At 36.4% G+C, this 287,125-nt stretch overlaps 18 protein-coding genes and 2 long non-coding RNA genes across 39 annotated transcripts in view; 9 read left to right on the top strand and 11 right to left on the bottom strand.

Annotated features, from left to right (window-relative positions):
• LOC135681212 (uncharacterized) overlaps positions 1–3,725 on the bottom strand; it is a 5,723-nt gene extending 1,998 nt beyond the window's left edge. The window contains exons 1-3 of the mRNA XM_065195546.2: positions 3,546–3,725; positions 1,492–2,459; positions 1–508 (exon numbers count right to left, since the gene is read on the bottom strand). The exon at positions 1–508 is cut by the window's left edge and continues 1,998 nt beyond it. Coding sequence (XP_065051618.2) covers positions 167–508; positions 1,492–2,459; positions 3,546–3,645 — 1,410 coding nt within the window. The 5' untranslated portion in view covers positions 3,646–3,725 and the 3' untranslated portion in view covers positions 1–166. The remainder of the gene's footprint in view (positions 509–1,491; positions 2,460–3,545) is intronic.
• Positions 3,726–4,372: 647 nt separating this feature from the next.
• Positions 4,373–13,932, top strand: LOC135681213 (uncharacterized). Its single transcript, XM_065195547.2, has 11 exons — positions 4,373–6,507; positions 6,923–6,997; positions 7,354–7,401; positions 7,959–8,013; positions 8,786–8,875; positions 9,103–9,166; positions 9,361–9,427; positions 9,759–9,821; positions 10,304–10,361; positions 11,370–11,450; positions 12,520–13,932. Exons 1-11 carry the CDS (start codon positions 6,372–6,374, stop codon positions 12,584–12,586), a joined length of 804 nt encoding a protein of 267 aa, XP_065051619.2. The 5' UTR covers positions 4,373–6,371; the 3' UTR covers positions 12,587–13,932.
• On the bottom strand, positions 13,702–24,865 carry LOC135681211 (protein farnesyltransferase subunit beta). 2 transcript variants are annotated; one of them, XM_065195544.2, is made up of 16 exons: positions 24,731–24,865; positions 22,895–22,962; positions 22,312–22,384; positions 21,860–21,951; positions 21,216–21,265; positions 20,652–20,754; positions 20,244–20,327; positions 19,670–19,753; positions 18,963–19,000; positions 18,666–18,757; positions 18,370–18,414; positions 17,730–17,859; positions 16,976–17,045; positions 16,691–16,805; positions 14,903–15,011; positions 13,702–14,071 (listed from the first exon to the last, which is right to left on the bottom strand). In XM_065195544.2, the coding sequence occupies exons 1-16, from the start codon at positions 24,818–24,820 to the stop codon at positions 14,067–14,069; spliced, it is 1,248 nt and encodes a 415-aa protein (XP_065051616.2). In that variant the 5' UTR covers positions 24,821–24,865; the 3' UTR covers positions 13,702–14,066. The 2 variants fall into 2 exon arrangements, with proteins under 2 accessions (XP_065051616.2, XP_065051615.2); XM_065195543.2 differs by lacking the exon at positions 13,702–14,071 and having other exon boundaries at positions 14,115–15,011.
• Positions 24,866–25,006: 141 nt separating this feature from the next.
• Positions 25,007–40,856, bottom strand: LOC135681209 (uncharacterized). The gene is made up of 18 exons (XM_065195541.2): positions 40,350–40,856; positions 39,037–39,128; positions 37,871–38,055; positions 37,678–37,751; positions 36,780–36,898; positions 36,022–36,086; positions 34,998–35,089; positions 34,429–34,522; positions 33,294–33,395; positions 32,925–32,961; positions 30,823–30,945; positions 29,696–29,825; positions 29,376–29,550; positions 28,605–28,832; positions 27,721–27,832; positions 27,255–27,350; positions 26,206–26,367; positions 25,007–25,869 (listed from the first exon to the last, which is right to left on the bottom strand). Exons 1-18 carry the CDS (start codon positions 40,370–40,372, stop codon positions 25,769–25,771), a joined length of 2,010 nt encoding a protein of 669 aa, XP_065051613.2. The 5' UTR covers positions 40,373–40,856; the 3' UTR covers positions 25,007–25,768.
• Positions 40,857–47,727: 6,871 nt separating this feature from the next.
• On the top strand, positions 47,728–48,804 carry LOC135681434 (uncharacterized). Its single transcript, XM_089111779.1, has one exon. The coding sequence runs from the start codon at positions 47,728–47,730 to the stop codon at positions 48,802–48,804; it is 1,077 nt and encodes a 358-aa protein (XP_088967905.1).
• Positions 48,574–57,780, bottom strand: LOC135681433 (E3 ubiquitin-protein ligase HERC2). Of its 7 annotated transcripts, XR_010515607.2 has the most exons (4): positions 57,116–57,779; positions 55,478–55,743; positions 53,946–55,116; positions 48,574–50,888 (listed from the first exon to the last, which is right to left on the bottom strand). XR_010515607.2 is itself a non-coding variant. In XM_089111775.1 (3 exons), the coding sequence occupies exons 1-3, from the start codon at positions 57,646–57,648 to the stop codon at positions 50,792–50,794; spliced, it is 906 nt and encodes a 301-aa protein (XP_088967901.1). In that variant the 5' UTR covers positions 57,649–57,780; the 3' UTR covers positions 48,574–50,791. The 7 variants fall into 7 exon arrangements, 6 of the variants coding, with proteins under 6 accessions (XP_088967901.1, XP_088967904.1, XP_065051986.2 ...); XM_089111775.1 differs by lacking the exon at positions 53,946–55,116 and having other exon boundaries at positions 55,468–55,743; positions 57,116–57,780; XM_089111778.1 differs by lacking the exon at positions 53,946–55,116 and having other exon boundaries at positions 57,116–57,780.
• A 3,969-nt stretch (positions 57,781–61,749) lies between these two features.
• On the top strand, positions 61,750–110,155 carry LOC135681648 (spectrin beta chain, non-erythrocytic 1-like). Its single transcript, XM_089111936.1, has 57 exons — positions 61,750–61,912; positions 62,594–62,736; positions 70,870–71,021; positions 73,262–73,342; positions 73,705–73,797; positions 74,352–74,521; positions 74,873–74,988; positions 75,548–75,660; positions 76,337–76,524; positions 76,652–76,769; positions 77,251–77,315; positions 77,679–77,721; positions 78,099–78,452; positions 78,944–79,106; positions 79,507–79,748; positions 80,072–80,272; positions 80,563–80,679; positions 80,972–81,052; positions 81,577–81,614; positions 82,064–82,190; positions 82,790–82,882; positions 83,399–83,517; positions 90,429–90,525; positions 91,156–91,284; positions 91,454–91,504; positions 91,765–91,830; positions 92,162–92,241; positions 92,761–92,854; positions 93,426–93,617; positions 94,109–94,186; positions 94,626–94,798; positions 95,124–95,214; positions 95,713–95,859; positions 96,347–96,442; positions 96,763–96,930; positions 97,327–97,442; positions 97,777–97,873; positions 97,996–98,085; positions 98,547–98,747; positions 99,350–99,558; positions 99,950–100,070; positions 100,454–100,537; positions 101,010–101,204; positions 101,696–101,764; positions 101,883–101,993; positions 102,296–102,540; positions 102,894–103,032; positions 103,559–103,643; positions 104,379–104,470; positions 105,439–105,543; positions 105,824–106,093; positions 106,416–106,485; positions 106,797–106,875; positions 107,173–107,248; positions 107,633–107,724; positions 108,179–108,221; positions 108,438–110,155. Exons 2-57 carry the CDS (start codon positions 62,613–62,615, stop codon positions 108,561–108,563), a joined length of 6,975 nt encoding a protein of 2,324 aa, XP_088968062.1. The 5' UTR covers positions 61,750–61,912; positions 62,594–62,612; the 3' UTR covers positions 108,564–110,155.
• Positions 84,560–88,295, bottom strand: LOC135681799 (prolyl hydroxylase EGLN3). The gene is made up of 2 exons (XM_065196421.2): positions 87,559–88,295; positions 84,560–86,954 (listed from the first exon to the last, which is right to left on the bottom strand). Exons 1-2 carry the CDS (start codon positions 87,708–87,710, stop codon positions 86,075–86,077), a joined length of 1,032 nt encoding a protein of 343 aa, XP_065052493.2. The 5' UTR covers positions 87,711–88,295; the 3' UTR covers positions 84,560–86,074.
• Positions 110,156–111,798: 1,643 nt separating the features above from the next.
• LOC135681798 (glutathione gamma-glutamylcysteinyltransferase) lies at positions 111,799–138,449 on the top strand. 3 transcript variants are annotated; one of them, XM_065196420.2, is made up of 6 exons: positions 111,799–112,024; positions 133,248–133,340; positions 134,267–134,604; positions 135,337–135,744; positions 136,534–136,779; positions 137,500–138,449. In XM_065196420.2, the coding sequence occupies exons 2-6, from the start codon at positions 133,327–133,329 to the stop codon at positions 137,934–137,936; spliced, it is 1,443 nt and encodes a 480-aa protein (XP_065052492.2). In that variant the 5' UTR covers positions 111,799–112,024; positions 133,248–133,326; the 3' UTR covers positions 137,937–138,449. The 3 variants fall into 3 exon arrangements, with proteins under 3 accessions (XP_065052492.2, XP_065052490.2, XP_088968064.1); XM_065196418.2 differs by lacking the exon at positions 111,799–112,024 and having other exon boundaries at positions 132,414–133,340; XM_089111938.1 differs by lacking the exons at positions 111,799–112,024; positions 133,248–133,340 and adding an exon at positions 133,417–133,606.
• On the bottom strand, positions 114,069–118,797 carry LOC135694138 (zinc finger MYM-type protein 1-like). Its single transcript, XM_089111937.1, has 3 exons — positions 118,090–118,797; positions 117,255–117,455; positions 114,069–116,920 (listed from the first exon to the last, which is right to left on the bottom strand). Exons 1-3 carry the CDS (start codon positions 118,400–118,402, stop codon positions 114,675–114,677), a joined length of 2,760 nt encoding a protein of 919 aa, XP_088968063.1. The 5' UTR covers positions 118,403–118,797; the 3' UTR covers positions 114,069–114,674.
• LOC135692977 (uncharacterized) lies at positions 121,496–124,381 on the bottom strand. The gene has a single exon (XM_065211334.2). The coding sequence runs from the start codon at positions 124,379–124,381 to the stop codon at positions 121,496–121,498; it is 2,886 nt and encodes a 961-aa protein (XP_065067406.2).
• Positions 138,450–139,786: 1,337 nt separating the features above from the next.
• Positions 139,787–141,611, top strand: LOC135681800 (DNA damage-regulated autophagy modulator protein 1). The gene has a single exon (XM_065196422.2). It carries the CDS (start codon positions 140,429–140,431, stop codon positions 141,419–141,421), a length of 993 nt encoding a protein of 330 aa, XP_065052494.1. The 5' UTR covers positions 139,787–140,428; the 3' UTR covers positions 141,422–141,611.
• A 7,652-nt stretch (positions 141,612–149,263) lies between these two features.
• Positions 149,264–159,129, top strand: LOC135681322 (mucosa-associated lymphoid tissue lymphoma translocation protein 1). The gene is made up of 2 exons (XM_065195729.2): positions 149,264–149,417; positions 152,124–159,129. The coding sequence occupies exon 2, from the start codon at positions 152,152–152,154 to the stop codon at positions 154,285–154,287; it is 2,136 nt and encodes a 711-aa protein (XP_065051801.2). The 5' UTR covers positions 149,264–149,417; positions 152,124–152,151; the 3' UTR covers positions 154,288–159,129.
• A 296-nt stretch (positions 159,130–159,425) lies between these two features.
• On the bottom strand, positions 159,426–170,762 carry LOC135681323 (WD repeat-containing protein 86). Of its 4 annotated transcripts, none has more exons than XM_065195733.2 (5): positions 170,582–170,762; positions 163,987–164,846; positions 162,576–162,711; positions 160,914–161,017; positions 159,426–160,099 (listed from the first exon to the last, which is right to left on the bottom strand). In XM_065195733.2, the coding sequence occupies exons 2-5, from the start codon at positions 164,752–164,754 to the stop codon at positions 159,974–159,976; spliced, it is 1,134 nt and encodes a 377-aa protein (XP_065051805.2). In that variant the 5' UTR covers positions 164,755–164,846; positions 170,582–170,762; the 3' UTR covers positions 159,426–159,973. The 4 variants fall into 4 exon arrangements, with proteins under 4 accessions (XP_065051805.2, XP_065051803.2, XP_065051804.2 ...); XM_065195731.2 differs by lacking the exon at positions 170,582–170,762 and adding an exon at positions 169,102–169,603; XM_065195732.2 differs by lacking the exon at positions 170,582–170,762 and adding an exon at positions 169,235–169,603.
• A 5,745-nt stretch (positions 170,763–176,507) lies between these two features.
• On the top strand, positions 176,508–193,940 carry LOC135681726 (WD repeat-containing protein 43). Of its 3 annotated transcripts, none has more exons than XM_065196322.2 (18): positions 176,508–176,778; positions 177,484–177,600; positions 177,946–178,067; positions 179,166–179,286; positions 179,778–179,902; positions 180,789–180,885; positions 181,384–181,445; positions 181,885–181,945; positions 182,315–182,419; positions 183,007–183,228; positions 184,487–184,560; positions 185,135–185,309; positions 186,160–186,191; positions 186,825–186,888; positions 187,541–187,654; positions 189,952–190,024; positions 191,623–191,720; positions 193,137–193,940. In XM_065196322.2, the coding sequence occupies exons 1-18, from the start codon at positions 176,575–176,577 to the stop codon at positions 193,218–193,220; spliced, it is 1,950 nt and encodes a 649-aa protein (XP_065052394.2). In that variant the 5' UTR covers positions 176,508–176,574; the 3' UTR covers positions 193,221–193,940. The 3 variants fall into 3 exon arrangements, with proteins under 3 accessions (XP_065052394.2, XP_065052393.2, XP_065052392.2); XM_065196321.2 differs by having other exon boundaries at positions 181,381–181,445; positions 185,138–185,309; XM_065196320.2 differs by having other exon boundaries at positions 181,381–181,445.
• Positions 193,744–197,046, bottom strand: LOC135681730 (uncharacterized). The gene is made up of 2 exons (XR_016144477.1): positions 196,303–197,046; positions 193,744–195,502 (listed from the first exon to the last, which is right to left on the bottom strand). It is a non-coding gene; the product is annotated as an uncharacterized LOC135681730 (long non-coding RNA).
• Positions 197,047–197,197: 151 nt separating this feature from the next.
• On the top strand, positions 197,198–201,902 carry LOC135681728 (myosin regulatory light polypeptide 9). Of its 2 annotated transcripts, none has more exons than XM_065196324.2 (2): positions 197,198–197,703; positions 201,635–201,902. In XM_065196324.2, exons 1-2 carry the CDS (start codon positions 197,306–197,308, stop codon positions 201,747–201,749), a joined length of 513 nt encoding a protein of 170 aa, XP_065052396.1. In that variant the 5' UTR covers positions 197,198–197,305; the 3' UTR covers positions 201,750–201,902. The 2 variants fall into 2 exon arrangements, with proteins under 2 accessions (XP_065052396.1, XP_065052397.1); XM_065196325.2 differs by lacking the exon at positions 197,198–197,703 and adding an exon at positions 199,841–200,326.
• Positions 201,903–202,249: 347 nt separating this feature from the next.
• LOC135681729 (uncharacterized) lies at positions 202,250–273,878 on the top strand. Of its 2 annotated transcripts, XR_016144475.1 has the most exons (5): positions 202,250–203,727; positions 207,612–207,705; positions 236,454–236,540; positions 261,589–261,631; positions 266,608–273,878. It is a non-coding gene; the product is annotated as an uncharacterized LOC135681729 (long non-coding RNA). The 2 variants fall into 2 exon arrangements; XR_016144476.1 differs by lacking the exons at positions 202,250–203,727; positions 207,612–207,705 and having other exon boundaries at positions 236,019–236,540.
• LOC135681724 (ubiquitin conjugation factor E4 A) lies at positions 207,701–226,860 on the bottom strand. Of its 2 annotated transcripts, none has more exons than XM_089111856.1 (28): positions 226,738–226,860; positions 225,607–225,924; positions 224,395–224,693; positions 223,971–224,041; positions 223,379–223,458; positions 222,658–222,722; positions 221,003–221,131; positions 220,297–220,437; positions 219,762–219,863; positions 219,354–219,446; positions 218,657–218,909; positions 218,277–218,357; positions 217,679–217,731; positions 217,172–217,279; positions 216,631–216,777; positions 215,657–215,727; positions 215,354–215,431; positions 214,637–214,742; positions 214,120–214,243; positions 213,120–213,205; positions 212,877–212,978; positions 211,429–211,509; positions 211,104–211,207; positions 210,594–210,687; positions 209,976–210,139; positions 209,506–209,611; positions 209,004–209,116; positions 207,701–208,403 (listed from the first exon to the last, which is right to left on the bottom strand). In XM_089111856.1, the coding sequence occupies exons 2-28, from the start codon at positions 225,893–225,895 to the stop codon at positions 208,256–208,258; spliced, it is 3,288 nt and encodes a 1,095-aa protein (XP_088967982.1). In that variant the 5' UTR covers positions 225,896–225,924; positions 226,738–226,860; the 3' UTR covers positions 207,701–208,255. The 2 variants fall into 2 exon arrangements, with proteins under 2 accessions (XP_088967982.1, XP_088967983.1); XM_089111857.1 differs by having other exon boundaries at positions 225,607–225,901; positions 226,738–226,839.
• LOC135681725 (follicle-stimulating hormone receptor) lies at positions 229,200–262,459 on the bottom strand. 3 transcript variants are annotated; one of them, XM_065196317.2, is made up of 11 exons: positions 262,129–262,459; positions 243,963–244,269; positions 240,582–240,653; positions 239,442–239,516; positions 236,382–236,465; positions 235,589–235,657; positions 235,162–235,233; positions 234,604–234,675; positions 234,402–234,476; positions 233,644–234,078; positions 229,200–233,306 (listed from the first exon to the last, which is right to left on the bottom strand). In XM_065196317.2, the coding sequence occupies exons 2-11, from the start codon at positions 244,211–244,213 to the stop codon at positions 231,785–231,787; spliced, it is 2,727 nt and encodes a 908-aa protein (XP_065052389.2). In that variant the 5' UTR covers positions 244,214–244,269; positions 262,129–262,459; the 3' UTR covers positions 229,200–231,784. The 3 variants fall into 3 exon arrangements, with proteins under 3 accessions (XP_065052389.2, XP_065052388.2, XP_065052391.2); XM_065196316.2 differs by lacking the exon at positions 262,129–262,459 and adding an exon at positions 250,850–257,896; XM_065196319.2 differs by lacking the exon at positions 262,129–262,459 and adding an exon at positions 250,444–250,829.
• Positions 273,879–287,125: the final 13,247 nt, after the last annotated feature.

The raw sequence follows: 287,125 nt of genomic DNA, 5'->3' as shown, positions 1-287,125 counted from the left end.
CTGTCAGTATTAGGCAAAGTATACGTAAATATGTTACTTCCATAATATAACTGTTTATGTTCTACACGATATCTATTTAATGGGTCAAAATATTCAGGACATGGCTTGGTTCCCCCTTGATTTCTGATTAACAAGCTATGCGACATCATCTGCAAAAAACCTTCTGTCAAATTTCTAAAATTCTAGGGACCTTTTTGCTAGATTCAAAAATCGTTGAAGAGCACTTCAGAAGTGTTTCGATATCCCTTTTTAAAACGACATGTTCCTTCTCAGCTATATCAAAAATTGACCTCCTCTCCTGTAGTACAGTGATTAAACTCCTGCATACGTTATCTATATGCCACTTTGGTGATCTTCGATCAATTGGTAAGTACAATACGTGCTTACAGACAAATTGGGATGACCTTAGATCCTCTGATGGCTTGTGGTTAAATTCCAAGGAGCTTGCTCTTGAAAATGCTGACACACCTAGCTTCTCTAGTTCCATCTCCACTTCAAGAGGTTCATCCTAAAATCAAAATATTACTACATAATTATCAAATAAAGCAATGAGAATAAAAAAGGTTTTTTACAACATATTGCAGCACAATGTTCTAGTTTCAGGCATCGACAGTAAATATAACATATGAAACTGAGAAAAAAGTAAGGGAACGGTCATTAAGTATTTGCTATATGGAGGTGGACGATCTTTTGGGTGGGCCAAATTCTGCCAAACATGTCTGCGGAAATTTTTTTACAGATGCAGATAGGTTCAGACTTTAAACTTTCTCATTGGTGGCTCAAACGGTGAAATAAAAATACTGTTATAAAAAGGGTTTTTATCCTTCACAAAGTATTCACGACCTTTCAATCCCGCGACCAATCTCACAGAGTTTTTAAGTGAGCCCCATGGTTTTCCTTTCAGTTATCTAGTCAAAATTTTAAAAAGTTCAAAAGTTTATGTTCATGACGTCACACTTAAGACCTCTCCTAGTAGCTGGTGGTGGCAAAGATGCCCTCTGAAATTTCCTCAAAAATCAGTCTATGATACTCACAGCTAATGGGTTCTGATTTCTAATGGGGTCATGAAAAAGATCCTGATTTCGCTATTGGGCCACAAAGATTAAAAAGGAACCTAGGACAGGCTATTAATTATCTTGCTAAATTTTTAGATAATTGTCCACCCCAATAAAGTAGATACTTTATGACTGATCCCTAATAAGATAATTTTTTACACTTACTTTCACAGCCAAAACATACATATTGTTTTGCAGGCAAATGGCAAAAGCTATGTAGAGAGGAGCAACACGGAGGTATATTGTTCCTCTAGAAAAAAGATTTTTGGCATGCTAGCAACAAAGTGGAAGAACATTTTCATTGAAAGTGTAGCTCTTGTGTAGTATCATGGTATATAAAAAGGGTCCTAACAGACCAAAGCGCTTTAAAAGATATTAAATTTTGATCAAATCAGGTAGAGATTGGAGGAGTCTTGTAAGCACCAAAAATCCTTACCACAAGAACAGGAAACAGCCAAAAATCTCTGACTTCAGAAAGACAACCCAACACATAGACTGGTTTCTCAATCAAACTACAAATGGCATATTCTGCACGCAGTCTTCCATCTTGGTAATTGTCATCAAACTGAAGGAGGTGTTGCATTCTTCTTTTGATAAGAATCAGAAGTGGGAGTGATGGCTGGAATCTTATCAGTTCTATTAAAGAGTTATGAGAAGCCTTGAAGGACCTTAGTGAACTTTTGAAAAAAACTTTATAGTCTATGCCAATCATAGAAAGTAAAGACGACAAAATCCAGGAAAAGGAGGGATTGTTCATGGCAATCATTATAACTAAATACTTCAGGAGCTTGAAGAAATATACCCATCTTCCCTGAAGAGTATACCTGCTCTGAATAGTTCTCATCTTGTGCAATATAACAGAATTATTTGAAACTATGCAAGCTCCCCCAAGGCAAGTTGATCTTTTAATTGAACCAAAACTAAAAAATGCAAGATCAGATTCAATGCTGTCAATGGCATCTAGACCAAAAAATGCTTGAGCACAGTCTTCTATTAACACTATTCTATGCTTTTTCGCAATTTTCTTCAGTTCTGTTGTTTTGAATTTCATACCAAATAGTTGAACAACAAAGATTCCAACAGTTTTTTCACATATGTTGGATTCAATTTGGGAAATATCAGGCTGCATATTAGATAAGTCCAAATCAACTCCTTTCATGTGTATCCCATGGTATTCAGCTATTTCAGACATCTGCTTAATGTTAATGCAAGTGGCTATAATCTCAGAGTCCTGTGGATACTTCATTGCTTGTAGAAAAAGATCAAATGATGATCTAACAGAAAGAGATATAAGGATTCTCTCTGGTCCTCCAAGTAAACATTCAATTTCTTTCTGAACATTTCTATGATCTAAGAATCTGGCAGTGTTGCAAATGGTATACAGCAGATCCAGCCAAGAAATGTCTACAATGGAAAGATAATCCATAAGCAGAATTCCAAATAGAAGTTTTTCATTCAGCATATTTAATTATACAGAAGCCCACTGAGTCTAAGTTCTTAGAATAGACAGACACTGATAAAGAAGATTTGATTAAGCTGACAAGGTCATAGCCCGGGTAACATTGAGAAATGAATTGTTGTGTGACAAACCTAACAAATGCTACCTTGGCTGTATATTTACTTAAGGTAATTAATTCTGTATGTGGCAGGGTGACTATTATCCCAGACTGGAAACTTTGTCGCATGCCCACAATGTATTGCCAGCGCACTCAAATTTTTCAATGCCCACTTTTGCATATTGGCTGCGCAAAGTTCCTATTTGTTTACATTTTACATTATCAACAATACAAATCTCTTAGACGTGCATGATTTCAGGCATACAGTCGAAAATTTTCAAAATGAACTTGTCCATGCAAGAAGCAAAGTTTCCAGTCTGCCTATCACCTGGGCTAGAATGTGGGGCAAATTTTTTATTCACCAGAAGTTTATTAAAGAAAGTGTGGTCTGAAAAATTGATTAGAGTTTCTCCAGGTGCAGGCAGGCTACACAGTTCACCTAAATGTATTTTAAAATGGAATAAGTATCAAGTAGCTCGGCTGCATGTCTATTGTCTTCTGTCTATTTTGCAAGAAAATGAACTAAGCAGACATGGCGGTTGCAGTTCAGGACCAGTTTTCAGACTTGAATTAGCCATAAAAAAGTGCGATCTTCAAAAAGGGTGACCAACCGACGTACTTGTCAGTCTGAACTATCGCAAAAGGAAACAAATGAATGTACACACAAGGATAAGGAGCTGAAGCCTACAATAAGCCAATAGCACAACCAACTCACCTAACATATTCGAACAGCTCTACTGGTACAAGTAGATTCATGCAAGTATTCATCCATTTCCCGATAAGATATTATATTTAATATATACATTATATTTATATTATACCTATTATAAAAAATTAGCGGTTAGAATTCCTGCCATTAAATCGACAAACAATTAGGGCCTAAAAAGTTTTATGATGAGAACTGAAGAAAAAGGGCGATTTTTGAAAACCATACCTATGTAAAGACATCCATAAAGTTCTGGGATAAACTTCCACGAGCTGCTCTGTTTGATTTTCAAGGAAAGTTCTTCGATCTTCAGCTTAGAAGATGCCATCTTCTCACCTTCGGTGTGAATCCATAACAAATGACCCTGTAAACAAGCCTTGCAACAACAACAACAACATAATATTTCGGCAAGTGAGAAAAGACGCCCTCGCAGCTGTGCAGCGGGGAGACCTCTTGAGATCAGTGGGACAGCCCCATGCCTTCAGCCAGCGGGGGCAAAATGTGCTTTTAAGAAAGCAAAAAAAACAGGAAACATTTAAAAATGTTCATGCCATGTTCCTAAGTATGTCCCTTGCTCCTTTTTGGCATGCGTCCAGTAGCGTAGTGAGGGGAGCAAGGGGCGCCCCCTCCCCCCAATACCCAGAAAGTTCGTGTCTGAGAAAAGTGCAAATCTGCAATAAGTTAATACCTCAAGGGGGGGTTGAAATTTAAACAAAATTAAAACCTTTTGAAAGACTTCAAACAAATGACTGTAAGAAATATTCTGAGATGTGTTTTAAGCTAATCTAAAGGGCATGGTTGCAAAAATTTTCTGGAGGTCTCTCGTCTGTATCCCCACAGGATGTTTTACAATTTCCCCTCGTTTTAGGGTTTATATAGAAAGGTCCTTCGCGCTCTTAAGACATTTCCGATAAAAAAGAAGTTAAGATGCTAAAGCTCTTCAATCCTTGAAAGACTGGATTCTGAAATGCTTGTCAGGGATTTTGCAGATTTTGCTCCAAGGAAAACGGACTTAGATTGAATCTTTTAATCATTTTTAGATATTTCCTTACAACCTTATAAATTGCAATTATAATATGTATATAAGGAAGGGGAAAATAATAGAATAACGGAGTAGGTAACAACAATGAAACTATCTGGATCGTGAAAGGATGCAAGGACACTCAGTTGTGGCGCAATGGAGATGTTATTGTGCGTGGCAGTCTAATGTACCTCCACCTTTTCCTTTATTTGTTTACCTAATTCGTCTTAAAATATAACCTATAATCTAGACGATCATACCCCTCTCTGACTCAATTTATAAGGATTTAATTGATGACTACACGTAGAAAGTTACAGCTCGCGAAATTCTTGCTAGACATGGCATATTGCGTGGTTTAGTTAACATATGTCCATACCCTAAAATATGGTGCTCAACACGGTGACATCTATCTCATTCCGTAAATATGGACTCATTTGCTAAAGTATCATCATAGTATGCTTTGCTTTGCTTAACATTTGTGTTTATTATTGATACCTATTTGAGAATTCATTTCTCACGTCGAAAAATTGTTTTTATGAAATTGCTTGAATAGAGTGTAATAGAATTAATTTGCTGATTACATGTAGGTAATTATTATTACCCACGCATGTTTAGTGTATTTAAAAAAGCTTAATCATTATGATCATGGAGGGGTTGCGAGGTGTAAAGGTCAAATGTAAACGAAGCTGATAAATGATAGAAAGTTAAGTTTAAAAGACCGAGTTTCTCTTAGTGTGAAACTGCTGATTCAGTTTGCTTCGCGCACCCCCTTAGTTTCCTGGCTTTACACCTGGGATGACTATAGTTTTACAAGTAAAAATGAAATTATTGCTAAAAATTTACTTGTCTCAATTTCCAATCAGAGCTATAACTGAAATAACTCAGTGTTTCTTTTTACTGAAGAATGCAATTCATTGCCAGCAAGGATCACTCCCAGAGTTATATCAGACCCACTCGCATCCACAAGATAACATATTAGAGAAAAATGTATTAAAAGGCTACAATCATACGAGTACAAGGTGTCTTATGATCGCATTACGCGTGAATCACAGAGTCGCAACTTAAAACTTTTTTGTCCTATGTACCAAACATTGATGAATCTACCTATACGGCATCAAGCACAATATGACAGAACGGTAAAACAGTAATGTTCATGTATCCAAGTGATATATTGACACCTCAAGGAAGCTGCAGTCTCTGCGGAAATGTTGCAAACTCTTTCTGTTTAAATTGAAAAATTTCCTTCTACTGCTACCTGTTGTGAAGTCAATATATATTTCGCAGCCCAAGCCATCATGGGGGATTCCTACTCGTCCCAGTCTTCTTTCGTTATATATTCACGCCCTTTATTGTAAGGTCAAGTTTTTCGAAGTAGTGAAGTTACGATAAAGTCACGCTACAAGTTTATGATGGGCTAACAAGTTACGTTTACGTTATAGTTGTTTAAAGTCACGTTTTGTATATATTTAAAGATAAAATCAACGATATGGAGTTTCATTCACGTCTACGCTCTACCGAAGCTATGTTCAAAATACTACCAAACTCAGATATCATTAGATCTGATTATGCTAATTCTAACTGCACCCAATACTTATTTGAATTTCCTTCTTTGAAATGACTCTCCCGGCACGTAAATGTTAAAGGCTTACAATTTTAATGTTAAATGTCTACAATTTTAATACACAATTAATAGCAGTTGTCATCGTCATTCGGAAATTTTGTACCCTGGGTACCAGAGCAGCATAAATTCGAGAGCGGAAATAGAAGATAGAAGTGGAGCAGCGGAGGAGCGTCTATCTTTCTTCTCCGCTTCTCCACTTTTATCATCTATTTTCGCGCTCGAAATTTTGTGGCTCTGGACCCCAAGGTAGAAATTTTGTACCCTTCACCCTCCCAAAAATATCCGTCAATTCGCGTGCCTGCCTGATACTGTTGGTCGCACTAATTCATTGAAAACATTTATACCGAAAATATTTGCAAGGAAAGTTGAACTGAAGGACAGAACATTTATTGCTTTTCAAAACGAGGTTCATATGGCGGGAAAACTAAATTCGGCGTTAGTCGTCAGCAAGAAGTCAAAGGGTTATGAGCAAATCATGGATAAAACCAAGAAAAACACAAATTTTCAACTAGAAATTATTTCTGAAAGCCTGAGAGAGCTTCAGCAAGGTAATTTACAATAAATTTTGATAAATTTTGAAGATAGGCTCAAGTACTAAAAGTTGTCTGAGATAGGGTCCTGGAAAAAAGGGGTAAAATAAAAAAGGACATAATTTTTGTCTGCAATGGTCTATCATCAATTGTTACTAGCCATGGGAAAACATATTGAGAAGAAAACATTTTAAATAAATTACATTTTATTAGTAGAATATCTTCTCAGATGAGCACCGCCAACACAAAGGGAAAATAGATAACAAAGACAAATGCAGAAACGTATTATTAAACTTCCATGCATTTTCTGAAATCTTAATTGCAGATAGCAAAATGACAATATTTGTTCAAAAATATATCTTTCCATCTGTCTGCCAACAGTTTGTTTATTCATATTAGTCGATTTACCTCTCATATTGGTTGTACTTTTTAGAAAAACGAAAACTTGAAAACTTTCTCGACAATGAGCAGGCAAGGAGAAAAGACACAGAAACAAAGCTCAACCTCGGTAAGAACGCTGAAATCATTGATTGTTTTGCTATGATAATCTATTGAAGAGAATTTGGCTATTGAAAGCCTTATCTCTGTTTGATTGAATAATTTGGTCTGTTGCTTGGAGGTGCCATTGTTGTTTAGTGTTGTTTAGTTTTACAGAAACGAAAATTTTCATGCCTTAGTTCTTCACAGTCGTGAAGACCTAGATACAGTGATATGTCATGGCTACAACGAAACATTGACTCTACCAATTATGGCTTTTCAAGGCCTTATTTGAGACTTTTCAATAGGTAAAATTTCCGCTAAACTCGCAGCCACTTTAAAAAACCCCTCTAGTTATTTACTTTCATAAATTTCTTCGTCTTCTAGTAAATGCACGTTACAGCAATGTCCAAGAAAGGTATTCAAGATTATCAGGTATGAGTGAAGAAGTATAGACATAAAAACATGGTCCCTATAATCTATTTTACTATATATATATAAGTGTGTGTGTCTCAGACAAGCTTTCTTTCTTGCACAATGTTCTTCAAAGAAAAACAATTATATATCGATGAGAAACACAAAAAACATTAAAACACAAAAACAAGAAGTGCAAAAACATAAAAACGAGACTATAAGCTGTATTACTAATTACCATAATCTAATATTCGTGCCCATACACATGGCTTCCTAAAAACTTCTAAACCAGATGCACGTTTCTCTACAATGTCATAAAAAAATCTTAGGAACCACTTTTGGGGTACAAAACCAAAATCTTTGAATGGCATTTGACGGTTTTGACTTTAAATGTCATGGTTTTCTCTAAATTTGAATAATCATTTTACAGTGTAATCAAAATCAATAGGTAATTCAACTCTTTATATAATCGTTTGATTGAGAATTAATTATGGGAGACAAGAAATTATCTAATAATTTAGTAACTATTCCAAACAAGAAATCGCCATTTAAACAAATCTTACGTCAAACGTGTTCAGCCACAAGAGACATTGCAAGGCAGAAGATGTATGAAAGTAAAGAATTGATAAACAGGTCAGTAACAAAATGTTATTTAATTGAATTTGATTAAGATTAGATTTGTGATAGATTTTTCCAAGCTGCCATTACCAATGAACCAAAGTTTACGCTTCAAAGCATACGCCTTCAAAGATTGCTCTCTCGTCTAAATTAAAACGAACCAAAAACTCTAGGCCTACACGGAGAGGGTGTATTCAAATCTTTGCGTACTTCGGATGAAGCTTTCAAATTTTTGCATCTTTGGTAACATATTCCAGTGTTTTCAGTTATGGTTGTTACCAATACGTGAAGTAAAAACGTAAAGCAATTGTTTTCTTTTAAAATTGCCAGCCTAACAATCGCTTTTTTGTGTTGAAGGGTACTGTATAACCTGTCAACCACACCCGATTTTGAAGAAAATAGAAATAATTAGAACAGGCTAGATACTGCAGCGAAAATTGTTTCAGTGATTTTGTTACCAGAAGTTTGCATTATCTGGAGTGACCAACCTCTAAGAATCGGTTGTACATTTGATATAACATTTTGTGTGACATTTCAGAAGATTTGCTGCACTTGCACGGGCCTTACAGGAACTTGTTTTTAAGAAGCAATTATTATGATCCAGAAATATCCATGAAGTATCACTAGGGGGCACTTTTCACTCCCTGGACCGAAGCACCAATGGAGGGAGAGACGAAGAAATACAAATCGAATATGCCCATGATTTTGTTAGTAACCATTTTTATTAAACAAACTTGAAATACCTCTTTAGTTCAATATTCTAGCGTATTTTTTATAATATTGCCAGATTGCAGAGACTTCATGTTGAAAAGCAAAACCTTATTAATGATACGAGAGAAAAGATAAATTTGGGAAAGAGGCGAAGGGAGGAAATGAGGTAAGCATGGCTATGAAACCAGAGTCCAATTAAATTCTATACTTAGAAATATAATAAATAAAATTTTAATTGGTCAATGATAAAAGAGAATTAAAGAAAATATCTGGCTAATAACTCCAAAGAAGTAGGTGAAATTACATTGCCAATTTCTTATAAATTGCTTGTTCTTTCTTTCGAAATCGTATTTAGTTGGGATTAATCTAACAAAATTAAATTAAATTCTGCAGCACCGAATTTGCACAGCAACTTCAGAACCTGGCAAAGACTTTCTTTAGTGCACGCGAAGAATATGTAAGTGAAATTTATAAGACTAAATATGTCTTTTGATTTTAGTCCTCTTTACGACATTCTCCTTATTATTTACGCAGTGTTAGAGCAATTAAAAATCATAGATTGTATTTAAAACATGTGCCTTGTACCTTTTAATCGCCTCGACATGCTTTTCATTATAAACCAATTTATCAATTTTATCATTGAAATCAAAGAATGAAGCAAAACTGCATGGTGAGCAAAAAGATTTGGAGAAAAAGATACAAGAAACAAAGAATGCAGGTTTGTTCTGTGTAAAAATAGCATCACATTTCAAAATGAGGAGAATTCAGGTCACTCGTTACACAACACAAACTGATCAACATTTCAAAGGAAGAAGAATGTTTCTGTCTATTACAGACACGAGATAATCATCAACCCGATACAGATGTGCGTTAAAATGGAATAGGATTAGAATGCTTTTTCATACTGCCTTTCAGTTAGATCACTTGCATTAATCCGGTATTTTTGCTACTTAAAAGAAATTGAAAATAGTTAGGTAAGGTTGCTATGCGAAATTTTTTCTATTTGATATACACCTTCACTCGTCCTTCATTTTTAACATTGTTTACAGTTCAAGAGAGCAAACAAACAATTGATGAACTGACTGAAGAGTTTTCAAAGATCAAAGTAGAAGGTAAATTTTGTCAATATTGTCAAAGCAATTTGAAAATAAATGGGTAAGAAAACTAATGATATCAAGGAAAGTAAAAAATAGCTCGTCAAAACTTCATTTTGAAATGGTCAGCAACTAGACGAGTTGAAATGGTCAGAATAAAGAAAAAAACGGTGATAGAGATTGGCCAAGAATAAACGGAAAGAAAAGGCATCATTTTCAGCAAGGATCTGCTAACATTTGTAAAATCACTCCGTAAAATTATTTCAACGATTTTCGTATGCAGATATTTAAAATGAGAAACATAAACTAAGTACAATGTTAATAAATTTCAAAACAGCACAATTTAATGCCCAATATTACAGAACAGTTCCATGGTGAATGCACCGTCCTGTTCTGCATGCCAATGGGTGAACAGCTTCATCACGAACACTATCTAACAAACTGGTAAACAGCAATTGTCACTTAAGTATAACATGTACAATTTTTCTTACTTGTTGCAGAAGAAAAACAGGAATCAAGAGATGACTGGCCCACTGTTGATGAGGTTCAAATGGCTTTGTAAGTATAGCAGTGTTTAAATTCTGACATAAGATTAAACTTAGATCAAAATTAAATTGAGATTAAATGGATCAAAATTAAATCTTAGTTTAACGGGCATATAAATGATACAGAAATTCAAATCTAGAAGATACATGGCAAAGTGTTTCATTTGTAGTCTGGTGTGTATAATTATAAGTACAACAGCTTGAAACTAACGAAGATTAACACTAAGCAACACCAGGTATGGCACAAGAATGTCAATTGCTGTAGAATAAGCAGACAAGTTTATCTGCAAGGAACAGAGGCTGATTTTATCAGTCCACAAAGGTGATCTTGAAAGATCCATCAATTTTGGTGACTGACATTAGAGAGTTTAAGCAAACGCGACGATAACGATACTGATAACGATAGAACCTACTATCATCGTTTCCGTTATCGTTGTGGTAAAACTAAATTAAGGAAATCTATTCCTTACGAGATGGAAATCCATCCCTCACGAAAATCGAGCAGAAAGATCTCTAACAATAACCATAAAGACTGTGATTGATTAAATTTTCATTAGCGGAAAAAATATCGGATTCGCGGGTACCAAAATGTTATTTTAAAATTTGATGACGTCATAGGACAATTGTGGCGATGAGTATACTTTGATACTATTACGATTAATGCTTCCTGAGAAAAACGTTTTCACGAGGTAGCATCAGAACCTAAAGCTCTCTTATAGTTATAACTAGCATCAAATTTGATGAAACAATGACACTGTAAAATCAGTGTCATTGATCCAGTATCATTTTCAGTTAGAAGCAACATGACTTGAAGAAAACCTATAAACTTTAACTAAAAGCAGTTAAGAAAAGAAACTCCATATTCATTGACCTTCAAGACCATATTGACATTCGTATTGCATCTAAGTGTGACATTATCATTGAAAGTGACAATTAACAAAGTTTATGATTCATTCAAAGTTGGGTTATAGATTTCTACAATGGATTGTACTTCTCACACTAACAACGTACGCTTTCATAGAGAGATGTTTGAAGAAGAGGCTAATCTCGGAAAGGAAACACTTGATAAAAGTGAGGTTGATCTCAAGTTTGCAAGAGAAAAGTGAGTAACGGTCATTAATATGAGCTGCTACTTTCCGGTTGATAAAACAAGACATATGGAATGAGACACGAGGCTAGCAAAACAGTTTATGATATTACCAGCCCCGTTTTACCAAAGTTTGACTTGCCCATAAGCACTTTCCCAAGTATGGAATTCACATGAAGACACAAAAGCATGGAAATTCTAATTGATACAACGGCAAACAGCTTAATTGATGCAAGGACTTATGCTTAAATTGATGCTTAAATTCAAAAAGCGGTTGCCATAAGCACACTTCAACATAAAAGCAAACCAGTAGATTGATTTTATGAAGAATATAGTAGATTATGATTTGCAATAGAAATAAACTGATTTTCAGAGACAAAAAATGCTCAGGGATTACCTGAATATTATGAAAAACACACATTTTTTGTAAAAAAACTAAGCTAGGGATTAGTAATCAGTTTCTTAATTTTGTTGTTGATTTTAGTACCTGAAGTTTCTTAAAGGTTTCTTGACTACCAAAGTGCTAAATAAATACTTTTTAGAGTAAAAAAGAAAGACAAAAGCACAGAAAACTAAAGCTATGGCAATATATATTGACGCGAAACAAAATTTTCCAATGATATCTATTGAGCCAGAAACAGGCAAATCATTTCCAGCATCTTCAAAGACTCAGAATGATGTAAACTATTGTCTCTTAATTCTTTTGCCACCCTCGGGCTCGGTTTTTTACAAGGACTGCAGAGCATATTACAAGTTGAGGGGATTAAAAAGTTTTATTTGGGGGGGGGGGGGATGTTGAACATGCGAAAGAACAAAATAAGACGATTTTTTGTATGGTTTAACTACCTTTTATAAATTATTGAAAGGGGCTGGGCCTCCTCAGCCCCCTTGCTTCTACGGTCCCTGCGGTTTTTTAGACAATTTTCTATACAAAATGCGTGTACCATGGAAAATATTAGGGTAGGAAAATGGCAGCAGAAGTTTAATGTGTTAATGGAAAAGAAAACTGGCTAAAAAATTAACTATTAAAGCGATTGGGCTATATTTGCATTGAAACCAATAATTATACATAATCAATTTGTAGGCTGGAACTTTTGAAAGAAAGATCAAAAGAGCTTGGAATATCTAGCGAACAAGCAGAAGAGTGCTAGGTGACAAGATGATTTACATAGATCTGTTAAAACCACAAAGCTTCACAGCTGAGCTTTAAAATCATTTGCCATGCATCTAATTTGGTTTCTTCTTACAGTTAACTTATACCGTTGGACATCGTTGCATATAAAGAAATACATATACATTTATTCACTTTTTCACATCTTTTTGAATGTTCCTTTTAAATGTTCCTTTTAATTCTAAACTGCAGAGGGGCAGCAGTGTAAATAAATCGTCCTCTTACCCCTTACCCCTGTTGGGACAAAGTTTTTGCTGACGCTATTTTTACTTGTTGATTTTGGTTGAGTGTATTTCTTGCAATCTACAGGTCTATCTATATCAACGTTTGGGCTAATTTCAATGAAAACCCTGCTAATTTCAATATCCTATTTACCAATAACGCGGGGGCATGTTCCCCTGGCCCCCCTGTTGTAAAGGCCCCGTATAAGCATGCTTTAGAAGGTGGTCAAAAATTATACACTTTATAAACAACCAGGGGTGTATATGCTATTGAGACCGGTTGCTGTTACCTCGTGCGCTTCTGGCTGAGGAAGCTGTTGGCCTAAAGCTGGCGAAACCATCTCTATCTGCGTCCAAAATTTATGACTGTGTATATCATTATTTCACAGAAATTTGTTAAAACTGAAAACTTTATATCAAAATGATGAAATATAATCATGCTTTCCTAAAACAATGAATTAATTCTTTAAGAATGTACAGACAAAAATTTGAAACAAAGAACTGAAGTAAAGTGTGTGATGCTATGAAGGTTTAATGATATCGAAAAAGACAAAAAATTGTCAAAAAATATACATAATGCATGGGATGAGTAATATGAAAAATTGGAAAATTGGAATGTTATTAGTATGAATACATTGCGAAAGCTTTATTGCAACCTATCGATAAAAAAATCAGTTATTGGTAAAAATGAATTGTCCCTTGACAAGATAATCTGATAATCTGAATGGGATGTACTCTCTTCTTTATAAATTAGGGTTACCATGGAGAAACAGTCGAAATATTAGGGAAAATTAAAACAAAGTCGAAATCCTTTAGGAGAAAAGCTAGATATCGGGAGATTTCGGGAAAAGCTCTCTGAATAAATACACAATAGTCACACGAAAGCAAAGGTTGTTGTCTGATGCATACATGATCTATTTGAAAACGTCTTAGCTATGTATAAAAACCGAGTTGAGGAAGAAAATATGGTTTAAAATTCAAGTGGATTGAGGTTAGATAATGCAAAAGCTTGGATGACACACCATTGCTTCAAACTATTTAAGCATATAAAAAAAATCAATATATCTTCTAATTTGTTAACATTGCATATTACCTATTCAAGCGTCTCTCTTTTGATGTCTGTTGTTTGGTCTGTCTTGCTGATACTGTAAGGTTTTATGGCTGTTATCTTCTCTAGAATTTGCCGTGCTAGGGTGGTTAAGCGATGTTAAAATCCCGGCTTGATATCTTTAGCGAGCATTACCCTGTCCAGGAATAGGAAGAACACTGACAGAACCAACAGAAAAATCTTTACTAATCAAGATATGTTTCAAAAAAGACAAAGATACCAATTTGCCATTATTAACATTGCTATAAAAGCTAAATAAACCCCAATCGTTTAAATGAACAATTATAAATAACTATCCCCATCAGTTTGTTAAATAACCGAACTGTCAAAATCGATTAAAAACTCGACAATAATTAATTCAAAAATTTATAACAAGAAGTACTTCAAACCTTCGGATAAAATACGAAATCCAGGAGTCAAATATTTGATGCCTAGTATTGACGGAATTTACAAACAGATCAAAATCTTGAAAAGCTTACGTTTATCATTTCCAGAAATAGCGCGTTTTTCTAGTATAAATGCGAGGCCTTATGTCCAAATAATGTGACTGACGCTTTACGATGAAAGATTTTACCATCAAAATTGTAAAAGTAGTGCACGAAAAATGGCAATATTTTAAAAATGCTTGACTCTTTTTAAGATTGTATTTTCATGGATCTTTTACGGCCTCTTCTGTACACAAACCAGAAATCAACGCTGTTATTGGGCAGGGTAACCAAATTTTGGCGATTTTTAGTGCTACATTAAAAAACCAGTAGATGCAATTCGCGAGTCAAGAACCCCAAAAAAATAATGTTCTACATTGGGATCTGCAGTTATTTCATAGATTTTCTAGACCAGTTATTCTTTCTGGCAAACCAAAACATATAAGATACTGAAAATATTTGCTAATAAAAAACCGAATATTAACTGCTGAATTAGGACTAGGAGCAAGAGCATTGTCCTTGTGGCTGCACTTTTTCCTCACCTTTTGTCTTTTCTTCGTTAACGATAGTTACCAGAGGTCGCTGCCTGAAATATTCCAAAGCTTCATATGCACTTTCTACACAGATGTTGTAGGCAGGGTGTGTCGGTTTCTAAGGCCATAAAATAATGAATAAGTGAGAAAATTCATATAAAAACAGTTAAAGTTACTAAGACAGCTTCAACAGAACGCAGTTAAAGTTCATGTGTCATATATCATAGGTCAGAAGTCGAAGGTTACGACGACATAGAAGTAAGAAATAAGTACGAACGTTAGTCACGGAATAAGTACGAATTTGTAAGGGATACTTATGGGCTGAAAAAGCGGGTAAAATCATTTGAGAATTTGAAGTGTCTATGCAACGAAATTCTATATCCTGTTTTCCTTAAGAGTTACATTTCCCCATCTTTCCCGATACGTTTGACACCAAAATTGTCATAACTTGACCAGCGAAAGTGGGTTTAATCAGAGTTTGAAATTAGGTAGTGCTTGCGAAAAACAAGGTTTTTGTGACGTCACAGTGATGAGTCGGCTCGACAGCAACCAGGAAACTGCGGTTGTACAGAATCGGTAGTCGTTTAGTGCGCTCATATAAAAGTTGGTTTTGTCTGTTAATTTCATAGTTCTAGTGTACATCGGAACAACGATCGAGGATCTAAATAAACTATCTATCTACAGTGAATCGGAGGCGGACTACAGAGTCGTGAATATTGACCTGATGACAAATAGTTTAGAATGCATTTAAAAATAAGTTGCATGCATATGCCTGTGTGTTTAAAACCTAGGCATGTCCCTAGTTACCTATCATTTTAGCATGACGAACAAGCAGTTTCTTTTAATAACCATTGGCATACATTTTCCGATGAGAAGGCCAGAGCCCCCTCCCACGCCCCCCCCCCCTGAATTCCGCCACTGTAAACAATTTTAACTCTACCTATTTGACTCCCAATTTACCTATTCTGCCCTCTTTGCTTTTTGTTCCTAAAGCCTAAATTTTCCCATCCTCTTTCAATTCAAAGCCTATCGTTTAATTTACGAGTTTTACGATGATAGCCCATTACCCGTAGAAAGGCTAACAACCCTAACTCGATGTAAAATCAGGGAAATTGTCAACCTACTTGCTTTCGTTCTCGAGATATTAGACCTGTATCTTTTTATTTCGCAATATCGATGGTTGAAACAGCGTCATCTAGCTGTCTACTTCTGACACAGAGCTCTTCTGGCTAGATCTCTTCACAGAATAATTCTGTGATCTTTTCTTCTTGAAAACCAGCTCTCCTCAAAGTGTATTGAGCACAAGGAAGAGTAATTTGAAGGGGGTAAAGTCAGGTCAGTGCCCCCTAACAAAACGCACCCATAGATGGTGCCTCCTTTTTCTTCCGGCAAATAGTAAAACGGTACACCTTCTGTGAACTGGGTGTTTGTGCAGCTGGTCCCAACGTATTATTTAGTAACGCGAGAACTACCGCTTTTTGAAGCACGCTTCGAAGTTGCCATGCTTGCAATGCCTGAAAACCCAAATGGTTTCACATCGACTCATCACTGTGACGTCACAGCGGGAAATAAAATTTCACAATACAACTGCAAAATGTGCATACCTTGAGACTCATTAAAAAAGAACCATTCAACTTACCGGAACTCTATTTTTGTATAAGCACAAGGGTGAAGGATTCTATATATTTCCTTTAAAATATTAAAATGGTAAATTTCGCTGCATAGGCACTTTAAAGAACACATTAAAGGTAATTTTTGTTAATGTTAGTATCCTGCAAAGCTTGATAGGTTTCTTACCAGCAAATTTTTATTTGAACCGACAACTTTCGTATTTTGGACTTCGTCTCCTATGAAATTCTGGGCGATCGAAAGGCCACTCAAACAGTAACATGTATGATAAAAATCACGTGACCTAAAAGGACAAGATGTTAAGTAGGATTTACCTTCTCGGAGAAATCTTAAAAAATTGAATAAGTTGGTATCACACCATTTTGGGATTTACCCAAATACATTATATAAGAACAAAAGTTATAAAAATTAAACGAAATTAGTAGAAATAAAACACGCAAGTTGATAACTCACTTTCCTGGTTTGTCTAGGAGCCCGCCATTAAAATTTTGGCACCCAAGAAGAACATACTGTTGAAGTGCATCTGAAAAGTTTGTGAAATGATTAAGCAAATAAATTATTTTAGCAAATAGTAATTTATCTGCACGATTGTCTTGACAAAAGATGAGTTGAAGGACTGAGTTTATAAAGTAGCAAAGACCAAGCTGCACGAGCTTAAAATTTTACTTAGGTATCGAAATACAAACTGGTAGGATAAAAGACCCTGTCTTACAGGTTTCGATCAAAATACTTGATTTTGAAACAAAATTAATTAAAAATTAGGCCTGCTCAATCTGACTTTCAAATCGCAAGGAAATGTTATCCTGGTAGCCTTAGACAAACTAGCCAAATTGTGCGAAAAACTCAATGGCGATGTGTTTCGGATAATAGGAAGAGCCTGGTCGTCGTTTTAGAATTAATTTACATAAAAATAAAAAAACCGGCATATTTTCAATAGGTTATTGGCACTGATTGGACAATCTTCACAGTCAAGTGCTTGCGTTTCTGATTGGCCTACTTCGATCCACAAATCGGTATATATATTTCTTACCTTAGAGTTTTTAACCTGAGAAAGACGTGTCAGACAAAAAGCTTAAGTATGTTTCGAAATGTTTGCTTTTTTAAAAGTCTTTGTCTAATTCTGTACTGCCTAAAAATTGATTGCGAATTTTTACTCTTTGTATAGATCCTCATGAATAGGGCGTTGCTTTTGGTCGCAATGACTCACCCTGATTAAAAAGCCATTCCTCTTGACTAAGTTCTTCATCATCATACATTTGCAGCACATTGTGCAGAATAGGAAATAGGCCACCTTGCCAAAACGAGTAGCACCCATCAACAAGCTTGTTCGTCCTTCCCTGAAAAACATGGCAAGGAAATTTGAATCTAACATGTCATATTTTCTTAAGCTGATCTTTGGTACACTAAAATTCGCACATGTATTCCTTCCCCTATTCATTAATTCACTGAATCTTCACAAAAAAGAGACAGCCTTGCTAGACAATTTCTGGAAAGGTGAAAGGTAAAGTCAAAATTAATATAGTTTTATTAACCGACTTATTGGAAAACGAAACAAGAATTTAAAATTTCTTTAAGAAACATTATCGCATTCGTTGTTGAATTTAAACATTTATCTTGCAAATTTTTCAATAGACAATAACAAATTTCTCTAGAGTAAGAGCGACTTGTTTGATTGAATCTAAAAAGTCTGCAAAAATGTCTGCAAGAAAAATGAATGTACATAGAAAATAGTGAAACCATTCTCAGTAAGTACAATAGACATTTTAAACAGGCATCAGTAGGCCCTTGGTGATGACCTTGAAAGCTCTCTAAATATTTCTCACTTAAAAAAGTTTCGTTATGCCTACCTGAAATCCACCTTCAAGTCGCATTTGTCTGTTTGCTACCCAGCGCTGACAACATAAAATTTGCAGATCATGATTCTCATCATCAAATTGTTATAAAAGAATCATATATTGCCTGATTAAGAGAACCTACCATATAAAAATTGGCGTTAGGTATGGATAACAGAAGAGGAGCAGGGACTGCACGCCCACCCTTAAACTGGACAAATATTCAAATTGTGCTCGCCGTTTTGAGGACACTTTTACAAAAATTGATAGATACAAGCTACTGCTAGTCAGACGATTAATGGATGACTTACCAGCAAACTCTTGATGTTAGCTTTGTTTTCGCTTCCTAGCAAGGCAAGGGCGGCAAAACCACAGAATGCATATCCACCGTGGGCTTCAAGCCCTGAAAGATGACAAAATATGGAACTCAAATCGGCGTAAATAAATCATACTGAAGACCAAAAAAAGCTAATAAAACAAACAGTCAAAATTAAGGCTTAAACTAGCATTTCAGCATTTTGTATCGATCACTGCTTCCAAAAGTGAATATTAAAAACAGACATGAAGAACTCCAAAAAATTTGCTAAAATGACTAAAATGAGGTCTACCTGGCAGGCCTGAAAATCCGCCCTCATACGTCTGACAACTGCAATCGAAAGAATGCGAGTCATAGTATTGCTATAATGTGAATATGGAAAGTACAGTACTTGCTTTGAAATACATCTGCCTAACCAATGTAGAGCAGATAGTTCGGAAACATTGGAAACCTTTATTTGATGAAAATTTATTCAAAACAGAATCGAGTTGGAAGATTTCTACACAATATGTGCAAATTTAGACACCAGAAAAAACAATAATTATAAAAAGTGAAAATATTTAGCTTGATTAAAGTCCCATGTATAATGAATTATTATATTTAGGACTTACTGTAGAACGATTATAATAAAACACATGAAAACGAAGTTAAAAGTCAGATTTACATTAGAAACTGCAGCAAAATTTTAACACATTAAACTCTGAAACGCAACCATGAGCTTTCTGACTCTACACACAAAAACGAGTACAGCTTTGCTTATATGGCATTGAATACTACATATCAGTTAACGGTAATTCAGATGAAAACAAAATTGTAAAAATACAAATATCATCAAAACACTCGTAAATAATAACATCAAATAACTGCTTCCTCGCAGAATCCAACAATTACAAACTGGCCATTTTCATCGGTTTTTTACCCCAGGCATGTGAATTGTCGACAGTTTGGGACGATAGTCCTTCCCCTTTTGCAACACAACCTTTGCGCAGCAATGCTTACCTTGCTAGCCAATCAGCAGTCCCTTCAAACAGGCCTTCAACAATATTTGTTAGCCTTGCAACAACAACAGCACAGTATGCGCCTCTGTGATAAAGAAATAACATGGAACTTTAAACTTCTGCCGATGTGATATGAAGGTGAAGCAAAACATGGTTACCACTGAACTAAGAAGGTGAAAGCCAAATGGGGGGTCATGACACTTAAAAGCCATTACAATCGTGCTTTGGTATAATTCAGAAAGACGTTAACGTGCATAGCTCTGTCAAAACGATTATTTTTAAAAATCAATGTTCATATTATTTTTATATACTTTTACCGAACAAATCGTTTTGAAAGACAGACTGCCCTGTTACTATGAAAGTATACTGTGAGGTTCAAGAAGCAAAATGAAATCTCAAATCATTAGCCAAGAAAATGCTTTTAATGATTTGAACACGTAAATAGGAAATAAAAGGTCTACAGCCTAAGTAAATTAAATTCAACTACAAAGCTAACCAAATAGTCGATATGGAAAACAGAGGTATTTAATCTACAGTTAGAAGAACTTGAAATATGCATTGAAAGCACTCAGCACCTGATATCGACTTCTCCATCTCTATGCATTGTGAATGATCCTTCAGGAGTTCTTCTGTACATTAAAAACTGCTTTAGTGCCGGTCTAAAAAAACAAAATTTTCAGTAAGACATGGACTTGCTATAAGTCTCTCTCTAGTTCTTTATTTATTTAGTAATCTGAAAAATAAAGAAAGAAATAAAAAGAAAATGGAGAGGGAAGGATATTTTTTCAATACTCCTTTCCTCTCCTTTTTTCTTTCTTTATTTTTCAGATTACTAATAAGAGAGAGAGAGAGAGAGAGAGAGAGAGAGAGAGAGAGAGAGAGAGAGAGAGAGAGAGAGAGAGAGAGAGAGAGAGACTAGTAACAAGAAAGCCTTGACAATCATGTAAAATTTACGAATTTCGTATCAAAGATATTTTTCATACCTATCAATTATATCATAAGCTCCTTCCCAGAACCTGGCGAGTATGCAAAGAGAACAAACTGCTGCATATGTTGGTGCTAAATGAGGCATTTGCCCAGGTCCACCTGTCAAGAAGATGCTCGTTATAGTATATGACTTGAATAAGAGAACCCACACACACTGTCTACGCTCAATAGTTGTTTCAAAATGACAGGAGAAACAAAGTTTTTTACTTTAGACCAGGAGCACCTAGAGGGGGGAGCGGGGGGTAAATCGCCCCAGGGCCTTGGGGTTCAGGGGCTTTATAAAGTAATGAATTAATCAAGTGTAGCAAAAGTATGCTTGAAAATTGTAAAAAATCATAAAAAATTGGAGGAATGACTGCAAGAAATATTCTGAAATGCATTTTCCAGCTAACATGATGGGCGTGGTTACAAAAATGGTTTGCTTTTTCCGCTAGCAAGGGTCTCATTTTCAGATTTTGCCCAAAGGCTGAAATATCTACTGAAAGCCAAGAAAAGACTAATGGTTTAAATCTAAAGATGTTGATATCGAAAAACGTTTCTAATAAATATCTCCTACTTACCACCAAATCCTCCATTTTTGTCTTGACATTTATCCAAGAACCGTGCCACTCTAAAGAAACAAAGTCACCATCATCATTCACAAAGATCCTAAACCATTAAAGACCAAAGAGATGAACAATATTTTTGTAGTTGTATTTGTTTTTACCCAGCATCTGAAAGTACTTTTTAGGACACTGAGAAGCTTATGCTTAGCAAGCAGTGCCCTGGTCCTTCCTATTGATGTGACCACACCTCGTAATTCCTATGCCTGGAATTAGCGAAAGCTGGTGACTCTCCTCACACTGGGTGAAAGTTTGGTCATGCCAGGGACTTGAACCACGGGCCCTAAGGTCTGTAGTCTGTGCCTCTAATAACTGAGCAATCGCGCACATGATTGATAAGTGCAAATAATAATGGCAACTAGACAAAACATTTTGAAGTTGGTCAAGTTAACTATCAATTATTTCAATGAACCTTGATTGAAATGTAAATATAAATCTGGCATATTATAAGTCATTTTTTGCAAAGACTTCTGCAAAAACAGTGTGCCATATAACCAAAATAGCAGTATTTTGCAGAAGAGCTTTGACTCTTGGGCACACTGAAGCTTGTCAGCAAAAACAGTTCCAGACAATTATGCAGTGAATAGTGGTTTTTAACTTGCCTTTCTGCATCTTCACATGGAATCGGGACATCTAACAATTCAAGAGAATGTAAAATCCAAAAGCAAAGCCATGCACGACTTGCATCCAGACACTGCAAATGTACATAAAAATATCAGCAAAATATCAGAATATATTCTATTAAATATTTCAAAACTCAAAAAACTTGTGTTTATGAATCCAATCTTAGATGAAATCGAGCCTGAATCAAGATCTTCAAAAGGTTGACAACATATAGGAGACTGTTACTTGAAGTAATTTTTTCTCTCTTAACCCTAAAGTTTTTTACTGTTCTTTAACTGCTTGAACATAAAAAATATGCTAGACTTTATTGAACCAAATTAAGTAGCTAATGCCAGTTGTTATGATTAAAAATAGCTTACGTTTAAAATATTGTATCTATATAAAGAAGTATCATTATAAAACAGCTGATAAAAGAAAATGTATATATTACCTGATAAGAACTAGAGAGGTGATGTAATCCTTTTCTCAGATACTCAACATGTCTTTCTCTGAACAACAACAGGCTAAAACAGAAATGTATCAAAATTTATCAAGTGAATATTAACTGAATGATGCAATATCATTTTTTAATAGCAACATCAGCCATGTTTTACATATAAATTCATTGCACGACATTTATATATTGATTTATGCAGACAATTGTCATAGCCATTGCCCAGTACAGAGTTATTTGTGTGATAAAATGCTACCCTTGAAAAAATCTGTCTTTTGCACATGACAAAAGTACTTTCCACCAAATCATTGCAAGGCAAGGAAAAATAATTCCTATCTAATCAAAACCTTATAGATTTCCTAACAAAAAACTTGGTTCATTTTCACTATCAAAAGAGAAGATTTTACAGAAGACCATCTCATTAAAATCATGAATGCCAGAATATTTGTGGCAAAAAACTGTCAAATTGTCAAAGGATTCAAGATAAAACAATATTTGAATATCTTAATACAGTAAATTAATTTACCTAAATTAGATAAACAATCATTAGGATTTCAAAAAATAATTCCTATTATCCTACTTTGGCTGTAAATCTTGGACCTCCGCATATGCATTGTAGCACTTGAGCAATGACTCTTCAACATCTTCCTAAAACAAAAATAACAAGTAAAAGTTACCAAGACTAAAATCCATTCAAAAACATAATACTGAAATGGTGATAAAAAGATAAAAAGAGTATTTGGCCCAAAAGCAGCAGTGGATAAGCAATATTTCACATGTAAAAGTTACAAGCAATGGGCAGTGGTGGTGCCAGAGGAGGAAGGGGGACTATAGCCCCCATTAGCCCCCCACTGGGAATTGACACAGGGTACATCTTTCATTAAAATTTATGCACAAGATGCTCACTGACAAAGTTGCTTTAGAAACTGAAATAATTTTTCAGACTATATAGTGTGTCAGTATAAGTCGGATACCATTTTCAACTTATGTTCAATCAATCTCAGCAAATATTAATGTTGTAGTGATGAAATGCACATTTTTTTGTATTGACCCCTTAGGTTGTAAAAAGTAAAGAAGATTAAGGTAATGGTGATTATGGCCAGGGACCAGAGAAGTGGGGGGCTACAGGGGCTTTAGTTCCACCAAAAATTCCCAAATTATATTTGAAAGCATATTGAAAAATCGTCCTGCTCTTGGTTTTAGCATGTTTAGCCTCCCCCAAACGTTTTAGTCCTCTCAATCTGTAATATGCTCCACCATCCTTTATGATGGCATGGCCCAGACTGAAAAGTTTGGTCTGGAATAAGTTTTTTCCTTCATTCCACCAGCGCATTATTAAGAATCTGCAGAAAATTCTGGCACAAGATTTGTTTATTTGGTCATGTTCCCCATGAATATTCCACTATTTAAACTTCTGACTTCTGATAACAAGAAAAAACAAAGAATACAAGGTCTCCTTGAAAGCCTTAGCTTCAAATTCCATACATGATTTTGCGGGAAGTGTTCGTTATCCATAAATTTCAAAATTATTGTTCTGGCGTTTCCTGCACAGAAAAATACTTTACAGTCTGTGGCATGCCCAAAAATAAAATTCTGGTATACTTGTCACTCTTAAAATTGTAACAGAACAAATATGAAAAAACTGGAAACAATATAGCAGGGTCTCCAAGAGGGGTACTTGTCCCTGTGTTCCCTTTGAAATCAACAACGAATGTTCCAGTGTTCCCATTGAAAAATTAAAAAAAACGTTCCCTTGTTCCCTTAAACTAGTAACAACGTTTCCATGTTTCCAGTGGAGAATTTAAGTTGTTCCAATTTCCTGTACCATTTGTTGCCATGTCCCCTTATTCCCCAAAACCCTTGAGAGACCCTCATGGTAATATCAATTAATATCGAAACACACATTCACAGAGCACAATGAAAGTTCCCATTTAATGGCCTTAAACTGTAGGAGTTTAGGGCTGCAATATCTGAGTTGCTTCTCTGAGCATTATACTGATGCTCGGTCCTGCTCATTATCGATGTAGAAGTAGAAGTAGAAGGGGTTAGCCTGAGCTTTTATTGAAGCCAGAAACCCAAAACATTTATATTTGCTTTGCATACATCGCTTAAAACAAAGTTGTCCTTTGACCTGTAATTGTTGTTAGAAAACAAATAATTTTCCTGTTGTTCACAAATAAAATCATTCGAAAGACAGGAGAAACAATGAAATGAAAGAAACAAGTTTAAATCTACTAAAATTCAAATGTCTTCGGGACAGATGTTCGAATCAGATTGATTGGAAAGTCCAAAGTTAGGTCGTTTGGGTGGACGGCCTAGAAATAAAGATAAGCCCAAACTGCTATGGATGCCAATCCCTGGAGTATTCTTCAATGGTAAAGTGTTAAGGAAAAGCTACACAAATATCATACGCAACCTGGCTAACTGAAGTTTCCGTTTGAACACCGTTGTCTTTAAATTTAAGTTTGTCCGCAAGCCCAGCGAGCACGCCTGAGAATGCCGCCATCTTTGATGCATGAAAACGAATGAGAGGCCAACAACATTCAAAGGATAAAACGAGTAACCTGCGTGCAAAAAGTAGTCCACTTTTTCTCCCTTTTTCAATTTTCCGAGTCTGTAGGGTAAAAACGAGTAGCTCAAGGACATAGAAGCGCTCTAATATCGTCGGAGTAGCTTTTTTCATGGCAGATCAAACTGAAGTAAGAAAAACATATTATCCATTCAAAAAGATTCTATTAAAATCATCATGTTATTAATAAAGCCCAGCATCTACAAACCGCTAGAAATGAGACATTGGAGTTTAAACTCGATTGTCATGTTGTCAACTTAAAACTACTATGATATCATACTCCAAAAATTAATCTTGATTGACAATGTTGAGAAATTCAGTTTATACTTCCAGAAAATTAAAGGAAAAAATCCTAAGCTCTCGGGGGGGGGGGGTAACTTAATAGGTTTGACGTACAGGGACGTGCCATTATTTAGGAGTACCTTTTTTCCAAAAATTCGGAATTAGGGGGATTCAGTTTTTCAATTATGTGCGGAATTATGGGTACCATTTGAAGAAATATACAGAGTTATCGGTACCATTTTGGAAAACCAGTTAGCTAGGAACTTAGCAACATCATTAGGCATGCAAAAATCATATTTTGACAACCATGGCTATAATGGAATTGAAGCTCTTAAAGAGACAGTTTCCGGAAATGCAAATAAAAATGGTGTGCAAACAACCTGGATTACACAACCTAAAAGGGCTAAAAGTGCCAATAACTATTTTAATGGAACATTTCTTGAAATTGTAGAGCCAAGCACCAATCTTTACAATATCTATGCACATTAAATCATATTTTATGGTGGAGCAATAAAGAATACAGCTTTTCAGTACAAAAAGTGATATACATTTCAAATCCGCAAAAGATTTCATAATTCATAAAATTACCTCTTTAGTAAAATTCTATTTTAATTGTCCTAAAATTAGCAACGGTTTTTCTATATCTTGGGTTCCAATGAGAGTGGTTGCAGGTTCCTCATTTTGGTGAGCTTTTTTCAATAATCCTGTGCAAAAAGAAGAGAAATATTGCAAGTGGCGGCATTAAACGAGAGAAAGGTAGTCTTCAGTTCTCTGAATCACATATCATTTGAACATCAGCTACGAACGGAAAACTGTCACTTTTTTAAAAGGATTAACCTTAAAATGGCTAGCCTATCGATCTCCTCATTATCTACGTTTAATTGACGAAACACATCATCCGAGACATCCATTCATTGTTTAAAAGCATTTACTAGCAAGCAAAGGTTTCAAATGGATTAGAATTCCAAATACTATAAGTTACAATTCTGATCGGATATAAGAGATCGGACTAGCTTAGTTACAAATACTGAAAAACAAACCTAAAAAGTATTCTAGATTTTCTGACAGTTGGACATTGTAGAAAATCTGATACGTTATCAGATCATCTTTGGATCCGCTTTGCAAGGTGATTCTTCTCAGCACATCAATCGTTTGAGAAACAGCCTCCTGCCAATCAAGGCTTTCAAGGGGATGTTCACATGCTGGAATCAAATTCAGATTCAATGAAAAGAATTTCAAGCAACTGCACTAGAAGCTCGTAAGGAACAACATCTTACATCTTTCAAGCAACAAGCAAAGAAAACTTAACTTACCAGATACTTCAACTAAACTAAGCAATGGGGGAAGATCTTAAGTCTTAAAATGTTCTTGATTTTGAATAACGAAACAAATTAAACACCAACAAATTTGCCTGTGTAATTTTTCAAATAATTCAGTTCACAAAGACGAAACCCCAAAAAATGTTATTTTAATTCAGGAGTGACAAATCAAATGAATATGGTAGGTTAATTACCTAATTTCTAACAAGGCTTGTCCTATGAATGCATGGGAACAATGAGAAAGATAGTATTGATAGCTTTTGTAAATGTATGATCCAAATCTTCTTCTCTTTGCTACAATCATTGCCAAAATTACTTTGAACACCCAACATTTTGTGCTGTGCTTTTCTATTTTTCATTTGTTTTCCCGCATACTCGTACTACTTCCGTCCCCCTTTCCCCCAAAACAATGTCGAAAGTATAAAAAAACATCAAACAAGCCACAAGAAAAAACATACTCCATAACCCCTTTCTTTTTTATTGCAAATCAACATTGTTCCTAGGGGGAGAGAGGGGTGGCTGAATTTGCCTTTGAAAACCTACGTTAGTGTCCCAAGACTTTTGGCAGTGATTGTACTACAAAACCAGCCAAATTGACATAAATTAAGATGGTAAAATCTAATGTACCTTTAACTACCTGATGGCCTCGGACAAATTTTCTCGTTTGTAACTTGAACGAAACCTTTCATTTTTCAAAACAAAAATAAACAAACGGGCATCAAATCTATTTCTACGTCACTATAAAAACAGATTGAAATAAATTGACGTACTGACTGCAGCTGACAGAAACCCAGCATTGCCACAAGTACAATAGCACGCCTTTGACGTAATTTTTGCATTTCCAATTGCTTTTTCGATCTGTTGAACTGTCAAAAAAAACAAAATAGAAAATGTTGTGGAAAAAAGGCAATCGTCAAAATTAGCATAAATCAAGCTAACATGTCTGATAGTCTAATGTGATAATACCACAAACATTGGAAAATCGACAGCAAGTCAAAATCAACAAATATGATACAACTGAAACTTATGATAGATAATCAAATAAATAGTTTCATGCAAAGATAAAAGGAAAACTGAGTTTCCAACATTTGCAAAAGCAGGAGACCTTTGTTTCATTCCCATAAATATCAATTAGAAAATAACTTCTATTTTCATTACGGCAGTGTTTGTGAACGATTTTGACAACAGGATTATTGTTCAATGTATCATACGAACCGATACATATTATATACAAACCAGTGATGTTTCTTTCTGGGCACCTATGTGCTACAACACTCCATTCCACAAGTGCGTCACGTGGTAGTCCAGCAATTTCCACCGTTTCAAAGATCATCGACGATGTGTCGATCTGGAAACAGAATAGAGTTTGAACTATGAAGACCAGAGCACATATCTTACGTAAGAAGCTAAGCTAGGATGTGGAGTACTGCAATGTACATACCCCATACCTCAAAAAAGGAAAGAGTTATTCAAATGATTCAAACATTTGCAATACAGGAATTATAGGATAAAATATTAAAGAAACTTTGTTTAATAACGATTGTCTGAGAAAAGATCTTCTGTCGATGAAGTTAGAGCTTGCTACTTGTCATCTCAGAATGATCGCGAAGACAGTGAGGCTTCCATCAAAAGACATCTCCCAACAGTCGACAATCCAAATAACGGACACATAACATTGTCCCACCCACAACACGAGTCTACTTATTACAGCCAGTCTTTCATTACCTTCAACTTTTTACGTCCTATTCTTTATGCACACTTGTTGCTCAGAGAATTATGAGATAGCTCCTCGTAGATGCTTTTTGAAAAACCGTTTTTCACAAAAACCTTCCTGTGGTTTGGGATCTTGGATAATGAGTTCTGAATTGATCTTTTAAAAGCATCCTCCTTTCTAGGGAGGGTAACAAGAGGTTTTCTCCTTTTCTGCAACCCCCCTTTTGGTCTCCAAGAGTACGCACGTTGAACTTAGTCATTATTACGCATGCTCTTCGATTCCGAAACGGGGATCAGGATGCCCCAAGACAGGGATTCAAGTCCTGGGGTCGACTGACTTATTATAAGACTTGAACTGGTCCGTTTCCACAACAAATACTTGACAGAACTTTTTAATAAAAACTCACAGGATACTCGCAAAATGCTTGCCTCACGGCAGGTTTATCGGAGGATGAAACGACGAAGCACGTGACAATAATGGCGTCTGGCAATGATGTGGATGTGTGTATTGCTGCGAGGATTCTGTCAATGTGTCGCAGCGCAAGTGGTGCTTGTGCTTCTACGCCTCCACAGGCCATCTTCATTGAGCCGGGATCGAGGCCAATTGAGCCAGAGACAAATATTGATGACCAAATCTTCAAAGAATTTTTTTAACACAATTAAAACACTCTAGAAAAGGAACTCGTCAAGGCCAAAAAGTATTTTGCTAGAATTGCGAGGAAAGCAACTAATTCTAGGTATTAAAAAGTTATTTCAACCTTGGTTTCACCAGATAAGTAATGTACATGGTATTCCCCCAGTACAAGATACTCATTTAGGAAGCAAAGTCGCAAAGTTATCGACCATAAAAGCCCCGGAGTTTGAAATATGATAATCATCAAGTAAGTACGATATCCGCTTTTGGTTTTGCGTCCCCATTAAGAGACGATCGATAACAGAATCATTTGATAAAAAACAGGGGTCATTCGAAAACGATGTTAAAAATCGAGGCACTCATCCACAGATAAATCAAAACGAATTAAAAACAAAAGGCAAGAACACGGAACGAAATGAAATAATGAAAACACCTTCATTTTCGAAACAGACAAAACAGGTGTAGGTCGGTGTAATGGAAACGGTTCAAGAGAAAACGGAAATAGAACAGAGACATGGAAAAACGGATTAATAGTCCCAGGTACCTTAACAGCTTGACTGTATGGGCCAATATTTGCTGGTGCCCAGTGTGAGATACTCTGCACATGAAGGGTTTTCCTCTCAGCTCCTTCACAGTCCTCGTCACCACCACCACTGGTCAATGCGTAGCAGTCTAAACAAAACAGGCAATTTGGTTGCATCAGAGTCTCCACACATACCCTGGAAAGTGACGAAAAACCAAGGAAATTGAATTTTGTTGGCTAGTTTCCGAAACAGACAAACGAGAAAAGATAAGATATTTGATAGGTATTTGATATTTGTAAGATATTTGATAGATTGGTACAATATAGAATTATAACACTACCTCGCAGGCGGATTGACAAAGAAGAATTCTTTGTAGACCTCGTTGATACTGGCAAAGAGCTTCATATCACGCAGAAATAGGTGAACACGTACACAATCTGCCATTTTGCAGCCATTTTCGCTGAGCAGCGCTATAAACAATAAGAAATACTATGCATTCTAACGGTATAAACACGTGTTTAGAACAGGATGGTTCTAAGTTGCTAACCCCCGTTTTTTACGCGTATTTTGATGTTATTTCTTACTCTGTCGGGTCTTAGGTACAACATTGCATGCTTGTTAGTCAGTTAGTTATGTTATATAAAGCATCGTGAGGTTTTCTTTCTGCATTGGGCAACATGATCGCACTGAGCGGGAAACTCGGTGTAGCATCTTATAATGGTTAAATACTATACACCAGAGGACGTACAAATCTGTCTTTACGGTTCTGAGCGAAACATGAAAGCGGGGCTACTTTGTTAATAGCTCTGTCAAATCCGAACTTATTATCTAGACTCTAGAGAAATTCATATTCTGAAAATTCTTGCGAAACGTCGTACATTCTTACGAAGACTAACTCCTATTCGAATGATTCTTTATCGAGCATTGTTAAACACAACGGTTGATCGTAGTTTTCATTTACAAATAGCATAGCATTACGAATACAAGTATTGATCGCAGTGAGCGTGAACCCTGGAGTAGCAGCTTAGAATTTTATTGTTTCATACACAGAAAAGTGTATAGTGCTATTTGTGAGGATTGTGCACTGTACAACGATCAGTTCGCAATAAGCTTCATTGATAACACAAAGGAGTAAAAATATAAATTTAGTTAGTGATAAGAACAAAATATTTATATGATTGAGGGAACGTCGAGGATTAGTCTTACGTGGGTAATTGGATACATAACAATAGGTCTTTTGTATAGTCCAACCAATGGGAATATAAATGGTCATCGAAATGCATCGGGACATAATGTCTTGAGGGCCTAGTCAAAGTAGACAATTGCATTCTACAAAAGTAACTACAGAACTTATGATTTCTACTTTGATTGCTACTGAAACACAGGTGATATGAGATGTTTCTTTAACAAATGTAATCCTGTCATTAGGCCAATTGAAAATAAATAAACAAAATTGAATTAAATTACCTTTTAGATTTTGAAGGGCCTTTCGAGTTGCCACCTGTACACTTTCACTTTCCCCGCATTCCGCAAACAAATTTTGAACATGAATCCGCCTCCCACACTTTTTAACGGTTGGATTTCCAAGCTCTGTGTATAAGAACAACGTCTGCTAGAGCTTATAACATCCATAAAATTTAATTTGGTATTAATGGAAGAATTCTTACGTTTTACTCAGTATCCTTACATTGGCTGAGCAAAATTGTGCAAAAACAATGCTGTATGAAAATAATCACTAAACACTAAAAGCGCTAGATCCTGTCAGTCAGACGATCAAAGTTAAAAATAAGCTCTGCATCACAAATACGCTTAATAAAAAGTTGAGACCTATTCTTACATTGACAATACCTAACAATAGGTCTATTGTATAGTCCAACCGATGGGAATTTAAATGGCCATAGAGATGCGCCAGAAAATAGTGCCTGTAAGCATTAGACAACAGATCAGTCAACACTGACTTCATAAATTCATTGTCATCATTCATTATAAACATTACAAATTTATTTCTAAAACTTTTATTTCTTTAGGCTTTTGTTTCGGGCTGTAGATTATATTGCTTAAAACTTTACATAAGAAATAAAATGAGGAAAAACAGGCTTAAAGCTATCTTTATGCTTAAAGCAGACTAATCTAACACGCATAAAGTGTGCAGATAGGTGCAGATGGTAAATATATTAAGGGAGGATTAACACTGCATTTGATTGGCTCCGAGCTTCAACCAACCAGCAACCAATAAGTATCTTATAGTTAAAGAGTCTAGTTAGAAAAAAAATTCCTTTTGCCAACAAAAATCTTAGTTTTCCTTTGATATAGGCGGGTTCTGATGATCTCAAAGGTGTCGTCAAAGGTCGCACTTTGGAAAAGGAAAAAAAATGAAAATAGATCTTAAATTGTGGAAAGTTTGAAAATTATTTCGTCAGTCGTTCAGTTTCGAAGTGCTCTGAGGATAATCAAAAGAAATGTATTGCTTACGGGCAAGAAAAGAACTGTTATCATACAATTTTCATGAATTATTCATGATCTTTTATTATCTTTTCGTTTCTTCCTAGTAACAAGATTTTATCGTATTTACAGTGGTAATCAAGAACATGATAAAAGAAAAATTGACTTTTTCTGATGAGATGCTTCACGATTTGCTAAAAAAGCTTGTTATCTCTCTGCTTGATGAGACAAAAACCTATCTAAACACCCAAAGCAATTCGAAAAAGCATATGGGCTTAAACAGATTTCGTTATCAAGACAAAAACTTGTCACGCTCAAAGATGAAAAACAAGTTGACAGGTTCACGATGTTGTAAAATTAAACAGAAGAAAATTGCGAACAGTTGGCATCATTTTCGAGTTAGTTTGTAACAAACTCTCTATAAACATAATCCTCGTGCAAAAAGGAAGACATAACAAAAATATATAATGAGAGGAAAACTTCAAGCAGTCAATAATTGATTTAATGTTAGATTTCTGTCGTTTTGCAAAAGTAAGGCTAAAGAAAGATTAATCCCATGCGTTGATTGTGAAAATACCTTCTTTACGAATAAATACTTTACGAAAGTTCCAAGTAAAATAACGATTCTCGTAAAAATATTCACATTAGGGAAGCAACTTGACACTCTGCAACTGAAAACTATTAACGCTATGGGTTTAATTCGAGACTGTAGGAAAATTGTCTGATTCCAACTGCTTGCACTTTCACTTTTACAAAGCATTTAGAAGTCATAAAACAGCATTAAATTCGACATTTTGCAGTACATCGAACATTGGATAGAGATCTAGCTAATTTGCAGCAAAAGTTTTAAAAAATAACTTCAACAAAATAAGACAGAATAAGCAAACTCAAAATTCTTAGAGATTTTCTAGAACATTCAATCAACTTTCAAGGAGCGTATTTATTGCTTTCTATGTCGTCTCTTTTAGGCCTTACGGCAGGGAAGTCACATTTTTTCTTTAATTTTAGCAGTAGGGCGTAGACATACTATGTCATTCGCTGTGATATTGCATTCACATAACAAAAGAATCAAATAACAATCTTGTATTCAAAGAAAAAGGGACCATTGTTATTGTAACATAATTTACCTTTAATATTGAGTTTCATTTCTGCTTTTCTTCTAATCTGAAAAGGAAATAAAAAAGTGATACTTGAGTTGGAATTTCTGAAAATATGAATCAAATCCAAGGCCTCAAGATCTAATATAAAAAAACATCACCCTATATTTATACTCAACCTATGAAGTTTGGAAATTTATAGAAAAATATGAAATGATAGGCTTAACATTAAGTTGAGTGGAAATGACTATAACTAAATGTAGCAAAAATTGTTCAAATAGAATTGAAGATTAATTTTTATATGATGATGATGTAAGCCATAAGAAAGTATAAATAGGTGTTTCTTTTAAATCAAGGTGTTAGCACATTGTGAATTGGTATATTTTTCAGTTCACTCACGTTGTTAGTGCTTGCTAGATTCACCTCGCTCTCCTGTTTCTTAAATATCCCGTCTTCGTGGATTCCTTTAATCAGCCGCTGCTTCAGTGATAAATTTGGGTCCTAAAATAAAAAACATAGGCCTAGTTTCAAGCATAAATGGAATCCTATAACAGGGCCGTCGGAAGCGGGGGGGGGGTGGTTTGCCGAAGCCCCCTAATAATTGTCAAACTGAAGTAAATTTCCTTTGGAGTACTGCTGTAAATTCAAACTGCAGTAAATTCAAAGTATAGTTATATTCTTTAAATTGGAAGATAGTAATGACTAGAATAGGATCGTGGGGAGCGGATGGGGTTTTGGGGCTGCAGTCACCCCAATAATTGACCAACTATACTCGATTACTTTCATAACAGAGTATTATATGAGAAGCAACATATGTCACGATTTCTTAATAAGCAATTGCTTGGAAGATCATACAGCAAAACCCAGGAACTCAATTTTGCGGATGCGACCGCAAAGTTTTTTAAAAAAGGAACAAATTTTGAAGTAAAGGTAGAAGAGTTTTATAATAAGATGAAGATAATAGAAGAAACATCTGGAAAAGAAATGAAAATTATACATTCTGACCTGCTTCTTACATTTATTTTAATTTAGAAGCTTTTATTCAAATTGAGCAGTTTCAACAAACCGCACAACAGTTTCTAATATTTTGGCAAATATCCTTGAAAAAGCAGCCTGCATTTTCTTGAAAGTTAGTTTTTTATCTGCAGATTTTTACAGTATCAGATGAAACAAATAGAACAATGGAAACTTACTTTCGGTTGGTTCCGAGACTTAAAAATGACAGTACACGAACAGGGACAATTTTGCATGGATTTACAATGCATGAGTGAGATCAAAATGATTACTGGTTCGCGTTTTAGATACTAAACATAAAATTTAGCCGAAAAAATTTGCAAAATTCTTAGAAAGGTGAAGAAGAGGTGTGACAAAGTTCCATTATACCTTTGACCCAACTAGAGAGTTTTCCGTCTTTTGATTCCAGTAATGAGGTTCAAAGATTAATTTAAATATGCGAACTCTGAAGCCCATGCAAATCTCTCTGTGCGTACTCAAAGAGTCTCACCACTCTCTGTGCGTACTCTTTAAAACTCACCATGCCTTTGTCTTCTAAATGGACAGCTTTGAATTTCACATAACCAACAGGGGCAAAAGCGTCATCTGAGTGAATAACAATTTCTGATTTGTCTCTAAAATGGTAGGAAAATTAAATATTAGTATCTAGTATGCTATCATCTACAAAACCAATGCGTCAATATCGAAAACTGGCACAGTAGATTTTCAGGTTGATGATTGTGAGCAGTTGGTTTTTTCCCAGGTCCATGTACGCTTCAACCATTATTTAATTTCCAAGGAAAAATGCCTCTTAATCGAAGACCTCATCTACACGAGCATTTTTCCTATAAAATATTTTCTTTTATAAGTGTTATTTGCTCGTGTAATGTGGATCAAATTGGTTGATTTTTTACGTGACAAATGCACTTGTTCGAAACCTGACATGCGAATTGGGCAAGATGTTTTCAACATCAATATGGAGATAAAAAATGAAACAAAGACTTCAGTTGATTGTAGTGTGTTTTCTTGAATTCAAAAGACTTCTCATCTTCACAAATTTTGACCTTGATGTTTGACTCAAGAAGAAATTGTTTCAATGTTTCAACTCACACTATAATTCTCTTCAAAAATATTGGACAGTCAAGAGTCATTGTCTCATATTCTCCTCCCTCTCCACATATGTTCAGTCCATACTTGGCATTCTGCAGAAGAAACACTACATGAAACGCAATGCGATCTCCGATCAAAGTATCACTTGCAGTGAACACAGTTGCGCCGCTAAAGGGGTTTGGGGGGATAATTAACCTCCTACCACTTTTGGCAAAACATGGTCCACATATTTCTTCTAGAAATGGATTAAAAAGCGCTAGATAGGGTTAGATCTGCAGTAGCTGGCGCCGCCACTGAGTGTATATGAAATCTTAAAGTAAGCCGCCACTTTTGCGACTTTGGAACTTGCAATATAGAAATATCAAAATATATTTTGGCAGCATAAAATATAAAAATGGATGGTTTTGAAAAAGCAAAATTTCAAAACATGGTTAAGTTTTTCGTCTGACTGTAAGAATAATAATTTTTTAATATCCAGATAAAAAATTACAATACAAACTAAAAACTACAATAAAAAAAGAATAATGATCAAAAATTCTGAACTAGGAACTATACATACGCATTTGTGGAGCAAAAACAAAACTTTCCCCCTGGGAGAACTGCTTCACAGAAATGAAGAACCGCTATTGTCTAGAGACAGAGGGAGCTTCTTTCCACCCTTGAACTCGATTGGTAATATTTTCAATAGGCAAGCGGCACTGATTTGGCAACTGTAACAGTCATGTGCTCGCGTTTCTGATTGGCCTATTTCAATACACAACTGGGTCAATATGTATTTCCAAGCTTTGAATATTCGATCAATATTCTGACATCAATATTTTGTCAATCGATAAAAGCTTAAGCATGTTTGGAAATGTTTGCATTTTCAAAGCCATTTTACAGATATCATATATAACTCAGTTTTCAAGCAACTCTTATCTGACTTAAGTAACTTGTCCGTTTAGGGAAGCTTTGTAAATTTACAAAACTTCGATCACCAGCTTTATATTAATGACAGTAAGATATTGTTTGAAAAACTTCATACCATCTGCCGTAAGGAAATTTGCATATCTTCGATAGTCTGCATCAAATGCTTCTGTGGATACAAACCTGAAGAAGAAAAAGGAAATCAACTTTTTTGCTAGAGTCGATTTAACAAAATTTCGGCAAAAATGCTTTTTCTTTGGCTTGTGGTCTCATAAATGTTGAAAAAAATAACAAATTTTCTGATAACCTATGACCTAAAAGATTCCGAAAAGTTATTTTTCTAGCTTAGCTTCCAAGTGTCCAAAATATCAGTCCAAAGCGATGATCATTTTTGTGAAAGTGGGTAGCAAGAACACATCAAACTCAAAAATATAATGAAAATTACTTTCACCGGACTGTCATAAAGTACTCGATACCGTATAGGCAGGGCTGTACGCGCTATTTGGTGTCTACATCAGGACGGTTCTAAGTTGCTACTCCGAGATACACGCTTAATGCGATCATCAAGTATTGGACCTGTGTCATGCTCAACAACATAGGCATTAAATCGATAAAGGCAATGTAAACAACAAAAGCCAATAGCTCGTATCAATCTCATTAAAACAAAGGAAACATTTTGTTGAAGCGGCTACCTCTGTCGAGGTTCACCTTGAAAGTTTTGTCATACCACTTACTCTAAACACAGACGCTTGGGTCAACCTTAAGTTGCGTCATCCTCACACCTAACAATAACAGCGAGTACATCTTAGCGTGAATGAAAACTTTTGCCCATCTTAAAGGTGAAATTTACCAGAAAGCAATTGAAACCATAAATACCTAAAGCTGCAACTTTGATTAGAACTGCATTGACTTTTGCATCGATCATATTCTGCAATAGCTCATCTTGATCTCTTCGCCATAGGTAAGCAAGGCATTTGATACCCAAACGTAAACATCTATAAAAATTTTACGGGCAGCAAGTTGAAAGGTTATAACTGATTGTTATCTGATATACAATTAATGTTATCTATCTCAATGAAGCTAATAATGCCTAAAATCTGGTTTTATAAATTTATTTCTGTCTTTCCTGTAATGTGCTTTCATAATCAACATGCGATTTTGTCGCAAAGTGACAACAAATACTCATATACAAATGAGTCTTCAATAATTAAAAGGAGCAAGCTTCCAGCTCTACAAAACAGAAATGAAGAATATTTTAGTACCAAAGTCACCTATTCAATTAGCACCTTCTTAGGAGTCTTTGAAAATTTAGCAAAGTACTTGAATAAGACACTTCTATATAGGTTCAATGTACCTTCATTTTTCATAAGAACCCGTCTACAAGAATTAAGAAACCTTAGCCCTTATCACCCTTCAACATTAAAAAATGTTAAAGAATCTATCTTTTAAATATGGTGAAGAAATGATTCTTTTCAACAATAAGTCACCCATTAACTATTTTAATAAAAGGAAAGAAGAGACCTTTGTGACTTATTAGTTTTTCCATTTCATGTTATCTTGTGTTTTGTTTTGTGATTCTAAAATAAGCTCTTTAGCATTTCGTATCTAAGAAACCTTCAAAGAAATTTTGTACTGAGATCAACAAAAAATCAAGAAAATCATTTGTAATCTGGAGCTTAGTTTCAGATAAAAAAATAAATGTAGTACCATGATGCTTTCAAGAAACATTATACATTACATGATATATTATAAATGGTATGAAACAAATACTCACACATTCTCAACCCTGATCCTTTGATAATCAGATAGAATCGCACCAACAGCAACTGCATCAAAGTCAATATTTTGCTAAAGAATACAAAATAATCAAACATAAAAATAGCCTGCTGACAGTAAGTCTATCTTGTTGACACATTAATACTTGAATCAAGTCATAACTTAGCATATATTAAATATATTATAAAGACCTGGATTTCTTTCAACAGCAAAAGAAGATCCTCAACTTCATCGCCTTTATTATAATCATAGTCAAGTTCTTGACAAATTGATGATCCAGCTATTGTTCTTCTGAATAATGGCAATCTGATGGCATCAGCATACAAGTCAATGACATCATGCCCAACTGTTTGGAACATGAAGCTATCAAGTTCATCTGAAAAGACAGAAGGCACAACTCATACTGATTTGCCATACTGCTTTGAACAAATTTGCCCAAACTTTCTCAAACAAAGGCTGCAGTTTGTCGTTTTGCAATTGCCATGTTGAAATTAGTTTAAACTGAAAACTTCATCTTGTTTGGAATGCTCAGTTTTGATTTACTTTGTTTTGAAAAATGTTTATATTTCTGCCTCAGTTGTAGCAGCAAATCTCAGTGAAATGTATAGGAAAAGCTAAAATCTAATACCAGGGTAATTCCCAGCCTGACAGTCCAAACAGCATGAAACTTTCAACACAGACTAATTTCAAATTGAAAATTATACAAACCACTTTTAGCTTAAATAAAGGAAAAAACTAACAATGCTGCCTCAAAACTAATAATAAAGTAATAATTTTTCTCAGTGTTCTGATTGTCTATACACTGTTTTTTGCTTCTGTTGCTGAGAGGATAAAAAGAAAAATTGCAATTGCAAGGTCAACTTTTTCCAATCTAGATCACATAAATGTCTTTCCTTTCTTGCTAAGTAAGAAAGTAGGTTTACAATGTCTTTAATGGTGTGTAGTCATACCCCCTAAACTCATATATACTTGAATTTACAAAAAGCATAAAATTTTCTTGACTTTTTCATGCTAATAATGGACTACAGAAGTGGACAATTTAACTGATGCTTCTGGTCACATAGAGGTTTTGTCTTGATCAGAACCAAACAGTCAGCTCAATCATTTTTTCACTTGTACTATTTATATTCCTTCTGACTCCTCAATCTTCTTTAGCATCAATCAAAAAAATTATTCTGAACAATTGGTTGTATAGATCAGGTCAAAATCATTTCATGGCAATTCATCCCTTCCTGCAAAACTGGCCCTACACTTTCACATTATAATCAATAATAGATAGAATTTACATACTGAGTAGTCATATACAAGAAATAAAGAATAACACTTTATGGAATAAATCAGTTATGAAAAATACTACCTTTCTCAGCTGGCTTCAAGTTCCCTAGTGCAACAATGTCATGGCCTTCTTTCAGACATTCAATCAAATTGTAACAACTGTCCTTGCCACCACTGAAAGAGTATGTATAAGAATTGACTCTCATCTTATCAGTAGCTCATATTTCTTAATCTAACTATTTCTCAAAGTATCAGTGACACTGATCAAATACAAAACAGCTCTTGATATCAGAAGTTCTCATTAGGCAACATACCTTTGTATATAATTCACATTAGACTTTGCGTGCATTCCTGAAATACTTTCTAGCCTAGTAAGGTTAATAGTCCCGTTGCTGTTTAAATAGGTGTAAGCATTTGTGATTCATTATTCAAACTTTTAGCCTTGAAAGCATTGTTTATTCCATATCATTATTGAAATATATTCGCAAATATACAAAGGCTGATTTATTTGATAAGTTATTAACTATTAAGAGGGTTTTCTCCTTCAAGCAAATCCATGTATACAATTCCATCAAACCAGACTGGAAAACCTGTATATACTCCTTCTATGCTGGATTTCTTGTGCTCACACCTGGCCCACAATATCAATCTAGCATTGCTACGTGCAGCTCAAATGCTTTTGCTTAGAAGATCACAGCTGATAGTGTGCTGTTGCTTGCAGCTTCACAAAGCCAAAATCATACACAATTTCCAACCTGGCATTCAGATGTCCTGATTCTTGATTATGTGTTTGTCTTTTGCATTGAATTATTGTTATTAGTTCAGTAAAACCTTTTTTGCTTTGTCTTTTCTAATATTTTATAGTTTATATGAAACTCTATTGAAGAGCTGTATGTAGGTATATTGTGGAAACTGAAATCTAAAAACTCAACTGAACAGTCCTATATGTGACCTCCTGAACTTGTTAAACTCAAACCTATTTGATTCAACAACATGTCTTGCAGCATTAAGGTATATGACAAACTCTAAGAATATCAAGGTGCTTTTTTAGCACAGTGCTCTATTTTTAGCACTATGGTCTTTAAGCGTACTCTTTAATATAAAGCTATTTGTAAAAATATAATGAAATATTAACAATATGAAATTTTTGAAATTCAAATATTTTCAAAGTGGCCATTCAGTCTTCTGCTCTAGATCCAACACATTAGTAAATCAATAGAAATAATTATCGATAGTACAAAAATAAATTGAACAAATAACTGCTAGGACTAAAATCAACATATATTTGATAAGTGATCGGGATTTTCAAATCAACCAATTGCATTGCAAAAAAAGTTTGTTGAAGAGCTCCCCGTTATCAAGTTCACCATTAAACGAATGAAAAGACTTCCAAACCTTATTAGGCCAACAACTCTCATAGCGACTTTGTCTTCACTACATCAATTGCTTATATCATTGTCTGATTAACAACGTCCTAGTGGAAAAGGTAATCTTCTCCTTCAAAAAAGAAAATTGTCATCCATGCGGCCGTGAATTAGGCCGTTTCCCTCCTCTTCGAATTCGCGCTGCATGAACACGAGGTTTTCAAATTTGACAAACATCAGGAAATTTTTTTCAAAAAACACAGTGCTTGGACCATTAAAATTTGCTAATGTATCGTTTTTAGGCCGTTTACTTTTGCTCTGACGAAGCCCCGTATGCCGGGGCGAAATATTAGCCTTCACTAATTTAATGGGAATTTATTGTTGTGCATTCTCGTCGCATTGCGGTGTTCGGTGTTTCTTATTGGCTACATTTTCATCGATTTTTCGCCGCAAGAAATCCTTGGAGTCCGTCGCGCAGACTGCAATCGTGACCTTTTCTTTATTCGCACTTTTTAAGTATTCTCAATTTCCTACCACTCATGTGCATAGATTCTAGAGGGTTGTATGCTGTTATTCAAGCCAAGTTTTAACGCTTTTTGAGTGTTTGCTCTCTTATTGGGTAAAAATACACCATCCTCCATATCCCAAACATTTACGATCTAAAATGCCGACACTGAAACTTATTTTTGAGGTCAGTGGCTTTAATCCTACCGTTGTTTTGGCTTTTCTCAACAATAAAGTTAAAAAGTTTAACAAAAGAATTACCAGTGATTGAATTTGTGGTATTGTAAATTTTTCTTAGAATAACCCCTGCATTTTTTAAACCAAGTCCAAAAATATCTAATTTGTAAACAACTGAGGTGTATCACTCCATGAAAATTTCGTACACATTTGTTAAAGATCCTTTTGATTTCGAGAAAAACCTCCGAAAATCCTTAAAAATCTTATTGTTCTACAAAATCTTGTATGCTGTTTGGAAAGAATGATACACCCTTCGCAAAAAACTGTTATGAGCAAAACCTTTGCGTCTGCTAAAAACCAGAAATGGATAATTTCACTAAATCGACATAATTTCCTTCTTAAGAAATTCTTTTCAGCAAAAAAGAAAGCAGACGTCAATGAAAAATAGTTAATTAGCCACGTGACGTAAACAAAGTCCTGAAAACATCTGTTTTACAAAAATTTTCTGCAATTTAGCACGGGGTACGTCATATGCTACCCTGGGTACCAGACTCACTATATAAAATAATAGAGATAAAATAATATAATATATAATATATAAAATAATATCTTTATTTTATTTTATATAAAGTGAGTCTGGTACCCAGGGTCGTCATATGCCTACTCAAGTATATGTTCATTCATGAAGTTAGTTGGAAAGACAGATAGTTTTAAAGAAAATTCAATGTCTACAATACTGTTTTGATGCATGAAGACAAACAGCAAGTTTCGAATGTGTTTTATATGGCATACAAATTTGTACATTATTAAATGAAAAACATATGATTATGACGTATCGATACCAACTAAACAAGCTCTAGTGGCAGATGGACACTTTTGCTATATTCGAAAGTAATGAACCTACTTGATGCGCTCAGGTACTAGACTAGTTAGAATAACAAGAGTTTTTTCCTATTATGTTAAAATAATAATTTCTTTACCGGTTTATTTATGTAAGGTAGTTCGTGTGCTTCAGAATTTTTCATATTTACGTTCATGAAAGAAAGCCACACCTTTCACTTGAAGAAAATTTGCTTTGCTAGAGACAAGCATACTTTGATAAGAATCCAGAATTTAAGAACATCAGAACAATTGGACACCAGGTTTACGTCCCCCTTACTTTTTGAAAAGTTCCAATTTCTTCAAAGTGTCGTCTTTAACAGATTTGGACAAGTGCCCCTTTTCTGATACCTAATACCCCTTTAGTGCTTCTCCCTGGGAGCCTCGTCCGTCGATTTTGCCCCAGGGCCTCCGAAACCTCTGATGTCAGCTTTTTTCTTGAAATGGCGGGAATGTAGTTGTAGTAGCTTATTTTTAAAATTAAACACAAACTGAACTGAACAAAATTGTTGTGTTCTTGTCATAGCTAAAAATTATAATGATTCTGTTGTAAAGAAAAACTTTATACTTATCTAGCACTAGAAACACAACATTTCACAGTGGTTCTGTTATTACATGTTCCCTTTTTGATAGTATCATAGAGTTGAAAATTTTCATTGTAAGTGATAAATCCTTAAAATATCGAGTATATTTTGAACATGGATGAATCTTACATCTATTAATTAATATCCTTCCTCCATGCTTCAGACTGCACGCGGGATATTTCTTTTTGTACAACCCCTTTAATTTAAAGATCAACAAGGTTTTTGGCCTGTTTCAAGTTCAGCATGACACTGAACAAAACAAATCATTTCAACGTTTTCTGGGACAAGCATGCAAATTGATAATTTGGTTTGATTGAATGCAGTTAACAAATATAGGATAAAAAGGACATTGGCTTATTTCACTACAATGTAAACATACAAATTTAATGGCAATAACAGACAGGCAAATTCACCTTTATGAATGTGAATGACAGAGCTAGGACGATACGATAAGTTTTAGCAATTCAAAGCATGGATAAAACTGTGAGTAAACAATTACATAATAACTTGAAAAACTAAAACATTGTTGATTTTTCAAAGATGTTTGCCAAGATTACTGGCAGAAGATTATGGAGATGAATAGCTTCATTATGGAACAAGCCACATTACAAAGAATCAAATGTAAAGTGATCACCCTTTTCCAACAAGAGATTGTGAAATTGTTTGATGGGTTGCTAAAGGCTGTAAGATAAATACAGCCGTAACTGCAGGATGACTATGCAAACCTCGCTTTCATTATAAAACAATTTCGTCTGTTTTTGGTAACGCATAATCCCTTTCTCTATTAATTATTCAGTCATTTGTTTTCATAACCACAATACGACGTAAATATCAATACTTTTTCCTATATCGCCATTAAAAAAATCTAATGCACAATAACTTATATTATACGGTACTGTTCAACGCAGAAAAATATACAATATCATCTTGTTTTTGACATGATAATACACTATTTATTATTAGTACACTCTGCGTTCTTTCACCGTTTACAGACATTTCTATAATCGCTATTGATATTCTGCTTACTTTTATAAGAAAACTAATTTGTAGATTTTTTCCACACTGTACGGAGGAACTGGGCTGCCAACACTCCCCTTAAACGCCCTTTGGATGATGAATAAACAATATCAAATAATTTCTAACATGAATAAGAGCAAAATGAGCATTTGCAGGTCAAATCTGAACTTGTTTGGACATTATTTCACCGACTTGAGCGCGCTTTTGTTGTCAGTCAATTCAATTGTTAATTTAGTTTCGTGCTAATTATATAAAGGCTGATGAATTGCGTTTGCTGGTGGCAAAAATGGCTACGTAACTGACTCCTTCATAAGCTCTCCACGTTAAAAACGGCAGACAACTCCAACGGCCCTTTCAACAACTACAGACAGTATATGATTACTGCAGTTGAACAAGGCTGATGCACTTTGCGCTATTTACGTTTCCATAATTTCATATGCCTGGGTAGGTTTTAAAAGGCTTAGTGTCCACGTGATCTACAAGTATTCTTGTGAATTCAATGATTCCATTCTTGTCCACATCTTTTGAGAGGCCGCTATTGACGATGAAGAAAAGGTTGGTTTTTGTTGATATGCTGAAAATTTGAAAATAAATACCAACAGACGGGCAAAGGACGTAGAATTTCACCGTCTACTAAAACCAGCACTCGACAGACTTTCGGAGCAGATGTTACCACTTTTTGAGAAATTCATAATGGCATTTTTCCCTACAAAAGTTGGCTGCTAGTATTCGGAGGGAATTTGTGGTGTCTTTCACAAAGCAGGAATACCTGCGCTAAAACGTCCAAGGTGAGTCTATTTATCACTCTCTTTAAAATCAAATTTGAATATTCAGATGATTAAGCAAGTGTTTTCCTACTTTATTAGCAAAACATCTAATGTGGTTCGCTTCATATCAGCATAAAAACTCAAATCATACAGCGCAATAATATTCGAAAGCAATTTTTGTTTGTTTTTCGCTTTGAAAATTGCATAAAACTTCATAAGCTCTCTGTTCATGTATTTCCATAAAATACGTATCTTAGTAGCAATCTGTTAAGTCCCCACTTAAGTTCATTACCAAATTCACTTGGATATGATAAGAGTATGGTAAATCCTGATCGAGGATAGGATAAAATTTCGCAAATGTGAATAATGAATAAACGTTGCTAAGAACAAGAGCCTCGAAATTGATCAAAAGTTAAAAACAATTTAAGAACAAGCTGAAGCTGAGCTACTATAAAATGTAATTGTTAGCAAGGCTTCATCTCAAAAACGAGGATTTTTGGCCATGTGTGGGTGCTTTATCGGTGAATTTTCAAGCTTGTAGGCAAATGAGGTCGTGTTACACCCTATTAATTTAAGAACAGTAAGCCTGAACCTAAATTGACTGGTTCTTATAAAAAGAGGGAGTGTAATGCATAATTAGGTAACATTCCGTTCAAAAGAGAGGGGGGGGGAGGTTGGGGCAACTTGGCTCAATAAGCCTTTTAGGTACCGTACATTATAAATAGAAAATAATTCGCAGTATTGATAAATTCATAACGAATAAGACCAAACTTTACTCATGGGCTTCAAAACTAGACTGCTTCGAAGGTCACTACCACGATTCCCACTACGACTCAAATCCTTGGTTATATTTTCAAGGGGTGTATGCAGCATATTGCGAAGTTCACAAAGTAAGACATTCAGACTAAAAGGCGTTTCAAGTACTCTACTTATTCTCACCATACTAAATCCACCTCTGGGTCAGGTTGTACACATTGTAGGAAATTCGTGAGGACCCCGTGTTTAAATATTTCTAATAACATTCTTATTGGACATTCTGATAAACATTTCGGTAGCTGCTAGAAGCGAGGTGTATTTTTATGAGTATATAAATAATCATAGATGTTTACCGAGTGTAATCTATGTTTGGGCTTAGCAAATACATTTGTCAAACAAAGTTTCTTAACGGTTACTAAAGGGCTCCTCAAGCCTTCAATTTTACTGAGAATTTTACCGGTCATGAGTTTGAAGCTATGGTAATATAGTTACTTTTGTAAACACTAGAAGCATCAGTACATCACAGCAGACTGACAGCGTGAACCCCGGGGCGTGACCTCACTCTGAAAATTATAAACAAGACTTACAGTGTGTTTTTGGTCCTTTAATCAACTACTTCAATTGATAAAATTAACTTGGAAAAGATTAGTGAAAATTCTTTATCTTGCTTTATAATGGTGTAACTTGTTCAAAAACAGCTGAATTCTTCTAGCCTGCGTCCAGACTCCGAAATTGAAAAGGGTAGAAAAAGTAGAGCCTGCGCAACCGAGCCGCTGGCTGACATCAACATTTTATATTCTAAGCACAAGAACAATAACTCCATTAGTGTGCAATGTTTTTCTTTAATGGCGAAATTTGAGCGTGGCTCTGAAATTCAATTTAGACAATTTTAGTCGTTTTAAAGAACAAACAGGCCTATTATATTGTCCTGATACCATTTATTCATACCTCTGCTCGATGGCGCCACTTTGAAAACTGAAAAAATAATTGAAATTCCCCCAACCAATAAATTATGGTTCCTTAACTTTGAGACCCGTTTAAAACTGTGCCGGATAAGATTTATCCGCATAAAACTTGTTCGGATTGATTTGCGTTTACACTGTGCCGCACAAATTTTGTCCTCTTTGCCCTCCCGTTACACTGTGCCGGATAACTGCAGTCACATGACCTAAATCATGCACAGAACGCCCAAAATGAAGTCTCCTCTGGGCAACAAAATAATAACAAAATTCCCGCCAACGTAAACAGATTTCATTCTCTCTTCAGAATCATCTGCTTCTCTTTTAGACCAAATCCAAAGATATTGTCAATACAAATTAGGCCTAGTTTGTTTTAATAGTTTGTTCATGAAACAAAATGTTACTGAACTAGCAACGAAAGTAGGGAAAGCTGACAAGGATACCAAGTTTACTTGGACTGCACTTTTAACACGAGTATTTATCGACAACAAGACAGCCAAGATGGCAAAAGGTCTTGATTGGGAGACAGTGAAAACTAAATTGGATGAAATAGCCAATCGCTTTCGAGCAAGATACGATGTGGATAAAATTAATCCAGATAAAAGCTTTTACACTGTACCACATAGCTATCCGCAGTAATTTAACCCACTTTCCTAGGTGAACTAATTTTGTTCGGATAGCCGCTCTCAAATTCGTGCGGATAGCGTGGGTCTAGTGTAAACGCGACGCCTATCTGAACTAATTTTGATGCGGATAAAATTTATCCGGCACAGTGTAAGCGGAGTCTGAGGAACCTGTGAACAAGAGAAGCGGCTCAGTTGCGCAGCCTCTACTTTTTCTCCTCTTTTCAATTTCCGCGTCTGCACGCAGGCTAAATTCTTCTCGACAAACTTCTTTCGGGTTTTTTAATTTTATATTGATTCAATATTTAATTTGTTTAATTAAATTTAACCGAACTCGCTTAGAGCTTAGTAGTGTGTTACAAGGGTGACAAGCAGCGCAATGAGTGATGGGTAAGTCTGTCCCCCCTTCAAATATTCCAAAAATCCACATAAAAATGTACAATGGAACATCCGGCACTGGGATTTTGGCATTTTGAGCCCCAAAATCTTGTATCCCCACTCAATCCGTAATGTGCTCCGCTGTCCCTGCCAAAATCATCTTCTCTAGCAAGGATTTTTCTTTTCGTATGTAAGCTAGCATTGCGCTGTTTTCTATTCGCCCCTCTGTAGTCACCTTCCCAAGGTAGCATCAGTTTAGAAAATATTAGTCTACGCCACAGACCATACGATTCCTGTTTTCTTATGGTTTCGTATGGTCTTTGACGCAGTGGATTCTTCGTTAATTTCGTTCTTCAACCCACTGCTAATTTCGTTTCACCAGCTTATGTCTACAACAGTCAGTTTCAACTGTTCAGAATGAATTTCATAGTTGAAGGTCTTTCATGGTGTCAGAATTCTTCAATTCTAAACAAAATTTGATGACGTCACACTTCGTCACTCTATTGGAGTTCTAAGGGCGATGTTAGATGTCCACATGATTCTGTTGTTTCATATGTGATAAGTTGTTTTTTTATTGTCTTTTTTATTTCATTTTGTCTTTTTGTTTATTTATTTTAAGCCCTGGTCAAACGATCCAACATTTCACACAACATTTCGCCCAACATTTTTTTTATGTTGGAAAGTGATCTAACGTTGGTGGTCAAACGAGTCAACATTTCACAAAACATTTTCTCGTCTTCCTTTTAGTGATCACCCGGTGCAGTAATGTCTTTATCAGACGTAAACCTGAATATAGGAAGCCCAAAGGGTAATCCAGCTGAAGCACCACTACCAAAACCTGGCACACCAGCAAATGGAACACGGAATAACGACAGTATGGCACAGGTTACTCCCAGATTCAAGACAAACAACCGAAGATGTGGGAACAAGCTCCTAGTATCTCTTCCTGTATTGAACGTGGCTCTATCATTAATATTCGTTGTCGCCTCCTACTCTTACGCTTATAGTAAAAAAGGACTTAGTTTTTTAGACTCAAATCATGACGTTGCGTTTATCAGTGACCTAGGCAATAAAACACCCGAGAGTAGTTTGTTTACATTTGGGATGATTCTATCGTCATGCTGTTCTTTTGGTGTAGTTCTGGTACGGTACTTTCAGGTGAAGCACTCTTACGTGAGGTTAGACAACAGGTTCAACAAAGCAACTTTGGCTGCCGGTTCATTGTTCGTATTTGGCAAAGTGATGGTGAGTTCTTTTCAGAATTCAAGTGTAAAGGCTGTGCACTTTGCAGGTGCTGGTATCTATATCATATTTGCCTGCATTTATGCAGCTATGCAAACGCTGATAACATTGAAGAATAAAGTGATGTACGGTAAGGTAAAGCATCTGCTCTGCCTATCCAGGCCTTTTCTGACAGCTGGGATGATCGTTGGTACACTGATTCTCCTGATATTTTTGCATCCAGATCTACTAAAATATAACGAGAAGGGCAAATCAGTTGGTCAGGGAGGAGAATGGTTCTTCGCATGCTGCAAAATGCTATTCATGCTGACATTTGTTGCTGATTTCTGGTACTTGCACCCAAGGCTTTTGCTTAACAAACCAAACGAGCAGATAATCAATGACCTCGTTCTGTCAAATATCGGCAGTCAAAGAGAGGCAAACGAATCGTCTAAAACATCAAATCATAAAGATATAGAAAGGTCCCAGAATGGAATCGCATCCTTTGTTGTTGGTGACGAGGGTCTTGTGGTTGAAAATAATGCCGCACTAGCAACAGGAGATCAGAAAAATTCTAAAAATGGACAGAACGTTGTTCACTTTTCAATTGAGGAAGAATAACCAAGCCAATTTCAAGTAGTGTTCACCGTTCTTCCAGAATGTAGTGTAGCATTTGTGTTCTTTTTAATAGACTTGTGAAGGACTTTTAGGGTAGTAACCTTTGGGGTATCAGTTCCATCGGCTTCACAGGCCGTACAAATCGATAACGATCCACACAATTGACGGATCTGAGTGAGTAGGAGTGGCCTAGTTCGCCATACGTCGTTGATTAGCACTTATGTATTGATCAATCAGACCAATGGAAGTAGACCCGTTTCTTGACGTTAATTCCTTCAAGTGCCAAAATATGATGAATATCAAATCTTATTCCCTAAAAGCTCTATTAAGCCCCCTCTCTCTATTAAGCCCCCCTCTCTATTAAGTCCCTTTTTTCAAGCAAAAACTTAAAATAAGTTCCCACTCTCTATTAAGCCACCTCCCCCTATCAATTAATCTTGGTGATTCTAATTAAGATGAGGACCTTATAAGTAATTAATTAGACGTTCGAAGCTGCTAGCGAAATTTTCAGAGAACATTTGTATGACATTTTTGCGAAAAAATAGATAACGGCATTTTTAAAGCATTTTTTACTTCAAATTTTTAATAAAGTGATCAAAAGTATCGTGCCCCCCCCCCTCTCTCTAATAAGCCCCTCTCTTTAAAGCCCCCCTCTTAGGACTAAAAACAATAAATAAGCCCCCTTGAGGGCTTAATAGAGCTTTTACGGTATTTTAATTGGTTGCTGGGTCATTGAAAGGAGGGTGGTGGCACGATACCTTTATACTGCTCTATTCGATACCTTCATACTACTGGCTCTATTCGATCTCGCACCAGTCAGATGTAACAATGGAACGATAGTCTAATCGGCTCTTTCTGTACCACTTTTTAATAAGGCATATTTGAAATAATGTTGTAAATCATTGAAAATCGAATCCACAATTGTGTATGTACATCATAACTGTTATGAATTTCATAACAATTTTATACCCAATCATAAAAGGTTGTTTAGCTTGCCGAGTTATTCTGTTTTCGGTAGGTTCCCAAGAGAAGTGCTAAGAAGCCTGTATTAGGCTTAATGATGCTGATTACTGCAGGGCAGGGTCTGTAGGGGGCCACGCCCAATGGTCTAAGTCATTTTTCTATGCCCCCCCTAACAAATATCAAGTTACAGCACTTTGCTTTATCGCTGTACTCCATGTCGAAGTGGAATACGTTTGGTGTAGGGTCTTGAGGGGTCGCATTGAAAATCTAAACCGTTGAGAGTGTTCCTCAAGTTTTTTCGAGTAAATTCTCAGATCTTGCAAAGGTTAATGTGGAAGCATGCTTAAGTTTCTCAAAAGCTGCAAGAATATGTAACTCATTGCTTTCGGGAGAAAATTCATACTGGGAGGTGGGCTGCCAATTGTATTGTCTCTCATTCAGTACACTGTTATAAAGTAAGAATAGCATAATTTGACTATTATTGGGGGACTCCAGCCCCCCATCCCCCCGCTTCCGACGCAGAGGTGGCGCCAGAAATCTTCCGACAGAGGGGTTGGAGCTTCCGACAGGGGGGGGGGGCTAAAATGACTAAAATAAGCAGTTTTCGTGCGTTATTTTGTCAAATTTGCTCCGAGAATAACCTAAAATTTCCTCCGATGGGGGGGCTAGATGCTTCCGACGGAGGGGCTGTCGCCCCCCTAGGCCCCCCTGGCGCCACCACTGTTTCGATGGTCCTGTAAATTTTCAACTTGATTCCAAAATCCACATTTAGGTGTTGTCTTTTCGACACTGACCGAAGCATACAAAGCTTGTTTGCGGGCATCAATAGAATACAAGGTAGCAGATTTCAAGCATTGATACATCCAGAAGAATAAAACTAGAGCTCAGATTATGCCTTAATCTCAAACTTTTCCTTTTATATTTTGAATGCAAGTTTCTTAAAAATGGAATTAAAATAAATCATCTATGGTTTGGTAGTTTTGCATTAGCCTCCACATTACTACTGCATCGTTGGATAACCTCCGACTCACAGCCGCGGAACCGTGATATTCTCTGGATTCTTAACATGGCCTCTTCTTTCTGCAGCTGATCGTTTGTGAGGAAGGCTCAAACAAACAAAACACCTCAAATAGAACCAAAAAAAATGAGAAGGTGACCTTTACCAATGTACAAAAGCAGATGTTGATATCTGATTTTTAAAAGACTTATGCCACCTATTTTGGTGCCAAATTGTTTCCTCTTGATATTTAAAAGCTATCTGAATATGCTTACAAAATATTGCCACGATCTGGGGTTTGTAAGACCCCCAAAACGGCTATTTAAATTTTGGCGGGGAAACGTATCACGTGACGCTGTGACGTAGAAGTTGACAACCTCGACATTGAAAGTTGATGAATGGGGAGCATTGCTCCCGGGAGGACAAATTATTGGATGATGTTTTTCTGGGGTCTTTGCTTTTTCTGGGGTGGATGACCTGGGGTAGTTTTGGGCGTAAATTTTGAATCTGGATGTTGATCAGTCGTGCGTGGAGGTGTTTCCAAGAAATGGGGGGTCGAAGGAGAAATTTCATATCACTGTATAAATCATTTTTGCAAGGAAAATACGAGGTAGCAATGTCTGAAAAGGTGCATTTGCAAGCATATCCAATGTATTTCTATTGAAAGAGAAAAATATGTATTCCCGATTTTTTGGGGGCATGGGGCTATTTCATGGCATCTTACAGTTGACTTATTGGCGAGGGGGCTCTCGGAAATATTTTATTTAGGAATTTTTTTATCAAAACAGGTCGACTGTTTTGTTAATATTTATTTATTAATTCAAAGTAAAGAAATGTTTGTAAGTTAGGGAATCATACCTTGTTGTGCTGCCTACGAATGCACCGCGACAGTACGGGTTTCAACACTGTCGGAGTGGTAAAATTTAACATGCCACAAATTTTCCAAGCAATGCCGTCTGAAATATGTGTAAATAACTTCAAGTGAGTTGAAAAGAATCACTTATGTTACTGGTATAGGGGGCGTTGTGGTAGTCGAATATTTAATCATTTAGCGGGTAGGCAATTCTACTTCTCCTTGGCTGAATTAAAAAAGACTTTGATAAAAAAGATTTCTATTCTCAGGCTTTATTAGCCCATAAGACGATAAAAACAAAGCAAAAAACAAAAAATTGCTCAAGCAACCTTCCAACCCAAGCCAAATTTCAACCGAAAAAGGATGAAGGACAGAGAGTGGAGAGCCGCAAATAACTCATAAATCAAATCTTTTCTCCATTTAACGAGTAAAAAACCTCCCACTCATCATTTTCATTTTCTTTGCTCTAACTTCGTCCCGTTTTCCCAACCACAACATCCATTTCCTTCCTTTGATGAATTTGTTGTTAAATGTTTTTATTGGCTGCGTTTTCCGTTTTTAAACATGGTTCAAAACTGTATTGTACGACATTCCAAAACAACACCCAGTGATAAAATCTATTTCGAAATTACTCATTTTTGCAAAACAAATCAACTTTTTGTGCGCGAGTAGCGACAACCCTATGCATTTCAAGTGCAGGCCTGTCTCCGCTTGTCAACTTCTAAGTCACGCGGACACGTGATACTTTTGTAAATTTGCGTCTACGGCCCCCTCCAAATGAAATTTTTGTCGGAAAACGTTTAAATACTCAATTTTGACCTATTTTCTACCGAATTCGTCAATAAAATGATAGGGTAAAATAGGTGGAATAAATCCTTTAAGATGGAAACTTAAAAGTAATGTTCGTTAAAGAAGCGATAAATACATGCACTGGAAGCCTGAAAAGATTGTGTAAAAAGTAAAAAAAAGTAATAAACCCATTAATACCGAAGCTGTGTACAAAGCCTTGTACTATTCATTCAATCACAGATATTTGACACGACAGGAATATTACTGGGACCGTTTTGGAACTGCACCAGAATCGATATAAATTTGCTTATTTTTTACAACTTTCGCACCTCAAATCCATTCCCATAATCTCGTGTTCCACTATTACTGCAAATTCTTGTCGTTCTAAATTTCCAACAGCATCAAAAAATTAAATAAAATCGCACAAAAAAAGAATATAAGAAAAACAGTAATAAAGAATATAATAAAATCAATAATAAAAGAAGCGATACAAAGAACGATTTGTGCACTTCTCTAAATCAGTTCCGCAATTAGTCTCGTTCTTGGAGACAAATGCATATATTGTTGAAGTGGTGGAGAAATTCAACTCACACTTTGGAAAAAATTCCGATTGAAGATTAACAGCAGTTTATTTTCGGGTTAAATACCATATTAAAATGGAAGTAAGTTCAAATCTGAGCTAGGAGTTGCTCTGAGTAATGGTTAATCTAAAAATAGCATACAATAAATGGGAATTTTCTAACCTGAAAATTCTCAAAAAACAAGCTGAATATCACTTAAAAGTGGTTAGGAAAAAGAAAAATTCTGCCTTGATTTCACAGTACGTTGAGCAAATGCGTGCGAGTCTTCTGCCTGGCTCGTGAAGACAGGAGAAAAGATAAGAACGCGAATACAAGATCAGAATGGAGAAAAGAAGCATGATTGAATTTTCACCTGTGCTTCTTCTGAGTATTTCAGGATAAATATGTGAGAAATTACTAGCTTTTGCAACGCAAAGCATCTTCAGATTGCAACATTTCGTATAATTACCCTTTTATTTACAACAATGTCGGCCAAACTTGCTCTAGCAAACTGCTATATTTGTCTTTTTTCACCTCTGACTACAGTAGGAAGCCTCATCATTTTCTGTGATAATCAAAGGTTGCATATTTGATGTGTCCAGAATAGGACTTTTTTTACAAAAATGGGACTTTTAAAAACACTGAGATTCGATTTGCCTCAAAATCAGAACCACTTTAGACTGTGCCTAGCCTCAGATGGAAAATTCGATGAAAAAAACAAAGGGTTTTAAAAATTTTCTCTAATGTGAAGAAACCAGAGTACATAAATTTTATCAGCTGATCGACCGTTCTACTAAAAATATACGGCAAAAACTGGCGAAACAACCGATGGAAGAAAATCAGTGTAGAAATAAAAAAACAATATTTAAGGACTCCCCAGCCTTAGTTTATCAAAATAAGAACATCAAGCTTCCATGAATGCAAAAATAATCTGGTTCTAATTAAAAAAGAGTTTTAACCTACTTGTACAGTCCTTACTTACTTAAATTTACAGTTTGGAATACTTCTAACTTATTATTGGCTTGTTTACAATTCTACACCAATAGCAGACGTGGGTATTGGATGCGATGGTAGCTATCCTGACCCTTTCAAAAGGCATTCTTGATTTCCTTTAGCAAAAATAAAGCCGTTTTAAAGCGTTTGTATACCTAAAAACGAAAAATACAAGTTTCACACCACAAGGGTTTAACACAATTCAAAATAAGTCAGCCCACTATATAGGACTCTAGGGGGTACGGGTTTTGTTACTTATCTTGGCATGTCATGTGTCCTGATTTCAGCCCAGATCTCATGCAGTGCATTTTGGAATTGAAAACAACTCTGTGTAACAAGCCCAACGTGAATTCCTCAGAGACAGTTTTCACTGGGCTGGGAACACGGGGGTGTTTGTAATATAGCCCCCCATTTTCTATATAGAGACATACATCCGACCTATCCCATGTTTGAAATTCTGGATATCTTTATATATGTATAATTTTTTTATATATATTTTTATATAAATATTTATATATTTTATATAGAGACATTCATCCAAAGTGTATCCAATGTAAACGTTTGAAATTCCGGATATTTACATTAAAACAACACGGTCTAGTGGTACAATCCATTTCAATACACTGATATCTTAAATATTTAAATATTTGGCCAGAAGACTGTTAAGCTGACTATCAACGACTTGGAGTAAAAACGAGTTCATACTTCAAAACTTGAATTTTGTTTGACTGGGATTTGTTTCCCAATGAAACCGTTGTAGGTTCATGTAAAAAAGTTTTAAGCCTGTAAACATATAATAGTATTCCATGCATTGCAAACAACTTTTGCTTCAGAGAATGCTCCAGTGTTGAGTCCTTCTACGCTCTTGGGACAATGCCTGTCCACTTTGTCTCCTTGTCCCAATTGGCCATACCCGTTCCATCCCCACGTCAAAAGACTATTGTCTCTCAAAACAGCTGCTGAATGCCTTGATCCACAGCTCACCGAAACAATGTCTTCAGTGACATCTACAAGATTTGGCAATGTTCCAAACAGTACTCGTTTGCAGTTCTGTACTGTACTACAAGGCCTCTGCTTTCCCCAACTGCTGTCTTCTGGAAAACAGCCTATGCCAAGTTGTCCACTCTGATTCCAACCCCAACTATACAAATCACCAGTGTCTTGTATAAGATAATAATTCTAATATAGTACAATGGCCATTAATCTGTTTATTCAAAAAATATACTGTTGAAATAAAAGAAAACTGAAATGGAAAGATAATAGACAAACATGACATCTGTTGCTAACCACAGTCAAGTAGATATGGAGGCTTACAAATCATTTTGCACCTAGTTTTCTTTCTCAGTAAACTGTTTGCCCCCTAATTTCAGACTAGGAATCTACCTTGTGATAACTTTTTTTCAAAATGAGAGTTGAAATATTCTGTAATGTATGTTATTTTGAAAGTAGTATTCTGGGAAATGAACATTAGTGTTCTTCTCCATAAAGCTAAACATCTTTATAACAAATACCTCTGGATACCTGTCAGTGCTAAAGAATGCCAACCTCCAGCATTGATTGCCCTGATAATGAGTGGTTCCAAAGCATCAACATATACAGGTTCTTTATGGCTCTCCAATGAACCTAAGCCCAACTGGCCTTTGCTGCCTGTTCCAAAACTGTACACTCTACCATTGTCTGTAAGCAACAAAGTGTGTTCTTTCCCACAGCTTACATCTTTTACAGAAAAGTCATCTGATAAATGGAACCTTCTGATTATTCTGTTCTCTATCCAGTTGATCTTTTCTCTAAAGAAGAATGAAAGGGAAACTTAAGCATATTTTGTCAAACATGATGAGCTAATTTCAATTTTCATTCCAGGGTGAAATGCAACTATATAAAACAATATTACAGTAGCTACAGTTCAGAAAAAGGATTAAGGTTACAAGTTTTGCTCTAATGGTAGCAAGAACAGCACTCTAATTAGCAACCTAATCTCTTTCAAAGCCTAAATACCACTAGGATGATAGAGATTAGAATAATGAAAATTTGCAATAAAATATATACATTATTACTTTAACAAAAAACTAAACTAAGTAATGAAATTTTTATAATATCATCTCCTGAATTTGCATAAAATTAAGCTCTATCATAGCATAAAGCAGTTTTTTTGTATGCTTAGAGCAATGTTTCACTCTAAAGCCCAATTAAATCATCAATTGACAGGAAATTACTTGAATGGCACAAAAAGGACAGAGACATAAAATCACAAGCACACATTTTGGTCAGATTACTAATAATAGTATAAAATGTTGCATTATGTTCTAAAGGTGAACTGAAAAATATATTAGTACAGATATAAAGTAATATGAGAAGCAAAGGACTGGTTTGATTAACTACTTGTTTTTACTAGTCAGTGACCACATTTGAGACTCTTCAACTACATACTTTGAAATTTTTGAGTAGTAAAGGCTTATAGAATATAACTAGGTTGTGTAGACTGCTCAGGAGTTAAGGTCATGCAGTGCAGATCCATATATCACAGGGTCTGTGCTATGACCAAACTTTTATTCAGTGTGAGGAGAGTGACCATCTCTCCAAAAATTCAGACATAGAAATCACAAGCTTTGGTCACATCAAGAGGAAGGATCTGGACACTGCTTGTGCTCCTAAACTACCTTTGGATGTGCTGTACAAACAAATATAAATTTGTTAACATTAAGCATTTAATTTACAGATTAATTGGAATTCTCAGTATTTGCCACAAAAATAAAGATTTGCTATTTGCTGATTGAACATGTTGTTTTCCTATGAAATTTCTCAAAAAAACTGCGATGCTATGGATGGAAATCGTATACCTTATACTACACCTTATATAATTATCATTTATAAATAGAGGCAGATATCCAAATGTTTATTAAAAGGACATTCACAATCTCTGACTTGTTAAATAGCTCATACTTACAATGCGGTTTGCAAATTGACATTATAATGAAAATTTTATGTGTGAGCAAGAAAGCCAGATTAATTAATAACATCATAAATGAATTTCGGCTGGATATATCTCTACCCCAAGTTGTTTTCTAGCCTGAGCCTGACTCTAGAGTACTTCCCTACCCATTAGGAAAAATTTTGCAGATACTCAATCTCTTGTTATAATAGAAAGCAGATAATTTTTACCTTTCTTCCTTTCTATTACAGACAAGAACTTCCTCTTTATTGGTAATAATGAAATGCTTAGCAACGTTTCCATTAATTGCTTCTGCTACGGCAGTAAGAGGTACTGTTCCATGACCTCGAGGACTGCCTGCATAGGCAATTTTAACATAACTTGTAGCAGCAAAATCCAAAAGAACTTCTTCCTCAGGAATCACAACGCGTTCTTCATTACAGCTTGTGTCAGTTGAAAAGGGGAAAATGCCCTGCTTCTCTGCATTGGAATGTTCTGACAATTTTTCATAGCCATGAGATACAAGTTTCTCGTCATCAGCTTCACTGAAAAACGTGGTTGACCAAGAAAACAGCAAATATTTCAAATACCTTAGCCTTGTGAAGCTGAGGAAACAAATTCTGGATTCATTTTGCTGCTTTTTAGCTCGTTTTTCTTTAGAAGAGGCAACACCTGTTTCCAAGCTGTTTACTCCTTCAACTAAATCTGTGAATTGCTGGAAACCGTTGAAACCGGTAACATAATAAGCACTTAACTTCGACATTCTCAGATTTAGCTACTACGTTCATCATACTGACGATTAACCAATAAAAGTTTATTAATGAGAGTTGTCATTCTTAATTTCTTATTTCGTCCATGTTTGAACCAGAGCCTTGGCCTCGTTATCATATTTGCGGGAAACTTTTTGTAAAAGAGACTTAGGATCTATTCTGGAACTTTTTAAAAAAAGTTTTTCTGGTAAAATTTATTTATATTGATTACGTTATATTGTACCACATTATAGCATCATATTGTACCACACGCATTTTAGTATATCTATTCTTTATGGCAATTATATACATTATCACTGATTCGTGGCCGTTCAAAAGCTATTTAACAGCATGCCCTCTTGCAAGTTGTTACGGTGACTATTCTTTAAGTGAAAACTACAGAACTAAAATCACTGTAGAATTAATGGAGCTGGCTGTCTTGTAATGTCAGAAAGGATTTTACAATGTGTGATAAAGATAAAGGGGATTAAAATCGGTCGGAATCTGTATTAACGATGCTTTGAAAAACTCCTTCCTTTTGTCACTTAAGACACTTTTTAACTTGCGTGATAATTGCCTAATAAGATCACTCTTGCATGTTAATATTCTTGGTGGTACAGAACTTGAAAATGCTTTTGAAAAATGCAAACATTTCACAAGATACTAACTTTTTAGAGCAGTGTTTTGCACGTTGACAATTTTCGCCGAAGTCAATTCTTCTGAAGCTAAAACTCATATGAGCCACGAAGAAAATAGGAGAGAATTATTAAAGTATTAGTAAGAATGTCCAACCAATTAAAAATGTCTATATAAACTGTTCATTGTAACACAATTTTTCTAAATTGAATTGCTATTGTTTGTGGTCTTCTCTTTTTATAGGACTTCCTAAGTGGTATTCCTTGATGTTCTAGAATAGTGTCAACGAATAGCTTGTAATCATTTTATGCTCTTCAAATCTAGCTCGTTCTAGAGGTCCAACAAATTGTTTCTCATCAAATCTCTGAATTGATTGTACTATGAGCATTTAAAGTTGTAACCAGTACATAGAAATCATTGACGGTTGGGCATTCACCAACTAGCTTGTTATTAAATGGCAATTATTGAGTAATCTAGAGTGGGAGTTCTGTTACATTCTTGGTCTACAGTTTTTTAAAGAAATACATTAAGAATAAAAAAATTCGGTGCCAAAAAGTTTGGTGGATCAGTTTTGTTGGAAAATATTTTGACATATTTATATCTAAATTTCGGTGAGAGCTTGAAAACTTTTGGTGGAAAGAAAAAATCTCTAGGTCAACATAGAACACCAGCACTGCATTTTCTAATTGGGTTCCATCCTTCTTTACAAAATTTAGAATTTGGGCTGAATCCTGACAGATGCTCATCTCCCATATCCAATGACTTGGATAATGGATTATTACCCATATTTGAAAAGAGGGCCATGTGAGTTTTATTATGGTCAACATAACATAGAATTATTTGGGGACAAATCATAAAAGTTACAAAAATCGAATATTTTGATGTCAGCCCAATAAATGGAACTGATAAGTAGGCAAGGATGTCAACTCAAATTTCTTGAATGTAGAGGGAGAAAAAGAAGAAAATGAAAATGAGCTGAATATCTTATTTGTTGATGACGAAGGACAACGAGAAACTGAAAATTGAAATGTATTGGACAATTAGTAATAATCAAACAATCAGGGACGCCAGAACGACCAAGGGGCATGGGAGTAGGCTTGAGTAAAGGGTCAATTGAAGTAAAAGGGGCATTTGCAAAATTTCTTTCGATCTTCTCCAGGTGTCTTGAGGAGTTTTAAGAAATTTCCTCGTGAATTAAGCGCTGCAGCCAATTTGCTTACAAAAGGCCAATTTCAAGAGCATATTCATGAAAAGGGCATTTTTACCCCCTTGCCCCTCCTATCAAAATCAACGGGGGCTGTTGATCCTCTACACCTCCCTCTCTGGGGTTCTGCAAACAATAGCAAAGAATGACCTTTTTTGGAAGACAACAGGTGTTTCCTCCCGAAGAAAAAGTTTCAAACAGGGGAAAAAGGCGTGGTCCAAATGAGCGTGGTCCCTGACACACCTTTTGCCCCCCCCCCACTTATCCCAGGCTGGAGCCGCCACTGAAGGGGTGTGGTCTCCCTGGCTACGCCCATTACCCTCGCCGTCATTGGTTTGGGCTCTATGAAGCATTCTTTTTGTGTGTCATTTTTCAGGGCATTTTTTTTCAAGATGAAAATAAATTTTGGGGTATCGTTTTTTGTAAAATCAAACATTGTCATAAATTTTGGGGTTTGATTTTTTTCATGAGCTTATATTTTGGTGTATCATTTTGATAAGAAAGGTAACATGATTTCATTTACTCGAATGAGTTGTTGGATGTTTGAAAATTTGAATTAAATTTCAGAACATGCATTTCATTTTTTATCTAAATTGTTGGGTAGTGTATTTGGAAAATTGAAAGATTTTTGGGTATGTTTTCATATTTCAAAATGGCACACTTCCGTCCTCTGCCTATTGAAGTTACCCCCGAGATCAGTTATCATATTTACGTGAAAATACCCCCACTTGACCAGGCGAGTCTGCCGATATCGAAGCTTCCTTTCTCATCAGGTGAGATCTTGGCAAATTTAACTGAGACACCGACTATCCGGGCTAGCTCACCTCCGTAACACATCACTGGCCTCCTCGACTGGTTTCACAATACTTAGTGTCTTTAATAGACGCCCCCCGTGTATTAATTTGAAAAGAATTAGTCCTCCTCCCTTCGCTTATTAGCACCTTCCTTTTATTAAATTTTACAAATCTGTCATGACCAGAACACGCAATTTTCACTTGTCAATAATTCCCCTTGTTATGTTATGTAGTTATTTTTCAATTGTCATAATTCCCCTTGTTATGTCTATCTTAATCTCTAACCATCTATCCATTGTCATATAACCAGTGTCACCATCCTACTAATTCCATTGCATTTTAATTAAAAGATTTACCAACATCCACTTCTTCTATTAGCTACCCTTTGTCATTGAAATTTGCTGACATTTTATTGAAAATTGGCCAACCTGAACACCCCCTTCTATTAGCAACCCCTTTCTATTGAAAACTGGCCGACATGAACACCCCCTTTATTAGCACCCCCTTCTATTAAAAATTGCCCGGAATAAACACCCCCTTCCATTAAAGACACTAGAGTACAACCAAGAAAACGCAAGAGATAAAACTTTTCTATACTCATCTTTAGTAAAATGGACTTTTTTGTGAAAATATTGCAGTTAAATAACTGCATGACTTTTGTCTCTTGTGCAAACAGGATCTTTTTTGTAGAAGATTTGCCCTCTCCGTTGCTTGTTGTTTTAAGTCTTAATATCTTATCTTTGTTGTGGAAAAGATTAAGTGAAGAAAAGAGAGCTCGTTTTCATTTACAGAGCATTGAACTCTTTGTCTAGACTATCAGGAAGTTTTGTATGGAAATTATTGCTGGTGATGGGACTTGGGAGAAGTGCTGGCACAAACAAGTTTCTAGAAAGAGCCCCTGTTTGCTTCCAACATCTAAATTCAGGCCTGTCGGAACCTGGGGGGGGGGTTAGGGGGGCTGGAGCCCCCAAATAATTGTCAAACTACAGTATGTTTTCTTTATAACAGTGTAATGAATGAAAAAGAAAACAATGGGCAGCACCCTCCCCCCCCTCCCCAATATGAATTTCGTTCCGACGGTACTGAAATTGAAAACTAGCAAACGTCCTTTCCGATGCATGATTTTTTATAGCAAATTAAAGCAAAATACACCATATAAGAAATATATTTTTTAGCAGCAGTCTTTTCTTATAACACTATCTTTTAAATGAGAATTGACAGGTAAAAAAGGAGTGAAGACTTTGTTTGCTTTCTGGCTGGTTTTCTAAACTATTTGGATTTCTCAATTCAGCAGGTTCTATATAGTGTTTTTCTACTGCGTGCTTGAAATTTAGATATTCTTAGATATCAAGAAGGCGAATTTGCTTTAAAATGTCCATTTCTTTTGACATTTTCTTCATATATTTTCGTGTAATTATCGGTACCAGAAAATCAGTGGGGGCTTGGTCATACAAAGCCTTCCCAAGATGCAATGCTTCACAATGTTTTGAAAATTATACCTGACGGGCGCGTTCTTTCAAGAGGACAGGGCATGTCCATGTTATGACGCAAAGTGACAGGGATTTGTTAATAAAAGTGGAATATAATATGCTATTGGCATAGAAATATTGTTAAAATCAAAGGTTTTTTCTTCGAAGATATTGGGTAAGTTGAGATGTCTGTATTTTGTTATCATCATCACGCAAATTCCTTTTGTGACGATAGCCTTCCATGCTTACACTCTCATTCCGCCTGCCTACTTTTAATATGTCATAGTTCTCACGTACCTCGTGGTTACTATGGTTCTTGACAAGTGATTATTCTGTACGGTAAATTCGTTTTTACATATTTATTTATGCGTGCCATCATATTTGACTGACCAGTTAAGTTTAACGCTATGCGCGCTGAAAGATTTTTATTTTAACAGGTTTAAAGAGAAATGAAACAGACTCTTATTCACATTTAGGGGCATTCATTTAATTGTTTACAAGTACCTAAAGTTTCACCTGCCATAGTTAATGTATGTGACCTTAAGTTTTCGCACATTTTAATTTAAATTCCCTTTAAAATTAACTTAAGAACTATTTCATTATAGTGGTTCCGGTTGTAGTGTCCATTGTAATTTAAGATTGCTGTAGATCTCCTGCAGTTCGATGACTTAATAATCCCCAAAGTAGCTTTGTTCTTAGTTAACAGACCTTTCAGAATATTCTAAATACATCTTTGTCATTAACTCAGTCAACTGTTCGTGCTAAGATTGTGTTCAATTGAAGATCAAGCTACTGTTTTACTCGTATTAACATGTGCACTACCGGTCATTAATTGGGTCCTTCTGCCTCGTCGTAGACCGAAATCCGAAATCACAATGTCAATGGGCGAAGTTCTTCTTGGAAACTCTGGGTTTGACCCCAGAGGAAATGATATGTGGATGGATGCAAATCAGTCTTCGGCAAGATTGTTTGAGAAGTCTAAAATCAAAGTCCTTCAAGGTATGTTATCGTCCTTATGTTGTCATAGAACAACTGATATCATGATTTTCTTAAATGGAAACGCCCAGCGCCTTCGCGGACTTGGAGAAATCGCTTGTAATCAGAAATATGGAATTCTTGAAAGAGCAAGGTTCTTAGTTATCGCTGTGGTCTCTCGGAGACACTGTCTGGCGTGTTTCTCGGCGGAGATTTTTCTCGTTTGATAGTTGATCCTTGAGGTGATCCTGACCCGCCTTTCTGCATTTAACCTACAATGCTCACAATAAATAGGGTTTTCAATGAACTCAACAGTTTATAAGAGAATGTATTCTGATGTTTTTAATTTATTTTGCTTTGGAAAAACATCTAATGTATTCGGTGGTTTTCATTGAACACTTTTTACTGTGTTATCCCCTTCCAAAAAGGGAGAGAAGACTGTCAACTCGCTAACAATAAAACGTTTACTGTATATTGACATTGAGAAATTTGAGGCCATTCCTAAGTTTGCCAACTCAATTGCGTAGAAGGTATAATATCACACCCTAACCACAACATATGCAACAATTAATCGGATGAATTTCTGTGAGTTTTCGCACTTTTAGCAGATAATAGGTCATTATAGAGCTGATTGTAATGGTTAATTGGTCATGCTCAAATATACAAATAGATATTTCTCCAATGCTAATTGTCGTCACGGAAACAAACAGAATGATTGGAATTCGGTAACGAGGACTACAATCGATGGATACAGAAGTAAAACATGACCATATAACTCTTAACTCTGAGCTGTGCATAAATCATGGTTCAGAGCTTTAATCCCTGCTTTGAGATTCTTTGATCACCTCCTGCTGTTTATGGCATGAAGCAGGTGCTGTAAAAGCCCTCAGAAAGCCTAGGAATATTTTATTCTAAACACAAGTATGCTAATCTTTTTATTTAATACCTTGTATATAAAAAATTGAATGATAAATAATAACAGCATCTAAAACTGAAAAGCTTGCTTCCCATACTAATGCATAAAATTTTAAAAACCTAACTAATACAACATTTTCTGTAGGTAGAAATGCCCTTCGATTTCCAAAAGTGTAGTACACTCACTTTTTTATAAGAAACTGGCTATAAGAAACAAGTACTGGACAGTCGGAAAAAGTTAAGAAACTTCAATACTCGAAGCAAAAAGAAACTATTAAATCATGATAAAACTGAGAACAACAAAAATTTATAAAATCAAAGAACATGATTACCCTGTTGGCTTAGAACTTAAGACACAAGCGATAAAATATACTTCCCACATCTAAATACAGCATCAGAACAGATAAACAAATCTCTTGATGTGATAAAAAGGTTACAAACATTTCATAACATACAGTAGAATCCCGTTATAACGTTCTCAGTTATTACATACTTTTGGATATAACATACTGGTGTGCTTGGTCCCAGCAAAAGGTGTGCTTGGTTTTAGTCAACTTTTACTTACCCTCGTTACAACATACTTCGGATATAACATACTTAATACGCTGGTCCCTTAAAGTATGTGATAACCGGATTATACCGTAGCATAATTCATCTTGCAGAACATGACAAAACCAAATAAATCAACTTGCTAGAGTTCATACATTTTCATCTCATCTTCGTTTAAATTTCAAGTCAGTGGCATAAGTATTTTTAAGATCTCCGCGTAGTGGACTGGGATATACCACCAGTCCAGGTCGGATCTATTTCTATATATTTATATAATTTCATAACAGTAGAAACATCTTCTGTAATAGTTCCTTCCATTAACTAAAATTTCTTCCTAGCATGAAAAATCAAATATAAGGAACCCCAAATATAAAATTCATGACATCATAATTAAGAAACTCTTAATAAACAATGAGTATTGAAATTTCCAGAACATTAAGAAACTGGAGTACTGAATATCAACCTTTGTTTTTTATAAACAAATTAGTGTATTCTTGATTAAGATCCAAACATTTGTGCATCTTTTTCCATTTTGTAATTAATCAATTTTATCAAGGATTATTTATCATTATTGAATTTTCTGATTAGTGTTTTTTAGTTATATAATTTGAGTCTCTATTAAACATCTCCTTTTTGAATAAAAATTTTCCTGAAATCTGCAGCCGGTTTCATAAATTTAGCCACTTTTATGTTGATAAGTAATTCTTACAAACAATTCATATCATTTTTTTCTCTGAAGCTTTGAAAAAAATAAAAATAAGAATTTTAAGAGACAAATGTTTTAAATGTATTATACATATACTGTTTTGGGGAGTAGTTGTTTTTACAAAAACCAAGTCTCAATTGATTTACTTTTTACCTCTAGCAGAATTTTGTATCTCAGATAGCTGATATATTCTATGATAAGCAGTTTCCCATCAAAATTAACCCCTTTTTTCATCGGTTATGAAGTGGAAAGTTCCTCTTTTGCTATGGCAAGTTGAATTAATAAAATATACAACATTTTCCGTTTCAGCACTTTTGCTTTTGAAATGATTTATACATTTAACTCAATATTTGACCTTTCTACAGCAGAAAAGCCTGTTTATTGGTATTTAAAAGAATCTTAACTTCCTTTGAAACCTTTACCTATTGTGCTAACTGAGGTCATGGAAACCACTAATGCCTCACTCTTAATTCATGTGGTACCCACTTAAAATCACATGGAGGTTTGGGATTTTCTCCAGAATATACCATATAATTGTGGTGTTTTTGAGGTTGTCTGTACAGATTTTTCTTGGTTAGTCATACATTTGCTTTTCAAAGGTATCTTCCCTTTCTTGATTAGCCAGACTAAAAGCCTCCTGGAACAGTGCTGTGTACTGTATTGGTAGAATGACAGTTGAAAAAATAAGAATTAAAGATGTGTCAGGCTGCTATGTTTCATGCTGCTTATAAGTCTGCAATATTCCTTTATTTGACTACTAGTGACTACAATTCTAAATACAAGTTTAGTGAAATGCTAAATCCTGTTCAAGTTCATTTGTGTTTATCAGATAAAAGCAGACAAAATCATGCAAAAAGTAAAGCAATATCTTATTTTGAAAGTATCAAATGGAAATGTTCTCTTTCCTTAAAAAGCAAAGGCTTGTTTCTTTTACTTTGTAAACATGACTTTTTACTGTAAACATGAATGAGGTATTTACTGTGCAGACATGACAGACTTATCATTCCTCATCCCTTGTTCCTAAAACTTGTTTGTTCATAGATTACTGCTGTTTGCATACTTATTGTGATTTAAAATATTGTATGGCTTTTGGAATGCTTTGCTTAATGTACATTCAGATGGGCTTTTTTATAAACATTGTTTAGCATAGTGTATTTAACAGTGACCCTATTTTTGTTATCAGCATTCAAACGTTCACTGCCCTTTCCCCTCCCTCAACAAAAGTTTTTCTTGTTAATGCCAGATGATTTAAAACGATGGCCATGGGACTAGGTTCTTAAAAGAGTCTATGCTTGTTTGTTCTATGCTTTCCAAAAATAATATCTTGTTAGATTCAGAAACAGTCACTGAAGAATAGAGATAAAGATCAGGGCCTAAATGGTGCATTCAGATAAAAGTATCTAGCCATTCTACAATGCCTTGACCTGAGATTTTATCTGTCCTTACTGCTGGACCCATAGGGCTGAACTGTGGACCAGGTTTCACAAAATTATGTTAGAGATCGAACAGTGACAAAGAGAAGCTCATTAATAAGTCTGTGTAGTTGTAAGATACCTTTAAAGGTCCTGCAGCATTGAACTTTCATTTAGTAAAGTTATTATTCCCTTTGAACAATTAGTCACTTTTGACAAATGCTGTACCCTCTACCATAGCACAATGTCTGATGGAGGCAAACTTGCAATAATTGTGCATTGCAAATAGTGACTAAATTTGTCATAAATGATATTCTCAAAGTCGTATTTTCCGAAGGGAAGACAAGTATTTCATTAAGCAGTTCTGAAAAATCTACTGTGTGTACTAATGCTCCAGAAGGCATTGAAGTTTGACTGTTTAAAGACATTCAATACAGCTTTGTGAAAAATGATGGTTTTAATATAGCAAGGAAAGGGCTGTACCACACCAAAAGTTTCTAGAATGCAAGCAAGTAGATCTTCAAGTGCCTGACTAGAAACATGTTTCTGTTAATTGATTCTTGCTTATTTCTTACTGTGTTACTTGTCTCTTGACTTGGCTGTTGATCGTTGTACCATTAGCATTCTTTGTCCTAACCCGTTAGCATTCCTTGTCGTAACCACATTTTCACCACTATTTTAGCTGATGTTCTGGTATGCAAAGTCCTCGATATTTTTAGTTCAGGGTTTTTATATCCAGAAAATATGCAGAATAAAATCCTCAAATTATATTTCATAGAAGGGATCTTGAAAGTGGGAAATAGGGCTAGGACACTGGGGTAAATTTGAGTGCAACCCACAACAGGCGTCCAAGCAGGCACGTTGTATGCAGTTAATTTTCTCTGGTAGAGGGTCTGCTTCAACCGCCCTTTTGTTTCAACAATTAACAATGCTCTGTCTTAGAAGCAGAGTTACAGAACAGATTACACATAGTTCGAACTTGCCACTGAAAAAAATAAGCGTAGGAGGCAGGGGGCTGAGAGGGCTGCAGGAGGTTGAGAGGGCTGCAGCCCCCCCCCCTCCCAACCAATAATTTTATCGCCTATCATACTGCAGGCAGTCACATCTCAATGAAGCAATAATGTTCGGGAAAGATCCATACTAGGCCCCCATAGTCGTTTTGTATCCCTCACGCCCATTCTGAATGGTAACAGTTGTAGAAAAATGTATAGAGAGCATATTTGCTATGGATTGCTTTGACCGTTATGCTTTGACTAAAACCTTTTTCCAGAAATTAACCAATCTGTCACGTGTTTCCCGGAGGCAGCGGAAGATTTTAACTTCGTTATCAGTGTTTCTGATTTAAACAAAGCCCATTACCATACCACTGGTCGTAGGACTGTTTTCTGTAGGAAACTGGTATGAGCAAAATCATTTCACAGGCGATGATAGCTTGTTTTCTTTGAGCACGGCGCAGATAATTCTTAATTCACAGAGATGCAGGTGGGCATCGACGTTGCTTCAAAACCTGCTGAAAAAAGCTTTAAAAATATTCAAATATTCATGAATTCCTGCACCATCTGCTGCACTTTTGGATGCCTAGCTGGACGAAAGATGGATCTTCTTTGTTTTTGAAAACGCACTTCCTAAACACAATTCTTGTGATAAAATATTTATGAGAATTGTCTAGATTAAATGTTTTTTCCCAATGAATAACGGAGGGGCTTTTATGTAGGCTGAACGCAAATCTATTGTTATTAAGTTCTTAGTAGGTTTTCAGGTGAAATTATAGTTCTTCTGCTGAAAATTTGTTTTACAGCTGGTTTCAGTTCTATCTTCGTGATCTTAATTAGCAAAGCAGTAGCGATCTCGAGAACTCAGTTTATGCCAAACCATTTTGGGCATGCCTCACTCTATGTCTAAGTCTTTCGTTTCAATGTAATACTCATTCATTTAAAGTATTAGTAAATTTTCTTGGGTGCAAGTCAGATGATAGTATAACATCCAGTATTTTGTTTGCCTGGTACTAGATATTGCCATTATCTTTCAATAATTAAGAAGCTACAAATAACTTTGTCAACCTAGCACTCAGACACATTTTTTAGGTTTTGTAAACATGCTCTTTATCATGTTGGAAAACGTCCTCTGTTGACAACTATTTTGAATTATGCTATATTGTTGGATTTTCATTAAATTATTGCACTTTTCTGCTTCTTACAGACATCAGCTTTCTGATATTTTGGGGGCTGCCCTCTCACCCTCCTAGTGTTGATCATCGCTTGTCACAGTCGATATCCATCTTACGTAGGCTGAAAGGCATTTGTAAAACCAATTTTCAAGTCATCTTACGGATGAGCTACCTAAGCCGTTTTCCAGTCTCGTCGGGTCACCTAGACGATCAGAACTTCCAAGCATAACTAAGGCGTAAGGTTTTTTGTTGCAATTATGATTAAGCGATCAGTTGACGATCTCTGAACTAGGTAAAGGGTAAGCCGGTAAGCTAGGACAAGGTAAAGGGGCAAAGAACAGAGAAATTCGGTCTTGGATATAGACGTAGCCGCCAAACTACGAATGGTCCAAGTAACACACGCTGGCTGGTCTCAGCAACGTCGCAATTTATTGTTTGCTCATCGTGTTTAGGACAAAGACACCTTAACGAGGATGATTTTAAGCTAAACCAGTTCTTTCATTGCCAACCCACAAAAATTAGGCCTGAAAGAAAGTTTGTTGTGGACAGACAATCAAGAAATATTTTCATTTTTTTAATCTTCAGTTTGTGTTTTTCGTGCATCAGTTGTGAATACTCATTGACAAGTGGTCAGTTATTTTAATCTCTTTCCACCGTCAAGCCTAATTTGCGGATAAAGTGCTGGCAGAATTTATCGTGTAAACTCTTGGATTCATATCGCTCACCGCATTTCTAGGCCTTAGGCCCAGCCAAACATTTATTGTCCGCTACAAATTTTGTTAATATGAATTGTGCTCAATACCACATTGGTCCCAGTTAGGAATTCTCTTGAAATTTTTGCCGCCTTGTTTATTTTGCTACCTTTAAGGAAATGCCCGCGTATCTTAGGATAAAATGATTGCCAAAATTTACACTAGATACTTGATGTTTGTCTGATTTAAACTATGGCGACTTCTCTTCAAAATTGGTAGAAATATGATCCAAGTCGAGAAATTGTCCTTTCGATTCAAATTCAAACCGTGATATGACTTTGAAGCTTGACATTACCTGGCGTAATATAAAACCACCGCAAAACCTTTAGAGGCAGGACTTTTTGTAGAAGAAGTTATATTTCACAATACATTTAAAGGTCGTGATTTCAAAAGATATATGTGGCTGACCGTTATTGACCAAGAGACGACATTTCAATGATATGGATGGCTTTTTTCCTCATATTTTCAAGAAACTCCCATGTATTTTGCCCCAGGGGCTTTGTTTCAGACGGGCTATGCTCCCACAATGGTCAAAGTTCATAATCTCTCTGGCCTTAGCCTTGACAAACAACACTTTTGCGACAGTGTGGTTTTTTTGTATTTTTACCGTTGCTCTGATTTCAATGTGCGAATTTCACATGTTGTCATTAAGACTTTTCCGAAATTCTTTGACAAAAGGCTTTAAACATGAGAATATTTAACTGTTGGTGGTAGCTGAGATTTACTGTTCCATTCACAAAATTTCTAGGTCACACTTCAAATACGACACCATGACCCAAGTTTCTGTTATACTGTTATAACACGACTTTTGTTTACATGTGCACAGTTCACTTTTTGAGAAAAACATCGGTCCATTTTGGAAAAAACTGAAAACTTATTTTAATCCATATATAGTTGTTAGCTGATGAAGGCGATTCGATAATAGTCATAGATTATATTTTGTGAAATATTTTTGATTTTGTAAGTAATGTTATTGAATTGATCATATACACTCTATTCTGTGAATCATACCTTATTGTCATCATCATCACTTTCAAGTCATCAACATCAATCGTGATCGTGTTCATCTTAATCAACACTGCATCGCTTTCATCATTTAGTCAATAATACTTCACCAGGGAGGGACATTGATCAACATCAGGCTGTGGGCGAACAATGCATCAGCACTTAAACTGCCTGAACAATTATACCTTTTATGGGCGGTGATTGTAACAGGGGAAATATTCCCGGCTAATGCACCTATCCCACGGGGAGAGGACCGCGGGAAAAAGAAAAATTAGGAAAATATGTAAGAAAGAAAGAAATAGGGAAGAGGAGCAGGGTGGGAAATAAAAATCCAAGACCCAACGCTGGAGATTTAATCTTGACTTTCCAGAGGATGGATCACCATGTGACTGGAACGTAATGCAACTTAGGACGACATCTCAAGTGACCCAAAAAGCACATGCTCCTCCTTAGTGGCATTTACTGCTGTTAAAACGTCTAACAGATATTTTCTATAATCAATCACTAATCACTCAAAATCAATCAACCAATCAATCTTTGAAATTTTGTAAGTCTTTTATCTTTTACATTTTCTGTATGATCTATACACAGTTTCTAGATGCTGTCATTGATTTCACATAATTTTTAACGGCATTTACCTTTCTTCGACAGACGAAAGAGAAGCAGTACAGAAAAAGACGTTTACAAAGTGGGTCAATTCACACTTACAGAGACTGAGTACTCACGTCAATGACTTGTATCACGATTTGCAAGATGGTCGAAAACTGATCATGCTGCTGGAGATTCTCTCTGGAGAAAAGCTGGTAAGTAGAGCAGTTAAAATTCTTTTCACGGCTGGTGTAGCCCTTTCCAAAGTTGTGGTTTTGCATTCATATTTCTCAAAGAAACCGTCTATACAGTGACGGACACTTGAGGGGGCAAGGGGGGCGATCGCCCCCCCAATACTTTAGAGAACAATGGTCTTTTGTTCTAAAACAATGGGAAATGTGACGTCATCTTATTAAAACAATAGGCTTGCCCCCCCCCCCCCCAATATTTGACCAAGTGTCCGCCCCTGCGTCTATAACAAGCTAAGCTCTAAGATGGAAATTAATTAAAGATAGATAGCCCTCAACCTTAAGAAACTACTCAAAAATCCAGTAGAAAATACAGATCTTTGCGACTGATTATTTGCTCTATTTTATGCTTTGCTACGTTACGGTGTATTGTATCTCTCTGGTATTTGGCATTTAAAAAACATTTAAGATGCTTTAAGTACTAGAATTGGCAAAATAATTAAGAAACTGAGTATATACTAATCCCAGGCTATGTTTCTTATAAAAATACATTTCATACGTTTTAGAAACAACTGCTCATTATCCTTTTACAGACGATCTATAGGAGCCGTTTATATGTTTCTTTGAATTCTTTAAAAAACTTGTGCTCAGGAATTCGAGATGAGTGATATTTGATTAACCCATATTTGACTTGAAATGGACTTGTTTGTTTTTTGAAAGTGTCAAAAAGCTTTTAGCGTCATAACCAAACACATGTCATATTAATATTGTAGGTTACTATTTTTGTCACATAGTTTTGTACACAACTGTGTCAACTTTGGCCTAACACTTTTTCGTGAATGTTGTAAAAATTCACAGGGTCCTCGTAAGCGTGGGAGAAGGGGGTGCCAATCCTCTAATTGGTTGCCCAATACAAAACCTTTTTCTACTGAAAATCAGTTAAACACCAATGAAAAGAAGAGCTAGTTAATTGTTTATAGTTGTTTTATCTTTAGACTCATCTTTAGAACTGACTCAGTGACTCGGAAAGATAAGGCTTATTTTCAGACAAGAGATGTCGAATAGCAAAGCAGTTATGGCAAAAATGACATCAGAATTTTCAAATATGAATTCAATATTTTGTTAATAAAGGCAGTCACTTAAAGATACGGTATTTACGCTCTTTCTGTGCCAAATGATAAAGGGCGTTGTTATGGCTGGCCGTGGTTAGTTCACAAAAATGTTTTTAAGATCCCACACTATCTTGTATCAAAAATATCTTTGTTTTTGTTCTATTGATTTGAAAGCCTTTTATATTACTCACCGCCCATGCAGAGGTTTAATTGTTACGCGCTCACCACTTATCAACAGAAACAAAAGACGAATGGGTTTGCGCTTTTGAATAACCTGAGAAGCTGATTTTGTATTCTCACGTCCCTGTTTATTACATTATCCCTTTTGAGACCCCTTAACGCCCTCCTGTAGGGAATGCAAATCCTTCTCTGTTAACCTTTACTATAGTTACCCCTGTCTAATAGTTTCCAATTACCCCCTCTCTTTTCTAACTCTTTATGAAAAGCCTGTCCATCAACCAGAAGCCTGAAACATCATTTCTTATTCATCCTCATATTTTAAACACTTCTCGCCCGACCTTTATATATTCAGGATACGGTTGCCCAGGCTGGGATACAAATCATCAACCTAAAAAAATAATTTCTAACATAAAAATGGACCCCAAAAATAAATTTTTCTCGCCCTGCACAAAAGAGTTTGCATTTTTTCTCTATTTTTTAAATTTCTGATTTTCAAGACCTGAAAAAATTATTCAAAATTTGATGGACCCAAGAAAGTAGTTGTACAATTGATAGACTCATTTTTGCGCAAACTCTAGGCCCAAAAATCACTTATGCTTAAATTCTAGGCTCGAAAAAGTAACCTGAGCACCCCTATCCTAAAACTGTATAAGTATCCCCCTCCCTTGGGCTTCCGGCACTTATCGAAGACATGAAAATCCTTTCCAACACTTTTTCTTTAAAATACACTCACTGCTAACGAACAGTAAGTATTGTCACTGCATTCGTTGCCTCTAAACCAAACAATCGCCCCATTTTATTCTGGCAAGCAAGAGCTCGTTATACTTCTGATACCATAACTGTTAAATGAGAACGTTTTTCGCCCCCCCCCTCAAAGTATCCCCAGTGGCTAGTTTTTCATAGAACAACCCTACTGGATTATTATCTCCTTTTTGAGACCCCTTGAGTTATATGTCTTTTTTGTTTGTTTTGTAGCCAAAACCCAGCAGAGGCAGGATGAGGATTCATTTCTTGGAAAACTGCAATCATGCTTTGAAATTTCTTAAAAGTCAGAGAGTAAGCATTATATTTATATAATGAATAATTGTACAATATATGTATCGTATTGTACAAAGTCATATTTCTATCTTTATAATATCGTACTCTGGGAATTATCGAACTAAAAATTAAAGGATAAAGCCCTTCCCACCTTTCTCCAATATCTTCTAAACCCTCCATTGTCATTTCGAAACTCCAAAAATCTTTCCGCTTTTCATTAAGCAATTTTCAGTACTAAGTTCTAAGGTGAGTAGAAATTTCCAAACCATGTTGTCCTAATGCAAGTTATTTATCTACAATCATCTTTGAAGCTTTAGCAAATTGTTGATATCATTCGAAAGTTGCTTTTATTTCGCTGAGTTCTTTTTTTCAAATCATAGGTTCATTTAGAGAACATCGGAACACATGATATTGTTGATGGCAACCCGAAAATCACGCTTGGTCTCATCTGGACCATCATTCTGCGCTTCCAGGTAATTTACTGGGCCAGTTTTGAAGTGCTCAAGAGAAGTTCTTCTTTCAAATGGTTTGCAACTATACTTATAGGCCTACAGTGATTTTAAAGAATATATCCTCATTTTTCGGTTTTGTACCCCCCCCCCTTTCGGTTTTGCACCATTTCTCGAGATTTGTTTCTTTTTCTAATGTATATTGATGCATTGGCAGTATGGATTTTCGGATCTAGGATGTAAGATAATGGCATATAATATTGAAAACAATATAGCGTAGAACATCTTTGTGAAAATATTCAAGTATAGCCATTACCAACATGTAGCTATTACCATCCTAATTCTTAAGTTGGATCTTAAGTTGAAAGTAAACATGATTTGAACGAGTCGCAATTTGTTGTCAATTTATTTTTTATGTACATTTTGTCTTTGAGTTTAAATTTTAATAATTTTCAATTTAATTGGCTCAACACGAAGACATTTGGCTTTTGTATTGTTAACGGACCTTTGTTCTTGAAACTCCTAATCTAACGAAGGATTCCTACGATTCAGTCAAATTTTAATTAATCGTGATTCAGATTCAAGACATCATGATCGAGACTGAGACATCAGAGAAAAAGTCGGCCAAAGAAGCGCTGTTGTTGTGGTGTCAATCCAAAACCGTTGGCTACAAAAATGTTCACATCACTAACTTCTCAAAAAGTTGGAGCGACGGTCTCGCATTCGCAGCTCTCCTTCACAAACACAAGTAAGCGATTGCAACACTAATTATAACAACAGTTTAGATATCAGTTTAAAGACATTCGAATACAAAGGCTCAAAGTATTTTCACCAATGATTTCAAAAAGCGATTTTCTATTAACGGTCAAAGAGAGTAATTCCGTTAAGCATGTAGCATGCAGTTACGATTTGCACACAAACACACAGAATAGCTTTTTTTGAATTAGGAAAAAGGGTAATATGATTTTCATCTATATCCATATTTTTGTTAGTTGAAAGGATTTCCGTATTGTTGAAAGTTTTGTAAAGCTTCTTGTCGCTGAAATAAACTAACCGTTAAAATATCTAATTCCATCATTTCTCTGTTGTTTCTTCACAGGCCAGACAAGATTGACTTCAATAGCCTTAAGAAAGAGGAACCTATAAAGAATCTTAACATCGCCTTCGAATGTGCTGAACAAGAGTTCAACATAGCACCACTTCTTGATGCTCCAGGTACAAATGTTTTCACTATTTTTCATTAGTTTTCGAAAATCGTTTGTTTTGGCTAGTAAACAATCTTCCAGGTTAAGGTTGCTGGCAAAATAAATGCTAAGCGAATTTTCTATCATTTGAGTTATCAGAAATTTTTGAAGATAGAAAAGTGTTTGAAGAATTTTTTTCTAGTTATACGATAGATAATCGAGTGTAAATACTCACGGATATTGATCGTTTGAAATCTGTGAAGGTTATAGAGCCTGCTGTTGTAATGAAGAATTAGGGATATTAAGGATAAAGAAACTTTAGCATATTTCAGAGATTGGGGTGGTTTAAAATGTGACCTTTAGCTAAAAGCTAAAAGGCAGAAATCCGTCAAGACACCTTTGCCATTTTCATGGCATGCACTAAATTCAGGCCTTTCGCAATATTTTTTTCATCTTTTCATAAACCATTTGCAGACATGCTTTATCACCCCTAACTGCATTTTAAATGCCCTTTCAAAAGGTTTTCTGTTCCCTGATTGCACATGTTTTCAATTCCCATTATTATTATGTTGTATTTCCCCTCATTTTAGACGTGAACGTTCAGTATCCTGATGAAAAGTCAATTATGACGTACGTTGCGTCTTTCTACCATTGTTTCGCCAAGCTGAAGAAAGTCGAAGTAAGCGGCACAAGGATCCAAAAGGTATTTAAATGGTTTTGGTTTTATCATAGTGAAAGTATATACGGTAGTCGGACGTGAGGTTGAATATCAATTTGCTGCTATGAGGAAATGTACAAAAAAAATGCCGTATAGGCACAGCTGTACACGCTAATTGGTGTATAGATCAGAAGGGTTCTAAGTTGTTATTTCGAGTTTCACCCTTAATGTGATAATGATCGCATTAAGCGTCCTGTTCTATACACCAAAAGCAAATGTGTATACATTCACTTTGAGCAGTTGCTTGATGATCGCATAAGTGTGAAACACATCGTTGAATCTTAATACAGTTTTGCCCATACAGCATCGCTCACTATGAAAAGAACCAGTAAAGTTTTCATTGTATATATATACGCTCACATAATTTTTAGCATTCGTTTTTCTAAGTAGAATGCTAGAATGCATATACCATATTTCACGTTATGTTTTTCATGAACAATCTTAGTCATATTCTTTTTAAGTACTTTTTTAGTACTTTTTTAATATCTGCAATGTCTACTAATGCTAGGTTTCATAAGATTGTTCATAGAAAGTTTTTTATATTCAAAGTTTTCCTATTACTCGACTCAAATTTGAAAGTTTATGAATGCTTATTCCATATCTTATGATTTTAAAATGCCTTCTTTTTTAAGTCATGGTTATTTACGTTTAATACATACAGGTTATCAAGCAATCAGTTGAGAATGAGAAACTGATTCAAGAATACGAGTTACTGAGCTCCACACTTTTGGTTTGGATCAAAGAAACAATTACATGCCTGTCAAGTAGAGACTTTGGCAACACATTTAGTGCCTTGCAACAACAAATGGCCGATTTTAATGTTTACAGAACCAAGGAGAAGCCTCCAAAGTAAGGAAGGGTTGACTTCCCTCCTGTTTTGTTTGAGTATTTTGTCCATTAGCAGTATTTTTATTTCCGTTTTGCAGAGAGTCGAAGTAGATTATTAAAGAATTGATCACTGTGTTGCATTTCGCAGGTTTATCGAAAAAGGCAACCTAGAAGTGAAGATGTTTGAACTTACAAGTGCACTAAGAACCAATCGCCAGAAGATGTATTCTGCACCAGAGGGCCACTCAGTCAGTGATGTAAATGAAGTGGGTAGCAGTTTACTTGCTAATATAAGTTTTAGGCTTGGGAGAGGCGAAAATCGGGAGGAGAAGACGTAAAAGTCTTCCATCAAATGGGTCCTTGACACCAAAGTACATAGGCGTTGCACTGAATCATTATTACGACTTTCCCTGTGACAATTTAGGATTCTTTCACCCTTTAGAAGGCTTCAGTTTCTTTCCAGTCTTTCTCCGGAATTTAATGTTGAATTTTTGGCTGTGTGTTAATCATTTTAACTCCTGGAATAAACAGAACAATATAAGTAGTTTTCATATTGCACGATATTTTTTCCTGCAGTAGAATCTTAAAAACATATTTTATTCAAAAAATTGCATTTTATCTTTGTTTTACACAAGTGGAGTTTTCCTAACTTAGATACTTGTTAGAGAAAAGAAACCGCCGGCATACAGTCTCGTTCTTGGTTTTTATATATACGATTCAATTGTAATCATATTTTTCTGTCTCTAGGCCTGGGCAGAGCTTGAAAAAGCTGAACATGAGCGAGAGGTTGCTCTTAGAGATGAGTTGATCAGGTAACTTCGGCTGCTTTGGATTTTAAGTTGTTAGGAATGGGTTACAATTTGATCCTTTTTGATGATTTGAACACTTTGTACCAGCAATCAATGTTATACTGTTATTATGTGGTCTTGCAAAGCGTTTCACCATTAAACATTTGCATTAACGGGACACATAAGCCAAGAAGGTTCTCTCGATGAACCTTGAATTTCTTGCTGTAATTAAATTTTAACGGTAGAAGCGTTTTCGGAGTAAAACAGAGTTTGTATACGAAGACGTCTTTTTCAAAGCATTTGTCAAATTTTCAGTTTATATTGAAAAACTTGTTGCTTGATTCTTGAGTACTTTAGGTTTTTATTCGCCTTTCTATCATTTAACAGGCAGGAAAGACTGGAACAAAAAGTAGACAGATTTTACAGAAAGGTTTGTTTATTTTTTGAGCTCTTGTGTAGGCTTCTGCATCTTGCAATGCCAGTTTCAGGTACGTTTAAAGTTTACAGTAATGCCCCAAAGGAAGGAAAACAAAATCTTGATACAAAAACAGAAGTTGGATCCAGTTTGTATATCTTCATGATATATGAAGTATCATCTCATGATTTCAGTCGACAGATAAATACAACTTTATCATTGTCAGCTATTATAAAGATTTCTCTATTGACGAACAGTTTCCCGATTTTGTTTTTCAAAAGACATGTGCCGAGTTTATAGTTTCCAAAGTCTTGAAACTTTATGTTTGCAGCTATAAGAAGTTAAAGCTTGTATTTTTATCACACCACTCTCAACTTGCTACCTCTTTGCAGGCAAGCTTAAGGGAATCATGGCTGAGCGGTTGTATGGAGCTGCTTGAGCAAGCAATGTTTGGCAATGATTTACCAGCCGTCAAGGCATCCGTAAAGAAGCACGAGGCTATCGAGTCAGAGATCAATGCATACAAGGAGAGGGTGTTGGCCGTCTTGGGTCTCGCAGAGGAAATAGAAAGAGAAAAGTTTCACGAATATGAGAAAGTAGAAGAGAAAAAAGTTCTGGTTATGACTTTGTGGGAACGACTTCTTGTATTACTCGGGGCACGTAGCAGTAAATTGCAGAAGCATCAGCAACTGCATAAGATATTCCAAGAGATGAAGAATATTATCGACTGGATGGAAGATGTCAAGGTATGTTAAGTTTTAGGATTCAAGGTATTTTTGCTGTAATCGATGCAGTATTGGGAAGTTGCCATTTTAGCTTGCTTTAGCAAGCAAGTGACCGTCGTAGCTTTAAAAAGAATCGCATGGTCCATATGTGCGAAGTTGTGGTCGTTCTGATGTAAATGCTTATATCTTGTTTATAACATTAAACGCACAACCTCACATGAACGTACGGTATTTCATGGTCATAGCTCATAATATGCAGAAAGTCTTTTGACATGAACTGGGAATATAATTACATTAGAAATTTGATTCTCCCCTGTTCTAAGCCTTTTTTAAAAGAAAGATTTGGAATTTTTTCTCCAACATGCCTGTAAATGTTTTAATTAAATATTGAATGGCAACGTCTTTCTTTAAGTTGCTGTGATAATATAAAATCAAAATAAATTATGTATTTTAGCAAAGCTGGTTGTCAGTGTGACCTATTGAGTGTGCTGAAGAGATATTCTCCTTTTTAGGTTGGCCTATTGTCAGAAGACTACGGAAAGCATTTCACTGGCGTTGAAGACCTCATCCAAAAGCACATGCTCGTAGAAGCAGACATCCAGGCGCAATCTGAGCGTGTGAAACAGGCCATAGCAGCTGGTGACGACTTCCTGAACATGCCTCCTGGAGATGATGGTATATGTTGTTTATCTTATTCTCCTCTTCCTAAGTTTCACTGTTTCTCTTCCCCATCACTTATACCTTTTAAGGCGGAAAAAGGATTTTTGGTTGGAAATCGCCAACAGTATTTTGAGGGGTAATGGGTTGTAGGCTTTATGTGACTGAAAGCAACGGGGGGGGGGAGGGGGAGGATGGTGTTTGTAAAGAAAATTCAAAATAGTAGCAAGATGTAGGAAATTACTTCTATCCGGCATAAACAAGGAAGGTCTAACCTCTTTAGTTTCACTTCCCTAACGTTAAGGTCTAAAAACAAAAAAAATTTAGGCCATCCATCTCTTAACATCGCGTTGATTTACATTTCGTTCTTTCTCTTCCTGGTATTAAGTTGTTTTAAAGCGATATTTTTCTCCAATAGGCTATGAGCCAGATGTCCAAGAAGTGAAGAATCATCAGAACGAACTACAAAGTTCCTATGATAATTTATGCAAGCTAGCAGATGAAAGAAAGCAGCGCCTCGAGGAGTCTTTGCAGCTGCATTCGTTCTACAGAGACACTGAGGAGGAGGATATGTGGCTCAGTGAAAGAGAGTACTTTGTATCGTCCACTGAATATGGAAAAGACGTGCACACGACAATGTTGCTGTTGAAAAAGCACGAGGTACAGTTTATGCCCGTTTGGTTTATTGCTTTATGACCATTTATAGCTTGAAGCTTGAATCTTCTTTTGAATTGCGAGAAAGCCAACAACGTTAAAATGGCTTTTTTGAATTATGAATTTGTCAAGACTCTACATTTGTATTTTGGTATATGTAATGATGTTCTAAAAATTAAATTGTTATTGCAGATGCTCTTATTATATTGAATATAAGATTTTATACATGATTGCTGAATTTTTAAAAACCGTTGTAAATGATGATTTTAATATTTCCTTGGCGTGAATTTTTACTTGCCTTCTCTATGATAGTGTATATATTGTTTCAGGCTTTGGAAGCTGAGTTAGCTGCCCGGAAACCTCGAACTGGTGTCCTTCTGAAACGAGGTGAAGAACTTCAGCAACAAATGCCTTATGCGTCAATGAAGATCGAAGAATGTACTGAAACATTGACATCGCGCTGGGATTCTGTCGAAGAACGGGCTAAGCAAAGGAAAAAGAGGCTGCAAGAACTATTGAATTTACATCAGGTTGGTGTAGTCATATACTCAGTGCCTGAGTTGATTTTTAATTTTCAAGTTTTTGAAGTTTCTTAAATTTTGGTATATCGAAAAGTGTTAAGGGAGGAAAAATATATATGTCTTTCGAAATAAATGACCCAGAATTTGATGACTTGAAATTCATACATTTGTTGGTAGACGTATAATTTTCCAATATTTACCATGCCCTGTGTGTGCTAAAAGTATCTACTTTTGTGTTCTCTAGGCAATTTTTGTATCCCAATGTAGACATTACCTTTAATTTTTGTATGATTTCCCAGTACTTTGCTGATTGCAATGAAGTCTGCGCGACTATGGATGAATTCGATGTGGCTGCATCAAATGATGACTTAGGCCAAGACGAAGACTCTGTCGAGGAGCTTATTAAGAAGCACAAGGCATGTATCTTAGACTTTTTGGTCGTCTGATTGTGAACCCTGATTGATTTCTTGTTCTTCGACTTTTTATTTAGCGTCGGTTATAAGAGGAAATTTTATAAAAGCCCAATTGGAATGAATATCAAGGCGACATTATGAGAGGGAACCTTACCGTTAACCACCTGCTGGTGTGCAAAGAATATTTGACACTTTGACGAAAAGCCATTGCTACTTCCCAGTTTTTCACGTAATCCCGATTTATATATTTTCATCACACCATTATTTCCTAACAGCCTCGACCATTTTTTTGCAGGCTCTTGTAGACGAGGTTGAAAACTTTGAGAAAGTTGTTGATGGCCTTGAAGAACAGAGAATGAACACGCTTGCTGATGAGGTAAGGTATACGGGTTTTTAAGTCTTCACTTCTCTTTATTTCCTCAATTTAGTCTTTTTGAAGGGAGTTATTGTAAATTTAACTAAGGTTATGACAACGCATTACGTCTGTGGAGTTCTCTTCATTACATGATTCAATAAACTCTACCTTTTTAAAGCATTTCTAGTTTAGAAATATCTCGCTTTTCTTCAGTCTTAAATCTACAATCTTTGACTTGCCATGCATCAACAGCTCGCATTTAGTGATTCTCAAGGAACAAATAACCGTTTGACTAAACGGGAGTTGACTTTGCCTGTGTTTTCCTGTCTTTGATTTTAAAAACCTCCAATCTCACATGGGATATATGTTTCTTTGTCACAAGTGGTCTTCCCTTGTAAGTCGTGAAAGGCTTCGAATGGTCCCTGTTAGTTGTATTTATAATATGTTTTTCAAAGTCTCTCCAGTTTTTTGTCTTCCTTCCCTGGCATACGTGAGTTTTATGTCCTAGGTTTTGTTCATTGAGTTTATTTTTATGTGCTTCCTAGGACAAAAACACACCCGAGGCTTTTGCAGAAAAAGAAAAGTATGTATACGCCTTTTTATATTTAAAATTTTGACAATCATGTTTTTTTCTCGTTCTATTTTTGCGAATTTTTCTAGCAGACGCAATACCTATCTTATCTGATACTATGAATTCGGTATTCAAAGACCGTTTGTTATTTGATAAAATAATGAATTTTTGAAAATTCAGAATATGGAGAGAAAGAAAGCCCCGTGGACGTTACCCTTCTCCCCCTTTTCTTTTGACATGAGTGAATACGCTGAGATATAAGCTAATGCTATGAAAAATAGAATTTTTGAAGCATGATATTGTCATGTTTCGGGTTTTTCAAATACTGTGGTCTCAACCTGCTTTGTAGATGGGCGGCATATGAACCAAGTGCAGGTTTTTACCCAGGCTTTTTATAGAGACACTGTAGTGCTGGTCACAATGGAAGTGTACCTACCTATAATCACATTTCCATTTCCTAGGATTGACGACCAGTATGCTGCTTTGAAGCAGAAGGTTCAGGAAAGAAACATCAAGCTGGCTGACACACTCGCTTTATACAATCTACATAACCAGGCCGATATGGTCAGCACTTGGGTGCAACAGCATGTGAGTGAACTGGGATTCTTCCCAATTTCGTCCAGCTATAAACAATGGCAGTCTTTTAACTACAGCCGTGATTTATTGTTAACTACGGAAGATTTCACAACAAGTTTCGAATGAATTGCAGTTCTAGTATTATTAAATACTGTTTGGGTACAAAAAATGCATGAGAATGCTAGGCTGATTTGTAGCCATATTACATTTTAAAGGCTTGCGTTTGATAAATACTACATTTCTACAGGTATTGGCTTACTAGTATGACATTCCATATGCTTTGCAAACCACGAGTCTTATTTCAACTAAAAGTTCCTTCGTATTATTTTGGCTAATAAAGCCCGCACTGGGAGGGGTTAGCAGATGGGCAGTGGCCTCGGTTCTCCTCTCGAAATCTAGAAATTCAACTAATGCCCCCTTGCCTTCCTTGTAGTGCAGGGCTCCCTATTCCAATTTGGCTGAATTTCAATTTTCTTCAACAAGTCAACTCAAGCGCTTTGATATACAGTTCCATTTTTGGCTGTCATAATTAAAATCCAATTAATTGAAACATTGCAGTAATACTCTTATTGTATTGCAAAAGTATAATTTTATTTATTACTTTGTTGTAGCAAGTACAGCTTGAAACATACCTGAAAGTAGAGAAAACATATGATTTGGAACAGTGTCAAACAGTTGAGCAGCGTTTTGAAGGCTTTGAACAGGTAAGCAAATTTCTTTGAGGCTGGTGATATTTCAAAGCTGATTCTAGAGATGAGGTAGGTTTCTGCATCTCCAATCAGGTCTCCGGAGAGCTACGACATCGTTTAGACAGCTCAGGCTCAACTGGCTTGATTAAATGAGTTGTTGTCAAGTATCCAAAGGACCCTCAATTTGGGCTGGTCAATGAGTTGAAAATATTCATTTGTAAGACTGAAAGCCGAGTAAACCCAGACTACTAAATGAACGTTTTAACAATAGGCCCAATCTGTTTCTATACGTAACTTCGAGGTATTTGATTTCTGTGTAAATCAGGTTGAAGACATGCCGGTGCCGACCGATTCGACTTTTGCAATTTTTTATGTCAGCACAAATGTTTTTACTGACTCTGATATGAATTCCAAACCCTTCTTTTAGTCAGTCGAGTTCTATGACATGTTGAAAGGAAAAGTTCTATTGGTATCCTTAACAGAAATTCTGTTTTTTAAAAAACATGTTTTAATTTTTAATCTACTGTTTAGGAACTTCGAGCAAACCAAGAAAGGCTACAAACAGTTAATCGTCTTGCTCTGGAATTGTCAAAAAAGTCGATCGTAAGCTCCGACGATGTTGCAAAAAGAGTGCAGAGTTTGAATGGCAGGTTTGTGTTAATCATTAAAATTTATCTCGCGAAATCTATCTTGGCTCGCGTCCAACCTCTCCTGAATACTCTTTAAAGGGACTGAATGTATAATATCCACAAGCATACTCATCTTTTATACAACGTCCCCTTTTTACATTTGCGAGATTCTGCAGTTCACTTGAAATTTTCGAAGCTGTTATTAAATTTCTGTTGCTGACATTAACATTTTAAAAGAAATACGTTTTGAAATATTAATTGCAATCTTATAAGCAGAATTCTTCAAAAATACACATTTATGACACCATAACTTTAATCATCTGGACTTTTAACGTATATTCCATTCTTTCGGCATTTGAACAACCCACTTCTTTAGCTATCAAAAACCCAAGTCGTTCTTCATAAAAATGGTGTTTTCATAACACCTCCACAATTTCCAGCTGTGTTATTTCAATCCTTTATAACCCCAAGGGTTTATCTTTCTTTTGTTAGAAGCATTTAGACATAATTATTTGCTAATATCACACAAATCCATGATGGGACCCTGTGTTTGTTTGGATCAATATTTATGATCCCGGGTCAGAACAAACTAGGACAAAGGGTTGCTTGAGCGCAAGTCTTATTTGCAGATCGACTCGCTTTGCTCAGACTATGATGATTATATGATCTGTGATATTTAAAGTTCAGAGACATAGAAGATCAGCCTCAGTACTTGTATGTTCGTGATGTTTTCTCGACCATACGAAGCTCATTAAGATTACCGTCAGCACTGCACTGATCGCAATTAACGCGATCTGACGATAACGCCTAGAGAAAACTTAACGACTATCCTATTATTCCTCCATGTAAGGTATTTTGCGTGAGACACGCAAAGTGCTTGTTTTTGTATCCTATTGACTAGCCCACAGCAGAACCGCAGTATGATTTCAAAGCATTGTAAACAAGTTACTTGGATGCTTATTGCAAAGTGTTGTTTTCCTGTTATTGCCGATCACAATCGAAAAATCACTAAGTAAACAGTCTGGTCTGCACGCTTGCACGCAAAAATATTTTGTTCTGGAAAGTTGCCTTTGACAGATTTACTTTCCCAGACTGATTGCACGAAGTCTTTCGAGTTGCGAATTACTGTTTTTTCGAAAGCCTGGTATTGCTTAAACTTAATGCGACTTTTCTTAGCTACTAGCAGTAACTTAGCTTCAAAACCCATTCCAATTTATTCCTATTTTTGTCTGATTTGTGAGATTGAATTTTCGTATCATAGCTGGTTTTCAAAGATCTATCAAGTGAAATATTTAAGGTTAATGGTAGATACTCAATTCTAATTTTGAGGGATATTTACTGTTGGCATCAAGTCATAATGTTTCTTTACTAGCACAATCCTGACTTTTTAAGAGGCAGGCTGCTCTTTATCAGAATAGTTTGTGAGTGGTAAAGTTACCAGATGAATATAAGTCGATTATAGATTTGGCTGACCATTGCCTAAGCCTCCAGTGAATAATGAAATCGTGAATTCTGAGCTAGTAAAGTTGTGGACTTCTTTAAGTCTTAATATTTTTTAAAAATTAAGCTGCTCAGCTGCTGTGGATAATGGGCGTGGTATTATATCCACTGTTTGATCTACCCCCTTCCTAAGTAGTTTTTTGTTTTTGCAATAATGTAATTTCCCCTCCTTTTTAGTAAATTATTAATTCTTCACCTGCTGTAGACGGGTGTTTTGGAAATTAATAACACGGCTTCATTGCAAATGAAAATAACGCAATTTTTCAAAATTTACAAGATTAAGCATCTTAACTCAAATATAGTAGTTGCTTAAACCATGTCTAGTTACACTAGAATTTTTCCTTTATAAACATTTTTTTTAAGTACAAGAAGCGGTATTTTCTCTACAATAAATTATTTCTATTTATATATATCTAAGTTAAGCAAATTTAAGCTTTTCACGACTAAAATAGCTTTTTCGCGCTTTCTGAAAAGGTTGTTGGTTAGGTCTAGTAATGATGAGCTGATTTCTCTTGAATTCAGTTCAAAATAAGCCTTCATTCCTTAGATGAGGTTTAAATGGGATTTGTCGAGCCTAAATGGGGTTGGACAGCAGAAGGCTTATTGACGATGTCTTCTGGTGGCCTAGATAATGCCCAATGAAATTTAGTTTCTCAACATTAGACCCTAGATTCATATGCTGCAGCCTCAGAAAACGGAAAGTATCAACCATAACTCACATTTAGCATAGACGCAGCAGATCCTTAAGTCTTATCCTTACTTCGCGGCCAGGGGTTAGCCTTGCCCCCTCGTGGCCGGCCTATGTTTTGCTAGTTAAGTTGTATCTTCCTGAAACTCTTAAAGACCAACAACCTTCCCAAACTACTAATAGAATAGGTTATATTAAGAAGCGAACCCAAGCTACTTTTTTCGAGGGTGCGAATTCCTCTGCGGTTTCTAGAACAACCCTATTCGAACTTAACTCAGCGTTTCCTTTTCTAATGTCGTTCTGTGCAATCCTTCCAGGGATATTAACAGATTTCGCATAAGAATGCACACCCTTGACTTAAGAAGCAAATACGTAACAACTTGCAAAGTATTATGGTTGTAAGCGGGTTCCCAACAAGTCCTCTTCTGTCAAGGAAGATTCCTTCATTAGAGTCTTTGCTCTCTCTAGTAAATCAAAGTACCATACTGACAGTGCCAAGCGATCTCGGTTTGTGGGTAGAACTTCATGTGGTGTCCGGCTGTCCGACCAGAATATAACTAGTCGGCCATCGATTGGCTCGATATCGAAGAAGAGTCCGCGATCTCGCTTGTGTATACGAAGCTGGCCTCCGTCTTTTTTCTTATCGTACTGTTTGTTCATGTACAGTATGAAAGTCAGCTTGCGGCCATCGTTGGACGGGTTATCTACGTGTTGTTTGTAGCCAGGGCTGTTTTCGGGGTAATAAGCTATCATCACTGGTGACCTGCTTCTTATATCGCATTCGCTTAATTTTTTCCAAGCATTTATTCGTTGAGTTACTCTGTCCATTTTGCGAATGACCGAATGAATTGCCGTATACGGGCAATCGTGCCTCACATCCAGCCACTTCACCATATCACCGCGTACGTCAGTCCCAACGACCCGTGTGGTCTGGCAGAGGCGGCCGGGAAGGAACATGTCTGTCTCTTTCATCACTTGAATCTCCGCGCGGACGTTTTCAATTACTGAAGCGTCCACAAAGTCATCGATTACGGAGAAACCGTTTATTGCCAAGTCTTTGATGATATCGAATGCAAGCGCTTGCAGCGATGGGTACGTTGGTTGGTGTCGCGGTCGAAAAACACCACCTATAAATGCATCTTCATCGACTTCACTGCTTGCTGGCTGTCTTTTGGGACGATTTGAATTCCGCCGCTTCAGAAGCACATCCGCTCTGTGATGCTTGGCTTTCTTGATTTCTTCCAAGGCTTGACGAACCCGACAAACTGACCTGTAAAACATTAGATTGTTGAATTTTTCACAATGCTTGCACTTTTACTAAAAAATCCTTTAAAAAGGAACTCAGATTTTTTGTCATATCTCTGATATTAAATGATTTGTGATTATGATGATGATTATTATTATTATCCCCCTGTCAATGACGTCATTCAAAACAGCACCAGTAAGCCATCAATGGGCTTCGCAGAAATAAATGTGTGAATTGAATGCCGTGAACATTGCTGGTCGTTCATACCTTAAGGCGGGGAGTTACTTATCAAGTTTTTCTGAATGTGGTGTATTTATTAAGCTTTTGAAAAATTTGTAACCTTGCATTTCATGTTTTATTTATTTCTTGATCAGCAAACTGTGTTTAGGAAAATATGTTTACGTGCACCCGTGCATTCTCACTGCAGACAAAAAATGCAAGTTGCGAGACTGCAAGTTACGTTTTTGGCATTTCGACTTTTATAAGCAGAATGCTTTAAATGTCAGCAGAAGTTTCTTTTGGAATAAAAGAACTAGAAAGGATTCTGAAATTTATAAAAGAACTCTTATCTGCATTACATATAAAATAATGTAGGCCTCAGTTAAAATGAAACTGGTTATGTACTAACCTGTGAGTTTTCCAGTCCAACGTCTGGTGCGATCTTCCACAATAATAAACACTTCGACATGATGAACACCTAAATCTAGACTTGGCAGAGCAGACCTGACACGGACTGGCCTCTGCCTTTTTCTCGATATCCTCTGAAACGTTGACCATCATCCAGGATTATGTTCACTAGACTATTGCTTTGCCTCTCATTTAGCTTGCTCGTATTGTTATGAACGTGACTGGTTGCACGTGATCTCAGATGTGACCTTGAACGTGCGTCTTGCCGCGTCTGCCCGGCATCCACGCAACGCAATTGAGACCTGAATCACTTCTTTGTTAACGCCTTTGTTGTTCTCAATTATGTAATGCTCTGTCGATGCATATTCCCGTGGGCTATTTCCACTCCATGACATTTTCTCAATTAAATCTCATAGCTGTGATTTCGAAGTTTCCTAGAAAACATGTTTAGGTTTTTTAGCAATATTTATTTTTTTTGTTTTCGTTTCCAACAACCGAATATTTTGCACTAAACTCGCCATTTTTTCGTTCTCGATCTATGTGTGTACTCGAGGGGCGATTCACTCTTGCAAATAGCGTACGAGATTTCGCCTAAAGCAAAAGGATTTCTGGGGATTTTCAGTTAAAAGAATAGGATATTCACAAAAGGTGTACGAGATTTTCTTAGAGTGATTTGCCCCTTGTGTGTACTGGTTGGGCACACTGGTCGATTCCCGTATGTTTAAAATGGCCATTCTAACTACGTGTTTTGCTTCATCTTCAAATATTTTCCACTAAACTCGCCATTTTTTTTGTTCTCGATCTATGTGTGTACTGGTTGGGCATACTGGTCGATTCCCGTATGTTTAAAATGGCCGTTCTAACTACGTGTTTTGCTTCATCTTCAAATAATTTAGAAATGGAGTTAGTTGCTTGATGACTCAAAGGTGTTAATAGTGATTACGTTTTTCAACGCCTGAAACTTCTATCAATGGCGTTCACTAAAATCATTTATTCTGTTCTCCAAACGCTTCATTTTCGGGCTTTCGTCATTTTAAGTTTTCAAAACCATCATAGATAGCAAGAAGATTCTAGATTACGAAACCTTGCATCAGTAATCCCTTTTGTGCCCACGCACGCGTTTTGATGCGGTTTTTGCGCGTACGTACATTAATTGAGGTATTTCAAGGCAAAACAACTTCATTCCCGGATCGACAGCATTGCGATTCAAAACCCTCTCTCAGGGCCGGCGAAACGTCTTTGAAAGGGGAGGGGCCAAAATATCAAAGTCTTGGTTATTAACTATCAACTAAAAATAAAAAGTTAAGCAAATTTGTACATTTAAGATACAACTTTATTAAATCTGATCTTAACTTTTTCGGAAATTAAGTGTTTTAACAAAAATTTGAAAAACCTTCAAACTGGTCTTGACAAAATGAATTTAAATAGGATTTATAATTGCGTCGATATTTTCTCTTTCTTAGTTGGAATGGATTATCCAAACGATCAAACTCTGAAGTTTCCTTGATTATACTTTTTAAGAACCAATCTGCCCATACATTATTTCTCATATCCCCAGAAAAGTTCTTTCCAGCTGTTTCTTTTCCTTCAACAGCTGATTTCTATCTTTTTGTAATGTTTCTGAGAAAGTTTTCATTAACAAATAGACCTTGTGTGCCAAGTTTAGGCAATGGAAAAAACAAAACTCCGTCAATTTGTGCTGGCACTAGGTTATTCTGAACTAGATTTCTCGATTTATTTGCTAAGCCAAGCTGTTACTCGTTGTAAAACTTAGACAATGACCAATTTCTTCGATCTAATTCCCATCTTCAATTTTACTCATGTCTTCTATGGTAAAGACATAGCAACCAAGGTAAAGCTAAGGACACATTTAAGATAATACTAGGCAAAGTTACTTACAGAATTATATACTACATTTATTTTCACTTTTGCCTAAAATTTTTCTTTAGCTCTGCAGAAACGTGGGGGGGGGGGCATGGCCCCCGGCCCCCCCGGTTTCGCCGGCCCTGCCTCTTCCAACAACTCACCCCAACAACTTCCCCCGACCCATTTAAATGTTGATGTCTCTTCTATTAAAGAACATATGCGCTAACTTGGAATGGGGGAGGGAAAAATCTTGAACTTGGTCTACATGCATGCTCCCCGGCACGTTTTTTAGGTTTTGTCTCGACATCTGTTTCCCAGATTGTAGATAAATTTCGTTATTCACACATAGGTATTTCTTATCAAGTCTTCTCAAAGGATGGATGACTTTTAGGTCACATATAAAAAATATTAAGGCAACAGAAATAAATTTGGTAGAATTCTTTAGTTCTAAACTCTTTTTGTAAGAATATTGTTTATAGTACTTTCAGGCTCAGAATCATCCACTTTTTAAGACAATTGTAAAAGTATTGCTCAGCCTCAACTCGCATATTTCTGTTTCAATTTTCAGCAATTGCCTGTTTTATGAAGTTCTTAACAGATTATTGTGTTACTGACATACTATATCTTTTTTTCGAAAAATCCTGGTTTCTTTCGAGGGGGAGCGATGTTCCCGTAAAACCATTTCAAATTTGAAAAAAGAATTAAGAGTACTTTAAAAAAATTTTCAGGCTCAAAACGATAATTTCTTAAATACCGTAAGCCCTCGAATAAGCCCCCACCCTAGAACTACAAATAGTCAATAAGCCCCTCCCCCCAATTAGTTAAATGTTTATAAAGAAATTCCTACTAAAGTATCCTTGGTCCGTGGTCTTCTTCATTATATACAGCGAGTTCCAAAAGATTTTGTATTTCTAGCAGTTTTGTCACCAATATCTGGGCATGTTTCAAATAAACTCGTGAAAACTGTAAATTCATTCTAACACTGCACCCCTTTGTCTTTCAAAGCTGGGACCAACTTAATGGCCAGGCAGAGTTGAAAAAAGAAGAGCTTCGTACTGCTTTACAGATCCAGACACTCTACAGTGAGATCGTCGAAACACAGGTAAGCTCCATTTATACAGCGGTGAAATTTGGATCTAGAAGAATTGCTACCAGCTCTATTTCTTGGTGACTACACCCAATTCATTTGGTATCTTCTTTCATTAAATGGAAGATGACTTATGACTTAATTTCTTTCTTCCTACTGTCTCCTGTGTTTTCAGTATTCAAAGCTTCTCAAAAAAACCTTTTTCGATGTCCACCTTAGATTTTCAAAACGATGGGTATATTTATTATCTTTTTTATTCGATTTTTAATAGAAGATAATTAAGAATGGGAATGAAAACTGACACTAATAGCCTTTGGTGGCGGCAAAGAGTGCTGGTTTCTAATTGAGATGCTTTGATAAACTGAAACGTTTTCTTGGAAAATGTAGACAAATTCCTTCAGTTGTTGTAACCAAAATATTGTTTTATTCCCTTCTCTAATTTTGTTACAGAATATTGTTACAGATTTAGTACCGCAATGGCTGGCTCGAGTCGTTTGAATGATTATTCGAGGTTGAAATTTAGAGTCCAGAAATTTAGAGTCCGGAGATGCATTTGTTGAAATAATTTCATATATCATGTGCTCTTCAGAATGATCTAAAGTCTGGAAAATTTGTTAGTTATCGCTTATACTTTCTTCGCTGTAGACCCTTATTATAGAGAAGACAGGAATCTTGAAAACAGTAGAGGAGGTTGGTACTGATTTGGCATCCGTCATTTCTCTGCAAAGAAAGCTTAACAGCATTGAACGAGATATCGCTGCTCTGCAAAACAAGGTATGTGCCCTTTTTACTGCATTTCTTTGTATCAGGATTTTTTTTGCCTGTGTTGTTGTTTCCAAGCTTTTCATATGATAACTAGGCCAAATTTTTGTTGTTAGTGTTATAAAATTTCGTAACTGTATTTTAACAATAAAAACTCTACTAGCCATGGCTCTGATTTCAGTTGCAATACCTTCAAGAAAGTGCAGCGAAGATATCTGAAGAAAGGCCTGAGGTTTGTGATGTAAATTTTCTCATCCCACCTGATATGTGCTCATTTATCCTTGCTCAAGCAATCGTTTGTTTTCATCCGATGTTTCATCCATTTTCACCTCAACTCACTCTTTCCATCCCTCTTTTGTGAATTCTATTAACTCAATTTTTATGTATTTTTTCTTTAATATTTAATGAATTTAGCTTCTTTGTGTTTTTGTTTAATAACCCTACGTATTAATGCTAACTAGACCTCGTTTCTTCATCACCAACTTTTTCTAGGATGCCGAAACAATAGATGGAAAGCTGACTGATCTAATGACCTGCTGGGGTGACTTATCTACAATGGTTAGTTGTTTTCTTTGTACTTACTTTGCTTGGTTCATTTCTTTCCCCCTTCACATCCATCGATTTTGCTCTAGGTTTGTATTTTTACGATGAATTCTGCTCAACGATATTAAGATTAAGTGATTTCAAAGTTAAAGTTTTTGACTAATGTTTGTGAAGGTAACGTAAGCCATCCTTATAGAATATAGACCATTTTATCAAAGCTTTTTATGTGACCAGGCTAGAAAATTTGTCTTTGCAAAAGAATGTCCCCAACTGAAAATTCAGAAAGAAGTCAAAATAATAGGTCTATTCCATGTCGAAAAGCAAAGTCATCTTTTCCCTTTTTCAGGTTAAACAGAGAAACGAAACACTTGCCGAGAGTGGTGAACTGAAGAGATTCGTTATGGACCTAGATGAATTTCATAACTGGTAATTTAGATTTCAGAACTGTCTCGATAAATCAATGCTTTTTTGGATTTTCTTATTACAATCAGATTAGAATCTTCCATCGTAGTGAAATAATGTTTCTTGTGTCTTCTAATACCTAGCTATTTCTCAGATACCTGCCAAATTAAAAAAATTCATGAAATCGATCGTGAAAGCTCCTAAATAGTAAACCTTTCTATGTTTTTTAGAGATTTCCGCTTCCTTTCTTACCCAAAATGGTGCTGAAAAGGCTTTTTGCAAAAGCAGATCTAGAGAAATCGAAAGCTGTTAATTTTCAAGACATTAGGTTGTTATTCATTTTAGCTGTACTGGAGAGACCTGATATGAGGTGAACCGGTCGTCAGCCGTTTGTCTGAGGTGATTCAAGAGCCCTCTCCAAACTGTTGTTTTGCCACTAAAGCTTTGCTATGTTTTTTCCGTATCTGGAAGGATTTTTAGACTACAAAGCTCCTGGTAGCATTGTGGTTGATCAGCCACGTTACCTGTTCAATCTTTTTTCAGGTTGCAGAAAACACAAGCTGCTTGTGCCTCTGAAGACATTGCGCAAAGTCTGCAGGAAGCAGAGGCATTACTTGATGCCCATTTCGAAGTAAAGGTGCGTGAATTTCCATGAGATGCTGTATTCTTCTTGTATTTGTGTGCCTTTTCCTTCATTTTTCGTCTCTTTTGTGAAGAAAAAGCTTTTCTCTGTTCAGGTATCCACGTGGAATATTATTAGTCCGATGGGTTGATAAACCTATCAATACTTTTCTGCGAGACGATAATTGAGATCTCATTAGAAGGAATAACACCTATCATAAACTTTTCTTGCTATGTAATTGACTGAATTTAGTAAAAAAAATTTCTTTGACATTAACGATTTTTGCCACGTAAACATCTTACTAACTAATGATTATTGCACTTAAGAAGATCGTCCGCCTGTCCCTAATCGTGACATGTTATATTTGGAAAGCCTGTTTCATTCTAATCCTTACTTAAATTATAATTATTCAAGAGGGGCTTTTGCAAACCTCAGGCACAATAATCAATTATCACCAGCACCTTAGTACAAAATTATTGACATCAATTTAGAAAACCTAGGGTGTAAACAAATTTTTCTCAAAGTTTAGTTCTTACGAAGAAAGAGTTTCAGTTTAAAATAACTTTAACGATCTATATGTTTACAGGGCATTATCGACCAACATCAAGACGATTTCGACCGTCTTTGCGAAGATGGACCAAAGTTCTCGCAAGATGAGTCTGATCTTCAGCAGCAAGCATTAAAACAGCAACTTGATGACATCATAGCTGGATGGAGAGAGCTAGACTTGCTGTGGGTGCGGCGAAAGAACCTTTTGGAGCAAAGCATGAATTACCAGGTAAGTTGTCCATGTGGAATCTAAGAAGGCTTGCAGTGACTAAATGAGCCTTGTTTTCCAACAAGAATTAGTTTACAATTTTGCATAGTTTGTGATGCATAATTAGAAGACCCACTCGATAACTTTCAATTAAGAATGGTATTAGAGGTAATCGAATTCCTGAAAACAAATTAAGTGCTGCTGCGGAATTTGAGTTGCGCAAATTTTTGCTCAAGCTGGTCAGATTTTATTTTGAACTTGTCTTGGTTTGCCATAAACCATGGCAAAGCTATTTGCCATGATTGTTTGCCATAAGTACCATGGAGGATTAAATATCTAGTGCATCCTGAATACCCCAATAGTTAATTGCCTGGCACCCCTTTCTCTTTGGATATATCCATATCCAAGGGACTTTTATAATAGTAAGCAGAATGCTAGCCATGTTTATGATTTTAACTGAGGATGACTTATTTTTAGTTTAGTGAATTAGAAGATGAAACTTTCCTCTTCAGATCTTCCTGCGGGATGCAAAGCAAGCCGAGGCTCTACTCGCTTTCCAAGAACTTTTCATATCCAAACACGAAGTAGCGGTATGTTGCTAGTGTTGTTGTGATATTTAGGCACAATTTTAGATGAAGTAACTTTATTTTGTGGTGGACTCTTTGTTAAATTTTTACAACAAGACCAAAAGCTTCCATACATTTCATTAGCACATGTTTTACTGACTATTTTTAATGTTTAAATAGAAAAATTAGAAAAAATTTTTGCCATCAACTTTGCCCGTGAATAACTGATTTAACTTTTTAATTTCATAACAAAAATTATAATGTCTTTGTATTGATCTTTTTACCATTCCTTTGATTCCCCTTGCTCCAAGTTTCCATCTTCGTCGCTAGAACATTTATTCTGTCTCTTACCTGTAACGTTAAGGAAATGTCAGTGTATACTATTTGCAAATTAAAACAATTTCTAATGACTTCCAAGTGACTCCCAGATCCACTGTTAATTGAATATCTATTTTATCAACAGCCTGTTGTCGATGTTGTGTTAGATCAGATAAAGAAACACGAGGATTTCCTCAGCAAAATGGATCAACATGACGACAAAGTGAACCATGTTGTGAATTTGGCGGAGCAGTTAGTTGAGAAGGATCACTATGCAACAGACAAAATAAAAGACAAAACAGGGAGCATTAAGGAACGGTCAGTATTTTAGTGAAGCAAAAATATGTCACGTGCTTTTTTCCTTGTGACAGCTTTCAGAATTGTTTACTTTCTGTGAACCGAATATCTGTTTTGAATGCCGATATAAGTGAGTTTAGATGTTTTTAGATGACATACACAATTTTTATGTTGATATTGTTAGAATCAATCGTTTTTGTTGCTCAGTTTATCAAGAATGCAAACATTTAGCATCTTCTCTTCGAAGCAATAAAAAAATTTCTTTCTCTATCATATTTAGATCAATTCCGTGTCCAGTATTTCACGCCCTTAGTTTTAAAGAGATATATATTCATTTATTCTCCAGGCGAAGGGTTAATCGTGAAAACATTATGATAAAGCTGGAAAAACTCCGGGCAGACTTGAAACTGAAGCAGTTCTTGCAAGACACCGATGATGTAAGTTTTTCTCTGATCAGTGCTTGTTCTCACAAGTTCTGTCGTTGTATTTCTTAAACCTTATTTTATTTATTCAAACAAAAATTCAGACAAGTCTGTACCCCTTTTTTCGCAAATTTAGATGTTGGGTAACCATGATATCTCCATTCTTGTTTGTTTGATACCAAGTAAATGAAATATTTAATTAAAAGCTTCCCTTGTAATGTCATGATCCATTGTATCTATAAATCAAAATTCTAGTGAAGTGAGTTCATTAATCGATGTGCAGTAAATTCTCGCAAGAAGAACCTTGGAATATACAAAACTACATGCTGTCGCCTGACAATCTATACTGTCTTTTTAATTGAAATTTGCATAGGTGAACCCTTAACGTATTTGCCCTAGATCAAAGTCCTGTAAACAATATTACCATAAAACATAGTTACAAGTAGCTCAATGCTGTTGTCCTTTGAGTTTAAACTATGTGTCTTTTAAGACTCAATTTTTTATCTTATTTAGGTTACGCACTGGCTCAATGATCGCCTGAAAGTTGCCTCAGAAGAGCCGCATCAAGAGTTGACTAACCTTAGAAGCAAACTGACAAAGCACCAAGCATTCGAAATGGAACTTCAAGCAAATAAGCAGAAGATTGAATCTATAAATGAGGTGTTTATTTTACTTATTCGTTTTCAAATAACCTTGTTTTTATTCCAATAAAGCCTAGTGTTAAGCGGTATGATATTTTGGACAGTGTAAAAACTAAACTTGCAAAAAGCAGAAAGCTCAGCGTGTTTATTGCTTAGGTTTATTTAATAGTGCTGCAATTTTTTGTCAGCCTTGCTGACGTTTATCATCTTCGTAAGATTGGGAAATTATTTAAAAAGGCAAACTCTTTGTTGTAGCTGTGAAAAGCATACATCAGATTGAAATTTGATTTTTAAACTCAATCGTTGCTTAGTATTGTTTCTCAAAAAGAATATTTTTTCCACAGCCTAGTAAAATGAAACATTTGGATTTTATGCACTGGCTCCTTTTTGGAATTTATTCATCTATTTTTCCACTGGTTCATTTTATTGTTGATTAACAACAAGGTTGATTTTATTGTGTTTGTTATATAGATCATAATATTAATTCGAAATTTGTTGAATTTTAGGATGGAAAGCAGCTGATAGAAGAAAACACTGAAAATTCCCCTGAAGTTGAATCTAGACTTGAAACCATTGATAATTTGTGGAGCGAACTGAATACGGTAAATTATATTACATTTTTGTTTATCTATACGCCCAAAAATCATTTTGTACTTGTAATTAAAAATTTTCAGATGAATCTTCTTTGCCCATGGAATTATTGCACGTTGCATTTCTAGAATAAAGCTGTAAACAGAGTACCTTTATTTTGAACAGTTATGCTAATTGAATCTTTTGATGGCTTAAACAACAAGTGTTGTATGACGCATAAAAGTATCGAACAATCATAACAATAAAGATTGGAGACTCTTCACATAGTGGTGTTCTGTGATGTTTCTTGGAATAGTTTACATGAAGTAACGGGTGTGATTGTATTTACCAGGCATCAGTGGCTAAATCTGAAGCACTGACAGAAGCTCATCGTAAAGAAGAGTTCAACACTGAGGTTTCCAATGTTGATACTTACATCAAAGAAATCGAGACGACCATTGTAGAGACAGAGAAGGAAACCAACCTGACATCGGTGAAGGCGCAGTTCACTAGACATAAGGTGATTTTTGTAAATCCATGAGTTTATTTGCACTGAAATGAAAACAGTTAAAGTTCTCTGCGTGAAAATAACTTTTGGCTGTATTTAAGTATTCAAAACAATGGTGGGAAACAATGCAATTTTTATTTTTATTGTTTTCTAGCCTGATAACTACTCATTTCAACAGTAAAGAGAAATAAAAAGGCTGATCGAACCTAGCATTGTTGGAATGGTGTTATTTCTGGCTGGGAAAGTTACTTTGCCTATAAAATGTTCATTTTTGGTGGTGCAAAAAGGGCTGTAACACCCCCCCCCCCCTTGGACATGGCTCATAACAGCCAGCTAAGGCTTATTGTGTAGTTTTTATTTGAATATTGCTTCATAGAGTAGTATTTTGATGATGATATTGTTTTTTAGATACTTGAGAAAGAAATTCGAGAGAAAAGACAACGGATGTTGGAGCTTAGCCAGGCACCTGGCGATGAAGTAGACGGCGATAAGCTTGCAGAGGAAAGGCGAATTGTGGAAGAGAGGTAAGACTTTTTTGCTTGTTGCTCAAAATTATTCACAAAACAACCTTTAGAAACCTCTCTAATAAAATTTGATAGATTTACCTTCAAGGTGATTTTAAAATCCTCCTGTCAACGCTGCTTTTTCAATATAATACTTTGGGTGGAAGGAGTTTTGAAATCTGAATCGTTTCGCAGCACTTCCCTATTAGCTTCAAAGTATTATATATATACGTTCTGCAAGTTGAGGGTTCCATTCGAAGTTTACTGGAAACTTGCTGTTACGTCAATGAACGAGCGCAACATCATATGCACTTTTATTTCCCTAAAACTCAAATGAATGCTGCATACTCCACAGGTTCGAAGCACTAGAAGCACCTCTTGCAGAAAGAAGAATTGAATTAGAAGAGGCTTTCAATTTCTATCAGTTCCAGAGAGATATTCAGGATGAACATGTAAGTAGTCAAGAGATTCACCATAATTGTATGTATCTACCTTTTCCACGTTGCCTAGATTGTGCTTGATTTTTGTGGATTTTATTTTGAAACTTTCCTTCAAAAAAATATTATTTTTTTAGCTCTGGATTGACGAAAAGGAGCCAGTTTTGCAAGCACAGAACTTCGGATCCACGCTTCATGAAGTATTAGGCTTGAAGAAACGCCATCAGGTATTTTAGCCTTATGAAATCATTGAAGTTGCGCAGAAACTACATAAAATGTGGCAGACATAAGGGAAATTGTTTCCAAGGAAATCACATTTTTTTCACTGCTCGGAGATTTAGGGACCAGTCAAAAGACACATTCTAGTGAATTTAATACAAGCCAGTGTCCCAGAATCGTCAAAATAGGCCGTTCTATAGACACTAATACGGTAAACAACATTATAGTGCTGTGAGGTAGGATTAGTGTCACAAGTGTTGCAATACAGGAGAAGAGAACCTGAAGTGTAGAATATGTTGAATACTTGATCTGAAAGTTTACTGTGGCTTCTACCGCATGAAAGGGAAACACAAGTCTACTCCTAGGCCATCTTTTTGCAAACTTCATAGTGGTTTTTTAGTCCGCCTATATTTAGCTTGATGACGAAATTTTCTAAAACTATTAATCGTTTCGATGTCCTCTTTTTCAGAATCTTTGTATGGAAATCGAGGGTCATGAGCCAATCATCACAGCACTTTGTGTCAATGGGGAGGAAATGGCTAACGGCGAGCATCCGCGTGGAGAGGAGATCCAAGAGTTGAAGGATGGTCTGGTGGAACATCTGGACAAGCTCAAAGATTTGTCCCAGAACTACCAAACAAAGCTCGATGAATCTCTGCTTGCTAGACAGGTATGCAATCAAGCCTTCATTGAAAAGGTCGTTGTTGTTTGAGGTTTGGTGCAAATCTTAAGCTTTGGTGCACCTTTTGAATAATGTCCTGAGTTTAGAAAAGTATCTGCTTTTTTTGAGGAAAAGAAAAATAGTATGAATTGAGCTATTTTGATGTTACGAGCTATCATTTCAATAAGCTTCAATATTCTGTAGTGGACTAGTTTAATTCCTAAGTCATTGATCAACCAATAGTGTTATGATGTGTGACCGCCTCCTCGAATAGTGTTATGATGTGTGAAAACTGATCACCACTCAAAATGACTATGTAGAAGGCTACCCATACTCATCCTATAGCACTGCATTGATTTTTTCTACTATTGTTAGTGGAAAAATTAGTCCGTTTTTCTATTCGATAAGTCCTTCATTTTCAAGATAAAGAGATTAAGTAAATTGAAACATATATTAAGAAGTGTTTAGAAGTAGGAGGACATTTTCAAATTAGTAAGAGGCAGCAAAGATCAGTTTCAACATATGTTGATGTTTCGCTCTGGTAGACTTTCAGACAAATATTTTATTTATGTTAAGGAAAGCAGGTCGTTGAAAAGATCTTTCCATTGCAGTATTTCCATGACGCAGCCGAGGCGGAGTCATGGATGAGTGAGCAGGAGCTTTACATGATTGGAGATGACCGGGGCAAAGATGAAAATGCAGCGCAGAGTTTGTTAAACAAGCACATCAACCTGGAGAAGGCGGTCGAGGACTTCCAAGAAGATATTGATGATTTGCGGCGAAGATCTGAGGAGCTTGTTGCTGCAGAACACCCTGAGAGGTATGACAAGTTGTCTTTGTTGTTGTCGCTCGTCAAGTTGTCTTTGTTGTTGTTGTTTTACTCCTTGTGTAGCCTTGGTATGTAACCAATGTTTTAAAATGGCTACTTTATTCATCAAATTTTTTTCTGTTGATAAGATTGCTCGAGATGGTTTCAAAATGCAGATGATGCATTTTAAGCGTGACATCCGAAACTTGAAGTCCGTTTAAAAGTATTTGGCTGCAAATCATATGTAGCTTTTATACATTACCTCTAACTGTACTAGAATACTGGTTATTTTGTCAAATACCCAACATTTCCCATTACCTTGTATATTTAAGGGTTTAGCCCATCACATAATAAATGCTTTGCTGCTACTGCCAACCATTATCATCTTCCATTTGATTGGTAGTTCGTTGATAGAGAGCACCCAGAGAGACCTCGAGAAAGAGTATGCAGAGCTGAAGGAACTTGCAGAGGACAGACATTCAAAACTTGACGAAAACTTGAAGTTGTACCAATTCAACCGTGAGGTAAATTTCCTGCTGCCCAGATATGCTAAAGTTTATTTGTAATCGTTATTATTGAAAATACTCAATGTACTATTATTTGTTCACTTAAAACTAAATGTGTATATATTAAAATGTGGTCTGCAAAATCTTTACTTTTAGAAAAAAGTTAAAATCTTAAAAATATTCATGCTTGTACATCGAACTTAAACCTTCAGGGCAATGCGCTGATTTAAAACTGAACATATTTACATTTTATGGAAAAGCCTTTACGTCAAAGTTGTTTATTGATTAGTGTTTCAGTCCTTGGCAGAATATTTTATTTGTAAAGAAATATGATTCTGTTACTTCTAAGTTGCTACTTTGTAAGTAAATCCTGTTACCCTGCGTAAATTATTTTGTACTAGGTGGAAGATCTAGAGACATGGATAAACGAAAAGGAGGTCGTAGCTGGAGTGCAAGATATTGGTCAAGACTTTGATCACGTGCAGGTAAAGAGCCTTATTCGACTCGAGGAGTACTAAATAAAAACTCGTAGCAGCATACGACTTTATGAGCCAATTTCATATGTCTACTTTCGCAAGTGCTTTGTTACTTATTATATAGATTCGATTCTTGCTTCATTATGTGTTTTGGAGCACTCTGACCTTATAATTATTTCTTTAACTTTTGTTCAAGAAACGAAGCTGGCAGCCAATTATAAAAAACAAAATTTTGTGTTTGTTGAGGCTGAGGGAATTACGAGGGAGTACTGATGTGAGTACGAGGGAGTATTGCTTCATTCCTAGAGTCTTGCTTTGGCGTCATAGTTACTGATGTATTGACTACCTACAGTTCTGATTTGATTAGAGTGAGAAATAGTCTTTCCCTTGATGGTCCCCACACTTCCAAAGCAAAACCAACGCGTCTAAAGTTAGTATGTGGTGTGAGGTGAACGTCGACTTTTTTCATGTCTCCTTGTAGATGCTGGAACAAAGATTCGACAGGTTTTCACAAGAGACGCAGAGAATCGGCAGCGAACGAGTTGAAAGTGTCAATGCCATCGCAGACCAGTTGATTGGCAGTGGGCATTCGGATGCTGCAACTATTTCCGAATGGAAGGTCGGTCTTAATGACTCGTGGACAAACCTCCTCGAGTTGATAGAAACAAGGAAGCAGGTTTGTTTTCCGTTTTCCTGGTTGCTCATTCAATAATACACTTATTCAATACACAGGTTAATGACCGCATACTCATAGCCAAAAATAAGGCACCAAAGTAGGCTGAATACATTTCATCAATATTTTAGATGACTGTAAAGACATTAGTCAGTAATGTTGATAAAAGGATTTGATATACACCTAAACGGTACAAGATTCAGTACTAATTTTTACTACCAATTTTTAAATTGGACTCACTATCAAATAGACTGACTCTCTCGCTATGCAGACTATCAAATATTTATTTTGAGCTATTTTGTTCAGCAAAGTGCTTTCCTTCGTTCTTTATTTTTTCTTAATGCATCTTTGTTGTCGAAGAACTCAGCAGTACTCAAGCAATCCTATAGTCACTATTTATTAGCACGCTTTGTAATCTTGTGTGAAAACCAAACTTCCTCTCTAGCTTGTTTGATTTTCTTAACTGTTATGTTAATGTTTTTTTACTCCTTTAGTTGTTAGCTGGTGCGCACGAATACCACAGATTCTTTCAAGAAGCCAGACAGACGCTGTCTATGATCCAGGTAGGCATATTTTCAATGTTTTCTTCATCTTCTACGTCATCGTCATCCATGTCATCACCATTGTCATCATCATGTCAACACACCAGCCTAGTAACAAATTGTGTTTGATTTCTTACAGGAGAAAGAGTCTCAACTTGGAGAAGATCTTGGTCGTGACCAACAAAGTGTTTATGCTTTGCAGCGATATCACCGCGCTTTTGAAGCCGATTTGCAGCCACTAGGAAATCAGGTAGGTAACCATGAAAGTTTCTTGGCCCCTTGTACACACGCATCAAGTGTAATTTTCAATGGGTTGGTCATCTTCGCTTGAACAGACGGGTTTATAAAATTGCATCAGCACATTAAGTACAGTGTCTGCAATTAGGTTTTATCTTCAAAATAGAAAAGGCCTTTCATCAATATGGAACTATTGATTGTTAATTCAAACTCCGATGAGGGTCATTCTGCTTCTGTTATTGTACATTTCTCTGAAAACCTTCACGCATTTTTATTGTTTGCCTATTCCGACACAGTTGCATCTTCTGGTTTCAGGTTGCAGAAATCCAGAACTTTGCTTCTGAACTAAAACCACATTATGCTGGCGATCGAGAACAGGAGATTGAAAACAAAGAAAGCCAGGTTCTAGATGCATGGTCGAATCTACTTGCACGTGTTAGTGAAAGAGGATCAAAGCTGGGAGATTCAGATGAGTTACAGCGATTCCTTTTGCAAATACAAGACTTGCTCATTTGGATCCGTGACATGAGACAGGAGATTGCTTCAGATGAGAGGCCAAAGTGAGTGTTGTCCTTTTGCACAATCCTTTTCTGTCAGTAGGGGTTTTGATTTGAAGAATATGGAATTGCCATTAAGCTCCTCTTCGCACTCTTGAACATCATGACCGAAACTATCATTGATCACAATCATCATCCTAATCGTCATTCTAATCATCCTCCTAACTGTCATCTCACATCATTGATCACCAGTAATCATGCTAATCACCTAATACATTCATAATCATTATCAACCAATCATTTATCATTGCCAGGAAGTTCAGCGATCTCCCTTCTGTTGATCATGACTACAAAATACCCTCCTTTCCCCATTAAATTCATCTACGATATAAGCATATAACTTCTGACTATTCAAGGGTCATTCCGGAGTGCCAGACAATCATGAATGAGCATCAAGGCCGGAAAGCAGAAATTGATGCAAGAGAAGAAAAGATTGCCTCTGTTCTTGCTACCGGTGAAAAGATGATTGAAATGCAACATTTTGCATCAAACGAGGTATGCTCTATATTTCTTTACAGTTACTTTCTCTATAACACTAAAAACAAATACAATACTCAAATTAATGAATTGTTGAGGTTGATAAAAAACATAGCGTTATCGAGCTGCCTCCACACCCAACATTACAAAGATTCCTATACTTAATACACTATAAATATACAATACAGCACAAAACAGTACAATGCAGCACATTACAGTACAATACAGTACAGTACAAAATGCAAACTATGTAACGTCATCATGGAAGTACAGTGACTTTTGATGTTGACTTAGAGCATACGGGTTTTCAAAGCTTTCTAAATCTTCTGCCTGACTTCTAGCAATTTCCTTAGTGGTTTTCCATACCCATGTGGTTTCCTGCTAACAATTAAACCCTTGTTTTTTTCATTAGACGGGTTTTGTATAAAGTGATTCTACAAGTTTTCTTTACTAAACAATAATTGATATATCAAGCGTAATCTTCTTTGTGATCACACTGCCATCATGCACGAACATTTAAAGTAACCTTTGCTTTGTCTTTTAGATCCAAAGTAAGATAAACGAATTGCGCGAAAAGAAAAGCCTTATGGAAAGTGACTGGGCTGAACATTGGGATATACTCAATATAAGTAAGAGCCCAACGTTTTAAATTTCGGATTTTTCTAGCTCATTTGAATTAAACCATTTTTCCCGCTTTCCAGTCCTTTATTTGCCAAGTTAATCCTTTAGGAAGTAGCTGCTGGGATGTTGGGTTTCTTTATCTTGTTGTTGTTTTTTTGTTGTGATTCTCCAGTATCTTTTTTATATCAGAAAACAACAAGGGATACGCACATCCAGTGGCTGTACTGTGTGTTCTGACAAAATTGTAGATTCTAACCTCACCGTTATTCTTAAACTTAAGCTTAATTGGCTTGTATTGTGATCCCGGTTGTTCGAAGGGCTATTATTAAGCACGAACTAAATTTAAAGATTAGCTATTATCGGCGTAGATCAGTTATGGAGAATTTTTCGATATTATTGACACATGATACTGATATGTCGCAACTTTTTTACGTAAAAACACTAAAACAGATTGGCGTGGTGACCTTTAAAAACGAACGACCATCAATCATAACTTTTTTCTTATTCAAAATAATTGCAAGCTGGGACAACCCTGTAGTTGGTCTGAAGTAGAATTTTATGTAATTCTACTGTAGTAGAATTTTGACCCAGAAATTTTTTGCCTAAAACAAACGTCTCTTTCATCTTGGGTGACAAAGTACAAACTTATGCTTGGTGTGTATTAATCTTTATCTACAAATTTCTTGTGCTTTCATCGCCATGTCTTTTTGATCACCTTTCATTAAGTTTGTTTTTTGTTCTAGCTTTGGAAGTCATGCATTTTGTGCGCGATGCTCATTTGGCAGAAGAATGGATATTCAAGGAGGACTTGAACGTAGGTGGAAAAGACCAAGGAGTAAGTTTCATATGTTTGATTACCATTCTTAAAGTAATTTTGAAACGCTGATTGGTCAAAACAGAAATCATACCATAAGATATTTAGCCCTTTGCACGGATTGAACTTCATTATAACACACTTACCGTAAATCCTCAACGGGGCTTATTCATTTTTGAATGGGCCCTTATTCAAGGGGGGCTTATACGAGGGTTTTTTTTAAATTATTGTAGACATTATAGGTAGTCTGTCCCCTCGATGATTGGCTAATATGAACAATAGGTCTTCCCGCCTTAACGGATAACGGATTACCATGCTTGCTTTGGCTGGCCTAGCTGCGGTAGTGGACGACATTTGATACTGCGTGCAAAAAGCTATCAGAAATGGCAAGAAGATTTAGTTACTGGAATTGAATGATGATACTGGAGGCATTTCCTTTTGGTGCTGACATATCTGTCACACAAACCAAACAGGGAACAAAATTTTTCTAACCACATCTTCACTTCAACGGGAACACAGCAATTTGATTCAAAAGCTCTGGAATCAAAGTTGTCTCTGATTGGTTTAAATCGTTTAATTATCGATCAAGCTCAATGGTACGTGAATTTCACTCCCGTGAAAATATAGTTGAGCACAATAGGGGACAGACTGCCTTAATGAAGACATTATTGAAAGACCTTGTTTATTTTAGTAGGAATTTCTTTATGAGCATTTAATTAATTACTACCAAAAGTATGATTTTTTTGTGGTAATTCATGAAAACGCCATAGGCAACCTCAGATGGCAAAAATCATCAAATAGAGGGGTCAAATTCGAGAATTTACGGTAGCAGTTGGGGTTTATTGGAGAGGGGCTTATTGACAATTTGTAGTTCTAGGGTGGGGGCTTATTCGAGGGGGGGGGGGCTTATTCGAGGATTTACGGTATGACTGCATAACTACCAAAGGCTGCCGTCAGTCGATGTGATGTATGTTTTTATCTTTTGCAAGGATTCATTAGAAATTATCGAGAAGCTCTTGGAGAAACAGTCGGCATTTGAGAAGTTACTTGCAACCCAGGAAGAGAGATTCCTTCAGTTGGAGAATCTTACAACAGTAAGTTTGTTGTATGCTTTTTATGTTTGACGTCATCTGTAGCAATTATGTTGTTGATTTGTCTTGCGGGAAACTGCATAATAACATCCACTGCACTGCTTACAGTGTAGCATATGAGTGCTTTTCAGGTTAATTATGACAAGTGCTGTGACGCTTGAGTGCGTGTTAGGCGTATTATGCTTCGTATTTTCTTTAAAAATAATGTTTTCTGGAGCCAAAAGTGTGCTGAATTTACATTCGTTACTCTGTATCCAGACTTATAAATAAATTGCTTCGGTAGTTTGAGCTGCGACAATTGCGTAGACGGCAACTTGAGCAGGCGAAACGCGAAAAGGAGGAGCAGGAAAGACTTGAAAGACAGAGGCAGGAACAGGAGAAAATTGAAGCAGAAAGGGAGCTTCAGAGGATGCTTGAGGAGCAGCAAAGACAGGCAGCCGAGGAAGAGGAAAGGGCAAGGAGCATGGTCAATGGAGAGTTGTCCAATGAGCTTGATGTCAGCGCAGAGGCTGCTAGTGCCGTGGAGGAGCTAATGAAGGAAGCAGACGTGACGGTTCGTTTTCAAATAGTGTTTTCATTAATTTTTCTGATCAGATGTTGTTTTCAGCCCAAAAGTAAAGGCAAAAAAACATTTTCAAATTGAATTCAGCAATTCCATGCACCTTCAATGGTACATTTTACACAAAAGAGCGAAGGTGCAAGAGCAGAATTGTCTCAAAAGTGCGGGAAAATGAGTTAAACCCGTCAGCGAGTAGAACCTCCCCCCTTAATTCAAAGTCGATTTTTTTTAAAGCAGATATATCAATGTTGAAATTGGGGGTTGAAAAATCTGGCATTCGTGGTTTGTGTAAACGCTTGTTGTTGTTTCCTTTTAGTTTAATGAATCTGAGGTGAGTGTAACCGATGGAGAACAATGGCGATCTCCTGTTGAGAAAACAGTCATAGGTAAAACCATTACATTTTTTTCATTATTACTTCCTATTATAATTATTATCATTATTATTACTTTTCATTTTATACTTCCTACTTTGATCAAACTTTATCTTGTCAATCAGATACTGCCCCAGAGAGACAGCTCTTATCAATAAAAGCATTTTACATTGTCTTTCTATGAGGTTTTTCCATTGGTTTCTGGTGTTAGTTTTTGTATTAATTTTGCAGCCATTTATTCATAAAACACCTGAGATTAATCAAGATAAGTTTATTTCACGTCTTGTTTACTATTCTACTTACATTGATTTTCCTCACCGTCGCAGGCACGAGTGATATCAAAATGACTGGCTATCTTGCTCGTAAGCACACCATGGAAGGAAGTCACAAGAAAGCGTCCCAAAGGTGTGTTTTAAATACTTGTATCCTCCCCATTTCTTCTTCATGCATCCACACATCTATAGGAGCCATATTAAGAGAGCTCCTAGTTAATGGTATTAACCTTGAATCTCTCAGTTATCTCTTGTAACCGTTTAGCTTCAACGACCAAATGAAGATATCAAATAGAAAGTAAACAGCAATTTTGCGTATTGAGAAAATAAGCCTGAAAATAAGTTTTGTGTCGTATTTAGTTATTCTGTTATCAAAGCATTTTGTTTAGGAAGAGGATTTAATATTTCTTGTTCTCGATCGTTATCTTAGAACGTGGAAGCAGTATTTCGTATCGCTCCGTGACAACGAGCTGAAATTCCATCGTGAAGAGAATGACTTCAAAAATGTAAGTTCCAAATGGCTTCGTATTAAATTTGTTGCTTATAGTCAGGCAAATTTATATCAGCAAATATCGAAACACCGCTCAAGATGTTCTTTTAACATTATCTCATATTAGTTTCAGAAAGACTCCATTGCAAAGGAACTTTATTTCAAAAATGCCTGTTTGTTATAAGGCTTTTCCAGTGCGTGGAATTACAACAATCAGTGTTTGCCATTTGGCTAGTAATACTTTAGAGCAATGCTAGAATTTGATGCCTTTTTTCCACCCACGTTTCGTTTTCATCAGTGACGATTTCCAATCAAAAAGCTTTTAGAAATTAACTTTCCAGTTCTGATCTTCAGAGAAGTTTTGGTTCCAAGACAAATTTAACAATTTTTCTCATCCAAGGGCATTGAACCGGTACAAGTTTTCGATACAATTGACAGTCGATGTGAAGTTGCATCGGATTACCACAAAAAGAAAAATGTTTTCAGGATTAAGTGAGTATTATTTTGAAACTTGCATTGTGAAATATATTTTATATCATGTGCTCTAATGTTTTTGTCATGTTATCGTTCAAATTATAAACTATACTTTCCTACCCTGCCAGTTTTGTCAAATTTATATCTCGTTATATTTGAAGTTACAGCAACAGAGTCTAGAAAAGAGTGATGATGTGACAGCTGATTACGATGATAGAGGGCATTGAAAACAAAAATTTCAGCAGCTACATAACATTTCTTTTTGTCACCGCTTTTTGAGAAGTGGCTTTCCGTGTTTTCGTTTATTGGTTAGTGATGGTTGAACGCTTTTTTGACTCTGAGTAGAAAAAAGTCACGGAAAGATCATCAGAGAAATCTAGTCCATAAGACCCAATCATGGGACTTTATCTCTGCTCTTTCAAAACGAAACTCTTTGATTACAAGAAAGCTAAAATTTGTCTTTTTTTGCTAGATTTGCCAGTGGACAGGAATACCTCTTGCAAGCCAAAGCTGCAGTAAGTAATAACATTTTGTTGTCTTCTGTCTTTTGTGCCTTAAAGAGTATAACCATCTATTTCGTTACTTACGTCAAAATACTTTCCACTTCCACGCTTCCTCCCTCTGGTCTTCCCAACTGCCTTTTCGAGAATTTCACAAAGGCTGGTGGAAACGAGAACTTTGCAAAGGCAAAATCCTACGCTCTATTGATCAATGTCTCCCGCATCTTTTAGGACGAGCTGTCACTGTGGATACAGCACATCAGAGGAAGTGCCATTAAAAGCGGCCACCTTCCGGAAGATCTGTCTCCCAAGAAGGACAAAAGAGGCAGCAAATTATTTTCGTTAAAGAAAAAGTAAGCTTACCATAAAGGCAAACAGCTTCACACTTACTTTTGGTTTACGTTGAAAAGAACCATAATTGCAACAGCAGTAACTTTGAAGGACCTTTACAGCAAGAAATCTTATATAAAGAGGAACCCGTGCTGGTGCTCCAAACCCCCACCCCCCCTTATAGACAGAAGCCAACGCTGGTTTTTCTTACAATTATTCAAGACTGTAGAATGTCCCTGCAGTCACTTCCGTGCACGATCAATCATTACCATGGATCATCGTGATTTTAGCCAAAAATCATCAGTCATCATCAATCATCGTTTTCTGTCTCGTCAATATACAACGCTGATACTAGAAGATCTCTGCAATTCATGAACCATTCCTTCAGGGCAATAAGAATGCCTACGCTACTGATGCAGTGTCCTATTGACCAAAATGTAGGATGACTTCGTCTTTGCCTCCCACTACCCCTTGGCAGACATTGATACTTAAGATCTAGATCCCCACAATCACTATTTTAGTTCCTTTTACAAGAAGCCCACTATTGCCAGCACAAGCACAAATCATGCAAGTTTTCGTTTACTTATATAAGTTGTGAGGCAACCTGAAATATCGCCAGTTAATTTGGCTCGTACGCTTTTTAATTACCTGGCTGGGATAAACATGCAAGTTGTATATATAATTTTTTATTTAGAAGTGTTTCCGTATTAGGTTTTATTTGTCCCGTCTTTGCATCAGTCATATATCGGATTTCGCACTATATTCTTATCATTTTAGTTATAATATTAAGAACCTCGGTATTCAGCAAAGTAGAGAAGAAGGACTTTCAGAGTTTAGATACGTATCGACTTAGAGTAAAAGATATTTTAAACTAATTGTTTTCTTGAGCTATATATTTTTTGGTTTTGGTAATCGCTGTAAGATTTCATTTCATTTTTAGCTTAGCTACGATAATACTTTGTTTGCAGTTTGATTCGTAACTTTTCCAGAAAATTTCCCAGATTTGTCTGTATATGTGATCAAATGCACGTGGGGCATGCTCTCTTTTAAAATGTTAAGAGATTCTACCAGCGATTTCCCCCGCCCCAAGCTCTTTTTTATTAATCAAATTGTAATCTAAGTTGTTCCCAGCTTGAGAAACAAATTCACTTGCCTTTTATGAGAATTTCACTCTTAGCAACAACACAAACCATTTTGTTAATTTTATATTGTTTTTGCTACAAATTTCACAAGAATTATTTAAGAACTTATCAACCTAAACGCTTTTGACCAGTCATGTTAAGACGATATATCTTATTCCGCTGCTAATTATAGTATCTTTAAGGTAAAATCTACAATTCCACACAGGCGCTTACCCCCTTTGAACATTAGTTCGTTGTGGCCTATTTAAGAAGTAGTTGTGTTAATTGATTCTCGACTTTCTACCCTTTCAATGTTGCGCTTGTAGTCAATCGATGTTAGCTTTGTATGCTTTATGCTGAAAGGCTGAATGATTTCAGCGAACGAACTCAGATGTTAATTCATTAAAGTTACCGTTGTAACATGACATTGTTAGTATATTTTAATAAGTGCTAGTAGGATATGTATTAGAAGTATTCAAAATAGTAATAGTACCGTGACTCCTCGTGTCTTGCAACCTGCTCGACTGCTCTGACTTTTGTTGTTCGTGATAATTGTTGCCCGGGGGGGGGATCATATATTTTTAGAAAGAATAGGGGTGCTAAGGTTAGTTTTTTCGTCTAGAATTTGGACAGAAATTAACCTTTGGGTCAGTCAATTGTACAACAACTTTTTTGGGTTTATCAAATTCTGAATTTTGCTTTGGGCTCGAGTATGAGACAGTTTAATAACAGAGAACAATTGCAAACTTTCTTGTGCAGGGCGGGAGAAATTTTTGGGGTCAATTTTTATGCTAGACTATTTTTTGGGTGATGGCTTGTACCCTAGCCTGAGCACCCCAATCTTAAAGTGATATATTTACGTTCCCCCCTCCCTTTGGGTTGTCAGCTCTATCTAAAAATGCGTGTCAATCCCAATGTGCGGGCAATCCCAATGTACATCGTACTCGAAAGTACAGCTCTTACTGTTACACAATTTAACCTTAGAAATAGGAATGGGCAGCAGTAAAAAGCCTACTCCATGTTGGTGTTGGCAAATTTGTTTCTTGCAAAAAATAACTGAGCGTACACAATTTTTCATATAAAACTGCAAAAAAATAACTTGAAACCCGGATCGCCAAAATATTAAGAAAATGCCATACTTGAAAATACACTTTTATAAAGAAAATTAAGCTGATTATTCCTCAACAACTTCTGGAGGTACCCCTCTTCAGTCTTGTAGCTCTACAAGAATTTATACAAAGAGAAGACCTTTCTCTGCTGCATAAACATTGGAACGAAAAATTCCAACCAAATATGGCTAAATGGTCTTGACATCTTTACTCTTAATTCTGCCGTGGGTGATGCAGAATACTGTATTACGCCAATCAGCGTCGACATGTGCCAAACGTTTTTTTCTCAGCTTCCTGGCCTGTTGCTCATTGCTTACGGTTTTCAAAATTTATGCTCAAAATTGACACGCAAAAATGCGTGTAAAGATGTCAAGACCATTTAACCATATTTGGTTGGAATTTTTCGCTCCAATGTTTATGAAGCGGAAAAAGGTCTTCTCTTTGTATAAATTCTTGTAGAGCTACAAGACTGAAGAGGGGTACCTCCAGAAGTTGTTGAGGAATAATCAGCTTAATTTTCTTTAGAAAAGTGCATTTTCAAGCACGGCATTTTCTTAACATTTTGGCGATCCGGGTTTCGAGTTATTCTTTGCAGTTTTATGTGAAAAATTATGTGTACGCTCAGTTATTTTTTGCAAGAAACAAATTTGCCAACACCAACATGGAGTAGGCTTTGAACTGCTGCCCATTCCTATTTCTAAGGTTAAATTGTGTACCAGTGTAACAGTGTATTGTCGCTTAACTTTTACGATGCTGTATTGGGATTGCCCGCACTTCCTTAGTATTCCCTTTAAGAAAACCCTTTATGGTTTGTACCCTGTCTCTTCTGATTTGTGTACAGAATACTGTGCCTTGCTTACTGTATTCAATCCATACTCTTGCGAATTCACTAGCGATAATGCTTGGTTCATGTTGTGAAACAGCATTTGCTGTTTCTTTGTGTATCTTTTTTCACAAGGGAAGCGCTGCTTACCATTCTCCCATGGGACCTTTGCCCCTTGGTTGGGAGTTGTGGTAAGTCAATGTGATTCCCCAGTGGGCATTTGTTTTTCCATATATGTATACATAACGTACCATTGTCGAACAAAAAGATCATAATGGACCTTTAACTTTGTGAAAGACTTGCAAAAAGCAAATGTTAACCGAGGGAAAGCGGTTAAAAACCGCACCAAAACAAGATAGAAATACAAGCGCCAATCAACAAATGGAAACGAAACACGAGAGAATTATCCACCGAGAAAAGTTCTACAAAAGGGAGGTAAGTCAATAGTTTTAGTTCCACTAGCTGAATCCCTTTGCCAGTACTCAGAGCTTTTCTTAGGCCTAAAGGTTCTTGTAAAAGTTGCAGTAACTCCTTGCCATCGTCTTGCAAAAAGACAGTGCAAAATGTCATTTTTTAATGTTGTTTCACCTGAGCTGTTGAATAATTTCAATTACTCAATGAGTTGGTAATATTTTCTAAAAAAGAGAGCTTCGAAATTACCCTAGATTTGATACTATTCGTATGTATCAGAACTGCATGACAATAACAATGATACTGAGGATTGCTGCATGACAATGATAACGAACTCAAAATGGTAGGAAAAGAGCAGAGATGTAATGTGTATGCATTGTTGCATTCTACACTGAACCATATAGTACTTAACTTTTAGAGTCAGTCCCGAGTCCCTCTGTCGAGTTTAGATATTGCTGGCTCGTTTTTTACTAATCTACTGTCTTTTACTAACAACATCGTTTTCAATTTTTCTTTGTTGTTTTTCTCATCTACATTTGCTGGCGGACTTCCAACGAATTTTTACGGACGCTATATCAGAACGTCAAATGTGGCATACCGTAAAAACCAGACCCTAAGACCCTAAGACCCAGGACCCTTAAGTACTAACATCAAAAAGGACCCTTAACACCAGAAGGGTCCTCACCTCGATAAGACAATAGTTGATCGCAGTTGACTGTCATCATCGCACCAAGAGGACATACCAACTGTCAAATGCGCTTTTGTGCCAACTACGGCGTTCTTCCGCATATTATCTATATCAGCTGCTGCCTTCAAATAAGTCAGAAAGTGACAAGGAATTTGAAGATCTTTCAAAGTCGTTTAACCTCTTGGAGTCAACCATAAAGAAGAGACACAGATCAAGATCAAGGCCTGTGTCAGAGATGAAGATGCAGGCACTTTCTTTGCACTTCCTTTAGTTGCTGCTTGTCGCTTTTGCGTGATTTTTTTGGATTCTGCCCTCCCTATTCTGAAAAAATAGCATTATTGGCAAATCGTGGGGTGTGTAAACATAAGTTTCCTATAAAAACGCTATTGTAAATTTGGTTTGGTGAGAAATTTTAAATTTTGGCATATCTAAGAGCAAACTGTATGTAGCCGCATATAAGAAACTTGAAACTTTTTAATAAGACAATTTGGTTTCTTATACGCAAGAAAATGTTTTTAATCGACAAATGTCTTAAAGCAAATTTTAAAGCTTATTTTTTTGGCTGCACTTTCAGGAAATCAGTAATAAAAAAAACTAGATGCCATTGAAAATAGAGGCGAAATTAGAAAAAATAGACGAAATGATTCTGGAACTGATATCCACTAACAGAGGTCAGCTTCACAAATTCCTGCATAAAAATAAATTTAATCTATTATTTGTTAATTATTTTTCTAAAATCCAATGGCAGAGGTTTTCAGGATACATTTTTTAATATAAAGATTTGTGCAAAGTTTGCAGGAAAATATCGACAGTTCTGTGGCAACCACTCTAAAAGGGAACAAAATAAAAGAAAACTAGAAGAAGCCCAAAAGGCTGCCGTAAACTTCCTTGTCACTGTCTGACTCCATGACAGACTCATTTGGAGACAGCAGCTGATGTGATGTGAATAATGTGCGGAAGAACGCCGTAGTAGGAGCAAAAGCGCATTTGACAGTTTATGTGTCCTCATGGTGCGATGATGACAATCAACCTTGATCAACTATTGTCTTATCGGGGTGAAGACCCTTGTGGTGTTAAGGGTCCTTTTTTATTTTAGTACTTTAGGGTCCTAGGTCTCAGGGTCTTAGGGTCTGGTTTTTACGGTATGCCGTCAAATGTGGCCTTGATAGAATTTTCGCTCTGTTGTGCTCTCATCTTTGCCACATTCGCAACTCTGCATTTCAACAACATGTCACCAATGCTTTCGCATAGTCTACAGAAGCACCTATCTTTGGTTTTTCTTCCTTTTATTTATGTATAAAGCACAATACAAGATTATATATATTGTAGATGGCTTGAAAATAACATGAGTTTCCAACAATTTGGATATATCTTTAACGAAAGATTGCTACACTGTACAGTGGTGGCGCTAGGTTTCCTCCGACAAAGGGGCTAGCACTTCCGACGGAGGGGCTAATTTTTTTAGAGAACGATAGGGCTAGGGGGCGACAAGGAATTGTAAGGGTACTGGAGACCGAAGGCGAGCGTTGCGAGCCGAAAATTCGGGGGGTCCGGGGGTACTCCCCCGGGAAAATTTTGGTGGCTACACCCATTAGATTGGCTAAAAATGCTATCAAAATGGTGTAATCGTGTTTTTTACTACGTTTTTTGACATATTACTAAGGGCACGTTTGCCCCCTCCCTTGCCCCTCCTAGCAAAGGGCAGGAGGGGCGCTTGCCCCCCCGCGCCCCCCTTCTCCGGCGTCCCTGGAAATTTTTTTTGAAAGCTGCCTCTAGATAAGCTTAAAACTACTCTAAATCTTTACAACTCATCAAACGTTGCCAATTCAAGTAGGGCCTATCTTTGGAAAGTATGAATTTAAATAAAAAGCAACCAACTGAACTTAAGGAAAACTGGAACACAACGTAACTTTATAGGAACAGACCTAAGCGGTGGAATACGCACTTCTACATATCGAAAATTCAAGTCCAAGAATCAAAATTGTTTCACAGAGCAATTCTACTCTTCGGGAACTTAGCCTTAAATCTGTCTACTACTGAGTCCAAGTCAAGAGCACTTCCACGGGCACGATGAATACCTAGCATCATCAGACTGTCTAGACGCTCGTCCTTCATAAGTGAGCGCAGATCACTCTTGATGAGGCGCATAGAGCTGAAGCTGCGTTCACATTCGGCTGAAGAGACTGGCAAAGTGCATGCGATGGATACAAGCCGGTGCAGCTCAAAGAAAGCTTCATTTAGCTTTTCCAAGTGTGCCTCTAGTTGCAGAAGTGTGCTTGGGCGGTGTTTTTCTTCTTTTCTTGAGAGCATATATTTAAATGTGGCAATTTCACTGCGTAGTGCACCAATTTCAGACTGAAAAAGCTCAGCAAAATTGACAAGAGTTGTTGGGTCCAAGTAGCTTTTCGACTTGGGGGCCAATGCAGTTATGCCTTTCATGATCTTTATGTTTTTTTCGTCAAACCGCTTGCAAAGTTCTGCAGTTGTTCTGTTTAGTATTTCTTTGACATTTTGTACGTAGCCATCAAACCCGCTTGCTACTTGAGGCTCTGAAGATGCTTCCACAACAAACTCTCGAAGAGAAGCAGGCGTTGCCCTCTTTCTTGGTGGTCTTTTTTCTTCCGGCAATTCCAAGCGATCCGCTGCTTCTTCGGCAGTATCCCAGAACTCTTGAATCTTATCCCTGCTTTGACAGTCATCCAGTTCATCTTTCAATGTTGCAATGAGATCAATGGCTTGACTCAAATCATTGGAGGGTTTCTGCAACATGTCAGACGCAAATTTGGCTTTGTTCAAGACGTGTCGGATGGCAAACAGGTATCTCACAAATTTCCTGTCAATCTGCAGAAGATAACCAGTAGCTTCTGTTCTGCGACCGGGGTTCGTATCTGTGTCAATCACATCCTGCAGGACTTCCACCAAGATATCCAACCGCTCCCAGAAAACATTGAATTGCTTCGCCTGGCAAGACCATCTCGTGTCAGAAACTTTTCCAATTTCCATCACATGAACCTTGTGATCCTCTTGGACCTTTACCCATCGTACATGAACGGTGCTGCTGCTCAGAAAAGAATGCAGGCTTCTGAATAGCGATATCATGTCTGCCACACAACTGATTGATTTCACAACATCGACGATCACAAGGTTCAATCGATGACAAAAGCAATGGACGTAGTAAGCCATTTCAGCACCGGTTTTCAGAGGAAGTTTCCTTTGAACGCCATTCAGGTGACCAGAAACAACAGAAGCTCCATCGTAGCCTTGCCCCACGCATGCTTTCATGTTGGCTTCGATGCGTTGCAATCGTTCAATTATTGTGTCTGAAAGACCATCTGCATCTAAACTTTGCGCCTCAGCAATGCCAATAAATTCCTCATGTATGGCATTCTCGTAGCAGTAACGGACTGCAACAACAAGCTGCTCTTTTTTGCTTCTATCTTTAGACTCATCTGAAAGGACGGTAAAATACTGAGCCTTATTGAGCTCACTTTTTATTTGCTCAAGAACCATGTCTTTCATAATGTCTAAGATGGCATTCTGTACGCTGTGGTGAGTATACTTTGCATTTTTCGGGCCAGTGCGGATTTTGTCAGCAACAACTGGGTCATGCCTTGCAAGAAGACCAAGTATCGCAAGAAAATTACCACAAGAAGGTCCATAGTCTAGAGCTTCTTTATTTATATCGGCAACACGAAATGAACCTCCAGTCTCACGTTGGGCAATCTTCCGCTGAGCAGTGAGAAGCAGGACTTCGCAAATCACTCGCATGTAATGCCTGTTGTCTTTAACCAGTTTCGAATAAGCGGCATCATGAAGTGTGGCAATGGTCTGAAAATTTCCAGACTTAACGTTTTCATAGTGCGCTTTAGCAGCTACACTTTGGGCATGAAGATGGCTGGTTTGATGTTGCAAGAGTTTGTTATCATTCACTTTGGTGCCATAGCATCTTTTCCAATTGCGCAAGCCTTGACTAACAAACGCTGGATCCTTCCGATTCTCTGAAAAATTACGACAGTGGAAACAGAAGATGGCATCCTCCATTTGCGAATACTCAATCCAGGGATACTTTTCATACAGCAAAGGTGTGAATGCGCGATGCTGATTGCCAATCAAATGTGTAGGGAAGGAAATATTACGAGGCTGCACAGGTCCGCCGTCTTTGGTTGAGGATATGTCCTTGGGGCCAGCGACGGATAGTGTAAGTTGCGGTCCTCTCGAATCTCCTTGAAGTGCTAAAACGAAAAAAATTATCCATCACACTTTGCAAACTTTTTTCCTGTTAAGTTCTTGGCAGTGCCCTATTTTATATCTGAGAAGTGCCTCTTTTCATTGTTTTAGACTTTTCTTTGAGCTTTAGTGCGAAAGAGGCTATGGGAGCCAAAGTGGCTGCTTATATGCAAAACTTTTCCGGGCGAGCATGCCCCCGTGCCCTTCTAGCAGGGTTTGCCTTCGTCTTAATTACATACCAAGGTGCCCTTTTTTCACGCGCCCTTCCACTTTTTAGTACCCCCCTACGCCGCTGGTTAATGGAGAGTTACGATTATATCTGATAGCTAGTTAGTATACCTTCGGCTGATAATCCTGCAGGATCAACTTCATCTTCCAACTCGAGTTCCAACTGTTCCAAATTTTCCTCGATATCCTCGTTGCTGTCGCTTTCATTTGCTGCTTCCACAATGTCCGACATCGACTGTTCGGCTTCCGAAATGGTGACGTAGTTGTCAGCATCTACATTCGTGACTTCGGGGTCCAAGCTAGAAGTTGTACCTGGAAGTTTAAACAAATGATTTACTACCCTGTTTTACATGTGTGAAAAAGATTATAATATCTCCTGGGAGATGGACAAAAAGGCATTTTTACTAATCAATCTTTTGTGACTCTTAATATCAAAATCATCCAAAAAATTATTTTTATTTGTAAATAAAACGAAGAAATTTATACGTCTAACAAGGTTTATTCCTCATCCAGTCATAGCCAGGTATATTTGTTTAAATATGTCGCAGTCGCAGTGAAATCCCATATTATATAGGTCCGAAAATAAGAAACTTTTAATTTCTGGAGAGCTAGGTTTCCTATAAAAATACACGTTTTTTTCTTAATAAGGAACTTGTTTATAAAAAAAACTAGAAGGATTTATCGTAAATAGTAATAGATGGTTTCCCTTAAAAATAGTAAAAAATAAGAAATTTGGAAACTATTAGTACTCTGGGCTTGAGTCAAGTTTCTTATAAATAAAAAAACGTGTACGTAGAAGCAAAACACTACAAATATGTATGGTTGGGATGGGGTAAAATGGCTTAGCTACTACGTAAATGAGTTTGATTGTTTTTATGGCTGAAGCCCTTTGCTAAGTGTTTTTCCTCGTATTAAAAGGACTTAAATATTAAAACGTATAACATACCACGTTCGATTTGCTCTTCGTCTTGAATTTTCGAAATTTCAACTTCTTGTTCTTCGGGGTCTTCTGTTGTTCTTTCAGTTTCAAAATCATTAACCTTTCGTTTCTTTGGAAAAGTACCGCCTTTTGATTGAAAAAATGTTTTTATTTTTCTCTGCTGCGAGTCCGTTTCAACTATTGCCGTCGTAGGAGCAGTCCTTCCCATTGCAGCCAAATCTTTGTGCTTGGACTTCGTGTGGCGGGCAGCGTAATCATTGTTAAATACGTCATTACATATACTACATCTAACACTGAAACGGGTAACATTTGTTGCCATATCGCTATCGCACAAAAATATTCCGATGTTGTAGGTTGGTTATAGCAAGCAAGATTTGGACGAACTGCACTATCCATAACATAAGATCAAATTTAACAGCATGCGGAAAACACCTGGTACTGAACATCTAAACAACCAATTCAAACTTCTTATAACAGATTATTATTTACCATGAAATTGATGTGTCGATGAGTTGTTTTGGGATGAGCTTCCTGAATTCTGATAACAGTCCTTTTAGAAATTTCTATTTCCGCCAAAACTTAAAAAATTCGCTCCGACAAAAAAAATTCAAGCATAATTTATCTTCCGACGGAGGGGCTAGCCTCCTCCGACGGGGGGGCTGTAGCCCCCCCTGCCCCCCCTCTGGCGCCACCACTGACACTGTATATTAAAAAATTAATTAAATGATTGTTGTCGGTCATGGGAAAATACAAGGTTTTCTTGTATTTTAATGGGCAGTGGCGTGCTGGCAGGGGGCAAGGGGGCAATTGCCCCCCCCCTCTGCTGATCAAATATCAAGGGTGCCAAAATGAATTTTCAACTTAAAGGGGCGCCCCAGCCAAATAGCTAGCAAACGAGGGCAATATACATAAAAGAACTAGACGGCACTAAAGGCGGACACTGTATAACAATTCACGATAACCTTGTTGTGAAATTTAATCTGGGTTGTTTTTATTATTTAAACATGTGTTTCTTCACCCTGGTTCGTGGAATCCTAGCAGATAACACATAACGAAATACAACCCAATTCCAAACTTGACTCCAATAATTTTCTCAACTCAAAAAGGCTATTTACAAAAGGATAATATATACAACGCAAACTTAACTGTATAATAACTTTCGTATCTTAAACTTAGTTCATATTTTGAAGTCCATAATTCTTCAACGTAACATAACTCTTTTGCAACATAACTCCTCAACTCTGTTCAACAAGTACAAAACAAAACTCCATTCTCAATTCAAAACAAAACAACTACAAACAGAAATTATATAACCTCACGTTGTTCGGGTTTTCACGTAAATTTTCATTGCGTAGTCGATTAAGGTTTTGGTTTAGTGTAATTAAGCCTTAAAATGTATCTTATGACTTGGTGACGCAGCTTTTCTGTTTACCATATTTTCTAATTGCTTCGATTATAATAATTACACTTTCGTTTGAGCCAACTGACGTAAATTGAATAGAGCATCGTCATTGGTAGTTTATTTTGGATTAATTAGTTTACAGTATATATATAGAACGTTGAAGTTTTGTTAGTGCGTGCGTGCAACTGGGGGTGGTTGTGCGAACCCAGCTGTGATTTGCTGAATAATATGAAATGTGAAAAGCTCAAATGACTTTTTCTTCAGTGTTTTCTCTGGAATACAAAGTTTAAAAAGAATCAGTAAGATAGATCCTGAGAGGTCTAAAAACACGTGACGTACGCTAATTACAACAAACCTTGCAACATACCACCTCTTCTTTCTTACGAACTTTAATGCGATCATCAAATAACATCTCAAGATCTCACTCTATATATAAATGATTTTTGTACAATGTAGATACCAGGGGCGTACCAAGGTAGGAATTGCGGGGTGTTTTTGAGGAAACCGCCGATAATTTTGAGCTTGGCCTTAGAAATTTAGATTAGACACCATCACATACAATAATTGGGAGAGTGCAAGGAGTTTTGATTCACTGAAATGGCAAGAAATGATAGGAAGACAACGCAGCGATTATGCCCCAATCTGAAGAAAATCATGTTGCATAAGCTAAAATATTTAAAAATGGCACCAGAAAATCGATTTAAACCATTGAATGGCTTACAGCATGTGGATATTTGTTTCAGAGAAAGCTTGCATTGCTAAAAATTTCTTCAAAAAATGCATTTTCCAGCAAACTAGAAGCATCAAAACTCGAAAGTTTTTTTCCTTCTGCGGCAACCATGGTGCGGCATCGGACAGTACAGTTATATCGTGGGCTTGTTCCGATATATAGATCTAAAGAGTTGGAAGTTCTGATATAATTATGCAGATAGATGTTGTGAATCGACACAATGTATTCCGCGCAGGATGGTGTCAGCAACTAAAGAATATCAGGTAATTCTTTTCAGGAAAATTTTTTGTAAACCGTCCTCTCTGTAAATGATTACCCCTATCCCCCCTCATTTGAAGGTCTTTCAGACCAAAGATACGACGAAAGTACGCTAAGGTATTTTAATTTATTTCTTTAAATAGCTTTTATATCACTGTATAATATTATCATTTTTATTCCTGTAAATAGTAGGCTTTAATTAGCTTATCGTTTAGCTACTACTGTAAAGAACGCCTACTGTAAATAAATGAATTATTATTATTGTCAAAATTGTTTCTGTTGCTTTTTGTTGTGTCCACTATACTGCTGGCTAATGCCTAGGCAGACTATTTTTGTTGTTCTATTTTCTTTCATATTTTCTTTCATTATCATTATTATTATTATTATTATTATTATTATTATTATTATTATTATTATTATTATTATTATGGCTAATTAAGTGATTCACAGACACCTAGGTGTTAATTGGTCCGGATAATATAGGAGGGAGCAGTCAGCAACAAGCTGACAAAGGTCCCATTCTGTCATCTCAAGTTTACATAGACAATGTCTGTCTCAAAATCCTGGCTGTTCCTAGCAGTGCTGTCTTTTGTATCACCTGTAACTTTACATCAATTCCGATCTTTTCCATGTGCTCTTCAAAACAATATGATATGCACCCTAATGCCCCAATCACAACAGGGATGACTGTCACCTTCTTCATATTCCACAGATTTCCGATTTGCTCCTTTATTTAATGGTTGATATTTCTCAATTTTTTCTTGTTCTTTACCTTTTACCCTATTATCACCAGGAATGGCAATATCGATTATCTTCACATCCTTTTTTTCCTTGTCAACGACAACAATGTCTGGCCTTCTAGCTTCAACAACCCTATCACATTGAATCATAAAATCCCACAGTAGCTTAAACTTGTGATTCTCTAAAACTCTTTCAGGTTTCTGTTCATACCATTTTGTGGCTCTTTCAAATCTGCACTTTTCCGCTAACAACCAATGAATATACCTTGCCACATTGTCGTGTCATCTTTTATATTTTGTCTGTGCCAGTTTAGCACATTCGCTCACCAGATGACTAACTGTTTCTCCCTTGTCACCGCACATTCTACATAAAGGCGTATCACTTGTTTTATCAATGTAGTGCTTGGTATAATTAGTGCGCAGCGCCTGCTCCTGTGCACTACACACTAATGCTTCAGTGCACTCTTTCAGATCTCCGTTCCTTAACCATGTCCAGCTTTTTTCCCAATCAATTCCGTCAGTATTCTTAGTAAATTGCCCATACATCGGCTTATCTTTCCATCGTTTCTCCAAGCGCCTTTTTGTCTCATTCTTATGTTCATTCGGTGCTACTGCCTCCTCAGTATTCATTGCCCCAAGGTCTCTCACTTTTGACATAATATTGCCTCTAGCATGCTTCACATACCAAGCTAGGTTGTTTGTCTCATTTTCAATACAATACTCACAACTTATCAGCCCCCTACCACCCTTTTTCCTGCTAACATAAATTCTTGTTACATCGCTTCTAGGATGAAGTTCTTTACTCATTGTCATTAATTTCCTGGTTCTTCTGTCCATACTTTCTAGCTCGTCTTTTCTCCATTTAATTATTCCTGCTCCATAGCGCATCAGGGAGATTGCCCAGGTATTTGTTGCTTTAATCTTATTCCTTCCATTGAGTTTTGACTGCATGACAAGTCTAACCCTTCTGAAATATTCTCTTTGAAATATTTTCTTCATCTCCTCTTCTTTTATTCTATCCAACTCTGTTATTCCCAGATACTTATATCCTTCTTCACCAACCTCCTTGATCTTTTCCCCATTGACAAGTTCAATCCCTGCACTTCCTGTTAATTTTCCCCTTCTTAAGGTCACAACACCACACTTTTTTATCCCAAATTCCATTCCTATATCTTGACTAATAAGGTTGACAGTAGATGTTAGACTGTCAATTTCATTCTCGTTTTTCGCGAACAACTTCAAGTCGTCCATGAACAACAGGTGATTGATCTTAACACCATCCAATGTATATCCCATTTTGACTTTTCTGAGGACTTCGGTAAGGGGTATCATGCAAATGACGAACAAAAGTGGTGATAGGCTGTCTCCTTGGAATATTCCTCTGCGAATATTTACAAGCCCTAGAGTTTCCCCACACGATGTCAGTTGTACTTTCCAGTTGGTCATCGATCTTTCTATAAAGTTAACAACATTGTCTGATACTCTATAGAGCCTTAGACATTCTATTATCCAGCTGTGGGGAACCATGTCGTAGGCTTTCTTATAGTCAACCCACGCCATGGCTAAGTTTTTATGCCTCCTTTTACAATCAGCAAGAATCGTCTTATCCACCAGAAGCTGATCCTTTGTACCCCTGCTATTTCTTTTACAGCCTTTTTGTTCTTCAGGTAACATCTCATTCTCATCCAAGAACGTGTAGACATTTCCAGAGATGATTCCTGTCAACAGCTTCCACATTAATGGCAAGCAGGATATGGGTCTATAGTTATCCACTGCATTGCCATTTTTTGGATCCTTTTGACATAGCACAGTTCTGCCGGTGGTCATCCACGAGAGTATTTCTATTTCATCATTTATCAAATCATTGAGTTGGGCAGCAATTCTTTCGTGTAGAGATGTAAGTTTCTTTATCCAAAACCCCTGGACTCCATCAGGGCCAGGAGCTTTCCAGTTAGGTATCTTCTTGGCTTGCTGATTTACCATTCTAGTTGTTATTTCAATGTCATTTTGTGATAGATTAGGTTTGTTGTTTTCTAACTCCTCTAACCACTTAGCCTTTTTATTGTGCTGTGTTTCGTTGTCCCATATGTTCGACCAAAATTTTCTACTTTCATCTGCATCTGGTGTTGTATTCTTTTTTTTGTCTTTACCCTGTAGTTGTTGATATACCTTCTTTTGGTCATATTGAAACATTCGATTAATTTGGTATTGTCGCGTCCTTTGCTCGTACCTTCTTAGTTTGAAAGCCTTGGCTTGCATTCTCTGTTTCAACTCTTCAATTACAGTAGAGATTCCTTTTCTCGTGATGTTATACTTTTTTGACAGTTCATGGTATTTCCCTTTCTTCGATACTTCACCTCTCTTTTCGCGCTCAAGTATGTTAATGTGCTTTCTAAGTTCATTAATAGATTCGCTTATTCTTCTTTTCCACCATGGTTCTCTTGTTTTATTTTCTATCTTTGGTTTCCCTATGCCTAGTTTCCTCGCAACATACAATGCAACAGCACTGATCAGTTTGTTTGTGTCAGTTATGTTTTCCGTTCTGATGCTTATCAAGGCGTCGTTTACCTCCTTAACAGCCTCATTCACAGATTTTCTGTCTGCCTTTTTCAGACTTCGTGATTGACTTATGTTCCCTTCTTTCATGATTTCGATAATTTCTTCTATCATTTTTGTATTCGCTTCGCTTCTCTCACTTCTCTCCAGGAAAGTTACCACAGGTTCTATTTCAGGCTCAGTCACTGGTATCTCATTAATTACAGTCTCCTCTCCAACGCTACTATCATCTATCACCCCTTCCTCTTCTGTTGTAACTCTTCTTTTTATTTCTTCCAATTCCACATGAGTCAGCCAACCGTTCTTTCTAATCATGCGAGCTTGGTCACATAATCTCTGTTCAGTCAGATTGAAGCTATGTCTCTCTCTCCAAATGTTATGCATTCTGCGTCTATAGCCTCTCACTGGTTTTCCGTCATCGTTTACAGGCTTACTCAAAAAATAGCACTCCATTACTGCTACATTCATACTTTTCGACCATCCAGTTCTGGCAGTAGTAGGATGACGACCGGGCCCACGCTGCTCCTCCATGGGACACCTGCCGAGCGAGAGACCTTCACCATCAGTTCCAGTCTCCTTTACGCTGTTATCTAAATCACTGTTTTGATTCATCTCACTCATAAAAGAGGTCGTTCTTTGTAGCAAGTTCCCAACTGGTATTTTTTTTGTGACACCATCACTAGGGGGGTTGCCGACCAAGGCTAAAGAGTCCCCCCTACCCATGAGACAGACTAGCCCCCGCCGGATGTCAACCCGGCATTTCATGGTCTCGGGGAGAGCTAACAGGTAGTCCACCTTGCCCAAGGGTGACCTGGAGGTAGTTGCGGCAAAGGGGAGCCTCATTCTCCCACGTTGAAACTCCACAACCGGGTGCAGTTTTACGTCATACCCAGGACGATTATTATTATTATTATTATTATTATTATTATTATTATTATTATTATTATTATTATTATTATTATTATTATTATTATTATTATTATTATTATCATCTACAATTACTTTAAAGAAACCTGTGGAACAATGGAATGCTGCAACGGAGATCTCAAAGAAAAATACTCCAATTTCACTGCCAAGAATTTGAAAAAAGAACTCAGAACTTTGAAACATTCTAATGCTCCTTTAATTGAAATTAAGTTTGTCTCTAACCTTCTTCGCAATAAAATCAAAAAACACATCTCACCCTCTAAATCTTCCAGTATAACAAACCACGACCGTTACATCTCCAAAAATTTCTGGAATTACGTCAAACGCACTCTACAATATGAAACTTCAGCTCTTCCAACTTTTTCTGCTGCAGGATGTACCGAATACTTTGTCAAAACATTTTCTGCCATCGCCCCTAACAAACATTTCACCATTCCTTCATGGATCCCTACTTTCAATGAACCATCTTATTCATTTGATCTAGAGCCACCTAGTTACAAAACCATTACTTCTATCATAAGGCGTATGAAAGCTTCTACTTCTCCCTGTCCTCTTGATAAGATATCCATCATCTGTTTCAAACGAAGTCCCTATCTTCGTTCTTTTCTTACTGAAATAATTCGTGTTGTCTGGCTTTCAGGTAAGGTACCATCCGAATGGAAAAAGGCCTCCACTATCTTGATTCACAAAAAAGACAGCACAGACGATCCATCAAATTTCAGGCCAATCACTTTAGAATCGGTGCCCCTAAAAATATTCACTTCTTGCTTACGTGACTCCATCTTCACTTTTCTGAAACACAATGGCTTCATCGAGCACCAAATCCAAAAAGGCTTCACCTCAAAAGTATCAGGTACATTAGAGCACACAGCAATGATGAGCCATTTAATAAATAAAGCTCGCATTAAGCAACGATCTTTAGTGGTATCTTTGCTGGATCTTAAAAACGCCTTTGGCGAAGTTCACCACAAGCTGATACCAGCTATTCTTGCTTATCATCATATACCTTCGGAAATTCAATCATTGATCTCAAGCTTATATCTAGATTTTAAGACCTGTATCATAACTGATAAATTCCAAACCCCTGCAATTCCCGTTCGCCGCGGCGTATTGCAAGGTGACTGCCTTAGCCCCCTTCTTTTCAACCTTTGCTTCAACACGTTCATACAATACATCAAATCAGATAAATATAAGCAGCTTGGTTTCTCCCCCCATGATGGTAATGACCGCATGTTTCAGCCAGTACACTGGTTTCAGTTTGCTGATGATGCTGCTGTTGTTACCAGTGGAGAAAAGGAGAACCAACTCTTATTAAACTGCTTTACCAGATGGTGCCAATGGGCAAACTTCATTGTCAGGGTTGACAAATGTGTTACCTTTGGTGTCAAGAAACACTCTACGCGATCCCTCCAATTTCAACCGAAACTTTTCATCTGTAACCAAATAGTGCCTGCTGTCAAAAATGGCGATTCCTTTAAGTATCTTGGTCGTTTCTTTGATTTTGAAATGAGTAACCAAGATCATAAATCTAAACTCGTTTCTCTTTTCTCTACTCTTATGAAGGATATTGACGACTTACCTCTCCATCCTAAAAACAAACTGCTATTATACCATCGTTATATTCTGTCAAAAGTTTCATGGCATTTTACTGTTGCAGATCTACCAAAGACCTGGGTTGTCCAAAACCTAGACAATCTTGTTTCCAATTACATTCGCCAGTGGCTTGATCTTCCTGTTTCTGCAACATTGAGTGGAATAATCCTCTCAAAAAATCAGTTTGGCCTAAATCTACAACTGCCTTCTATCAAATTTACGCAATGCCAAACTGTCTGTCGCAATGCCCTAAAATCTTCTCCTAATATTGACATTCAAACCCTATGGAAAAACACCAGTCATGGCACGAACCTACAGTACGACATCTATCGTAATACTAAAGAGGTATTAAAGGCTGTCAAATCAGACAACAAAGAACGTCTCTCCCAAAACTTAACATCTCAGGGAGCCACAATTACCTTCCTACTGAAACATTCACTGGAAAAGCTGAACGGTATTTGGTCAAGTACACATAGCAATTTGCCTAGTAACATCTTTAACTTTACCATCAAGTATCTTAACAACACTCTTCCAACTCGTAAAAATCTGCTGAAATGGAACCTTAGTCAAACATCTGACTGTGAATTCTGTCTTCTTCCAGAAACACTTCTACACGTTGTTGCTGGATGCAAAGTGTACCTTGACCAAGGACGCTATACTTGGCGTCATAATTCTGCATTAAACTTTCTAGCCACTTCCTTCCAAGCAATAAATGGGTCTTCTCTCTACGCAGATTTACCAGGCTTTCTTTCCCCTTCTATCATAACTGGAGATCAACTACGCCCTGACTTACTTCTCAAAACTAAGGAAAACTGTCTGTACGTTTTAGAGCTAACCATAGGCTTTGAAACAAATCTCAACTGCAATGCTGTCAGAAAGTCAGGGAAATATGCCACCCTCGTATCTGACTTAAAACGTCAGTTTAAGTCAGTCTCGTTTGTCAATCTTTCCATCAGTTCACTTGGTATTTTTGGCGACTCCTGCAGCTCATTCATCGACATGTGTGACTCTTTGTCCATTGATCATCAACAGAAACGCTATCTCATCTCCAAACTTACAAGCATCTCCATTCGCACCACATACTATATATTCTGCTGTAGAAACAAAACTTGGACTAATCCAGAGCTACACCCCTTTTAACAATTTTTTTTTTTTTTTCTCATTACTACGATGTAATAGTTTTTATTTTGTAAACACAGGCTAGCCAGTTACAAATTACCTTGTAATAGTGAGATTTGTAATTGTATTTTTAACAGGAATTCAAAATGAAAAGTTTCCATTATTATTATTATTAAAGATAGATAGATATAGATCTGCTTGCTCCCGAGCTCTTGTACTTTTCTGCACATTTCCTGGAAAATCCAGCTTTGAAGGAAAATTTGAAGATAGCTAAATGAGGGGCACCATTTTGACTCTTTGCCCCCCCCCCCTGCGATCTCATCCCTAGCACGTCACTGTTAATGGGAAAGATTTTTTGTCGCACATTCAGAATCTTTATTCTGAGAAATTGTTCTGTTTGCCGATATTTTGGCATGACAATATTTTTGAAAAAGCCCGAACAAATCAATAAGGTGTGTTGCAAGTAAGGCAATCATCAATCAATACAACATTCCGTATCTTATCATTTTATGAGAAAAATTATGTGGTTTACACATACACGCACTTTAAAAACTAATTTCGCAAAACCATTAGCAAGTGTGTTCCAGCTATCTGCCTTTAAAAAATTGTTATTACAAACAGGAGCAGATTAATGCATGCCATGCACAGGAGCATGCCATGGTGCAATCAGCGACAAGGGTTAGGGGCTGCTAAATAATGTTTGGATATTGGTGCAACACCCTTCCGGTGAATGAGATCCTTTTTACTGAATCAAGGCAAGATTTACCGAAAACACAAATATATATTGGGGGGTGTCGCAGCCTCTACACCACCTGGTAAGTCCGTCCCTGATTACAATGTATTTGTGCAAACGTTCTGAGTCAATTAAACAGGCGGCAATTACAAGAGAAATTCCCAACATTTAATGTGTTAAAAATCAGACCTATATTGAGCTGTTAGAAAGCTATAAGAATAATGAAAACACCACCTTGATTAATAAACATGCGGTTCCATGATAAATCGCGGGAAAGGCGTTCGTGTAGCTAATTTCCTTCCTTTCGTAACAAATGCGCAGCTGAATGTGTGTGCTACGAGTGTCTCTGCTAGCACTGAAAAGAGCGTCTCATTTGTAATAGGGTTATTTTGCCAAATGAATACATCCACCCTATCGTTACCGTCGATATAAACTAGTCCTTCAATGAGAATTGAGACAAAGAGACAAATAAATAATGTTTCAAACGTCCATCTTCCGATCATGTGATCTTTCCGCGAAAGGTTATAAACTTCACAATGTTTCTCTAACAGGCACAGTCTTTCACAAGCACTGTCCATTCAAACTATACTATAATAATGCACAATCAATAAATTATCTCGCGCGATTCCATAAATCAAAATACGTATTCTATAAATCCATACTTCATGTCGACAAGATCTTTCACAAGCATCTTGCCACATTTATAAAGCGTCGAGAACCTAAATATACAAAATATCAAAACTTAACCTAATCGCTCTTAACCGAATTCCATTTCCCACTTCAACTCCAACTCCAACGAACTCAAAAACTAATTCTATATGTAACACGCCCAAAATATAACTAAACAAGAACTTATTGTAATGCTACATAGCTACGTAAATTTACATAATAATAATGAATACAAAATATATTAGTCCCAAGATTAATTACATAAACTGAATAATAATCCTTACAATCCCAAAAGAAATAGTTAATGAATCTAAAGGTGCAATTAGAAAACAAAAGGAATTATAAACAATCGAATGTGCGAACGGTGATAAAATTACTAAGGTTACAGGATGCAAAACAAACGAAATCCAAACTAGCACTATTACACATTCATTCAGAAAATGAATTTCTTTTCACTTTCAACATTAACCGACTCACACATGTCGCAATTTCGTTTTGATAATTCTGTTTTTGGTGTCTGCCAGTATCGATTCGCTATACGCTTCTTGACTTTGAATTAAGGGAGGTTGAGGTAAGTCTCCGCTCGAAAGTCCTTTTCGAAAAATTCATACATTGGTAAATTAGAGTTTCTTTTGCTGTCATTTGAATTTTTGTTTACTCTATTGCACTATTGACTTTTAAAGTTTCCTTTTGAATAATATTCATTATAAATTTATTGAGTTTGAATAATAATTATGTCTTCAGGGAGCATTCTTATCTGCAGTTGTATGCCAGGTTGACGAGTGAGTGTCGCGATTCTGCAGCAGAACCTCGCCATAGCATCTAACATGTAGATATAATATTAAATTAGCTTTGCCTGGTTTCTGGTGCAATTTGAGATGGGTGTCAGCAATAGAGTAGATGGCTTTCAAACCCTTCTCTTCAAGAATTATTTAAGCAGCTATGAAGCTGTCATTTGCTGATATGTCTGTCTCTACGTAACGATGTTGTTGTGTTGATTTAAAGTCTTTGCCTGCAGTCTTAAATCTGTTACAGGCTTTCTTGCGCATTGGAAATGATGCTTTTGATTTGTCAATGTTAATAGCATTGGTTTAAATGAGTTTGTAAATCTTCAGATGTGCTTGACGGAACGATTAGGTCATCAAGTGGGTCTAGTTAATATATATTTCATGCCATCAAAGTAGACAATGAAGAGTAATGGGCCCAAAACGTACTCTTGTCTGAGGCCAATTTCACAGAGCTGGTTAAAAGAACCTTCCTATGGTTGTTATGTAATAGCTTGTCTGTTCAAATATCTTCCTTATATTCTTGCCAAATAGATCTTGAATGTTATTCTCCTCTTGTTTGAGAAGCAGATTGTCTCTATCAATTGCGTTTTATGCCTGTCCAAAGTCTATGAATATTTGGTATACCTCTTTCATATGTTTTTTAAATGCATTGTCAAAAAAAATTTCTGTGCAAAAGTGTGGTCCGCTGTCCGTTTGCCTTCGTGAAACTGAAAGCCAATTTGGTTCACAAAGATATTGAATTAGAGGGACACTCGTGTTTCAAGCCTTTTTAAAGAAGGATAATATACTTTGCTAAAGCATTAGTTGACCGTGACGCTCTGTAATTATCATGATTTAATAAAGTACCTTATAGAAAAAGGGTGGAGGAAGTACCACGTTGAAAACTACCGTCTTATTCAGCCAATCTAAATACCATGTTGAAAAGTGTATTTTTGTGTATTTGTTGCTACCTAGCTTTCGAAGGTAGTTTCAGGATACAGTTCCAGGATTCTGAGAAGCTGCGCTCATCAAGCGGGTCCTACTCCATTCTTTGATGTAACCACACCTCGTGATTCTTACGCATGCAATTACAGAGAGCTAGCAGCTGTCCACTTTTTTGGTACCGCAAAATTTGAAGATGTAACTAACTAGCAGAAATATAGCATACTGAAGCACGTTTCATCCTACACTCTTAAGTGTTTAAACGTCGGATAATGACCAAAAGTAAGCTGGAGTATCATATCCAGGTGTGGGTCGAAAGTAGCTCGAGAGCAAGAATTCAACGTTTGATTGGTTCTTTGTTTACTTATCAGACCGCTAACCACTCACCTAGTTAAAGAGTCCGTGAGAGGAAACGAACTTTCTTTCTACACAAATCAGGATCTTTTGCCTTTATGTAAACAGGTTCTAAAATTCCTGAATGAGAAGACGACAATGCTTGCCCAATTGTCCACACTAAGTGAAGTTTGATAGTATTAGGCTTACCTCTGCCATGGATCATGTATTCAATTATAAATAAATCAGGGGCAGGTGACTTGTACGTGTTTTACGAAAGGGTCGAGGGACACGCGCCTTTGCCCTAAGGCCTATAATCTGAAAGAGACAACACTTTCATGAACTCAAGATTGATATTAATCGTTCAATCAAAGCTAAATCACAACTAACTAAAACTACCGAATAAAAGGGTAAACACAGCAGATTGATCTCTTTTCTTTCCACAATCTTTGTGCGATCTTTTTCAGAGTGTAGAGCTCTAATTTTTCCGATGCTCTAGTACCTTTTTTTATAATTCGAGGTTTGGGTGTTCTTAATGTTGTTCTTAATTCAACATTGATTTTGCTACATTTACCATGGGCTCCGACAAAGGTTGAAAAGTAGGGGGGCCAAGGGAAAATTTAACACCCATAACATAAGATTTTGAAAAATTCTTTTGCAAGAAAGTGGGGGGGGCCAAGGCCCCCTGGCCCCCCTTTCGTCAGAGGCCCTGTTTACACATTATGAATTGTTTCTATAACCAACAAACGGCAGTGTTTCCATTTTTATTGGCTACCTAGCACTGAAAAGCTGTGTTTAGCGACCAGTTTCTTGGTCCTTCTTCCTTTCGATGTGACCACACCTCGTGATTCCTACGGCTGGGAGACTCTCCTTACTCTAAGTGAAAGATTGTCATGTTTGGGAATCGAGCCACGACCCTTTGACTTGCAGTCAGGAACCTTAATCAATCAGAAGTTTTAGCAGCAAAAATTCCTCTCTATTTGGTTAACCAATGAAAAACAATTTACAAATCGTCTTTTCTTCTTGCATTGCAATAGAGCCTAGTCATGTTCTTACGTCGTTTTTTTTGAATAATCAAGCCTCGGTGCCCTATTTAGTGGTCTTATAAAAAGGGTGTCGAGCATGTTGCTATAAAATTTCTTTCTTTATGGGCGTGAGTCCTTGACTCCTTTTTTTTATCCATGTTAGTTACAACTTACATTCCAATTTCAGAACGATGGAAATCTCAGATAGAACTTTTCGAACAGTCATATAATTGTTAATATAGTTATTGAAAATGTCTCAGACTCAAAGCCAATAAGTTATATTACGAACTCGGATTTGTGACTAAAGATGGAAGCAAATAAGTACGTTGAGTGAATGAGCATTTTGTGGATGATTCAACGCAGCTACGTAGCAGCATTGATACAATCCTATTTATAATGGAAACTTAATCATTTTGTCATGAAAGGGCATCTTGAACCATAGTCTATGCTTGAACCTTTCAATTAAAAAGGCTTTGAGCCTTTTTAATAAGGGGTCTACACCCCCAACACCCCCGCCGAAGTTGCGCTTCTTATCTCTTACAGTGAATTGGGTTAAGCACAGATCGTTTGACAATGATTTTGCATGACATACGCTTTATTTTGCTCAGAACTACTCATCCGGTGAAAAATGTAATTTCGGCTTTATCGTTTCAATGTCTTTGATACTTCGCCAAAAGGAAAGTTTTGAGCTTGTGAAGCATCTCTTCTCATTTGCATGCCTCAGTATTTATGGTGGTTCTACTCACAAGCTCCCTAAAGTGTGAATACCGCCACAAGAATCATTTGCAACATGGCAGTTATCGCAGTTTGCTAAGCTGTTGTGGACAAAACTTATGCTTCAAATGCAAGATTATAAAATGGCGTTTCTACAGGATTTTGCACCTCAAATCAGAACGAGAAAGAGATAATTGGTGGCCAGCCACACTTTTGTTTGCAAATTGTAGCATTTCAAGGCTTATGCAAGGGCTAGACAAATTGAGAGCGTGTGTTGGTTGCAAACCAAGGACATTGTGCTTCAAAAGTCATTCTGATCTGGTTTTGGTTTGATCAACTGTAGGCTCACGAGTTATGATGTTCAAAAAGAAAATAATTTTATGCGATGCAGATAAATGGAAAATATTGAAGCCGCCACAACTACATTAAATTGTCAATTTATAAGAATATCTTTTGAAACAGCTGCTGAACATATTTGCTGTAGTTTGGTGGGTGGTTTCAGACCAAGTTTTCACGAGATCCTCGTGAATACGAGCCACCTGAGAGCTGTGGCGTTGACTGGGTGACTATTTGATAGTTATGAATAGTCGACTGGTTTTTATTTTTCGTCAAAACATGAGCAAGCAACTCGTGAAATACACATTTTCCCATCTCAGATATATTATTAGAAGCCAGCAAGGACGGCTGCAAAGGGAATTGGCACTTTCTGTTCCGCAGAAAAGGACGATTTTCAACATGCCATCTCACAGGTGAGTTCCTTTTAAAATCTTGCCAAATAACGCATTTTCTCGCACCCGGGCCCGCGAAAGTTAAACCAAAATGAGGCTGCCTTCACTGGAAGGAAAATTGCGGTTTACAAAGTAGAGAAAACAAAGAGGAAGTTAATGAACAACAATAAAGTTGGCTTAATGCTGTTAGAGCACTGAAATTTCCTTTCAGCAAAGTCTAGCAACGTCAAGCTAAAACACTGTGAATAAATACTTGGTACCTGACTTCAATCTGCGAAGCTTTGCCTGTAAGTTTTCCTAGATAATCAAAGTTTATCGTTGTCAATGTGTCTCACTGAGATAAGATCGAGCGGGGCTAAATTGTTAACTTTGGTTTATTAAAACCTTGAAAAGAAACATTAATAAATACGAATAACTCTTTTGAGGTAGGGCTCATTAAACTGATCGGCTAGTGATGAAAGTAGGGGTTGTCGTTGGGCTAAACCCTTCTCTTTGTCTTAAGTTACCCCTTTTACGTGTACAGTAAATATTTAGTATTTTCTTCCAAAGTACCAGCAATGTTGAGAAATGTTTCACTACAAATAGGCACTCAAGACCCATAGATCAAAGGATTGATGTCTGTCTCAAAGAGTTTAAGTTCCTTTCCTACCCATGTCCCTCAGTACGTTTGTTAGGAATGATATTGCCATTATTTAGGAATCTAACTCAAATATTTGAAATGGTTAAAGTTAAAATGATTGCAAAAAGGATTTCCAAAATGGAAATATTTGAGATCTGTAAAGCCAAATTTATAAAATCAATGGAGCCCTGCATTCTCATCTATTTTTTGTGTCAGTAATTCTTGAGAGCACAATGTTGCAGCCCTTATTGTCTAGACGTCATATCTAGAACATTAATACTATCCGAATTTTTTATGCTGAAGAAGGAAATCCAATAATTTTTCGTAGGTTTTATGTTCGATTTGGTAAGCTGGCAAAATTTTCAGCATTGGAAGAGGAAAGCATAATTGAACAGATAGAGTATCTTAAGCCAAGAGACCGTGCAAAAATGGCAGTACCAAGAAGTTTTGATGTGTCAGTAAAACAGTTTTACAGAAGGCCACTGCCAGAAACATGCATTTCATTCTGTTCACAGAAGGGCAAAGAAATATTCAAGGAAGCTCTTGTTTCTGGTCACATGCAAAGTTATTTCAGGTTGGCAGCACAGTTCCGCACTCAAGATGAGCCAGCCTACTGCGGCCTGTCAACACTGGTGATGGTACTTAACTCTCTTGAAGTTGACCCAGGTATGTGTATACCTTTTTTCTGAGTCCTAGAAAATGAGAGTATTTTGTGATTACAAGGTAAGGGCTCAGGCTCCTCTGGATATGTTTATATTCTGTTTATTATGCATTTGCAATAATTTTCTCTTTCAAAGCTTATACTAGTTGTATTAAAGGTGTGTTTATAAAAATGCTTGATATCTTTTTATATTCCACAAAATATTGATTCTCATCAGTTAAAGTTTTTGTTTACTATTTTTTGAAAGTCTCTAGATACAGCTCACTTTGTTTTTGTTTGTTTTCCAAATCATTATTTATCTGCTATGACTTGGAAAAAATTCCTTAATTATGGCTGTGAATACCTTTGTTTTGATGATAACTTTCCTTGTCATCAATTTGCTAATTGGTTTTTTATATACAGTTAAGCCTACATTCTGTGAAGTGGCATTTTAGACTAATTTTCATACTAACTTCCTAAGCATTGTGTCTTGAGTGAAGTGTAAAAATTACAGTCAAAACAGTGCTATATTTTATCAATGCATATGTACATCAAACAGTAAAATTCTGAAATATCCAACTGTAATGACAAGTCAACAACAAAATAGAAATAATTGTCATAGTTATGGACAGATTTGCAATAATCCTAACCAACCATTTTGATTCCTGTGTTGTCACTTTACATTCAGAGAATAGAATACTTTTTCCAATCTTTTCTCAAAGAAATTTCAATTCAGAAATGCAATTTTTACATGCTAGGTAAACTTTGGAAGGGCTGTTGGAGATGGTACCATGAAGAAATGTTAGACTGCTGTGAGCCCCTTGATCACGTCAAAGAAAAAGGAATCAACTTTGACCAGTTTGTTTGTCTAGCTCACTGCAATTACTTAAAGGCTGATGCAGTGAGAGGGAATGAGGACATGTTAGAGGAGAATTTTCGTGAACTGGTCAAAATTTGCACTCAGCAAGATGATAGTTTTATAGTGGCATCATATTCAAGATCAACACTTTTGCAGACTGGTGAGGGGCATTTCTCACCAATTGCTGGGTACCATCCTGGTCAGGATTTGGTATTGATACTAGATGTTGCAAGATTCAAGTATCCCCCTCACTGGGTCTCACTAAAACTTCTGGTGAAAGCAATGAGAGAACTGGATTTGAGCACAGGTATGAGAAGTTTGAAATTCTTATTTTTCCCATGGCATATATGAATATTTCAACAATGAAAATGATAAAGTTATTGTTCTACTGGAAGCTTTTCTTAAACCAAGGAAAAAATTTATAGAAAAGGAAAGAAAGGAAAAAGAAGAGCAGAAATGAAAAATGGAAAGGAAATAACAGATTTCAATTGCTTACTTTACTATTATATAAAGAATAAAACATTTAGGCACAAATTTATGAATTTTCATGGTATGTGTATGATGATAGTTGTAATATAAGGAAGAGAAATACAAGAAACAAGTCCTGGGCAGTTATACAAGAAACAAAATTAATAATAATAAATTGATAAGAAACAATTGAATTATGAAAACTCCAGAACTTAGAAATTTCTTAAGAAATCACTCAACATGATAGGCTAGTTGGCAAAAAAATTAGACAGGAAGAATGAAGCACACTTTCCCAATTTAAGTCACAGAATTCTAAGAACGGCATTAGAACGGAAGCAAATCCTTTGACAGAAATGTTATGAGCATTTGAAAACAATTGAAACATCAATGAGTCTTACTGTTTGCAGCTAGAAAAACCCTGCCCAACAAGTTTTAATAACGCCATATTTAGAAACTTTCAAGAAACAATAAGTATTGAATTTTCCCAAAGCGTTAAGAAACTGGAGTACCCAACTTGACCTTTGTTTCTTATTAAAAAGTTAGTGTAGATCAAACAGGGTGTTTTCCCTTTTATACAGCAACTTTTATCTCTGTATTGAGGTATACTTTATTTACTTTCTCTTGATAGGGTTACCGAGAGGTTACATATTATTGCAAAAGCAGGAAGGGCGTTTACCTCTTTTGTTGTTCAGAATTTCGACAGCTCTCGCCGTTACTCAGGGGGACCTTGTTGGAAAAGGGGTCAGAGAGTGCATCAGAAAATGGAACGAGCTTTTGGCAGAAAAGCGAGGTGTGGTTGCAGACTTTGCAGAAAATAAGATGATTCTTGGACAAGCAATCAGTGGGCTTTTGCAGGTTTTAGGGACATTACCAGGTTAGCTTCGCAGTTTATTGAGACATTTCCAGTGGCGTAACATAGGCAGCCGGGACACTTATGAATTCTTCATTTCGGTGCCCCTCAGTTGTAAACATTAGTATAACAATATAGACAAAACATATAATGGTAAACAACGGATTTCTTCTTTCAAAATGGTATGTCATACAGTCTTGGGGCCCCTTTTACCTGTTTATCACATCTAAAATACCAGCGAAGGTTGGGGCTCCTTAGCTTAGGTAACTTTAGTCCGTTACGTCACTGGACAGTAGGCATCTCTTGACACACTCATTTCCTTTCCATTTAAGTTCCAAGGCGTTATTCAGCAAAATTATATCTTTTGGATTATTCTCTCCCTGGGGAATCTATTTGTTTTTACCGGATACAAATGAATTTAAAAGGGCAAAGATTGTAGATTCCTCTTTTTTCTGGCACCCTTTTCCTTTAGTCCAAAGCACCTTCTCTGGGTTGGCTATTTTTTACTGCATTTTTTGCATGGTCTCCTTTTATTTCATTTTCAAATATTCGATTATTTCATACTTGATTTTGAAAAGCGTGTTCCCTTGATTGTATTGGTTTTGTGTTATAATGTATTTGAGAATGGTCTTTGAAAATGTCAGTTCGCAGTTAAATTTCCCCAAAACTTAACCCCCCCCTTAAACAAGCTCTTATTAATTATTTCCTTCCATGCATTGAAAATGTACTGACTCTTTCTTACAGAGGATTGTTGTGTTTTGACAACTCAGATCGACATGAAATGTGATGAAGTCTCTCGTAATCACGTCTGTGCTGTCTGCCAACTACTCAACGACATTGAGTCAACAGAACTTTACAAAACGCTAGAGAACAATTTGAATGCTGGAAAATTCAGTAATCTCTCCAAGGTTGGTATTGTGTCTCTTCCACCAGACTTTGCACCACCTTCTGATAACTGTTCGATGTTGAATGGAGTGACTTCAGCTCATTTCTTGACCGTCTTGTTGATGTCATGGCCATACTGCAAGGAAAAAGGCACTTTCGGGAGCGCTTTAGGCCTATATGCTGATCAAATGATTAATCAAGGGACAGAATTGTTGAAGAATGAAATACTAAATCTCAAGAGACAGTTGGCCACTGTTTTCAACGTGTTCAGTTGTTCTTGCAGCAAAAATCGTTAGAAAAGAAAATGTCTGTTTTGTCATCATGTTTGAGTAACCTGGGCTTCTTTCAAAGAAATAAAAGAACCTGCAGAGTACTCTGGCTATTGATGTTTGAGTTGTTAAAATCAAAGATTTATGCAGCATAACCGAGCTGATCTGTTAATACCAGCAAACAAATGCTTCCAGCCACTCGACAAAGCCAAGCTAATGTCATCCCGTGTTGTTATCGATATCATGCTCTAAACGGCAATACAAACTCGCTAACTACAGCGTTTCTTCTTCAAGAATCTTGGTCGGGTTTGCTTGTTTTCATAGCTCTTAAGGACAACAATGTACCTGGGAAAAGTGCAAGAAAAACCATTGATTTGAAGGAAATGGCGTCGTTAAAAGTATTTCTAACCTGTTTGGCGCATGAAACTGCATCAAAGCTGCATCAAAGCTGGATCGAACTAAAGGATGATTAAAATTGTTTATGATGTTATGGGAGCAACGAAAAAGAAAATCGTTCTTCAAGAATACGATCAAAAGAAAGACTTTTACTGGTTGTTTCTTTGCTTCAAAATCCTCACGAAAACGCCTCTTAACGCCATGTGCGTACGGGTAGACTTCAGATAGGGGGGGAGGGGCTTTAATTTTTTCACCCGAAGGATACTAATGTCCAAATCTTTACGGAGCATAATATTAGCACATGTAAACTTCTAATATTAGACAAGAAATGATTGGCAAAGTCATTAAAATGAGGCTAACTAGCTAGCATTTTGAAAAACATTACATGCTTCTAAATAGCTTTCGAGTTTTCATCAGAAGTAATACGAATCTCTTCCACGACGGCGACCAAAAATATCAATTATTTCATCGATATCTTTTTATGAACAAGAGTTGAATAAAACTGTCTTTTTACCATAATAGCTAGGGGATAGTTGCCCCTCCAGCCCCAGTGACCCTCCATTGTTTTAAACCATATGCTTTTATAATCCCCTTATATTAACCAAGACATATCCCCAGCTGATTTCCCTTCGAAAAGGCCTTGTTGCTAACAGATGAATTCCGAAAACCTTTCTTCAGTCTGCTATAGAACTGCATTCTGTTCATTTTGAGGAACTATGCCATGGTCACTTAGGAAAAAAATTGACAGAGCAATGTGTTTACATCTTTTACAGGACAATGAAGTAAAGTTTAATTGAGCTATGGCAACAAAATGATAAGTGATATGATTATGTACATCGATTTTTTATCCTTATTCAGTCTGTTTTTAAAATTTGAATGTTTGCGAATGTTTGCGAAAGTTCTTCGTATGAAATTTATCAAAACGTTCTGAGAAATAGCGTTTCGACGGATTCCATGGCCCATGCTTGTACCCAGGCTCTTTACAATGGATTGTTTTCAGGATTTCCTAGAAATGCCTATTGTGTTTGCTGATATGATATCTATAGCGTACTCAATGCATAGAGATATTATGACTCAATGTGATCTCTCTGTTAACAATACTATTTTCGTTGTCTATTGTTTAGTTACTATGGAAAAGCTTGATTATAAACAGCTTTGTAAACAACTAAATTTTCCCGGGGGCTCAAGTTTTTGCTAATCTTCCAAACTTTGATCCAGCTTTGATACGCCTTTCACCTATCTCTTTGAGGGAAATTTACAACACTAGATGGGTATTCCCTCTAAATACACTGGGAAAACCCTTTTGCACTGGTGGTTTTTAAGCGCTACTCGGGAGCTCGGGAGCTCGGGAATACAAAGCGCTACTCTTTTTAACAGAAGAATTTCGTTTGGAAGAATTTTATAAGAACATTGCTCAGCCAAAGCTCGCATAATTGAGTCTCAATTTTCAGCAATTACGTGCCTTGCTGTATTCATAACAGGGAGTCAAAGAACTGACATAACTCGTGTTTGCAAAAAGGGTGGTTTCTATTGGGGGCTTGGTTTCGTTTCAACGAATTTTTTACGACATCGAGGCTGGGCAAAATTTATAAGAATGTATAAAGAAATAAGTGTATCGTGTTTCATATTCACAAAAGCACAATAGCTTTTATATTTTTCAAAATAATTCTGCGCGGATTTTTCACAATTCCAACTGACAGATCGGAAAGTGATTGATATCTCATGGTTGTTCAATGTTAGGATGTAAAAGGATGTTAGCGTTGCAGAAAAATTTGCTTGCAAAATTTTACTTGCAATAAAAGAAGTAAAATTTTCCTTTTCGGATTCTGCGATAACTATATGAAAGAATAATTGAACGCCCCAAAAGCGATGTTGGTTGTTAAGGTATGATTCCGCAAATCGTTATAAAAACCAAAATGATATGCGTTGTTTTAATGGCTGTGGTTTCTAGATTGTTAAAGAATAATAAAGTGGAAAAGCAAAGTCCGTTATTGTCCCCCGTCGCAAATGGCTCTACCTTCTGGACTGCCAAGCCATGAGCAAAATTGCCTTTGGGATTCTGAAACCAACGAGGGGGAAAGTGCTTCGGCTTATTTGTAGCATTCCACCATCGCATACCAACAATGATTGTCAGAAAGTATAAGATCGACCATTGTGGGAAAGGATGTGGGCGAGATCGGGAGGCAGATATCGCTGTAACAGAAAAATTCTTTTTTACAAACCAGTATACTATGCCTAAACAAACATGGAACGTGAATATGGACTTAAAACAGCCAGACAATAACAGAGGACACGAAAGGTATGTCGTAGGAAATCAACTTGCAGTTATCCACAATGAAGCGGAGAATAGGCCAAGGCACGAAAGCGCTTTGAAGCTAGACGGAATTGTATTTGAAAGTGGTTTTAAAAGGCGATGGAAGAGTGGCAATGTTTTGATTATTATGTTGCCCATAGGAGCAAGTGTTTTGCCAGCTTTATTTCTGCTGGCTGCATTTTTCCATGCGGACGACGGTCTTATTCTCAGGAACAATACTGACGTTCCTTACATTAGTGACATTGGGAACCACAAACCTTATAGCAGTGTGTTTACCTTTGGGTTAAGCGTAAGTGCACTGTTTGGATTGTGGCTTATCATAGTACGATACATTCAAGTGGAAATTTTATATCGGTACACAGGGAGTAAACTGAACTTTTTTTGTTTCATCATTGGCCTACTATCGATCTTTGGAGAGTTGCTGGTTGCTTCATTTCAGTTGTCCAGCCAAGAAACCGTCCACTACCTTGGGGCTTTCCTCCAATTTGCATCAACATTTTTGTATATGATAATACAGACATGGATTAGTCATAAACATTTGCCAAGCGAGCCAAGAAAGAAACAAGCATGTATGGTGGTCATAATACGAGCTATGTTGTCTGTTGGGGTTTTTATCAGCCTTCTTATGTTTGGGGTGTTTTTGGTACCCTCACTTAGCCATTATAATAGATCTGGCTACTCTGTAGCTCCGGTTGCAGAATGGACTTTACTGGTTTTCGTTATCTTGTTCATGTTGACATTCCTCTACGATTTCAGGAATCTTACTTGTAGAGTCGTGGTCGAAAATTTATTATCAGAATAGATAAATTGGATATTGATAAAATTTTGGCAGAACGCACTTGCAAGATAAATCAGCTGGTAAAGAGGATTTTAGCGTAAGGATGAATGCCTTAATAAGGGACGTTGTAACCTGGAGTTCACGTCCCCAGCTTCTTGAAATATTACGCTTTTTTAGAAGTTGTCTCTTTGAAAAAGGGGCTCCTTTTCCCTGACATGCTGCCCATTTTTACGTGTACCTCTCCAACTTTGAAAATGCTTCTGACGTCCATAAGAATTTTAGTTACATCTCCATAATCCAAGTTCTCAAGCAGTTATGAAGTAATTGTGTTTTTCAAATATTTTTCCATCGTGTTCTTTCGGAACCTTATTCTGACGTTTTTTGCTTTGAGGAGTGTCAGACGAAAAAGCTTTTAGTATGTCGTAAAATGTTTGCTTTTTTCAAAGCCATTTTCAAATTCTGTACCGCAAAAAAATTGTTCAAATATTTTTCTTTGCTACCCATGTACCTGAAAAGGCGCTCTTTTTTATAAACAACATTTCATAAGAAAGCTGTGACTCGAATTGTGAAAATGGAAAAACAATAAAAGAACATGCCAAGACTTTGATAGAAGATTGAGAGGAAAAAACAATGTGTTTTAGAACATTTACACACATATTAACAAACAAGAGGTGATTTTTTTCAGTTAATCAACAGTGCAACTAAATTTACCATGCCAAGCTGTTATTTACTGGTCTTAAAAGTCGTTTGAAACAATTTATACTTGTAGTTAATGAAAAATCAAAGTTGAAATAAGAACAATATCAAGCAATCTTTAGTTAGAAATTTTTCCAGAAAATAAGATCACGGCAAAAATTTCCTTATTAGAAAAAGAGTCTGCACGATCTAGCAATACGCCCAATGTTCCTGTTTATTGTGTATCTGCTCCAACCAGGAGACATGTAATTTTGAATTGCCCAAAGTTGTGTTCATGTGAGGGGACCCTTGAGTTCTTTTTTCCGTAATAACATATTTTTTCCTATTTCAGTTGTACATTGATGGTCACTTTTTCCCCTTTCGCTCGTCTCGTGACTACTCCCCCGTTCCACAGTATAGAAAGCTTTCTATGTCAACAATGTAAGGTAGAATTTCTGAAATTTCTAGTTTCCGGAAGTATATTGAACAGCCAGAAAATATTGCAGAAGTATAAAGGGCTCTAGTCCTTAATATGAGTTTAACTATCGTTTTTAGATTAATCGATATTGCAATTTCTTCGTTAACCTAAAGTTTAACTTTTTCAATTATCGGTAGATGTTTATATGAACTGTAGCATGAAATACAAATATTTGCTGAAATGTATATATCACCAGGGCAAATGCATTTTTTTAAAGACTTTTTAAAGTATTTGATTATTCAAATTTTTATACTTAAAAACAATCAGTTTTAACTTTTGCATTGTTGGCTCCAAAGCAGTTGATATACACGCATTTTTATAAGGAGCCTAGCTCAAGGCCAGGTTTCAAAAGTTCCTTATTCATAGACCTCGAATCATCAAATTGTAGTACCAAAGTTTCTTAGTAGTTCCTTAATTTTCACTGCACATCAAGTGCCACAAAAATCGTACAGCAACAGGAAAAACATAAAATTTTTGAATTTTGCCTTTACTTGTGGCTAGAACTCAGAAGCAAAATCACAAAGAAGGCTATGTATAGTGAAAATCTCACTTTCGGTGTTTTGGCTACAATAAGACTTAACACTTAGTAGAGCAGTGGCGGATTTAAGAGGGGGCAACTAGGGGCAGTTGCCCCTCCCTCGACGAGTTGAAGCAAGTCTGACGCTTCTTTTTCGGAAATTGTGCGCCCCTTTTGAAAACTGAGAATCGGGTGAAAAAGTTTCTGAGACCAATAGGTTAATTTTCTTCAAGAATTACAACAAGTTATGTTGTTTATTCCGAAAATGGATCTGAAATTGTTGTATACAGCGTATTCTCGTCACCAATTTTTGAAAAATTTTTTAGCGCTCCCACTACCAACTGCCTCTCCTTCGAATTTGCTCTGGATCCGCCCCTGTAGTAGAGAGAGGGGCGAGACAGCATATGCGGAAGCTACTTAATGAAGCACTTGACACACGAAAAGCAAACAATATTTGCGAGCATTGGCTACAAATGAATGGAACCGGCTTTTTAGTTCTTGATGCTTGCAGTTATAAACATTTTTTCAGATTGAAAAGTTCCTTAGGGATTTCGTTATTAGTAGTATAAGTTCTTTAAATATTTTGGCCTTCTACATGTAGGTTCCTTATAAAATGGCTCCTTATAGAAAAAATCGTTTACAGTAATATTCCAAATAGCCACATAGAGCACTTAAAGTTTCATAAAAACCTTGACTGTTATTAGTGCCCCACAACGGCTTCTAAAGCTATGGAATCAGGACATGGCCGCTTTTGATAACTTCTGCTGGATGGGTGAGGGAGATATCGCCGAAAATTTGGTACTCAAGAAGCCTACCTCTTCACTCGTACACCGTTGCATTAGATTATTTTCCATGTTCAGTTATAACGAATAACCTCCCACCATTCGGGGTCCTAGGTAAGGGAAGAGGGGTCGTTCGATGCAAGCTCTTTTGCTAAGAGCTAAGAGCTTTGTGTTTGAAGTTTATGCGGAGTGAAAAATTCAATCATTAAATAGATTACGCCATTCCGGGCTACTCTTATTTTTACAGAATATTTTTACTCGTTGCAACCTTAGGATATGATGCTTTGTTTTTATTTCGTTGATTTCAACATTCAAGGTCCTGTGTTTATGTAATTTTTCAAGCTGGAGAAAGGGGAGAATAATGAGACGTTGGAAGGGCAGTCATTTTGCGACTTTGCATTTTACCAATAAGCCGATTGAAAACAACAACATTTCTGCGAGATTTTAATGTATATAATGTTCAATAAACAAATATTCATTATAGCAAAATAAAATAATACAATTCTGTTGTTTTATCTTGGTTATGATGATATTGTCTTTCGATGAAACGAAAAAGACCGTTAACTGGGTCGTCTGCAGGCGCCTCTCTCTCTGCTGTTCAAGGTTCCTAAATTATGGGTTTTTAGCCTATAAGTTAGGTTGATTATTGATAGCGCCACAAATGCTGCTATTTTGCAGTTAAACGTGTCATATGAATTTATTTTCACGCAATTAGCCTCTATGGCAAAAGGAAGTGTGTGAATCTTAAGTTCTTTATCGAGAAAAGTTCATTTTGCGTTCGCCGGTCGTTTTTTTTTGTCTTAATAATATCTTGATTTAAAATGGGATAAGCAAAAATGGTCCTTTTACTGTAATAAAAAGCCAAAAAATTTTCAAGTCTGGTAAAATGCTCATTTCCAGTCCTGTATTTTTTAAATATCATCTGAGATCCATGCAAAATTTGAAGGAAATTTTATCTCGAATATACAAAAGACCGCGTACTTAGGGGCCTCAACTCACCCTGGACCCCACAAAAGGGCATTGAGCGGCCAGGAAGGAATCATCCCTTGCCCGTAACTGGTAGCCCTTCACAACAAAGGTCCTAAACCCCCTCTCCTTAAAATTTCTTCGTAAGCAAGCCTATTATTATCGGAAGATTTGCATTTCAGCGCGGAAAGGAATTTTTTCTTAAACGTCTACATTGCCTTTTCCAAGGAAAATTAGCTAGGGGGCCAACCTTCAAGGATTAATTCAAGGTGCAGTGATGACCAATTTGTGCAGTGATGAATCAAAATTGTGCAGTGATGAATTTCTTCACTTTTTAAGTTTAAAGCACTCCAAATACAACTGATTTGAGTGTTTTCAGAATGAAGACAAATGAATACAAACTATAAAAGAGAATCAAATGAGATTATAAAATCAAGCTACGAGTGGAACTCAACTTGAACCAACTATAAAATTATTAGTAGCATACTGTTAATCCCAAACGCACTTCTCAATGTCTTTGAGTTCGAAAATCCATATGCTAGTCATACGACGTGGCGAAACTCAGCCACTCAGCACGAGTTTGCGCATCCCTTTGTCAAACGAGATTTCAAGTAGATGCATCAGTGCTTGCTTTTAGGTTTCATTGGTAATTTCTACGCTATATAATAACCAAACAAATTATATCATTCTTCATGTTTCAATTACCAATGTTATACCGCTGATTCATATTCCGAAAGTAAGCTGTCAAGACTCTCCTTAAAAACAAGCATTAAGCATACCCCCAGGATAAACTAACAAAACTTAATTTTTTTTTCTTTCTTTATCTAAAGTTGATACAATTTTTAGCTATGCATACTCGAGCTAATTAAAACCAACTGATATAAATTACCAACGCTAAATATAATGTAATTCAAACATAACCGATGTTGCTAACGTATTCCTTGCAAAGATTACAAGTACAATTAGACGAAGTAAATTCTGAGATTTTTTTCTTTAATATTTGTAAAGTAGGGGAGTACTTTATCTCGTTTGGAACTGAGTTCCATATTTGGCTACATCTGTATGATACGGTATTAAATCCATGTATTTTGTAATGTGGCTCCACTGTTTTGAATTGAGAGTTTATTAAGTAATTGGGCATTCATTTATGGAAAATATCTCATCCATAAAAGGTGGATTCAAACCGTTAAAATTTTTGTAAATTTTTATCACAAGATATTGTAAATTTTTCTTATGTGAAGTTATTGCTTTATTCTTTATTAAAGGTTGTTTAAAAGTTGATTCATAATCATCATGAGCTATTCTCATTGCTCTTTCATGAATCCTGTTTATCCGGCTATTACTTTTCCTACTGCAAAACATCCAAATAAGTGGACAATAATTAAAATATGATAAAATGAACGTTTTCATTAAAAGAATTCGCTTAGATTCGTCCATATACGAAGCAATCCTGGCTGGTGTCTACCTTTTTCCCGGCTTCTTTACAAAAAAACTTTAATATGTTCTTCTAATCTACGTTGATGGTCTAGTGTTACCCCCAAAAGTTAAACATTCTTACTTTCTCTTATAGTAGAACCATTTATTTGAAATATAGATTCCTCTAAATTGGATCGATTAGCTTTAAATGTTATAAGCTTGCTTTTATCGCCATTGAGCACCAACATTTTTCGTAAAACCATTTATTAAGTAAGTCGTCATTTGGTTCGTTCATATAAGTACTTGACAGCCAAATTGTATTATTAGCTGCATAGTTGCATAAGTTGTTTTTGCTCAAATGCAGAAAAATATCGTTTATGTAAATATTCAAAAGCAACGAGCCTAAGATTGATCCTTGAGGAACCCATTTCTTGCTTCCATCCAATCACTAAAATCTGAGTTTATTTTTACTCGTTGTACTCTTTTATCTAGATAACTATACATAAATTCCATTGCGTTGTCGCTGAAGCCATAAGATTTCAATTTGGCTAGTAGAAGTATGTGGGGTAAACATTCAAATGCTTTTGATAAATCCATAAGCACTGCACCAGCCACATCTTTTTTATCCAGGCGCTTTTTCAGACCTTCAATAAGTCGTAATAGAGCGTGTTGTGTGCTATAAGCTTTTCTGAATCCTCAAGCAAAGGGAACAGTTTAACACTGATGTTATTGTAGATTTGATTGAACATTACTCTCTCAAATATTTCTATTGTAATATTTAATGCTTACATATCTGCAAACAAAAGTAAACAAAAGTTTGTGTAGAATATAGCATCTCTTCTGTCACTAAAAATGTCTACTTTGCAATAGTTTTTTCTAGTTCATTTCTTCGTCTTGGGTCTCACTTTCACTTTCAAATACTTTGCGAAGCCACGCTTGTTGATCTGCCTTTGCTATTTCCCTTACTCTACGATTTCGGTCTTGCAGAAAACAGTTTACAGCAGATCGTGGGTCAAACATGGTCAAGACATGCATATTCATGTTGACATATAAATAGTTACTTATTGTTTTTCATAGAAGCCGGCTTCTGGCGCTTGTCTTGAGGTTACTATAAACCGAGACCAATCTCTCACAATCTGCTGAATGTGGCTTGCACACCAGAATCCAGGCCATAACCTGTGCTATCTATTTGTAGTGCTCCTGTCTGCAAAGCTATTTCAGGAGAGCCTTTGGGTTGTCGCCTTTGCTAATATCGCTCTCCTGAATGTCACTATACGGATATGCCAGTGACCGAAAATCAAAGTCCGGTGCACTTTATTTCCCCCTTTCCAAAAGAAATACTATATTGTCTCCATAGGGTGGAAGTGAAAAAACTTCTCTGTTATCAAATTGCTACTCTGATTTCTTTGATCAGGTTTGATATCAAGTGTGCTGGAGCCACGGGGGCAGCGGGGGCAGCCGTCCCCGTTGCCCTAGTGGTGTGGGGGCAATACAAGGGCAACAAAGTGCCTTTTTCATGAAATTGATTTTCAAGCAATATCAATTAATGTCAATGTTTTGAATGCTAATGAAATCTAGGTTTCAAATATCTCTTGATACCTATTTGCAAGAGAAATGTCAATATTTTCCATTTTGATGAGAACTGAAAATCGATTTGCCAAGCAATTTGACCTTCATGATCATGTTGACATTCATGATCACAAAAAAATGTTCGTTTATGAGTTCTCTTTAACCTTCATGATCATGTTGAAGAGATTTCAGATTGCTACCAATGGCGGCACGTAATTTTCTCGATTTATCAGTCGAGACATTTAAGATGTCTTAAATTCAAGTAGAGGCGTGGGAACAGGAAGCACAGTAGGTACGTGCCCCCCATTTTTTCCAAAATTCAGGTGACCCACCCCTTTGCTGCTTGCCGAGTTGATGTTATTGTCAACTGCATAACCAAAAGGTGTCCTTGATTTGCTTGGGTGCAATACAAAATGAGCAAAGGGGTTAAATTTTGGGGCCATAATCTAAAATGTTTCTATTCGGTCTGCTTGTGTAGACACCAAAAAACATTACCACAACCAGGGTTACCGAAAGCTGGTGGCGATGGCGAATTCGGGCGAATTGGCCTTGTGTATTGAGGTTTAGGGGGCCCTCGAGGTTTTCAGTTTGGGAAAGCAATTAGTAAAACATAGCACGAGGCCTCCGAAAACCTCTCCACGGCACTGATCACAGCTTAGACAGAAAATGACATCTATATTATCGTAGCCAGGCTTTATGTAACAGTCTTTTTAACCTATCTGGATTCTTTATAAGGGTGCTCCTTTAACAGGAATTTAAATCTTATAGAACGAAAAATCGTGTAATAAATATTCGTGTAATGTGGGTGTGTCCAGGGGTGGATCCAGAGCAAATTTGAAGGAGGGGCAGTTGGTAGTGGGGGCGCTGAAGAATTTTCAAAAATTGGTGACGAGAGTACGCTGTATACAATAATTTCAGATCCATTTTCGGAATAAACAACATAACTTTGAGGTATCCTTGAAGCAAATTAACCTACCAGTCTCAAAAAGTTTTTCACCTCATTCTAATTCTTCAAAAAGGGCGCACAATTTCCTAAAAAGGGGCACCAGACTTGCCTCAACTCGTTAAGGGAGGGGCAACTGCCCCTAGTTGACATCACTCTGCTCACCTAAATAAGGTCCATCCACAGACACTATGATAAGGGGCTAAAGTTTGTTGAAATAACGAGGGAAAAAATTTAATTCTGACCCAGTTACCATAAATTCTTTTTCTTTAAAGAAATGACGATAATTTCTTAAACAAAATCGTTTTACTTCAGATTTTTTAGGGGTTCAGTCCCCTCCCCGCCTCTCCTCGTCTCATCCCCGCCTCTCCTCGTCTCATCCCCGCCCCTCCCCGTCCCATCTCCACCCCTCCCCGTCCCATCTCCACCCCTCCCCGTCCCATCCCCACCCCTCCCCGTCCCATCCCCATCCCCCGAGATTTACGGCCCGGCTATTTTCCATTTGAAAAAATGCAGACTTGGCTGGTCCGCAGAAAATCTATGGACATCTGGTCCAAGTTTCATTTCCTTCTTATTAATGGCTGTGATGAGAAACAGGGTTTCGTAAGTGGAGAAGTATTGGTTTCGCAGCACATAATACGGCCAATGAATCAGTGGCAAATTCATGTAACTGTGTAAGTGTTTTAATGTAAGCTCTTTACTTTTATTTTATTGCTAAACTAACGGAAAGCAAATGAGAAATTTAAAGTAACTCTATTTGTCAACAAATTAGGCCCTTTGTTTATTATGTTTTTATAATTTGTATGTTATACAGACGGATAACCAATATTTAATTGACTATTTTCAAATAATTTGAAAGGTTGTTTGTAGATTTCGATGTTCTAAACATTTCAAAATGTTTTATTAGCTGACAGAGAAAGAAGAGAGTCTTCGCAGAGAACAAATATATATTGCTAGCAATTCTGTTGACCACCCTAAGAACTGCTGTAGACAAGAGAAGTTCAAGTTACCTTACCTACAAAGATCCACTAACCACCTTCTTTTGATTTTCTTTTGGAAAACCATTTTCATTCATTATTAATGGTTTATTCAAGTCAAAATGTTAACCTAAATGTCCCACAATTTTTATTTCCCATAAAAATTTAGTTTTCTATTTCGTATAAAAATAGTTTTGAAATGATAACAGGTGGTTGCCCAAATCCCAGACTGAAAAACTTGCATAGGTATGCCGCTATGCTGAATTTCTTTTGCTTGCACCTGACCTACAATTATCAATCATATCAGGCAATTGTAGTGCAGGTAAGTATATATAAGCATCATCACTCCACGCTCAAATGCCTTCCCTGGCAGGTTGCAACAGATAGTGTGCCGTTCCTTGCAACTACAAGTAGTCAAATGATATATGTCTTCCAGCCTGACCCTATCAGAGTAGTTTTCCATTTTTTTTGATCTATATAAAGCACAACACATATAGCCCATCACATGTATATGCATTGCACAATGTGCATTACACATTGTGTGTACAAAATTAGATAGAATTTTATAGCAAAGACAGAAAAAACAGCAATGGAACATTTGTAATTACAATAAACCTAAATTCTCTTTATGGGTCATGACAACATACATGGATTTGATGTTTTTTTTGTGGGCAGATATTTTCTGGTTGCATATTCAGAGTTTTTGTTTTGAGTTCTGCCGCTTGTTACCAGAATTGTGCAAAATTTGTCTGCGCAAGACAACATTTAGATAAATGTGTGTACTACAGCTATACCCTTTGTACCCTGTTTGAATCAGGTCAGAGAAGCCTGCCCTATTTATATCAATATACGCCTCGCATTAAAGCAGACTGTGATTCTTGATTTGGAAGGAACAAACAAAAATATCATTTTCCATGGTCTCAAGAGCAATATATTTTATGAAGCATGCAATACCCTTGCTACCAGAAAATGCTTTAGCCACACTTTCACTGTTGTTTTTTTTGTCTGCAGATGCTATAGTTTCACTAAGATCAACAATTTAAAAAAGATAAAAAACTACTCTACCTATGTTATAACTGGCAGCAGCTCTGGTGCTTCAGGCTAGCTGCTTACCCAGAAGCATGGCTGTAAGACTATAGACAATCTTATCAATAGTGAGAAAGCTAAATCTTTTCACAGCCTAGCTATGCCATTTCTTTCCTGCTTAAACTTTTACATCCGGATGAGACCCTATTTACCATTTTCCGCAAATTTCAAGATCATGAAACCCGAGTTATGATGAAATCCAATGTAATTCAGTTTATCAAAGCAAACTGTTAATTTGTCTAAAATTTGTTATTGAATTCCTGTTTCTGAAAGAATCTGACCAATTGAGTTGATTTTTTGTAAAAAAATTAGAAGTTCTATTTCCATTCTCTTTTCTGCTAGTGCTCTAATTATTCTGGTGAGAGCATCTGCACTCTAGAGACAAGAATAGTTTTCAGCCTTCCATAATAAGCAAATAAGCAATTTAAGCAAAAGCTTTCAAAAGCTTTCTTCAGAAAACAATGACAACAAGCAGAGAACTGGGCATATGAAACTGAACATACTTTTTCCACTATCTTCCTTCCTTGCCAACCTTCTTGGTTTTTTAATAAGACAAACTTTTTTAGTTGGAAGATCCCCAAGAGGCATACATATTCTGTATCCAGGGCACATCATGTTGTTAATTAGTTACAGTTTTTTATCTTTCTTAGGGGCATGCTAGAGAACATAGAAATTAAAGGGCATTTTTTTGTATGCTTTCATAATGGTTTTCTATGATGGGCATGGAATTTTTTTAAATCTTCTGCACTAGTGCTCTTATCTCCTGTCAGCTTTCATGTAAGAGATACAGAGAGAAACAATTTTTAAAACTCTTCATGTTTGGGAAATATGTGGCAAAATGTTTCAACATGCATCATATGTAAATATTCTTATAGAAATGCTAGCTTTGCTGAATTTTACCATTTGTTGGCATATTGTAGATTGCTGACAGTGGCTATATAAAATTTTGACATGGCATGCGAAAAAGATTAACCATTGCTTGTATCCAGTTAGCTGATGCGCTAGCTATCTGAAGGGCTTTGCGAAGCAGGAGAAGAAGAGTTAAACACCATGATGCCAACTTTTCTTGAATAAGCTGCATTGTATCCATTGTTAATAGGGAGAACGTGTGTTCCGCATGTTCTTCATGTTCTTCGTGGTCTGTGTGGTCTGCATGTTCTCCATGTTCTGGAGAAAGCAGGACTTGTCTTCCTTTGGTGAAGTGTCTGCACTGCATTGCCAAACTCCTTCATACATAATTTCTCACTTGAACAAACATTATTTTGTCATTGCAAAACTGTGTTTGCAGAACTTGACAAATTTATCATTTTTTAACAGGATGCAAAGCAATAGATAGTGGACAGTGATGGCAGAAAACTCAGAAAATTTAGCGTCCATTGCAGATAGTTTATTGGATAAACTGGCCAAGCTTTTCGACAGATATGAAAAGCCAAACTGGAGGAGCATTATTAGTGCTTTACCAAAAAACATGTATTCGCCACAGAAGGTAGAAGGATTTGGGATGACGGTGCTAAAGGCTAGAGGCAGTCCAACCAAAGCTTTGTTGAAAGATCTTGGAAGACTAGGGAAAACAGTGTCTGATTTGATCGGATTCTTAAAGGCACTGTCAGAACAAGGCTTAAACGTAAGTGATGCTCTTTCTTTGCTACAGGGGTCTCATTCACTCAGCACCTCCAATGAGCTACCCTCCCGGATTATTCGCATTATACAGCACCCAGCACCTCACATAGGAATAGTGGGTCAGGAGGTAGAGTTGTCATGTCAAGTAAGTGGCGAAGGTCCTTTGAGTTTCCAGTGGTTTCATAATAAAAGTCCTACCAATGTGAGCACCCCTATTTTGCGTATCGTATCTCTTGACAAAGGCAGTGTTGGCTACTATATTTGCCGCATTTCAAACAGGCATAGCTGTGTGTTCACTAATTGGGCGCGGGTTGATTCGATTCCAGAGCCCTCAGCCATGTCAGACTGTGCTCCGTTGATAACAGTTCACCCCAGATCCGTCTCTTGCCGTCACGGAGAAGGATTCCGATTATTTTGTGACGCGTTTGGCAGCCCGGCACCAGTTTTTCAATGGTATTTAAACGACCAGGAAATACCTAAAGCCACAGGGAAATATTACATTATCGAAACCGCAGAACCGCTAAGTTTTGGCAAATACACTTGTGTGGCAAGCAATAACTTTGGCACTGCAATGTCATTGGCTGCGTTTGTAAACCCTGTGGATGATAAAAAGCACCAACCAACCCTTGATTTCTATAATGTAAGGGGTGGGAGGCCTTCGGTTGCTTCTTTGCAGTACCACAATATCCATGGTGACTTTCCAGTCAGCAAAGTAGCTCTACTGGTTGGTAATCAAAACTATGTGCACGAGAAGGATCTTGGGAAAATTGTACACCCACTTAATGACACGCGCGATATCGCAGGGGCTTTGAGTAGCATTGGCTTTACTGTTGTTTCGTTGGCCGACTTAAATCTCAGTGAATTCAAAAATGCTGTGTCCTTTTTTTGTCAACTACTCTCTGAGAACGTTTATGCCTTGTTTTACTTTGCTGGCCATGGCTTTGAAGTACACGGGGAAAGCTTTTTAATGCCAGTTGATGCGACTGCCGCCTTCTCAACGTCGGAGAATATTTCCGCCTCAGAGATTCTTACCAGCATGGTGAGACATAAGAGCAAGCTGAACATGTTAATGCTAGATTGCTGCAGAACAAGCGCTAATTCTTATTTGGAAAACCCCTTGCCAAAGATGTGCCAAGGTCTGGAGATCATTCAAGGTAATGTTGTACTTTGTTTTGGCTGCTGTTCAAATAGCCGGGTGCTTGAATCCCCAATGATGTCCAATGGTTTCTTTGCAAAAAGCTTCTGCGCACAGGTACATAAGAACCTTCTGATCGATGTGCTCTTATACGAAGTCAGCAATAGCATCCATAAGCAGCGAATTGTTGACCCAGCAACAGGTCGACTACAAGTTGTTTACCGTCATAGCACTCTCGTTGAGCCAATTTCCCTTTGTGACCCAGTGTCCCCAATTGCCAGTTTAGAATTGGATGTGGAACGCCGACTCAAACTTTGGAGAATCTTGCATGAAACACCACCCAGCCCGGTGACAGTTTTTCGAAACGACGTAGCAAAGCTTGATTTCATTTTCGCAGCTGAATTTTCTAATGTGCTTCTTATCCAAAGTCGTATTTATTCAAACACCGACTGCTCAATCAGATTTTTGCTTCCATCCTCGATTGGAGGCGCAAAGGTTGATATTATGCAAGGTGGAAACGGCGAGAAAGGCTCCGGGCCTCGAGGAGAGAACAGCCCTGAACCACGCTCGGAAGTAGTAAGGATATCTAACTTGGAGCTTTTGGAAGGAGATTTGACTGTCCATATTGAGGTCACTTGCGTTGAAAACAACCAGAAGGTTAAACATATGGCTTTTTACACCCTTGATGAGAAACCGTTGTATGCAAAAATCAAGGATTTTTTTTAAAGCTAAATCTAGGATTTTTTATCATATGGGAAATTTTTGAATTGAATTTAAGCATGCAATTATTAAATTTTAGCATTTTAGGTTTACTTCTAGCTTTGAGGGTTTATGCTTGTGAATGCTTTTAGATTTTTGTCTGAAAGAGGGACTGATTATGTCATCGACTTTGAATTGGTGATGCTTTCTTGAAGTGCCTTTATTGCTTATTTTCAGCCATGCATTTAGCATCATATTTTCTTTAAAGTAAAAAGTCGTCGGACGATCGAACCACTATGCTATCATGTAGGTGTTTTCGATTGCCTGCTCTTGCTTTAGGGCCTGTTTGTATGGAGAAAATTATCCCGCCTTCCAGCCTGTGAGAAGAGAGGTGATATCGCACTCTTCTAAAGAATCCTTTGTGTTTTCGTCTTGCGTTTATATGGCAAACAAGCCAGCACGGTTAAGTGAGATTCCACTGCATGGGAGGTGGGATCTCACTGAGGTGGGATGAGTTTTTTCCATATGAGCACTGGAAGGTGGGATAAAACTGGAACATGGGATGAAATGTTCACATAAACGCGATAAAATTTCGTCCCTTTTGTCAGCACACAGGCTGGAAGGTGAAATGATTTTCTTCAGATACAGCTGGAAGGTGGGATAGAATCTGCATGTAAACATTCGAAGATTTTATCCCACCTGCCAGATTATGGGCTGAGAGGTGGGATAAATTTGCTCTTATAAACGGACTCTTAGTTTGTTTTAAAAAAAGATTTTGCGTGCACCTTTGGTCAAAGTTTGGGATCAAGGGATATATGGGAATCCTGGCACCGTAATGCAGGCAGTGCCAATTGACCATGCTGTACATTGCTCATTCCCTTTAATCAACTGCTACACAGCTCCACGACTTCAAGATAACACATATGAACTATAAAAGGCTTAATGCTTGGTGTTTTTAAGGATATACCTGAGGGTCATAAGTGGTCGTCCCATTGCTTAATCCTAACAAAACATGACACATTTCGAATCTTGAACAGTTTGGTCACCAGTCGTGAACCTGATACAGGGTTAGGCATTGAGACATCCTTTCAAAATGCTCTTCTTTTGGAACCAATATGAACTACTTTTAGATTAGTTGTTATGTATATTTGTCATACATAATGCTATTTCATTATATCGCTTTCTCTTCTTTATAAAAATGACCGAAAAAGGTAGTCTTCTGCCATATCTTTCACGTGATGTTGGTGCTCTAAATGACTTTCGTTTGACACTAATTACATTTTTCGTTTGAAAAATGAATCATTAGCGGGAACACACTGTTAGCCTGTTATTCTAGTACACTTAATGCTTCCATCTGATTCATTCCTTTAATCTGCTTATAACAAGTCTCTTTTCTCAATTTCATTATATTTTTTGAAGCATTGTTTTCAACGTTGCCTGGTCTCCGGTCTCCTACTCCAACTTGAATTGGTTAGCTTCACGTCTTTAATATTTCTATATTTTCTGATGATGCGTCACTGATGTGCACGAATGGCCGAAATCGAATACTCTTTGTTGCATTGATCGTAGTTCACCCCTGATATTCCTGATTGGCTTCCCGTCGTTTTCTTTTCATTGGTTTGATCGTATTACCATTCGTAATTTTTCAGAGTTCTGTTGTGATTGGTAGCATCCGTTATCTTTTTTAGCGTCATTGCTTTTTTAATAGCTTTTCGGGATATCCTTAGGCCTAGGCCATAGCACAGAATAGGAAAACGCAGAAGGTGAACTCTCGGTCGGCACCTTTGAAGTTTGCGTGCACAAACCTCAGGTGGTCAGAGTACGAAGAAACAAGAAGTTTGCGCCATAAACTCGTTTTGATACAGAGGTTTGGGTGAGGGATGGCGACAGTCTCCCTCAGTTGCTGCGAGAAAAAAAAGTAGAGGCGAATCAATCGATTTTTTATGACCCACCCCCTCCCCTATGCGAAAGTCGGTTCGGGAAATGTCTATACATTTTTAAAGATTGGAAAAAATTATAGCATAGTTGTCCCAAATCACTAATGTAGAAATTATAGCAAAATTCAAAACTGTACACAGGTTAACCGTAGCTAACATATTTTGAACCATCATCGATTTGCTATCGTGCGGTTCGCGAATGGGCCTTCGTTTGTTCACTTCCGTAGCATAAACAGCAGGAATGTGATTTTCACAAAACAATCCTTTTCACACTGACAAGTATTTAGAATGAAAGTCTGCATTTTTCACTACATTCACAAATAGCTCTTATTTCTAATACTTTATCATAAGAACTGACTTTTTACGTTGATCATTTGTAAAAGGGCTATTTCTAACCCAGCTTAACTACCGAGTGGGATCTGGCGGAAATCTGTAGGTTATCTGCTATACCAGCGGGGAAAGAAAATTTTCAAAGATGACAACCGCATAATTAAAAAGTTTATTCAAAGTTACTTTCAAGGTTTCAGTCATATCGACGTGGTTATTCCACAAACGTGTAGGTTGGCTCCTGTACGATCGATAATGTTCTAGTTTATTTAAACTCGATCTGAATCACAGCCTCATTCGCGCGCGCATCCCGTGAAATGACCGGATTTCACCTTCTGCGTATTTTCTATTCTGTGGCCATATTTAATGGTAGATTTAGATCTTGTATCATTGAGTGAGTCCATTTGATCGCCCCTATAGACAGTAATCTTAACCTTTAAATATCAACAGAAATTTTGCACAAACAACCTAAAGATGGACATAGAGGATGCTGGAACTCATGGAACAAAATTATTTTTTTTCTTACCTCTGCCAACCTGCAATTATTGTCGTAAGCGTATGAAAATTGGGATTGTTCTACAGGAATTTTTCTTGTAAATCTGCAGTATTGGAAAGTGCGTATAGTAATTATTCACAGCTTGTTCCCCCAGGCTGTACTTGATCATGCTAGCAAATGTTCTTTAACGGTAGTTTCAGACTGGAGATCCAAAGAAACATGTTGTTTATCAAGAAACTAACTTTGAAAAACAATTTTTATTAGAAATCAAGAGAAGAACAGAGTTTCCGCAATCCGGTGCAAGTAGCTTCAAAAAATGGTTACATAGAAAAAGGAAGGTGTTAGTGCAGCACAGTCCATTTTGTTCTAAATTATTATATTTCTTTACACTGAAATTCAAGCTAAAGTTGTCGTGGAAAAACTTAACATAATGTGCTTATCAACTGAATTTTTTTATTCTTCAGTCTTATTTGCTTTTCCAAGAGAACCAAAACTTATTTTTTTTCGATATGACTTATATTCTTTAGACTTTAATGTTTAATGTACACAAAAATTAGCAAAACTGCCGTTTTCTTCTAATGGACACGGAAATAACAGTAAAACAAAATACGTCACATGTGGATTTCCTCCAGGATTCTGTCTGGGCTTTCTCCTTTTTATCTTGAGCCTTGATGAACTTTGAGGGATGGATGATTTTTTTACGTAAAATGCCCACAAAGCAGCTGTTTCAAGAACGCGGAAGGGTTTTCCCATTTTCTCAAGTACATTTTCTCAAAAGTAACTGTCAAATATGCAAATAACTAAAATGTGGGTATGGTGAGATCCTAAAAAAGTTGATTGAAAAAATAAAAATTTTATTATTTCTCTCTTCTGATTATGTTTTAATTTTGTAATTTTGTAGAAATGTAAATAGTTGGTATGAATTAGCTTTTTAAGCTATGTATGGCACCAACTGTAAACAATTTTATAATAGTAATAATAATGATGGTCGAAGATTACCGTATGCAATATTATTAACATAGCAACGGGTTTGTTCCGGGTCTTTTGCAGTAAAACTCCATCAATCGAAATATAATTTCAAAAGTATCAAATTTAGATAAAACAATTTTAAAATTTAATTTTATCAAAAACCTAGTATTTCCACTAAATTTTCACGCCATTTCTTGCGTTTAGGGTTTCAGCAACTATAGATTTCTTTTCGGCAAAAGGAGTCTGGTGCCGAAACAGTTACCATGACTCATAATTAATTTTTCAAATCTCCTTACACGCCAGGTTTGGTAACAATCAGATGAATGCAACATAATTGAATTATGGTGTGCTTTTTCATTACTATCTCTGGTCAATAAAATAATGTCAAGAATTTTTTTTCTAAATTTTTGAGAGAAAGCTTATATCTTTAAATTACAAGAACTTAAACATTGATTTCTTGCCAACGAAAAATGATATTGAAGAAATAAAGATCGACGATGCTTTCATAGCAACAAGACTAAACAACAGAAAATCTCGAGTCGTTAACATTTTGAGGATTATTTCTCTTTTATGGATCATGTAGCTACATGTTTACGTGTTCAACCCCACTAGTTATAATTTATTTTCCAAAAGGTGGCTATGCAGCTCATCTATTTAACAAAGCCTCTTATGGAATTTGAGATTGCAAAATAAACATTTAGATATAATCATTATAAGAAATATTTCAGCTCTTAAAAGTGTTTATTTCCCTGTGACTTTTTATGCATCAACAAATTAGTAACTAATGAAATTTACTACAAAAAATTGTAACTTATTTAATTATTAATCTAATACTCTGTGAAAAGGGATATGAATTAATTATTAGAGTTTTGGTTGCCCAGAGAAAACACGTTAATGAATTTTTCCAAATAATTTGCTTCACCACGTCAAACTATAAATTGATTGGTTGTTTTTGCATTTGGAAACTTCTTTGTTTAACTTCTTGCCTTTTTACAGAATCTTCTTTCATTTTTTTTACCTAACATCATCGACGATCTTTTTGGTGGAATTAGTAACTAACATAAAAATTTTAAAACGTTCAAACCAAGATTAAAACGTTCATGATAAGATAAAGAAAGATAAGATAAAGATAAAACAATTTAAGAAATTTAGCAAATGGGTTTACCTAAGTGGGAAATTAGCATTCTCAAATCTTTCAATAGCATTTTCAAATCTAGGGATTGGAAGCAAAGCGTATAAGTTGCAGAATTAAGGTGAAGATGTTGTGTATACAACCATGTATTACAAGGCAAATATGGCCTGTACATAAATTTTATTGTGGAAATGGGTTTGTCGAGTGAATGTCAACTCATATCAATTCAAAAAGACTAGCAAGGAATTGTGTTGACTCTCGAATTTTCATAATAAATCATCCTTGCTTGTTTTTACTTCTGTCGTTTCTTCCTTGTATGTGTGGGCTACATAGTATTCAGAAACCTTCTGTTTTTTAAAACTAAAACGACATTCTATGATAATACAATTACAAATTAATTGTGGGGAAAGCTAAATCAAATGTTTCAGTGCATTAAACATTCAGAATAGCTTTCAACAATCGCTGTCATTAAAGATATATGTACATCAGAGCAGCAATAGGTTTAAAAATTACTTTTCTTAACGTTGGTGGTAAATCTACATTCATGATAAGCCTCACTGTACAAGAAATTATTAGGAATTTTTTTCCAAAAGTATCCCAGGGGAAGTGTAAAACAACGTGATTCTTACATGAATTTTACTACATTTAGGTTTAAGATTGCAATAAGATTGCAATGCAGTAAAAGCAAGCACGTGCCATACGTGACCCAGGCTATTCAGAATTATAGACCTTAGGGAAGAGGCTAGCTACAGTTGTTGAAAACGTATATATGTTGTTATTGTTGTTATTCTTTCAAGGGTGCAAGTGTACAGCTGCGAGATAATAGTAGCTGTGAGCAATTAGCTAAATTATTTAGTTATTGTTCTCTGTGCTCTCTATTTCTTCTTCATCTAAATCATCATCATCCCTGATCTTGCTTGCATCCCATATTCGGATGCTTCCGTCATTCGCTGCTGTGTACAACCTTCCCTTGCTGGCCTATAAAGAGGAGAAAAGTCGTTGCTTGATAGTTTATATACCAAGGTATTTTGGTATTTTGATTGTGAGGCTAGGCAGGGGAGCCTGAGGTCAGATATCGAGCTTGAGAGCATACGTACATTATAGACACTCACTGGCAAGTATTAAGAAACGTGTTGTGGTGACTATTTGTTCTTTCAAGGGTTGTAGAGATTTTATCATCTAGAGCAAGCCCCAGACCAGAAGGAAACTTTCCGAGGGGCTAAAGATGCACACTGTAGCATAGAATATGAACCAACAATAGAATTTCCTCCAATTTAGCCCCCAGCACCGAGCTTAGTCCCCAGCCCCGTTCTGGTCTTGGGCCAGATCTAAAGCAAAAAATTAATGTCTCACGATGATACTTTAGCTGTTAAATTGACACAGACCTGTAAACTAGCTGAAAGGAGCAGGTGCCTGAATGTGTTATGTTCTGCCCAACATCTGGTTCAATAATTGCTTATGATGCTATGTTTATTTGTTTAGCATAAAAGGGAATGAAAGTCGTTTCTAATTGCACGATCATGGACATTGGAAATTCATGTTGGGTGTCCTGGTATTACATAACAGTTAAAACAAACGTTGAGGAACATTGAGAATCACCAATCCTTAACTAAGGGGGCTTGGGTTAGAGGAAAGTTGCACTATTTTCGTCAAAAAAATAGATTATACTCTTTCACCTATGACTTTGGATTACGTTATAGCTTATGTGATCACGCGATTGTGACGTCAGAAATCAAATTACATAGTTTTGAACAAGGTTATAAATTGGGAATAATTTTAAGCAGCTACTCACCACTGCAGCGTTTATAGGTGATGTGTGGCCTTTGAACACTCTTTTAACCTTTCCAGTTTTAGAATCGTATGCACGTGCTGTGAAGTCTCCAGAACATGTAATAACTAAGTAGAATAACAGAAGTTTCTCTTACCAATAGTTGAGAAAACTTACAAAACAGACTTTCGTTTAAATAAGCTCCCTGCAATTGGTTGATGCAAATCTGGCAAAGACAGGCTCGATTCCGGAGGACGATTTCTTTTTTCGTAATTACCGCCTTCAATGCGATCTGATTTTCAAACTCAGTTCAGAGTGCTTGATATTTAAGCCTTTGATAGGTTCAAAATACAATTCAGGAGCAAAAGGTAGCTATTTTTGTTAAGAGAAAATCTTCAAAAATTGCCATGCACAAAAGACTGGTAATGATATTCTTGAGAAATCTCCAGCTCTTGATGGGTGCAAAATCTCGAGGTTCTTGATCAAATCCATGACATACCAAAACTGTCTGGTGAGCGAGGCTTCCTAGTCCTTCTACAGGCATTGGCTAGATGCATCTGTATATAAATGCATTTCTATACCCGAAGCCCAAAGCATAGGATAGTCGTTGGTCAATGTATTCGTTGTTAAGGTTGCTGAGAACAAACTTTCAGCATTTCCTATAAAAGACGTAATTTTTCCATGCATGTGGTTTGATTCTTCCTCAAGTGTAAATCTTCACTATTTATTGAAATGCTGCTTTGGTACCCATGGTTAAAGGCTTTTGTAGTAACCGATCTAGCAGTTTTCCAGGGCAACACGTCCAAATTAAACAGAATGTACACCAAGTTGAGAAATCAAAATTGAATGTTAACAAAGCGAAAGCGAAATGCAAGTTCGTATTTTGGATTTCGGTTTATTTCTGCATTCTTATGTTTACTTATTTGATTATATTTCAGACGCCCTTCATTCTAGAGCTGATGTTGCCTAGAAGCCAGTAAATTGGAAGGAAGGGACTAAACATCTAAAAACCAAGAGCAAAACGATTTTTTGTAGGGTTTGATATATGTTTTGGAAATTGTTTGGGGGGAGCTAAAACTCGTCAGCGCTGTCATTTCTGCGATCCCTGTCTCAGTTTTATTGTATTTAATAATCTATATACACATATAGGGTTTTGTGAGTGTATCCACAATGGTTGTGGCTATTCAACTTGCGTTATAATATAATCTTTAAAAATATTACAAATGAGAGAAAAGAACATTAGCTATATTGTGTTTATAAAATCAGTACTGAGACCTTTAAAGTTTTCATATCAGCTATTTGGTGTTTGTGTTTCTGCACATGCAATATCATTATGACATAGCGCTGCAAATAAACATATACGAAAGCAGAAAAACCTGCTTACGTATACGCCAGCTTTCTTAATAGTTGCTGGTTGTAATTTACTTTTCCTTTTGTGTTTATACTGTTTAACGTGGAGATTTTTTAAGCTGGCTCTGAGTCTCCATGCTTGATATAGGCAGGTACTTCTTAGAAAAGACTTAAAAGGGACGTCAATCAACAATTGAAGTGACTAGCCTTCTTATCAAAAAGTATGCCAGCCTCTTTCTCAAATTGTAAGAATACGGCACGTGTTCAATAGTATTTGCTGTTGATAATGTTTATACTGCTTGAAAGATTTGTCTGAAAGCAGTTTAAAGCACTTACGGATTCCTGCTGCCACAAGCATCGTTTTAACGCAATGTTTGTGTCCGGTGTATCTCCTTGTGCAGTCGCCGTAATCGATAACCCAGCAACGAGCCGTGTGGTCAGCACTGCCCGAGAACAGTATTCGATTGACAACCTGATCAGGAATAAAAAGAAAAATCACTTTTTTATGATATATATTTAAAGCTAATATGAAGTTATTGTTGACATCAAAAAGGGGATGTATGAACCAGTTGTAACATCAGGGGGCTTAAGTTAAAGACAAGACAAAAACGAGGTACACTCTTTTTTATAAGAGCCAGTAAATTGAAAATCAGGCTGGCTGTTCTTAATATTTTTGAATATTTGAGGCTGGATTGTTCTAAATTTGTTTTCGAATTATTAGGATGTTAGCAGTGCTATTGCTGGCTTTTTCGTTCTAGGGAGGTGTTCAGGCCTCATTTGCCAACAAAGTGAGTGAGACATCCTTTATTTGCCGACGAAATTGAAAAAGCACCCATAGATGGCTAAAAAACTCCTCGTTTTTGAGATAAAACATTGTTCTAGAATATATTTTACAGTAGTTAAGCCTCAGCATGTTCTTAATTTGTTCTTAAATTTTGACTAATTTTGACGCTCACATTCTTATCAAATTGTTCTTATAAAAAAGAGTGTGTACGTATAGGGTATGATCAGGCCTGTTCCGAATTATTAGAAAGGTACCATATCACTGTGTAGTGCGAGCTCTATCATGTATGGACCACTTAAAAACTCAGCTTGCAAGACACTGGTGGCTAGCAAGCTATTCAAAAAGATCCCAGAACCTTTTGAACAACAACCAATTACATACTCCACCCCTACCAACTTTCTAACTTAACATATTAATCGCCAGTTTTGAAAAATGCTTTCAGGTTTCTGAAATCCGCTCTAGAACAGTTTTCCAGCAGCCATTCAGCTTTAGGCTTTTTCATCTATCTCATTGAACAACAGTGTTAAGTTTTGAAAATGTAAATTTCCTTTTAAAATTGAATTCTAACACCTGTTTGGTATTTTACTTGGCGATTAATAAAACATTAAGTTTTAAAGGTGATTACGGTTTGAGAAATATTGCTATTTAATCAAGTATTCGCATAATTTAAAGTTATTATCAGGCCTGTCAAGGAAAATTAAATTGCATGCTTTTGATTAGATTGATTGAATTTACGAATACAAAACCGTTCTTGCACTTGCCGAAAGGCGTCGTTGTTGACTTCTACCACTAATGGATAACCCTTAACCTAAAATGGTTCTACCACTAATGGATAACCCTTAACCTCTTTGGTCGAGTATTTTGTACGAATCAAACCATAAATTCATTCAGGGGCTTTGCCCTACTTTTCACCCTTCACCTCTTTGCTATTTAGCAACAATATGATGATTTCTATCTTCTTACCTCTATTTGGATGATAGACGATTGGTGTCCGGTAAATGTCCGCAGACACTTGCCGGTCATCACTTCCCAGGCCCTTATGGTGTTATCTTGGCTCCCTGTGTACAGATGATTCCCTGTAGCATCGACAGTAAGGCAGAGCACTGGTTGACTATGGCCTCGATATGTCAGCACACATTCGCTTGAATTCAGCGCCCATAATTTTGCCGTGCAGTCAGCACTGCCGCTAATTAAACTATCATCATTTTGATCCAGTTCTGCGAAGTTAAAATCCTTGTCCTTAGTTACGTCACTTGGAACGTAAACCAACGAATTCACTAATCTTTTGTGGCCTTGAAATACGCGTAATAGCTCGCCAGTATCGACTTCCCAACCACGTATCGTGCTGTCGTAACCACTAGAGAACAACGCGTTACCCATAAGTACTAGCTTATTGACCGCGTCTGTATGACCTCGAAACGTTTTCACGCAAAGTCCTGTTTCTATATTCCATTTACGGATTGTTTTGTCAGCAGAGGCTGAATACACGTATTTATCACTGCAAACAACACAGTTTATGTATTTCTCATGTCCTTTCAGTACGCTGCTTGTCTCCAAGTTTTGTGTATCAAAGACACGTATTGTCGTATCTTCAGAGCCAGTAAGAATTTTTGACCCATTTGGGGTGATTGCCATGCAGTTAACCCCCGCTGTATGTTCTTCGACTGTGTGAATCAGATAGGTTTTACCCCCTTCTTTTTGGGCCTTCTGTTTTGAGCTTCCACTGCCCATCTTTAGGCTCTTTTGTAAGCAGCTACCTGGGTACTGCTAATTCTCAAGGCTCAGGTTTCATTAAGTGCAGTTCGATAGAAGCAAATAGGTATCTAGAACAAAAAACAAAAGTACATTATATTATATTACAGGCTCTTTCCTTGTCAAATCAATGAAGCTGAGCAGTGTCAAAAGGAGCATGCCTGTCGCAGAGTCCAGAAAAGTTGTTAACCTTCCTCAGAAGAAGGCAAATCTTCCTCACAAAACAATTAAAAATGGGCGTGGCTTGGGTGTGTCATAGGAGATTCTATTGTTTTTCGTGGACCTTCCTCCGGTCCGTGGCCATGCGACCGTAATGTTTTCCTGACTCTGGTCTCTTGTATTCTCTGCTGGTATTATTATTTTTCTTTTGATCCACAGAATGACTATCATCAAACGATTGGTCGTTCTTGCTTTTTTGTTAAGGGTAGGAACAAGACTAGGGGTTTTTTCAGTTTGCAAAGGATTATCGACAATTGATACCCTCCGTTTTGGTTGGGGAAATTATTCATCGATTTGCAGAAGCATCTCAGCGAACAACATCAGTCCAGAAAGTAAGGAGATAGAAAAGTCTTAAAAAACGATGTGATTTGACAGAAAAAGAGTATCGTGTTTTATTATAGGGACATATCTAATTGTTTATGAAGGAATGGGGGGAACAACATGCACCCAGGCTACCACATAACTGCCCGCAAGTTTTTCTAAGTTGTGGAATTAGCTACTTTTTCACAGGAGTATCCTATCAGCGGGCTAGAGAGTCCTGGAGTTTGATGTATTAACTATGCAAAATGATTCTATTAATATTAGTCCAGTGACATGCGTTTTTGTATTTCTTTTCAAGTTGGTAATATATCAACATATAAAAGGTAATTAGCTAATGAAAACAAGATTATACATTCAAGTTTTTGATATATACTTTATACAAATATAGAAGTTTGTACTTTGATACTTCTGTAGTACAGTGCTCAAAACGTTTGCACGTAGAGCGTGATATAGTTTGGAGTTGAAGAAATAAAACTACATGTTTAATCGCTGCAGTTTCGTGAATAACTCACTCTTCAGGATAGTCATCTAGATAAAGAGATCATCAGGGCTAGAAATCGAAAACTAAATCGAACTAAAACATAAATATAAAGTGATATGCAGTTGTGAATTATCTATACCTAGCCTACATGTTGAAAGTATGAATCTGCAAGTGAAGGCTTTAATTTTAATTTTCTTTATACCACTTTTAAATGAGCTTATATAGTTTGCAAATCTTGAAAGGTTGTTGGCTAATCTTGATTTGTGGAATACTGTTCCAGTTCTGTCTGAACTTAAATTTGTCACTTAACCAATAAATTACCGTGTTTTGCTTTTGGTTATAAACGAATTAGTCCTTAGATTATACGAAGATGAATCAAGCAGACGATGAAGAAGATAGTATGAAGTCGATGAAGTCTGAGTGAACTAAAGCTCAGCTTTGTCAACAGTATGATTGATTAAACTATTTTGAATGATACAGTGCAGCTGTAGAACAATAAAACGGATATTTAAAAGTGGCTTTTGTAAATTAGGGAGGAGTTTACGAGTCCTTTTGACAACCATATTGTTTCTTTCATCTAATGGGCACAGCTGAAAAGTAATATTCACTTGCAGAATCTAAGGCTTTACAGAAATGGGGCCTATGCAGTAAAATTTGTTGGTGGTTGATAACACATACGTGTATGCGAATGTTTTCAGGTTCTAATTCATGAAAGATTCGATACAGTATAATAAAGAAAAAACAAACGGTCAACAATACTTAGCATGGGTCTGGTATTTATCATATATCCTATAATACTAAAAAATCATTCAAATGGTTTACGGAGAAGGTTATGAATTGAACCTGTCGACAGGTTTCAGGTTAGCCCAGACACCATGCATTAAATTAATGCAGACCTCGTCATCAAGTAAATGAAACTGACTGGTAGCAACTGCGGTTGTGATCTAATCGCTCAAAAACCTTGCGTGAATGCCACCGCGCTCAATCACTATCGATCTACTGATGAAGTCATCAACATAAAAATATATTTTCTCATTATTGTCGCGTAACAATCACCTTTCTTAAAATTCCTTGTACACTTTCGAAAACTAAATCTGAAGTTAGAAGTCAATTGCTCTTATCATTTTAGGGTGCTGAAGTTTATCAGGCTTTGATGAGTAATCTATAACTATTAATGTTACAATTTCTGTTCCGCGAATGTAGGATATTCTTCTTCGTCAAATATCGTTGATCCACATAGAAGAAATCATTCCAATAACCTTCTTATCCCTTTCCGACACACAAAGGTATCATCATAGATAGACAGGTCGTACAGCTGAGAAAGACGGCCGCTGCTTTGAACTGATGTTGCTGGGTTTCTCTTGGCAACAATCTTCATTGATACAAGCGAATTCACACAAGGAATTTTGCCATCAAACTTCGCTCCTATACAATGAAAATCTTGACACCTGAGATTATCAGCTCGCAAGCAATATGTTACTTTTAATATATGCGCCCCGAAGCTCGCATGCATCTGCTCTTTGTCGCCATAATGTGTGTAGACATCAATAAAACTTAACTTCAACAAAGCAGTTGTTCATGTTTGAATCAGCTTTGTTTGTTGACCTTAGTTAAAAAAATACATGCATGTTATTGTACGCACAAATAATAGGCACTTAGTCCGATCCGAGACCAAAACTTTCAAGACAATGCACATCATGAATTATATGTGTTTATATGGCATATTTAGTGGTTAAATGGGTTGATGTCGAAGTGAAATGTTGTCAAATGGTCGCCAAAGGCAAAAACGTAGGACGCAGTTATAACATTAGGGAAACGACTTTTAGAAGGGCATGTGTCATTGTCACCCAGCCACCAAGAAGTTCTGGCAATAAGTGCAGTGTGGCAGTTGAACTTTTACTTAGAATGAGCACTTACTCCCAGGCCCATCAAAAGGGGCGCAAAGGGGGCAGTTGCCCATGTAAGCAAAGAGAGGCCCGTTGTTTATTATACCGTTTCTTTTTTTAAATTTGGCGCTTAATCACATGGTAATTACAAATCATATATGTATTTGGAAAATTTGACGAAAATAAATCAAAAGTAAATAAAGAAAACTTTATGCATTTAAATCCAAATTGAACGCACTTTAGGTTCATTTCTTTAGGTAGGATGGGACCTGAGCATTGTGCCCCCCTGGACCCGGCGTGACTCTCGGCGGCCCTGCTTGCTCCTTCCGAAATGGCATTTGAGAAATCATATCTCTGATCAAATGTCTAATGACGATGAGTTATAATCCAGTTTAGTTCTTGAAAAGAACTTCTATATTTCTTGATTGCTTTGATATTCAAGATATTGCCTGAAGATGCGTGAAAAATCACAATATGTTTGCATCGTCCTGTCCTTCGTTTGTTAACGACGATCTGACATTATCAATCTTAAAATTACCTAAGTAACTCCAACTTCTTCGTTGCTTTATTCGCGTTCTCTGCCAAAAAGTGAAAGTGTTTGTAAGATTGTGATGATTCCTCTAGATTTATCGTGAGTTGGTATAAACAAGTATCAGGGTTGCAAAGAGCTTTATGTATGCCTACGTGATCATTAAACCTGTAAATAGGATCATCGTTAACAGACAAAATGAAACGGTGGTAGAAAAACAAGGTCCTATAATAATATTGTGGAAGAATTTGAGAATTGTTGAAAGTGTTTGAAATTCTCTGAAATATCAATTTTTTTATTCATAAGCGACTGGAAAAATCACCAAAATATATCAGCATTTAACCATCAGAATAATTACACACTTTGAATGAAAGATTTACATTTACTTCAAGGCAAAGTTTGGAGTCTATTTTAGTACTGCGCTGATAAACATTCAAAACGGTAGTTAGTTTGATTGTTGGCATGCGAACTCGCTCTGCTCGTGTTTCAATAGATTGTGTTTTAGGCCTCAGTGAAATTTATTCTAACAGTTAGCTCATCCATTGTCGAATTAAACATGATCAGCTGCGCTGACGATAAACGGCTTCTTCATCGATTTTTGAGCGTTATTTATCGATGGATAGGCTTAGGTGATATTATCAATCCTAGTCCGCCAATTTATGAGGAATCTGGCGGTAGTCACTAATGTAAATATAAGATAGAATGGTTGATTCTCAAGTGATGATTGCTCTAGTGTTTGATTAGTTGTAACTATTTTCAAATGAATATCAACAAAGCCATAGCGCCACTTACTTGCTAATGATAAGAGAGCAGCTATCCTTGGATCGTCTCAGCTCATTTTTGCTTCGATAAACTCTAGAAACATCTTGAACAAAGTAATAATTACCTACCCCAATGTTGTCTTCAAAGTATTAGACGTCCATGGCAACAGGTTCTGATCATACATTAGACACATAAAACCAATTGAATAAATAGAACAGGTTCTTCTATGGCAACATCAAAATCAACTGACATTCAACGCACCTCGTATGAAAGATGTAGAGAATAGTTAGAACCACTGGAGTCCAATATTTTGTTCACCTCGATATGGCAAGAAAGCGCTTTTGCGCGTGCGTGTACGTTTTAAATTGATGCGAGTCGATTTTTGACGAAACAACTTTATGCTAGGACATGTCGCCTTTGCCTACAAGGCTTAAAAGCAGTAATTTCCTGTTTGATTCCTTATGCATATTTTATGAGAATTTTAAACAGGTGGGATGCAAAGCAGCACAGAATTTAAATCGCGGCCTTTTGGACCGCAGAATCAAGAAATAAAGCTCTATGATATAGAACAATTGCATTTTCGTTATTGGAACATCAATAATTATGTTACCAAACATTTAACTGCAGTCTGAAGTTTGTTTTTCTTTGCTGTTTAGGTTCTTAGCGGAAACTTCTAGTTCAAAGTCACGAGGCAAGCTGAAAGTATGCATCATGAATATCTTCATGTTTTAACCTCAGTTGTCTCAATGCATTACGTTTCCATTTACCACCAGTTTCTTAAGGTTCGAGCTAAAGATCTTGGATTCTTTCAACTCAGCTTTGTATTCAGTTCAGCTTGTTTGACAATATGCTTACAAATTTTTCCAGACTCGAGAAACTCAAAAGCATATTGTCTTGCAGAGATAAAGAATTTGATGAGCTGTCAACCTTGTTTGCTTCTCTTGCTCCACACCACCGCTACCACTAGTCACTTTTGGCTGAAACTCATGTGATATGAGAATTAATGCCCAGATTTTAACTTATCTATTCGTTGAGGGCCCATTGTTATTTCTTTAGGATCGAGCAGAGCTTACTTGAATAGAATTGGAGTGATAGTGTTATCTAGTTTGGTAAACAAATTTCTTAGCCAACATGAAAGTGCAAAAGCTATTGGGCTCCTGATTCACTGAACCTTTTAAAACTTTCTGCTCAAAAAATTGTATTTAGTGAACTTCTTTTCGAAGATTTTTGAAGAAATTCCTATACTAATATTCTTGATTAACTTCTACATCAACAAGTTTCGTCACGCTAGAGGTAGCTGTTATAGCAAAATAACCCATAAGGGGCCAGCTCCTCTCATGAACGCAATTTGATGCTTCTCGAAACAAAATTGTATTTATAAAATGCTCTTCTTTCATAATGTTGGACTGAAATCGAGATTCAGGTGTATTTAGATGTTGTAAAGAGGTTTCATTCAAAACTATCTCTAAAATCGCGTATTTCAATCTCAATTGCATCTGTAATTCATTTCAGACTGAAGCACCATCTACTTACAATACACTCGCAAGTACAGTGTCTGTCTGATACTGCTGTTATCAATACAAACCCCACCCTATATAAAACACATACCTCATTCACTCCATTATCATGTTTTGCATGCAAGATCATTGACTTGTAATATGACTGCAAGCGTGATAATTTTGATGGAACACAGCCTATCCTAATTTCAACACGCTGGTGGAAATCTTCTTAAGTAAAGATTGCATAAATTTATGTAGAAGGCTTTGTGTCTGTTTTTCTTAGTCTGGTCCCGTGCTTATTAGCATCTAAGCCGTAAATGTTTGTAGACTGCACATATTTAACTAAGTTAGGATCTACCCTGAAACCAAATACTATAGATAATCGATCGATCTGTCGATCTACCTTTGGAGTGTAGAGCAAAAAGGTTGTAACTTGCATTCCGAATTTCACATTTAATGAGATCAAAAGCCAACTTTACGAAACTAAAGATGAACTTTCAATACTACTAATGTTGGTTAGTAGTAAGTAACTTTCAAGACTACTAATTTTTAGTTAATGTGCTTCGACTTGACGTTCGTTTCTGAGACTTGTTTCATCTGTGGGTCATCGATCCATAGCCATAAATTAAACAGTCAATTGTTGTCATGGCACTGAGCTGTAGAAAGTCTGTAGACAGCTTTTGTGGGGATAATAGTGATTTGATAGTAGTAGATAGCCTGTAAAACGTATCTTGTAGATCAGGGCATGCTTCTCCAGACCATAACGATTTTAAGACACTTTTAACAGTCGGGATTGATTTGCAAGGTCGGACTCATATACATATTGACAGAGTCTCCTATTGACAGAGTCTCCTATTGACAGAGTCACCTATTGACAGAGTCACCTATTGACAGAGTCACCTATTGACAGAGTCACCTATTGACAGAGTCTACAAGGAGAGGGCTCAAAAAATATATCACCCTAAATTTACCAATCCTTCTAGGTTGAAGGTGCTAACTGAAATAGTTGTGGCATTATTCGCCTTACATCGAATCATAAGTTGATGAATTGAAAACTATAATTCTGTGATGGGTCATTGCAGATAGTCATCGACATAAAAGCAGGAAGACATTAACCAACTTGAATTTATTGGCGTAATCTCAGTCCCATAAATGTACGTAGCTGTTGGTAGCCTAAAGCAAAACTCCTTACCCTTGATTTGCAAGGTTTTTCTTTGTTTATGGAGTATAGAACATAGGCTGCCTACCCGACAACACAGACTATGCTCACTATGAAGCGCTACCTCACTGTTTCCATGAACAGCAATGGTCCGGGAATTACGATTTGACACGGTTTCTTATCGGTTTGGAATGCTTCTGACCGAAATTGAAGATTTTTCATTAGAATACCTGTGATGGTTATAATCCCATATGCAACAGATTTGTCAAAGCTTCCCATACATCTAGCAGAAATAGAGATTTGAGGTTTCCGCGCAATTCTAGAATCAGTAAAACAGCTGTTAATCATGGCCTTTCGAAATTTACATTTGTACCTAATTTGTCTCCACCACACAAAACCAGGTGTAGGTCCCGTTCTCATGATACCAAATTCTTATGATTAGGGTATAACGTTATCGTGTATAAATCAACCGTTAAAGAAAGATGCGCATGAGCATGATATTTACTTTTCATTGGCCAAAAAACGAGCCACTGCTGCTTTTGGTGTGCTGCGTACTCGCAAGATGTTGGACTGTTGTCGCGAACCTCATCTGCTCAGGCAAAAACTTTAATGTGAACTTGAATATTATATGGTTAGCTTTAATTACTCTGGGTATTAAGAAGAAGTTCTTCAAATTCTGCTTGACTAGTGATTGGTATGTCAGGAAGACCTAGATCAGACATAAAATGTCATTAAACTCATTTTTTTTCTACTGCTCTTTAAAATTTTGAGTAAAAGAACTTTCGATTCGAATTCATGACTGGCAAGAAACCAGGAAGTAGCTCTGCTAAAGATCTTAATGGCTATTCATGTATTTTGGCTTTCTCAGATTCTTGCAAACCCGAAGAACAACATAAAGGTCTGCATCCCAAAAGATTTTAAACTTTGGTACATCTCTTCACCTAACCCCCACTTCTGATCAATACTCAAAGGGTGAAAATTTTAAAAAATTTTCCGCGATGACCCTCAAGGTTGTGTTTTTTTAATTTCTGAATATAACAGAAAACACAGCACTGTTCAAATTTCAGTGCACTGCTTGTCGCGTTACCTTAGCTGTTAAGTAAATATACTGGTTTGTTTGATATTTGGATATTTAGTTTTACTAGATAATGTTGGAACGATATTCAGCTGAATAATCAAAAGATAATTTGGTGACGCCTGCAGACTTATTTTTCAGTATGCATAAATGCTGTCTTCGCCTTTGGCTTATTTGATTTTCAATACAAGCGAGGGCATTTATCTAAGCCTCGAGCCAATATAGATCGAGCAACTGATCAGGAATCAGAAAATTTGCTTGATGGTCGCATTTAGCATGAAATTCGTAGTTGCCACTTAAACTAAAGCCGTTCTGTACTGCACACAAAATCGCTTAAGGAAGTTTCTGACAAATATAAGAATGCTCAGGTTACTTTTTAGAGTCTAAAATTTTGAGCAAAAGTTAATTTTTTGTGTCAGTCAAGTGTACAACAACTTTTTTGGGAACATGAAATTCCAAATAATCACTTTTGAGAGGGAAAAACGTGATTAGCAACTTTTGAAAACATGTTAAGAGAACTTTTACTTTGGTCAATTTTTATGCTACGAATTTTTTTTTGAATTGATGCTTTGTACACCAGCTTGATTAATCGTTTCTTAAAAACATACGAGTATCTCCTTTTCCCGAGAAAAATTGAAAATTTGACAACAAGCAATTTTTGAAGACTTTTTGCTGTAAAATGGTTCTAAAGAAACGGAGTTTATTTCTGTCGTGTCAGATATACTAAGTTATATTTTATTGGTCGCTTAGGGTGAATAATTCTGTATAAATCAAAATCATTCAAGAGATCAAGTAATGGCATTGCATTGAACGCTCTTTTATATTAGAATCATCGCCATAACACAAGTCAAATTCAAAAAACTAATTTGTTTAGAAGTATATCCAAAATGTTTGATATTTGCTGCCCTTTATTATTAACAAATATTTCTTTTTACATGTCATAGCTAATTAATACAGTAGTTTAATATTAGCAATAATTAATGAAAGGGTTTTTAAGAGTAAAGCCTGCGCACTAGTAATGAAACTTAAGAAACACTTTTGCAAGCATTGTTTATTCGTTTTACAAAAAGTTTGTTGGTAAATAATTTTATCTTTCAATTTCTTTTTCATGTTGATTATCTTTCCTTGTGAGAATCAGAGTAACTTCAGGGGAAGAGAGTTTCGCGAGAATAATGTTTCACGAATTGAGAAAAGCTCAAAATTTTGTAATTGACTTTAGCGAATGAAGCTAAATAGGATTTTTCGCGATAATACACTTTCACATTTTAGTAGAAATTGTGAATTTCGCATGTTAAATATTTTTAATTCAATTAATGAGGTTTCCTTCTATGTTTGTTCCACTTAATACCAACAAAAAAGCAAACAAATTATCAAAAATTCTTAAAGGCAATCATTCTTGATCAAAGTAGAGGGTCAATAGCAAATTTCTCTGGATATTTCGCAAGAATAAACTTTCGCGAATTTCGTATTTCAGGAAGTTTCGCCAATCAAAATTTATCGACTTCAATCTAAAACGCGAAAGTTTCTTCTTCCCGCGAAAGTTTTTTCTTCCCGCGAAAGTTTCTTCTTTCCGCGAAAGTTTCTTCTTCCCGCGAAAGTTTCTTCTTCCCGCGAACGTTTCTTCTTCCCCCGAAAGTTTCTTCTTCCTGCGAAAGTTTCTTCTTCCTGCGAAAGTTTCTTCCTGCAAAAGTTTGTTCCCGCATTATTTTTTATTTATGAGATACTGATTTTTCATGTTATTCTTTTTTTCGGAAGCAGCGTGTTTTCCAATTACAGGTATCTTACGTTATATTTGACGTCATTTGGGTGGTTTTGTACCAATGTCGGTCGCCAACTTATTAACATTTCATAATCAAAATCTTGAAATCATGCAACGAGACGCCGATTAAATATTCAAACAGACACGTGTGACATGATCACAACAACGCCCTGAAGCCTCAGAATGAAACCAAACCCCTTAGTTCTACCTAAAAAATCTGCTGAGCTTTAGTTTTTGTACGCTACTCTCGTACTTCAAGCCCTACTGAAAATTTTAGCCTTGGGTAGATTTTTGGAAAACGTCAGAAATTTTACGTTATCGGTGATTTCAGTTTGTCAATGACATTCATAGCACTCTCTTCGAAAAACATCTGCAATTATTTTGCCCTAAAAACTATCGAGAACTTTGCACATCAGACTTGCAGGTTATGAGTTGCAGCTATTTTCAATTTCCCATGACGTCATCAATGCAGCGGATAGGAGGTTTTCAACAACGCAAAGTACGTTGACTGTCCGTTTTGTTTTGGTTTACGTTTGGTTTGCTTTCAATTGTTTTTGAATTACAATGACAATTCTTTTCAAGGCTCCCTGATAACTAATCTGTTCAACGATAAATCCAAAATATGCAATGATTGATTCTGTAATGATAAATTAGCTGCAACATTATCAGCAAGAGCATATAGTGCAAGAATGCTAATGAACACAACATAACATTAAATTATGCATGGAAAAGTGGAAACATGTCTTGCTTAGGTACTTTTCGTCCGACACTATTCAGAGCATAAACGTCGGATAATGTAAGCAGAAGTTTATCGCGTTTGATTGGTTCTTTGTTTTTGACTCGTAATAATATAAAATGCAATGCAATCAAACCATATGGAACTAGTGAATTATAATCTAAGGCTATTATTAATCTAGGCAACTCATCTTCCCTTTTAATGAATAATAATGCCTCATTACAGCTTTCTTTTACATACAACCTTCGCTTACTTGTACGGCACTGTACACTTTTTGCTGCTATGCAACTCCTTCAAGGAACAAAGAAGAAATCTCCTCGCTGGTGTCAATAATGCACTCACAGCCTATGAAAAACTGAAGACTCTAGATGACAATATATTGCCAATCCTTTTATATGGAAATAAAGATTTGCCTTTGGAAGCTAACAAGCTGATTTCACAATGAAGTATCTTTTTGAAGCTAAATGCTTCGATTAATGGTTACTCCTATCTCCTCGTAGACCAGCTCACACCTCCCCTTCTTTCTTTAAAAGTTAAAAGAGAATTTTTATCGTTTTACTCTCTATGCTATGGCTCCAGGGTAGTCACAGCTGTTGCTCCCCGGGAAATCGCTTATAAGTGTATACAAAGTAGATTGTAGTTCATAGTATCTTAGTAACTTGTTCTGTAACTTGTCTTGTAACTTCTATTTGTACAGCGATGTTTTACAATGATAAACTTTCTGTTATTTGACATGCATGTCATTTGCCTATTCCAAGATAGGCAAGATACTCTGAAATATATTTAGAAGTTGTATGTAGCTACTTGAAAAAAAAGGTAGGTACCGTATGACAAGATTAGGGTCGGATTGAGGCACTGAGGGGCCCTAGGCCAAAAACATTGTTATAGCTAGGTTTTTGTATCTAGTTAAAGTTCTATGAACTTCTTTTGGAGTCCAACGAAAAGTTGGCCGAGAAGTTTTGTTTTAAATCTAGGGACCAAAAAACAAAAGAATTGAAGGAAACGGAGCCTCCAAAGTCCTAATATTTCTCAGACCCCAAGAAATCTGCAGAACTCATTAAAGCTCAGACTTGATCATAATCTAAATGCTTGTATATAATTTTCTTTGGTTTTTGATGTGTCGACAAACCCAAAATTATTCAGCCCTGTTTTCATTGTTTTCATTAATACAGTGTTGATAAATCTGCTTTTTATCCTAGTGCAATTTTACTCTAATTCCTAGTTATATCCTGTCTTTCAAAATGCTGTTGAATCAGCGAAACCTGTCAATGTAGCCTCGTTCTAGTACCCGTCGTGACGAACGAGCTTGGAGAGCGCCCTCGCGCATGTGGCCTGGAACTAAAGAAAAATGGTAGTAAAAAACATGTGAGAAGATGAAGCCGTCCAAGTACCGATTAGCTTTCGACAAGAGAGCATCAAACCTCGCTTCATTGTCACCAGATGGAAGGCTGAAAGTTTGGGAAACTACAAATGGAAACCTCTGCCATGAATGGATCCCCCCAGCTGGTTTAGGCGCGACTTGTTCGTGCTTGTGTTGGGTACAGGATGACTCTGATGACAGGCCCAAAGCTAAAAAGGTAATTCGATGTCGCTTTAACGATTTGTTCTTGAAATCTGAAAATTATTGCAGACTCTATCACTAAAGCTTTAAAATAAAGATCGATTTGTGTTCAAATGTAAAAACTGCTTTGACTATTAAAAAGTAAAGACCATCTGAAGTTGAATCATTCCAGTTTTTATATGAGAAAATATAAATCTTTTAATAATCAGACGATACTTCTCTTGTTAAAGTTTAAAATCTTTTTCTTGCAGTTAAACATTTTGAATTTATAAACTTCAAATTTATCGGTCAATTTTTTAAAAAAAAGGAATGTTAGATGTGTTTTATCCTGCAATATATTTGTTCGATAGTCTTTTATTTCTTGATGTTCTACAAGGAAAGTATAAAACATATCTGCATAGGGTTATTATCTTTCTGAATAAGGGTAAGTTCTCATGTTTACTGCTTGTATTTGTTATATGTTCTTGCTCTGCTTAGGTATTGTGTTTCACTGATTCTTGTATAAAATGTGCTTTAAAAAAATAAAAAGAATCCGTTTCCGATGTTATTTAGGGGTTAAGAACCATATCAACTGGATAATATGCTTTAGAACCATATCAGGTGGTAATGGTGTAAGAATAGATCTGAATAGAACAAGGATGTATGATAAATTGGAATAAACTGAGTTATTAAGAACATTTTTATAACACATTTTTTCTTGAAATTTTATCTATTGTTGTAGTCAAAGAAAAGTAATCCAAATTCAAATGATGGGCTCAAAAGCCATATAGTATTTGGAACTTTGCAAGGATCAATGGTTCTGCTCAATTGTGACACTTTGGATGTAGTTAATAAACCGGTAAGTGAACCCTATGGAATTCTTGGAAATGTCTCATTACTAATAAAAATCTACTTTGTTGGTGCCCAGACCCATATTTTGTAACATAATTTTTACTATTCAATCACATCAGTTTCTTGCTTTCCTAGCTACCATTCTACCAACCAGTCTTTTTGTGGTAATGCTTACTGAATCAAATAAAAAATACAAATTACCCAAGTCATATTGTGTATCAAGTAAACTTGATATTTTATGGCTGTGAATTTATTGAACCAAATTTTGCTTATTTTAGTTTTTTGTAAGCTAAATAGCTACATATTAATTAAAATTTCAAGACTAAAAATTTGGTGCCAATTTATTTTGCAGGTAAATGAACACCAAGGGAAAATCAATGATATTTGTTATTGTGATAAAAAAGAAACTATATACAGTGGATCAAATGATAAGTTTGTCATTGAGTGGTCATACCCTTTGATGACTGTAAAAAGGTAGATATATGTCTCTATTTAATATGAAATTGAAGTATGTAACTTATGTTATGTTGTTTGTGGACAGACAAGATTCAATTGTTGGTGCTTGGATGCAAATATTGTGTTAAAACATACAATGAACCTTGCTTACAACAACCCCCTTTTGTAATTGCATGCTGAAATAGCCCTTTCTATCCAAAAATTGGTAAAATTGATGGCTGGAGCAAGTTTAATGTACAATTTTGGTAAATCATACAGTGAACCACAGTCATTTAGCCCTTTCATTTGCATTTTTAAAATTATTTTTTTATTTTCGTTGGGCTAATCTTATTTTCTAATCTTAGTTTATTTTCGTCAGCCCATCTTATAGACCATCTCAGAGTTTGCGCCACCATGATGGAATTCTTTTGTTCTACACCTAATTACAATACCTCAGTTGGAGCAAACCAGCAAAAAATTGATGGTGCATAGAAGCTGCTCTTTTATTTTTGGCTGTAGAACTTCTTTGGAATAGAGAAAAATTGTTTTAAGATGAAGATCTGAATTTCGTTGATTAACAATGTACCTTGTTGAGCTACAGTGGATTTTACAAATCATAATGATATAGGTCACTACTGTATTTATAGCAGTTTTTGTCCCATTTGTGTCATGGCATCACAATATTTGAGATTGTCGATTTAACACTGAAGAAAATTACAATAAAAGTTGTTAACTGAAAGTAATGGGTATTTAGTTTGTGCATTGAGTCACCTCTAAAATCTCTTGGTCAGCTGACAAAAGCTTAAAAGCTCCAGTATTTAACTCACTCCATCATCTACTGGATTAATTTAAATTGTATCTGGTATTTTGCAGCTAACAGTCAGCCTTTTTATCTGCCACAGTCATAAAACTTCTGCATTTGCTATGTTTCTCTTGCATCATTAACACTGTCACATTCACTTTATTCTTTCTTGTTTATTGGGGATTGTGGTTGTAGTCCCAGTCAGGCAATCCATCTCACTTACAAATCAAGAAATAAACTCATTTAGAATAAAGATTTATTTCATGAAATCGGTGAACAGATCATGCCATTTATGATTTTATTGAACTCTATGTAACATAAAAATGTCATTCTAGCAAATGGAAAGCTGACAAGCATTGTGTGTATAAAGTACTTGTTAGCCCAGATGGTAATTGCATTCTCTCTGCTGGAAGATCAATAAAACTCTGGAATATTGAAACAAAGGAACTTCTACAGGTTGGTCAAAATACCTAGTCAAAATAATTGTTAAAAGGTTGCTATAATTTCCACTATATTTTGCTAATACATGCTGACTATGGTTTCCTACCAATAGTAGATACAAAAAGACGGATATGTAGTTTGTGCACAGAGGACAATCTCATATTACAGTTAAGCAATAAATGTCTATATATAATATAACACACAGTAAACACACAGTGTCAATAAATCTTTTGTGTATTACATATATGTGTTTCAACCTTCCAAAATTTACACTGCCCAAAAACATTATAATCATGATCTTATTACACTTAATGTTTGAGCCCTTGATATTGTGTGTTTACAGCTCATCATTTTGTGCAGCAGTCAAGACTCATTTTTGCATTTTCAAGTTAGAAGCGTGTCTTATACTTGGTATTGTTTGTCCTTAAAGTGACACCAAGAAGAAAGTATTTTTGGGGCCCTTTTGTAACTTATTTCTACTTATAGAGTATTTGATTTTCTCGCAGAAATTTACAGGGCATGCAAGTCCAGTCACCAATCTTTTCTTTGTGCCAATGAGCAATGGTAAAAGTTTCAAAGAAGAATGCTATTTCATATCTACTGCTGAGGATGATGACATGATAAATGCCTGGTAACTCAACTTGCAATTACATTCTCATAATGTTTGTGCAGTGGTTATCCATGGCAAGGGCCCTAGAATTTAAATGTCAGAACCGTATTTTCTTTGTTATGATATAGAATCTAGATAATTTTAGGATGAATGGTGGAAGGATTAAAACCATGCACAGTTAATTCTTTACCAAGTTTATTAATATAGGTATTTTGGATATTGTTGCAAGAAACGGGTAGCAGACCAGTTAAAAGGAACATAAATTTATGTTATAAGTTATTAGAGTTGGAGTTTTTCACCAGGAAGAATGTTGAGTGCAACGTGCTTCTTCTTTTTGTGATCAATGTAATTTTTTAGGATGGAATCCTATCTCCCCTCTGTTTAAAAGTCCATATCCGTGACATAAATTTACTGCTGAACATGTAGCTCAGAACTAAAAACTTGCTTCAACTGTATGTATTATCCTTTTTCTCGACAGAAAAGGTGCAATGTAAATTGTGTAATTAGAAGTAGCAAATAACTATTTATGTATTGCACGGCATGCTAATTCCTCAACTATTAATAACAAAATATTACTAAATAGAAAATTACTTATCAAAGTACTGAGCAAATAAACAAACCAATTCTCTTAATGTATTGACCATTTTTCATTTACCTGGCATTGCTGCTCTCAATTTCAGTGGTCAGTTATAAAAAATATGTGTTGCGAGCAGATTACAAAATCCCTAGATTCTGAATATGTATGTTCTACATTGTAATTAAGTGATCAGGTAAAAATTTCTAAGCAATCATCATGTTTTAAAGATGATCAATGCTGTCTTTTTGTTAGCTGTTGTTTTCACGTGGGAAGCTTCAGGCTTTAGAAAATTTTGTTCCTTGAATGATGTTGTACCCTTATTCTCAATAGGCATCATGATTCATCATCCCAAGATACAAACGCTGTTTGTTGTTTTATGACTGAAGGCTACCCTGGTTGCATTGATGGCTCAATCAGTGGCTTGCAGGTTAGTTTGTTGCTATTATTGCTCTTGAGGGTTGAGAAGGGGTGTGATGGTAAAGATGAAATATAATATAGCACCAAGCCTAAAGCAAGGCACTTTCTCCACAGTCAAAAATATTTTTCAACCAATTGTATATTTGCTATAATGGTTTAGCAATGTTTCTTAAGTCTAGATATGCAAATAATAACAGTTATGTATGCTGAAACTCCACAAATGTAGTAGTTTATTAGGAATGTGTTTTGCTAGTAGATGTTGCATCTTTGATTCATATTAATTGCAACCTTGTTTATTGAACAACAACCATAACAATTGAAGTGAATTATCTTGAAGCTATTATTATTCCCAGTCTGGTTTTTCTGTGAGGCATTCTAATGTTATGGAAATCATATTTCTTGGGGAAGGGTAACAGATTACTTTTTTCATTCTTCCAGCTTGAAATGGGTAATTTTGATGCACCCAGGTATAGTTCATGTGAATAATTATAGATAATTTTATTAGCAGCTACACCTTGGATCTGCCTGCCGTGATGGCAAAGTCTGTTTATTTACTCAGGTTTTGAATGGGTATGTATTGCATTGCTGTTGTGTATATAACACTGCTAGCCCTTAAGTTCTTTATTACTATTTCTAAACTGGCAATTTGTTTTGATACTAGACAAATACTTTTTATTTTTATTGTTGTCTGGCATATCTTCTGAAGTTTATGTGACTACAGAAAATATCGTTTAGATCCATTCTCCCTTGATCTGTCTCCAACTTCTTTTTGTTTACTTCAAGTTATTTTGAGCTATCTAGAACATACCAAAATTGTCACTGTCGTCCAGTTTTGTAAATATTTTTTCATTTGAAGATACCCTCCTGGAAGTATTGTGCAATTACAAAAAAGGTTAATTTGTTTGACTTTAGTGTCATGAAACAAAAAAATATCACAAACTACTGCCAAAAGATATTCATGTCAGATGACTTAGGAAATAAAATATTTTGCCTATAATTTTTTTCACAGGAGGCTGACCAAGCCTGTCAAATCGGCTTTCCACTTCAAACTGGTAAATTCCATTAATGAGGTACGTTGAGGTCATATGTTTATTCTGTTTTGCTGAATTAGAAAGCAAAAGGTAAAAGTCTCTGCCAAATGCCATTGTAGCTACCATTGATCGTCAATGCCCCTGGTTAAAGAATCAACAGTCTCCGGTCACAGTAATAGGCGATACACATTCTTGGTAACTAGCTAACTATCACAATTATCTGGAGTTCTCTTGTTTTCCTTGCTATGTCGTCTATCAGTATTGCTGCGATTCGATCCCCTCCCCTTCAACCCCTGCCAAGGTCAAACGTTGTAATGTCGTAAATGCGACATGAAACAGTATCGAAACAAGAGTATTTTTGGGTTGGTAAATTGCAGCAAAATGATTCGATTCTGTTTTATTCCAAAGGAAACTTCTGCACCTGGATTAAGAATATTTGCCATGAAGCTTTTGGATAGTGATGCTGTCCTTCTTGTGTATGGATCGCCGATCAACCCGACGTTTGAGAAAATAGTAAGTGCTTTAGATGTGGAAAACCTCCATGTAAGATAACATCAATATGTTTATTTGGCTATGTAAGTCATTAGATCGGTAGAAAGAAAAGAAGCCCGTTGTAATGTGAGCCATTAATGTTTTTCAAATATTTCCATAATTTGCCCGAGAGAAAACTGCACTGTAACTTACTCTATTTTAGAAACGTCAGTACTAACTTGACGTTTTATAGGATTTGAAGACCTAAAACACTGTATGCGATATTGTAGCAATCCGACCATTCGAACTTTCGAAGAAACGTTTCCAGTTGCCAAATATTGGAAGTATCGAAAACTGATGGCCTAAACAGGCCTATATGATGAAGGCCTATAATTTTGTTCGAATTAGGAGAAAACTGTTGAGTTATTGGATATTGACAACGCATATCGCAATGCATGTATAAATTGCTCGAAGTAGTTTATAGAGACATCATTTCTTTTCTACGCTGATAACACACACTAACGTTTCATATATGCAAAACATATGAAAATTTATCACTTATCAAAAAGGGTTACAATTAGCATAAGATTCCTAAAAGAACTTGGTAATCGATTTTGTTTCTTCCTCAGAAATTATCTAGCGTACCCAACGGATCTAGCTTGAAACGAGAGACAACTGAGGGACTTCTGCACAAAAAATCAGACCAATCCACAAGAAAATCGAGTGGCACCGCTGACGTCAACAGATCTGTTGCCATCGATTCGAATGCACCAATCGCAATACAGCATGTGGAGCAAAGAGACCTAGCAACATCACAGGGAAACAGGACAGCCGATCATTTGCCTGAAGAGGTATTACCCTATTTGTTTATGAATATGTAGCACAAAGGTAGCGTAACACATCAGTGGGTTTAGCGAGCTCCCCCCTCTCGAGGTCACAAAAAATTTCTTTGTCTGTTGGATGTATATACATATCTTTTAGAATAAGAAGACTTACCCATTTTTTTGGCTCGTTGCTTATTTTGTACTGAGTGTTGTTTTGCACAACTTATGCAAAGTTGTCTGAGCAAAATATATATAATAAAGGATCCGTCATTTTTTATCACTTTTTGCTCATTTTCCTATATTTTAGACAGGTCCTTTATTGATAACATCACGTTGTTGCTGACCAAAGTTAACCTGTATAAATATGATATTATTATTATTATTATTATTAACTGCTCTCCTTCTAAAGATTCTTTGCACTCATATGATTTATTTAAATGTTATAACTTTTGTAAAATTAGTAAACTTGTCACCAGGCTAGCCGATAGTAACTACCTGTAAAGTGAGGTTACTGTTGTAAGTAGAAGAATATAAAATAAAAAATGTTTTCATTATTATTATTTAAAATTGCACCTGCCAACATGCACAGTGTTTTTTGTGTATGTATATGCATAAAAATGCAAGGAAATAGGTTTTCCAAATCACTTTGTTTTGGGACATCTTTTTAGTTCAAGAAAGCTTGTTAAAGGCTAAAACCAAATAGAATGGCTTGCACCTTTTTAATTGTTTGTGCTTTAGTCAAAATTATAATCTTCAATAGTAAGGTTTGATATATTCTACAAGTATACTTTGATAGTTTAATTAGATAAAGTACGGTTGGTAATAGAAATCAAAGGTCTATTTCTAATCTCATTTCAAATATATTAATTCATTTTTTCATCTGGCAGCTTAACAGGAGGCGCGGGTGTCGCAATTCAAAACGTTTTTAGTGTCTGTCATCTTTTGCAGCATTCGTAGCTAGTTAGCCAGCTAATTATGAAGGAAAAATCCCCTGGAAATCGTAAAAGAATAAGATTTAATTAAGCACATAAGACCGCCACCAAATGTCAATATATGAGTCTTTGTCACCAGGTCAGTCATTAATTGCTGGTACCTATAAATGGCATTAGTTTCACCAGGCTCATGCATATTGCATTGTATCTCCCAGTGCCTGTTAATTATAAGGGTAGATATCTAAAGCAATTAAACCGCCATTTTAATGATTTTCAACTCAAAATAATTTGTTGACCAAACCATGATTTCGAATGTTGAACTTTGAGAATCCTTTTGTCCTTTTTTTCCTCAGCCTACACTTGGCGAAAGGTTGAATCCAGAGGCCCAGCCAGAAATATCTTCGACACAGCTGCTGACAAACTATAGGTTATTTATTTTAAATCAAATTGTATTTTTTAGCTTAGAGGACCTACACAAATTTATCATCATGTGCAAATCCAGATTATTCGTAAAGCTGAGGAAGAAATGTTTTTTCCACGTGCAGGCAGTATAGCCACTATAATAGCCTCTCTGTTGTTAGTGTTAGCTGCAATAATAGATTTGTTAATTTCAAGGTGATGCTTAATAATGAGTCTATTTGGTCAATGTAATAATCTTTGTACGAAGGCTGGGTTTTGAGATATTGAGTTAGAAAGGCCAAAACTAGCCAAAATCTACCTTTGCCCTTAGGTATATATAATGACTTTATAAGAAAGCTAGGTGTTGATGTTGTAACTTTATCAGCAAAGTGTTAAGATGAAATACTCTGTTCTTTGTGGTTATAGAATTAGCCCTGTAAAAGGAAGCGTGACTTTGTTATCATCCGACCAATTTATACAGAGATGCTATGCATAAAGGCGATTTCTTCTTGCCAGCCGAATTTTTAAACGATAAGTGTAATACTGATAACGCAATGCTTTTATTTGAATTTTGGTTTAATAATTTATCTTGTTTATTTTAGTAGTAGTGTTGAACGCCCAAATGCGTCCTCCATGACCCAGATGCTGGAACAAGCTCTTCATAGCGACGACGATAAGCTGATAGACAACGTGCTTTACAAGACGAACAAAGAAACAACAATCACTCGCACTGTCAAAAAGCTTACAGCTACGTCTGTTATTCCATTAATGAACAAGGTAAATCTTCAACTAAATTGCTTTTTGCTGATGTTCTGTCGGCATTTGCCGCTTAAATTATATGCTTTCTGTCTTTGAAAACACACGTTGGCTGTTTTAACAGCTTTGGTTAGTAAAATGAGTAGTTTTAGCGATTACTTCCACAATGGAGTCGTTTGGTTTCTTTTGCATACATTTTTCTAGCTGTAAACAAAACAGTGACGAAATATGAATTTAAGTGACTCAAGGACAAAGAAAGAATTATGTCAAATACGACCTATCGTAGAAGACTGGGGCCTACCAATAGATCGAAATATATCAAAGGGCATGTCGGTTCGGAATTATGTGTGATTTTCGTGAAGATACCGCCTGTAAAGCAGTTGTGTTAAACTCCCGGCGACAATGTACGACACAATGAAGATTTTTCACGCAGTTACACAAAATAGTATGCATCGGTCAAACAAATATTTCTAGCTGTCCATGTGTGTCCATTTCTCGTGCTCCTCTGCTAAAAGCTTTTCCTCTGCTGAAAAACCTATCAAAGTTTAATATAAACAACGAACAAGAATTAATTGATATAAAGACTTACCAATATTGAGAACTCGGCCTGTTTGTGTATTGATTTGATAGTGATGATGATTCTGTACTCGGAGTTATTCAATTCTTTGCTAACCAATTATATTCAGCTAGTTGCCAAGATGATGTGGCTTTGACACAATTTCAGCAAATGATCAAAGTTTTAAGCACACCGCTTAAAAGAGGCTACTTAAACTCTTCCCATACAAAGGACTGTTATTGTCCAACCAAAGTATTCAATATAAGTCCACAGAAATCATTTTCAAATAGTTAATGTATTTCCTTTTTCAATCAGATCTTAAACAGAATTCAACGGAACCCATCCCGGTAAGACATTATTCAAAGAATAGACTATTTTGTTTAGAATTTACCATAAAATCATATTTATTCAATTCATTTTCTGTTTTTTGGTTTTATGCAAAAAAATTTTGGTTTGAAAGTCGACTCTGTAGTCTTAACCTCAGCGATCTTTGTGTATATGTTATTGCTATATAATTCAATATATTCAACTATTTTGAGGCCCACTGTTTTGGCGCATACTTAAAAATGACATGTTTGCGTCAACATCCCTTCACCGCTAATCATCAGAAAAACTTATTATAACTTTTAGCCAACAATTTCGTCGGCTTTTGTTTGAAATTTTTTCTCTAGGTCAAAATTTCACCAAATAAATGTTTCAATGAATGGTGTGTCCAGACAAAGAAAAGTGGACTGGTCGACCAACATGTTTTCCCGGAATCCACACCCAAGTTAATTAGTACCACCCTATTAGACGAGATTGGTCGGCCAAGAGTAGAAAATGAGATTTTAAGGGTGATGGTTACAACCATATCTCAATAAATTTCATCTTTTTGTTCGACCAAATGGCATGTTATGAGGACCTTGTGCGTACATGTCCTTTTTTACATTGAGAATTTTTTACCGATGTTGCCAATGTTTAAAGTAAGTTATTTTTTGCAGGGGTTATGAATTACTTATTTGGATAAGAGTCCTGATGGCAGTTCACATAACTTACTTGATTTCGGTAAGGTTATAATGTTGTTCGCACAAACGCCTTATAACTGTTTGGAATGCTTTCAAATTGGTTCTAAAGGGGTTAGAGAGCGTGCTAGATGAGGCTGTGTAGAGCACTTTTCTGGCCTTTACGATTTGGCCTGTAATGTTAGCCTGTGTTATTTCCCCTCATGTGCTATTTCCCTGTAACTTTAGCGTTTGCCATTTCCCCTCAGTTCCCTGTAATTTTAACGTCTGTCGTTTTTCGTCTAGCCCCTACATTGTCAGCCTGTGTTATTTCCCCTCATGTGCTATTTCCCTGTAACTTTAGCGTTTGCCATTTCCCCTCAGTTCCCTGTAACTTTAGCGTTTGCCATTTCCCCTCAGTTCCCTGTAATTTTAACGTCTGTCATTTTTCGTCTTGCCCCTACATTGTCAGCATGTGTGATTTCCCCAGTTCATATCTCCTCTGTGATAGCTTTAAGCTTGTTAGGTTTTATATAAATACAACTGTATTTATAGCAAGTGTGAAAAGCTTTGTCGAGATAAACTTCTAAACTCTCTTAACCCAAGAGAAATTTGCAATAGCAAAAAGTAGATGTTTACCAGATTGAAGATATCGAAGTAATTCAGTAAAATTATGTTCCAAGAGTCGGTTTATATTCTTTTTTGCTACCTTCTAGATGCCAAATTTGCTGAATAGGCTGACAACATTATATCAGTCGTTTGAAGCGCGAACCAAGGTTTACCCAAAGCTGAGCAAGCTTCACGGAAGACTGGATCTACTTTTGACTCACGTGAGTTCACTTGCGCTTTGTTTTCCTTTGATTTATCCTGAGGTCGTTTTCATCCAGCCCCGTGTTTTTCTTGGTGAACACGATGTTAGTTGATGTCCCCGCCAACTTGGGTAGCAAATATTGTCTACTGCTTCGAAGTGCAACTTTTGATTCCGATGAACTGATATTTTTTTCTTTTATATTCACATCAAATTTTTACAAAACATACACAAATTTTTCCAGACGATACCACAGGGAGCATGGCAATACATAGCAACCCTGTGGTAATTACATTCGACATATAAAACTAAATTAACTACAATTTAAAGATACAAAATGAACTAAAAGAATAAATAGAAACTATTTCTAGAAAGAGGAGAGGAGAGAGGAAATATGTTGTTTGTATCATCAATTTATTCAAAACGTGTAGAGGCCTGGATATATTTTAACGTTGCAGCGAGAATTTTCGAATTTGATTCGAGTGGTAATTCTTTGTGGCCATAGAGGATGATTTTTAGCAGATCTTCATTTGAAAGATTTATCAGACCATAAGGCAACAATATCGCATTCACACTGCCGAAGTGATCACATGTATCCACGTTATAATTATGGCAGAACAGAAAATAGTGCTCCGTGTCTTCAACACCGTCATTTATCGGGCACAAAGGGCTCAAAGTGTAATTAAAATTGTGCTTAAATTTATGGAAATTAAGCTTAATGAGTCCAACACATAACTGCGTTAAGATGGATAGGCCATTTGGGTCATGAACATTGTAGACTGGTTTAGGAGGTGGACGGATAATGGAAAACAATTTTTTCTTGAAAACATTTACCGAGGTCGATTGTCTAATCTCAGGATCGAGCTTTTTCCATTCCAATTAATATTAGCACTGAGAAAGTATGGAAGAATTCATCACTTTTTTAGATATAGTTTGGATTGCTTTTATTGTCATATGGCAGGCGGAAGCAATAAATTTAAACGCGGTTTTTCTCCAATTCCCAAAGAGAGTGAGATGGTGTTGTAAGTCGAAGAAAGTTGAAGGCTCTTGCGCAACCGGCATGCTTTGCGACTATAGTTCAAAGATCCGACCTAATATCGTACTCTATGAGAATACAAGACACATTCAATTTCTCAAGACAACTGCCGCTAAGCATGCCGATTGCGCAAGAGACTTTAAGCAAGATTGGTCGGCTCTAAATGAACACAGTCACTGCCAATAAGAGTTAGGCTCTTTTGTGCTTATTAACTACTCGATACAAACTCTCTAGACTCTGGCTATTTCATTTCTTAGGCAAGTTTTGAACACATATATGCAAAATTAAACACAAGTATCCTTAACAAAAGCTATAAACAATACTGTTTGTAGAAGGTGTGATGATAACCAAGAGCACATGGAGTATTTGCGAGAATGCCAAAAATTAAAGGGAAACACGCCAAGGATCGAAAGCGTCGTGAAAACACACCTAAACAGCCAAAAAAATAAAATCAAGTAGAGTATTTTAGCTCATTTAGAAAAAAACTTCTCGTTTTTCTGATATATTAAGAAGTAACTGCTCGGAAATGGAGATGTTGAGGCTTCAGATAGCATTGTAAAGAGTATGGTTTCGACTTTAAGTTTGTTATTTTTCAATCTTCATAGGGCTTGACTTTGTTTTTTAAGAGCGCATTTATATTTTGTTTATTTTGTTTGATATTTTGTTTGCAAAAATGATGATTTATTAGCGCTTTGATAACCTCCCGACAGGAGGGGCTCACTAACTACCAGTGAAATAGCAGGGACGTTCTTGGCAAAATCCTTTTATTGTCAAAGGCAGAAACAAAGAAAGTTTTTTGATATTGCGATAATTCGAGCAATAATTAGACGTTGATTTTATATTTCATTTTAAATTGTTTTACGTTGAAATATTAAAATACTAGTTTAACGATAAGAATAAGATATGTTTTTACTAGAACCTTAAAAGTGGACGACGTATACTTGAGTGGTTTGAGTCGCCTGTCAATCAACTATTGGCCAATCACGAGGCGCGTGAGTGGTATCACTTGAGCCACACAACCCGCCATCAATTTTTTGATTTCTTCTGACGCTGCATTTCTCCCCAAAACAGCTACGAATTCGTTTGATTTCGTATTTGTCGATTGTTTTTAATTGAGTCATGATTTATTCACAAATTAACAATGTAAACAATCTATTTTCTTTTTTGGTGACGTTTTTTATTTTTTTGATATCAGTTTGATGCTTTTCATACTCCAGTTATTTCAAGCAATTTCTTAATTGAAGGAAATAAAAATAGCAAATGATTAATTGTTTTGTTTGCAGGTGGCAAATCGCAAAAGCTCAACTCTGAATGTCGCTGACGTAAACGAATCAGCGCTGGTGTTGCAAGACAATGGTGAGACCATTCGGACGTTTATAAATGCAAATTTGTCGACTATGTGATGTATTTCAAGCTACTTAAAGTATGCGAACACTTCCAGGACCAGGTGATTGATTGTGACAGGTATAAAACACGGACTGCTGACTGGGGATTAGTGGACTAGTACAGAACAGGAGAAATTCTGACGACAAGTCAACAGCATTGCCTTCATTTTATAACAGACTTAGTCACCGAAACTATTTTTAAGTCACCGAATGCCGAACGTTTAACTTTAATGCAACCCCTGAATACTTACAAAGTTTTTAAAAGTTTTTTCACTTTTGAGGTTACAGAAAACATAAGAATATATAAAGCCTACTATAACTCAATTTGAATAAAAACATACTGAGATATCAGCGTAAATTATCAGCTGATTCGTTGCTTACCCATTAGTTGTTTTTGTGATTTGATGCGTGCATCATCAACCACCGGACATATAACAATTGTTCTTTCTGTTTTCAACCAATCTTTCTGAAAATTTCTTAACTGTTCAGCCGTCAAGTACTGAGTGTATGAAAAATATACTACGCAGTGAATTCTCAATGTTTTCGACTTTTGTCGGACCAGGGTCACTGTCTGTTAAACCTGTTTACATTGTTTAAAAGATGCTACAACACGGCTTTGCCGCAGAAAAATAGATCGGGGACAAAATTATTTATATTAGGTTTGGGGTAGTCCGTTGTTGGAAGGTGGACGTTGATGTGGGTCTGACTGTATTGCATATTTTGTAGATCATCGACAGCTCAAAATAATCCTTATTCTTTGCAATTCTTTTTATTTCTGAAACTACCCCGACACCTCGAATAGTTTATTACCTAACACTTTTATGCAGCTTTTTGTTTTCGATATAGAATCTCCCTCTTTTTCGTGCTCACAGGCACAAGACTTTTTAAGGGAGGTCTGATGCAACTATTTGCACTATTAGGTCACTTCTACATTTTGAGTTGAAATAACTTACCAAACATGTAAAATAACCCTTTATTTAATCTGGGTAGAGGTAGGCGCTCGACTGCCATGCCAGCAGTCCGGGTTCGATCCCGGCTCGTGGACGGCCCTCAGTTCACTCAGCTGAAAATGAGTACCTAGTTGAAACATACTAGGGAGGTAAAAGCGGCGTGGAAAGGAACTGGCCACCCTACCACACAATGCCGTGGCCCAGGACGATGCGCCCCTAACAGTGCATTTCCAAAGTTCGATATCGAATACGGGACCAAAACAAAAATGAGGTAGAAGAAATAAATGTATAACCCGGTGTCTGTTCTTTACTGATCTTTTGGGTATCCCGGTTTTTCACATGGTACCTTGCTACCTACCAGATTCTTGTCTACTGACTTTCAAATGCTTGCAGCATGGTGCGCGATAGCTTTCCTGTTACGTCACAAAACTTGTATGATAAGGAATAGCTATAGTATAGCAATTAGCTAATGATTTGCGAGGAATGGTCATCCCTTTATTATTGTTTGTTGTTTTGTGAAGTTAAACAGCGAACGTTGCTGAATCAGTTTTCAGCTACATTTAGTGACTGGTAAAAAAATTCAAATTGTTTTTTTAACAAAAAGCCTTTACGATTTAAGATGAGAGTGATGAAGAAGAATCCAGCGATGAAGAAATGGACGAAAAACCAGAATCCCCTGCATCAGAAGACGAAGATTCAGATGATGCAGAGTCAGAGGTGAGAGAACAAAAAAATTGTATTTAAGAGTAGATATTTTATCACATCAAAAGTCATGAAGACGTTTTCGGAATCAGATACCATTTGATAAAAGGCAGATATCTTACAGTATATCAAAGTTTTCATGTACAGATGTTACTTAAAGTTTGTTTAGATGGTTTTACAGTAAATCAGTATATATCCAATTTAGTTATGCCCAAAAAGTAAAGGCACAAAATGTACAGCAACAAGTGATTCTATGGCTTTTAAAGTAAGTGTCCAGGCTAGTGATTGACGTTTGTTTGCCAGGTACTAAATGGTCTTTTGGATAGTCATTATAATGTAAATTTTTTTAATTTGATGGGTTGTCTGAATATATCGTAATGCGTATCTTGCTGATAAAATCTCATTGAAAAAACCAGGGAGCTAAATAGATAACAAGCATTTTGAAACAGCTGCAGTCTTTATCGAGATTCCGAACATCTCTCGAGGAAATTTGGCTTGTTCAGCCATACCTCCGAATAGGCCTTTCCATGAGCATGGTTCCAGAAACGCAGTAGATGCTAGGCCAAAACAATAGTTTTATATTTGAGTGGTAGGGCAGCGACTTGGCTTTCCTGGGGTTGTTGCCCTATCAGTCATTAAATTTAAAGATGCCTAGAAAAGCTTCTTATCTTAAGTTGTATTGCTGGTTTATTATTTGTTGTGTTAATATTAAACTGGAATTGCTGTATGGAAATATTTGTACATGCAACAGAGAACCAAGACGAGTTCCTTTCTATTTTTTCTTTTTCAAAAGATGCTAAAGAAACAAATCGATTGTCTGCATTAGGCCATTTTGAATAACATTGGCCTTATTTTATTGCTTCGTGCAAATTTAATGGTGCTAGGTATCCTGTGTATCTTTCCATTATATTAGGGTCATTTTTAAGTTGTCAGAATTTAAATGATACCAGTATATTGAGCAGCTAGAATACTAATGAATGTTCAAGATATTCTTAGGATAAATCTGTTCGTTTTTTCTTACCAGAGTTTGATACATAATATATTGTCACTAGCACTTCTATCTGCCCCCTCCCAAAAATATAGTTAAATGATTTTGAGAGCTGCAATATTTTCCAACGGATTCATATAATAGCTATGAAACTAAACCCTAAAACTTGGCCCATTTAAACGTATTAACTAGGGGGCGGTGACATGGCCCCTCCAGCCTCAGTGACAATCCTTTTCTTTTTACCAAATACTTCTGATATCTATTTTGTTAGAAAGGAGGCTTACCTTTAGGGGCTAACTAATCAAAATTGTATTTAGAGAAGAAGGCTTCGGTGTTTTTATTTTTTCTGGAATCTTATTTTTAAAAAGTTAATTCATTAAGATTTTTTCAGCAGTTGTTAATGGTAATTAGAAAAAATGCGAAACATCCCTCTTTCTTTTTAGGTAAACACATCGAGCTTAAAAAACAGTGAAAACGAACATTCAGAACAAGAACAAGACATGTCAGATCATGACTCAGATATATAATGATACCTCAGGTGAATTTTTTAAGTACCTCAAGGCTTTGAACAAGTGCTTTATATTTGTAATAGAAAGATTCCGACAGGTTTCCTACCGAGCTCACATAAAACTAATACTGCCGGAGAAAGCCATTAAACACATGTGCAGCGATATTTGTTTGGTTCGTTTTCATGATGACTTCATTTGTAAACAGAAATTGGAAGATAGCGGTTTAAGAAAATATGAAAATTGTCTTATCTGAATTTTGTTGTTGGGAGATAAATCTAGAAGAACCGCGGACAGAATCGTAACAGGGATTTCCATAGTAGTTTTTATAGTAGCATAGATCTTGTGCTAAGCTTTTTAAAAATAAAAGTACTCGTTTCCAAAATAAAAGTAACAGTCTGCCATGGGCAAAATGATTTGAAATCCTTTTTGGGTTTCACTAAATTTACTGGAAAAGAAATAATGATGTATTTGACGCATCGTGGTCTTAACGAGTGACTCGCAACAAAAAGTGATGCTATGCTGATCTTGATTAACTTTTATAAATTATCGCCAGCCTTTTTATATTCATCACTTTAACCAAATTTTGGCGATGAATATTGTTTACGTTCTATGCTAAACACTGCCCCAGTCTCGAAATCCCCCCTGCTTTTGTTGTTTGCTACATCGTCAAAGGCCTATTATTTTAAATTTGTTTCTAACATATTGTATCTAAGTATTTTTCAAACACCTTTGGTATTACATATTAAGAATTATGGTCGTTATGAGTTCTTTTAGAATAAATCGTCAGTTTCTTGAATCTATTGTAATCTGGCCTGTTTTTGGTTTTAAATACAAAAAACCTAATATTGGAGATACATGCGCTGAGAATGTAAAGATGCTATCTTTGGCAAAGGTTTTCTTGTCTATTTATTGTCTCGTTTTTACGGGTGTTCGGAAATTGCCATACTTCATTACATGGGTAACATGTGACACTATTCACTATTCAGGTCCAGGCTGACAAAAAAGAATGAGAGTTTTTTTTATTCAATGCATGCACGATTTGTAACGTAGATGTGATTGACAAATTTGGGATTTAGGAAACTGTCTGCTCTAGGGAGGTTTCTCCGGTACAAGTGCGTGTAAGACATTTTAGACCTTAATAAATTGTCAATTGTTGGGAAGATCTGTCAAAGGAAGGTGTCAAAATCTCTAGACGTTACTTATTCTTGGCTTTGATTGCAGGGACGAATTTTGGGACTGTGTTATTTGTCCATGATTTGACGGTGGCTTGTTTATTCGGTATATATAAGGTCCATTAATGCACGTCTCACTCTTGGAGTATATTATTTGAATTAATGAATAATGGTCAGTGTAGTGGATCGACCGAGTGCATAGTTAAGGTGGTGAGCTGGTTTGTGTTGTGAACTACCAAGTATCACTTCTGGTGCGATGATGGCTCAGTGGTTAGGGTCGCTGACTAAAGATCCGAAGATCTGTGGTTCGAGCCCCTGTGGTTCGGACTGTGGAGAGTCGTCAACTTTCTGTAGTTTCCAGATGTAGGAATCACGAGGTGTGGTCACATCGAGAGGGAGGACCAGAACATTGCTTGATAAGCATAGCTTCTCAGTGTCCTAAAATTACCTACGGATGCGAAATACAAGAAAGTGACATTATGAGCTCTTACGAGCTTGCGTGCGTGTTTAAGGTAGTCCGTCACCTCAGCGATTGGCTAGTATGAACAATGAATTTTAAACCATCTAACGCCAACTCTGATTGGCTACAATTCACAAATGTTCATAAACATGAACCAGTAATGTTTAAGCCACCTAACTGTGAAAGTGAAATTGAACGATGGTAAACGATAAAGAACAGCCTGCTGTTAGAATAGGAAAGGGAAAGAGAATATGTAATATGTTCTTCGTCCACTTTTCTTTGATCGCCCCATCTCTTGTTAACTGAAACAGGGCAATTTTTTATAAGATAATTTCAGAATCAAAATTTTCTACGTATGCTGAGGTATTCTTATTGGAAAAGATTTTGATTCAGTTGTGTTTGTGTCAGTGATTCAGACAGAAATTGTCGTCTATTCCGCTGATACAAGTTTTGATATGGCATTCAAACCTGCACTATGGTTGTAATGGCCATTTAGCCATGCCACGGCAATTCTTTCCTGCATCCTCACTGCACACACCCTGGAAAAGAGAACAGATTGGCCCAGTTCTTCTTCTTATGCCACAAAGATGTCCATAAAAGCCTGTTGATTCGTTTCTTCTGTTTGTTGTACTTGTTTGTTTGATGGATGGTTTCTTTGTTTTTCTGTTCTATGAAAACAAAACAAAAAACAACATTTTTGTAGAAAAGAGCAATCGAATTCCAAGCTACAGCGTTCTATGTTTCTTGTTTGAAAGATAGTACGTTTGTCATGAAAAGCCAATTTAATAACTTAACAAAAACATATTTTCAGTTGTATATACCCAACAGTGTGGATAAATCATGTGTATTCTCTATACCTAGGGCTTGACTAACTGAATGCAAACCGAACGAACGGAATTGAAAGTTCATCGCTAGTAAGCAGGGCTGCCAAGACCATGGCTAGGAAATAGAAGAGGAGATCTATGTTGCAATGTTTATACTTTGTTAGTATATCTGGGTTCAACCCGCATTGAATAAACCCTAGTAAAAATTTTTATCGTGTAGACGCAAGCTGCCCGTGTTGAGAGCAATTTGAAATAAACCATCACTGAAGGAGGGATGAGCCTGGGTTTAACCTAGGCAAGCCTCTGCGTTATATGATGTTATGATCTAGGAGGAACCTGAGGCTTATGATATATTTATAGTCGACGGTTGGAAGCGACTGCCTCTTTTTGCACGTGTATGGAATGTTAATGGAAAATATCCTCAAATCTTCATCCAAAAGTGAGAATCAGTCGCATTTATTGAATCAAAGTTCTCTTGTGGCTACATAAACAGAGCTACATGAAGTCTCAACATCCATGCCTAAAACAATATCGATATGATTTGATTTTGCCAGGGAATTATGAACAGATGGGGACATGGTAGCCAGTGGATGCCTTTTCCAATCCAGCCATTCTACTGAAATGTCTACACAGATTAAGCTTACAAGAAATTCGCTGGTTCTCCCATTGCACTTCATTTCTGTGCCTCTCCTTGTATGCAGCCTCACCCTCTTTCAAAAATCCCAGCTTTGCATGCTCAAGTTAAATCCCCAAGATGACCATGTTGGTTTCATTGTTTGACACCCTGGTAACATTGAATGAGAACCCGATTTACTCGCGTTTTTATCATCCCCAACCATTGAAGATAAATCCGCAATGAAAGATCCTGTTTTCCATGCGATATTTTTATTATTCTGTCGGTGTTAGCTTTAGGCTTAAGTCCTTGGAATAAGCTTTCAATGAATACAAATGATACCTATTACAAAGGATTTTTTGTGAATGAGCGTCCTAAAGAGTGGATTGCATTTTCTTATCCTCTCCCTTTGTACAACTTGATTGTACACATCTTATTCAGAAACTAAAACATGGCCGAGCTAGGGGATTCCAACTAAGGGTGCTTGTGTGCCATCTGTTTGCTGTCAATTGCAATTGCTAAGGAATATCTATCAGAAAATTGCATGGCAATTTCTTTGCTTGTAAACTCTACAATTGGTATTAGTTTTGGTGTCGAATTTCAACCAAACTGTGACGGGGACCACAGTGGAACTTTCCACGAAAAACAACGCCTTAGTACAAGCGGCCGTTACGTTTCATGTTACTGGATGCTGTCGGGTTTGTTATATTACGTATGTGGTTGAAAAAACCCCTTGATGGTAGTTACTGTCCCTTTCTAAACTGATATCTTAAAGTTTAATTAAGCCATAATTTGCAATTCCTTTTTAATAGCAAACAGGTTTTCTACTTAAATTCATTTATTAACATACCTGTGATTTAGGAGATTAACCATATAAGGAACTGTGCTAACAAGAAAGCCAGTTCAAAGGCAAACAAAAGAGAAAAACATTAAAACTTGATCGACCAGACTGAAAGGTGACGGACGCCTGAGGTTGTGTTGGCCCACTCTTGCTTTAATTTTTCACTTGTCTTGTGTTTGAGTACGAAGAAAAAATGGCGAGCAAAAAGGGAAAAAAGCAAACTACAAAGAAAAGGGCGCAGAGGGCGACCTCGAACGTCTTTGCCATGTTCGATCAGTCTCAAATCCAAGAGTTTAAGGAAGCCTTCAATATGATTGACCAAAATCGTGATGGATTTATTGATAAGGCTGATCTGCAGGATATGTATGCGTCGTTGGGTAAGGAACCAAAAGAAGACTACGTTGATGGCATGCTGAAAGAGGCTACAGGTCCCATAAACTTTACCATGTTTCTTACGCTGTATGGTGAAAAATTAAACGGTACGGATCCTGAAGACGTCATAAGAAATGCTTTCGCTTGCTTCGATGAAGAAGGCAGTGGAGTTATTCACGAAACGAGGCTAAAGGAACTGATGATGACCATGGGTGACAGGTGTGTATTGCAAGTCATAATAATAATAACAATTTTAAAGTTTACCAATAGCATGTTCAGCGTGTACTGGTCAGTACTACGTTTTAATACCCTACGTAACCATTTGCTAATATTTTCGTTATGTACTAGCCAGGTTCATCTACCAAGGTGTTGGTTAACGTAAAATTTGTTCTTTTGGGCAACGTCTCTATTGATTCACTAGCCGTAATTGCGCTCGGTTGAACCAATGAAGATTAAGCTTAGAAAGGTTAAAGCAAATGAAAAGCCTGTAGAAATCCATTTAAGCACATGCAAGAGGATCAAACATGCTCCTCCGAAATGTCAAAATGATCTTTCCCAATGGTAAACTTCAGTTGACAATCTGGTGAAGAAAGGAGAAGGTTTTGCTTTTTGTGGAGTATCTTTAATGGAACTTGCAGGAAGGATTGAAGTTGAGTGAAAAGAGGCGTTGCCAATGGTGAGGTTACGATAAGCATCTTGAACTGATGAAATTGTTAGATCTAGAGGCTAGAGGACAGCTGCTCCAAGATTAGATAAAACATTGCATGTTTAAGATTGGGATAGAGGAGAGGCACATCCTGTGGAAAACCTGCATAGCTACATTATTGTTTGACAATGGAAATATCCTTACGAAAATGTTTTGGCCAAGTATTAACGACTCATTTGAAATTCAACAATGGAAAATTCTTTATCAAAGAAAAGCTATAAAACTCTTTTCTTTGAGAAAGAATCATTAATGCTAGAAGTAATCTTATGACTTAATTGAATAAGATACACCTAACAGAGCCGGTTAGAACTGTCTCCATGATATTTGTTATAAGAAATGCTGAATTTAGACCATTTAATAGTAAGAGCTCCAGGGACTATTGCCTTATAAGCAAAAAATCAGTTTAAAGAGCATTAACTCTTTCAAATCAGATTACTTTAATTTTGTCTTGGTTCTATGATTTGTGAACCAGGCCAAAACGACAGTATCCTATTGGCGTGAAGTTAGCCCATTTAAAACAGATTTAGCCAACTTAGCTTATTTTTCGAAAATAAGTATTTTATGACGTCATTACTAAGCCAGGGCATAGCGGGGCTGCTTCCCATCATTACTGCCATTGTTTTCTAATTGATTTAATGCAGGGCCCCCTTGTTCTTTTTATAGATTCCCGTTTAGCCACTCCATTAATTTCTATTATAATGTTAGAATAACTATACTCAAGAATAATGAGGGGTTTCCATACCTATATGTAATTTTCACATATTCCTAAAATGACGAAATGTATGATATAATATCCTTACACCTTAAAGTCTGGTATTGTGCCTATCAACATGTTTGTTTTCAGAATTAGTAAGTTGAGAATAGCCTTTTCTAAGGGAATTCAGCTGTGGGTCAAATCTTTGTTTACGTAAAGAGGAGAACAATAGCCCATTCTTTCAAACGATGGAAAGTCGCTGAGGCTGGAAGTGCAGTTTTCCCTCGTTTGTATATCAAAATTTCCCTGCAGAGTGTTGATATGGTAAAGGATGTAGGGGTTGATTTGCTAGGGGCAGGTTCTTGTCACAAGGGGGCTTTTGCTTAATCCCCCAACAATTAATCTTCGACCGTTCCGCTGTATAGATTATCAAGAAACACAAAAGATCTTTATATATTCGAACAAATGTTCTGATAGTTCTTTGTGATGTGAACGTGAAGGAATGATTAAACAGTATGAAATGGAATGGTTATTGTGGACACTGACCAGCCGGACTTTACTGATGATTTGCTGCAGTAGATCATTATTTAAGCTTACAGTCAAAGGCAAAAATAAAAGTCTTTATTTCATAGAAAACATATATAGAAACAAACTGAATATGGAAACAAGGTTAGATCCTGCAAGCAAATGTATTTTGATGAGACAGATGTCAATAGACATGGCTGGAATTTTTTTAGTCGTCAGCCATCTTTGTTTCACATGGTCAGAGAAGATTGAAATAGAGGCACGTTAATGTGATTGGCTAAGATCAATGCAGAATGTTTCCTCATGATTGTTTCTTTGTCATCTCTCTGAAATGCCGGCATTTGAGTGGCTAACTGAAACAATCTTGTTTGTTTAACAAAAACTTTGTTTTTGCTGATTGGGAGGTTGGGAGGGGCAACCATATATGGCGCTACTGAGACATATAAAGTTTATTTCCTGAAGTAGGCTGCTTGTAGTTGTTTTTGGGAAGTAGCTGTTAACTGAGACAGAATATCGAAAATGGCGAGCAAAAAGACAAAGTCGAAAACCACCAAAAAGAGGGCTCAGAGAGCTACCTCAAATGTCTTTGCTATGTTCGATCAGTCACAAATTCAGGAGTTTAAAGAGGCCTTTAACATGATAGATCAAAACAGAGATGGCTTTATTGACAAAGAAGATCTACACGATATGTTAGCATCTCTTGGTAAAGATCCATCAGATGACTACCTCGAAGGAATGATGAAAGAAGCTCCAGGAGCCATTAACTTCACCATGTTCTTAACGTTATATGGAGAAAAGCTAAATGGTACAGATCCAGAAGATGTTATTAAAAATGCGTTCGCCTGCTTCGACGAAGACCAGACAGGTTTCATTCACGAAGATCGATTGCGAGAGCTTTTAACAACGATGGGTGACAGGTAAAACATCGAAGATTAGTTTAAAAACGTTTCATTGCCCAGTCCTTTCAGAATTACCAAGATTACCCCACTTGAAAGTTAATCCATGTCCTCCTGTCAGCCGCAGTGGGTCGCAGTTGTATTGTGTTTATGGCCTAAGAGCGGGTCATGGTTGGTGAAGAGATGGGCTCACCTGGAGCGTGTAATAATGTATAACTTTGGCTGGCAGCACAAAGCCAGGCTGTGTCACCAATTTATAGTACAGTAAATAAATGTTTTGCAGAGTTTGCTGCAGTAAATTATCAGTAGAATGCTAGATTCATCCAACATGCACGAGTCCCTCAGGCATATGGCATTTAATATCAACTCCATCTTTGAATGCCTTGTTTTTGTGCGAATTGTATGAACTTGTACATATAGTTTCGGGTGCTGTAACAAATTCATATATAGCTCCTGCGGTAACTACAAGTCTACTTTGAGGAAAATATACATTGCTGGCTGTTATTTGCTCTCCAAGCAGTTCTGCCGTGAACAGCTGTGCCCGGTGGAGGGTGGGTTGGTTAGAAAGTGCTGATAATAAGGATTAGGCCTACGGTAGACAGAAGATAATAAGCAGCATTCTAAGAATGCAACACACCCATACTTCGAATTTGATACAAGTATTAAGATATTTTTTAATAAACAGGTTTTAACTGCAGGGAATATTGTTTATTTATAGATGAGCATTGGATTTTCCCTCTCCTTATTGGAAACTACCAAGTTTTTTAGTTTAAACATTTAGTTCAAGCAAGTAGAGAATAAGGAAGCTTTAGCTTAGTTTAGTTCAAAGTTCCTGATTTTTTACTTCGCCAATTTACTGCCATGTTTTGTAGTTTTAACTGATATACTGTAGACAGTTTTCAAAGTTTCCTTATTAGTTATTTGGTTTGTGTTATCAGAATTGACAATAGTAATTGGACATTTTATCCTCTAATTTCCCTGTAAATTATTCATAAGCCTTATGAGTTTCTTTTTTTTGTTATATATATGTTACAATTTTAATTTGTGTACCAAGCTATAGACAAGTATGAAAAATTATTACATACAATGCATGTAGTGCTTTGCCTCTGAAGTAAAAACTGTTAACAGTGTTGTGCTATCAATATTTGCAACCAGTCTTTCTTTTATTTCTGGGGTGCAACAGTCTTTCTTTTATTTCAATTTGTTGAAACAATTTTTAAATTTTCAATGGTCCTCTCTCTCTCTTTCTTCATTTCTGTATCCAAACAGCTCATTATTTGCAAATTGTGATAACATCAGCAGTTATTTGAATTCCTACCTTTTTTACAGATTCACAGAGGAAGAAGTTGATGACATGTTGAGAGGAGCACCGATTGATGGGAAAGGCAACTTCAATTATGTAGAGTTTACTCGCATCTTGAAACACGGAACCAAAGAAGAATGAATTGACTCTTAAAACTTTCTAGCATTTTCTTAGGAATTTGCTACAAACTCTTTGTAATGTTGAATAACCCTCAGTCATTGTTAACCCATACTTCCCTTGCTTTGTACAAATACAGGACAAGTGTATGCAGTATAAATGTTTTTTACACCTTAACTTTTTGCTTTGTCATTTGATCTGCCTTTACTAACATATGTTTTAAAGATCTCAAGAGACAAGGTTTTAAGTGAAATGTTTTCTCAATTAAAGATGTCCTGAAGTATTTTCCTAGCAAATATCGATTTTCGTTTTTTGTCTAGATTATTGTATCTGTGTCTTAACATCAGCAATTGGCATTGCTTTTTGTACAGTTTGGTTTGTTTTCATGTGTTCTCCTGATTTTATAGCCCCAGTTAAAGTTATTTTTGCCTGAATTAAATTTTGACCAGGATCAAAAGGGGAGGAGAATATCTGCTACAATTTATTTTTGCATATTTACTGTAAATCCTGGAATTAGCCCCCTGGGGGCTTATTTATTTTTGATATTTTTTGATGGGGGCTTATTCGAGGAGGGCATATACGAGGGGGGGTGGCTAATATGAGGATGAGCTTATAAAATTATTGTAGAAATTAAGAAAATATTATTAAAAGATAGTAATTAATTACTACCAAAAGTATGAATTTGTTGTGGTAGTTCAATAAAACACCATAGGCAACCTCAGATGGCAAAAATCAACAAATGGAGGGGTTGGACCATTCAAGAATTTACGATAGCAGTGGGGGCTTATTTGAGGGGGGCTTATTGACAATTTGTAGTTCTAGGGCGGGTCTTGTTTGAGGGGAGGGGCTTTTTCAAGGGGGGAGGCCAATTAGAAGATTTACGGTATTCTATATTGAAGAATCTAACAAAAATCTGATTGAACTGATATGCACAGTCTATTTCATGGGAAATTCTTTCAATTATCATTGTTTTTTGAGGGGCTACATCAAGAGGAAAATTTGATAAAAGGGTAACTTTGTCTGTCCTTTTACTTACTTTGTGCCATGAGAAATACTGATAACATAATGAATACCTTGATATTGGTTTATATTTTCTTCAAAAATAAAAAATACACTTTGTTTAAGGCAATAACTGTTGAAAGGCAGGTTGGTTTGATTGTTTCAGTGAAATTGGAGAGAGAGGAGCTACAGAAATGTAAGAAAAATGGATTGTCCCAAAAACCTATTGCTTGGATTAAACAGAAATAGCTTAATAATAACACACTAAAGGAATGTTCTTTTTCCTTATGTGGTCTGTAAATACCCCTTTCCAACGAAGGACTATATAGTACTAAGGCTGGTTGCAGGGGCTGGTTGATATCTTCCCTGAACCAGATTATTTATAAAACCCCAGTAGAAATAAGCCAGCATTTTCTAAAAGGGGCGTTTTCCGGCGTTATAGAGTGCGTGGGCTTAAAAAAATTTTGGTCACGCCCTTTTCAGCCCTCCTATACTTAAACTGGTTCCGGTCCCCGCTGCAGACTTTCAATACAAATCCCTAGGAGCTCCTAACTCTGCAACCCATCAGTATTCCATCTTGTTCTATCCTCTTGGTAATGGTTTTCCCCATGACCTCCATCCATTTTAACAGAGAAAGAGTAAATATCCAAAAATAATGGATATACAAATTCGGTCCCCCCTTGGTTCAGGCCTAGCATTCCTTGCAGCGTGGCGAGTCCACAGGGCTTTGGGATTAACGCCCAAGGGAATCGGAATGGTATGATCTTTTGTGTTTTCATTGTTTTTCAGCGGACTTTGAAGTTATTATTGAGAAAGTATCTGCTGAATTTCTCCCTTTGCAATATGGCCTTCTGGTAGGCTGCAACAAATCTCAAAACTTTACTTTGCAAACTTGAAGTGGGTGTTTATATTAATATCTAAGACCCAAATAGGTATCTTGCAGAGAGGCAGTCGCTAGATTGACAACAGGCAGTGCAGGTTATGGACCTCTTCCAAACTAAAGGTAAGTACAGACTAAATTTTCATAGAGCATTATCCCACGTGCATCTCTGTCGTTGCTCTTTCTCAAATATGACGTGTCACTGGCACTCGTTACTCTTTGGCCCTTTTTCGAAAAACATACGTGTATCATTTCAATTGAAATAAATTTAGATATAGTAGGTGAGACAGCTTCAATCAATTGACCCAAAACTCTAACAAACAAAACGCATATTTTGAGAAAACAACATTTAAGAAGCCGCAGTGCTGAAAACACTCAACCTTGAGGGTCTCTCGGAAGGGGAGGGGTACTTGTTCCCGTGTTCCCTTTGGCACACGCATTTCAAAATTTCATCTTGTTCCCTAAAAGTAATAATGATGTTCCCATGTTCCCAGTGGAAAATTTAAGCTGTTCTTGCGTTTCTGTATTTTTTTTGCCATGTTCCCGAAAACCCTTGGAAGACCCTCAACCCTCTACTGAGATTTTTTTCTTTATAATCACTTGGCCTTAAAAAAAACAAGAAACTGATTACTATTCCTGAACTTAATCTATGATAAAAATGCGTGTATTATATTGCGTGTAAAAAGATCGGGATTATATTGTTATCCTAAATAGTACCCCTAGCATTATAAGATAGGGGGTACTATCTAGAATAAAAATAAGCCCGAAGTTTTTTTGGTGACCCAAATACCCATGATTTTAACGACTCTTGCCATTTTCGATTTTGTCTGTAAATAAGATATTTTCTATACAGAAATTTTCCTGCGTAGACTCAAATCTCTAGCATAAGGAAAGGAATTCTAGGTGTATCTCTCGCCTTAGGGTAACAGGCTAGACATACCTAAAATAGTTATTCGAAAATAAAGTTCTGAAGATTCAGATCTAGAATATGTCTGTATAGTTAATTTCAGTATAGAATAAGACTGTATACGGGGATTGTAATAAACAGCGAACGAAGCCAATCTAAAACCAACACAAGAAAGAATACCATAAACCAGGGCATTTTTCAAGGATTTTTGAGTGGTGGGGCTTTTTTCAAAAAGGCCCATGCTTACCTCAAGGAATTGTATGGGATTTATGAACGATTGCTTATGATTGTTATTTGTTTCTAATTACGCTAGAAATCCTGGCTTGTTCCAAGGACTAGAGGACATCAACTAAAAGAAGTTAACAATTTAGTTTTGGATGTGGAATTGAAATTTGTGCGTTGTTTGCAATTTATTACATTCATAAAAATGTTTGTGACATTATGGTCACGCTGTTTCCACACCGAATTTTTCTAGGACTGATAATTTAGGCTTCAAGACTTGACATAAAGTCTCTTTAAAGCGTTCTTACATATTGTTTATAAACAAAATTGGAAACAATTCATGGAATATTTAAGATCAGGAACCTAGTAAATAGGATTTCTTAAAAACATAGACGTAGAAACAAAGAGCACAGAGGACACGTGCCCCCCTCCCCCCACATGTAAATAGTCCAGGAAAAATGCCCCTTTGCAATTTACCGGGTTACCCTTTTTGCCAACTGCATAGCAAAAAAGTGCCCTTCAAATGCTTAGTCACTATACGAAATGAGCAAAAAGAGTAGGGGGTGACCCTTCTGGCCACGATCCAAATCCTTGTGATCTGCTTGGTGAGGGGGTGGGGGCAAAACGCCCTAAGGCTTTTATGTTAAGGGAAACAGTTTAAGGAAGAAATCAGTTAAAGTAACAATATTATCAATCAACAATAGTACAATGCTTTAAACAATTGCAACAAAATGACTGCAAACCTCTCAGCGGCACTGCTCACAACTAAGCCTGAGAATGATATCCATACCATTGTAGCTAGGCATCCAGAAACAGTCTTTCTCAACCTTTCTGGAATCTTTGATAGGTTACCCCTTTAAAGAAGTTTTTTAACCTTAGAGAATCTATGTTAGGTTGCCTCTTTAAACCGACGCTCTGCTCGGTCTTTTCTAATGCTTCCTTGATTAAACAGTTTCCAGTGAAGAATCTGAATGTCATCCCTACTGAAGGCATAGGTTGTTCGACTCCTTGAGCTTGCAGTAGTGGTGACATATCACCAAAACATCATGTTGATGGAAAATATAATATTATGTTTTTTGCCAGCCCATTTTCATTATATTTATTCTTTTGAAAGGGCCCCACAGTGGCTTGGCATCTGGGGTTCAAGTAGAATTTTGCTTATCAGTGGTGGGAGAACTCGTAGTGGTGGGGCAATACCCACACCACTGAGTGTGTTTAAAAATGCCCTGCCATAAACTATTTACAACGCAAACGATTTCAACTCAATGTTCTTCATAGTTCAATATCTCATCATAATTTCTTCTTCTTTATCCGCTAGAGTCCTCTTCGTTCTCCCAATAACTTACCCCTTCACTTCGAATCTCAAACTAAAAGCGTCCCACAACCAGCCCTCGACCTCACGATAGCGGCCAGGGCTCAACAGAACAGAAAAACAGCAAAGCAAAGAATAGAAATAATACAGAAAATTAAAGCGAGGCTGCACTCAATTTTCTACATTTTCCCCATATTCTGCAGAATTTGAGAACCAGAAAATATCAAGGCATTGTGACAAGCAGCTTACTCTACAAAGCCATTTTTACCAAACTGCTTAACCTAAAAGCGTTCCCTGGACATCCCTATTCTAAAGATTCTATAGTACCCCCTGTATATAACAAACAATAGCGGACCGAGCATACTGCCTTGAGGTACTTCATGTTCTAAAAAAGTCCAAAGAATAATAGCTCACCATCCACAAGAGATTGTTTGGACTGCCATTCAAGCACAGTTAAACAACTTAAAATTAACTTGTCCGCAATCAAAGTTAGTCCAAAAATTATGTCCAAGTTTGCAATCAAATACACTGTAAATGCAATCATATGATCAGAGTGTCTTTTTTTGAAATTTAACAAATGTCGTTCTGCCACTGCAAATAAAAGACCGAATTTTCTCAAAGGTGGTTTAGGAGACACCTCCTTTTCAAGGGTTCTGAGTGACTCGTTGATGAAATTGCCGGATAGCTAGTAAAAAATGATCGTCATTTATTCTGCTCATTGAAAACATGTATAGAGAAGAAACTATTTGGCACTGTGCCTTCTTTTTCTATCGGGGTGTTTTAAGCAGGGCATGAAAATTTTTTCCCTTCCTTCGACCAGACAAACATCATGCATAAATTTCCTGTGAGAACGCGAGGACAAAAGAAACTTTAAATTGTAACGTTCCAAAAACCGTAATTTTAAAAATATTCCCAAGGGTTCTTAGGTAGAAAACCCATTTTAACCTGTACAAGGGACCTACATTTGCTGTTTTCTTCATGTTTTTTCTTTTGATGAAAATTAATGAAACAAGAGTGCTTCTGGCAAAACGGTATATTTCAAGAAGTTTCCTGCAGAACTTTGTTCATGAAAAATATTCTGCGACCGCCCGGTCACATCGTCGGATGGGCTTTCATGCCCTGGTTTTAAGAGTGAAAAATTTGGTTTTTCAAGTGATTGGGTCGTTTAAATCAGTTTAAAACTTGATCAACTTTTTCTTAAGCGCAAACATCTTTCCATTTTTGTTTCCAAATGTAATACTTTTTGTTTAGTTGATAAATTTAATATTCCTCATCCCCGCTTTGGTAAGAAGTATTTAGGGACTCAACAAGCTTCATTTGCTCATAAAAATCCATGAAAACATTGGATAATATATTGTGCTATGGCAAATCCAATTTTAGCATATCTGTTCTGCATTTACAGGAAGTAATGTCAACAGTTAGGGAAAGATTGGGAGAGTGAAGTATATGATTCTATGAACACTTGCAGCACCATCAGCAGAATTGCTTAATTCATCTAGAGATTCAGAAATATCACGATACAATGTTGAAAGACCTTATGAAGCTTACAATAAATTTTTTCTCTAGAGAGAGAGGTGGGAACTGATTGGGATGGTGATATTTTCGGAGGGATTTCAGGCTTATGAGGGGAAGAATGGACAAAGAAAGTGACGCAGTAAAGGTAAGAGATACGATTCATTTTGATAAATTATCCTTAATCTGTCTTCTCATACATGTACTGGTATTAAAATTCAACGTACAAGATCTTCACTCAGTAATACGTAATTTATAAGCTGCCAGGCCTAGAAGTGGTTGCTGCCTAATTTGGACATACCTGATCTAATCCAACCTATTATCTTTATTCTGAGGGTGCATAAAAAGTTGACACCTATATCTATGAATTAGGTCTGTAATCAATATTGTGACGTGTGAGGTAGACATCTTGCAGATCGACATCCTTCCTCCTTGAGTTAAATTACATGGCCTTAAAATATTACCAGCAAAACATGTTGTTTACATCACTACGCACATTGAGAACTCCAGTGGAATAACTAAACCTCTTATAGACGCTAAATTAAAGCCCATTCACATGGGCAATTTTCCCAAGGGTCTGGATATTGAGCAAATTTCGATGGAAAATCCGAGGCTATCAAATATTGAGTACCTAAGGAAAATTGCAGAGAAATATGACCAATTATAATACTGCCTAAAATATTTCACGCTGTTCTCTATTATCCGGAACAGTCCTTCGATGTGTAGCGACTAGGTCTTTTGACACCGTTATCGTCCATCCACTTCAATATTCTTTCTTGTAACTCTACATCCGGTTGTACCATATCCAGTGTTAATGGGCTCCGGTTGAACGGGTCTTTAGGATCGCTGAAAGGTAGTAAGAATTCAGCTTACGCTTCTTTCACGACATGTTTAAGAAATTGCACTTGCAGCCTTGACACTATAGGAACACGACATATGCGAAAACTCCCCAGTATATCTATAATTCATATTCTAATGCATTTGTAACGCAGTTACACAAGAGTTGTTTAAGATGCACTATCTTACAATATCTTCGATTGTTTGCTTGTACAGGTTATCTGAAATTTGACACCTATATCAACCAAAGTAAAATCAACCAAAATTCTGTCAATCAACCATATAAAAAATCAAGGTAACATTGATCAATCACACGAGAAGCGACCATTCAATCATTCATATAGAGTAGTGACGTCATAGAAAAATATCGCCAACAGAGATATCGCCAAATGAACATTCAAATATCCAATCGAATCACTCCGTGATCGTTTTAGTTTTATCTAAAGAAAAATTCAGGCCTTCAAGGGCATATCTCAGGCCATTTAGATTAAAAGAATCAATTGAAATTGGACACTTAGATATATTCTATATTAGTGCTGCTTCATATACCAAAAGTAAAAATTCAAAATTAACAAACAATATATTTTTTGACGTCATCCTAAAAAATACCTTAGCAAATGCCTTGCTATAGTGGATTTATCTAGAATCTTTTTAGAGCTTGGTAATAGCACCGGCTCTAACATCAAAGTGCCAAGGATAGGATCCACAAATTCTTCTGGAGGCTAAAGAAAAGAAATGATTGAAAAAATGAATTACTGAGTTTTAAGATATGAATTATTCAAAATGAATTAATGAAAAAAGTTTTAAGATAAAGAAGAAGGGAAAATTGTTCATGCTAAGCAAAAATGTTTTCAGCGCAACCAAATGTTGGATAAATTCATCGGGGCATTGAAAATTGCATGTTGACCAGAAAGTATTCATGCAACCTATCACTCAATCATGCGATGACTGATCACTGTCGGTCGTAAGGGAGCTTCTGTAGGCGCTGAAAAAGCCTTCTAAGCAATCCTGAAAATCTGCATTAAGTTAGGGTTATGCCCGCTCCTTCACTGTCATGTGTAAAACGGAACATCGAAAAAGAGGTCAGAGATAAACGTGAAACGAGATCTACCTCTGGGGTATTTTCTTCTTCTTCTTTAGCTATGTCAGCGCATTCTTCCAGCTTTGCAGCGAGGGATTGAAACTTTTCAAGAAAATCGTGAGGAACTCTGAGTTGTCTGAAATATGCAGAGGTAGTACTTTTCATGCAGCAGTTTTCATGTTTTTTTGGAGATGTTTTGAAACAAAACGCGAAATAATGACTTGCAATTTTGTCATTTTGTAAAATTTGTCTATGTAGTAGACAAATTCAAAATTGCAAGAGTCTAAAAAACACAAATCTATCATAAAAAAATTGAATATAACAATAAAAATTTATTTGGAAATAACATTATTAAAGGTTATAAAAGTTGGTGATAACTCAAGACATTCTATTCGCGTTTTTTAACGGATTTCAATTCCTTTTGAACAAGCAACAGCTCCTACGATAACAGAGAAGCGGGATAAGAATCCAAAGAATTACGAAGAAACCAAGGTACTCACTCTAAAACCTTGGCAGCTTGGGCATATAGGTTCTTTGTGTACGACCTTCCATCAGAAACCACAGCCAAGCAAAAATCTTTTTCTAAACCTAAACTGATTAAGATTTGAGCGATGTTTTTGACAAGCTCACTCGGTTTGAAATGAAATTTGTCGAAATCCTTTACCTGTAATGAGCACAAAACCAGATAAATAATTAGGAAAAGCTTATTTAGGTAGCATAACAAATGTAAGTCTTACCAGTCTTACAAGAAAATCTGTTTTGGTAACAAGATGAGACACGAAAATCAACAACCAGAGCGTAAATTAGACAAGACTGATGCAAAAATTATACGTTTCAAATGTGTCACAAGTAATCTTCACAGATGGAAAAATAAGAATAACAATAAAATGGTTTAAAAAAACATTTCTCTTGGAGAAACACGAAAAAGAACAAAATAATGAAAAAAAAGACAAACAGAGTAAAATAAAAGGCAATTGAAAACAAATACATTTGAAAGATTGAAGAAAATTAAAAATTGTGAATAAATGCACCAGAAAATAGTTTCAGTGCCACAACGAGAACCCTGGAAAAACCCCTACTTCTATCTCAAGTCAAAGTTTAAAACAAGTTTAGCTCACCTTCAAATCTCTTCTCTTTGGCCCGACAAGATGCATCAGAAAGTAATTAAGAAACGATGCGGTTTGCTCTACCATGCAAGGGCTTGCAAATGGCCTAAAATTTGCAAATATATGTATAAAGAACAACGGAAGCTCAAATTTGATCAAAGTTTTGCTTTCAATTGAGAATTTTAAGCATTAAAAGTTCTTTCAAGAAAATGCACTGCTATAACAGAACCATGCATAGCAAAATTTGTCTAACCTTGTTAGTATTTTTTTAATAACCTCTACAAGTGGATCAAGAATTAAATAAAACATTTTTCTATTTCAATTAAGACAAAGTTTCGAAAAGACAGATCTAATGCCAAAGTATTTCTTTATAAGAATCAAGCCTTTCGATTCTTGACGATGTATACACGGGTCATACGATAAACATTGCCAGTATAAAAAATAGCCAGTATTTAGTTAAAAAATAAGTTCTAACAACCTAAGAGTTATCATTCCTACAAAAAACTGAAAACGTGAAATTACCTTGTAACGTCTTTGGTGATATACGACAATACATGCACAGTTTCATTCGCCATTATGTTATAGCCTCGTGACATCTCACCTAACTGAAACAGGGTCCTCTCTTTCTGTGTAGATAAAAATATCCAATAACTATAAGCACGTCTCAAATGAGATATCCCTATATTCAAAAGAACAGCAACTGAAGCTAAGCCTAATCCTACGCACAAATTATTCAACATACTGGATAGTTTGATGCATGTTATGTTTTTAATAGTAGTGCTTTAAATTCAACAAGAAAATTTGTTATAATCGGTTCTAGGCCAAAATATCTTCAAATTTAGCGTACCTCGTCACGAACTTGTCGCGGTAACTTTGTCCAATTTTCATCTTGTTTTTCTTTTTCAAGCTCTCGAATCTTGGATAGGTGCTTTACAAAACAATAACAACAATAGTCAAAAGCAGAATACATATCACACATACATCAGTATCATCGATAGTGAGTTTTAAACCCGTTTGAAGAAAAGGCTTTATGACAAGAATCAGGTTGATATCAGAACAACAGCGATATTTCAAATTTGTAGCCAGTAACGTGTTGATGACTTCGGTTGATTTTCAGTAGTTGGATAATTTAACTATCAAGATCTACCTTAGAAGTCGAGACTTTTGCCATCAAAGGGTGCTTCGTCGGTGAATTTAAAACTTGCAGGCAAAATACAGGGTGGCTCACCCACTTTGCCTTTAACTATGACCTGGACGCCCCTTTTCCTGATTTATATTGTAAGGAGCAATATCCTGAAATAAGGCAAATCTGTGATATTCCTGGTTTTATATAAGGATAAGCTGAAAGCATATAAATGGCTGAGTTTCAGGTAAAGGGAGACGTCACTGTAGATGACAATGTGATTTTCAAACGAAAACTATTCTACGTACGAGGCTTTAAAAAACCATAAGGTGTGTGATATCTTAATACATGCGTTAAAAGTATTCTTTGCATAAAGATGAAATACAGGGATCCTAATGAAGCAGTTTCGTTTAACTTAACATAGCATGCTCAAACTAGTTGACCACGGCTGTTTATTTTCAAATTATACCAGCTGTAAACCTAAACACAACATAGGAGGCATTAGAAGAAAGATTCAGTAGAGCAGTGGATAGCCAGGGCTCAATTGTTAGTGCACAAAATGGAGGAAAAGGAAAAAGGGGGCCTGGGGACAAGTAGATTGGAAAAAATTTTAGGGTCCTACTTATAGCAAATGTTTTTGAATCTCCCTTTTGGCTAAGGGTGGGTTCCAAAATATAGAATTAAGGAATTTTTTCCGGTTATCGTTAAAGACCTAAATTTGTAACCTTTCGAGTTAGCAAAACTCGAGCCTAAGAGCTAGCAAAGCTCTCTTTTTAATAAGATAAATGTCCTTCCCCTTTCGCACATGCTCTATTGAGAACATATTTTTTAGTGAGTGCTGGCTTTTAGTAAGGAAGGAAAGAGATTTTATTAATGTTTCTTCCTTTTATCCAGTCAAGGGGAGGGGGCAAAGGGAAGGTAAGATAGGCGTCCAGAAACTAACCCTGGGGGCAACTTTTTTTTAAAAAAACTCATATTAAACGACTAAAAACAGTATTTGCTAACAACTGACAATACAATTACTACTTCACAGTGCTGATGAAATTTCAAACCCCAATTCGAAAAAATACGTAGAAGTTTTAGCTGACCATCTAGGTAACAATCTACAATGCTTCCTTGCCCCTATCCCTCTTGGCTACAGCACTGCTTGAGAATGGAAATTATCAACATACCTGGAGAGCTTCGTCCAAAAGAAACGTACTGTCATTCATGAGCAGGTTGATAAATCTTGGGAATGTTGAAAATTCAGACTTTTCTGAGTAATATATACGACCCTGTAAAAAATAAGACAGCAAAGATGAAATTAGGACAACAAAATCAAAAGATAATTTGCCATCAACTAATATTGTCAGGGTCAAAATGGGTATCATCAATGCAAATTTAATTATAGGATAGAGCGAAAATGAATAAAATACCTCTTCGAATAGATCCAGAAACACTTTGTTATAGCTGGGAAGTTTCCAGATGTATTCGAGGACAGCGTACATGTGATGACGATATCCTGGTTAAGAATAATCATAAAGTGGCTTAAAAGTCATTTGTTTGGAGTAGTCTTACTTCCGTTTGCTTTGGTTTTATCACGATAATCTAAACATTGAAAAACCATCAAAAGATATCTGGGAATATAGCCATAGTACTATTTCCCTTGAGCAGATATAGCCAATGCCTTTGAGATCATTTAAAGTTTAGCTGAAAAAATTTAGTATGAAATGATGTTGACAGAATCTCGAATTTATAAAATATGCCATGATAAAGTGTGGCAAAATTATATTTGAACATGTACATAGTCATATGCATAGAACTGTAGGATTAAAAGTTGTTAGTGAATTGATATGACTAAACCTCGGGAAAATGAAACGGATACAGTCTTAAGTGAACATAGTTCCATTATCGATTATGCTGTTGCATAACTAGAATTAGTTTGCTGTGAAAAATTTTATACATATAATAACAGCAACCAAACAATTATAATATGTTAAGAATGCCTGATAGATAATCTAAAATAACTATACATTACACCCATTGAAATTCGAGGGAACCATAGCATCAATGTTGCAATTTTGGAAAACAGTTACGGACAGAAAGTAAATATTACAAAAAACTAATACCAGATTTCTAGCACTAATAGCAGGTGACGTTATCATTTGTGTTACAAGGAAGTTTAATTAGAGCTGCCTCGAAATCTAGTTATAAATGAATAATGTGGCTTCACTTTCCTTTTTATGAAACAATCTATCGTGTTAAATAACAAACTATGTTTGTTGAAACTTTTTGAAACAGGATTTTTTGACAATTAAACAAAAAACATTGAACAAACTCTGTTGAATTCGTCACTTTATTTTTTGAAGTAATTCTGAGTAACTGAATGAAAGTAAAAACGTACATATGACCAGATGCGACAAAAAAGAAACATACCAAATTTTTGTTCGAACTCCAATGAATGGCCAGTAAACTCAATGTCAACAAACAGCTTAAGAAGAGCTTCCGGGAGTATATGTGGCATCAACTGGCATGTTTCGAAAACCCTCCCTCCAAGTATCTGTTGGAAAAATCGGTCGCTAAATGAATCAGATGGGTATCATAGAAAACTTAGTCAGCTTAAATAGACCGCTAATAGTGACGTATAACCGATAGAGACTTTAATGATTTATAGGAAATCGTCGGAGACATTTTCAATATCAACAATACAACGACAACTAATCAAGCATGAGCTCATACAAATAAATCGGTCTGTCATAAAGTGCTTGATGTCTATAGAATAGAACGCTACTAAGAGGAAACTTAGGCAACAGCTGATGAATCGATAATAACACAGATACGTTCATTTCTAATAAAACTTTCCAAGCATATTTTTTAACAAAGACCAAAAAAAGTGAGCTATCAAGAAATTGTGATCTGTATTTAAAAGCTACAGAATAATCTCTGCACTTACTGCAGAAGAATAGCCTATGTCATCAGACCGTTTCCTTGGTAACAGCGCAGCAAGTGCCTCTGCCAGTTTGGCTCTCAGATGAGGATTGTTGACTCGTTTTGAAGAGCTGAAAAAATAAAATACATGGATCAATCAAAATGTTCTAGCTGGAAGCTACATCTCAATATCATGCAATAAAATATAACTAATTTAATCAAGAAAATTGACCAAAATGGCCTTTAGTACTGTAAAATTTGGAGATCACATGGAAAAGCAAAAACATAACATATTGGAGTGTTTTTTGTATCTAAAAAACAAGGAACCAATCAAATGCGACATCCTTCCTAACAAGGAGCCAATCAAATGCGACATCCTTCCTAACAAGGAACCAATCAAATGCGACATCCTTCCTTACAAGGAGCCAATCAAATGCGACATCCTTCCTAACAAGGAACCAATCAAATGCGACATCCTTCCTTATAAGGAGCCAATCAAATGCGACATCCTTCCTAACAAGGAACCAATCAAATGCGACATCCTTCCTAACAAAGAACCAAACAAATGCGACATCCTTCCTCCCAATCTTCTATCATTTCGCATCTAGACATAATTTTTTTACTTACCTTGGGACATTATCTGACGCTCATGCTCTGAGAACTGTCGGACGATAAGTACTTTAATTTGCTATGTTTCAGCTTTTTCGTGCTATCTTAAAATGAAAATGAACTTGAAACTCACCCAAGAAATAAGGATAAGAAAACCATTATTTCACCTAAAATGGGTTCTGATTTCTCAAGAATGTCTCCACTGAAATGTCTGAAATACCAAAGTAAATGATTACTTAATAGGTAGTGGAAATTATTTGATATAATTAAACACAAATAGAAATAAGAAATTGAATCAAAGTAATATCAAAACTTGTGTGGTAATTTATAAGAATTGAATCTTCAATATCAAAGGATAATTTTTTTAGTAAATTTTTATTAGAGCCAGTACATTGTTGAAAGCAAAATTCGTGAAAGTAATGAGATTACTACTCACGATATGAATATAATGCAGTCAGCAACATTTTCAACAACATGCTCTGGTATTATGGTCATCGCAGGGGAAACCTGTGTTTGAATGGGTAGTAGCTTTTATAAGGTAAATAAAACAACTGAAAACAATAGGGCATCTTCAGGGTCTATGCCCAAGTTAAAGGCAGTCTGTCCCCTATTGTGCTCAACTATATTTTCACGGGAGTGAAATTCACGTACCATTGAGCTTGATCGATAATTAAACGATTTAAACCAATCAGAGACAACTTTGATTCCAGAGCTTTTGAATCAAATGGCTGTGCTCCCGTTGAAGTGAAGCTGTGGCTACATAAATTTTGTTCCCTGTTTGGTTTGTGCGACAGAAGTGTCAACAGGGAAAAGAAATGCTTCCATGATCATCATTCAATTCCAGCAACTATACCTCCTTGCAATTTCCGATAGCCTTTTGATCGCAATTTCAAATGCCGTCCACTACCGCAGCTAGGCCAGCCAAAGCGAGCAGCGTAATCCGTTAAGGCAGGAAGACCAATTGTTCAAATAAGCCAATCATTGAGAGGACAGACTGCCTTTAATGGATGCGGGTAGATGGGGCGAGAAAAGCAAATGCAAGTGAAAAAAGTTGGTGTGTTGAGAATATATAACGCAATACTGGTCTTGATGCAACTGTCTATAATGTATGCAGTTAGTGGATATGCAAGTTGCATGGTGACATTAACCAATTTGGCTAGAAATATGGGAATTAGATACTAAACTACTGCAACTACATGTATGATAGGAAGTCGTTGATATCAATAAATGTATCCTTCTCTATTCCAAGAAAAAACTCTGTCCCGCTGACAACGCAGTGAATACATTGTGAAATATCCAATAGATAATTGAGAAATTTACGAGGATGACCCAGTGGAAGATGGATAGAGAGATAACAAAATTTCTGTTAGCAAATAAAAGGAATATTGTTGAAACTGAACAATGACAAACCTCATCTTTCAATTCCTGCACATTCAAATCGCGATGTTGACTATCATTAAAGCTTTTTCCAGCTATCAGTTGCTGCACAAGCCAATATGATGTCCCTGCGCAGAAGCGAATCACCATCTCTAGAAGTTCGGGATTTAGTAAATGGGCCTAAATAAAAAAAGTTGCTCAAAATTTTGAATAAGCTTAATAAAACAAAGCATTTATAAAACCATGCTCACTGGTAAGTGAATGCCAAGTTCATCTAAGTCATTCTTTTTTCTAAACAAAAGAAAGAGTTCCTAAATACAAAAGAAGGTGAAACATTCGATATGAGTTTTTAGAATATAATGAAAAATAAGTTATATTTTATACTGAATCAAACAGTGTCAGTAAAAGTTTTAAATAATGCCTTTACTTCTTTAAATAATGCCTAAAATAATGGAGCCTTTACTTCGGCAGAACTTCCATACATTTGCAATATCTAAAGGAGTCTAAGGCGAATGAAGAAATCTAGATCAACCAGAATTAAATACTTAAGCAAAACCAGCACAAAATTAAATACCTTCAGAGACAGCTGCCTCCTTATGTCAGATTCAAATTCTTCCTTAATCCTATCAAGTTCCGGAGTCACAATACTGCTGCCTCTTGCATCCTGATACAACTCACTCATCTAAAAACAAACAAATCATTTAGAAGAATACATATTCAGAGGTTTATTTATATCAGATCAAACACCAATTGATATACGAAAATCATTGAAATGATTAGATATCACCTTGTCAATGCTAATGATGCATCAGAGTAAAGATTATGCTTTTGATGTAAAGCGATCATCAGGCAACAGTCTGATGATTATATCAAGAGTGGAACTCGGAGAAGCAGTTTAGAACCATCCTGTTTTATACACCACAAGTGTGTACAGCTCTGCCTATACTGCATCGAGCACTTCCTGACAGACCAGTAAAACAGTACCTTTGATTAGGGTAAAAGTTAAATACTTGAATACTATTCATATCATAGTTATTCACTGACACAAAAACTCTTAAAGGCTTATTAACAAAAAGTATACCTTTTGCAGTCTTTTCATCAAGTTCTCGTATGTTCGTGCAGCTTTGAGATACCCTATAAAAAAAGTTATCAAAGAACTGAACATATTTTAATAACTGCCTTTTGTATAGATGGTTTATTTTTTCATACGAAATTTACACCCAAGAGCACAACGTATTGCATTTCTTAATAAGCATCAGAAGATTTAGCTAACGCTGTTATGAATGAATTTTTAGTAACCATTTGCAAGAGCTTGTACTAAGAAAACTGAAGCTTCATTAAAGACTAAGTCAGCTCGTAGTTACAAAAAGGTTACACTGATGATGAAATAATGCTATTTTACTGTGTGTATTTTCTTGTTATAAACGTTCTTATGCCTTCCAAACAACTACCTTCTTTCATAGTTACTCGGCACCCTTTAGGACGAGGCTGAAGTTTCCAATATCCCTATGCGCGTAAACATTGAAAATAACATAGGTCACACAAAGGTCAAAACACCGTGTTCCACATTAAAATCCTTAGATCAAGAGCATAAAACTCTTTGCTTGCAATCAATAATCCAATCTGATCATGAAAATTGTCCTTAGTTTATAAAGATTATTTAGTAATTGGATACTTACCTAATTTTAGGCACATGTGTGTAATGAAGAAGCATTCTGTTACGAACTTGAATCCTCTTGAGTCTACATCGATCACATCCACTAAAAACAGGAGTCACATAACTAATAAAATAGGTATATCAATAAAACATACGTAACCTATATTATATATTGGGGTAAGTAATGCTTGCAAAATACAAAGCGCAACCAATAAGACAAAAGGCCTACTTGCACTGCAATAAAAGTGCATGTCAACATCAACATTGAGGTAAATCTACAGCAAGTGGATGTTGTTCAAAGTGAAAATTGAATCAAGATTGAAGAGTGGATAGATCGCATAGTTTTCTTGCAGAAAACTTTTCACAAGATTCTGAAAAGAACGGACAAAGCTTGCGACTTACTTTCTTCAGTTCTTTGGGCAACCCTGGACTCTTCGAGGTTTTGCACAAGGTGAACGAGGGTATCAGGTTTCTCAATGTCTTGGAGTTTTGATCTGACGCCACAATAACACGAATTCACCTTAAGCAGCTTTCTTGGACGCTCGGACAGGTCTAGAAATGGTTCGCTGAGCTTCAACATGATGAAGCTTAAATTTAAAAAGAAACCATCCCTGGCTTGTGTCAAAGAGCTACCAAAATCGGTGTGGATTGAAAGCTGTGGAGAGAAATTGATAATTGTTCTAGAGATTTATTGAGGCAAAATACGAACTAAACATTAAAAAGTAAAAGTGGAGGAAAGGTCTACAGACTTTGCAAGCAAGGATAGTGCTACGTAAGAGAGGAATGCTTTTTTAGGGTATAATCAATTGGTTTTTTACTAAGTTGGTTCGGCATTGTTTACTGCTTATAGGGCAAATTGGTTGATGGCATTTATAAAAAATATCAACCTGGCACCAGAAACCCCATCAAGAAATTGTCCTAGTGCCACTCTTGTTTGCAAGTTCCTTTGCTTTGTAACTATGATTTTTATGATAACGCAAATATTTACATGCCAGGAAAGTTTTCAGGAAAAAGAAAGATGCCTGAGACAAATATTTCGAAGATCTTCAAAATAAATCCTATAATTTCTTTTTAAAGATTTAGTTGATGAAAACAATACCTGTGCACGCTTCTTGTTATGGTGCAAACACGATCCAATCCAGTACAAAATTTGATGTTGAAGCTCTTTGTTTTCTAGCAGGTTTCGAAACAACTGTCAAAAAATTGTAGAAAACTGGTAAGAAATAATTTTCCTAAAAACGTTTTCTATATGAAAGTTTGTTTAAGACATTTCAATGCTATGTCACACAAATCTAACTGAACCAGTCTTACGGGCACAATAACAACTACGAGACTGGACATTTCAATAAAAAAACTTTCCTTTAATCTTCCTTTTGAATCTTTCTGGCATCACACAAACCAGTATCCAAAGTAAGTTTCTTTAAGATCTATTGATGTTATACAAAAAATATAAGCCAAGATTTTCTACAGAAATGTTAAAATAGCCATAATTATAGAAATTACTTACTTGATGTGTTTTGGAACTAATCATGCCAAATTGTCTTCTACAGTTATTTGTTATCACTTCCATTTCAACTTGATCTTGTCTTGTTGGGTCGAGATAATATTCCTGAATTAAACGAGAGATCTTCATCAGTATAATAATTTCATAAAATAAATTCTTCACGCAAGCGTCGTTTCAATGCAAGTTTCCAACTTTGTGTTGGCTGGTTTGGTCAGCTCACAACATGCTTCCAATGTAAGAGCAGCTACTTTTAACATACTGGTCACATTGAAGTAATCAAGATTTTTCCAAAGCAGACGACTAGTAATCGACTGCCTAAATTTTTAATTCTCGTAAAAGCTCCTTCGTTCAAAATTCAGCGCACTTAGAGAGCTAGGAACTCTGATAATGGCGTTTCTCTGATGGACAGCGTTAGCAATTACCAGAGGCCCTTTGTTTATTTTGTGCGCCCCTGCATGTCAAAAAGACTTTGCTGCATGAAAAGCAAATTCGTATAGAACTACATGAAATAACATTGGATAGATAACAGCATATTTACTGATGGTTGAGCTGGATTATATGATATAGTTGTCGTTCCTAGAATTGGTCCCATGAGGGTCATCCGCTCGTAATCCAATCCAGCAGTCGACGACATGGCCGCACGGCTAGGCGGAAACCAGCTTTCGCAATATACCAGTATCTAAAGAAATTTTAAAAGACTGAATTTTAAAACTTTGTTCTCAAATATGAAATTGTTGAAAAAATGAAAGAATTGTTTCGTTGAGAAAATGTGTCGAGACAAAAGTCCAATGCATGGCTGAAAGAGATAATGTGAGCTTGAATAGAGAGGACATTAGTGCGAAAAAGCAGACAAAATCTACTTCTGCCATTCTTTATGAAAAATTTTGGCTAGGAACCATTTTGGATTTTCAATAGCCCGAGACCCTTAGCAAGAACAAATTAGAAAACGGTTACAAATTTAGGACGCATTACCAAAGAATGCAGTCATGACACGTGTGGAAGAATGCAAAAATGACAAAAAATGACAGAAAATGATACAACAACAACAGAAAAGCCTCTGCCACCATTAGGCATTTTATATTGGACACAATTTCGTGGCAAAAATGTCAGATATTGAACTAAACTCGTAGCACAGAGAAAAAACAAATCATCATTCATAAACAACAAACTAATTCGTTATTCAATACTTTAAACTGAGATAAAACACCTCAAATCTTCAAAACACATCTAAAAATGTAGGTTACCTTTCCTAATTTAGGCTTCTTCGAAAAATATAGCATAAGATCTAAGACAGTAAATATTTCAGGATTCATCAGCGAAAGTGACTTGTTTCTGTCCATCAAGTGGTGCATCATTGGCGAGAACATTTCATTCTGAAAATTAAACATTGTTTTAAAACTAAGATTAGGTGGAAAAAATCGCTTAGATACACTTGATCCTGAAAATTGCAACATTCAAGCAATAATTGTACTTTTATCTTTTAGTTAGAAAAATTTGCGTTTGGATAACTGCACTAGGATCTAAAATTAAATGTTAGAAAATTGCCTGTCAAGGGTTTAATTCATGTAAAAAAGGTGGCTTTTTATTAATTTTTAGTTTCATAATACAAGCTATCGATTCTATTTTTTGAACCTGAGACTGGTGGTACTAGCTGGTGGTACTAGAAAGGCATCCTTTCGTAAATCCAAATAAGGCTTGTCAATAAATAAGTCTTAAAAATAATAAGAAAGTATAACATACACTCCCCTCACGAAAGTACCCGGACAGTTCGAAGATGGATTGCGTTTTCAAACAAAAACAAATTCAGGCTGGCAAAAACGACTTTTTAACTCAGTGATAATAATTTTTTGAGAAACTCTTCCAAGATTAATCAAGACATTAAAATGCTGCAAAACTTCTGCGCTTTTTATCTGTTATCATTTATTGTTAAAATGAGAAACCTTTGCGCTACAAGCATTACGCAAATCAACTGATGTCAAATAAGCGGAGAACAGCAAAGTCAGGTGACTTGGACTCAGTTAAAATGGGCCAATAAAACATTGTAATTTTTTACAAACTGGTCCTTGAGACACAAGTATTTTCTACTCTCAGTTGGGAAAAATTTGCATGGAGATGCCACCGATCGATTATAAAACATGGATGACATTTGGTAACATTTTACCAGATCAGAAACTTGCTTGCAAAGCAGACATATCATTCAGTGCAGGGCCATACCTAAAGCCATATTATTTCTTTACTGTTGCAAGTCTTTCTGAAATCGGTCGGTACGAGGGTACATTCACGATTCTTTATCATGTTCCTTGCAATATTTATCGACAGCTTTTAATAATTATTTGTGAACATTTTATGCAATTTCGCGTAATGATGCAAACCAGTTTTGATGCAAATTTGGTTAGGGTGGAACGCTCAGGCACTGGTGTCGCGAGAACTCTTGCTCTTTTTGACCATGAAAATTTTTTTAGACTTCTTGTTTTGCAAATTTTTTGCACATCTCGAAAGCGGCAGTCTTCGTGCATCTAATGATACTAGCAATTTAATGATAGCTATTGCCCATCATTGTGCTAAAACATTATTTTTAGACACTGCTCAGAAGTCAATTCTTTTGTTTCGGTCGCTACCATCTTCAGGAAAAACCCTCACAGAGTTTGCTTACGTAGCGATAAGATTATTTTTTTCGACGAATAAATAGATTAAAGGCTAAACAAATTTCAACAAAAAATTCGAGGAAATTGATAAAAACGTTTTCATGAAAACTGACTTTGAATTTGTAAACAAATTGCTCTAGCAACAGATTCGTAACTAAATTCGAAACTGTCCGGATACTTTCGTGAGTGGAGTGTAATTCATCAACAAGCACAATTGCCATTCTAAAGTGAAACTAATAGCAGTGACTACTCACAAGATCATCATCATTGTTATGCTGCTCAATTACACCATCTAAAAATTCCTTCAGGTACTTGCAATCTGTCAGCAAAAATTTAAGAAATTAGGGTCTTGTTAATTAGCTTAAGAAAACAAAATTTATGAGGTAAATGTAAAGAAAGGCATAAAAAAGCATAAAATTAAACAGAAAAGTGATACCATTAAGCAGTGGCGGAAATTGCTGGGGTGTGGGGAGGGGGGGCAAGCGCTCCCAGGTTTTGCTAAATTGTCGGTTTTGTTGGTAAAATTATGTCATTTGTCTGCAAACTTGCTTGCTTTTGTGGGCATTGCTTACCCCCACTTAAAAATGAATATCTGCCACTGCCATTAAGCAATTATTTTTATTGTAAGAATTATTCTTGAAAATCTTTCAATGAAAAAGTTATTTCCTAGAGTAGAGGTTTTAAATTATTTGACCTAAATTTAACTAGATAGTCGTTGACTTAAAAAATCAGTCTTCAATGGGAAAGAAGATATTTAAAATGCAGTTACTGAATGATGGTTCTTTAAAACAGCATTTGACTTGGACACCTGCCTGATGCTATCAATGACACACAGAGAAAGAAAAACCATTAACATTATTTCAACAAAGAGCTTGTAGCATTATTTCCAAAATTCTTTCACCATTGCTGTTTAGCAATCAAGTTTTCTAGGCACACAAAATAGCATTTTAAACAAAAAAAGTAAAGATTTCAAACCACAAGGCTTGAGAAGCAAGTCAAGAAACTGCTTATGTGGTTCCTGTGTGGGGAAGACATCTGGTGACTGTAGCAAAGACCTGTGTAAGAATACTTTTCAGTCAAGATTTTTAATCAAAATTGGGAAGGGGAATCACAAATTTGCAATTATCCTGTTTAACATTTGATTTAGAGCTGATACTGTGCTAACCATATTCAAAGCAGAAAAATTCAATTATGAAATACAAAGCTTTCACATAATTAGCTATCATATGAAAAAATCTAAACTCTATGTAGGGATCAATTACAAATAGGAAAGATGTTCTATGATTAGAAAAATTTTAATTTTAATAGAAAAATGCCTTGCAGAAACAATTGCTAATGGATGAATTACAAGTACCTATCAAGAAATAAGTGAATACCTTAAATGAAAATAAGAAACTCAAAACTGGCATTGAACTATCTAGCAACAGCCAAAATGTAATACAAATGGGCAGATTTATGAAAAAAATATCAAATTAAGTTTTCATTACTCCCAAAATATTACTGAGAAAAAATAAATAGATCTAGTTAAATCTACATGTTTTGTAAAGATACAAAAAATCATACCAACCCTGCAAATGAAAATATTAGAGATTCACTCTCCGATTTTAATGACTCAAGATCTTCAACAAGGAATAGGTCCTAAAATATAAAAAATTGAAATAGGATTTGTGGATAGGATTTAGCAAAAGCCATGATGCAATATAAAAATAGACCTAGTAACTATAGAAAAAGGCATGAGAAAAAGATGAACATGACAAAATAAAGAAAGAAAAGATCATAGAAATAGACTATAAGTCATAATCAATTCCAGATACCAATCTATGGCATTTTGGGAAGAGAAATAATCAATAATCATAAAGGGACTGGAATTAAAATTGCTAATATATATATAGTATAAAATAACAAATATTTATGATCATATACAAAATGAGTTTGATTATCAATTTGATCAATTATTTCAATTAATATTTACTTTTACATATCATACTAACCTTCAGTTTTCGTTTGAGCAATGCAAACTCATCATTGAGCCTTTGATATGTGCGTGCAAGATATCGTATAAACAATTTGTCATCTGCTGGAGATGTTGATGTCATCTGAATTTTACTAGCAGTAAAAGAAACTATGGAAAATTGAGCTAATGATAGTCTCTCCATTAAAGCCTGGTTTAGATTTTCAGAGCTAAGCAAAAGATCTTCCTTTCTTTCTTTCATTTCTTTATGCAATCCTTTCAAGAAAACACAGTCAGGAGGAAGTCCACTAAGAGTGCTATAGCTTGATTTCTTTTTTCCTAGAAGCAAAGAATTTCTTTGTCAGAATCTCTACATGAAGTTACAACAACTGAAGCTAAATCATTCATTTATCATTTATTTACATACCCATAATTTGAAAGCCTCCTTTATTGAGCTGGAGTCTCCAGCACTTAGGGTTGAAAGAAAAAAAATACAAAACAATGAGATAAAAAAATGATGCTAGAAAAAAGATCTCAAGCACCAAAGTTTGATAATTCAAATTTGCTTCTTATTCTTTTTGGGTTACTATTGTTTAGAATTTAAAATATATACTGTGAGTTGGCTAAATTTTGTACTTCAAATAAATGTTTATAAATACTTCATTATGCATATAAATAGAAAAAGCACCACACATGCAAATTCATTCCTGGTATTGCCTGTACACATAACTCTGGTAGCAACACTGAGAATCATACTGTTCAAAGTAATACATGAATATAACTACCAAATTGGTAGTTATATTCATGTCATGCTTTGAACAAATCTCTTTGATCACAAGCCCCTCCATTATAAGATGTAGCTATTTCAATAAACATATGAATTTTATTGCTTTAAATGAAACAGATGGTCTAACATTTTATCAAAATATTTTCATGTGCCTCATTGCAAGAACCTCAAATTGAAGAAAACAATTTGACGTATTCAGATCCATCCACTTTCATTTTTCCTTTTATCAAACAAACTAACAAAATATAATTATTGGGGGAGTATAGGGAACAAGCAATGAGAAGAAAATCATTTGATAAATTGTTCAGTAGGGCTGTCAAGCTCAATTTACTAAAATGTATGAACCATGGAAATGTTTGATGAATTGCTGTTTTAAAGCATATCAAGAAAATCTGAGAAACTCTGAACAGTGCTCAACACAACAATTATCACAGAATAAGGTGGTTGATAGTTTACAAATATTACCTGAGTTTACAGTAAAGAGGAATCCCCTTTGAAGGAAATCATTTATCATTTGTGACTTGTCTTCATACTCAGTTTTCTCCATATCCTGTTCATCATTTCTTAATTCTTTTTGAGCAAAATTAACCTGCCCTGCATCTGTTTCTATCTGATTTTGATCTTTCATAACATGATTGGTTTCTTTGGTTGATCTTATATAATCTTCTGCATGTCGCAAGCTTGGAAATAAAGCTGCGAATGGATTCTTAGAGAGGTCTCTTGCTTCTTGATTTGAATCTGTGTCTCTTTCCATGTTGGTCTTAAATGTGTATTGAAAATTAACTAGGAGAGAAAATTAACAAATGTTATACATTATAATCTGCTTATAAGATAATTAAAGGGGTCAGCAGATTAAATGTTATATATCCAAAGCATGCTGTAGTCAGGGACTATTAAACCAAGTTCTATCAACTCCTTGGAGGAGCTTATATTTTTTAAAACTACCCGAAGTAGCTTCTGCTTTTTAAACATGATTTTTCAAATTTGCATTGTCAGAAATCAACATATCCATATTTAAATGACAATTCACTGTTGAAAATTGTTCAGAATTTGCATTGTAAGATATGGTGCTATTATCAAGTGTTGTTATTATAGAACTAATATATGCAGTAGAAGAACCAAACTTTTAAGCATTTTGTTATTTCTTTCAAAAGTTGTTTTATGTTGATAAAGGAGGGGTTGTCTAATCTTTGTTGATATATTTATTAACTTACTGGTAGTCTAACCAAAAAGGGTCTTAAATAAGCAATATGTCGTGAATGACGTCATTTTAACTTTGAATCTTCAAAATAACACATGATTTCCGAGGGTGACAAACAATTTTCTTTTATATAAACCACCGTATTTTGACATCCAGAATTAAAAATACCAATCAAAAATAATACAAGGGCCTTCTAAGTCTTAATACACACATTATAAGAAAAACGTAAAAAATTAAGCTGCCAACCAAAGGAAAGATCTGAGTTCTCCCGAGCGGGTCGATATAAATTTCTCTCAATTGTGAGAATAATAGAGCTCTTGAGAATTCTGAATGTTTGATTAGTGAAACGTTATTCCAAAATTTAATCAAATGCGAAAAACATAAAGCGTTGGTACCTTTGGAACCGTTTATTTAGATATCGGCCATTCCATAGTTCTTTCTGAGAATTTGGCTTTCATCTGAGGCCCTACTACGTTCACTTTCATTCATGACATCAGCTATTTCTAAAATCTTCATGTAAAAAGACCACGAAATTAGTCACCGCAGAGGACCGACTCCCGGCCTCCCTACTAGCCTGTTGATCGATATACTCTTTTATAAGCATACTATCAAATTTGTCCAGCCTAGATTTCTTAAGAAACTTATTTTGGCCTGAATTTTATCTCAAATTGTTCTGATCTTTTTCATACCTGTTATGGCAGGGCATTTTTTAAGGGCCCACACTGACCTCAAGGGACCCCAAGAAATTGTATGGGATTTACGGACGGATGATTAAGATTTAAGATTGTCATTGCCTTCCCTAAGTTAAAATCCTGGCTTGTTGCAAGGTTGAGCTGGGTTGTTTCACACATATATCTTTCACACATCTTAAAAATAACAATTTGGTTAAGATGTGGTGTTATTACCAAGGACATAAACTAAAAGAAGTTTAGTTTTGGATATGGAATCGAAATTTTTGCGTTTCTTGCAATTTATGGTCACGCTGTATCCTTTCTGAATTTCTTTAAGATTGAGGATCTGGGCTTAAAGATTTGACATGAATTCTCTTTAAAGCGTTCTTACATATTGTTTTTAAACATAATTTTGAACCTTTCCATGGAAATTTAAGGAGCAAAGAGAGTGGGTTGACCTTTTGGGACCATGGTCTAAAATATTTTTATGCGACCTGCTTTTAGTAACCACAAACCAAAACTATTAACTCACAACTAGGGTCACCAAAAGGTTGGGGCGGTGGAAAATTAAAACAGGGTTTTTTAATCCTTATAGAATCTTTGTTAGGGTGCCTCTTTAAACCGAAGACTTTCCAATACTTCTTACGTCCTTGATTAAACAGTTTCCAGTAAAGAATCTGAATGTCCTCCCTACTTAAGGCATAGCTTGTTCGACTGCTTGCTGTTGCAGTAGTGGAGTCATTTCACCAAAACATCACGATGATAGAAGTCACAAAATTATGTTCTTTGCCGGCACATCTGCATTATGTTTATTCTTTTGAAAGGACCCCAAAGTTGCTTGACATCTAGGGCATAAGTAGAATTTTGCTTGTCAGTGGTGTGGGAAGTCGTAGGGCCTGGTGGGGCAATTCCCCCACCTCTGAGTATGTCAGAAAATGCCCTGTGTTATGGTCTTTAATTTAAACCACACTTTTGAGAAACGAGAAATGTCAGTTCGGCGATTCGCTGTTATGAACATCCCAAAACAGGCAACTAGTGAAAAATGAGACACAAATATGCGAGCTGTGGCTGAGGAATATTTTTTTAACATTCTTAAAAATTGATTCTGAGCCTGAATATTCTTATGAAATTTTTCCTATAAAAGAAAGATCATATTCGCAACCTCTGATAATTCTGTATCACGATGTTCTTTTCTTCTACCATTGTGTGACCTAAATATATCAAAATATTGACTAAAAGCCTGGAAAACAAATACCTCCAGGGCTTGACTTTATTTTTCGTGAAAATTTTCCACAATTACAGCTATAACTACTGTCTTGAACTCTCGTTTATTGTCATTTTTCTCTAAATGTTAGTTAAGATTCAAGTATTTATCATTCAAAATCGATTTTTATAATTCAGTGCTAAGCTCAAAAACAATTGGTCACAAAACTGGCTCGATGTTGAACAAATAATTAAATTAGATCGATCAGCCATGGCCTATAAGATTATGAATAGGATGTGCCCTGAGATTCTCTGGGATATATTCTCCCAGTAATCCTTGCATTCAAACTACAATAAGAAAAACTACAACATCCCAATTCGAAGATATAGCCTTGAACATGTGAAAAAGTCTTTCAAAATTCAGCATGGAACAGCATCCCTCTTGCTATCAGGAAACTACCAACCTTCTCGCAGTTCAAGGGAAATTTAAAACGCAAATAGGCCCTAACAGAAACTACTTTTTATCCTGTATATATATATGGATATAGAATTGTACTATAGCTTGTATTTTAACTTATACCTTCTTTTGCTGAAGGAAATATGAAAATGTATGAAATATGCAGAATAAATTCTTAAAGATCCTAATAACCGTAGAATTTTGAGAAAAATGACAAGGCCTTTCAAAATAAGTTCTTTAAAAAGACTTTACAGCTCATAAATGAGACTATTTTACACTGACAGAACATTTTCTTTAACCTATAATTACAGCAGTTTGTTTGCCAATCTCCCAAAAGTTTAAAAAGTAAATCATTCCTTTTATCAGCCTTAGAGGAATTGGCTCGAACCAGAATATGGCTAGCCTTGGCAAATGGTTTTTAACCATAGTAGAATCGATCAACTCTGTACGCTACAGTTGTACGCCAAAAATTCTTCGTATTTACGCCTGGAAAAATTACTAAGAATTGGTCACAATGGTGCATAATTCTTATTTTCAAAAAAAATTCGCAGACAGAAAACTTTATTGAGTCTCCTTTCTATCGTATGTATAAGAAACTAAGTCAAATGACTATAGTAGAAACAAGCAGAGTGAATGCAATATCCCTAACCATATTCTCATTTTTAATTTGTTTTTAGATATCAGCAGCCTTTGGGCCAAATTCGCTTATAAAAAGGTTTTTAATTGACAAACCCTTGAACTCATTATGCCTTTTTGAAGGTAGACCGTTAAAGAGTGGATTTTCCATTAGCATATGGTTAATAAAAATTCCTTTTTCATCAATTTACTTTATAATATAAACTCAAAATATAGACTTGGAAACTCAGTTACGGCGTCATTAAAAATCATTGCATCAGTCTTCTGGATTATAGAATTAGAGGGGGCCAAGGCCAAGGCGAAAAGCTCTTTCAAGACAAGAAGTTTCTTAATTAAACGGCAGCGTGATGACATCTTAGCAAACTGTTTTTGATTTTTTTGGTTCCCATAACCTGAAAGGCTTATCCCCATCAAATCACAGAAATTTGGCCCTGGTTCTCAAACCTATGAACCTCGTCAAAACAACAGAAGTTCACCTAGAAAACTCTTGTTCTTCTACTGACCACATCTCAGAAAATTCATGAAACCGATTTTGCAAATTTACAGTCATCAAATCTTCTCCTTTTTGCTTATGTGATCGAAAATATTCTTAAAAATATATTCTTATGATGTTACAACTTTGTCACTCTTATGTGCTCTCACTGTTATTGGCAGGTTTGAAATGTTTGTGCTTGTCAAGGAACTGCGAAAAACTGTGTAGTAACAATCCGTATTATCAATTTCTTGGAGAACTTTCTGTGAACGTGTTTTAGGAGCTTAGGCAAGAAAAACTTCCGTTTCAAAAGTAATTGCATTTTGCGAAACTTTACTTGGAATAAATACAAGTATATTATTTGCTTTTTCTTTCATTGTCATTTAAATACAAAAAAAATATCGTTACCTGCAATACATCCTTAAAATTGTCAGGATTAGGCCTCCTTTGCTCCAGACTAGCTAGAGCCACTTTGCGGATCTTAATTCAACCTTCTTGAAAAAGCAGGTGCAAAAAAACAGACTTTTGTAATTTCGCAATAACATAATTTCATACTGTTTGATTTTATGTACAATTCAATTTTTTAAAATCATAGTTCTGTTGGTTATATACAAATAATTAGATCAATGAGGGTAATTTTTCTAATTACACATGAATTTTCTCTACCTACATTTATGAATATTGTGATTAGTGGTGGATGATGAGAGTTAAGCTAGCGAAAAATCTTATCAACCTGATACTTTAACTAAGCATGGTTTGTTAACTAAGCGTGACAAGTGATGTCTATTGCGTTAATTTCTCTCTCAGAGATTGAATAATCCATAAAGAGCTGCATTACTCAATATTCATTTCAACTATGTATCTACATTGTATTGCCGGTCAAATCAAATGTTGCTCCAAAACCCTTACATCAATAATACAACCAAGTTCTGTGTGCTCTTCGAGACGACATAGGATAAAGCATATATACAATTATTTTATTTCTTGGGCTAATTAAAGGAAATCGCTATTTGAAGCCATTGATATCTATCAATATTATCAATTGTTATTGATATATATATACTTCAAATCACTTACTTAACAACATCATTATTGTTTTTTAACTAAAGTGATATAAAAATATAACGTTTTATTCGAACATCAGGCAGTACTCAAGTATATGTATCAATGCCTCAAAATGAGGGGACCCAGGAACCTTGAATCAACAGTCCCTTTGGAGACAGGGTTGAAAGAATCCTCAACATGGCTTGAACTATATAGAATACCCTTGATAATTTATAGTTTGGTAGCTAGAACATAGAATTCGTATGCTCTACTAATACGAAACAAAATAAATAGTCATATGGAATGTAACTAGCAGTTTAACACAGCGATTTCCACTGATACAAGAAGAGACAAGAAAATACCAGAGGGAGGGGGGGGGGGTGGGGTGACTTAACAGGGCATCAAATATTTACCAAATGTGCCTGTTTTCTTTGTACTTTAAAAGGCAAATTTGCATCCGCTTCCCCTTGTCTTTAGGTATGTGTAAACAAATCCTTGTAGCAACGTTGAAGGAATGAAAATATATTTCTGTATTTGTTGGAGCGGCGGTGCACTCTCTTGGCGAAAAGCAATTCCAAAGATCAACTAATGGGTCAAATTGTCACTAAAATATCAATGTTGGTTTTATGAAAAGTAACTCTCTGTTAGGTTCACTGTTTCGTAATTTATCTCTAAAGTCTGACGAAAGAAGTTATCAATCAGGTATTTTGATATGATTAGAACAGGTTGTGACTTATTCCAAGCTTGTGACATATTACAGCTATCAACAATTTCCGATCAATATATGCTATTATAATAAATAGACGATTGTCTGATCATTAAATCTCCATATTCCACTTATGTCAGAAGTTCGCGATTCTGATTAATTCGCAATGGCTGATAGTTAAATCCAGAGCCAGACATTCTGAGCTGGAGCACGAAAGTAAGTGGTACACGACTGGCACATCTTTCTTCCAAAGCTAAAAAGCAATGTCAGTTTCGATGGCGGAATCAAATTCTTCTGCTGTATTCGCCAGTTGTATTGTAGATTCAGTTCTTCGATGATTATCTGGTTTTTCAAGAAGATTTTCTGTAAAGACTGAATCTGACTTTTGGGCATTCTTGTTATTGCTGTCTGTACCAGTATATGATTGGCTTTCGGTTGAACCATTATTGTTGTCCGGGGTTGAACTAGCGGTCGTTGGCACAATCAGCAGATCTTGTGACGGAGAATATGTCTTTTCCCTTTGTGATTCACAATTTGAAGCTGGTGCATCTTTCATGGTACTGTTTAACACCGGCGTTCCTACCTTTACGGTGGAGCTTCCATTTACTGATGTAAGAGTCGATAGATTGATGGTTTCGGTGGCACGGCGACCTTTCAGATCCAATTTACCTTTAATGCTATGCCCAGTGAATGTGTTTGTATGGTACTTGTGCAAACGATCTTGGCAAAATCCGCACTGTACGAGAACATTAAGAAATTCCCGTCGGAACGTTCGCGTCGAAAGAGCGTATAAGAATGGATTGCATAAACTATTGATAGGGAAAAATATAACAAGAAGATACTTGCTTTTCTCTACTGTCATGTTTATACTGGCGCTTTGGCCTGCCGCTGCTATCATGCCAACGATTGCGATCGGAAGCCAGCAAGCAAAGTCCGTGAACACGAGCAAGGCAATACGTTTTGCGACTGAAGAATCGTTGCCTTGATTTGGCGGGCGTCCGCTTGAGCGCGGGCCCGCGACCTCCCAGTAGATCTTTAGATAGCAGCCTACAATCACTATGAATAGCAGTGTGTTGAAACCAAACACGAATGCAAGATAGGCAATATCTGATGTGTTGGCAATGTTGAACGGCAAGCATATGGCAACTTCCCTGTAACTGTTAATGCCGGCTAAAGGCAGCAAGGCAATCAGCACAGCAATGAACCAACTGGCAGAGGTCAGGATTGTAGCTTGACGAAAACTAAGCCTTTTCTGCAAATAGACTGCGTAAACAATCGCTAGATATCTCTCTATGGTTATTACTGTCAATATCAGCATTGAAAGCTCACTCGAAAACACAGCCAAAAAGCCGACGATGTCACAGCCCCCTTCATACTGCCAACTGAACACGGAGTTGTAGTACTTGCCCGTGGTATCAATAGATGCACATGTGAGAATGAATAAGTACAAACTTAAGCATAAGTCTGCGAAAGCAAGGTTGATGATCAAGTACTTAGTGACGGTGAACTGCCTCCTACTCATGATGAGAATGCTGAAAACGGCACTGTTGCTAATGACAGCAATGAATGACACGATAAATGAAAGCGCAGTTAGAAAGCTGTTGCCCATTATGTCAACACAGGGACGCAATGCATCAGGCTCAGGATAGCATGTTACCTGCTCGAGGCGTTGGCTTTCTGTGTACGTCGAATTCGTTTGGTTAAAACACTCAAAAAAAGCTGTACGTTCCTCCACGGTATGGGTTCCTATATTCATGTCCGTAAAGAAAGGATGGCTAGAATCAGAAAAAAGATTTGGGTCAACTTTGAGTCAAACAAAAATAAATTCGGTAAAAGATGAATTGTTTAAGGAAGTAAGGAAGGAATACTTTAATAACTTTTCATTACACCAGCAATTCGCCCTGAAATCTTTATATTTGAATATTCCTAGCATTTCAATGCCTCGTTGAAGCAAAATGGACAAACAGCACTTGGTTATAATTATTCTTGAATGTAAGATGTCAATTATATTCCAGTTTTTCTTTCAGTTGTTTAATAATAAAATGACTGAAAATCTACAGTTTTTAATCAACTCGTGAAAAGCTGAATGTCGTGAAAAGTTGTAACTGTAACCTTGTTTTGAGAGGATCCGTGCCAGTTTTGTTCGATGGCACCCAATCACCAAACCATAGCAGTGCTCTTTTTCGTCTACCAAAACCACCACCAAAATGGTCCGTAGTTGTAGAACCTGTAGGTCGTAGCGTCGTCGATCTGCCTCCATCCGTTCTTTTTGTTGACGTTGCTGCTGTTGTAATCGGTGCATTCGTTGCACAATTTCTAGTGCGGTTAGTTCGTATTTTTGTAGACCGCAGCGTCTCACCGCGTCTATGCAGGAACGCACAGCAAAGAAACCGCCTCTGCTCATCCACGTAAACTTTTGTAAGTTTCGGTAGGTTAATGACTTCATCTGAGACACTGTTTATCGACGTTACACCATTTAGGTGCAGTTCAGCGAGATTACTTAGACCAATGCTAGGGACTTCGGAAATTTTTGTGTTGTTCAATCCTCTGAAAAAAAATTATTTCGTGAAAAGAATAAAATAAAAGAGTCAGCTTACCAGAAAAGATAAAAATGTTAACTTGAACTGCCTGGCTTTTAATTGTTTCTAAAGAAAAAGCAATACTATTAAAGAAAAAGCAATATTATTGCAAAATTGGAAAATCTTAACCCGTAAATTTCCCTTCAAGACAAGGAAAACGAACGCCCGATAACTCGAACTGTTTGTGCCTCCCACATGAACATCAATAAATACTTTCTTATACATGCTAAATCGAGCCCCACATAACTTCAAGATTTGAACCATTATCATCATTTCCTTGCCAATACTTACAAGGTTATCAGTGCAGAGGCCCCTTCGAAGGCGTTCTTGCTTATATGCTCCAAATCTTCGGATCCAGATGCATCGCTATGTAGAAATAAAATGGAGACTAAAATGACAGCACTCAATTTTATGGATTATACGGTTTCTTAAAGAGTAAAAAATAAATCAACGAGCTTATCTTATCGTTAAAACTTTGGTAAAGAATACATACAACAATGCGAGTTTATTTTCTCCGCTAAACGTTTTATCACCGATGTACTGAAGAGAAGTGCTTTTCATAGACCTAAAACAAAACAAAACTGTTATATTTTGAAAGGAGAAATTTCAGAAGAAAAAAATATTATGCTTGAGGGCTCCTTGGAGGGGGGTTAGGAGGGGCAAATTGCCTAGGGCCTCGAAATCTAGGGGGCTCATAAGGTAGTGAATTCCTGCTCAAGAATGGAATCAATAAAACGTAACAAAAGTTTTCCTAAAGGTAGTAATATCATAATTAACACCCAAACCTTCAGTTGATACTATAAATATTACCTTTTTGATGACCTTAAATATAGAACTGATGAACTTAAACGAGCCGAAATATCTTCTATCAAAACATTCTAATTCTATCAAAACATTACTGAAATTCAATCCTTTAATTGGATACATAGTTTCTTAGGGGCCCATGTTCTCTGAAATAGATTCATTTTGTCTTAAGGGGCCATGTACTCTGAAATAAATCATAAAATAAATTCATGTCACCATAGGAAGCAAAGAAAATATTATTACTTACAGAATGTATAGCTGAGATAGGTTTTTCAGGGTGCCTCTGCTCAACTCCGTAATGTAATTCCCGTCTAAGTGTCTACAAAGATTGAGAGCATTTTAAACACTTTTTAGAATTAGCTAGAGGTTTCAAAAAGTTCGTTGATCTTTTCTACTTATCAACATTATATTATCAACAAAAAATAAACCGAAAGCAATTTCAAGTTAAATTTATGAGGCTGAATCAAATGGGTATCTACGAGCAAATTATTCAGAAATTACTTTGCAGACCACACCCACTAGATACTCTTAGAATACTGTATTGAATATTTATATCAAAGGATATTTTGTAAGCAGGATATTTTGGAACAGTGGTCACTTAACTAAATATATTATACCCCAAAGCCACATCGGTCCTGCACCAAAACATTTGAAAGTTATGATCCTTCACTTACAATGATTTCAGTCCTGGAACGTGAGTTGAAAATCTTGGAAACGATTTCAACTTGTTGTTTTGCAAATATCTAAAAAGAAAGCAATGTGTGATGATGGCACACTGATTCTGTTTAATAAGGAGCCATCTACATGAAACTGAGCCCCTGAGAAGACAAAAAAATGCAGGAACAATGTTACTAATCACCCTAAACCTTTTCGAAATTGCCCTGGAACCTTCTCTTAAGTATAGAATGGAAATGATCATTTCTAATGTTAGGCGCTAGATATTTTTTCTCACTTCAAGTCTAAACGATTTGTGGAATTTCAGACAATTAAACATACAGTCAATTCTCCGTAATCGTACTTTTCCAGAAAAAGGAAAATATTCTCGGATTAACAAATGTTGGCCTGGACAGAAAAATTTGAAAGAGAGAAGAACAAGTAGGAAAGAAAAATTAGAATGGTCAGACTTGTCGCCTGTTGTCAGATGACTTGAATGTTGTAAGAAAGGGAAAACATTTTATGATGAAGTAACAAGCAGAGAAGATGTGTAGAACATGAATTAATAGGCAGTAAAAGCAAACATTGCAGCGAATACCTGTGGATAGAGCGCTATGTTTTATCTTTGGTAATTAGATTTCAGCAGTCACACAAGGCAATTAGATTCGAGCCACTTTTCTAATAGGTTTCAATAATTTAAATGTTCGGCGAAGTTCCTCTGTTGTCGAATAAACAATGATAAATACATGATTTAATATGATGAAAATAAAGTAGCTTCCAATCGTTGGTTTTTTATGTCTAGCAAGTACTTACAGCGCTCCATTTAAAAGACCGTTTTCAAACGCTTCATCAAAAGCACTCGTTGATATTTCTTCTATATTGCAGTTTATGATGCTTCTGTAACAAAAAGCAGTATGCTGGTAGAACATGCTGGTAGAACAAGGCAGCAATGGCGCTACCAAAGATTGGCAGGTAAGTGATTAAGGTCTAGTCTACTATACATATATTGCATTTCAGTTGAAAATTTATAATGTTGAAACTAGAAAGTAACTTCAACGATTTCTGTAAAAAACTGTACTACTTTCCTTCTAAGAAACCGATCTTAAAATCTTACCATTGACAGTGGCGAAGCTAGCGGTCATGCTGGTCATGCTGAGCATGACTAAAAATTTTCAGAGCTAAAGACATTTATTATAATGATTAAAAATTTTCTTTATTGAAAAAGTACCCTCAAAACTCCATTCGTCCAGTTGATTCTTATTATTTCACTGCCCTTCCCTACCTTGGTCCCTTGTGGTTAGTCATGCTCATTCTGGAGAGCATGACCTGCCATAGGGTTTCTTTCCTCAGAGAGCCCAACCGCTCCTGTGAGTCGGCTGAGTTTCAATGACTTTTCAGTTGGTATCCCTGCGGTAAGTCATGCTCATTTGGAATAGCATGACCTCGTCATTATAATCATAAACCTAGCACTGATTTGATTGGCTGAATTCTATCTTGCGCATGCTATCTTGGCCCGTTTTGGACCCCAAGTCATGCTCATTTTTTTCAGCATGACCGACCTAAATCTCCCATACATGAAGTATCTAAGGTCTACTTGTGAGCTGAGAAACATTGCTGCAAGGGAGTGGGAAAGTTCAATCGAAGCTATTTCCGAGAGATATATTGTTTATTAACTGCTGCAGGGATCACTTGCGTGTGGCTGAGCAAGGTAATTGTAAACCAAAATTGTAATTGAAAACCAAAGGCCGACCCTTATCGATGAAGAATCCTACCACTACGTTGCAGATCATACCATAACTTGTTGCTGATGGACGAACTTGTACCCTGAAACTTGCTTGTGTATTCAGTATTTCACCAAAACCTCTTGCTCATGGAATTGTACTCTTGAAAATTTCCTGTTTTGTCAAAATCACACAATAACCTGTTGCTGATGGATGGAATTTTACATGATGGATGGAAATTGCCTGTCCATTCTATCTGGTTTATTCAATATTACAACCTGACTTGTTGCTGAGAGGGACGAACTTGTACTTTGAAAACTTGCCTGTTTATTCAATATTTCACCAAGACCTGTTGTTGATAGAAAGAATTGTGCTCTTAAAAATTTCTTGTTTAGTCAATATTACAACATAACTTGTTGTGTATAAAATAAAATTCAAATTGCATCTTGCAATTTGCCTGTTATTTAATATTACACCATAACTTGTTGCTGATAAATGAAATGGTACCCTGAAATTTGCCTGCATTCAATATTACACCAACTCTTTTTTTGATAAATGAAATTGTACTCTTATATTTCCTTGTTTATTCAATAGTACACCATAACTTTTGTTGATAAATGAAATTGTACCCTTAAATTTGCTTGTTTATTCAATATTACTCTATAACTTTTGTTAATACATGTATGTAATTTGCATTGTACCCTATGCAATGCAAATGTATTGTATCCCTGTAATTTGCCTGTTATTCAATATTACACCATGACTTGATGCTGATAATGAAATTGCACTCTGGAACTTGCCTGTTATTGGATATTTGACTATAATTTGCTGATGGATAGAATTTAGAAATGATTTTTAATCACACTATATATGTAGCTTCCACACAGCCAACCTTCTCAGTGCAGTTTGATTTCCCCAGGGCTTTCGGTTGCCAGGAAAACTATGGGGTTTCTTAAAAATGGAAGACCAAAGTTATAGGAAAGCCCTTGATGTTGGGCTTGGACTTAACTTGTTGATGTTTATGGCATGTTACACCTTAAATACAGGGGTCAAAACTTTTTGTATATGCTAAACAGTACTATCCTTGATACATTTGTTTTAGATATGTAAAAATTAAGCTTATAAAATTGAAGCTAAGTATAAAATTCTGAACCAAGAAACAAGCATCCCACAATTCCCTGTATCATAAACAAGGGAGGGCCTACCTATCACTGAGGGCTTATCTTGCCTAATTCATCTTAATTCAGAAACATCATCAAAAGTCTCAATAATTAATAGTAAGAGAATGGATATTTCTTAGCCCTTGCTGATTTGAATAAGCTGATTTATCAAAAGTTTAGATTTTGAAAAATATTTGTAGATATAATATTCTCTCATCTGCAATGTTTTCCAGTATGATTAGTAGTGTTTGTTGGGGGTTTTCAAATGCACAATTTTTCAAAAACATTGTCCCAAAGATATTTCCAAAACACAACATTGGAGAATGGGGTGGAAAGAACATTTAGATGTTGAAGTCCTTGACATCATTGATTGCGATCTAAACAAGAGCTATTTGATTCAATATACTAAAAAGGGCGTTACCCCCCTTTTCCGAGCATCTATAGGGTGTGGCTGTGTGTAATTTTCCTGGGGGCTATGCCCCCAGACCCCCATCCCCTTTCTCTCCCATACAAAGCATGACCATTGACTTAAGGCCAGCTTCGCCACTGACCATTGACCACAACATCGTTTCGTGTAATAGATTTTTATATATCAACATTTTACAAATCCCAAACGTCACGATTTTGCCTCCAAAGGGCCTAGTATATGCAAAAGCTAACTTTGCCTATCTGGGGTCTTTACTCGGGGTGCATGTGTATAAGATTAGGAAGACCATTTGCCTCCGACTCAGTCTACAGATTATCGCCAAGGCTTTTTACTACAACCATGCACCGATAGAAAAGACAATAGTCAACAAAAGCGCTGCTAAATTAACCAACAGTTTCTGTAGACTGTGAAATAGCAAAGTCATCTGTAACGTTGCATAAATAGCGAATTCTGTCGTGAAAGTTTACATAAATGGCACCCCAGAATTGAGTCATCTGAACCTTTCATAATCACGTCACTGAAAGGTTGTGTATCTGATTAAAAAAATTATTTCAATGGCACTTACATTATATAAAGTTGTTTGTTTTTCCTGAATGCATTTGGAGGTATCTTTTTGATGTTTTTACAATCTTTTATGTATCTGGAAAAAGACATCATATTCAATTTCTGTTTCAAAGCATTTCAGAACAAATAATTTTAATTTACAGTACATTAATTATCGCTGTAATCACGTCATATGAAATTGTTAGATATAGCTAAGGCAGCCGTTTTTTGCAAAGCTTTGCAGAGTTAGGCAGGCAAATAAGTGACCAAGGGGAGGCCAGATAGAGGACAAAGAGGCCAAAAGTGGCCAAGAAGAGGCCAAATGAGCCTAAAAGAGCCCTACAAGAGGCCAGTAGGCCGGTAGGCCGGTAGTTAGGAAAGTTACGACAAGTGTTGTAAGAGTAGTGTTAGTGTTTTTGTAACGCAATCTTCTATACTCTGCGAGTTCGAAGAGTGGATCATCTAAAGCAAAAGGCTCGAAAATGTGATGCAAAACCATTTTAAATCTTTATTAAAAGAAGGCGATGCTACGTTAATATACAATAAATTTATGATCTGATCCTGAGCCTCTGGTGGTACAAAACTTGAAAATGGTTTTGGAAAAGGCAAACATTTGAGTAAATTCTTAGGACTCCATTGGTAACACTCTCACTAGGCGAGCGGCACTGACTGGTCAACCTCAACAGTCGTGTGCTCGCGTTTCTGATTGGCCTATTTCTATCCACAACTGGGTATATATATTTCCTAACGTAGAGTTTTCGATCTATTTTCTGACGTTTTAAACTCTAAAGCGTGTCAAAAGCTTTAGTTCACTCAAATGTTTGCTTTTTTCAAAGCCATTTTAACAGAGGGTTGCTAGGTTCTAAGTCTCTTTAGGAGGTTTGTTGGTTTTTAAAAAGTGACAAGGAAGTTTTGAAGCAGGGATTTGATTTGAAAAGAACGGGGTATGCTTCAGCTTTTCAATTTTATGTAATAGTGAAGTCTGAGTTTTAAACAAATATGCTACTGTTTTACTGACATTAAACTCTACCAATAGGACTTGCAAACCGAATTATTTTTAAAAGAAAAGAGAAAAAGGCTCGATTTTGATAATACAAGATTTGTGGTGGGTAGATGGTACGGTTCAATTTAAAAAGAATTGCAATTGCAGCTGAATACTTACAGCTCATGTAAGTTTACCATTTTACCAAGTTCATTGGGGTCAATACTATCAATATTTGCAGCATTAATTTCCCTGCAAAAGAGCATTTTCCTATTACTGACTGATGATATATAAACAAAAATGATTTAACCTGAATTGAAAAACCTTAACCGGAGGAATTGTTCTTGAAGGCATGAAAGGAGGGGGGAGGGGGAGAGGGGAAGGGGGAGAGGGGAGGGGGAGAGGGGAGGGGGGAGGGGGGAGAGGGGAGGGGGGAGAGGGGAGGAGGGGGAGAGGGGAGGGTGGAGGGCAGCATGCGAAAGGGATAAAATAAAATCTTTAGGGAGCTGATATCAATATTTTGTTGCTATTTCACAAATATTGGTGCTCTAACAATGCAATAGCAAGTATGTGCTTTTTCCAGCACAAGCGTAAATTAGTGCACGAGTTTCGGAAAGTCTCGTTGTTTGAGTCCCAACAAATTTGCAACAAGGGCCTAAGACTTACTAAGATAAAGGAGGTAGAGAGCCTCAATCCCACAAGATCCCAATTGCATTACCAATTGATTGTGAACTCAATCCCACAAGAAAGGTAATTATAATGTAACTAAATTATGGGTGTGGCCATAAAGTGCAACATCCTGAGCTGCACCAATTCCATCCAGTCACTTCCAGAGTCTAGGTTTCTTTATGTTTGAAAAGTAAATTTGTACGCAGCTGGGTTTATGAAACTTAAAGGGAAAGACGTCAGAGATCTGAAACGTGTGGTGGCCGACAAGGGCCAACCCAAAATCTATTTCAAAATCTCAAAAAACGTTTTAAAATCGCAAACAATATTTCAGAATATCCAATCATATTTCCAAATCCCAATAACGATTTTCAAATCTCAAGGTATACTTTGCAACTCCACAGAATTTGTTTGAAAATCTTGAAATATACTCAGTACAGCGCCATATTTTTCGAAGACCCAAAACTTTCAAATCGCGAAATAAATTCCAAAATCCAGCACAAAATGGCGCGTGCATTCTGTCCAGCTTGTGGTTCAAAAGTAAGAGATGGGGACCGATTTTGTATGCTTTGCGGTGAGATGATCGAGGAAGTTAAAGAGTCAGCTAATAGGTCAGCTACAGTTTCGCTTGCGTCATTCATTGCTGAAAAAACTGAAGAAAGGGTATCCCGTTTCGAAAGAAAAAGAAGGAACGATGATCCTGCAAATGCAGCCAGGCCGACCAGGCCTAGGACAGGTGGCCATGGACAAGGCAAAGGGCAAACTGTCCCACATACTGTACAAAAATGAGTTTCATCTGTTGTATTATGGCCGCAATTGAAGCAAAACATAATGCAAATGACAGTTGATGTGTCCGAACAGTTGAAGTAAAAGAACACTCAGGATTTTTGAATCTGGATTACGATTTCAAAATATATATTGAGATTTTGAAGTATTCTTCGGGATTTTGATTTCAAAGTTGCAATTTCAAAATATATGTTGAGATTGTGAAATATTTAAGGAACATGTACTACGATTTAAGATCATTGTGAAATATACCTTGCGATTTAAAATCATTTTTTGCGACTTTGAAATAGATTTTAGGTTGGCCCTTTTCGGCCACCATAGAAATGCAACACTAAGTTTACGCATCGAATATCAGAATTTGGACGACTGATCTTTTGATTATGATGAAGTGACGCATTACATTTATGGAAACACATCCGACCCAACGGCTTTCTGCTTGCCACTAATTCCACAGAAAATGACAAAACTGAAATTGCAAATTCTAAAAAAAACTCTTGACAGCAGAAAACGCAGCGGGCGGGCTTGTTGTGCAAGGAAAGTTTAGTTCATCGCAAGATTTGATAACCATGCTTATATCAAGTAGAAAGTTAAGAGCGGAATGCTTGAGTATGGTATATGCCAGATATGCCACAAGTAACAATTTTATCAGGCTACAAAATCTAACTCAATTGCAAAATTTCAATTAATCAAAACAAGGAGATCGGCCATTTTCACGTTAATCTTAATTCAAGGGCGTTTCAAGGGGTCCCCTCTAAAGTCCCCCCGCTGTTGATAAACATTTCAGCTGTATTGCTCTCTTTTTCCGTAATCGGAGAAGTTTCGAAAACCAGTCTCAAACCAGTTTCAAGGCTGAGTCAAAGAGGTCAATGGCTGATATTTGGAGACGCTTGAGCCTCTTTGCTGGTGTTGTATTTGTTTTAACAGCTAAATAGACCCAACGGCACAGGAGATTTTTGTAAAGTTCACAACCACGTTGACTTTCAACCGAGAAAGTTGTTGTCCTTTGGAGAGCGTTGCAAATTACACAAAATAGAACAGCTTGTTAACTTTTTCATAAAAATGATCCACCCAACAGTTTATGTGTTAGTAAATGATCTAGCCATTTGGTGAGATCCTCAAACCGCCCGGAACCTCTTTCAGGCTATCATTGGAGTACCCCCCCCCCCTCCCTACTGGGTCCTTGCATCTAGCCTTGCGTTGGCCATAAACTGTTCATAATTTTTGCCTGTCTGGGCTTCTGGGACTTACAAAACGTTAGAAGCATGCAGCAGACTATTCAACTCTCCCTGCATAGCCCTAGGCTTTGCTTGCTTTTCCCAGCCTCCAGATTTCATAAGATTTCCTCCCTGTTTCTTCCTTCCATGTCTTTCAGCAGAGGTATTCTTGAGAAAAATTATTGCAATGGCGTTCTTCATGAAAACATTTTTTTGTGCTTAGGAATCAATAAAAAACTCGAAGAAAACCATTATGTTGAAATTTCCTATCATACTTTTTGTCATTAAATGTTTGCTCAGCATAACTTTGTACAGGTATGTTGTTTATAAATTTAACCTAACAATATTTAACTCGATTCAACAAATTCCGCGAATCCCCCTGTTTTTGGCCAAATTTCCCTGCAAAAATCTAAAATCTCCAGTTTCTGATAATTACTGTTTGACAGGTCTGAAGCAGAATTTTTCACAGATGAACGTTTTCTTGCTATTTTCAGTAGAAAATGGAGTGTTGGGTCCCATTTGCGGATAACTGGGCGAGCCATCCTTTATCTACCGAAAACTTCTCGTTTTTGCAATGGAATCTTTTATCGCGATCTATCTTAGCTTTGGTATAGGATATGTTATGGTTCAAACACAGGATAGAAATTTTGTGGTCCAGAAGTGTGGGCCTGCCTCAAGATCTTGTAGTAACCTAATTGAATTGTTTTCTTTCCCGTGTCGTTGGAAGAAATAGTGACAAAGGTCGAAAAAGACACTGATATACATATGTTTTGTGTCAAATGTCACGCACTGATAACATGATTGTAACATGACATTTTATACTGTACAAAAGAATAGAAACTTCTTGAATGCTTTAGAAAACCCAAATGTTTAACAAAACTTAATTTGTACTCACAGCTGTCTGATGTCCTCGTACGATACATTGTCAGCTTTAAAATCGTTGTTGAACAAAAGTTGTAGATCTGGAAATTCCGGGCTCTCGTATGATTTTTGATTTTGATATACTCTTGAAGATTTTGTTGTTACACAAATGCGAAATTTGTCTGCACAAACTGCTTTTAGCAGTGCTATCTGCGACGCAGAGACCCACAGCAAGAGCAGAAATACAGCAGAACCTTGACCATTCATCTTTAGACCCGACAACATCGAGTGAATTCCTACAGCAAATTTAGTCCATGGACCAACGATCGTTCTCTTTGCTCCTAGCGTGGAAGTGTAAATATCAACAGTTGTGTACAATATACTACAAATAAAAGAAAGTCGTTTGTCAAAGTTTCTGGGGATTGGTTTCAATGCGTCCCTGCATATTGCATCAGGAAGTAGGGTCGTGTGGTCACAGCGTAGGCATTAGGGCACAGGATATCACGTGGGGTCAACATGTCGAGTGGTTGGATGCGACGGCCACTGGCTCTGACCCTCAAACAATCTCCGACAGTATTATAATTTATAATTATAATTATTATTAATGTTATTTTGTTGTTGTAACTAAGTTAGAGGTTATCTTGGCCTAGATACCTTTTCAATAAAAAAAAAAGTTACAACAATAAAAGCATTTCAGCCGTCATTTATGGTGATAGAGCCCCTGGGTTGCAAAAGTGTTCAAGCTAACTTAGCCTAAAAATCTCAAATTTTCATTATTTCTTCTTGATTAATATTGTTTTTTGAGTAGTGAAAGGGAATTAAAGCTTGGGGTAGCGGGGCTCTTAGAAAAAGTTTTCTATAGAAGTAGAAACCTTCTGGCATCAACAAGGGGCTCAATCCTCTAAGACTCTGTGCTCTCCCTCCAGAGCAACATCTTATAATTTGTTGACCCCGTTCCTGATTTGCTTTAAATAATGCTTTATGAAGCCTTTCTTCAGAAATTGACTTCACAAATAACATACCTAATACAGGCCCGTCGGAACCGGGGGGGCGGGCTGGGGGGCTGGAGCCCCCCATTAATTGTCAAACTGTAGTATGTTTTCTTTATAACAGTGTACTGAATGAGAAGGAGAACAATGGGCAGCCCCCCCCCCCCCAATATGAATTTCGTTCCGACGGCACTGTAATATATAGAAAACCAGAGGTAATTTCAACAATACAATGGTGTCAGAGCCTCAGTGAGCCCAGTGACAGAGTGGGTCGGTGATAGACAGAGTAGTGAGGTCCATGGGCGTAGCGGATGGTGAACGTAAAGGGGGCTTAGTGTGGATCTAGCTCGAATATTACTGCTTCATTGAGATACAGTTGCTCGAATAGAGCTTTGAATGCAATAAATTCCGTCTGATTAGGAGGCTGCAGCCCCTCAAAGCCCCTGTCTCCTACGCCTATTTGATGCAATGATCGGCAAGGATAAAAAAACAGGGAAACCAAGACACTGAAGAAAAAGAAGGGGGCAGGGAAAGAAGAGGAATCTTCAATAAAATCTTTGAAAGGAGAGTCACGAAGGGGGTATTGCAAAGCGGAAAGAAAAACTTGAAAGAGGAACTTGTTTATAATGTTTCAGGCAAGTTCAAACAAAACAATTGCCCTATGGATGGTAAAGCAACGTTTTCTAAACATTGGAGCTAAAGATGTCACCGCTCCGGGGTGGCTCCTGACCTAATGAAACTTGCAAGCTGTTCTTGGAGTAGAAAAAATACAAATTACAGGAATTCTAAAGAATTTTCATTCAATTAATACACAAGACAAAATACAAGGAAAGGTTTCTAGCCATACCGTCCAATTCTCGTTCTTTCGGCGCTGTATAATTTAGGCCGTTCAGTCCCAGAATACTCAGTATATCATAGAGCTCTTAAAATGTGCGGATCGCGTGATATGATTTGGATTTTTGCTACCTTAACTGCAATCCAAGTCATACAAATTTTCAATTTGATACAAGCTTTTTTTAAAAGGACACTTGCCTCGCATGTTTCTTATCATTCCAGCTTATCATTTGCAGTCACAGACTTTCCAGCAAAAATACTTGTTGCTTGCTATTATTGAATAGAAACTTGGGACAGAGGGCCTAATGCATTATGTTTTTGAAAAACAAGCTGACAGAACAACCAGCTTTCCCCAAATTCAACCACCTTATTCGTGTAATGTTTGAACAAAGATATTGAAGCAGTGAAAAAACCGTGGAAGCCAAAGATTTCGCTTTATTTTAATCAGTATTCTTGTAAAAAGGCTTTGCTTTGCTGCTGAAACTGACTTTCCCATTAGAATGTGAAGCAAATATTGCAGGTATCATAATTGAAAATAAATAGAAGAAATTTTGTTGATAATATTCGGCAAATTAAGCTACAAAAAAGATATCTTTGGGTAACACGAGGTCCTTTTGGGTGCGCAAATTTGTCTTCCAAACAAGAAATTAGGCTTATTTGGCCCAACCGAAAGAGATGGGACTTTAAGACACATAATAATCTTTTTTTAAGGACAGCAAGTGCGTTAATGAAAGAAAAAGGTCATTCGCGTCTTATCTATTTATAATAGCTTGCAACAGAGTTAAAGCAATCAGTGGCAGCTCCAGTCTGGGATAAGTCGGGGGACAAAAGGTGTGGCAGGAGCCACGCCCTTTGGACCTCGTCGCTTTTTTCCCTGTTTGAAACACCTCTTGTCTCCCAAGAAATGTCATTTAAATATGACGATCTAGATAACGTACTAACCCCCCCCCCCCCCCCAAAGTTTTCTCATCAGGTTTGCAAGAATCTCAAGGGCCAACTTCCTAAAAAAATGGGGGGGGGGCTAGTCACCCATTCCCTAGTCCCCCTATTCCCTCCGCCACTGATAAGCAATACCACAAAGTAGAATCTTACAAAAGAACATGCTGAAATATCCATCTGAAAGGAAAACTGCGCCTGGTCTACATGGGTATGCATATTACCACAATAAGAAAGTCTTTAGAAGCAGATTCTGTACACAATACAGTCGGAAGGAAATTTATTATCTGGGGGAGAGGGGTGCTTCCTGCTCAGTACGCTGTTATAAAGGAAATAATAAACAATCATTTGCAGCCATCCTATGCAACCTCCCCCGTTTCCAACGGCTCTGATTATGTACTGTAGTTAGGGGTCTGGAACTCAGGCTATGATTCTACCGCACTTTACATATGCATTTGTTTGTTAATGACTTAACTTTAAATTCTATTAATGGCTCTCAAAATATAACGAGATGTTGTGGATTAAAAGTTTTTCCGTTCTAATCATTGAAAGAAGAAAGTTGATTCAATTGGCAAAACAAAGAAAATGAAATAGAGTTAAATATCAAAGTATCAAAATAGTGAGATTAGTGACTTCTTTAAAAAGAGATTTAAGACACGTCATAGTAATCATTATAGCCAGAACGTCATGCTTTTTAGCAAAAATGTCATGTTTTATAGCCAAAATGTCGTCCAGTTTTTCAACCGTATACTTAAAGCTGAGCTAGACACTAAACCATTGCTCATAAAAAAGCCATTTACACGAGTGTGACGTCAGAATAGCCTGCTTTGTAGGCTAAACAGAAACAAAGTAATAAGAAAATGAACGTTCAAAAGGTAAAGCAAATAAAGTTGTTTCCTTTGAAGACATTAACATGGATCTGTTCTACCCATAGAGCTGGGTAATTTGTAACTAAAGGCTCTAAACATATGCATAATGTTGACGAAATTCTCCATGCAAGTGGGTCTTGTCATTCGGAAATCTTGGTTGTGCGAAAACCATGGCATTTATATTTGGGCTGGTCGTAAAACTCCGCTCAGTTTCAATATTGCATGGTTGCAGAATCATAGAGAGTGTAAAAAGGAAAATAATAATTACATGAAATTGAAAATGAATATCTTGATTATGGGCACAAAAGTCAGTATTTTATGCCGTTGGTTTTTTCAGTTTATTATCTTCTTCTTAAAAGAATTTTTTGTTATCAAAAACCGACTGCAAAAAAGAGGGATTTTTCTATTTTTTTTAATTTCTAATGGAAATTAACACACATAATGAGAGGGACTGAACTATTTAGCAATTATTCACAGGGTTCTACAATTCTTTAATAGAAGGGCACTGCTTGCCCCCACTGGCCCTCCTGAAAGCGAACAGTAGGGGCAGCTGCCCCTGCAGCCCCTCCAGGGTTGGCGCACCTGACTAGAAATATTAACAATCTTCAAGTAAGATTTACGAAACCCCAAAACACACGATTCTTTTTTAATATGAATAACACGCCTTTTGACTATAAAAGAACTTGCGTTTATTCAATATCTAAATTGGCTTCTTACCGCAAACAAAGCAATAATAATAAGCCAAGATCGCAAAATGGTCCCATTAAAAATTACTTTCTTCATCCTAAACCACCTCTAAGCAAGACAAGAAGCGTGGAAAGCCATTTTCTACATTAATACAATATTTGGTTGCATTCAAGAATACTCAACAAGTTATTTCAATAATTTCTTAGCAGCTAAAGCCAGGTGCAGTCTAAAAGAAATTGTCGTCAGCAACTGTGATGTTTGTTTTCTTGCAAAAGAAATCGTGGGTCTTTATGGGTAACATGATATTTTTGTTGCATGTTATATAAGTTAAATATCTTTAAAACTTACAAACTACTGGTTTTGTTGAGCAAACCCATTCAAAATCCTCTTTTAAGTTTATCCTTCTAATTTTAGTTGACTTCAAATGTATCTTTTAGAAAGAAAAGCAAACAGTCTCGAGTAGGCAAACAAAGGCAAATTTTTCCCATTAACATTTCCAGTGAAACATAAGAAAGCTGAACAAATATGTGATAAAAGCTAATAAAAGAAGCTCACAGTTTTCCTTGCAGCAAAAAAGATTCATCCGATTAGCAATGAAACTTTTAATCTCCTTGTTATACTAACTCACAATTTGTTATACATGTCTCAGGCGTAAACAAACATAATATTTTGTGGCTCTACTTTTTGACAAACAGTAGCACAGGTGAATACCTAGAACATCCCCAAACAAATTTTTCCTTCTATTTGAAAAAAGTAGCAATGTAGCCTGTATCATAAGGCTATCATACAACGTTTCCTTCTGTTTTTACACTGGAACCTGTTTTCATACGATTGCAAATTTAAATTAAGTTTTTCTGCTTTTCACTAAGCATGTAATTTATTCAATAGTATGTAGCTAGAGTGGCCACATCCGCAAAAATCGAAACAAACAGTGGTAATGAGGGCCATCATTCTATTCATTTAAGGCTACCAGCAACCATCAGTTCTATGCAAAGTGCCCCCAGCTTTTGCTAAACTGTCGGTTAAAACACAGTTTAATGCAGTTTTTTCAGTAAATGTTGTTATTTGTCGACAAATTTGTTTGTTGGTTTTTGCCTTCCCCCTCCTGTAAAAGGGATTTCCGCCACTGGTTTCACGAGCTGGAATTGCATAGAAACAACAGTAAAAAGATCAGTATAAAATTGCCAGCACCTGAAAAAAGATTGCATACACTTAAAGGGTCTCTCTTATTATGAAATTTTGATATGAAAAACGTTGCCATTCATGCAAAAGAACCTCGCTAATTTCTATACTGAAAAAGCTTCAAAATTGTAAATCTAGAATATATCTACCTTTGACACTATTCTCATAACAGAGAGCTATTCACCTTGAAACGTAGTTACTTTCTTCAATGTTTTTTAATTTCCTATGTTCCAAACGTTTATTTTTATATGTAAATACCTAATGTAAAAAATGCACAAAGCAGAAAACGCAATGCAGTATACGTAGTTGGTAGTGTCATTGAGCTTCGTGAATATTAGCATATCAAAAAATTATGTCATTAGAGGGTTATGATGCCTCAAAGAATAGGATTTGTTAAAAAGAAACGGTGAGGGGGGGGGGGGTGGTTTCGGAACATATGCTTGTGTCCGAAACTGTGCAGATGGAACCCACCTCAGCAGTTTGGAAGATTTCCCTCCTCACATTTGCTTTTTAGCTATACCTTCAAACGAAAAATGTTGCTGTATGGTAAAGCATGAAAACGATTGGAGGAGAAAAGTAGGTATGGGGTTTGCGTGGTTTGCGTCAAAACAAACCTTAGATTACATTTGTTCTGGGACTGGAATTGAATGAACAGGATAACTACCAAAGGAAGAAAAAGACAGGAATTGGTACTTCACCACTAATTGTAAAACAAATTGGTTGATTAGAGGGCTGCGACCGTGAGATTGTAAACTCCATCTAGGACGATTTTAACGGCTGTTTTAATGGCAACAGCAGTGCGATGATGGCCGAAATAAATGCCCGTTTCAATTTAGGATCACTAAACACAAATCGTTTTGATAAATGTAGCACATTCGATGGGCATTGAACTCGGGTCTAACTTCACCCAATCATAAAATTTATTGCTGAATGCCGGTAGTTGACAAGTTTTCTTTGTTTTGTGTCAATTAATTAGATGCCTGTGAATTACCATAGCTAACTAGTAGTGCATGCTTACCTATACCTTCCCTGCTTCATTCGCCTCTCCACGGACCATCACTTCTACTGATAATTGGACTTAAATCTTTTACGACCAACTCTTTTGGCCACGAAATGTCATGAATGTATTACAGGAGACAGAAAAATGATTCATAGAATTACATAAAATGTGCTGTTTTCGATTATAGTGGATAAGACTTCATGAGCTGGCGGAAACAGAATTGATAATGCAAACTCCTGTAAACTACGCGCAGTCAGATCACAAAGAGCATCTTTAAAACAAACCGATTTAACAATTATCCATTTATTCCCATCTTTCTTTATAGAACTGCTTGTCAAATACCGCGGCTCAAATCCTACAAGACTTAAGCATTTCTCCCGAAAGCTGATTTTTCTAAGCAATGATAAATCTGGAATACAATTACCTCGAAGTTATTGCCAAGCAGCGGTGGCTTGCGTGGACATATAAATTCTTGTCGGCGTGTTCGCTGGCATCTGAAAATGGTGGCCTTCTTCAATTTGTTGTAGTTCTCTGAAACCGCGATTTAACGAGGCTTCTTATCAGAGGAAACTACAAATAAGTACTTGTTTGCATATCTATTGTGTTTATTGTTATTAAAACCTCGGTTACTTTCAAACGCCTTCTCCACCGCTTATAGTTTATGTGCATCACGCATCAATTTCTTCGTGCACTGATGCGACCCACTGGGAAACTGAATGGGCTTTGAATGGTTTACAGAACCACTGGAAGTAGAAATTCGCAAATAAATGAATTATATTGATTCGCTTGTTCATTGATTTCTATGAAGCGGAATTCTAAATGAATGGCACCACTGGGGGAAATTTCAGCTTTTTTCAACAAAGTTAGGGTTTTTTTTCAAAACGATGCACAATTTTGTCTTGCTGCTTACGTCATAAATTTTTAGGCCCAACTCAGTGTTTATATTTTCTTTAGCACAAAAAGAAAGTATAGAGAAAATACAAAACAAAAAATGATGGAATTATATTGATCTTCGTCTTGTTTTGAACATATCAGAGGCTATCATTAATATTCATCAGTTTTCACCCATGATTGTCGGTTTTAACTCGACGGAACATCTGACAATATAAGCCGCATGTGAACATGTCATTTGAAACTCTTTAATTTTTGTGTACCTTCCTAGTGGGCGATAGCCTTTTCGTTGCCTCTTTTCTCAATATGCTACTGAGCGAGCAGCTGCCCATTTACAATATATATCGCACCATGTACCAAACGGCTGACACAATCCAGAGATTTTGTATAAGACTTGAGTTGATCTTTTCCTATCCCTTTATACAGTTTCCGCCTGAATTCACCGATCATTCATCTAGCAAAAAGCAATCGCCTTACAGAGCCTTGTCAGATTTAATCAAAATATGACACTGCGAGACTTTCTTTCGTCTTGTCTAGTTCACAGATCTCCGAATTCTACCATGAAGACTTGAAGGAATCCCCAAGCAGGGATTTTTTCAAGCACAGTTGCCTATCCCAATGTTCGTTTTGTCTATTTTTCAAGACAAACAAGACATTTCAAAGTCAGAAAACTAACACTCAAATCAGAGAAGTGACTAACATTGACAGACACTGGAATATCATTCGTGCAGTCTTATTAAAAGTTAGCTGGGTATATGAAGAATCTACTTGAATTTACAGAGTTTTGCTATCAAAGGACGATGGACGTCCCTTTTGACAAAGAGAAAATCCAGAAAAGAATCTCAAGAAAGAGGCTTGCAAAGCTGCTTGCCTTGGACATTCAATCAGAAAGCAACGGTTGAAGTAATCAAGTCAAGAAGGGAATAGATAGTAATAAGAATAAGGCAGCTTACAAGGCAACAACAAAAGCCTACTATTAAGATAAACCGTAATTGTTTTGGCTCAGATCAGTTTCACTAGCATATTTTCAGAATGGTAACAAGAAGTTTCAAGATATACCTTGGCTGTGAAAATCAGCATTTTGCTTTTCTGCTTTAATTCTGATCAAGCTCATGGTCAAACCCAAAAATAAATGCTTTTGTCAGTAGAATGATAGGCTGCTGTCCCCTCTCCCCTCCCATCCAAAGGGATTTTCTACCTACGTTGCTAGAACAAAGCAAAATGGATTGAATAGGTCATCTTTCAAGATAAACAGGTGCGAGGAACAGGGATGAAAATTTTTGTGTAATTTGCTAAATTTTGTGATCAGTAGCAACAAAATAATGCAGCAATTTACTTTATTTATCTTTTTATCTTCGTAACCTCGAAGCTAAAAGCTATTTTTTTTATATGGGTGTTTCCATAGTTTGTGTGTGACACAAAAATCCGAGGAATTCAATAAACCAAACATAATAGAATGCCGTCTTTAAACTCAGATATGTATGAAAAACGTAAATTGAAGACACCCAGTCCTATCTTTATCTTTCTTCAACTCTATCTTTATTTGTCTTCAGTCCTATCTTTATTCAATCAAAGAATTGATGGCAATCATAGGCGAAATGGTTTCCAGGAACCATCCTACGCCCTGTCTGAGAAGATACGCAAATTTTAGTAGATAAAAACTTTCGTTGCTATTGATTGTTTATTTTGTTTATAATGATATCTTCAGGACATGTTTACATTTGTCAGTGCTTGATATGTACTTGACTGCTTGACAATGTTTGCTTATTGATACGATTTCTGCAGCTGCCTGTTTGATTACACGATTCTAATAACAAGCAAGATAAAATCTTTTATAGAACGAAGTGTCTACCCTTAGTTTGAGTAAACTAAGGTAAATTAGAAAGTCAATTATAGCTCTAAACAGCATGTTTCCAACATAGTGGAAACATAATAAACATATGTTTTTCCTTCTCTGACGTGCAGACCTAACTCTATGCATATGCAATGGTGGCGCAATAACTAGGTGGACAAAATTTAAGATTCAGGCCATGCTCTTTTCTGCAAGAGTATGCTCTTTTACCAACAGGGAACGCCATTACGCTAACCTTAACAATAGGGTATAGGGATGACTAACATTTGGTTACGTAAAAGGCAGTTTCAAAAACATAGAATTACAACACGAAGAAAAGTTTGCCAAAACATTAACCACCCACAAACATTTTCTCATCGAATCTAGAACGAAATACAAGACCGATCCGGCCGAGAACAGCTTCTATCTTCTATCAGCTACTTGTAAGCTTCTATTTAAGTGCACATGTTCCTGTTAGGTTAATTTGTTTTGTCGTTTTGTGCCTTTAGGCAACTTCAATGTTTACTTGGCTTTCATTCGTGCTTTAAAATTTTTGTGACACCACGCATAAGAAACATAAAGTGTGGTCTAATCAAGAGAAATGGCAAGGGAACTGCCCGTTAAGCACTGCAGTGTCAAGAAAACCACTCTTCAGGAGCCAGTTAGAAACAAACAAAAATTTAAAGTAGTCATATGTTGTCTCATATAGCTCGGAGACGTCAGGAGCGGGGAGAGCTTGGGGCATGTACCTTCCCAGTAACTTTATACTATTTCGTTTATAACTGAATACTGAATGGGAAACAACTGAATGTGTATGCCTCCCTTCCTCTCAGCATACTGTTAATGAGAATGTTTGAAGCATTTCTTGTTTTAGAACATAACAGCGTAATACGTATTTGAAGCAAATTGTTGAGAGATATTTCTAAATATAAATACGACTTTTGAAATGTGCTGCAAGAGGTAAAAGTAAATGTAAAAACAGACATATCAAAAGAACGATTATTCAAAATTGGATTGAGTCGAGTACTGGCATCATCTTCCCCAATTCATGGACAAATTAATCCAGATAGCTGACTTATTTTGTCTTGAATACCGTAAATTTTCGAATTGGACCCCTCCATTTGATAATTTTTGCCATCTGAGGTTGCCTATATGGCGTATTATTGAATTACCACAACAAATTCATACTTTCGATAGTAATTAATTAAATAATCAAAAAGAAATTCCTTCTTTTGATAATGTCTTCTTAATGTCTACAATAATTTATAAGCCCCCCCCTTGTATAAGCCCCCCTCGAATAAGCCCCCATCTAAAAGTATCCAAAAAACAAGCTCCCAGGGGGCTAATTCGAGGATTTACGGTATCTATCGAAAAGCAACCAAACCCCTGATGATGTGAAAGGCAATCGGCAGATACTAAAATGGCTTGAGCCATCTGTCAATCAAAATTGGCCAATCAAAAAGCCTAATATCACATGCGTTTATTTAATTGGCTAATGGTAGATTGACAGAAAACTCAAGTCATTCGTTTGATTAGCTGATTTGCTGTTTTTGAATTGAATTGGTGTTAAGATGAGCATAAACCAAACAAAGCTGACCCTTTTAGTGCAACTTTTTTGATAACAATTTTGTGCGAAACAGTGAATCTGCAAAATATATTTACTGACGTACTTTGCATGGATACGTTGTTCAAACAAGGCGGTAGCATGGCGTCCGTTTTGCAAAATTTGTTCTATAATCGGTGAGCATCGTTGTTTGTCTTAGATACATAAATATCTTCAAGCAGAGACACAGATATGTATTTGCTCTCTGTGCATAGGATTCGTGTAAATTAGAATGGTTGCAAATACGAATGCTTCTGACATATCATGAAGGTAAAACTTAACCTCTCTGTTAGAATAGTAAAGATATTTTTGGTGAGAAATAATTTCTGGACCAGCAGACCCTTCAACTGACCAAAAAATGGCACTCGTCGTGTTTGCAAGTTATACCTGTAGCGGTGTCAGCTACTGCATTACCACAATTCGTGAACTTGTTGACGAAAACATTGCAGCCTTTTTTATGCTGACAGAAACAGTCATTATTTCTTTTATACCTATATGGCATTTAACTAAGCTTTGATGTGTAGAACAGGAAAGCTGCAAATTGCTCTTCTGTGTTTCACTGTAAATGCAATCACCAGGCAAATGTAACTCACTTTTTGTGCGGCATCAAGTTCTTTGCAAGTCAGGGCTGTTAGTCAAACAATTGTGCAAATTGTGATACCCGCATGAAATTTCGCAAGAAGGGGCAGTTTGATACACTGAAAAACATAGGATATGGACCCCAGCTGAAAATCACCGTTTCTTAGACTTCAGCTTTTTTTAGACTGTGGTAATTTGTTCCAAGCCCCTGACGACTTTATTACAATCTCTTTTCTGTAAGTAGGTACAATAGCGCGAAACTTTGCAACAAGGAACAGCTTGATACGCTAAAAAAGATAGGATATAGACCCCAACTGAAAATTGCCTCTATGTGCTATTATACTGGGGTGCTTTGCCCTAAGACTCCTCTAACGAAATTGGCTCGATATCTTGCTGTAGCTAGGTACAATAATGGAACTTTGCAGCAAGTGGCAGTTTGAGACGCTGAAAAAGTCCCATTGTTCTATTTATAGAGTGGGGTACTTTGCCCTCGACCTTTACAGGCGGTAATATTCAATACGTGCCTATTCAAGAGCACATTACTTTTGCGTACAAAGAATCCATAATTAGGTCGAGAAGCTTGGAAGGTTCTAAGTGTTTTGAAAGTTTGTACTAGAACTCCTAACATTTTTGAAAAGACAAATACTTTCTACCTTACGTTTTTTCATTTTCTGTGACCTTTCTATACTAAATATTTGATATGTGACTAATAACTGATTGCAATTAATATTTCATTAAAATCTAATCAATCCAAGCATTATACATCAAATTGACTTTTGACTAGTAATACACTTGTGTCATAATCTATCTTTGTGGTTTTGATATGAAATAATCTAGTATTAATCAATTAAACGGTACAACTATTTTGAAATAAATCGATATTTGTATGACGTGTACTTATTATGCCTTTTTGGGACAAACTCGGTCTACATGCCATTGAACAAAATTCATAGAGCCATTCCGTATTGTCTTCAAGCGCCAAATTGTGGTTCATATTATAAAGAGCCACTTTGGCATGTAGAAAAGGATTGTTGGGAAATATATACAAATGGTCTAAAACCTGTTGACTAATGGTCGCATTAAGCGTTGCAACTTAGAACTGTCATACTCTACACAATCGTATACACTTCTGCCTTCACGTCATGAAGCACTATATGACAGACCAATAAACAGTAATTCAAAATCGTTTAGACACAGTAATACTGGTTGAACTTGGCTATAGGATATGAGAAAGTCGGTTGAAATATTTTTAAACGAGAGACAAATTGACAAGCAGACTACATCCATCCTACATATTGCCTTGAAACAAAATTTTGAACACCATACAGGCCGTTCAAAGACAGGAATAAATTCTTTCCTCTATTACTCCAAGTAACTTTCCATGGTACGATTGTGATCTGTAGCCCACCAAACGGATGCATAATCTATTGAAAATCCAAACGACGTAACCATGCAAGATGTTTTGCCCATCTGTCCTGGCCGTCTCGTTAGGCGACGCTTTTCTCAAAGATAAAACGAGATATTTTGAAATTCTTCAGGCATCACCAGCAAAATAACGCATTATCTCTAATCGTTTAATTCTTGCAAAGATGTCAAGCCTGAAATTCTATGCGTTAAAAGCTATTCGATATGATGTTGCTTATAAAGCTAGCAGCGTCTGTATGATAACCTGCTCTTAAAATGCAAAGTTTCACAGGATTGCTTGATGAAGAAAGTTATATGAGTTTAAGGACTCAGATGGAATCAAAAAAGAGAACTTAGGAAAAAGCACATTGCTCCTTTCTAGGTTTTGTGAGTCTCTCCAAAAAGTCTCTGACGCGTGAAAGATGTATATCAGCTTATCACTTACTCTAACACATGCAACTAAAACTCTTTTAGACAGATGTTTGTAATTAGATAAATTACAGACACAAACTAATAAAAATTTCATGATGTGATTGAAACGATACCAAAACTCAGGCCCATTATATCTTTGCTATGATTGCAAATTTAGATCAGCTGAAGATGATCTAATCTTTGGAACATAATCAGTTTAGCTTCATCATCATTCGCATTTTAATGATGGTGCGATATGTCGTCAAATTCTAACATGCAAAATAGGTATGACAATGAATAGTCAGATCATGTATCGTCATTTGGACAGATAATGAAATTTGTTGGAAATTTTGCATGACCTAAGAAATAAAGGAACAGATGTACGCACGAGTCTTAGAGACTCAACGGACAATTTAGGGAAATTCACCAAGAGCCGCACCGCAAGGCAATTCTCTCATACAAATTATATCATTATAAATAGGTTAGAAGAAACAATGAAAAATTTGTATAGCTTAAATCAAGAATTATTGGCACTTGAATACAGCGACGAATAATTGACACAATATTTTTAAACATAGATGCAAAGAGAGATACGTTGGAGCCGAAGAAATTTTTTTAAAAGAGCCAAAGACAAAACACACTAAAACCGAAAAGTAAGCTATATATGAGCACGTTATAACCGATGTTTTCTCTAGGTAGCGTAGGTAGCGGGGTATTTAGGGACCTGCGGATGCTCCTCCGTAATTTTATCATAACGATCCCCACCTCCTTTTTTGATCGAATTATATATATATATATAAAGTGCACGATACTCAAGTAGAAGAAGGCAGATACTCTTTAAAGAAATAGACATCAATTTGATTTTTTGCGCTCTTTTCATTTTCAGTGCAGTGCTAACATGTTTCGACCGTTACATGGTCGTCTTCAGATTAACCCAGATAAATATATATATATATATATATATTTTTCCTTTTCATTTTATCAATGCTACCCCTTTCCCCTTGCAAACCTTCCCCCTCCCTTTCAAACCCCGTGCCCTTTGAAAAAATGTTGATCGTTCGGATCATAGATAGAAAAGAAGGTAAAACAGAAAGTATGCTATATTGCACTTTCCAAAGAGCTAAAAACAAAGAACAAAACATTTGTAAATCATCAAAATGCCATCATCTTATAATCGAATCAAGCTATATATACCAACATCTAAAAACCAAAAGTGTTTGGGAATTTGTGCGCTTCAGCTAACGTCATACCTACTATCGGACACCGGACAACTACGAGACTGAGCGAGACATGTGTCTTAATGGCTAGGCATGTGAATGTGAACATTATGGAAACCACTTCGAATTAATGACTAAGAACACACGAAATGACAACATGCTATTGCGTCTGCCCCAACGGTGCAATTATTTTTTTGCTTAGGTGAAATTTGAATTACGCAAAAAGAATGTTTAGCACATAGAAGACAACCCAATGAACTCCTTTAGCAGAGGCTATAGCTGCATAAGTTATCAAAGAATTTTTAATGCATGTCAAGGAAAGTAAGATTGCTTAAAGAGAGACAGGAATGAATTTGCCTTGAAAATTAAGGTTGATGTTTCAAGATTTTCAAAGTGATTGCAAGTATCAACCTTAAACTCGCCTCATTTGAGAAGCAAGTAGCAATTATGATGCCTTCAAAATTTCCTTGGTTAGGAATTAGGAAAATACGTAATAACGATTATCTTTTTGGGTAATGTGGTTGTGGTAAGGGAATTGAAAGCTTGTGTCTGCACGGTGAATACAATGTTTCATGGTAAATTCAGCTTTTTGTAAGCATCATATTCTACGAAAGATAATCCCCGAAGAAGTTTTCTTTTCTGCAAGAAGGTTGTAAATTTCCATTAAAAGTTCTCACGTATAAATTTTTCAATTTAATTGGAGCTTTAAAAAGATTAAAGAATTGAACTGAATTGCTTCTAAATGGAAATATTTTTTCTGGTAAACTTGAAAAAATTGAATTGAACTGAATTGAATGAATTGAACTGAATTTAATCGAGGGTGCCAAACCTCTTTATGAAACTATTAGTAAGGAGTAGATAAAACATGAAATTGGTATTCTAAGATATTCTGATAAAAGTGGGATATGCAGCAACTGCCTTGTTTTAAAACTAAACGCATAGTAAACCCATTTTCTCCGATTTCTACTAGCATTTATTCATTTTACTTAACTGCTTGCCTGTATCAGAATTTATGATTGACAAGATCACATTTTGAAGGCAGAGAACTTGATTCAAGCACGCAAATGCATGGCGCAAGTTCTATGGAGGATCTGTTTTGCATTTCGTATAAATTAAACGAGAAAATGTTGGGAGAGGGGCAATATTTTGCAAAATATTCTTTGTTATGTAACTGTATGATGTTAAAAATACCTTTACGTAAAAAAATGCTAGCCATGGGCGTTCCCCATTGCAGAAAAGAAAGCACAGTGTAAAATTGGTTGTTTTGTTCACCCCGTCTAGATTGCTGCAATTGTTGATTGCCCCCTTGCAGTTGCAAAAGTCAGCAGATTTTTATTATTTTGCTATTTTTCTTGGCACTTTTCCCCCTTCCCTGCAGCCCTTCGTCGTCTTTGGTCAACTTACTCTCAACAGCTGGCGCGTGACTAGTTCCATTTGCTCTCTGATCAGAGAAACGACCAACTGAAACCATTTCTTTTACATATATCAAACAAAAACTCTCATAATATTTAAACCGCTACGTACATCAATCTCATCATGTCTTTAGATCTTAAATAATTCAAGCCTAAAATCTTTGACTTGGTACCGGATTTGGTTTCAGATATTTTATCATCGAAGCAGTGACTTCTTGCACTTAAGTGAGACAAAAAAGATTTCAGGCCTTCAGTCCGGCGTAATATAGGCTATATTTATCGTTAGCAAAAAAGTTTTCCTTGATATCATTGGTGCTTTGGGAGTCCAGAAAGAGGCTTTTTAGGCAGATTTTCTGCACCACTTCTCAATTTAGGGCCTGTCTAGCCAGCCTAAGTGGGCCAGCTTGCCTGAGTGAGATTCGTGCGTTGTATACATTCTTTTGTTATTCCAAGTTTGAATAAAAAAAAGCGGGCTCAGACAGCTTATGTGTATTTCACGAGAATAGTAAATAGGATTCCTGGGGTGAATATTATCCATGTAAATAAGGTGAGATGTGCTGGCCAACTTAAATGGGATGAATATCTATACGTGGAAGAAGTTGGAGCCAAACTAGTTCACCTCTCCGAATCGATAATAACTGAAAAAAATAAACCTCAGAATAACGGAGAAAATTTTATTAAAAAGAAACCATTGTGTTTGCTCAAATGAAATGTAACGAGCCAATCCATCGAATCCTTTCGATAGATTTCCCAATCGCATCAAATTTGATACATCACATCAAATTCCGTTTTCCGCTAAGATCTTGTTGTGATTATTTATGTGACAAAACAGAAGCAAGATCTTGCTTACAAGTTCTAAGAGGCCAGCCCACGTGAGTTGGATGAAACAGTCTCTTGTTTGGACGATCTCACCCTTAGGAACAATCCCATTGAAGCGAGATGGCCATCCCCATGTAAAAAGACTCTCAGGCACTAAGTTACTTATTTTGGACATTCTAAGTTGGCAGTTTTGACACATTGAACTGCCATTAAATAAATGAGAGACGGTAAAGGTGAAAAAGTTGCAATATCCTTGTATCTACAATGGAGAGCTTGTTTACCAGTCGCTAGGCAGTAAATCGGTATGGCCTCGTGTATGGCGAGCGGACACGTTTATCGAACACACAAAACAGCATTTTTGGCAGCTCTTTTTCTCTTTGCATAAACATTGATACCGTAAAAACTGATAGTTTAATTTAGTCAATGTGTTCATCTTTTCTTCAGTAGATTGCCTCAAGGGCTTTGCTTCTCCTATGCAAATATTTCTGTTGGAATAGTAATAATGAAGGAATAATCAAATGTCAGTCAAGATCTGTTTATCTTTTACGCTATCTCAGTCAATAAAAGTATAAAAAATATCCTTATGCTATAGGTCAACCTTTTTCAATGAATCTGACAGATTTTGCATTTATGTACAGACGCTAGTCTTCAACCTCCTGTCAAGTCTCAAAACTTAGAGCAGACTATCATATATCACAAAAACTAATGTTGAATGATTAGAGCGTTACAAACAGTGTTCTTACATGTTTACCAATCTTTTTACACACTAAACTTGCTCATTTTCAGCTTACCTATTAACCTTTGCCATGAAAATGGGTTTTCGATCCCACGGTTTGCTTTAACATCAAAAGTAAATGATTTCAACATTGTTTAATTTCTTGTGGATTTAGAAGAAAAACATCATAATGTTCGTATGCCGAAGAATTGTGTTAGTAACTGTAGCAATGAGCTACTCGCAATTCTCTCGTTTTAATAGCCACCTTTTGGTTTCAACAGAAAGATGTCGTCAACATATCTTATCATTTGGATTCTAATCAAGGTAAGCCTAAAACTATTTGCAAAAGATAACATCAATTTGTTCATGTTGTTATCGCAGATGATTTGATAATTTGATCAGAGAGATACACCAAGTTGCAATGAAAACATAGTTAAATTGCATGCTAATAAGAACGCGAGCAAATTACTGAAGAACCCGTTGAGCTGGGCAGCCTCTGGTCAAAAAGGCTTCAGACCAGCGAAACTTCCTTCCGTTATCTATCATTCAATACAAACTTTCTGGTCACCCCTTTATCCGCCAGCAACCACAAACTTTCAAGACCTCCAAGTCATAATATAAAGTCTGGAACAGCTTTTGAATGACTATTGCAGCTAGAAACAAAGCCTTTGGTTACTTTCTCCATAAACGTTTTGATTGTTATCATCAAATTAAAATGCAGAAAAGCAAGCATAATTTATAGCGATGCTGCACAGCATGGAAAGAGTTATTAAAATTAAAATTTTAGAAAGAAACCCAGTTTAATCAACCGAGATACTTACTAGCTACGCGCTTATGTCATATGCAGCCTTCACGTTTCTTGGCAGCAACAAAAGTGTCCTTCGTTGGCGAAAATTGCTATTTATAATCCCGAGCAGCTGCGTAGAGCTTGAAATTTTACATCCAAACAAGGTCTAAACATGCATAAAGGGCTCCGTCGCAGTCATCTTGCTCTAGTCACCTGTTCATAAGTGCCTTTTCAAATTGGCGTGGCATCTACCAAAACATTAGTATTAGCCTTAAAGTGCTGAAAATTGGCTTTAGGTGGCGTTGTAATATTGTACTGATTAAGCTAAAAAATTGTGTTCTCGCCTAGAGTATCACATGAGGGATGATGAGCGAGCAGGTACTTGGTGTGTACCTGATTTATAATCAAAATAGAAAAGATTCTTAACAAGTGCAGTTAGCTCTTTCCAAGATAGTCAACACTGTTGAGAGTACTACTGCTAACGGTACGCCCGTTTAGACGCGAAGATTTTTTGGACAACATAACAGACCAAAGTTAGAATCAAAAACCTTAAATCCCAACCTTTTGTCTTATCTAAGACATGCGCATAAAACGCTAACAATCACATAGTAGAATGCAACGGGTGAGACAGCCGCACCAATGTATTACAAGTATAAAGGTGGTTTGGTATAGCAAAAAAAGACCCTATTACCTTGAAATGTTACCCTTTGATCTGCCTGTATGGGTTCATCATGCCAGCATAAATTATTTCATATCGTTTTGTGTTTTGTAGATTTACGATAAACGACACAATAAAATTGAAAAGTTGAAGAAATGAGCTAATTACTGCTGCTATGAAGTGCTTGCAGCATTCTCATTTAAAACGCCGCGAGTATCAAACCTTGTGAGTTACACGATGCCGTATTGGGTTAACTTTGGACAGGACTTTAGTTACACGGCATTTAGGCCAACCGAAGGGTTGCCCAAATGGAATAAGAGTGTCCCCGCTCTGCAAGGGAAAGTGACTTACTCCGCATTTCAATCCGAAGTTGTTTTCGCTCCAGAGTTTAAAAACTGATTGTCTATGTATTGAATTGTCATAATATTGACGTTTCTTGCTATTCGCCGTGCGCAGCAGTCTGGCGTCGTGTCACAGGGACGCAGAAAAAAGTGAGATGTAATCTGGCGTCTTATAACTTAAGCCCCGTTAAAACGCTCACAATCAATCAATATTTATTTACTCGAGATACCTTTCAGCACAGAAATAACTTATTTACAAAAAAAATAACTATTAAAACGAAAAACTATTTGCATATTACTGCTCTACCAAGGGGTCGTGTTTGGGACCTGTGAAAGGTTCGAAAGATACTCTCTAAAACCTGTTTTAAAACGAGCGATGGATTCTTTTTCTTGAATGTTGTTAGGGATATCATTCCAGTTTTTGACACCAGAGAAATAGAAACCTCGCTTTGTATACTCTAACCTAACTTTGGGAATTTGTAGGTCTCCACGGTTTCTGGTTCTATATTCTGAAATCATTGATCTTTCAGTGAATTTATGGCGAAGATTTTCGGGACAGAGGTCATGCAAGATTCTATATGTCATGACTTCTTGGTCAAAGGAGATCAAGACTTTACAGTGAGCCATTTGCAAGTCCATCCGTCCTTTTACTTGGCATTCACAATTAGCCTTTTTCCCTAAACGTTGCCGTTGTGATGGTTTGGTGTTGGAGAGAGCACTCCAAACAATGTTGCCATAGCGAAGATGGCTTTCAAAGAGAGCTTTGTAAACTTGATCAAGTTTCCTTTGCGGAAGGATGTTGTTCAACTTTCTTAAGGAGCTCAAGCCCCCTTTCAGCTTGTTTTTAATAGTTTTGTACTGCTCTCTCCAATTAAGGCTTTTGTCGATGTTGATCTCCAAGTATTTTGTTTTGTCAACCTCGACAAGGTCTGGCAAATCATTACCTACTTTGTTTAGTTGTCGCCTACGGCCCATAACCATATATTCACTTTTGCTGATGTTCAAACTAAGTTTGTTAATCCTCATCCAATTTGGTATATTTTCCAGCTCGTTTTTCAAATCTGTTAAGAGTTAATTCAGATTTTCTGACGCGATATTCACACATGTATCATCAGCATACATATTTGGGATCGTGCTTTTTAGGCAATTCTCAAAATCATTAATGTATAGTATGAAGAGTAAGGGTCCCAAACACGAGCCCTGCGGAATACCGCACTCAATGCTGCTTTTGCTGGAAGTGGATCCGTCAAAATAACAGAAATGCTCCCTATTGGTCAGATAAGAAGTGAACCAGCTGTGGGAAGTGCCCTCAGCACCATGCTCTCGTAACTTCGACAATAGGATTTTATGGACAACGGTATTGAATGCCTTTTTGAGATCAAGAAATATACTTAAGTTTATCTTCCCTTCATCAGAGTTCTTGAACCAGGGGTCTATAACATTCAATTGACATGTCATTGTACAGTGCAGTTTTTGGAACGCAAACTGGTTTTAAGCAAAGCCTGTTTTGTCTCTTTAGAATCTCCATTAGTTGGTCGTGTACAATCTTTCTAGAATTCTAGACAAAACTGATAACACTGAGATAGGCCGGTAATTGTTTACATCTGTTTTTGTGCCCGCCTTATGAATAGGTGTTACTCTGGCTAATTTCCAGATTTGGGGGAAAATTCCCCTTTGTAAAGATGCATTGTATATCAGTGTCAGTGGTTTCGTCTTTCAATCTCAAAATGATCATTGAAAAATCTACCGCATGCGGCGGGCTTAACAGGAACGGAAAAGTAAAATTGGCGCAAAACAATTAAGGTTCTCCGGCGTCGCGTTATCTCTTCAAAAAGTAAAGGGCTTTTCCTTTGCATTGGTGACTGGAATCCAAGGTGAAACCAAACCCCGTGTAACTCGTGTAACGACGTCCACGGACAGAAGATCATTAAAAAGGTTTGTTTACGTGCCGTAAAAAAAATTTGTGCGCGACAGCCTACGTGTAAAAAGGATTTTGTTCGCCAATCTTAAACGGCACAGAGTCAGGAAATTGACAGACTATGAAATTTCTATGCGTGAAGCGTTGCTGCTTAGTCTGAATCGTTCTTAAACGATTGGTTTCCATCAATTTCCACTTTATGTGAGCCTTTGCTTTCCCATACCGACTTCTTTGTCCTGTCCCTTCCGCAAAACAACCCTTTACGAAGTTCTCCCTCCATGCTCCTGTTGCAGTACGACGAGGCTACTTTTTCGTGGACTGATAAATCTAACGTTGTGAAATCAGGGTATGAGATCAATCGTGACGGCTTGGACGATGGAAAAATATTATTCATTAAACGTAAAAATCTTCTCGATGCGCTGCGATGTACAGCTTCCCGCATCATCTCGCCTACCTTAACCTTTGTATCTTGTTATCTAATGCCGTCATTAATAGACCTGTAATCGACCCTAAATCCACGAGTCGCCTGCCCTAAACTGGCGCATGCAAGCGCCTGCCAAATGAAATGGTGTCATGGTTCAAAACGTGTTTCTTTTATAAGATTATGGTTACTGTACTTGTTAGGTGCCGTTTATAGCCAGAACCAGATGACATCGTGTCTATTTCTGCTGTGGACGGTACAGAATATTGTATTTTGTTTTCGTGTTTTTAACAGTGATATAAAAGAATTTGCTGCGATTCCCTTTCCTTCCAAATCTCACTTCAGATGCTGTGGTGGATCTACCCCATCCACAAGCATCAACACAACAACATTGTCCCGCAGCATTACACGTGACCCAGCCTATTTAAGTTGACTAATGACCGAAGACTGAATGCAATTTCACTGTAGTCTTGGCCTCAATCCGCAAAAGCTTTCTTTGTTTGCAGATGAGGCTTGCGTCCCAACGTAGTCGACGAATTCGTTATCGTATCTGCAAATTTTGGAATTTGCTCTCTAGAGTTGAAATTTTCGAATACGCTATGAAATGAATCTGCTGACTTGTGGACGCTCGAATCGGGCTCCAGCGCATCATGACACATGCTCTGAATGAAATGTTTACACATGAGCTGTTACAATTACAGTGAATCTGAATGAGTGTGGACGACTGGACTCGATTTGAATTCGGTGCCTGTGAACTTGTTGGGGAGTTGTTCGAAAGACTAGAGCATTTCAAAGTTAAAATCGCACATTTGCACAAGCGCAGTTAAAATCATTATTTACACGTCGCATAATGTGTTCTTTGGTAGGAATAAGCCTGTTTCGAATCAAAAGACAAATAAGATTAAGAGAAAGAGAAAAAGGTGTCATGAGAAGAGTGAGAATGAAATTCTGGTTTATTCTCGAAAATTTTTGAATCCGAGAAGAAAAATTTGTAGATTCTAAATTGTCCGCATAGGCATCAATTGGGTCTTAGTGTCAATGAATTGGGTCTGTTAATTAAGATAACCATGAAAATACTATGGTTGCATTCATCTGAAAATTTAACAATTTGATCAAGAAGCCGAGTGGGGTACGTTCAGGTTATTAGAGACTTTGAGCTTGATCTTACTTTTTAGGGCCCCTAAAGATTTTGACCTTTGAAAATCTGCCCTGTTGCTCCTTCTCAGAGGGCTGCCTCAAGACTGACCATTCCATCATATAACCACAGTGCGATGTCATCAACTGTGCGAAGTCAACAAGAGTTTAATCAAGTATGTAGATTCATTCTAATCTTCCCTAGATATAATGGTACCTTCAACAAACTAAAGGATGGCTTTTAGTCGCAAAACAGTTCTTTTTAATCTATCAACCAGATGCTTATTCCATAAGACGCGGCAACGTGTTACGTATCAAAGAAAGTATGACTGAAATGAGATTCTGGTTCACTCCAAGTGTTTTTAACATAACGTTTATTGATTCTGCTTCTTGGTTTACTAATCTTGATAAATCCCCAGGTTAGCGATCATTTCTTCAAAATGTCTGAATTTTTCATGGGCAACCTGTCTTTCAACGTGCATATTCAGTGAGAATAAATGTATGGCAAGTTTTATCGTACGTGTTACAAAAAAATTCAATTCTTATGACAAGTCTGTACGTACACATAAACATAAACACAAACTTATAAGTGTCTAAAAGAAAGATTTTTTAACTAGTCGGTAACGAGGAAAACCGATGCCGTATAAGCAGATATGAAAATACCATCTGTGTGTTTAACAAACGGTATTAAACTGTTACACCTGAAATCAAGCTCAGGTTGATCATAAGGCAACATGTTTGCTGCATTTCAAATACCTCCACATAGGATAATCATTCTTGGACTGTGATGACAATTCAGTGTTTTATAATGTACGAAGAATGAGTACATGAAGAGGGGGTGCTCGATCAACCGAAAGGAAGGTATATATATATCTCTCAATATCGTAGGACAGTGCACAATACATTTGCACGTAGAGTGTAATATAGCATAGAGTGGGAGAAAAAAAAACTACATGTTTTATCTCTACAAGCCTGTTTCGTGAATAACTCAATCTTCAGGAGATGTTGATACACTGAGATATTCCTCGTATAAATACAGAAGTTGGTACGAAAGGTTTTACATATCTATCAATATCTATCAATTTGTAGAATTGTAGCCAACCGTGTAACAATGGATCGGCATTTTCATGACTCGAACAATGGACACGCACAGGCCGAATTCAAAGGCCTGAGACAATCGAAACAATGCACGCATAGAAAGCCGAAATCAAAGGATTTTCCCAATTTTCCCAAACGAACAATCGAGAATCGTGAGTTTCCCGATTAAGTAGGCAATTAAGGTTCGCTAATCAACACTTTGGTCTTTAATCATGCTATTAAATTGGGTTCGGCTGCTAGCGTGCGATCCCCTTTATAGTCATCCTCTTCGATTCGACCAATCGTCTTTAGATTTGCTCGTCACATTGTGCAGTTATAATTGGTTCTGCACGTGCATGTTGAACGGTAGCCAGAATAGATCAGAAACTTCTCGTAATTGAGAATGGTTGTTTCATCTTGTTCAGCGTCGTCAACATAATTAGGCGTATAATTTGCAATTTGCTATGTGGGGTACAAAAGAAAGTGCGGCAATATGCGATTTCACGAGTTTCTGCAAGAATTAACTTTCATGCATGAGACCTGGAAAGGCACTTGGGACATTTGAAGATTCTGAAGCAAGGGCGGGAAAGTGTTACAAATCTGTTTAGTTTTTCGCAAGTTTTGCAAAGTTGGCGAAAATTATTCGAAGGTTTCCAGGCTTTGCAAAATTTTTGCAAAACGCTTGCAGGGACTTTTCAATTTTCTCTGGGGTTGATCCAAAATTCACTCGAAATTCTTCAGACCCCATGTTTTATAAAGAAAGGGCGAATATGTTGGATAAGGTAGTTTGGTGTAGCAATAACATAGAAACAATGGAAATTTGTTAAACTTCCGAGGTTACGAGACCAATAGTTACGCGAATAATCAATTAATAATCTTGCGATTTGTGACTACATTTCTTAATCAAATAGTTGAATTGCCGAGTTGAAGAAATCTTTGAATTCGCAACTTGGAAGTTTACGAAATTAAAAGTTTGCCCGGTCGCAATTAGGTACAAAAGATTCCCCTTCGTAATCAAGTAATTGCACTGCCGCGAGATCATTGCCGTATTTAATCGAGTGAGCGCCGCGGCGCTCTTTTAATTTCCGGTACTTTTGAAGCGGCGCTTATTCGGGGGCGGTGCTTTTTAAAAACCCTGCCATTTTTTAATAAAACAAAAAAGTTTTAAACAATCATTTAACAGTAAAACATACAAATTTAAAAATACCTTTAAAGGTTCATAAAATTTCAATGTCACTGTTGTCTTCACTGTCGGAGACCAACTGAATGCTTGTTGGTCATGTTCCGGTGAAGTTGTCACGCTTGATGAAGAATCTTCTCGAAGCAAACACAGAAAATAAACAGATCGCACAAGGTACAGGAAAAAGAAAAAGAAATTGGCCTTGTTGTTCCAGCAAAGTTCTCTGCCTTCACGACAGATGTACACATTGCCAAGAATCTGAAGAGAGAGTTAAATAAGAAAGCTTTAAAATATTTTCACTTTGAACTAAGTGTGTTTTGATACAAGAAAATAAATTTGCGAGGTTGATTTAAGATTTGCAGTTTTTTGTTTGACTCTAACGATTCTTACAGTTTTTCGATTAAGCGCCGCATATACAAGAAGATAACTGCGGCGCTCATTCGGGGGCGGCGCTCGTACGGGGGCGGCGCTCGTACGGGGGCGGCGTTCACTCGTAGAGATGATAAAGATACAATAGCCGCAGATATGTTCTCTTTGTTGTCAGCCATTTTTGAAATCTTGACGGGCAACGTAAAGAACGTTACCATGCAAATGTCACGTGACTTTCTTCAGCCCGTCAAACCGGGCTGGGAAAACTTCATATGATAGCGAGCTGATTTTAGCCAGGTTAACCGAGCTATCATCATAATCGTCATCGTCATCATCATTAGTTTTGTCATCATCGCCAACTCATAATATCGAAGTGCCATTCCTCTTCATTCTTCGTACATTGCAAAAGCCGTTTTTGGCGCCAAAATCAGTGAATCAGATAATCGCATGGTTCATATTTATTTTCGACAAGAACACACAGAAACAGAAGCTAGGATGCCGTTCCATTTTCTCTCGTGTAAACAGGGTCTGATTTGTTGATTCGCTTTCGCCAAAGTCGCGCGACCAGAGCGAATCGACGCTGCGATACTGGGAATACGATTTTGATTGAAATTTGGCTTTGAGCTTTGATTAAGACTCTCTTGACAAGAACCCGTGATAAATCTGGCAATCTAGCTCTCAAATGTCGTGGTTTGTGTTGAGTGCTTTATCCTTTGTTGTTGAGTGTATATATTTTCTAGCCTGGAGTTTTCGATCTATGTTCAGACGTTTTAAACTCTGAAGAGTGTCAGACGAAAAGCTTTAGTTTACTCAAATGTTTGCTTTTTTCAAAGCCATTTTCAAGTTTTCTACCACCAAAAGATTGTTTGCATGTTACATTAATTGGAGTTGAGATTGACGAACATTTCACGTTTGACACTCATATCGATCAAATTTGAAAGAACGGCAGCAAAGCAGTTACATTCCCTCAAGCGAATAGCAAAGCATATGGGAGTTTTTATGAAGGACTACTTTTGCCTAAACTAACGAGTTGTCCAAAATCCCTTTTTGATACAGAGTGTCACGCAACTGTAAACTTTAGCATCAGATTGCTCGGATTTCAATGATCGAAAGTCTGAAACACACTTCCAGGTGAAACCAAAACAACCCGAAATTCAAAAGAATTCAAGAATCTGTTTAAAACTTGGTACAAGGGTTTATTTTAACATGCAGCGATAACCAATTTGTGCAGTGATAAAAAATCGTAATTGTGCAGTGATAAACTCATTCTGTGCAGTGATAAAACTAGAATAAAGAGACGTCGCATTGAAAAAGTAAAATTGCAGCAACTACCAATAGGCATTTAAAAAAAAGAGCATTACAGTATTAAAGACGAAAACAAAACAGAATCAATGATCATAATCTATAAAATTTATCTGAAATTTGTTCAGTAGCTAGAATCTATCTAGCTTGGTTCGTTCTTCATCTTCTCCTTTGATATCTTTATTTTCAAAAACATGTTTATACTTAGATTACTTTTCCCCTTCAAAATTTCTTGCGAGGCATCGATGAGTGCCGGTAAAATTCACAATTTTAACATACAGCTAGTTTGATAGGTGTGGTCATGAATATTTTTAAAAGGCAACACTCAAATCTTCAAATACTGTGAATATTTTCATGATAAAAATTCCTTAAAATAGACCTTGTATTGGTACCATTAAAATAAATTCACGTCTTCTTTTTGTAATAAATAAACTGTCTTTAGCAATCCTCGAAACTGTTTATGTTAGTCTGAATTAGTGCTTCCCCATTATTGTAACAACTAACATGAAATAAATCATACAACTTAGTACAAAACAATTGGTTTTGTCACAGGGGACCGGAATGCAAATTATTTTCCATACAGAGTTCAACACTGACTATTTCTCAGTTCAACACTGTCCTATTTGTGTGTCCAGAAAGCTGCAGCCTGCAGTGTTGCATGTATATGTCAAATGTCCACTAGATTATGTTTACATTTAGATTTTGTGATACAGCAATAGCTAACAACTTGTAATTAGAATTTTCAAGCTTGAATAAACTATTTGAATACATTGAAAAACACTTTAAGCCTTGGGAAATCTCCATAAAAGCGGTATAAGAGACTTTAAAATTAACGGCTAGAAAGGATAAGCATGAATAATTCAGGCGAAAGAATTCGGATTATCGCAAAAAATAACAAAGTTAACGCCACCTGGCTCTAATTTTTAAAAATAATTTCACCTTTTATTGTGCAGTATTTTGTCGAGCAATGCTAATGCCATTTCAATCTTTAATAACAGTTCAGATTCCTCATATTTTGGAAAGTCGTTATACCAGTGCTGGTCATAAGAAAATTATCATTCTGTATTCAAAAATAAGTCTTTTATCTTCAAGAAAATCTGAAGAAAATGTTGATATCTTTTTACAATAGGAGGTTCGCACTTCGCATTGCGAAACCAGATGACTTATGCTAATTGCTGCTTGTCATTGTGCTTCTATTTTGTATCGAATTTTGCATCCATTTGTTGTTGACAAAACCTTAATGGCTTCCATTCTGTTTTATCACAAGATTATTGAACGCTCTGAGGGAAGCCTCGCTGAATTTCAACCAATTGGATCACTGTATATTTAATATGCATTATCTCTTCAAAGTCAGCAGTATGCTCCCCAGATACTAGCTGTATATTCGTTGTCAATTTTTTGTATCAAGTTAGGTTCGTTTTGGAGTGTTTTTGTTGATGTTTGTATGCAGATGAGAAATGACTTTACTCATCTGTGTTCAAATGCTAATAGCAATGCATCGAGGCTTTGAGATTGAGCTTGAAACGTATTTCAAGTCGCTGTTTATTTTCGTTTGAATATTTTTTGGAGTTTAAAACGTGAGAAGAATTGATAGGGGATTACAGTTTCAATTGCAATCAAAAAATTGAGGCTGATTCAATAATTGATCAATGAGCGTAAATCGTATTTAACTTTTTTAAACGAATTTAGTCTTTATTCTTGGAATATTTTCTTTTACGGTACCTTAACGATATTTGATATCAAAACCTTTTTTGGAAATTCTTCAACAATCATTCGAGCAACTTATGATTACACTTCAAACAAACATAATGTCTAGCCATCCAAGTTTTGACGTAAGGTGTCAAACTAGAGCATCAAATTTTTCAAAACAATTCAGGCGCGCAATATTTGCCAGAGAATGCGACAACACCTGCTATTTTTCAGACCCGACTTTAATAAATTTGATTCATATTAAAGGTTTGCGTAAGAAATGGCAAATGTTGTGCTGGCAAGCCTTCTTTGTTTAACATTTGTATTGGCTGATCGTTGTCCTGTTTGTTTTAGAAGTTTTTCTACAAAAAATAGAATCTATCTGTTTTAGCTCTAATTGTATCCATCTAGACAAAGAAAATCGCAGGAAAAGCGAGGTTTTTCAAAACAGAGTTGTAAATGAGAGTATGTTTCGAAAACGCATCGTTTCAGAACAATTTTAATTTGATACTGAAAAAATTATGGAAAGTCACAAAAAAATAAAAGGTCGACCTCGGTATAAAGAAAAATTGCAAACAGCATGCGTTTGGCAATTGGCAAGACGAAAGGGCAGGTTGTTTTTTCGTTTTGCTCAAACATATTCTGGTAGCCCTTTTGATATATCTAGGTAGAGCCCACTATGTCTAATCTTATCTGTTCCATGATATGCTTGGTTTCTCTTTTTCGATGACAAAATGTAGTATTCATTATCAAATAAAATGTAGCTAAAATAAATATAGATCTATTCTCTAATTTCAGCAAGTTTGAAAAAGATCCAATACTGCAATTCTTGTTTTTAAGGAAGTGGTTTTGTAAGCTGGCAGTTTATCATAAAAACTATTATCTGTGCATGACCTATTGTTCCCTGTGTGTCCTGTAGCTGTGATGTGGTGCGATCACACAAGGCTCATTTCTGTACCCTTGCTGTTCTTTTTGCTTCTCTAAGGATACACAACTTTCTAGGCAGATTTCGTCATGTCTGGTCACACTTTTGCGCAAAACTCATATCGTCAAATTTATACTCATTAGTAAGGCACTTAGAGGAAAGCTGTGGAAAATGATGTTAGCAGACAAAATAGATAGAACAATGCAGAGAATGATATATGCTTTCTAATAGAAATGGTTTGAAAGAAGACTGACAAATATGTATGTAGGTTGGGTTCCAGATTGCTTGAAGTCTTTAGGATATCGACAGTATGGATTCTTTAAAAAGGTTGAATATATAAATATCAGGATTAATGCGACTTCTGAACAAGCCAGTGGCGGCTCTTGCATTATATTAGGGCTAGTGGGGCAATAGGTTTTAGGTTTACTTCTATAAAATATATGATAATTTTGGCGTGTTTACTAATTTTGTGGCATCGATTTTTCTTATAAGCCCATTCTCTAGGCCCCAGACTAGAAGAGAATGCACCAATCAAGTGCTTCTTATAACTCGACAATTCTAATAAACTACCCTCTGATTGGCTAAACCTGCACGAACCTACATTCCTTCGGGGCTAGTTCTGAATCAGAATCTGTTTTGCGGATCCCCAAATGCAACTTAAAATGAAAAGATTAGGCCTTCTGCTTCAAAGGGATATCACAATTTCCCACAGAAGTCTTCTGACAGCATTGAGTATTTCCAATGCATACTTTCGACTTAAACAATTCTTCCTTCACATTATATGACAATTGATTACTTAGTGCGAAATTTTCGAATGAGTACAAAATCTATTCATTGCTATATTCGAGGTTTTTATGTTTTGATGGAAATCACCCATGAACTCCCCTTTTTGTTCTGAACAGAGAAACGGTCCAGGGAACTGGAACACATGAAGCTGAGCATACAAAAAATGTTGCTTTTGACGAGAAATATTGCTGTTTTATTTACAACATTTAAAAATGACGATAGCCTCGTTGACTAAAGGTAGTTCTTCAACGTTTCGTGTTTATTGCTTTGAATTTTGGATATTGCATCATCAGCCCCTACCAAAAAATTTTCCCACGAGCCGCCACTGGAACCAGCCCTTATAAAATATGCAGACAGTGTTAGGAAATAACACGAATCAAACTCGAAACTTAAATTGCACAGTACGGTGTCAAAATATTACCCCTCCCCCAAAATTTTCTCATCGAATTTAGACAAAATACAAAATCTGCTCTGCTGAGAACTGGGGGGGCGTGTCCTATATAAAAATAATGAGTGTAGCCAACACGGCGAAAAAAAGAAACATCTTTATGTTTCGACAAAAATAAATGTAACCAGCTTTAATCATTGTAACGTTGCTTTGTCGAATTTGGATTAAAGCTGGTTACAATGATTTATGTCGAGAGATAAATATGTCTCATTTTTTGCCGTGCTGGCGATTCTGTTAAAAAATATCTGTTTTCGTAGGGAATATTGATTTTGTTGAAGTTTTTGTGGCCAAATCCTTTATAAGTCTTCACATTTTAAATCGTCATAAATTCTCCAATATTAGCTTGAACAATGGGAAGAGGTTATTCTGACTAATCATATTGCAGAGAATCATAATCTGAATTCGAGACATTAAGTAAAGATTAACGGATTACTTTCCATAATGAGACCGTAAAATCATTGTCAAATATGAAACCAAAGGGAAAAAAATTACACGTAAATAGGACTAGGTCATGTTTTTCTGAATATTCAGTGGGTAAATTATCCAAAAATATTTCTTGCAACATTTTAAACATCTAAATGGTCCACTTACTTTTTTTCGCAAAGCATTATAAAATATTTTATTTACAAAATACCCCTTAAATGAAACACATCTTAAAAGGAACGAATCAATTATATGGAACTTGAGTTGTTCATTTAAAGTCGTTTTTCACAGATTTGAGTCACCCATACATAAATTTGACAGGGGCAAGATTGCAGTACAGAATATTATCTCCATTCTGTTTTAGTAGCACTGAAGGTATAGGTATAGTTTTAAACTGCTTATTGACTTGACGGCAGTTGCAAAATTAGGCCGGCTTTTCTTTTCTTCGGTATCGCTGTTTTTGTCGGCTTGCTCGGAGAACAACGAAAGAGCATTTTGAATTAAAGAAGGCTGATTAGTTATGAGTTTTGAAAAATCAATCAATAGAAAAACAAAGTATCTGTGTGATTTCCAATAAATATTTTAATTTGCTTGAAGTGTCTATAATTGATTATTGATGGTTAAAAGATATTTTAATTAATAAATTTGCTTTTGCTGTCAAGTCATGATAATTCCAATCGTTTTCAGAATAAAGAATTAAGGTTATCTGTAAACAGTTTTCTGTTCTAATTTGTTTTGTTGGCATTTACCTGCAAAGTTAATGCATTTATGTTGAACGTATTCATTTGTGTCTCAATATGTACCAGCTTTTCTAAGAATAAGCAAACAAGCAGCCACGAAGATTTCTAATATAAAGAAAGATTTCCACGGCTACCTTTTTGCAAGCCACTTTTGCAATGGAATTTTGGGAGGGATCGGAGGTCACTCCTCCTTATACAACAAGTATTAAAAAAGGATACTTTGAAAATCTGAGACTTTATCTTAGGCTCGAAAAATTTACTGCCCTGGAATTCGTACCCCCTCGTACATTTTATTAGGATAGCTGTTCATTACTAAAGCGCCACGTCCATAGTTCTACGATAATGTTTATTGCCTATCCCAATGATAAACATATGTTTATGGAACTCCTTCCACGCAATGGTGGGCTGATAAGCTGTGGCGTCACAGCCTTATCGTACGCCCCCTTCAATTATCCTGCGCAGGCAGAAAAAGCAATAAAAAATTTATGTACAACGTTCCTGCGGGGGATGCAGAAGTTGTTGTGACGCCCGTTGTGATAAGCCAGGCTATAAGAGATTTTGGTATCATTAAGTATCAGGACCGAAAAACCTGCTTCAGTGTTGGTAATCAAGCTGAAAAACATTTGCCAAATAGTTAATCTAAGCTTCCTATCCAATTAAATTCCACGAGGAAATAAAAAATTAAAATCCATACTCTTCAGAAAAAGACTTCTTTAAGAATGTTTGCGTTTCCTTTTAAATCGATAATCTTTATCAAAAAGAATCGAGTCACATTTTATGAAAAAATTCACTAATGCTTTGCCTAATTCATAGGATCAAACAGCCTGATTGACTTTGGCGCAAATTTCGCAAAGTCTTCATGCAAGGTCGCTAAGAAAATAATTAATCCATTAAAGTAAAATTATTGCCTGCCTACAGACTTTACAAAAAAAGCTATAAATTCTTGCACAGGCTAGCAAAATCCTAAAAAAGCCTAATAAAGGATTTTAACAAACATTTATGAAATGCCAAGAAGATGTGTTTAAACATATATGCGGCATTCTCAATTTATCTCTTTTTCTGGTAAAGAAGGGCATAAAGGGAATATTACTGGCCCAGCATCAAGCTGTAGTTTTGTGCAGCCACTTTGAAGATCAGCCATTCTTTCCGCGCACTTTTCAATATTCAATCGTCCCACTTTTTTTCTGTCCAATCACCACTAAATTTGCATATTCTAAGGGTGCGTTTGTTAAATAAAAGTTATTCAGCATGAAATTATCTTTTAAAAGATGTACATACTATGTGGTTTTAGCAACATTAAAACTTTGTCCAATTGATGGGGCTTTTTTTCTGGTCATTTCAAACTTAGTATAGAACATCTGTGCCAAATACAGCTTTATATTATTTTTATCCGGGCTAGACCGTTTTTATATCAAATTCCACTACACTATAATTATGATTGGGCATATTGCGAATAATAATTTATTGCGTCTGTCACCCCTTATGACGTAGTCATTCACTAGCTACACCCTGTCTAAAGTGATTGCTTGAAAAATTGGAGGAAGGTTTTGATGGGGAAAATTCCACACGAGGAAGGTTGAGAACTTTTTTTGAACCCTGTAATCGATGTAAAATAATACTCAAAAACAGTATCAAGGAAAATTACTCTTGTTGTTTTGGAAGTCAATCGGTGTTAAACAAGATTTTTCTAGCGTTGGAAAGGTTCGGTAAGAAAAAATTTCAGTTTTCACCCACCGAAATTTTTGATACTTAATTAATGCATGATGTGATCGTAGAAATGTTGACATGTCCTTATGACAAGTATAACTGACAAATCCCTTTGAAATTTTCTTGCAAACAAAAATTTAAAGAAGAAAGTAATAAGCCATACTCCGATAAATTGTTAGGGAAATTGTTAGGAAGGTTTCTCGAGCCCGTACTTATCACTAAAATACATCTTAAAGTGAATAGTTATAAACTGATACGTGATAGACTAATTTCTACATTTCAAAGTTCATGTCTGTATAACACTGAAGACTATCCATGATGAAATGAATCTTTACCGTTGGAACGTTGTATTCTCTTATGTTTTTGTCAGTACGTAAATTGTGCTTTTCATAACTTATGAATAATGTTAATTCCTGCCACATTTTTTCAGAAAATTTTATATGCTTTTTTATGTCTCATCCCCCCCCCCCCTGCATTACCCTAATTTAGAATTAGGAGAATGGACAGGGAATCCATCACAAATGCCACTGGTACAAAGAAATGATCAGCATGTTATATTGTTGATGCATTTGCCGTCAAAAACAATGCAGGCCTTTAGCCCAAACTCCAATGTTTTTTGTATTATCCAATAGAGGCCTAACATTTTCAGTGGACCTTGCATTTAACCAAGTAAATAACGCGGACTGGTGTATACAACTTGGTCTGAAATGGCGTAGTGTTGTCCATCCCCGATCAGATACATCAATTGTCATTTTTATAGTGCTTTCTATTGCTGATAGATCTTTAGGAGCATGATCGTTGGATAGACTGTAAATAAATCTTACTTAAAATAACCAGAATAGAAAGATGGATGTAGCGTAGAGCGTCCATATAACTTTGGTCAGCATTTACTGCCACTTTCTTCCATGTTTTACATCTCACATCTAATTTTCTTTTATTGGAGTGTAAAATCAGAGTATTCATTGACAATAAATTCAATAACAAGGCTTTTGTGCGATTGATTTCTATAATATGATACATTCAAAACTTTTGACTCTATGATAGCAAGGTTTAAATAGCTACTAGCAGCACATTAGAAAGTGCTATCATAATAGAGATTTTAAATGTCTTCATATATATTTCTCAGACAAACCAATTTAATCTCGAAAAACAATACGTACTAATTTAAAATCTATGCGATGTGAAAAGATGCATAAAAAGCGTTAACAAAACAACAAAACAAATGACTTAAAAATTTCCAAAAACTTGACCCTGTGATTGATTTCGATTTTCAAACAACAATCCTTTGATACAATTTAAGCATCAACAAAAAACCAACAAACCTTTGTCCCGACATCAATCGAGGCCAACCTCTTTCTAGCCATTCTTTACCAGTGCCATTAAACGTAAAATCCCAGAGCATTTCATCGTTTCTTTCATGTCCATAAGTCATTTACAGAACAGTTGATGCTCTTGCATTTCGTTCATACACTCTAGGTAGCTGCATTTGTTTTCATTAACAGGCGTTTGGAAGCAGAAGATCTACGATGAAGTTATTTCTGAAGACCTCTGCTGAGGCCTGCTTATTGCCCATTGTAATTTCTAATTCGATGAATAGGAATTTACTTTACCAACTTGTGGAAATTGACCGACATTGCTTAAATATTCATATGCTGATTACTGGTTATTGATTTTATTCTTTGGCAGGTTCGAGTTTACGTTTATTCTGTTCTTATGTCTAGATAATAATTTACAGAAAATTCGTCAAGTTGAGAATGATTAAAAATATCGGCTTTATGTCTAGCTGGAGCTGAAGTTCTTGTTGGGGAAACGACCGAGCGAAAATCTTCAAATGAGTGAGGCAACCCTCCGTCCTGGAGTCAGAGAGCATGAGTAATGATGACTTCGTTTGATTCCATGACGGAGGGTTACCTCACTTATTAAAATACTTTCTCTTGCTCGTCTCCCCAACAAGCTCATTATTTGATTTCATACTAAGGTCAATCACTTTAAAATATTTACAAGCAATCCTAAGTTTATTCCTGTGTCTAATGCCAGCTACGTTTATCTCTTAAGAGGCTAACTTAATTTTCTTCCCATTACCGTCCAATGTTATCTAAAAAAGCTAAACAGCTATCAATCTAATGGAAGCAGATTACTACTTTTTACGAAGATTATGCCGATCTCAATTAAGAGAACCTGGCAAAGATTGCCTTATTGCCAACAAGTACTACAAAATTACACAACAAAAACTACAACAACGAAAATCTACATACAACTACAAAAGATCTACCTACACCTCAATTGTGGCAATCGAAGCGGAAAAAGACGTGAAGTCATCAAGTTTCCACTATAACTTGCTCTTACAACTTTACTATGCTAACAGAACGCAAAAAAAGGGGAGTACAGAATATGAGGTTTCTCTTCTAAGTTGACCTTGAGTTTGTCCAGACATTTGAATCTGATAATCCACCTTTGCATTTCTGGTACTATCAAGCTTTAAAGGCAATCTGTCACGACGTTGATTGGTTATAAGAACAAAGGGTTTTTTGTTTTGTTTCCAGTCCCCCTTTAATTTATCGCATTGTAAAAAATATGGCGGAGCGCTGGAATCGTGTTTAGGCTATTGTTCCAGCTATTGTTCTCGTTAACCAATTCCACAACGAGACAGATTGCTTTTAAGCAGAAATAAAAATTGGAGGAGTCTCGTCGAACGCCGATTAGAGCTCTACGAGCCTCATCGTAGCATCGAGGTCACTGTGCTTGCACAGTTTATTACGTTCTGATGTGAGACTTTAAAGGTGAGGGCCAGTGGAAAACACTTGAAGTCAGAGAAAAACAACGTAATATCGAGAGCATACCTCAACAACAGTTGAATAAAAATAATTCCATGAACGGTAATGAGTAAAATTGAAAGGATAGTGCATTAACGATATTGCACAACGAACTGAGTTTTTAAAAGTCATTCGATAATCAGCACAAAGCAATTTATTGTTATCATAGATGTTATTAAAAGTCCTTGATGCCGAAAGCCAAAATGTGAGAAACTTGAGAGCTATCTTTGAAAGAATTTAAGCCAAAATAATGTCGATTAAACGTTTTTGCTGACGACCAATCTCCTGCAGACAATACTGCATTTAATGGAGCATTAGCGTTACGAGCTGAAGAGGCGGCAGCACCGCGAACACAGTGAGCTCCATACAGTTTCGTATCAATTCCAGCTTTCTGGAGAACACCTTGAATCCAGCGAATGATAGTATCAGTTGTAACTGGTTGATGCGGTGGAGTACCAGCTAAAAATAAACGATCTTTCAGTCCTTTCTCATCGTTACATTTGCGAAAGGAATGAGTTTTATCCAAATAAATCTGGAGTAATTTTGATGTTTCCAAAGGATCCTCTTCATAGAGACTTGGTAAAGTAATTGTAAAGCAAGGTCTTTTACGTTGAACTTTTAAGTCCTCGAATATGTATTTGAATTTCGCGCTATTGTCAAATTTGATGTTCCTGGAATCAATTAAAAAGATCGTGTGAACTCGTTGAATTGACAAGCAGGTAAGCAAGGTTGCAAGTTTTGTTGTTAAATCACATAACGGAGAACATTCGTTTACTTTCCAATTTCGCAAAAACAGCAGTAAGACATGAGTATTCCAGGTCACCGGATATTTTGGAACAGGTGGTCTTGAATTTCGAACCCCTTGTATAAATCTGGAAACAAGTGGATGATCTCTTTATCTCTTTATCTTTTTATCGTTTACAGATAAAGTTACGGACAGGCTTTATTAAGTTGTGAGTAGCTTAGTCCCTTCTCGTAAAGTAAAATTAAAAACTCGAGAAGTTGATAGACAGTGGGCGGAGATATACAGTAGTTTCGTTCGCTACAAAATGTAAACCACTGTCTAAGATTGACTTGTAGCTGTTTTGAGTACTTTTCTTCCAACTTGCTTTGATGACATCGATAGTCTTTTCAGAAATTTGGGTCTGTCGCAATGATATAGAGGCGCCGAAGGCGCTAGATGTCTAACTCTCAGGTCCTCTGTGAGGCAAATTTGTTTACTTCCGCCATTTTGAATAGTGGCAAAAAGGAACTTGCTCCATATAGCCTGTGTTCCAGACCCCCCTAACTTGAAAGTAGAAGCCTGGTAGAGTACTTTCAAGTTAGGGGTCTGGAGCACAGGCTAGCTCCATACCGAGCCCTTATAAATTTGGTAAAAGTAAGGATTGATTTCGTTCACTTCTCTTTCGAATATCGATGTGAAATTTGGCGAGTGGCCTTATATTGCACTTGAATTTATGAATTGATGTTAATATTGGAAAAATAAGCCGTCGTTCGCAAATTCCAAGCATTTACAGTCGCGGTGCTTGCTATGGTGTTTTCTGTCTCGTCGAAATTCCAGAAAATAATGATTGATCTGTTTTAAAACGGATCCAGAAACAATCTTTAGCCACTCAATGCATAAATTTCTTAACACATTTGTACAAAGACGTGATTTAGTTACTTTTTCTTTGTTTGTTTACAGAAACTGCTATGAAATATCTAGGCCAAACTCTAGAAAAAGCCGAAAATAGGTCATTATTCAATGCTTGGGTATTAATAACAGGATCTAAATATGGTAACCAATTTTTGATTTTATATAATCATTGATATTTTTAAACTATTTCAAAATCACACTCAGGGGCGGTCTGGCGTCAAAATCGCAGGGTGGCTAGAAAACTCAAGGGCCCGGTTTAGGGCGTGGCGGGAAAATTGAGCCACACCCACTAAAAATGTGGCTTCGATTACGATTGATTCAATAAAATTGATAATAAAGCAATACGCTAAACAGCAGCAGTATATCGACTTTAATTCGTAAATTCAGACCCAATTGGATCCATACCTTTCCTCTCGTGTAAAAAGGTTTTAAAATCCCATGTAGAATTAAGAATCAAGATCAAAACTTATTTCAATTCTCAGAGTTTCAATTCTTTTCGAAGAAGTGCAAATGAATCAGCAAATTGGCCAATGACTTGCTCGTAATCAAGTGGAAAGTTTTCTCTTCTTTTGAAACTATCAGTAGCGCTGAATAATCTTTCAAAGGAAACTTGGGTGCAGCTAAGTGTCATCAAGCATTTATACGCGTTGTAGAGGGAAATGTATGCTGCTAGGTGCATGTCAGCCCGGGCCGAGCCAAGTCAGCCCGGGCTGAGCCAAGTCAGCCCGGGCTGAGCCAAGTCAGCCCAGATCAACCTTGGCTAGGTAACTTTGTGTTCGCACTACAGAAAATATTACTTGGGTTCACTCTACCCACTACCCAGGCTGAAACAATGTTCGATAGTATAGTGTAGACAAGACATTTGACATTCATGACAGGGTCATACATAAATGATATCACCTACAATTTAAAGATTTTTAGGCCCCCTGCCCCCTTGTGTCACCATCTCTCTGAACCCCTCTATTATATTGCCAATGACGTCACTTCTCACACTCCCCCCCCCCTCAGCCCTTCGCTATACATTCATTTGAAAAGGAGAGCAAAGCAAAAAAGCATGACTTCATTTTTATCAAAAATATTTGCAGACCTAATGTTGCGAAAATTATATCTCAAATATATACAAATCTCAGCGCGTTTCAAAGATATGGTGAATTTTTTAGGCAGCTACTGCGATCGGAGAAAAATAACTCACAGCGCTGACTTACAGCTAAAATTTAACTGTACCCAAGAGAGGAAGAGATTGAATGGTGTAACCTGTTGTTTCGAATGCATTGAGCTGTCGTGTCTACGCAAAATTGAACTGATAGAATGACTGATAATACATTTAGAAAATTACGATATGAGTACCAGGAAGAAATGATGTTCAAAATACCTCGGAAAAGTGAAATAAAATTCACTTTTGAACTCTTCGTCCGACGCTTAATAATGAAAGCAAGTGAAATTATTTTCAATCGAAAGCCCGGTTTACACTACAAAAAGCTACCCGGGTTTAACCTGTGTTGAGTTCACCCAGGGTAAACTCTTTTCAATTTGTATTATAAACCGAAAGTGGGTCTAAACTTGGTTTCCAAACGCATTTGTGAGTCAGCCCGGATTGAGTCAACTGTCAACTCTGATTTTTTCTTGAATAATTTTGAAAGGTTTTCTGCCGAACATTTCTTTTCACTCACATTTTTTACCTCCCCTTCCTTTCTCTTTTTGCTTTCTCCCATTGTTTCTACTGATTTCCTTCTCATTTCTTCAGCTTTGTCCATTTCTGCTGTTTGTTTTTCTTTAACTTGCTGGGATGCTGCTTGCTCATCAGCAATTGCTGCATCAAAAAGCTCCCTTATCTTGCAAGAAGAACATGTTTTTCTGTGTGCTCAGGGTTAATTCCACTTGCACTTTCTTCTCTTCTATTTTTGGACTTTTTATTGGTGAAAATATTCTGGAAGCGATCTCTCACTGCTTTGTAGGTTACACCAAATTTTGGTCTTTCTACCTGCGAAAAATTATCCACAGTTTTTCTCCACCCATCGCTCCTCGGCCCACCAGGACACTTCGAAATTTCCCGGTACGCCCTTGCTTCGAGTTTTATTTATAAATATTCGCACAGAACTAAAATTGATCACAACCATCAATTGACCTCTCGAAAGAACGTTTGCATAAAAAGTTTGCCGTGGTTAAGCCTGGTTTCCATATAGCCGTAAGGATGCCTGCGGCTGCCTGCGACTGCTTTCTGCCATCTTCCATCTTCCATCCCTACGGTATCGCCGGCAGATAATTCTTTATGGAAACGCTTTCTAACGGTACCGCAGGCAGCTGTTTGAAGTGCCGTAAGACTGCCGGGAGAGCCGGGAGAAAGTTGAACGAGTTCAACTTTTCCCGGCTCTTACGGCAGCCTCCCGGTACCGCCGGCAGACAAATTACAAATGGAAACGCCTTGCCTGCGGCTGCCTGCGGCATTCTTTTGTTCAAACGGATCATGTGATGTGCAAGAACCAATTGAAACAGGGCTTTGTTGTTGAATTTTGCCCGCCAGTTTTTCCCGCTCAAACTTTACCTAGTTACCGGCATAGTTACCGATACCGCAGGCAATTGAAAACAGAACGTTTCCATTTGCCGGTGTACTATGCGTTTCTGCATGGGCATGCGTTTCTGCATGGGCCGAGACGCATATGCGTTTCAAGTGTTACAGTGTAATGGCGGACATGCAGGGCCTAGCTGTGAATGGCGTGAAGCGCATATGCGTTAGACAGGACACAAATGTGTTTCAACGGACGTGCGTTTTCTGACAACTTTTAATAAAGGTTTGTGAAATGATCCATCGCCACAAAACTTTAAAAACATATTTAGACTTGTAAGTTAGAAAACAGCAACTAGTTAATATAAAGCTAAGAATATGTGATATAATCATGCGTTATACGAATAAAATTATGCAGATTTACACAAAGAGCTTCCTCCAAAATGATTCCCATAATTCAAAGCCAACGATATAAAATTAGTTCCTGATTTACGACTATTCTTTTGGCTAAAGAACCAGATAAACTTGTTACACAGGTCAAGGAATCAAATTCTGGGCAATTTTGAATAAATCACAGATAGTATAGAATTCCTACCATTCTGATAAAAAAGTAAACCAGTAAAAGTTGATTTACATCCTCCACAGCTCTATTTTCAGTAATATTTTAAGGTTTGCAAATAAATAAGGCTGAAGATGCTTACCAATCACTTACAAAAATATATAATTTACTATTAAAAACATAAAATTAGTGAAATACTTGTTACAATAAAAAAACCAAAATTTGATTAAAATATCTTACACTATCTGCTTTTGCAAGCTTTGCATTTATGGGCTTTTATAAATATATATTTTGAATACCTAAAGGGAGTCTGAGTTTTTCAACTCTGGTTATAGTGTTTCTCGTACTTTTTCCTACAAAAATAATGGTTTGATATTGATTCCAAGGCAAGTTGACAATTTTAGTTCATCAAGAGACGTTAGATTGTGAGGAATTTTTTCCACCAAAGCTAGCTTTATGAAGCTAGAACATAGATGTGATATTGGTTTGTAGAACTCTACCAAAAGCAAATACAGGTTCATTTGATGAAGGCTTAAAGAGCTATCAGTTTCAAATAATTTTTCAAATCTAGAAGCATCACAAATATATGCTATTATAAGCCCCTCTCTTAAATTCACTTTATCTTATTGTTCAAATTTTCTTTCTCGAAACACCCAAATCAGCAGGCAATAGCCAATCTGAGACATCAACGGTTTTAGTTTCACAGGCTCCATGAAAATTGAAATACGAGTTGAAGCATGACTAGATGTTTTACAGAACAGTTCGACATGTTTTTAAAGCTCGATTTCTTATTCAGATTGATGCCTTATTGCTTCTTCTCATCACCGAGGGTGTCTCGATCGAAGGATGTAGGGTTTGGGTTGTCACAGCCCCGCAATAGTAGTTTTATAGGAATTTTCAGGGAAAATCAGTTCAATGGAAGAAAGATTGTAAGTAGTTCAGAGCCCCTACGTCTTCAGAGATCAATAAAGAATCTGAGGCAATGATTGTTACTCCGTTGGTTAATATGATATTCAGGGACAGATTTACCAGGACGGGGCTGTAGGGGGTGCGCCACCCCTCAATATTTTTGTGTCCTTTGGTAAATTTTGTTTTGATTCGGTTGAAAATATTTTTGGTGGTTAGAAGCTAAAAAATAATTGAACAATTTACTTTTTTTATTTCCTAAACTTCTTCACCTTGAAGCGAGAAGTTTAATTTCTAAAATGGGCCTTTCCATCATTTTCCAGTTGCCTGAAAGGTGTGGCACCAATATCCAATCAAACACCCCCCAATCATTGCCGCTGAAATCCGTCCCTAATGATATTCCTGCGAAGGTTTTGAGATTTCTTGTTGGTACTAAATCGGAAAAACCAGGCCTTCTTCAAGTAATTTCGAAATTTCCTTACTGCAGGAATTTTTTTTCACTCAGGAAGTTTCGTAAGCAACACCCCCATCCCCCCTTTCCTAACAAGGCCTGTCTCGCCACGGCTCTATTAATCACTTTTCCATTTTGGCCTCTCCCAGTGGCAGCTTTTTAAATCGATTTGGGGGCACTACTTTTCCAAGTACCATTAATACTCGATTTGGCCTGGGGAGGAGGGCGGTTCTTGTAATTGGAAATGTTTCTGTAATGGGCTAAAGCAAATTTGCTTTTTTGAAAATTTTGTAGCGCTGCCTGAAAAAAATCAAAATTGTAAAAGCTATGAATTGGAAAGTGACTGTTTGCATCGTCTTTAAAACAAAAATAATATCATCAAAACAGATTTTTTTTTAATACATGATTTATCACTGGCTAAAATCATGTACATTATTCAACGATAAGCCTCAAGTGGGGCTTAACAACATGGGAACTGATTTGTCGGGGGCTTATACAGGAGGGACCCATTGGTGGCTTTTTCTATTCTCTGCTGCATCGCACTTGCCTCTTACAGAGAGAAAAACAACAGAAATTATGACATTTCCAAATGAATGAAGCATTCTCGCAATAACTTTCTTACGCAATAAAAAAGAGCGCCTAAAAACCAATATGGGTTTTTTAATCATTCATTATCTAAACGATAAAAATTGCTTCTAGTAAGTTAGTTTAATCTTAAGACAGCAACTTCTTTTAAGGATAGATCTTTTTTATAAGAATTTGATTTTAATGCGGGTTCCAGTTTTGGAAATATGATCGTGAATGAAGAAAGGGCTAACTGTTTTAACACCTTGACTATGATTGTTGATTCCCAAATGCTCTCTACATCGAATCATGAGATTTCGAGATGTTTTGCCATAATAAATGGCGCTGCAGCCACTACAAGTAAACTTGTAAATAACGTTAGAGCACAAAAGTGGAGTGTCGCGGTCTTTAAAGATGAATGAATTAGAGATTGGTTTAGATGATCTGAATACGAATTAATAAGTTAATCCGTGTCTTTCTC

Source organism: Rhopilema esculentum, chromosome 12 (assembly GCF_057945365.1).
Source record: "Rhopilema esculentum isolate cy_ngs chromosome 12, ASM5794536v1, whole genome shotgun sequence".
In the NCBI taxonomy this organism is placed as follows: Eukaryota; Metazoa; Cnidaria; class Scyphozoa; order Rhizostomeae; family Rhizostomatidae; genus Rhopilema; species Rhopilema esculentum.
This window is presented reverse-complemented; position numbering and strand designations above follow the sequence as displayed.

Coding starts and splice junctions, on each gene's coding strand:
- LOC135681724 (XM_089111856.1), bottom strand. CDS start 225,895: ATGGAAAGAGACACAGATTCAAATCAAGAAGCAAGAGACCTCTCTAAG. Junction 215,432..215,656: donor GACTGCATTATATTCATATC/GTGAGTAGTAAT, acceptor TTGGTATTTCAG/ACATTTCAGTGGAGACATTC. Junction 214,244..214,636: donor ACATAGGCTATTCTTCTGCA/GTAAGTGCAGAG, acceptor TTTTTCCAACAG/ATACTTGGAGGGAGGGTTTT.
- LOC135681433 (XM_065195912.2), bottom strand. CDS start 57,648: ATGTCGAAGTTAAGTGCTTATTATGTTACCGGTTTCAACGGTTTCCAG. Junction 55,744..57,115: donor TGTAATAGAAAGGAAGAAAG/GTAAAAATTATC, acceptor ATTCTTCTTTAG/AGAAAAGATCAACTGGATAG. Junction 55,117..55,477: donor GCATTCTTTAGCACTGACAG/GTATCCAGAGGT, acceptor ATCTTATACAAG/ACACTGGTGATTTGTATAGT.
- LOC135681728 (XM_065196324.2), top strand. CDS start 197,306: ATGGCGAGCAAAAAGGGAAAAAAGCAAACTACAAAGAAAAGGGCGCAG. Junction 197,704..201,634: donor ATGATGACCATGGGTGACAG/GTGTGTATTGCA, acceptor CCTTTTTTACAG/ATTCACAGAGGAAGAAGTTG.
- LOC135694138 (XM_089111937.1), bottom strand. CDS start 118,402: ATGGCAACAAATGTTACCCGTTTCAGTGTTAGATGTAGTATATGTAAT. Junction 117,456..118,089: donor CGAAGAGCAAATCGAACGTG/GTATGTTATACG, acceptor TTAAACTTCCAG/GTACAACTTCTAGCTTGGAC. Junction 116,921..117,254: donor TGCAGGATTATCAGCCGAAG/GTATACTAACTA, acceptor TTTTCGTTTTAG/CACTTCAAGGAGATTCGAGA.
- LOC135681322 (XM_065195729.2), top strand. CDS start 152,152: ATGGCAGAAAACTCAGAAAATTTAGCGTCCATTGCAGATAGTTTATTG.
- LOC135681798 (XM_065196418.2), top strand. CDS start 133,171: ATGAATAGTCGACTGGTTTTTATTTTTCGTCAAAACATGAGCAAGCAA. Junction 133,341..134,266: donor TTCAACATGCCATCTCACAG/GTGAGTTCCTTT, acceptor AATTTTTCGTAG/GTTTTATGTTCGATTTGGTA. Junction 135,745..136,533: donor AGAACTGGATTTGAGCACAG/GTATGAGAAGTT, acceptor TTCTCTTGATAG/GGTTACCGAGAGGTTACATA.
- LOC135681648 (XM_089111936.1), top strand. CDS start 62,613: ATGTCAATGGGCGAAGTTCTTCTTGGAAACTCTGGGTTTGACCCCAGA. Junction 94,187..94,625: donor TATCCAAACACGAAGTAGCG/GTATGTTGCTAG, acceptor TTTTATCAACAG/CCTGTTGTCGATGTTGTGTT. Junction 103,033..103,558: donor AACATTTTGCATCAAACGAG/GTATGCTCTATA, acceptor TTTGTCTTTTAG/ATCCAAAGTAAGATAAACGA.
- LOC135681726 (XM_065196320.2), top strand. CDS start 176,575: ATGAAGCCGTCCAAGTACCGATTAGCTTTCGACAAGAGAGCATCAAAC. Junction 180,886..181,380: donor GCTCAATCAGTGGCTTGCAG/GTTAGTTTGTTG, acceptor TAATTTTATTAG/CAGCTACACCTTGGATCTGC. Junction 190,025..191,622: donor GCTGGTGTTGCAAGACAATG/GTGAGACCATTC, acceptor TTACGATTTAAG/ATGAGAGTGATGAAGAAGAA.
- LOC135681209 (XM_065195541.2), bottom strand. CDS start 40,372: ATGAGAGTTGTTGGCCTAATAAG. Junction 32,962..33,293: donor ATCTAGCAAGCACTAACAAC/GTGAGTGAACTG, acceptor TTTCCTTTTCAG/ATTAGAAGAAAAGCAGAAAT. Junction 30,946..32,924: donor AATGAAACTCAATATTAAAG/GTAAATTATGTT, acceptor TCTTATACACAG/AGCTTGGAAATCCAACCGTT.
- LOC135681434 (XM_089111779.1), top strand. CDS start 47,728: ATGTCTTTATCAGACGTAAACCTGAATATAGGAAGCCCAAAGGGTAAT.
- LOC135681213 (XM_065195547.2), top strand. CDS start 6,372: ATGGCGGGAAAACTAAATTCGGCGTTAGTCGTCAGCAAGAAGTCAAAG. Junction 9,167..9,360: donor TTAGTGCACGCGAAGAATAT/GTAAGTGAAATT, acceptor TTGAAATCAAAG/AATGAAGCAAAACTGCATGG. Junction 9,428..9,758: donor ACAAGAAACAAAGAATGCAG/GTTTGTTCTGTG, acceptor CATTGTTTACAG/TTCAAGAGAGCAAACAAACA.
- LOC135681800 (XM_065196422.2), top strand. CDS start 140,429: ATGATTGTCAGAAAGTATAAGATCGACCATTGTGGGAAAGGATGTGGG.
- LOC135681323 (XM_065195733.2), bottom strand. CDS start 164,754: ATGGGCAGTGGAAGCTCAAAACAGAAGGCCCAAAAAGAAGGGGGTAAA. Junction 162,712..163,986: donor CGTCTATCATCCAAATAGAG/GTAAGAAGATAG, acceptor ATTCCTGATCAG/GTTGTCAATCGAATACTGTT. Junction 160,100..160,913: donor CACCTATAAACGCTGCAGTG/GTGAGTAGCTGC, acceptor TCCTCTTTATAG/GCCAGCAAGGGAAGGTTGTA.
- LOC135681799 (XM_065196421.2), bottom strand. CDS start 87,710: ATGATGGTCAACGTTTCAGAGGATATCGAGAAAAAGGCAGAGGCCAGT. Junction 86,955..87,558: donor TTGGACTGGAAAACTCACAG/GTTAGTACATAA, acceptor AATGTTTTACAG/GTCAGTTTGTCGGGTTCGTC.
- LOC135681725 (XM_065196317.2), bottom strand. CDS start 244,213: ATGTTGTCGGGTCTAAAGATGAATGGTCAAGGTTCTGCTGTATTTCTG. Junction 234,477..234,603: donor GAAAATAAACTCGCATTGTT/GTATGTATTCTT, acceptor ATTTCTACATAG/CGATGCATCTGGATCCGAAG. Junction 233,307..233,643: donor ACGGATCCTCTCAAAACAAG/GTTACAGTTACA, acceptor TTCTGATTCTAG/CCATCCTTTCTTTACGGACA.
- LOC135681211 (XM_065195543.2), bottom strand. CDS start 24,820: ATGGCGGCATTCTCAGGCGTGCTCGCTGGGCTTGCGGACAAACTTAAA. Junction 21,952..22,311: donor ACCTCTCTAGTTCTTATCAG/GTAATATATACA, acceptor GTACATTTGCAG/TGTCTGGATGCAAGTCGTGC. Junction 20,755..21,215: donor CAAAAATGGAGGATTTGGTG/GTAAGTAGGAGA, acceptor TCTTCTTGACAG/GTGGACCTGGGCAAATGCCT.
- LOC135692977 (XM_065211334.2), bottom strand. CDS start 124,381: ATGAATCAAAACAGTGATTTAGATAACAGCGTAAAGGAGACTGGAACT.